The 288358-nt window shown below is 41.6% G+C and overlaps 2 protein-coding genes across 2 annotated transcripts; both read left to right on the top strand.

Moving 5' to 3' along the window:
* The first annotated feature begins 71 nt into the window (after positions 1–71).
* Positions 72–17827, top strand: sfrp1a (secreted frizzled-related protein 1a). Its single transcript, XM_021606385.2, has 3 exons — positions 72–855; positions 5429–5509; positions 16376–17827. The coding sequence occupies exons 1-3, from the start codon at positions 330–332 to the stop codon at positions 16699–16701; spliced, it is 933 nt and encodes a 310-aa protein (XP_021462060.2). The 5' UTR covers positions 72–329; the 3' UTR covers positions 16702–17827.
* A 46803-nt stretch (positions 17828–64630) lies between these two features.
* On the top strand, positions 64631–214086 carry zmat4a (zinc finger, matrin-type 4a). Its single transcript, XM_021606382.2, has 7 exons — positions 64631–64809; positions 97471–97572; positions 125890–125979; positions 151157–151313; positions 168241–168462; positions 193750–193846; positions 211503–214086. Exons 1-7 carry the CDS (start codon positions 64723–64725, stop codon positions 211528–211530), a joined length of 783 nt encoding a protein of 260 aa, XP_021462057.2. The 5' UTR covers positions 64631–64722; the 3' UTR covers positions 211531–214086.
* The last annotated feature ends 74272 nt before the right edge of the window (positions 214087–288358 follow it).

The raw sequence follows: 288358 nt of genomic DNA, 5'->3' as shown, positions 1-288358 counted from the left end.
GGCGCAGACCCTTTCCGATTGGCCGACGCGCACTTCACAATCTCCTCTTGTTTCCAAGCTGCGCTACTCTAGACAGTTATCTTTGCAGGCGCTTGTGTGAGTCAGTAGCAGCAGAAGGGAACAGAACAGCGGGGCTGCAACAAGAAGGCAGGAGTGGAGTTACACTGAAACCTGAAACTTTCAACTCAGAGAGCATTTATCAACTGGACTCTTTGCGCTTTTCTCCATTTTATTTTTCTCTTGAAGCAGGTCTGTTCTATTCTACAGTGAAAGCTTCATTGTGAGCTGCATTTTACTTTTATTCTGCAGACTCTCCTCTGTTGTGAACAATGAAGTCCATTGAACCATTGTGCCGTTGGAGAATCATCCCTCTGGCTTTGACCATGGCACTGGTGTCTGTGAGCAAAGCCTCTGAGTATGAATACCTGAGCTGGAAATCGGACATGTACAATGGTGGCCGCAGCTATGGCAAGCCTCCTCAGTGTGTGGATATCCCAGAGGACCTGAGGCTGTGTCACAACGTGGGCTACAACCAGATGCTGCTGCCTAACCTACTGGAGCATGAGACTATGGCTGAGGTGAAGCAGCAGGCGGGCAGCTGGGTGCCCCTGGTGCATAAGAGCTGCCACCCGGGTACCCAGGTGTTCCTCTGCTCCCTGTTTGCCCCAGTGTGCCTGGAGCGCCCCATATACCCCTGCCGCTGGCTGTGTGAGGCTGTACGGGACGGCTGCACCCCTATCATGGAGTCGTTCGGCTTCCCCTGGCCTGAGATGCTCACCTGCGACAAGTTTCCTCAGGACGAAGTCTGCATTGCCATGACTGCACCCAATGCCACTGAAGCCACAAAACCCACAGGTAAGGCTATACCTACCTACCTACCTACCTACCTACCTACCTACCTACCTACCTACCTGCAGGCAGTATGCCTGCCATAATATCTAGAATTATAGAATTACATATAGAATCCCATGTCACCAAGTGCCAGTCATGTTTCCATGTGCTAGTCTGGTACCAGATCTGAAACTGAGCCATTGCTTGTCACAATATGTAAAAAGCTGAGGTGTTGGCTAGGAGTTTGTCATCTGTATTGTTGAATGTACATTATGTTCTTCACTTGGAAGCAGTTTTTATTACAAATGATAAAACATGTGATGTATTTTGTGGATGAAGCATGATAATCTGTAATAATCATGATCAAATATCTGTATTTTTTTTTACCATGTATTGCGGAATAGGGCAGGCTCAACAGTATCCTATGGAGCACGCTCAACATAGTATGCTATAGGGCAGGCTCAACATAGTATCCTATAGGGCAGGCTCAACATAGTGTCCTATAGGGCAGGTTCAACATAGTGTCCTATAGGGCAGGCTCAACATAGTGTCCTATAGGGCAGGCTCAACATTGTGTCCTATAGGGCAGGCTCAACATAGTGTCCTATAGGGCAGGCTCAACATAGTGTCCTATAGGGCATACTCAACATAGTGTCCTATAGGGCAGGCTCAACATAGTGTCCTATAGGGCAGGCTCAACATAGTGTCCTATAGGGCAGGCTCAACATAGTATCCTATAGGGCAGGCTCAACATAGTGTCCTATAGGGCAGGCTCAACATAGTGTCCTATAGGGCAGCTCAATAGAGCTGCAGTACTTGACTGAGATAACAAACAGTCACTACTTTGACATAGTGTGAGAATCGACACCCATGCAGTTCTTCAGGCAGCAGAATGTTGTTTCAGGGGTTTGTTGATGTCAAACCTGATGCAAATGAACCATTCCCAACCTTTTGGGGTAATTTTTCCCATGACTGCTTTGATTACCTCTAGATTAGATTATCTAAAAAAAATGTAAGAGCGAGATAGCAAAACCTTTATTTAGTTATTTGAGAGCACGAACAAGACTACGCTGTCTTTACCAAGAGAGAACCTCTCTTTGTATCAAACGTTAAGTTGCTTGCTATTGACAAAGAGAAGTGATGTTGTAATTAATATTGTAGCCTAATACTCCTTTAACAGATGGTAGCAATTTATTTCAAGGTGAAATTTATGAACTGGGAGGCAGTCCAACCACATAACTAATACATCCATTAATTACCATTTTATATTGACGTCTTAACTACTGGCCTCTTCCTTAACCCCCCCCCCCCCAAAAAAAAAAGTCACCAGACAGAAACAACATATATAGTTTAATTTGAATAGCAGAAACAAACGTATACGAATTAGGAAAGAGTGAATACCAGAGCGACAATGATGAGGAGAGAAAAAAAAACAGACTATCAATTCTGCTAATGTAATATACTGTGTTTCAAGGCTACAGTGAACTCCCACAGACATCAGGTCCTTGATGCCTGTCTGCCTATCTGCCTGCAGGGATACTTGGCTCGAGACTGCCACAATCTCACTGGGATTGCGTCCCAACCCTATTTCCTAGTGCACTAATTTTCACCAGGACACATAGGGCTCTGGTTAAAAGTAGTGCACTATATAGGAAATATGGCACCATTTGGGATGCAACCACAGTTTCTGGACTGAGTTATGTTCAGAAGGACTAGAACTACCTACAGATGTAGGATCTTCATTTGATCACTATGTTGTTGCTGATAATTTTCCTGTACAGAAAATGTTAACTTGTCGTGTATTCAAGGTTTAAAAAGGTTTCTAAAGTTTGTAATTTCCACTTTAAAATGTTAGACTTGATTTGCCCCAACGAAAAAAATGTCCAGTCATTATAATCCACATTATAATTTACATTACCTGTTGCTTCAGGATAATTTTCCTGCTGTAGCAAACTGGCTCAAATTAAGATCCTACATCTGTAACAGCTTGGGGCTAACAATAAGTCAGACATGTTTGTATATAAAAAAACATTGAAACATGAGACCAACACTTTACATGTTGTGTTTATATTTTTGTTCAGTGTAAATGCTGCAGCCTTTCACAATCAAAGGACAAGTTTTGTCTAAAATTATTGTTTCTGTCATGGGTTGTAATATTTTATTGCCATGTCAGTGTCCCTGGCAGGAACTAGTAGAATCTCTCTTGGAGCGAGTTGGAAAGGCTGCTCTGCTCTGTTCTAGAGGTGTCCCAGAAGGGGAAGTACAGCCACCTCATGCAGATTTCTCATAAATTAAAAAGGACTTTCCATCATCAACCTCCTTACATTTTGATCTGCGTTGTATATGCAGGCTTCAAAACAATGTTAGCTTAGTGCGAAAACATTTGCTATATTCTGAACATGAATAGCTCCGTCTTACAGCGAACTGATATGGTGACTGGTGATTTTCCAGGTCAGCACCCGATGAAGAGGTCTTTATCGCTCTGTGGTGCTGCAGTTACACAGCACTTACTGTAGATCTGAGGTAGTCCCTCTGTAACTGGGACGTGTTGGGCTGAGGGGGGCCAACATGGTGGTGTGTGTGGGCAGGAGCCCAGCAGCCTGAGAAAAGGCTCCTCTTGGAGCTCGGGGACCACACAGAGATCCACATGCTTTGCCCCAAATGGCACCCTATTCCCTATGTAGTGTACTACTTTTAACTAGGACCCATAGGTCTCTGGTCAAAAGTAGTGCACTACATAGGGAATAGAGTGCCATTTGGAACACAGACTCCAGAGGTCACCTGTTGTCATATGTGTCAGCACTTCCGATAAATAAATCAGAAAGTGTTTGCCCAGTCAGAAGCCCAGCAGGCCACAGAGTCGGTCTTGTTTTAACCCCACTCTTCTCATTACAGGGCCGTTAATGTCTGTGTTGTTCTGCATCTTCATCACTGTTGACTGACAGGAACCTAAAACCCCCGGGAAAATATGTGCTTTTTATTGATGTACGGGGGGGGGGATGCATTTGAATGAATAAACCATCAAATCAAAATTAGGTTAGAAGGTCATGTATTTTGATGTAAGTTATTTAAAGATCCTCTCCACTGCTGACTGCTAAACAAGTATGAAGCTAGTAACAATAGATTTAGAGTATTATTGTTTTTTAAATTGAAAATATAGCCCCTTTGACTCTGTAAACAGTGCTTATTTTCACAAGTGCTTTCCACCTGGGTGTAACTTTCGTAAGCGTTTGTCAAACACACGTAATGGCCAACTGGCAATCACAAAATAACAGGGTAAGTGTGTGTAAATATGTATTTATATTTTACAGATGGTAAACCTCACAGTACTCCAAATGTTATTTTGGGGTTTAGAGCCAAGGTTTGCTAAGCTGTTTAAGAAAGAACAGAACAGTTATTTAATTATTGAATCAATATCATTTTCATTAAATATTCATGAATGTCACTTGACAAAAACCCTATATAGCAAAAACAAAAAAAAAGGCATTTCTGTCCATTGTTGGCCACTACGCAGTTAGAACCGTTCCTTATTTTTAATCATGTCAAAACATTCTAAAATGTTCATATGGAACTTGGCTCCTGTAACTAAAAATACAAGTACATGAAAGCCTGAGTGGAAGACTTTCCAGTTTCAGTCAGTCTTCCCTGTCTTCACAGTCAGTAATGTACCTTCTATAAAAGTCTCAGGTACACGTAACAGTTCATGTGTGTGCATGCGTGTACACACATGCATTTCCACGTGCTTTTACAGTAAAACAGGCCTCCAGGACAGATTGACTCTGTTAGCATAGACTCCGAAGAGATCAAAACTAACCACCAAATAACAATGGAATGATAGTCAGTCTTGGATATTGAGAAGACTACTGATATCCCCTATCATTTCATAAATCTAGCCTATAACGAGCAGCATTGTGTCCTGGAGGCCATAGTTATGACCTGCTATAAAAGCACATGACATTCCAACTGAGGTCAGGTCGGTCAGTTAAGAGTTTTACTGTCAAACAAGAACAAACGTCATTGGAGTTTGGATGAATACGTTTGAGGGGAAAAACACCAGAGCAACTGACAACAGAGTGTACTCAGCACCTCTGACCAGAATGTCAGGTGTCATCTTCACATACTGTAGGTGTTCACATAAGATTTAATCTGCAAGGTTGATTTGAAGCACAGGCAGGGAGATAGGTGGTAAAAGATCAAAAGTGTTACTACCATGGGAAGTGAGCTGATGTTGAGGTAAATAGAGGTGTGAACGATGCTATAATCTGTTAGGGATTCAGTTACTGGCAGCCGTTGTTCCCTTCAGTTTGAATAGTGATTTTAGGGAGAGAAAAAAACTTTCAGTGGTTGAAAAATTCCAGGAACTTTCCCCAAATTTACAGTTCATCCAGAAATTCTGGATGGTGGATACCGGATTTCTTGCTTATTCCCTTCTGATTTAGGGAATCTTCACAGGATTTATTGGAGTTTTCGGAAAGTTACAGGAATTTTGCAACCCTACTCTTGATCCATTTGATCATGGCTGTTACTTGGTTGATTATTGTGACAGTGCTGCATGTCCTGCCCTCTGAAAAGACTCTCTCCTCCCTCCCTTCCACAGGTTACTCCCCCATCTGTCCCCCATGTGACAACGAAATGAAAACAGACATCATTCTAGAGCACATGTGTGCCAGCGAGTTTGGTAAGCGTCTCCTAACCCTAACACTACCATTTTCATTCCATTTGTTAAGCATTTCCTAAAAATACAGAAGGAGAGACATATACACACGCGCACACACACTCACACACAGCATGTTTTCTACTACTATACCTATTGATTGTGTTAGCCAACACAAGAGGTTGCACTCTCCATGGCATAGAAGCCTATACAAATGGAACCACATACGATGGAGAACTACAGTATGTCTATACCTATAGCTCTGGAATTTGCCCCAAATCTAATGAGCCCTCCTTCCCACCTTTGGTCTGCAGCCCCTCAACGTACATTGTAAGATCTTTCCAAAAGCAAGCTTTGAAAAGTTATTAAAGTGACACTCTTGCCAATGTGATTTCTTATTTACATGCATTCCCTGACTCTTGCCATGCTGGTTACAGAAATGAGCTTGGTGCTTTATCCCAGCTATAGATGATGTTCCATAGCACCGCACAGTCATCTCTTTGTATGATCTTAAAAGTGTGGTCTTTAGTGGGTTTATTAAGTCTATTGGAAAGAAAAGCCTCTGAAAAGAAAATAAATTTACTGTAGATTAACAGTTAGAAAATAATAAAAATGGGTCAGTCCCACAATAATTATCATGGTTAGTTTAGAGGATCATGGATTTAGTTCAAACTGACTGTATATTTACAATGTGCAATCTAGATCCATAATTATTATGCATACTTCTATGTCAAAAAATATATACATGTTTCTGCATATCTACGCATACCTCTGTCTGTATCCTCCTGACTGGTTGCTCTTTTTTTTTTTATAAAGTAAATATTCTTCTCTGCATATCTGCTAAAATTTGGGTAAAAGATTGAAAGGAATGTGAATCTTATTCAGTACATTTAGTTATTGCTTTAGTTATTACCAACCTTGGCAGCAGGCATGCCAGCTAAGATAGTTAGACAGGCTAGCAAATCTAACTTGATAGCCTGAAATGGCTTCTTGGCAGCTAGTTATGAGGTTCGGAGATTAGGAACCTATCTGCACTAGCTAAAAGACAACTTTATGAAATTGCTAGGTGACTAGTAGTATTACAGAGAAACAAATATATAAATACAGTGCCTTCGGAAAGTATTCAGACCCCTTGACTTTTTCCACATTTTGTTATGTTACAGCCTTAATCTAAAATTGATTAAATAAATAAAAATCCTCAGCAATCTACACACAATACCCCATAATAGCAAAGTGAAAACAGGTTTCTAGACATTTTTGCAAATGTATTAAAAATATAAACAGAAATGACTTATTTACATAAATATTCAGACTCGAACTTGAGCTCAGGTGCATCCTGTTTCCATTGAGATGTTTCTACAACTTGATTGTTGTCCACCTGTGGTAAATTCAATTGATTGGACTTGATTTGGAAAGGCACACATCTGTATATTTAAAGGTCCCACAGTTGACAGGTCATGTCAGAGCAAAAACCAAGCCAAGATGTCGAAGGAATTGTCCGTAGAGCTCCGAGACAGTATTGTGTCAAGGCAAAGTTCTGGGGAAGGGTACCAAAATAGTATTGAAGGTCCCCAAGAACACAGTGGCCTCCATCGTTCTTAAATGGAAGAATATTGGAACCCCAAAGACTCTTCCTAGAGCTGGCCGTCCGGCCAAACTGAGCAATCGGGGAAGAAGGGCCTTAGTCAGGGAGGTGACCAAGAACCCGATGGTCACTCTGACAGAACTCTAGAGTTCCTCTGTGAAGATGGGAGAACCTTCCAGAAGGACAACAATCTCTGCAGCACCCCACCAATCAGGCCTTTATGGTAGAGTGGCCAGAGAATCCACTCTTCAGTAAAAGGCACATGACAGCCTGCTTGGAGTTTACCAAAAGGCACATAAAGACTCTCAGACCATGAGAAACAAGATTCTCTGGTCTGATGAAACCAAGATTGAACTCTTTGGCCAGAATGCAAAGCTTTACATCTGGAGGAAACCTGGTATCAAACCTGGTATCATGCCCCTATACCCCTATGGGCATGATACCTTTGGATATATTGTGTATGTATGACCATAAACACACTGTTCAAGCACATTTTCAGTAAAGAAATGTTTCATGTTCCATCCAGCTTTGACAAACATTTCACCATGTCTACTATCTGACAGTACTCAGGGTAATTGTTCTTTCTGAGTATAACAATGCTGGGATTAGTGTGTGAAATTGAAAACATTTACAATTTGTATACTCCTGGGGATCATTCCTTCAGACATAATGGATTGATCTACCAACTGACCACCAAGTAAACGAATGTGAACGTTCTAGAGAAAAATCTCCTCTTGGGGGTTACTACTACCAATTAACCTTGTTTTTTTGGCCATGTGCTTGATTCTCACAAAGTTACATATAGACTGGAAAAAGTTACTGCCTTAATCCGCTAGAAAAACAGAGCTTTGGAGTTTGTATTACTCTTTTAAATGCTAATATTCTGTAACTAATGAATTGGAGCCCTAAAGTCTTTATTTAGGAGGTATTTAAAGGAGGTGTCAGCAGGGTTGCAAGTTAAAGCTTAATTCCTATTGGTCCAAATCTCAGTCTCTGTCACAGGGGACTGATGTCACATGTATGGGAATGTCTTTCTGCTTGTCTGGTGGCTTGACAGCCCATCCCATCCACAGTGTGCCAATGCAGTGTAGCAACAACTTAGAATGTTTTGTTTTTCTATGCAATTAAAATGCATTGATAGTTTCTCGCATGCAGGGACACTGTTGATTCAGCACACCTTGAGGCAGTGATTGTATGCAATGAGAATGTGCACACGTTTATGTGATGCTGTGCCTTATTTTAAATTGGTAGAAGCTGGCCTCCAAGTTTTTGGTGGTTTCCAAATCCATTCCAACCGCCAGACCTTGGGAAGATGGACTTTCTGCACATCTTCTTTCAAAGTTGTTCTCAGGGAAAGCTAATACCCAAAGTTATGTGCAGCATTTTAAATTAATTGTCCCATTCTTACACTGTAATGATGAGCCTCACTTTTCTGTTCTCAGAAACTTCCCTGGTTTGCCAAATGAAAGTGGCACGTTGGTCTGTTTCATCTCTGATTAAGACAGATGTTGTTTTGTTTCCTTGTCATAATGTCTTTAACGCTTGACGTCTGAGCTTATCCAGGCAGGCTGAGCATGGCCTTTGACAATGACTGTTAAATTAGACTTTTATTGCATCCATTAGACCCAATCACTGCAGGATTGGCCCACAAAGGGAGAGTCCCAACTCCCATGAGAAAAAAAGGGTCTGTGTCCAAAATTACTCCCTATTCCCTATATAGTGCACTATTTTTGACCAGGGCTCATATGGTTCTGGTCAAAAGTAGTTCACTATGTAGGGACTAGAGTGAGATTTGGGATAGAGCCAGGGGCTGCTCTGCTTGCTGTGTGGCAATGCCATGGGCTATAGTGGTGGGTTTGCTTTGCTGTACCAGTTGGGCAACATGTAAACAAGACATGTTTATGCTAGATGTTCTAATTGGCTAAAGAAATGAGAGAAGAGGTTTCTAAAATGGCTGCCACAGGTTAATCAATAACTGAAGCATAACCTATGCTTTTAACTTGACACACAACTGCGGGACTAACATTTGGTTATGTTTTTTTATGAAGCAGTACTGTTGAGCAAATTCTATTATTTTACATTGTAGTGGTGCAAAAATGTGAGTCAATATTTGTCTGAAAGGTTTCTCTTCTTATTTTGTCCTAAAACTCATGCAAGGATGGGCTTAACTCAAAAACAACTATTATATGGTGTGAAAGATCTGTCATTAATGTTGTGAGAGGAGAGAGAAAAGGGTGAAATGTGAAAGCAATTATGACATGATTTTATAAAGATCCGTTTTTACCTTAACAAAGCATCTGGTCACATGACTCATGAGCCAATCTATTGTTATGCTTTCATTACAGCACTTTTGGTCAGACCAAAATGAGTCAGAGGGATATCTTATAATAGATAAGATAAGATAAGATAAGTAAAGAGCACTAGTCTAGACTTTCACTATGCAATATCCTGCCTACTTTGCAAGCAAGAGATGCTGAATGTACTTTTTATCACTAATATTCACATGGGTATATAGACATACATTTACATGTACAGTTTAACTGTAGCAGCAATGGCATAATCTTAGTCAAAATGCACCTATACCAGGCCTAACATCAGACTGTGTGGTTGAAAGGCTACCTCAGTCAGGGCAGTTAGCTGGAGGAATCTGTGACTTACATAGAAGTCAGTTTTATTCATCTGCGGAGACTAATCATGTCAGAAATTTGCCTCCGCTGGCACAGAATTAGCATTTTTTTTCACTCACTAAAACGCTCAGTTCCTGGAAAGATCTCATTGCGAAAGGTCTGTTCTCATTTAACAGAACCCATGTTAACAGAATCCAGTGTGAAACCCATACGGAAAAAAATACATATACAGTGCTTTCAGAAAGTATTCATACCCCTTGACCCATTCCACATTTTTTTGTGTTAAAGCTTGAATTCAAAACAGATCCAATATTTTTTTTGCTAACATATCTACACACAATACCCCGTAAGTGAAAACATGATTTTAGGCATTTTAGAAAATATATTGAAAATGAAATACAGAAATATCTTATTTACATAAGTATTCACACCCAAATCAATACTTTGTAGAAGCATCTTTGGCTGCAATTACAGCTGTGAGTCTTCGTGGGTACATCTCTAAGAGCTTTCCACACCTGGATTGTGCAACCTTTGCCCATTATTATTTTAATATTTCTTCAAGCTCTGTCAAATTGGTTGTTGATCATTGCTAGACAACCATTTTCAGGTCTTGCCAGAGATTTTCAAGTAGATTTTAGTCAAAACTGCAACTAAGGAATATTCACTGTCTTCTTAGTAAGAAACTCCAGTGTAGATTTGGCTTAGTGTTTTAGGTTATTGTCCTGATGAAATGTAAATTCATCTCCTAGTGTCTGGTGGAAAGCAGACTGAACCAGGTTTTGCTCCCAGATTTTGCCTGTGCTTAGCTCCATTTCTTTTCTATTTTATCCTGAAAAACTCCCCAGTCCTTAACGATTAGAAGCATACCCATAACATGATGCAGCTACCACTATGCTTGATGCTTGAAAGTATGAAGAGTAGAACTCAGTAATGTGTTGTATTGGGTTTGCCCCAAACATAACACCTTTGTATTCAGGACACAAAGCGAATTGCTTTGACAAATGTTTTGCAGTATTACTTTAGTGCTTTGGTGCAAACAGGGTGCAAGTTTTGGAATATTTGTATTATGTACAGACTTCCTCCTTTTCACTCTGTTAATTAAGTTGGCATTGCAGAGTAACTACAATGTATTTGATCCATCCTCAGTTTTCTCCTATCAAGCCATTCAACTCTGTAACTGTTTTAAAGTCACCATTGGTTTTCTTCGTCTCCGGCAACTGAGTTAGGAAGGACACCTGTATTTCTGTAGTGACTGGCTGTATTGATACACCATTCAAAGTGTAATTAATAACTGCACCATGCTCAAATGGATATTCAATGTCTGAGTTTGTCTTTGTGGTTGAATCTGTATTTAAAATTAACTGCTCGACTGAGGGACCTTACAGATAATTGTATGCGTGGGATACAGAGATGAGGTAGTCATTAAAAAAAATAATGTTAAACACTATTATTGCACACAGAGTGAGTCCATTTAACTTATTATGTGACTTGTTAAGCAACTTTGTACTTCTGAACTTATTTAGGCTTGCCATAGCAAAGGGGTTGAATACTGATTGACTCAAGACATTTCAGATGTTCATTTTTTATTCATTTGTAAAATGTCAATGTTTTTTGCCCGCACTACAGACAGCTATATCGGTCCACTAATAAAGGACTAGTAAAGGACCAGTGCACTACTTTTGTGAGAGAAAGAAACCAATTTGTTTCCTTTGTATTATTCAAGTATACCGATTTTTCAGGAGGTGCTGCAGCACCCTCAGCACCCCTACTTCTCGGAGCTATGCTGTTACGTGAACTGAATTCTCATTTTAATATGGTAAAACTATTCATTTTTAAATATGTATTGCAAAAGAAACATCTAAAAGTAATAGTGTAAAAGCAGGTGAGCTGGTTCTACTCTTTTTGGCCATTTTCTGGTGTTTTGTGTTGAAAAACTGTACAATTATATATATTTTTTAATGAATCTTACATTCAATCGCCCCTCCCTGTTGCACACAACAAGCTTCCTTTCCCCCTGTCACACGGGGATTCATGGCTGATTTAACTACTAATTACCAGCTGGAGAGCCGTTACTAATGCTCCATAAGACAGCTAACCATTCGCTGTAGAGCCGTATACTACTACTCATTGGAAGCACACGACGTAGACCTACACTTTGAGCGTTGTACAATGAATAGTATTTTAACCTCTTGAGATGGGGAAAACATGTTTTTTTTTTTATGAAGTTGAACATGTGCTCTTTATGACAGAAGAAACAAAATTAGGTGAAATCAAAAGTATATATATTTTTTCTAAAGGGAAGAGAGGCTTATTACTATTGTGTGCCATTGTTTGAAGTCATGAATAATAGCTTCCTTCCCAATCTCGCAATCACATTTTGACATTCTCAGGCAAGTTTAGCTAAATAAAGTAGGAATATTTTAAGGTGAAAGCTTTTCATGCTTTTTGGTTGGATACAGGACAATCTGGCAGAGAAAGTATACATGTGTTTGTAAAAGACATGGAGGAATAGAAATGTGCTGGTTTTTAAGTAGAAGGGTTGTTTCTTGAAAGTCTGCTTGACCATATGCACTGTACAGTGACCCAAGTATTTGTTTATCTCTGAATAACTGAACTGTATTTTTAGCTTCGGTCCAATTAAAGAGTGAATATAAAGACAAACAACAAAATCCACAGTTCAGTTAACCAAACGTTATGTGTTGGGTGATCATGATCAACCATGAGGAAATGAACATATTTCAAATGCAATTGGAGATAGCCATCTAGCTAGCTAAACTCCTCCCAGTCCCTTGTTCCTCAGATATCCTGATTAATATATTTCTAAACATCAGTGCTGTCTACTCTGCTGATGGTTTTATGGTACATCCCACTCAACACTTTGTTCCCAACATGATTTATCTCCATACTTAAACTTTTATTACCACAGCTCTTTGTTACACAACTCCAGAACACTTATATTTAAAACCCACCATGCCCTACTTCTGACAGCTGGCTTTCACTCTGGTGGTATAGGTAATTGCACCATCCATTCCTCCCCATGCTAATGGAATAAACGAAAGTACAGCAGCCCCGGCCCTGATCTAGACTGATCAGGGCCCATACAAGCCAGGTGAAAAGGAGTGAACTATGTAAGGAATAGAGTGTAATTTGGGACGTGGGGCAGACAGGTTCCATGGTTGTGAATGGCCGAGGGCTGTGTTATTCCATGGTTGTGAATGGGCCCATGCCCAACTTACCCGCTCCTGCTGGGTTTATGACACCATCTTAGCTGTCTGAAAGCCTGTCTCTAAACCAGAAGATGAAATCAGGTCAAGGGTCAGGGACAAAGGTTACAGCCTAGATGCCCACAAACTTTACAGCATAGCCGATTGATAGAGAGTTTGAGTGCTTCAATTTGTCCAAACCTGAGACCAACGACAGATGGAGATAACATTGAAGATAGAATGAGAGATGAAGTGCAGTGTTTATGCAGTGTTTCCTATTTTCTCTCTGGTAACTTTGAATGCTTGAGAAATTATTGTAACGCTCGTGTCAGATGATAGTTTGGGGTGAATAGTTTACCGAAACAGGGGCCCAGAATATTAGATTAAATAGTAACATGAATTCTAGTTTAACTGCCCCGAAGGCACTACTGATCAATGACTGAGCCTTTCTCCTGAGCAGTTAAAACCATAACCTACCTGGTCAGACACTGTGCTGTACACTTTGGCCAGGGAGATATGCACACAAGCAACACAAGGTGCAAAGAAAGTTCAGCACAGAGTTTAAGCTGGATTTATCCAGATAAAGTGGTTTCAGGGGTGGGCCAGACCTTATCTTTTATGACTCGCCAATTATGAAAGCTGCCAATTTTGATTTCATTTAACACTAAGCCCTCCTCACAGAGACTTTTCATGGACCAGAGATGGAGGATAAAGGTCCTAATCCCGACCATGTGCACTGTTAATACCTGGAAAACCACTGGGACTGTTCTTTTTCTAACACTTTAATTGGCAATGGGAAGATAGAGGGGCAACAGATGAACCCTAAAACATGGTACCTATAGTTCATGTAGAAGCCTATTACGAGTTCAGATATAGTAGTCTATATTAGCTATTGAATGCATATTATGGTGCATATTATGGTGCATTTTAAGTAGGGGCCTATATTTAGAGTTCAGATATATAGTAGTAGCCTATATTTCCTACACCAGTCTTTACCCCTATCTGTAAGCTACACTGATAATAATGTATGTTGTTTTCGTTAAGTATTCTTATTTTTTTATCAGATTTTCAAAGACAGATCAGCCAGCACCACATCTCGAGCAGCAGCCAGTTTACCAAGTGCAGGAGCAAATCCTTGTATTAAAAGATCACAAGATGGTCATTAATCCTGCCTGTAGATCAATGGAGTGGAATCACAGCAATGTGCCATACATTCCCCTTATTGCCATGCACTGAAGTCACCTGCACTCATGCAGTAGCCTGCTTTACTGTGTGGGGAGATGAAGAGGTAGGCCTATACCCATAGAGGCTGAGTCTACATTTTATTTATGTTATTTAACTAGGCAAGTCAGTTAAGAACAAATTCTTATTTACAATGAGAGCCTACCCTGGCCAAACCCTAACAACACTGGGCCGTATGGGACTCCCAATCACAGCCAGTTGTGAGACAGCCTGGAATTGAACCAGGGACTGTAGTGACACCTCTAGCACTGAGATACAGTGCCTTAGACCGCTGCGCCATTCGGGAGCCCAAATGTCACTCTATGTGCCCTGGTCAAAAGTAGTGCACTATACAGGGAATAGGGTGCCATTTGAGATACAGGAATAGATGCTGAGATTTGGACCACCATGGGGTTGACTCGTGCACCATTTCAGAAGGGGAGGTGGAGGAAACAAAGAGATTAGCAGGTTAAATAGAGTTTAGTGAAAGATCAGACAGATTAAGCGAAATCAGAGACCCGGTGTGGGATTTGGAGAGATAAAAGTACAAAAAAAAAAAAAAAAAAAAGATTATTGAGACATTTGGTGGGTGTAAAATTGTGGCAATACATGGCCACATATCAAGAAATGATGAAAGGCAAGGTTACAATGTACTACAGCATCAAATGTTTCACTTTCTTTCAGTGACAATCAGTGGTGATATTGCAGTGGTAGTAGTGGTATTGAACATAAGGGTAGGGTTAGGGTTGCAACGTTCCAGCAGCTTTCCCAAAATGTCCAGGTCTTCCAGAAAACCTGGTTGGAAGATTCCTAGAATCGAAAGTAATAAGCAGGAAATCTGGAATCTTCCAACTATGATAAAAAAAAGATACAACTTTTTTTTTGTGTGAATTTAGAATCATTTTTCAACCCTATGTGTTGCATTTTACAAATATTTGAAGATCATTAATCTCCCTCAATATATCTCAAGTCTAGCTCAGGGAGTAGGGATCCTTCACTAAAACCAATGAGCTAGATAGGGGGTATTGAGGGGAACAAAACCCCAGTCCTTGTTACATCTGGAGGGGCACAGGGGAATTTGAACATTCCTGTCCATTGAACGCATTTGTATTTATTTAACTAGGCAAGTCAGTTAAGAACAAATTCTTATTTTACAATGACGGCCTACCTCGGCCAAACCCTCCCATAACCACACTAGGCCACTTGTTCATCAGCCTATGGGACTCCCGATCACAGACAGTTTTGATACAGCCCAGGATCAAACCAGGGTATGTAGTGACGCCTCTTGCACTGAGACGCAGTGCCTTAGACCGCTGCGCAACTCGGGAGCCCAATGAAAAGAATAGCCAATGTAGACAGATCAGTTTCCCATAGAGATGGGATATGTTACACATTTTCAAATCGTATGACATGTTATGAATTCTAGCTAGCTGGCTAACATTAGCTATGCTATGGGTTAGGTTTAAGGTTAGGGTTGAGGTTAGGAGTCAGGTTAAAGGGTTAAGGTTAGGGAAAGTTTATCAAAAAGGGTTATGGTTAGGGTAAGGGTTAGATAAAAGGGTTATGGTTAGGGGAAGGGTTAGCTAAGATGCTAAGTAGTTACTACTTTTTAGCTACTTTGTAAGTAGTTGAAAAGTTGCTAAAATTGTCCGCAATGAGATTCAAACTTGCAACCTTTGGGTTGCTAGGCGTTCGTGTGATAGGGTTAGGGGAAGGGTTAGCTAACATCCCATACGTCTAGCAAAGTGGCTAGACGGTTGCTAGACGTTTGTGTTATACGCCTACCCATCCACTCCGACCAACCACTCTACTTTCGTTCTTACCTTAAGTAACCATCTGTCTTATGTACCCATACATAACATATCATACTAATTTGATTGTCCCGGATTTACATTTACTATGTTACGTCTAGTCTATGAGACCAGGCTGCTTTATTTAATGGTCCTTGGTGTCTGGGGCCTAGCTATCTAACCACTGATAACCTCTGCTCTGCCACCCAACCTTTCGGCTTGCTGTCCTGTCACAGAGCCCCTGGCCCTTGCACAATGCGTACACAGGGATTATATGATTGTCATTCTGTTCTGACATTAAATATTAACATGGCTAAAAAGAAAAGTGCCTCAGGCTAACCCTAGATATGATTCAACATTCTGAGCTAGCCCACAAGCTAAGTATTTACCGTAACATATAAAAGAATAGACATGTTAATGTTTTTAACAACGCCTTCTTTATTTTGACGTCTATTTGATTGTAGCCATCAAGACCAAGATCAAGGAGGTGAGACGGGAAGGAACGGACCGCAAGGTGATTCTGCAGAAAAGGAAGAAGCCGTTGAAACTGGGCCACCTGAAGAAGAAAGACCTAAAGAATCTGGTTCTGTACCTGAAGAACGGAGCCGACTGCCCCTGCCAGCAGCTGGACAACCTGGGCAACACCTACCTGATCATGGGCCGCAAGGTGGACAAGCAGTTCCTCCTGACGGGCATCCACAAGTGGGACAAGTCCAGCAAAGAGTTCAAAAAGGCCATCAAGAAACTCAAGACCCACAAGTGTCCAGCTTTCGAGAATGTCTTCAAATAATCAGACCAAGCCTTTCTAGAAGCATCTCATCATCATGCTACAGAAGAACTTGCACAACCAAACAACCCACCTTTGTTTAGCTTTTTATTGTTTTTGTTTATACATCTATATATATCTCTTTGTATATTTACAGACCTGCTTTGAATTTCCTGTCGTCCATTTTCCAGTTAAGCAGTGTGATCATTGAGACCCGGTGGGTTTCCAGTTATCTGAAAAAGTAAATGACACTGCACCCCCCTCCTCCTGTACTGAAAGCGTTTCCACTTTTGTATGTAGATATTTGTGTTACACACTCCCTGAATGTGCAGTAAAAAGACCACAATTCAGTGAGTTCTGCTGAAATGGATGGACTTGCTCCTATTGCTCTGAACATGTATTAGTAGATCATAGATTTTACAATTAGATCAGATTGAATCGATCATACAGAATCAACAATTACTTGTATTTTAGCTTTAAAAGCCACATCATAGATAAGGTCATTGAATAACTTGTTGACAATAGTATGATAGTGTGTTTTCACCGGATTGTCTCATCCAAATAATGACTGCACTACAGTTGATTTTAAGAATTTCATCCTCTCTTCAGTTGCCTCTTTTGTTTCACATTTTCTTTGACTTGAAAAAGATATATACATATGTTAATCCAATCAATTCCAGTACATCAACTGCATCATCTGAGTCAAAATAACTTTTGCCTAATGGTACAAGTGTATGGAATGTACTTTGATGCAGTATGCATTGTTCAGTATTTCAATTAAAATGCAAATCATTTTCTTGAGTGGTTGCTCCGGTATATAGTAGAATAGTAGAATAATGAAATCCCTTGCATTTGTATATGATGTCAGATAATATTTGACCAAAGTTTTGTTTGTTTTTCGTTAATGCAGTCTTAAATTGCTACCCCTCTAGATTGACGTTCATTAAGTTTGTGACAACTTTGTGTAGCCTCACATTTTGAAAGTGCTAACAGTGGATTGACAAATCTGTATTTTGATTGTTTCGTTCAGTATTGCTGATCCATCTTAGCACTATCACGTTCAATGACTGAAAATGTGAATTCCTGCAGTGTATTTCTGCCCCTTGTTATGTACATACACATTTTACATAAATATAGAAAACAATGAAGAGTTGTCTGGAATCTTTTTTCCATTTCACATTGTGTGACCTATACCATTTTTGTAGAGATATCACTCCCAGTCTTGTTTGCTCTCAGTCAGTTGAAGGAAGTACCAAGTGTGGCTTGAATTACAATGATACCCATGGCTTATACTCATACACCACAGAAATAAAATGGGTAATCACATTCAGGGCACGGTACTACACAGTTAATTGTATGGAATGTCAGCTTCCTGCGTGTAATGTCCATAATGATTTTCAAACCTCCATACTATTTGCACATGTTAGGAATTCTTGGCTTTGCCTTTACAACTTGTGATTTTTTTTCAAAGTTATTATGATACCTTAGGCCTGCATTTAGACCATGGTACGATCTAAAACTTCCAAAGGGCGCTGCTCCGTGGCGACCTGCAGCTTGTGTGTTGTGTTTGGCGTTTTGTTCATGTATGCACAGAGCTGCAAACAACATTTCCCCATGGGGATGATAGTCATTGTCTTATCTTAAAAAGCTGACACACTGACACAAACCTGTGCCATCAACTCCTCTGCCACATACTATATGCATCATGTACACAATGGGTTAACATACTGTACTTTAGTTTTAATGCTAGTTAAACCTAATTGTCACGGATTTACAGCTTCTTCAAGTAAAATTAGTTACACTTCACGAGGAAGACCTCAGACTTTTGGCATTGACGCTGCTCTTAAAAGTACAATAAGTGAGGAAGTCTTAACATTCAGTAAACTTTAATTTTCCGCTTTGCTGATGATGTGATACACGTTGTCTGACGCTGTAAAAACAGCAACTGGAGATCCTGTGCCAGACGGAATAGCTTGTAGGAGTTCAAAGTCAGTCCTCATCATGAAATGCAGGACATGGCTGTCAAACAGATTGGAGTAGTTCTTGGTGAAGCCAATTTTTACATCTTCATATTTATGGAAAGACTGGATCTCTCATGCATGCTGTTTTTATTACTTTTCTTCAGACCATATTCTACAGACAACACAGATTCTTGTCTTGACGTCTTACCATTCCACTAACATTCAGTGTGGTTTCACAGGCTGCTGGTAGCTTGGTATGTCATGTCTTGGTATATTATGATAAATTAATTGAGATTGACATCATTAACAACGTATGTTGACAGTGAAATGCTATCTTAAGCAGAGGAAGGCAGCAATGTCCAATTAATTGTCGAAATGATTTGTTTGCAGAATATTTAGCTTACTCTGCATGTTTCCCATGGTGCAAGATCATTCCACTCAACACCTAATATTTATATAGTTCTTAACTCCATTCTTTAACTTTAGATTTGTGTATTGTTGTGACTTGTTAGATATTACTGCACTGTTGGAGCTAGCAACACAAGCATTTCGCTACACCCGCAATAACATCTGCTAAATATGTGTATGTGACCAATAAAATTGAATTTTATTTTATTTTGATTTTGAACAATAGCATAACATCTGAACACATTCACGGTAGGCCTACACTGTTGATATCGAAGTAAACCAGTCTTAGAAGAAACATTCATCATTTCATGCTACAATACTAGAGATTTGAATAGATCATGTTATAATGTTTTAAATATCTCACTACCATCAAATTGATCATGTCATATTCATGTGAATAAACAACAAAACAACAAACCATTTTGTTGTCCATAGCTTAAAAAAAAGGCTTGTTAAGAGAACCCTGGGAATATTAAACAGAGATGGGCCTGCCCTGCACCCATCTGGTTTTAGTAATGGTTTGGTATTGGGAAATACATCTCAGATGTGGACTTTCTAATCATTACTTCAGCTGTCTTCAAAAGCCCCCCCCCCCCCCCCCCCAAAAAAAAAAAGCACTGAGCCAGGATACAGCTTTACTTTATTAAGGGATGATCTGTATAAGAACCTCCTCCATGATCCCATGCACAATAGAAATCTCACAAGGGTAGAATTGTTAGAAAATCAAATAATGGGCCAGATTTAAACACTGCATTCATTGAATGGGAAATCTGGATCAAAGATGAAAAACTATTTGATAAGGCCTGCCCACTTACGAAGTAGATCATTCGGGACAAGCATACAAATTTCAGAATCATTCTCGATCATTTTCTGATTTCAGGCCATTGGACCATCTGCAACTGACTGTGTGTGTGTGTGTGACTGTAGACTGGCTCAATATCATGGGTCAGTGTTGATGCCCTTCATGGTTATCTATTGTTATAGTATGTACCTGCTTATCTTCACGCTAAGACACATGGCCTGGGTTAGAGGAGTCATACTGATTACATGGATTTATTAGACTTTTTAAATGTTGATGTTCCAAAGGTCTGCATCAGTGGCTTGGAAGCTATGTGTCGAAGCCAGGAGCTGATAAATGTGTTTATGTTAATCAATGGTCATCTACCGTGAGACTGGCAGTTATTTGCTTGACAATCACCGGCTGACAACATTTTGTGACTGCCTCAGCCCTAGTGTAGACAAAGAAGAGCTCTCCAGTAGGTGTACCAAAACATTCAAGGGCCATTTTCTCACAAGTTTATCAACTTTCAAAGCATAATTACTTTCCCATTGTTCCTCATTTGTAGTGTATGATATACCATTTTCTAGCTCATATTTGAATCTCTCATTTTATCCAATATAAAAAACGATTTTACAAATGTTGCTACATAAGACTGAATCGAGCTGGTCAGTCACATTAATTCACTGTATTTTTTTAAATAATAAACAAAATATGAAGGGGGGGGGGGGGGGCGGGCTTCCTTTTCATGGCATAGAATTGTACCATTTGGAGAGGTGTCCAGGCTGCACATTTAGGAAAAAATTTGCCCTATTCGCCACATCTGTACCCTTTTGAACATTACTATCTGTGGATTTCAGGATGCAACTCAACGCCCCAACGTTAACTGCAGGAAACCATAAAGTGTTATTTAGACTAACAGTGAAAATATTTGGCAGCAAATGGGTCGTTGTAACGTAAGAGTGTTTTTCTCTTTCCTTTACCAGGTCGAAATGTGTTTTATGGATCTTTGAACCTAGGCTAAGCCTGGAGGTTTAAAAAAAAAATGAGGCACAGTTCTATGATCTTAATCCACGTACGGGCCTTCAAAGGCATCAAAACCATTCCCTTAACTCCAGTAAAAAACATCCTTTGTGTTTAATGGTATAGCTGTATTCTCTTGTTTTATGGAGCCCCATCAGTAGCCAGCAACATAAAAGGGTCATTTTAGGTGTTTGGAGTAGGCACCCATCCATGATAAAAGCACCCATAAAACAAACTACACCAAGACATTTGAGTCAAGAGAGGGATTCATGCTGAACGGTAAATCCTCCAAATGTTTTCCATAGTACTTACATTTCCAATAAATATGAATTATAGCCTGTTGGTTAATAGTAGTCTCCTGATATTTCTGTAACTTTTGTTGTTCTTTTCTTGCAGTTGAACAACACCTTTCAACAGCCAAGGACCATACATAATATACTGTACATGTTCCAATGAACAACAAGCTTCAATAGATGTGGTGGACCGTGTCCATTGCTTGGCCCACCTGGCATGAAAACCTCTCACGAGAACCGTGTTGCACAATCCAAAACATTGTGTTACATGTACTGTAATAGCTACCCACTGGGCACAAACTGGTTGAATCAACATTGTTTCAATGTAATTTGTGAATACATTGTATTTATACAAAGTTGTCAACGTAAACTGTTGTTTTGAGGGTGAAATTTACATTTTGTATAAAATATTTTGAATTTTTACCTTTAAAACAATGTTAGATCTTCAATCACTTTCAGAAAAAAACACAATAGGCTGGGCAGTACCTCCTACAGCTACCCTTTGGTCTCCTATCTAGGGTTATAACCTAGCCCAGCCCTACTTATGTATGGTATTTGTAACTGACTATTACCAATGTGCTATCATGAAAATGATTATTGAAAGATTTCCACTTAAAAACTAAATAGATTAACTGTTGCTAATGAAGTCTTTTCAAGTGATAGGTTTAACAGAGCAAATGAAATGTGACCGTACTTTACCACTCATTTATGATCAATGATGCTATTTAGGCTTATATAGCATTTGCAAAGTCAACACCAGCTATTGTTTCAATTGAACCATTATTCAACAAAAAATGGACAATATAATAGGCCTGTTGATACAAAAGCTCTGGTTGATTTAAAATGTAATGATATTTAGTGGCACTGAATTGTGTTCAGTTTACAACACAACCATTTGAAGGAGATGTACAGTGTATATAGTTTAATCTGTGCCTCTGACTTAGTCTGGCTTTAATTCCAGTTTGTCTACAAATGAATTAAGATGTTGCTTTCACATCTTAATCTCAACCCCACAAAAATAAAGAAGGAATAGGACTATATCAAATCAAAATGCATTTAAAGTGCATTACGTGTATTTATTTTTAATTCTATTTCAAAAGTAATATTGAATTGTTAAGTTGACAACGCAACCAAAATATCAAGCTTTTAAAGGGGAAGTACCTTAAGAAAGTATTCACTCCCATTCACATTTTCCAGCCTGATACAGTCTGTGTTACAGCCTGATAAAAATAATCATCTATTGAGATTTTGTGTCACTGACCTACACAGAACACCCCATAATATCAAAGTGGAATTTTGTTTGTAGAACATATTAGAAATTAATAAAACATTAAAAGCTGAAATGTGTTCAATAATAGTGGTTACCATGATTTTTGAATGACTATCCCATCTCTGTACCCCACACACAGAATAATCTGTAAGGTCCCTCAATCAAATAGTGAATTTAAAGCACAGATTAAACCAGAAAGACCAGGACTGTTTTTCAATACCTCGCAAAGAAGGGCATCAATTGGTAGATGTGTAAAAATAAAAAAGCAGATGCTCAGTATCCATTTGAGCATGATGAAGTTATTAATTACACTTTGGATGGTGTGTCAATACACCCAGTCACTACAAAGATACAGGCGTCCTTCCTAACTCAGTTGCCGGAGAGGAAGGAAACGATGAACAGTTACAGAGTTTAATGGTTGTGATATGAGAAAACTGAGGATGGATCAACATAATTTAAGTTAACCTACAATACTAACCTCAATGACAGAGAGAAAAGAAGGAAGCCTGTACAGAATAAAATTATTCCAAAACATGCATCCTGTTTGCAGCAAGTAATACTGAAAGAAAATGTGAAAACAAAATTAACTTTTCTCCTGAATACAAAGTGTTATGTTTAGGGAAAATCCAACACATCACTGAGTACCCCTCTTCATATTTTCAAGCATGCTGGCGGCTGCATCATGTTATGGGTATTCTTGTCATCGGCAGACTAGGGAATTTGGTAGGATAAAAAGGAACGGGATACAGCTACAGTATAAGCACAGGCAAAATCCTAAAGGAAAACCTTGTCTAGTCTGCTTTCCAACAGACACTGGGAGATGAAATCACCTTTCTGAAGGACAAGAACCTAAAACACAAGGCCAAATATACACTGGAGTTGCTTACCAAGACGACATTGAATGTACCTAAGTGGCCTAGTTACAGTTCTGATTTAAATCGGCTTTAAAATCTGTGGCAAGACTTGAAAATGGCTGTCTAGCAATGATCAACAATCAACTTGACATAGATTGAAGAATTTAAAAAGAATAATAGACAAATATTGTACAATCCAGGTGTGCAAAGCTGTTAGAGACTTACCCAAAAAACTCACAGCTGTAATCGTCGCCATACCCCAATGTATTGAATTAAAAACATGTTTTCACTTTGTCATTACGGAGTATGTGTCACGCCCTGACCTTCGAGCTTTTTATGTCTCTATTTTGGTTTGGTCAGGGTGTGATTTGGGTGGGCATTCTATGTTCCTTTTTCTATGGTTTTGTATTTCTTTGTTTTGGCCGGGTATGGTTCTCAATCAGGGACAGCAGTCTATCGTTGTCTCTGATTGGGAACCATACTTAGGTAGCTTTATCCCACAGGGTTTTTGTGGGTAGTTATTTTCTGTTTTGTGTTTCTGCACCTGACAGGACTGTTTCGGTTTGTGATTTTTGTTATTTAGTGTTCAGTTGAAATAAAAGTATGAACACGTACCACGCTGCGCTTTGGTCCACACCTTCTTCAACAGATGATCGTTACAATATGGGTGAGAATTTTTTAAATATTTAATCCATTCTGAATTCAGGCTGTAACACAACAACATGTGGAATGAGTGAAGGGGAATGAATACTTCCTGAAGGCACTGCTTGAATAGTTCCATCTGAGCCACTGGCTTAAATCCCATAGATTTAGTTTAGGTTTTTGGTTGAGATGAAGACGTGAATACAACATATCAGTTATTAATAGACAAACTGGGAATAAATCCAGAATAAGTCAGTGGAACAGATGGAACTATCCAAACAAAGTCTACTTCAAATGTTGATATTTAGTTCTGTTGAAAACCAAACACAATTCAACATCACTTTTGAATATAATAAATAGCCTATTAAGTTGTCAACAAGTTAACAAATTATGTGTTGTATTCACATCTCCAACTCAAACAAAAATAAAAGTTAAAGAATGGGATTAAGCCAGTGGCTAAGCAGTTGATATATATCCTTTAAATGTTAACATTTGGTTGCATTGTCAACCAAACACAATTCAATATTACTTTTGTAATACAGTAAATAGCCTAAATTTAAAGCTATTTTACAAACTAATCTAACATTCAACCTTAAAACTAGTAACACCTCCATGACCACATTTTGAGGTTACTGTAACTATACATTTCTTCCTATGTAATCATATAAAGCTGCATGTTCAAGACAGCGTGCATAGGTCGTTGCAGGTCTGGGGATATCTTCACAATTGCTGTAGTAATCTGTACAGAATCTCAAATTGCATTGATCACTTGCACCATGTAGGCCTACTTTTCATGTAATATCAACTCCAATCCAAGTCATTTGGTTCTGCTATTAGATGGTGCACAGTGATAGCAATGATAAAAAAAATATCTGACATTATATGACTATAAATGACTACTTTGCTGGACAGTGATCAGCATTTGGGTGACAAATAAACCAAAAATGTGACATTGTTTTTCAATTGGAATTTGGTTGTGCTTTTAGATTGTTGAAAACATAGTTGAATTTCCAATGTGTTCTCACTAACTTTTGGCTGTCTTTTTGAGTGGGTGAATGTAGGTTGTAATCGCATTGATCAACGTCTCAACCAAATATTATCCATGTTGAATTGACATGGTGTGCCCAGTAGATAGTATCTGTATGCTTTTTTCAAACAGCTATTTTGATGTTGTGTTCCTGGGATTGTCTACAGCATTCAAAAGGGCAAGGAATTGGTTAATGCAGACTACATTTGGATTGGAGTCAATTTGGCAGATCATTCATATCAATTTCATTACTTTTGACCAACTCTGGCCTCCAAGGCCCTTTGTTTTCTCGTGTTCAACGGTTTGCAGTGTTTCATTGTTGTTCTCAACAGCATCTAATTGCCTTTAAAACATCTGCATCTGCAACGAATGGCACTCTGTTAAAACGCAGGAGGTGTTTTTTTTCTCAAACATGGGGCTAGCATTTGAGTTGGGATAAGGGGGGTGTTGGATCAAACTCACTGCACCAACTGCCATGTGTTTTTGAATAATAGCCATTAAGTTTAAGAGTATGATGTCATGGTAGATTTGTTGTTCCAGTAACCATATTCCTTCATTCCATCCAGTTCCTGCTCTCTCACATGATAGAATTCCCAAAATACATGAAAGATTGTTACTTTGCCATGTAATTCACAGGGAAGGAAATATTTGCAATAAACATATAAAACATTAGGTCAGTGTACGCAACACACTCCTCTCCTCCAGTTGAAGTTAAAAAAAAAGGTTGGCTATTCAGAATCTGTATTCTCTTGAAGAAAACATTAGCACCTCATTCCGACACTGTAAAGTTTGTTTCATTTATAGAACTCCTATTTGTCAGCTTTCAACATGCAGTTAAAGCAATTACCCGTAACAATCTCTCACTGATTATTTTCCTCACCATCACTGAGCACTGGGCAAGACAAACTCAAATAAGAGCCTCTGAGTAGTGTGGTGATGCCAACGTAAACCCAGTAATGTCATTTTTGGAAGCTGTTCTATATCTGTCACCAGCGTGACCAACCACCCCCAACATTCCAAACTAACTTGTTCAAATATTTGGGTAAAATATGAGACGGGATAATTTGTCAGCGAAAATGCATTAAACCTGTCAAAAGTACTGCAATGAAAAACGAAATAATTCCTTCGTAGCTGCAGTGTCAGCTAGTATGGTGTTGTTGGGAGATTCTATTTCTCTAATTGTGTGCAAATTGAATAGCCTGGTCCCAGGTCTGTTTCTGCTCTCTTGCAAACTCATTGTCACTCATTGTATAGCATGATAAATCCATTAGGAGTTGGCAAGAGAGCAGAAACAGACTGGCATCGGGGCTTCAAATGTAAACATTGCTGCAGCATAAGTGATTCAAGACCTAGACTGGCTGATAAAATGTCCTATATACATGGCCGGCCCGCTCATTAGGCAGGATTAGGCCGCCGCCTATGGCGACAGATTTTTATTGATTTATTTCACACAGTTCTCATTTGCAACTGCGACCTGGCCAAGATAAAGCAAATAATTTCGACACATACGACAACACAGAGTTACACATGGAATAAACAAACATACAATCAATAATACAGTAGAAAAATATATATACAGCATGTGCAAATGAGGTAGGATAAGAGAGGTAAGGAAATAAATAAGCTATGGTGGCAAATTACTTACAATATAGCAATTAAACACTGGAATGGTAGGATGTGCAGAAGATTAATGTGCAAGTTGAGATACTGGGGTGCAAAGGAGCAAGATAAATGAATAAATAAATACAGTATGGGGATGAGGTAGGTTGGGTGGGCTATTTACAGATGAGCTATGTACAGGTGCAGTGATCTGTGAGCTGCTCTGACAGCTGGTACTTAAAGCTAGTGAGGGAGATAAGTGTTTCCAGTTTCAGTGATTTTTGCAGTTCAATCCAGTCATTGGCAGCAGAGAACTGGACAGAGAGGCGGCCAAAGGAAGAACTGGCTTTGGGGGTGACCAGTGAGATTTACTTGCTGGAGCGCGTGCTACGGGTTGGTGCTGCTATGGTGACCAGTGAGCGGAGATGAGGCTGGGCTTTACCTAGCAGAGACTTGTAGATGACCTGGAGCCAGTGGGTTTGGCGACGAGTATGAAGCGAGGGCCAGCCAACGAGAGCATACAGGTCGCAGTGGTGGGTAGTATATGGGGCTTTGGTGACAAAACGGATGGCACTGTGATAGACTGCATCCAATTTGTTGAGTAGAGTGTTGAAGGCTATTTTGTAAATGACATCGCCGAAGTCGAGGATCGGTAGGATGGTCAGTTTTACGAGGGTATGATTGGCAGCATGAGTGAAGGATGCTTTGTTGCAAAATAGGAAGCCGATTCTAGATTTCATTTTGGATTGGAGATGTTTGATGTGAGTCTGGAAGGAGAGTTTAGTCTAACCAGACACCTAGGTATTTGTAGTTGTCCACATATTTTAAGTCAGAACCGTCCAGAGTAGTGATGCTGGATGGGCAGGCAGGTTCGGGCAGCAATCAGTTAAAGAGCATGCATTTAGTTTTACTTGCATTTAAGAGCAGTTGGAGGCCACGGAAGGAGAGTTGTATGGCATTGAAGCTGATCTGGAGGTTAGTTAACACAGTGTCTAACGAAGGGCCAGAGGTATACAGAATGTTGTCGTCTGCGTAGAGGTGGATCAAAGAATCACCAGCAGCGAGAGCGACATCATTGACGTATACAGAGAAGAGAGTCGGCCCGAGAATTGAACCATGTGGCACCCCCATAGAGACTGCCAGAGGTCTGGACAACAGGCCCTCCGATTTGACATACTGAACCCTATCGGAGAAGTAGTTGGTGAACCAAGTGAGGCAATCATTTGACAAACCAAGGATGTTGAGTCTGCCAATAAGAATGTTGTGATTCACAGGCCGAAGGCCTTAGCCAGGTCGATGAATACGGCTGCACAGTAATGTAATTTATCGATGGCGGTTATGATATCGTTTAGGACTTTGATTGTGGCTGAGGTGCACCCATGACCAGCTCTGAATCCAGATTGCATAGCGGAGAAGGTTTCGGTGAGATTCGAAATGGTCGGTAATCTGTTCGTTAACTTGACTTTCAAAGACCTTAGAAATGCAGGGTAGAATAGATATACAGTAGGTCTGTAGCAGTTTGGGTCAAGATTGTCTCCCCCTTTGAAGAGGGGGATGACTGTGCCAGCTTTCCAGTCTTTGGGAATCTCAGACGACACAAAAGAGATTGAACAGGCTAGTAATAGGGGTTGCAATAATTTCGGCAGATAATTTTATAAAGAGAGGGTCCAGATTGGCTGATTTGTAGGGGCCAGATTTCGTAGCTCTTTCAGAACATCAGCTATCTGGATTTGGGTGAAGGAGAAGTGGGGGAGGTTTGGGCGAGTTGCTGTGGGGAGCGCAGGGCTGTTGACCGGGGTAGGGGTAGCCAGGTGGAAAGTATGGCCAGTCGTAGAAAAATGCTTATTGAAATTCTCAATTATTGTGGATTTATCGGTAATGAGAGTGTTTCCTAGCCTCAGTGCAGTGGGCAGCTGGGGAGAGGTGCTCTTATTCTCCATGGACTTTACAGTGTCCCAGAACTTTTTTGGGTTTGTACTACAGGATGCAAATGCAAAAAGCTATGCTTAGCTTTCCTAACTGCCTGTGTATATTGGTTCCTAACTTCCCTGAAAAGTTGCATATCACGGGGTCTATTTGATGCTAATGCAGAATGCCACAGGATGTTTTTGTGCTGGTCAAGGGTAGACAGGTTTGGAGTGACTCAAGGGCTACATCTATTCCTAGTTCAACATTTTTTGAAGGGAGCATGCTTATTTAAGATGGTAAGGAAGGCTCTTTTAAAGAATAACCAGGCATCCTCTACTGGCGGGATAAGGTCAATGTCATTCCAGGATACCCCGGCCAGGTCGATTAGAAAGGCCTGTTCGCTGAAGTGTTTTAGGGAGCGTTTGACAGTGATGAGGTGATGGGGCGGTCGTTTGATGGCAGACCCATTACGGATGCAGGCAACGAGGCAGTGATCGCTGAGATCTTGGTTGAAAACAGCAGAGGTTTATTTGGAGGACGAGTTGGTTAGGATGATATCTATTATTGTGCCCGTGTTTACTAATTTGGGGTTGTACCTGCTAGGTTTATTGATAATTTGTCTGAGATCGAGGGCATCAAGCTTAGAATGTAGGATGGCCGGGGTGATAAGTATCTCCCAGTTTAGGTCACCTAGTAGCACAAACACAGAAGATAGATGGGGTCAATCAATTCACATATGGTGTCCAGGGCACACCTGGGGGCAGAGGGAGGTCTATAGCAAGCTGCAACGGTGAGAGACTTGTTTCTGGAAAGGTGCATTTTTAGAAGTAGTAGCTTGAATTGTTTTGGTACAGACCTGGATAGTAAGACAGAACTCTGCAGGCTATCTCTGCAGTAGATTGAAACACCGCCCCCTTTGGCAGTTCTATCTTGGCGGAAAATGTTATTGTTAGGGATGGAAATATCTGGGTTTTTGGTGGTTTTCCTAAGCCAGGATTCAGACACGGCTAAGACATCCGGGTTGGCAGAATGTGCTAAAGCAGTGAATAAAGCAAACGTAGGGAGTAGGCTTCTAATGTTAACATGCATGAAACCAAGGCTTTTACAGTTACAGAAGTCAACAAATGAGAGCACCTGGGGTGTAGGAGTGGAGTTAGGCACTGCAGGTCCTGGATTAACCTCTACATCACCAGAGAAACAGAGGAGAAGTAGGATAAAGGTATGGCTAAAGGCTATAAGAACTTGCCGTCTAGCACATTCGGAACAGAGAGTAAAGGGAGCAGGTTTCTGGGCACAATAGCATAGATTCAAGGCATAATGTACAGACAAAGGTATGGTAGGAAGAGAGTACATTGGAGGTAAACATAGGCATTGAGTAATTATGAGAGAGATACAGTCTCTAGAGACGTTTAAACCAGGTGATGTCGTCGCATATGTGGGAGGTGGAACAACATGGTTGGTTAAGGCATATTGAGCAGGGCTAGAGGGTCTACAGTGAAATAAGACAGTAATACCTAACCAGGACAGTAATGGACAAAGCATATTGATATTAGGGAGAGGCATGCGTAGCCAAGTGATCATATGGGTCCAGTGAGTGGTTGGGTTGGCTGGGGACACGGCGATAGAGACAGACCGGGGCAAGCAAGTTAGCAGTTAGCAGGCCGGGGCTAGCAAGCTAGCATGAGGGCCTTAGAGGGACATCGCGATGAGGGAAAGTCTGTTTTTTCCTCCTCTTGCTGTGATGTCGATAGACCAGTCGTGGAACTAGTAGGGTTCCAAGTACCAGAGGGGTCCAAGTCCAAATGGCAAAATGGGTATAGTGGTCCAAGAAACTGGCCGATGGATCAGCTAACAGTCCAATATGCTATAGATAGCTATCAAGCCATGGTTAGCAGAATGGGCCTTCTGGGGACGATGCGCCTGAGGGGCCTGTTGGGATTCTCGGGCAGATTATGTCAGTATTCCAGTCGTGAAGGATCGACGGGGTTCCGTGCCCCGTACCGGCAGTAGAAGGGGTCCGGATATTGTAGCCGAGGAGTGGGCTTCAGGAGTAGCCCAGGAGCCCTAGCCGGGAGATGGGTCTAGCATGGGCTAGCTCCAGGCTAGTTAGTGCTTTCTCTGGGACGGAAACATTAGCCAGGAGTAGTCAACCCGGGTTGTGGTTAGCTAGCTGCCATGATCCAGATGAAAAGGTTCAGAGTTTGCTGTAGAAATCCAGGGATATGGAGAAAAAAATAGGTCCGGTATGTTCTGGTTTGAAACACGTTGTACGAACTGGCGAGAGCTTTCCGAGCTAAAGATTATCTGATGACCACTAGCAGTGGTTAGCTAGCTGATAGCTGATATCTGGTAGCTAGTTAGCTAGCTATCATCCGTTGAGGTATTCCAGTTCAGAGGTAAATAGAAATACTTTAGAAAAAAAACAAATCCACACCACATTGGGTGAGGCGGGTTGCAGGAGATTATTTTGAAGTTGAGGTTTAGGAAAAATATAAAAATTGACGAGGGCAGCATTTTCTGAGCTAAACTGACCAAGACTCTCCTCCAACAACACATAAAACCTCACATAATTATGGCTAAAAACAATGTCAATTTCTCTCAACCAGTGGCATATGGGCTTTTTAGGTGAGCGCTGATGCCACCCTTTGATAAGCAGAGCCCACTTTGTCAAAGGCAAGGGGGCAAAATATTTTACTTGTCCATTCCCTGTGCATCTCTCCAGGGTGCTGTTGGAGAGATGCACCTCTGCAGAGCTCCACCAAGGTGTGTTCAAAAATCATCAAACATAAATCACGTAACAGATATAGGATATGGTAGAAAGTGTGGCCTTTTCTGTAGCCTACAGACTGGAGATAAAGTGTATGACAGTGTAATGAGACTGACACTTTTCACATCGTGCAGGATTCTCCAATCAAATAGCCTAACCTAAATGGCCCTCAATGAAATACAAATGTTCTGTCATGTTAACAAACAACATATCCTAAAAACAGGACAGGACAGGTCAAAGTAAAATGGACAATCACTGTTGTCCAGGAGTTTCACACCTTTGACATGATCAGTGGTTTCAAGTTTTTATCCGTATATCTTTGATAAGTTGATCATAGTGAAGAAGAAATAATTCAGCATTTCCCACTGTGTAAACACATTGCAAATAGGCTCTCGATAACTCCTGATAAAGTTGGGTAGCTGATATTCAGAGCTTAAATAGCCAAATTTATCAGTCACAGGAATCAGGACTAATAAAGCCAATGCAATGGCCTATTTTACAAACGGTGGGTCTACCACTTGGATGGGCATTCATAAAATTCCATTGCTGGCAGACATGGTACAGTAGGCTACACCCCAGTAAGCACGAGCCAACGTCTTTTGGAAGTCTTTTTTTGTTCCTGTTCGGACTTTGTTTTTTTGTTGTTTTACAAACGGTAGGCTTACCACACAGAAGGGCATTCATAAAGGCAACACTGTAGGCTACACCTCAGTAAGCACGGACCGACACCGATGCCTTTAGGAAGTCTTTTTTTTTGGTGCAATTCCAGACCCGACTTGATTTCCACATCAACGAAACATTGGTTTTTGGCCCGGTCCAGACCAAATCTGAACCAATCATAGACATCTATGGTTGGTTCAGCTTTGGGGCAGTCCAGACTGGCCTTGATATCAATGTCCACAGACACAGATTTCTGGTCCGGTCCTAAACAAATCGGAACCAATCATACACATCTATGTTTGGTTCAGATTTTGTCTGGCCTGGACCAGCCTTGATTTGGCCCAAACATAGGCGTCTATAAATAAATAAATAAATATTGCCTGATTTCAACATTCGGAAAATACATATTTTCAACATCTTTAAAGTACATATTTTCAACATCCAGAAAATAAGTATTTTCAACTTTTTCAATTAACCTGATTTCAACGTCCGGATGCCTTTTCAACGTCCTGGAACATATGACTTTTAGACGTGCTAATTTAGTGTCTTTTAGACACATTTTCAACGTCATTGGGATTATTCTAGTTTTGCAGGGGGCGTCATTTTTTGGTCTTTACTATGGCGGCAGAACGGTAAGGACCTGCATGTATGGCACACATTGCTGTGTTATCTTCAGTGACCACTGATCTGAAAAGGACTGGGTAGGTTGTAAGCAATGTAGACAAAACTGAACCCAGATAACTGTAACATATGACATAGCATATTCTGGAACATGGAATTCTTTATTTTTCAAGAACTCCTCTATTCCCGAGTAGGCATATTCATTTTACACACTACTTAAATCAATTATTTCACATTTTGCAAAAACACTTTTTCTCCAAGGACACATCAGACACTTTGGCCAAATCATTCCATTGGCTTACTGGAAGTGCTAGACCATAATTATGAGAGATGACATTAGACCATGCAGCCACATAATATTTATGAATGCAGCTACATGTCGAAGACATGTTTATGCTCTCGTATAAGTCTTCTATGTTTTGTGCAGAGAGCACACTAGCCTCATGAGGACAGATTCATTACTTTCAAGCAGCCAATCCCAATCTGACATCATATTAAAAGTTCAGTTATTGCTCAATTATGTTCCTCAGCTTCGCATGCCAACAATTTTAAGTGAATTTCCTAAACCATCCTCCAACATAGAAACCACCAACAGCTGTTGCATTATGGGGTGAGCAGAGCTGTGTGGGTCTGACTCCTACAACTTTATTGATACTGATACTAAAAGTGAAGATAAAAGAGGGGATTTTTATGGACGCACCCACATACAAAAATACTACAGTTTACTATAGAATAGTGTAGTACTTACTGTAGAATTCTATAATAAAATGTAATATACTGTAGAAACTATACTACACACTGTAGCATCCTTCGATCATGTGTAGTACTTCCTCTAGAATGTTTTAGTATATTATAGAATAAATACTACTGTAATGTTAGCAAAATTTGCTCTTTTAGTATTTCTCCAGTAGATTTCCTGAAGGAGAAAGCCTCCTCTTCTATGTCAAAGATAATATGACAAAAACACTACATTAATTGCTATAGATATACTACAGTTTTCTTTTTGACAGTATTTATACTATAGTTAACTGTAAATACTACAGTATACTACCGCAAATACTACAGTAAATACCACAGTATTCACTGTAGTGTTTTTGTGGACTACAGTATTCTGTAGTATTTTTTCATTTAGGGCAGTCCCATGGGTTTCATTCATTCATTCATCCGTAACTTTAGTGTTACTTAGTTTATATTTCCTGTTTCCAGAAACAGTGCTAATTTAGATTCATGTATGCATCTCCAATGGCACCCTATTCCCTTTTTAGTGCACCACTTTTGACCAGGGAGGAAGTGCACTTAAGGGTGCCATTTGGGACGGATACCATGTTTTCTCTTGCTTCAGTTTTCTATCCGTAAGAGGTAGCTACACTAAGAGCTCTACTATACTACGACTCTAATCACATCTGCAGGGCTGCTCCGCACAATGATTAGTCTCCATGTATACTCTACCTTAGCCTTCCAAAACAGCTTTGAACTCGAGCCACCTGGTTGTTATGTTATCTTGATGTATTTACGCAAAAAGACAGCTTTATAGTTTTTTCCATCTGAAATGAATGTTCAGCACATTACATATTTACTTTTCCATCCTGGCAGGGCTCCCATTGGAAAAAGACAAAGTTATAGGTGGTCTTAAAAAAAATCACTAGCTGTAATCACGAAGGGGCATGATGTAAAATGTTCATACATGTTCATAGCAGTGAAGGGTGCACCCTACACAGAGATTACTTGGATGTACCCCAACTGAAATGTGACCTTACTGTATGTAGGCTATGCCATAGTCCACTCATAAACTGAAGTTCAGTTCATCGCAGTTCACAAATTCATCACAAATGTATGCATCACCTTGATATGTTACCATGAGCCATACATAATATAGAGTAGCCTATGGACACATTGTCCATTGACTTATTCATGTTATTCTGGAGAGTCTTGCTGTTTGTTATGCTCACAAATATTTATTAGTTTAAGTGTAAATTATGATGATATATGAGATGTATGATAGATTATTTAAGAAAACATTCACAAGAATGTTTTGTGTTTTGTGTGTAAATAATACCAAATAAATGTTCTCTGTACTGTTGTATTCTCAGCCCCAGGGGTGGTGCACTCCATAGCTTTTGTAAGGTCCCTCTGTGTATTGAAAGCCCTTAAGAGGAACATGTTCTGATAATTTACAACGTGACACTTTTCTCCATGCCAGATGGAGCAGGGAGGTGAAAGAGTTACCTTACTGGAAATACGCCATAAACCTTAGATATGGTAATGGTCTATTTAGTGTGTGAGAGGAAATTAGAATGGTAGCTTAGCCCTAATATCTTATTTTAGTTGACTCTGTAGATCCGTAGATCCTCTAACATTGCTTGACTGTTTTTATTGGCTGGTTGGTAGCAGTGGTGGAAAAAGTACCCAATTGCCATACTTGAGTAAAAGTAAAGATAACTTAATAGAAAATTACTCAAGTAAAAGTGATAGTCACCCAGTGAAATACTACATAAGTAAATGTCTAAATGTATTTGGTATTAAATATACTCAAGTATCAAAAGTAAATGTAATTGCTAAAATATACTTACAGTTCCTTCAGAAAGTATTCATACCACTTGACTTATTCCTATTTTTGTTGTGTTACAGCCTGAATTCAAAATGAATTAAATATATTTTTTCTCCCTCGCCCATTTACACACAATACCCAATAATGGCAAAGTGAAAACGTGTTTTTAGACATTTTTGCAAATGTATTGAAAATGATTTCCCACCTCTGAGTAAATACGTCAGAATCACCTTTGGCAGAAACTACAGCTGTGAGTCTTTCTGGGTCAGTCTCTAACTGTCACGTCCTGACCATAGAGAGCCCTTATTTTCTATGGTGGAGTAGGTCAGGGTGTGACTGGGGGTTTAGTCTAGTTTATTATTTCTATGTGGGGTTCTAGTTTTGTTTTTCTATGTTGGTGATTTTGTATGATTCCTAATTAGAGGAAGCTGGTATCGTTGTCTCTAATTGGGGATCATATTTAAGTAGCATTTTTTGCCACCTGTGTTTTGTAGGATATTGTTTATGTGTAGTTGCATGTTAGCACTCCATTGTCATCACGGTTTGTTTATTCTTTATTGTTTTGTTGTGTGGTTCACTTACTTTAAATAAAAAAGATGTGGAACCCAGATCACGCTGCACGTTGGTCCGAGTTTGCGTCCAATGATCGTGAAACTAACAGCTTTGCACAACTTGATTGTACAATATTTGCACATTATTCTTTAAAAAGTTGGTTGTTGACCATTGCTAGACAGCCATGTTCTGTCATGTTTCACCTGTCCTTGTGCTTGTCTCCACCCCTCCAGGTGTCACCCATCTTCCCCACTTATCCTCTGGGTATTTATACCTGTGTTTTCTGTCTGTCTGTTGCCAGTTCGTCTTGTTTGTCATGCTTACCAGCGTTCGTCCTGTCAGCTCCTGATTTTTGACCCTTGCCTGTCCTGTCACTGTACCCTCCCACCTGACCACTCTGCCCGTCCCTGACCCTGCCTGCCGTCCTGTACCTTTGCTCCACCTCTGGATACCTGAACTCTGCCTGTTCCTGACCCTAAGCCTGCCTGCCGTAATGTACCTTGCACATACTCTGGATTATTCAAACCCTTCCTGCCTTTCGCAAACCTGTCGTTTGCCTGCCCCTGTGGTTACAATAAACATGGTTACTTCACATAGTCTGCACTTGGGTCTTACCTTGATTCTTGATAATTTTCAAGTCTTGCCAAAGATTTTCATGCCGATTTAAGTCAAAACTGTAACTAGATCACTCAGAACGATTCAATGTCGTCTTGGTAAGCAACTCCAGAGTATATTTGGCCTTGCGTTCTAAGTTATTGTCCTGCTGAAAGGTGAAATTGTCTCCCAGTGTCTGTTGGAAAACAGGTTTCAACCACACTTAACCAGGTTTTCCTCTAGGATTTTGCCTGTGCTTAGCTCTATTCCTCTCTTTATAAAAATAAAATAGTCCTTGCCGATGACAAGCATACCCATAACATGATGCAACCACCACCATGCTTGACCATATGAAGAGTGGTACTCAGTGTTGTGTTGGACTTGCCCCAAACATGACGCTTTGTATTCAGGACATTAAGTTACTTTCTTTGCCACATTTTTTGCAGTATTACTTTAGTGCCTTGTTGCAAACAGGATGCATGTTTTGGAATATTTTTTATTCTGTACAGGCATCCTTATTTTTCCTCTGTTATTTAGGTTAGTATTGGGATATAACTACAATGCTGTTGATCCATCCTCAGTTTTCTCCTATCACAGCCATTTAACTCTAACTGTTTTAAGGTCACTATTGGCCTCATGGTGAATTCCCTGAGCGGTTTCCTTCCTCTCCAGCAACTGAGTTAGGAAAGACGCCTGTATGTTTGTAGTGACTGGGTGTATTGACACACCATCCAAAGTGTAATTAATAACTTCACCATGCTCAAGGGGAAATTCAGTGTGCTCTTTAATTTCTACTTATCTACCAATAGGTGCCCTTCTTTCCAGGGCTTTGGAAAACCTCCCTGCTCTATGGTTGACTCTGTTTGAAATTCTCTGCTGGATTGATGGACCTTACAGATAATTGTGTGGGGTACAGAAATAAGGCAGTCATTAAAAAATCATGTTAAGCACTATTATTAGACACAGAGTAAGTCCATGAAACTTATCTGACTTGTTTATCAAATTTTACTCCTGAACTTATTTAGGCTTGCCATAACAAAGGGGTTGAATAATTATTGACTCAGCTGTTAATGTTATATTAATTTGTAAAAATGTATAAAAATGGGCCAGTGATACAAAATCTCAAATTAATAGATTTTTACTTCAAGCATTAACACAACAAAATGTAGAAAAACTCAATACTTTCTGAAGACACTGTAAAGGTGCACTATGCAGAAATCCCTCCGGCATTTCCTGGTTGCAAAAATTCTAATAGTTTGCCTATTTTCAGTTTGTGACAAAACAAGCACTCATGAGTGTAGAAAACCATTGAACCATCTAAACCACTGTGAAATATATTTTCCATACCAACAAATAATGTATTTTCAGCTGTTTGAAACTGGTGTACAAAATCAAAAGTAAAAGACACCAAAAACTAAACAAAAGACAAGGAAGCATAGAACTTGGGCACATAGACCGAATCTACCGCTTCTTAGACTTGCTTTCAATGAGAATGACAGAGCTATAAATCACATTTCTAAGTGAATTTGGTCAGGTCACCCAAAAAGTTACATATATCAGCTTTAAATATCAAAAGTAAAAGTACAAATCATTTTTAATTCCTTATATTAAGCAAAACAGATGCAACCATTTTCTTTTTTTTATGGATAGCCAGGGGAACACTCCAACACTCTGACATAATTTACAAACGAAGCATGTGTGTTTAGTGAGTCCACCAGATCAGAGGCAGATCAAAGACCAAATACAGGTGGTGAGCCACATTGTCAGTTGATTATGCACTTCTTGTTTCTTCTGTTTAAGTTAAGTAAACAAGAAATCTCAATTAATTACCAAAACACACATTTAATCTTAGAATTACCAGTTTATCACTTATGGGTAGGGTCCCATTTTAGAGGCGGAGTCTAAGAAGATCCAATCACACAACGTCTGTTGTAGACAGACAGAAGCAACGGCCAATAGTGCACCACTCCACTTCCGATATAATGGGCCATAGTCCGCTCCTATCGTCATTTTCTTCGTCTTCCTTACGGATTCAATACTCTCCTTAGTGTCCTCTACATGCTTAGCGACCTCTACATGCTTTGTAAGTAGGAAAACCTGCAAAATCGGCAGTGTATCAAATACTTGTTCTCCCCACTGTATAACCCGGCTGATAGAACCTTCTCTCCTGGAGTTATGGCTACTGTTTTTCACCACACTGGGCGAACTTAAACAAGCACTCAAATCCTGGAATTACTAGCTAGCTACGGCTTTAACTGACTGCATACACCGCACATCACTACGGTAAAATAAGGCACTCCAGACCGAAGAGCAACACTGCTCTCACCTGCTAACATGGTGCCAGCCTGAGACAGAATAATAATCCCTCGGTGAACACTGGCCAACTGATACCAATTTATAACTAGTCGCAAGCGCACCCAGCTAAATCTCTGCCCTCGATACCGCTAAAACTTTAGTGATAGCCACCACTAGGCACTATACTTAGTGTCATACCAATATGGCATGGCTGCTATAGGACCATCTGAAAACGTCTGATATGCGCTTACAAGGGTTAGAATGTCGCCGGAGGGGATGGCTGACGTTTTACGTGCTCCTAACCAACTGTACCATTTTGACAGTTTTCTCGTATTGTTTGTAACTTATTTTTAAACTTATTTTGTACATAATGTTGCTGCTACCGTCTCTTATGATCGAAAAATAACTTCTGGACGTCAGAACAGCAATTACCCACCTTGAACTGGAAGAAGCATTTTTCTTTAACGAATCCAACGCAAAGGATATACTGCTTTCTCGGGAACGGGCCCAAAAACCCGTCAGTTGCTTGAAGAAAATATGGAGAAAAAGGGGACGGAGGTCAGGCTGCCTTCCGAGAATTCGTAGCCAGGTGAGTAAACTCCCACTGCCATCCGTTCTATGGGCCAACGTGCAATCATTGGAAAATAAAATGATATAGATTATAGCCTACTACCAACGGGACACTAAAAACTGTAATATTTTATGTTTCACCGAGTCGTGGCTGAACGACGACACGGATAATAGAGAGCTGGCGGAATTTTCCATGCACCGGCAGGACAGAGAAGCTACGTTTGGTAACAACTGGTGTGCAGTGTCTAATATTAAATATGTCTTGAGGTATTGCTCGCCTGAGGTAAAGCACTATATGATGAGCTGTAGACCACACTATCTACTAAGAGTTCCCATCTATATTATTCGTAGCCATCTATTTATCACCACAAACCAATGCTGGCACTAAGACCATACTCAATCAGCCGTATAAGGCCATAAGCAAACAAGGAAATGCTTATCCAGAAGCAGCGCTCCTAGTGGCTGGGGACTTTAATGCAGATAAACTTAAATCTGTTTTACCTAATTTCTACCAGCATGTCACATGTGCAACTAGAGGGAAAAAAACTCTAGACCACTTTTACTCCACACACAGACATGCATATAAAGCTCTCCTCCGCCTTCCATTTGGAAAATCTGACCATAATTCTATCCTCCTGATTCCTGCATACAAGCAAAAACTAAAGCAGGAAGTAACAGTGACTTGCTCAAAATGGAAGTGGTCAGATGACGTGCTACGCTACAGGACTGTTTTGCTAGCACAGACTGGAATATGTTCAAGGGATTCATCAAATGGCATTGAGGAATATACCACCTCAGTCATCGGCTTCATCAATAAGTGCATTGACTACATCGTCCCCACAGGGACCGCACATACATATCCCAACCAGAAGCCATGTATTACAGGCAACAGCAGCTCTTGCTAAAGGCTTTCAAGGAAGTGGGACACTAATCCGGACGCACTCCACACTGTCCTTTCCCACCTGGACTAAAGGAACACATATGTGAGAATGCTGTTCATTGACTACAGCTCAGCGTTCAACACCATAGTGCCCACAAAACTCATCACTAAACTAAGGACCCTGCAACTAAACCCCTCCATCTGCAACTGGATCCTGGACTTCCTGACGGGCCGCCCCCTGGTGGTAAGGGTATGCAACAACACTTCTGAAACGCTGATTATCAACACTGGGGCCCCTCAGGGGTGTGTGTGCTTTGTCCCCTCATGTACTCCCTGTTCACCCACAACTTCATGGCCAAACACGACTCCAACACCATTAAGTTTGCTGACGACACAACAGTGGTAGTCCTGATCACCGACAATGATGAGACAGCATATTGGGAGGAGGTCAGAGACCTGGCAGTGTGGTGCCAGGACAACAACCTCTCCCTCAATGTGAGCAAGACAAAGGAGCTGATCGTGGACTATAGCAAAAGGCAGGACAAACAGGCCCCCATTAATAAATCTTCTTCGGGATCGGTGTCTCTTCCATGGGACAGTTGAGCTAATGTAGGCTAATGCGATTAGCATGAGGTTGTAAGTAACAAGAACATTTCCCAGGACATAGACATATCTGATATTGTCAGAAAGATTACATTCTTGTTAATCTAACTGCACTGTCCAATTTACGATAGCTATTACAGTGAAAGCAATTTTGAACAATTTTGAACATGAAAAGCTATTAATAAACAAATTAGGCACATTTGGGCAGTCTTGATACAACATTTTGAACAGATATGCAATGGTTCATTGGATCAGTCTAAAACTTTGCACATACACTGATGCCATCTAGTGGCCAAAATCTAAATTGCACCTGGGCTGGAATAATACATTATGGCCTTTATCTTGCATTTCAAAGATGATGGTACAAAAAAATACAAAATAATTGTTTTTTTTTTTCTTTGTATTATCTTTACCAGATCTATTGTGTTATATTGTATTACATTCCTTTCACATTTCCATAAACTTCAAATTGTTTCCTTTCAAATGGTACCAAGAATATGCATATTTCTTCTTCAGGGCCTGAGTTACAGGCAGTTAGACTTGGGTATGTCATTTTAGGCAAAAATTGAAAAAAGTGGCTGATCCTTAATAATTGACAGAACTGTAGTGGAGTTTCAAGTTCCTTGCTGTTCACATCACCAATGAACTATCATGGTTCAAACACACCAAGACAATTGTGAAGAGGGCACGACAACACCTTTTCCCCATCAGGAGAATGAAAACATTTAGCATGTGTCCCCAGATCATCAAAAAGTGACTACGGCGTAGTACATCACTGGAGCCAAGCTTCCTGCCATCCAGGACCTATAGACTTGGCGGTGTCAGAGGAAAGCCCCAACAATTGTCAAAGACTCCAGTTATCTAAGTCAGACTGTTTTCTCTGCTACCGCACGGCAAGCGGTATCGAAGCTCCAAGTCTAGGACCAAAAGGCTCCTTAACAGTTTCTACCCCCAAGCAATAAGACTGCTGAACAATTCATCAAATGGCCACCAGATTATTTACATTGACAACCCCCGCCCCTCCATTTGTTTTATTATCTATGCATAGTAACTTCACCCCTACTTACATGTACAAATTACCTTGACTATCCTGTACCGCCGCACATTGACTCGGTACCAGTATATACCCCCTGTATATACTGTAGCCTCGTTATTGTTATTTTATTGTGTTACTTTTTGTCATTTGTTTTACTTTAGTTTATTTGGTCAAATGTTTGTTTACTCTTTCTTGAACTGCACTGTTGGTTAAGGGCAAGTAAGTAAGCATGTCACAGTAAGGTCTGCAGAAGTTGCATTCGGTGCAGGTGACAAATACAGTTGGATTTGATATGCCTTTGTTACAGATCTCCCGCTCTACTTCCGCTGTGCACTCTTGGCATAACTGATAGAAATGTCTCACCTCTCCACCATGGGAAAACCTAGCTGTCATCAACTGGCTCATTTGGGTGCATGAGCAATAGCCTACAAGGAGGCTCAAGTCCCCCTCTAAGGGAAACATTGCATTGAACATGCCTAGATTCCAAGGTTTATGGGCCCTGTCGGTCTCTCTGTTACTAAGTATAGCAACTATAAGCCAAAGGCAGACATGCTCCACCTACATCCTGGCAGCTACCGTTGCGCAGGGATCAGCCGACCCAAGCAAACAGAGAGATCTTCCATCCCCGGGCCGGGCATGTGGTGCTTTGAGCCTGACCTGGGAGAGGATGAATGTTAATGCTACAGATCTACCTCTGAAAGTTGTGTAGACTGTTCAGAGCACTAAAGCCCCTGCCACACGCTCACTATATGAGTGGCTTGTGTTTGGACCGTTTGCCATTTAGGTTTTTAACAATAATACAGTGGGGAAACTGCCCCTGATCTGCTGTTTTATGCAGAGTGATCGTCACTTACGCCCAGTATACTAACAACTAGTCCCATCCTTGGATGTGTCTGGTATACTTGAGGCCATTCCACAGCCGCTGTTCGAGCCAGCTTCAAAAGCATGGGATTTCTCTCATGTAAAATCACCTCAGTATTAGCCTTTCCATCCTCATACCAAGGTTGCTTTACAACCTAACCCTGTGTTTTGTGCACAAAACAAGTGGTGCTTATAATTTGCATAATGTTAAGAGCTGCTGGCTTTTCACTCACTGCATTACTCCTCCATGGAGGAAGAGTGTCTCCACCGCTTGTGTCCAGTGCACGCATTGGACAGGATGAGAGCCCTACTAGAGCGATCAGAACTTTGTCTCTTGCTTGGGCTCCTCCCCACACAGGGATGACCTTCTCTTGCCAGCGTTTTCCCCTATGTATAATAGAGGCTGTTAAAATGGAATATTATAGCAAGGGTTTAATACTTCCAGAACACTTGAGGGCTCACCCCACCAGCGATATGGCTACATCATGGGCATGCAAAACTACCTCTAACTTCCTTCATACTGGACACAGATACATAAAAATGGTGTCCACAAGTTCATAGATAAAGGGCCTCATTGCCAAAATCCCAAAGTATCCCTTTAAGTTTCCAGCAATTGCTGTTTATACGGCACACTTTTTTTTTTATCCCTTGGGGGCCTCTTTTAAGCACACGCACACATGCACACACACATACGCACATGCACATACGCACTCACACAAACACACACGCTCAATGAGAAGCAAAATCGGAGTTGTTAAGATCTGTTTAACATTCGTCAGCTTTTATAGTGGTCCTGCTTTATAAATATGGCTGTGTGTGCCCGCTCTCTCTGCCAATAAGCAAACTAATGAAGTGACAGATCAGTCCCATGGTCATAACAATATGTTTTACAGTGTGTGTGTTCACTGCATACAGCTCCTATGTATAGGCCTATGGAGGGATGTTACTAAGCACAAGGAACGCATCCCAAATAGCACCATATTCCCTACACAGTGTGCTACTTTTGACCAGGGCCCATAGGGCTATATAGGGAATAGGGTACCATTTGGGACACAGTCAAGGTCTCCATCAGCCATTGGTGTGGCACCTGGCTGTGACTTGTAGTGATTTACAACGCGCTGAAGATCTGCCAAGAACTCTCACATACAGAGCAATTAGACTCACATTGCTTGTCATTCTGACCCAGAATCCATTTAGTTAGTTTAATTCATACAAGCTTAGAAAAAAAGTTGCCAACCCCCTTATTCATGAGTGAGTAGTATAGTTTGTGTCAAATTACCTACACAATAGATTGTGTCAAAGTATCTTGTAATTGTTCTGCTCCTCAGTGGAATACATGTCCAGTACTATATAGGTCTTACACATTCGTTGCCATGTTTCAGTGCACCCATTTTAAATGGGGTTGAATATCAGCAGGAACCTTTGTGGAATACATTCTCAGAATAGCCCTCTTTTGCTACATATATATAACCTGTCCCATAATGTTAACCTCGTGCTGCGTGCCCATTATTATCTTGGTTACAATAAAAATAGAGGAATGTCTGCCTGAACCTTTGTAGGTACCCCACTCCCAGGGGAGTTGCTGTGGACAGAGGGATAATCCCAAGAGGGAGACTGGGAAAAAGTCTGCTCATATTTCAGCCTGCTGAATGGAAGATTGAACTCTTATTTGTCCAAGCCTGCAGGGTGCATAATGAACTACATCATGTTTCTGTTAGGCCAGCAGTATCAGGTAATAGATCAGCTGCGTCAGCAAAACACAAGAGACTTTGGAGGAGAGAGTAGAAGGTAGAGTGGGAACAGAACTGCTGTGATCCTGATATATGTGCGTATGGATCTTGTGTCCCCTAGGAGCAGAGTACAAAACCTCTCTGTAACAGCAAGGGACAGGAGGAAAATTTGACCTGACAGTTGAGGAATAACTTGCCGCCTTCAGGTAAACATGAGTTCCCTCCCACGAATGAATAGACGGGCAAGTATATTCCCTGGGTACAGACGTCAGTTCAACGTCTAGTTTTGATTTACATTTGGTTGAGTTGTCAACTAACGTGAATTCAATGTGAAATCAACAAAACATTTCACCATGTCATTGGATTTAGGTTAAAAGTTGGGTAAAAAAATTCAAAATTCCCTGACATTGATAACTTTTTGCAAATCCAATCATCACATTGATTTGCTAGTTGAAATGACGTGGAAACAACGTTGATTCAACCAGTTTTTGCCAGTGGATAATGCCAAATAATCCCTTAATAAAGGAATTTCTGTCTTTCATCTCTCCCCCATCTCTCCCTTTCTCACCTGTTCTCTTTTCCTCTTTCTCTCTCTCACCCTTTTTCTCTCTCTCTCTCTCTCCCTCTCCCTCCCTCTCTCGCTCTCCCTCTCCACACTCTCTCTCCCTCCATTTCTCTCCCCCTCTCTCTCTGAGGGATAATGCCTCATTGTATTGGTCAGCAGAAGAGTTAGGTAACACTATCTTGAAGAAACTTGTGGATTGTGTTTATGGAATGGATACTCGCTGCCAGTAAAATAATGTTGTAAACTGTATAAATAAAATGGACGAAAAGGGACACTGAACTGATGGTCATTCAGTTGCAGATTTCCAAACAGTCAACAAGATACAGTTAGTTATTTTGGGCCTTAAATGGGGCTAATGTGTGACTTCAGCTCTCCCTCTGCTGGTAGCTGTCGGACATTATTACTGGGATAGTTTAATTATCTTCACTGTATAGGCCTATACTGGTTAGCAGATGATTTTACCAGAAGCGACAGTACAGTGAGTACATACATTGTAATATTAGTATGTTGTCGTTTTAGTATGTGATCCCTGCATGGACTACAGACAATCAGACTACAAAAGGAAAAGTACATCAATGGGGCCAATCTTCCTGCGATCCAGGACCTCTATACCAGGCGGTGTCAGAGGAAGGCCCTAAAAATTGTCAAATACTCCAGCCACCCCAGTCATAGACTGTTCTCTCTGCTACCGCCTGGCAAGCAGTACCGGAGCGCCAAGTCAAGGTCCAAAAATCTTCTTAACAGCTTCTACCCCCCAGCCATAAGGCTCCTGAACAGCTAATCAAAGGGCTACCCAGACCCCTCTTTACGCTGCTGCTACTTAAATGAGTAAAACATTTAAACGTGTTAACTCTCACAAGGCTGCTGGCCCAGACGGCATCCACAGCCGCGTCCTCAGAGTATGCACAGACCAGCTGGCTGGTGTGTTTACGGGCATATTCAATCTCTCCCTATCACAGTCTGCTGTCCCCACATGCTTCAAGATGGCCACCATTGTTCCTGTACCCAAGAAAGCAAAGGTAACTGAACTTAATGACTATCGCCCCGCGGCACTCACCTCTGTCATCATGAAGTGCTTTGAGAGACTAGTCAGGGATCGTATCACCTCTACCTTGCCTGACACCCTAAACCCACTTCAATTTGCTTACCGCCCCCAATATATTCACAGACGATGCAATCACCATCACTCTGCACACTGCCCTATCCCATCTGGACAAGAGAAATACCTATGTAAGAATGCTGTTTATTGACTATAGCTCAGCATTGAACACCATAGTACCCTCCAAGCTCATCATTAAGCTCGAGGCCCTGGGTCTGAACCCCGCACTGTGCAACTGGGTCCTGGACTTCCTGACGGGCCGCCCCAGGTGGTGAAGGTAGGAAACATTACCTCTACTCTGCTGATCCTCAACACTGGGGCCCCACAAGGGTGTGTTCTCAGCCCCCTCCTGTACTCCCTTGCCTCCAATTCAATCATCAAGTTTGCAGATGACACAACAGTAGTAGGCTTGATTATCAACGATGACGAGACAGTCTACAAGTGTGGTGCCTGGAAAACAACCTCTCACTCAATGTCAACAAAACAAAGGAGATTATCATGGACTTCAGGAAACAGCAGGGGGGACCCCCTATCTACATTGACGGGACCACAGTGGAGAAGGTGGTAAGCTTCATGTTCCTTGGTGTACGCATCACTGACAAACTGAAATGGACCACCTACACAGATAGTGTGGTGAAGAAGGCGCAACAGAGCCTCCAACCTCAGGAGGCTAAAGAAATTTGGCTCACAAACAATCACAAACTTTTACAGATGCACATTTGAAAGCATCCTGTCGGGCTGTATCACTGCCTGGTACGGCAACTGCACCGCCCACAAGCGCAAGGCTCTCCAGAGGGTGGTGTGGTCTGCCCAACGCATTACCGGGGGCAGACTACCCACCCCCCAGGACACATACAGCACCCGATGTCACAGGAAGGCCAAAAAGATCCTCAAGGACATCAACCACCTGAGCCAATTCTTGTTCACCCCGCTATCATCCAGAAGGCAAGGTCAGTGCAGGTGCATCAAAGCTGGGACTGAGAGACTGAAAAACAGCTTATATCTCAAGGCCATCAGGCTGTTAAACAGCTATCACTAGCACATTAGAGGCTGCTGCCTATAGGCATGGACTAGAAATCACTGGTCACTTTAAGGAATGAAACACTAGTCACTTTAATAAGGTTTACATATCTGGCATTACTCATCTCATATGTATATACTGTATTCCATACTATTCTACAGTATCTTAGTCACTTAATAATGTTTACATATCTTGCATTACTCATCTCATATGTATATACTGTATTCTATACTATTCTACTGCATCTTAGTCCGTTCCGCTCTGACATCACTCGTCTATATATGTATATAGTCTTAATTCATTCCTATTTAGATTTGTGTTTTTTAAGTTGTATAATTTGTTAGCGCTAGACGCACATGCATTTTGGTACACCCGCAATAACATCTGCTAATCACGTGTATGTGACCAATACAATTTGATTTGATGGGATTTGAATTGAACCCACAATCATGGCGATGCTATCCAGCTGAGCTGAGCTCTTAACCAACTGAGCCACACAGGATCACTACATTATGGAGGCAGTGTTGAGAAGGTGATATCCATGGAGAATGAAACCTGGGGCAAAAGACACAATCTGCCAAATGTAATAGGCCTCCAAGTTTTATGACTTGTATGGTAATTGAATGGTAATTAAAACTTCCCATTCTAGTGTGGGGTGGGAAAGAGCTAAATCAGACAGTTAAATGCCCCAAATGGTACCCTATTCCCTATACTTTTGGGACATGGTCAAAGTAGTGCACTGTATAGGGAATAGGGTGCCATTTGAAATGCTGCCAGCAGCGTCATCTATCAGACCGTTGCTCCTCCATCCAGGGCAGGGCAGGAGTCAAGAGAGGTGAGATGCTGTCAGACATTTACACCAACATTTGATCCTCCAATTGGAAGCAGATCGAGGGGCTTCTCGTTTTCTCCTGGACTCCAGATTGGGTGTGGGATTCCAAGACAAACAGGCTGCCACTGCTCTCTGGCGCCCCTCCATCCCTGTGGGCAAGCTTGGCACTCGCCTCGCACTCTTCTGCCAACACTCATCTGCCTGCCCCAGCCATTTTTCTCGTTTGCTCTCTCTCTCGCTCTCTCTCTGAGGGGAGAGCCATGCATATTCACGGAATGCTTCATTTTGTATTCTAGCCCAGATTTGTCTGAAAACCCCAAATGCTTAAATGGAAACAGTCCTCCTGAGTTGAGTGTGGTTTTGGAGAGGGTTGACTTTGGTCGGGATTGAAATCCTCTCAAATGAGGTGTGGAGTGGTGACCCTGATATATATTCCCCTTAAGTACTTTCTTCCTTATAGATTTCAACCCCTTCGGCAATTGCTTTACTAGTGACATTTTCCTACAGCACTACAAGGTATGCTACAGTGGGTCTGTAGCTGAGAATATCTACCTTTTTATTTTAAGTGCCACTTGTGTTAGTGTTACAATAGGCAGATGCTATTAACTCAGTTATTTATGGTTCAATTTTGGTAAAATTATTGACACATTTACAGATTAAAAGTCTATCAAATGCAGAAATCCTACGACAAGTTTTTGTTTTGCACGGCAAGGAATTAAAAAATACAAAGCTAGTTGTTGAAATATTAAAACATGTCTCTCTGATTGGTGTTAATAAAGGTGAATTCATAATGTAACAACTGTGAGGACTACAGTAGTTCTGTCCCTTTATAAAAAAGATATGCTCTATCAAGCAAATGGTAGTCGTCACTCTCCACAAGAGGGAGCCATCATACAACTCTATGTCAAATGAAACCTTTCAAACAGTACTGTAATGCAGTTAGAAAGAATATAACCAGGGGCAGATTTAGTGATTTGGAGGCCCCAGGCAGAGGCCAGTCTGAGGTGTCATATTAGTGTGTAGAACAACCATTCAGACTGCAGACGTTTTTGAGAAACAACTGATTTTCGAGATGTCTCCTGGACTGACTAACACTCTGTAGCTCTTCCACCTTTCCACTGGTTGTCAGTTACCACAGCCACAAAGTCAAAATTGTCTATATTGTAAAAAGTCATGACAACAAAAATGGAAGGTTAGTCATGAGTTTATCAGTGTGGTTAAAGTTAGGGTTAAGGTAAGGGTTAGGTTTAAAATCAGATTTTAAGAAGATACATTATAGAAATTATGACTTTGTGGCTGTGGTAACTAGTGACGACCCTTTCCAAGGCCGATATCGGTGGATGTGGTGGATGTGGTGTGAAGCTTAAACAGACATATTTTGATAGGGATTTTTATTACTTATTCATTATGCCTCGAGCGGAGCATGGGAGGGCCTCAAGTGGAGACATATATATATATATATATATATATATATATATATATATATATATATATATATATATATATATATATATATATATATATATATATATATATATATATATATATATATATATATATATATATATATATATATATATATATATATATATATATATTTTTTTTTTTTTTTTTAAATTGCTCACGAGGCCCCTTGATATGAGGCCTGAGGTAATTGCGTATTCTACCCAATGGTAAGTCCTATAAGGTGAGTATAGTACAAAGACATCTCCCAGAGGAATCATACACTGTTAATAAATACTATACCCTTTTAAGAGATGGTCAAAAGAGAGGGGAGAGCTTGTGAAAATGTATAGTCAGGGCCCTATGGTGCTTTAAGGATACATGGAGGAGGAAGGGGAGCACCAACAGTCGTTGTTTATTCATCCATGGATCAGCATGTGTAGACGGATGTGTGCCTAGTTACCTACAGTTCCAAGTGTCCCTTTGATAGGTGGTATGTTTAACTGAATGTCCCGTGTGCTCTCTACTGTGTTTCAGCTGGCTATAGCTGTTCTGTATGAGTCCTATAAGAAGAGCCGTTCACTAATGGTTGTTTATTCACACTTCATGGCCTGCACTTTGTCAGAGTTCACAGAGTAAATTAGGTCCAAAATTGATCTCAGAACGGTGATTCCTTTAATCAATTGATTCAACATTGAAGGCTGTCATTGGAATTTGAACACGTAATTCAGTTAGCACCTAAAATCACAGGGATTGACACGAGAGCGGTTTAACAATTTATTTATCTGAGTTAAACAAATCAAATATATTAATTTCATAGCATGTATCAGTTATTCTTGCAGTAAGATGCTCCTGTGTGTTGTGCTTTAGCTCTGCCTGACCTTTAATACACCAATAATGTCTGTATTTCAAGGGACACACTGTTGATTGGGAAAGAGCACCCTCTGTCACGCTCAAGAGCCGGGGATTTCACGGTCTGCTTCAGGACATCGAACTGACATCTGTGCCCAGTGGGTGATTTGTCTTCTTTTAATTAACGTACAACAGAGCAAGAACACTGACTGTAGGCATCCAGCAGGTGAGTTCAGAGTGACACTGTGTACGACATGATCTAACAAGGCCAGAGGGCTTATACACTGTATACTATTATAAACGGGGTGGTTCGAGCCTTGAATGCTGATTGGCTGACAGCCGTGGTATATCAGACCATATTTTTACTGCTCTAATTACGTTGGTAACCAGTTTATAATAGCAATAAGGCACATCTGGGGACTGTGGTATATTGGCCATATACCATACCATACTTATTGCTTAATGCTTAAATAAACCTTGGGTCTCCTCTCCTTTTCAACCCTTCAGCATAGGGGACAGGAAAATACCTCTATTGCCTGCTCCCAATTTCACAGGGGCCTGCCCTCTTTACCACTCTGGGGAATGTCCAGCTGACAGACAGACTGAGAAAAGGCCCTGGGGTAAGTTGATGGATACATGCTGATGGAAACAAATTATGGATGCCGTGAGTACAGTTATCCAACTTGTATCACTTATCAATCCTTTTACATGACCTATAGTAGAGCACTTTAAATTGAGAAATCAATTCAAATCCAAATGTATTTGTCACATGCTTCGTGAACAACGGGTGTAGACTAACAGTGAAATACTTACTTTTACAGTATGTGAAAATTGTTTTTCCACATACTGTAAAAGTGCCATTTACCAATATTGTTTAAAATATTATTTAAGTAAACAGGGAGTCAAGGACAAACTTGTGTGACCTCCCACTGATTGTTTCCTTAACCCACCATGCCATGCTTATCAAACAATATAGATCACATAGACCCCACACAGATTTTAGCACGATACATGTTTCCACTGATGCTGTGCCTGACATGGAAGATGTCTGTGGGTGTCTAACCTGAGCTTTGGACCATGAATTTCAGTTAACCTTCAGTGCACTAAATAACTACAGTAGTATGCGATGGGTGTACACACACACTCACACATGCACACGCGCGCACACACACACACACACACAGACACAGACACAGACACAGACACACACACACACACACACACACACACGCAAGCCAGGGCAGCAACAGCATATATCTTGGTCGACCAGAGTTAGAATCCTGCAGGCCTGATTATAATGGTAGACCACTGTTCTGTTTCGCCCTCTTGTGTTATGGCGTAACACTGGGGCTTAAACACTAGCGTGATTAATTAGTCTCCACAGACAGAGCCACAGTCCAGTTAAACAGGCCCATGTTGTGCAGGGTGGAGCTGAACTAGCGTGTCTTATCTAATAAATCAAGATGCTGAAGTGTAGTCCATCTGCTTCTACTCTGTTTGACTCCCAAATGGCACCCTATTCCCTATATATATATATATATATATATATATATATATATATATATATATATATATATATATATATATATATATATATAGGGAATTATCAGCATATATTTGAGAACCAAAGACTGACATGTGAAGGCACACTCCAATTGATGGTAAACTGATTGATGGTAACCTATTCCCTATATATATAGGGAATAGGTTACCATCAATCAGTTTACCATCAATTGGAGTGTGCCTTCACGTGTCAGTCTTTGGTTCTCAAAAATATGCTGATAATTCCCTATAAACATATGCAATTCTCTAAAGTATTGAATCACATAGTGCACAGTGAATTAAAAACCTTCTGTTGGTGGACCACAAAAGCAATGGTATAATTAACTGCATCCCAAACGGCGCCCTAATTCTCTTTACAGTGGACCACTTTTGACCAGTAGTACTTTCTGGTCAAAAGTAGTGCACTATATAGGGAATAGGGTGCCATTTGGGATGCATACATTTTGTAGGTTTATTCACAATGAAACATGTCATTAATCAACTAATCAATAGACACAAATCACCTACAGCATTTGATAACAATTCAAGCCATAACTTCACCAATAAATAGCATGACATACATAAAATGAGACTGAAAGTTGTCAGAGCCACATACTCTTTTTTCGTGTCTTTACAAGTTGTCACATATTATCACCCTCAATTTGTTATTGCCTATTCACAGAGGCCTTCCAGAATATGGAGAACAGGGGGAGGGGTGGAAAATAGAGTACCGCTTTCCCAGATCGCATTGTATGAAATTATTTCAGCATGCGTTTGATTTCGCAGTGAATGAATGCCAAGTAATCTTGTTTTTCTTGTCCTCCTACGTGTCTTTGAAGGGACTGTGCCACCAAATGCCTGAAGACCTGTCACAATGCTAAGTAAGACCTTGTGCTGTCTCTCAGCTGCTGCTGTAGGACCTTGTGTTTTCTCTCAGCTGCTGCTGTAGGACCTTGTGTTGTCTCTCAGCTGCTGCTGTAGGACCTTGTGTTGTCTCTCAGCTGCTGCTGTAGGACCTTGTGTTGTCTCTCAGCTGCTGCTGTGGGACCTTGTTTTGTCTCTCAGCTGCTACTGTAGGACCTTGTGTTGTCTCTCAGCTGCTGCTGTTGCTGCTTACAGTAAGAGTTGGTGTGTGTGTGTGTGTGTGTGTGTGTGCATATCTCTGTGCGTGACTATATGCGTGCGTTTGTTTGCTCATACTGGCAGCTGCTCAGGGAGCGTACAGCTTAACTCAGAAGTGTCCTAAAGCAGTGTAAAGGATGGACACTGTACCAGGTGTGCTTCTGTGCATGAAAGTGTTTAAGCATATTTATGTATGAATACCTATTTTTAGCCTTAACTTTCTCTCATGTAAGGTGCTGAATGGTGCTTTGAGGTTGTTGTAATTCAACGTATTAAATGACAGGCCGCACCAGAGTCGTATAAATGGAGAGTTGCGCTTTCAATCTGAACGTTCCAAGAGCGCCACTTTCTCCTCCATAGCCGTTGCTAAGTGATAATTGACGCTTTGGCGTTGTGCTGTTTATTTCTGATCTTTTTCAAAACCAATGAAGATGCCCAGTCTAAACAGATATGCACTTTGTTGACACCACAACACAGTAGACTTGGATGCACATTATTTAGCGATTCAATAAAAACGTCTGTTAAATTCGCTATTCTGTTTTGCTTGTTTACAGCAGGTAATTACATAGGGAATTGTCGTAGCCGCTCTCGTATTGTTATATCAGCAACATTTCAAGGATAAAGGCGCAAACATGGCGTCTATTCTAAAACCTGGCCGAACTCTCTTAATATATGGCTTTAGGCAGCACTATTGGTTCCTTAGCGAAGTACCCTATGCTAATGTGACCCATTAAAACGACATTAGTCGATGCATTCTGTTTATACACTATCTATGTGGAATTTGCTAACTTGTAAGGACGGTTTTCGGGGACATAGATTAGGCCTAGTGCTGTACTAAAAAGCATGCTCAATGGAGATTCTCCATTGAAAGTGCTTTTTAGTCCAGTACTAGTCTTAATTTGAGTCTGGGAAACTGGCCTGTTCTCACACGTCCCTCGACTAATTCAAGCTGAGTGCACCACGGTGACCCAATAAAATGCACGGCTTTTGTCTGACCCAGCTTGGGGAGAAATGGAAAGTAAAGCAGACAGAGGTTGCAATAGTGGTCTTGAGTACATAACCTTGGGCTACACAGCCTAAACAGGGCTGGCAGCAGCACGCATTCACAAAGCCCTCGTAATGAAGGGGCTTGGAGCTTCATACTATACAGTGAGCTACCTACCCCCAATGACTAAATCGATCCTCTGGGAGCAGGAGAGAGGATAGAAGAGTGAAGCAGGGTATTGCTGAGGCATCTGAAGCAGCATAGCCAGAGATGGGGTAGGCCAGACTGGGTTATCTACCAGTGGGCAGAGGAAGTAGAGGCTTCCGTATCACCAGTGACTACACAAAGACAGTGGTCTGGGGAAGTCATAGCTGTAGACTGTATAGGGAATGACATGCTACAGCTCTCTCCATTTCATCCAGAAACAGACTGGCCATAGCGCAGTTTGGGCAAATGCCAGATGGGCTGGTCCATTTTTAACCTAGTGGGCTGGTCTAAATTGGGAGGTTTTGCCATAAAAATATTTTTTATGCAGAATTATCATTGACTATAAATGGGGGCCTCGAGGAAAAATATGAGCCAGTGTGTTAGAAATGCCCATGCTGATTTCTGGTCCCAGAAACTATTGTGTTTTATATAAATCAAATAAAGCTAATACAGCATGTGTTAAATTCCCAGGGTGTTTATCCCTGTTCAAAACTATTCTGTAGGATGAGATTGACAATGAAGGGTTCATTAAATAATATGGTACTTAAAAATATTATTTTTTTGTCATTCCATTGCAAAGTGAAGAGTAATTGCAAAATATACTAATTTGATTATCCATACAATTTAAATCAAGAGAATTCTGAAGAAAGGGCTTAATGATAAACACAAGCAGGCGGGAGTAAGAGAGTGAGTGTGTCCAGCCATCTTTATCCTTCACCCACTAAGTATTTCTGTCCATTGGCCAAGGAGCTCTGTGTGGAATATAAATTAGCTGTCCTACATTGATTTAGTAATCTAATGGAAAAGACCGAAAGGGAGGGAACTGAAGCTGGGATCGGGATATGATCCGCCTCACTGGTCAACACTGGTGACTTATTGTGCTCTGGGTGAAAGCTATCCGTATCTGAGAGTCACTGGTCTGAAAACTCTTAGAAAAAAAGGTGCTATCTAGAACCTAAAAGGGTTCTTCAGCTATCCCCATAGAATAACCATTTGAAAAACCCTTGTTGTTTCTAGGTAGAATACTTTTGGTTCCAAGCATAACCATTTTGGATTCAATGTAGAACCCTCCGTTGAAATGGTTCTACGTGGAACCCAAAACGGTTATACTTGGAACCAAAATGGTTCTACCTTGAACCAAAAGGGTTTTACCTGGAACCAAAAAGGTTTATCCTATGGGGACAGCTGAAGAACCGTTTTGGAACCCTTTTTTCTAAGAGTGAAGGCGACATGGCACACTTCACTATCAGACCTCAGATCCCCTCATTCTCCTGGCATCTAGGGGGAATGAGGATGCATCCCAAATGGCACTCTATTCCCATACTAGTCTGCGTCTCAAATGGCACAATGTTCCCTATATAATACACTACTTTCGACTAGAGCCCAAAAGGGAGTAGGGTGCCATTTGGGATGCAACTCCAGAATCAAGAACCCCCTTTTCTGGATCTGAATTTTTGAAGGAGTATGAAAGAACCACTGACTTTCATGGTCACTCAACCTTTTTATAATGTGTGTGTGTTGAGAAATGAAATTACATACAATATGATTGATGGCTGCATCCTGCGCGTCACATAAACAAGGAAACACTATCTAAAAACATACCAAGAAGAGAGGCCTTTTCTACATAAAGGAGTGAATTTGCCATGCTGGAGGTAAGCGCTTCAAGGTCAAATGCGAAGTGAGTCATTCACTGATGTATGAGATGCGAAGTGATTTTGACTGCATCCAGGCGGACCTTTAGTTGAAGGAATAAGGGCAAAAGTTGATGTTTCTAAAACCTACTGGCCATATTCCCCTGTTACTGCATCAGTAGAACTCACATTTCACCTGTCATGCACTGTCACTTATCTCACTGTCAAGCTATTCCCAAAGTCTTGCCTCCCCCTTCTCTCTCTCGCTCAGGCTCTCTCTGTCTCTCTTCATTCTCTCTTTTAGCGAAGGTGCGGGAGGGAATACACTTGCCTCCTATTGTTATGGTTCTGTCAACACAGTTTGTTTTGTCCATTCTTGATATATTTCTGAGAGATGAAAAAAGACCAACAAATATTCAGCTGACATTCAAACAGACATAACACAATTTACCAAGGCAAATGGAACAATGATTTTCCAATAAAATCTAACGCTATTCGTTGGTAGGGAGCTGAATATTTTACATGATCTGTACCCCCTCCTGAAAACTCAGGGCTGCTGGTGCTCAAGGGAATATCACAAACAAATATGGAGGTTGCTTAGATTTTTTTGATATAATGAATGTTGGCGCTCCTCTGGGCTACAATATTATCGGTAAAGGTCTAGGAAGAGAAAGAGCGTGATTCGCACAGCCTAAACTTTAGAATATCTGAGCTGGGCAAAAAAAATGATAATACTGAGATAAAGGAATGAGATGCCCGCACACATAATATTGCTGTGCTCTACAGTGTTTGATTCCTGCACCCAAATCTACACAATAGACCTAGGTTCTCCTCGTGCAGAGTCTCTCCTCAACGTAAAAAAAACAGTATTCATTAAAAAAATGGAGGATAAAGACCATCCGAAAATGCCTAGTAACCCATAAACACCTTATCTTATGAACTACTATTACTATCCGAGAGAAGTACAGATGATTTTCCTTTTTCATGTAAAACACAGTGTTGGAAGACAGAATTTCTGTCCAGGCAGAGTCTTACAGCTGGGATTCATTCTTTCCCTTCCTCTCAGGGTTACAGTGAGTTGGGTGGCAATGGTTGCCACGGGCTACTAGGCAGGGATTCACTCCTTTTGTGTGGTCATTCATGCAAAAATGGCATAAGCCAAAACAGTGTGTCAAACTCAGCCACACAGAGCAACTCTGGATATTTTTGAGCAGAGCCCTGGTCAAAAGTAGTGCTCTATAAAGGGAATAAGGAGCCATTTGGGACATATACATGGATTCAGGGAAACCCTTTGTGTATTTTGCATGTTAGTTTCCTCAAGGAACCACATAATGGTTTTATTTAATGAAATTTGGCGGCTGGGGATGTCCCGTATGACACTGTAACCTTAAACAATATGTATTATGCCAGTGTGGATGTGAATGTGTTGGATGTGAATGGGATGGTAGTCTTGTTATATGTGAATGTGTTGGTAATCTTTGCACCTACAGATGTCAGATCTTAACTTGATTACACTTTTTTTGCAGATAATTTTCCTGATGCATCAGGAAATTCAAATGAGCCTCGAGTGGCTTAAAATTAGCAGTTATTTTTCTCTCCGTGCTGGGGCAGTCGAGTTATTGGGATTAAGGCTTGCTATCAAAATGATGTTCTCTCTCGCTCGCTCAAAAGCTATTCCTAGGTCCTATTACTGACACATTCAAATATACAAAAATGTATCTGCAATGCAGCCATAAACATCAACAACCATAGTTTTATATAGCTCAATAACACAACATTGATATTGGTCTCCACTATACTACGACATACAAGTGTCTAGTTTATCCTAAGGTTATGAATAAACTCAAAATTGATAAAAAGAGGGGGAAGGGAAGCGCTACTAAGGTAAACAGTAGTACATTTTGGTAGACAGAAGGTGCTCTTTGGTAGAAGGGGTGAATTGGTTATCAAAAAGAAAGGAGGACCAAGCCACTCTTCATATAATTAATTAAAATACCTTTATTTGTGTCGCATGTTCAATGGAAAACAAGCTTTAAAAATCTGACGCGTTTCGGCTGCAAAGCCTTCGTCAGGGAGTACAAATAAATAATAATACTGCAACGTCCTCTTTTGAACAGCTTTTCCAATCAGCCCTAATTTGAAGAGGGAGGGGTTACAAAATTGATTGGACACACCTAGTAAGCACTACTATACACATTAAAAAGTGAAATACTGTAGATATGTTATCGAACATTTTTAACTCCAAGCTAGAAGTATCAGAACGCCTAGAAAGGTAGTTCTAACCTTAAATATGACTGGGAGAAGTGTCAAGAATTGTATTTATTTATTTATTTCACCTTTATTTAACCAGGTAGGCAAGTTGAGAACAAGTTCTCATTTACAATTGCGACCTGGCCAAGATAAAGCAAAGCAGTTCGACACATACAACGACAGAGTTACACATGGAGTAAAACAAACATACAGTCAATAATACAGTATAAACAAGTCTACATACGATGTGAGCAAATGAGGTGAGATAAGGGAGGTAAAGGCAAAAAGGCCATGGTGGCAAAGTAAATACAATATAACAAGTAAAACACTGGAATGGTAGATTTGCAATGGGAGAATGTGCAAAGTAGAAATAAAAATAATGGGGTGCAAAGGAGCAAAATAAATAAAAAAATTAAATACTGTAGGGAAAGAGGTAGTTGTTTGGGCTAAATCATAGGTGGGCTATGTACAGGTGCAGTAATCTGTGAGCTGCTCTGACAGTTGGTGCTTAAAGCTAGTGAGGGAGATAAGTGTTTCCAGTTTCAGAGATTTTTGTAGTTCGTTCCAGTCATTGGCAGCAGAGAACTGGAAGGAGAGGCGGCCAAAGAAAGAATTGGTTTTGACTAGAGAGATATACCTGCTGGAGCGTGTGCTACAGGTGGGAGATGCAATGGTGACCAGCGAGCTGAGATAAGGGGGGACTTTACCTAGCAGGGTCTTGTAGATGACATGGAGCCAGTGGGTTTGGCGACGAGTATGAAGCGAGGGCCAGCCAACGAGAGCGTACAGGTCGCAATGGTGGGTAGGATATGGGGCTTTGGTGACAAAACGGATTGCACTGTGATAGACTGCATCCAATTTGTTGAGTAGGGTATTGGAGGCTATTTTGTAAATGACATCGCCAAAGTCGAGGATTGGTAGGATGGTCAGTTTTACAAGGGTATGTTTGGCAGCATGAGTGAAGGATGCTTTGTTGCGAAATAGGAAGCCAATTCTAGATTTAACTTAGGATTGGAGATGTTTGATATGGGTCTGGAAGGAGAGTTTACAGTCTAACCAGACACCTAAGTATTTGTAGTTGTCCACGTATTAAGTCAGAGCCGTCCAGAGTAGTAATGTTGGAGAGGCGGGTAGGTACAGGTAGCGATCGGTTGAAGAGCATGCATTTAGTTTTACTTGTATTTAAGAGCAATTGGAGGCCACGGAAGGAGAGTTGTATGGCATTGAAGCTTGCCTGGATGGTTGTTAACACAGTGTCCAAAGAAGGGCCAGAAGTATACAGAATGGTGTCGTCTGCGTAGAGGTGGATCAGAGACTCACCAGCAGCAAGAGCGACCTCATTGATGTATACAGAGAAGAGAGTAGGTCCAGAAGAGAGTAGGTCCAAGAATTGAACCCTGTCGCACCCCCATAGAGACTGCCAGAGGTCCGGACAGCAGACCCTCCGATTTGACACACTGAACTCTATCAGAGAAGTAGTTGGTGAACCAGGCGAGGCAATCATTTGAGAAACCAAGGCTGTCGAGTCTGCCGATGAGGATGTGGTGATTGACAGAGTCAAAAGCCTTGGCCAGATCAATGAATACGGCTGCACAGTAATGTTTCTTATCGATGGCGGTTAAGATATCGTTTAGGACCTTGAGCGTGGCTGAGGTGCACCCATGACCAGCTCTGAAACCAGATTGCATAGCAGAAAAGGTATGGTGAGATTCGAAATGGTCGGTAATCTGTTTGTTGACTTGGCTTTCGAAGACCTTAGAAAGGCATGGTAGGATAGATATAGGTCTGTAGCAGTTTGGGTCAAGAGTGTCACCCCCTTTGAAGAGGGGGATGACCGCAGCTGCTTTCCAATCTTTGGGAATCTCAGACGACACGAAAGAGAGGTTGAACAGGCTAGTAATAGGGGTGGCAACAATTTCGGCAGATAATTTTAGAAAGAAAGGGTCCAGATTGTCTTGCCCGGCTGATTTGTAGGGGTCCAGATTTTGCAGCTCATTCAGAACATCAGCTGAGCAGATTTGGGAGAAGGAGAAATGGGGAAGGCTTGGGCGAGTTGTTGTGGGGGGTGCAGTGCTGTTGACCGGGGTAGGAGTAGCCAGGTGGAAAGCAAGGCCAGCCGTAGAAAAATGCTTATTGAAATTCTCAATTATGGTGGATTTATCAGTGGTGACAGTGTTTCCTATCTTCAGTGCAGTGGGCAGCTGGGAGGAGGTGTTCTTATTCTCCATGGACTTTACAGTGTCCCAGAACTTTTTTGAGTTAGTGTTGCAGGAAGCAAATTTCTGCTTGAAAAAGCTAGCCTTGGCTTTTCTAACTGCCTGTGTATAATGGTTTCTAGCTTCCCTGAACAGCTGCATATCACGGGGGCTGTTCGATGCTAATGCAGAACGAAATAGGATGTTTTTGTGTTGGTTAAGGGCAGTCAGGTCTGGGGAGAACCAAGGGCTATATCTGTTCCTGGATCTAAATTTCTTGAATGGGGCATGTTTATTTAAGATGGTTAGGAAGGCATTTTTTTCAAATATCCAGGCATCCTCTACTGACGGGATGAGATCAATATCCTTCCAGGATACCCCGGCCAGGTCGATTAGAAAGGCCTGCTCGCTGAAGTGTTTCAGGGAGCGTTTTACAGTGATGAGTGGAGGTCGTTTGACTGCTGACCCATTACGGATGCAGGCAATGAGGCAGTGATCGCTGAGATCTTGGTTGAAAACAGCAGAGGTGTATTTAGAGGGCAAGTTGGTTAGGATGATATCTATGAGGGTGCCCGTGTTTAAGGCTTTGGGGAGGTACCTGGTAGGTTCATTGATAATTTGTGTGAGGTTGAGGGCATCAAGTTTAGATTGTAGGATGGCTGGGGTGTTAAGCATGTTCCAGTTTAGGTCGCCTAGCAGCACAAGCTCTGAAGATAGATGGGGGGCAATCAGTTCACATATGGTGTCCAGAGCACAGCTGGGGGCAGAGGGTGGTCTATAGCAGGCGGCAATGGTGAGAGACTTGTTTTTAGAGAGGTGGATTTTTAAAAGTAGAAGTTCAAATTGTTTGGGTACAGACCTGGATAGTAGGACAGAACTCTGCAGGCTATCTTTGCAGTAGATTGCAACACCGCCCCCTTTGGCAGTTCTATCTTGTCTGAAAATGTTGTAGTTTGGAATTAAAATGTCTGAATAAGAAAGCAATATATTCCGTAGTACACTAGAACACAGCAAACATGGACAACAACATTCTAAACATAGCTGAGGGCAATTGAGCAAAATGTCCACTAGATGACAGCAAATGGACCTATCACGACCCTATAGGAAGGGTGGGAAATCCATATCTTCATTTAAACCAGGGTACTTAGTGGCCTGCAGTTTGTAAATCCAAAAACGTTCCCTTTGGTTTAACTGTTTTTGACGGTCCCCTTTTGTAATTGAGGCCGGAACATGATCAATACCCATAGCTTGTAGGGAGGCAGGATTGCCATGGTGTAAGGACTTAGTAGTGCCTTGGCATGGGGTAGTCTTCATTGCCTAAGTATGGCGTACTTGTATTCCGCTAAGCGGTCTTGAAGGTGTCTCTTTGTCCGTCTAATATAGAACACCTTGCACTGTGGACATTCCAATCTGTAGATGACATGAGTGGTTTTGCAGTAAATTAAATGCTTGACGTAATACTCCATTTTAGAAGCCGTGTCAACAAAATACTTTTTCTGTTCAATATTTCTGCAATGGTTGAAATGGTTACATTTAAAAGAGCCCTTGGGTTTGTGGTCAAGCCAAGTTTTTTGAGAGTCACCAGGAAGATAGCTGTGGACTAATTTGTAATTTAGGGTAGGACATCTCTTAAAGCTTATGACTGGTGGTTCAGGGAAGACTTGGCATAGTAGCGTATCACTTTGGATGATTCCCCAATTATTTTGAATGATTCTTTTAACGTTCTCTGCTTCAATGCTGTATTTTGTAACAAAGTACACTCTCTCTGATGTATCACGAGGCACTCCCCTTCGCAACAAGTTCTCTCTCTCAAGTAGTCCGGCCCTTATACCTGCATCTTTCAAGACCTGAGCGATGTAGCCCCGATTCAAGAAGTGATTCTCCAATTCAGCAGATTTGACACTGTAGTCTGTTTCCTGTTCGCAAATTCTGTGGACTCTTTGGAATTGGCCATATGGAATGTTCTCTTTTAGCCTTTTGGTGTGAAAGCTGTCTGCCCTCAGAATGGTATTCCCATCTGCAGGCTTCCTAAAGATTGATGTGTGCAAACAACCTTTGTCATTTTTACTGATGTCGAGGTCAAAAAAATGTATGCTATTTGTTCAACACATCTGTGGTATCTTGAAGATAGGCTGGGGGTTTCGTCAGAAAAGGCTTAATAAAGTAATCAATGTAAAGTAATCAGAGTTTCATTGCCACTAATGACTGGTCTGCCTGGGGGATTTTCAAGATTCTTGTGGACTTTTGGAAGAAGATAAAAAGAAGCCACACGGGGACTGCCATTGAAAATAAAGTTGAACTCATTGTCTGAAATGTAGCCATTCTCCTTAGCTTCTGTGAGGATCCCTTTCTGTTCCGTTTTTAGGTCCTCTGTAGGGTTGAAGGTAAGAGATTGGTAGAATCTCGTCCCCCTCTGTCTTAGAAAGATTACGTTGTGTTTGGTTGGAGTCAATTTTACCCGTAAAAAGATTCTCCACATCAAAATTCACCTTCTTGGCAAATGTATTTAGTGTGGCACAGAAACTGCCTAACCTGAGACACTGGTGTCTGTACTCAAAACTCAAAAACACTAAATTGAATTCAATCGTGGCCTGGGTGGGTCTAGCAGTAAGGGCCGCTTCCTGCAGCACGCACATATAGCTACATTTTCACACTAGATTTGCCGTTGGTTAACAAGGAAATATTTCATTTTGATTGTACGGAATGGTTGTCAAATTGATAAATCGCCATTAGTCTGTTCAAAAAGGACTAAATTGATGCAATGACAATACCAACCTGACGGCAAACATATCTTAAGTGAGCAGTAATGAGGTGACCAATAATGGTTGCAATTGAGATCAGCTGGGTGAATTTAACAAGCACTGATGGTTAACGAGACATGAGCTGGCAGAATGTCTAGGCCGGACGTCAAAATTGGCATGTCCCAATCCCATGTATCTTTTGCCAGGGAGGCTATCCCATAAAAAAATCTGAATTAATGGCAGACAGAAATCCACGCTTGGATAAAGTTTCCAGGAAAATAAGGGATAACTTCGCAAAATGTAAGTATAACAGTTATTTATGCAGGTTAATAAAAGTAGTTGTGAGGATAATTTCTCCCCCCCTTGTCTTTTTCCAGATTGAAGGACATCCCACCCTGACAGGAAAATTTGGCACCGGACAAGTGACTGGAAAGATTTTAATTTAGCGGACATTTGAGATATGTACCTGTCATCGATATGCATTAGCTGCGTAACACATTAGGGTGTCTACCCACGCAGCCAGCGCCATCAATAAATGAGGGATATTCACCAAATGAGCCACATAAGTCCTTAAAAACAGATTTTAACAAATTACAAAAACAAAATCCTTGTGTAGCACATGCACAACTTTACAGCCTACTGTTTGAATGGTTTTTACTTTCCTAAAACTAAAATGTTCCACCTGACGGTTCAGCTGTCAGAGATTTGAGCACTAAATGCATCAGGGCATTGCATACATAGGCCTATAGGCTCAGGTATCCACTGTATGATATTAATATTTCAAAAATATATATATATAAAGAAAGAGAAGCTTTCGGCCTAGCTCCAGAAAGTGTGAGAGAGATAGAGATATGCCTGGGGCAAGCTACAACACCAACATGCATTTCTTTATAATTGTCAGATAGACTACTGCATCTGCTGTACAGATAATGGCATACGGAAGGAGGCTAATTCATTATTTTTCGATACAACTATTTTTTATAAAGATAATCATTATATTGTTAGATTAAAGTAGTAACTCTGGTAGGTCTGAAAAAGTCTTCTTCACCTCAAGTTCAACTGTCGGAGTCAGTTGGAGTGCAAGTGCGTACTGCCTTCATTTCATAGGCCTGCAGTATAATAGGTTAATAGCCACACAACACCAAACGTTCACAAAATGTTCTAAACTTTATTGGGGTGATATACAGTAGTAAGTCAAGCCATTGTTTATAGTGAAAATATGAGCATGATATTAAATTGCAGCAAACACATTACTGTTCAACAGAATGCAACAAAACACTTGCGAACTGGATTAAACCTTCACAAAAGCTTTGAACAGGCTATATTGAGCAGTTACCAATAAAGGCTAGTGCCTACAGTACCCAACAAATGACAGTATAGGCTAATGATATTTATTTTACAAAATGCCTACTTATAACCCATTTTAAGCTAAAAATGGACCACACAATTAAAAAGACAGATCAAACTTAATTTATCCAACGAAAATGTCTCAACAGAATGAAACAAAACATGTTTTTCATATTTAAAGAACTGGTTTAGATGAATAAATAGGTATACAATAATAACAATGATATACAGTAATAATAATGATAAAACAAATTATTATAAATATGAAAAAATAAAGTAAAAAAATGGCATCCTACCTGAATAGCGAGTTGCACAGTAGTAGCCTGCATTTGTCCATTTGTGTGGAATAAAATATTATTCTGCTAATGTGTTCTATTATGCAAATGACATGACATGTTTTTATAAAATGCCCTTTTTCCCCCAGACCCTGCAACAACAAAAATCCCCATGTGTGGAAATCCTAAAAACGTGTCTGCTCAACTGTATGCCACTACGCAAATGTGATTATAGATGCATGCAATGCTTATTATAAAGGGGACCCCGGGGCACGTGCACTACCTGCCCGTTTGGTAGCACGGCCCTGGCTCTACACAAGTAGACTGCTGGCTGGACTACTACTGCCAAACGACCAATGAGGAAGAAGCGGGGCGGAGAACAGTCGACGGTTGTACTACAGCATAGTACTGCAAACAGCTGTCTGCTGCTTTGTACACACGTTTCGCTGATCTGGTCAATGGATTACACAGTTTCCCTACAAGTGCAACATCAATTGACGGTGTTCCCGACACACTTGTACCAGGGTTACAGTTTGGAGTTACAGGTACATCTCAGACATGCATTAGGCTACTTAGCCTATGCGTGATTTGATTTCCGTTTTACTTACATCGGTTACCAAACTAAGATCGCTTTCCATCTCTATAGACAGAGAACGAGACTATAAAACTAGAACTGTCTTTACTGTTTTCAGCTCTTTCGTGGTCAGTTTTGCATGCCCAATGCGCTGCGTGCAATATCAGCATCCTTTTTGACAATGCCTGAAGATTTTCGATGTGCACATGAGCCAGCGTAACGAGAAACCGTGTCCTCCTCTCCTCCATCTAGGCTATTTGATGATGGATTCATGACACCGTGTTTGGAAGTACCGGGTAGCCTGATGCGAAGGTTAAATGATGCGCTTAAATCTCATTCAACGGTTTCATAAACACTCGGTGTGATATGATGCAGACCTATTTAAGTTCGACATTTAAATCGATAGTTTGGACTTTTGGCGATGATAATTTTGCGTCTCAATATGCTTAGAAAGTGGTTGGGATGGCATCGGAGGCAAAACAATTCCTCATTTCATTTAGTCGGCTATCCATGCCTATTTAACTCATACTGACCTTTCACGTAGATTGTTTTTTGCTACATTTATATTTATGATAATTTCGTCAAGGCGAACCTTCATGAATGTCATTTATGGGATTCCAATAGTTCATCCAGTTAAAGTGAGTTGAACTCACCTGTCATAGGCAACTGTAATATAGGCAATCTAGTTGGCCTTTGTTTGCATGTGTTTGGTTTTACATTTGCCCGCTGTTCAGCACAATGCATTGTATTTGAGAAGTTTGTGTGTGGTTATTTTGAGTATTCTATTGTATCCCGTCATTGGATTGTAACTACACCAAATGAGGATTAGTTTAGTCATTTGTCATGCATTTTTACATGACATTATCCTCATACACTCTAAAAAAGCTACATCCCACAAAACCGGAATGGAATTGACCTCTTAGCTATCTGTGTTTACCTCGTAGCTATCTGTGTCCAATTTGATTGGCAATGCATGTATGGATGCGCGCAATGCATTCTCTGCCTCTGACTTTGCCGTATCAAATTCACCTCAACATCTTATACTGGCTATAGTGTCCTATTTAATAGTTATCATCAAATATTTGCCAAGTTTTCTTAAAAAACACGTATTTCCTTTACTGAACAATCCTGCCTTCCATCCAGTCAGGTGTCTTATTAAAAGAACCACAGGAAGGGCTTTGAAAAAGCATTTTAATTAGATATGCTACAGATGCTATGTTACAGATGCTATGCTATGTTTATTTGTAGAAGTTCAACGACAAGGCATCAATTGTTAATCTGGAATTGTTGCATATTACATATTAGTGCAAGGCTTTGAAGTGTGTTCACCAGGTGGTGTCTAGATTATCTTTATCTTTACTACATTATTATGTTTGCTTTATTTTATATTTTCTTTATCCACTTCCTCCAGAGCGCGACTTACTTGTCTTGTTTGAGAGAAAGCTTTCCTCTCCTTTTGTTGCATAGTTTTTTACTTATGTGACTCTGCTGCTGTGCCTCTCTCAGGTTTTCAATTTGTGTAACAAAGTCGATCTTTTATTTGGCTTTCTAAAAGGATCGGAGATACAAAGACCATAACATTGAGACTGATACAGTAGCTTTGGATAGATCATTATAGCAAATGTCCGTCTCTTTCTGCAGTGCAGTTTCTGCACTTTAATTGAGCGGCATGCAACAGCCCCCACAACGTCCTAGCATAATTTCTCAACAATTCTGATATTATAGTGGTCTTTATTATTGTCCAAGATTCGAATTATTGGGGTCCTGGGCAAACCCTAAAATCCATAACAAATCATGTCACCCCCATCAGCCTTACAATCATTTAACTATACATAAAACATCTCGAGCATTTCAAATATCATGCGTCGCTCCAGCCCACAGTTTATGGCACCCTCAATGGTCAACGTGTGATTCAAACCTCAATTAATCTATATCACTGGGCAAAAACTGGTTGAATTAACGTTGTTTCCTCATAATTTCAATAAGAAAATTAAATGTGATGACGTTGAATAAACGTGGAAAATTGATTGGATTTAAAAAAAAAATGTAGCAACATAAGTGAATTTCGTATTCTTTCACCCAACTTTGAACCCAAATCCAATTACATGGTCAGCGTGACATTCTTTTCCCATTAGTTGATAACAACCAAATGTAAATCAAAACTAGATGATGAACTGACATCTGTGCTCAGTGGGATGGTTGTTTCCTCCATTTCCTCTGCAGGCTATGGATTACGACCAAATGGCACCCTTTTCCATCAGATTCAGATTCAGACAACTTTAACATCCTAATGGTGTATTTAAAATAACATCATCATAGCAAATGATATTTACAAGCCAGTAAACTGGACAAGTGCAAATCCATGAAAATGGGCCAGTTCAAAAGTAGTGGACTATATTGAATAGGGTGTCATTTTTGACGCATCCTTTAACATAATTTGCAATTAAAATCCTCCACTTGTCAATTTACTTGTTATGGAGTATTTGGAGTTTTAATTATACTTGCCAGACAATTCCCATCACTGCTGTTGTTCAATAAAAATGTCTTTCTCCGGTCTGCTTGATTCAAAATTTGATCAGTCGGTTGCCAGAGTTGTAAAATGTTCCTACTATCCCCCTCTTAGGAGAGGCTCACTGTACTAAACCACAAGGTGGATCCATCAGAGCCTTGTGGTTTGGTACAGTGAGCCTTTGTTTTTCATTATCTTAAGACAGTACTGTTTGTCGCAGCATGCCTGCTGTCAGTGACATGGACTAGATTTCTTCAAAAGTTGTCTGTATGTGAGGGTTCCAGAATATGAAGTGTATTTGGGGTGTTTTACATGTCTGTGAGGACCTACTTAATACTCATACAACACATATACTATGCACATGCAAGCTCTCCAACTTCACACAACTTTTTGCAAGTGATCTACCTCTCACTTTAACAATCCCAGATATATTTGTTCAGACTCTCAATTTCATATCGTTTGTGGTAAAAAAGCTTATGATCCCTCTCTACCGTCAGTGATTTGTTAGGGTTCTAAAATAAAGCGCTTTAAAGCTCTGTGCTTCAGCGTCATCAATAAATGTTTGCTTTTGTTAAGTAAAAATTGCCCTAATGTTTAGTTGGTTCTTCAAAATCCTCCTTTCAGTCACAGTCTGTACACAGAGAGACCAAAATAAACCCTAAAGATGTTTATGAACACCTTATGTAACAATTAACTTCAATGAGATCCGTCAAATACACACTCTGGTGTTAGAAAGATGTAAAAGAAAATCTACTTAACAGTTCGAGCTACTGCACTTGGCACTTCCACATGTGTCACATGAGCTGGTCAAAGGGCATTGAATAAAAGGAGATGAAAGTATCATGTGAAACTCCCTGAAGTACTCTTAGATTGCAGTAGCATCTGAAAAAAAAAATAATATTGTCAGAAGGCTAATTATACTGTATGTATATATAATTATACAGTATAATTTGTGCATTTGGAAAGTATTCAGACCCCTTGATTTTTTCCACATTTTGTTACATTACAGCCTTATTCTAAAATTGATTAAATTGTTTTTTCCCTCATCAATCTACTCATAATAGCCCATAATGACAAAGCAAAAACATGTTTTTAGAAATGTTTGCAAATGTATAAAAAAAACAGTATGACATTTACATAAGTATTCAGACCCTTTACTCAGCACCTTTGGCAGATATTACAGCCTCAAGTCTTCTTGGGTATGAGGCTAGAAACTTGGCACACCTGTTATTTGGGGAGTTTCTCCCATTATTCTCTGCAGATCCTCAAGCTCTGTCAGATTGGATGGGGAGCGTCGCTGCACAGCTATTTTAGGTCTCTCCAGAGATGTTAGATCGGGTTCAAGTCCGGGCTCTGTCTGGGCCACTCTCAGAGACTTGTCCCGAAGCCACTTCTGCATTGTCTTGACTGTGTGCTTCGGGTTATTGTCCTGTTGGAAGGTGAACCTTTGCCCCAGTCTGAGGTCCTGAGAGCTCTGGAGCAGGTTTTCATCAAGGATCTCTCTGTATTTTGCTCCGTTCATCTTTCCCTCGATCCTGACTAGTCTCCTAGTTCCTGCCGCGTAAAAAATCCCCACAGCATGATGTTGCCACCACCATGCTTCACCAAAGGGATGGTGCCAGGTTTCCTGCAGACAGGACGCTTGGCATTCAGGCGAAAGAGTTCAATCTTGGTTTCATCAGACCAGAGAATCTTGTTTCTCATGGTCTGACAGTCCTTTAGGTGCCTTTTGGCAAACTCCAAGCAGGCTGTCATTTGCCTTGAACTGAGGAGTGGCTTCCGTCTAGCCATTCTACCATTGGTTGGGTGCTGCAGAGATGGTTGTCCTTCTGAACGGTTCTCCCATCTCAACAGAGGAACTCTGGAAAACTATCAAAGTGACCATCGGGTTCTTGGTCACCTCCCTGACCAAGGCCCTTCTTCCCTGATTGCTCCATTTGGCCGGCGGCCAGCTCTAGGAAGAGTCTTGGTGGTTCCAAATTTCTTACATTTAAGAATGATGGGTTCCACTGTAACACAATCTTTTTCGGAGCTCTCCGGACAATTCCTTCAAACTCCTGGCTTCGTTTTTTCTCTGACATGCACTGTCAACTGTGGGACCTTATATAGACAGGTGCGTGCCTTTCCAAATCATGTCCAATCAATTTAATTTACCAAAGGTAAACTCCAATCAAGTTGTAGAAACATCTCAAGGATGATCAATGGAATCAAGATGCACCTGAGCTCAATTTCAAGTCTCATAGCAAAGGGTCTGAATAATTATGTAAATAAGGTATTTCTGGTTTTGTTTTTTAATACATTTGCAAAAATGTCTAGAACCCTGTTTTCGCTTGAGGATTTTTAGTAAAGTATTTCTGTTTTTTTTTCTTCTTATAACTTGTTTTTACTTTTTCATTATTGGGTATTGTGTGTAGATTTTTGTTTAATCCATTTTCGAGAAAGGCTGTAACGTAACAAAATGTGGAAAAAGGGAATGGGTCTGAATACTTTCCGAATGAGAGAGAGAGAGAGAGAGATGTAAATTAAAAACGGCATCCCTTTGTTCACATTGATGAGCTGTTACTGGCATGAGCGAGTATTTAAAATCTTGCTCATTATATGGATCAGATTGGGTTGTTGTATGCCTAATCATAATTGATGCTCCTTTGTGGATCAGGCTGAGAGCAGGCCAGCTTTTTTTAGGAAGACATCCATTTAGGCTTGATTTACTTTGAAATCTATAAAAGCATCAGTGTTCCGGAACCCAAGCACACCCCCCTGTATGCATGGTCCTTTACAACAGGTTTATGGACACCAGTGTTACATCAGGCTATTTACCCTTTCTGGCTAAGTAATCTAAATGTAATCTACAGGATATAAGTGATTAAATAGACCAGAGTCATAATATAACCACACACACACACACACACACACACACACACACACACACACACACACACACACACACACACACACACACACACACACACACACACACACTCAAGTGACTAAACACTTGACACTCGACCTAAATGTCTCTGTCACTGGCCCGACACCAGTCTGATGATTGTGCTGAGGTGTAGTCTACTGTAGGCACACTGCCCAGACTGTACTGTAATGTTTTCGCTCAACTGCTCTGTTGTCAGTAGGCAGGCCACACCAGAGTCTTCTATTGAGATAAATATCTCTCTGGGGTTACAACTAAATAAAAGACAAAGACAAACCACAACAAACGTCAGCCCTGTGCTGTGTATTACGTGCTGCGTGTCCTGCAATTCAACATGTAGAATCATCGGGAAATTAACAGAAAATTACAGCGGATGTTCTGTGGTCAGAGGCGACAGAACGGCCACCCGCTGTTTTTAAACGTTCGTCAACTCAGTCTGCTTTGTCCTTCAGGCAAACACTTTAGAATATTGGATGTAGATTGACAATACTGCTGCAATGGTAGTAATGGTTATGAGTTGTTGGTATTCTATGTATTCTTGTATTCAATGCTCAGCAGCCTGAGATACCCCATTTAAAGCCCAGTATCTGAGTGTGCTGCTGCCTCAGTATATCATGTGGCCTGGTTAGTCCATTCTCTTGGGAGATCCACTGAAAACTGGTAGAGATGTCTAAGTATGCGTTCACAAGGCACCCAATGCCCTACAAAGGCTGCGCTAAACAGGCAGCCCAATTCTGATACCTTTACCACTAATTGGTCTGTTGACCATTCACATCAGATCTTTTCACATCATATCTTTTTCAGAGCTGATCTGATTGGTCAAAAGACCAAAAATATCAGTATTGCGCTGCTTGTCTAAATGCAGCCATAGTGCACTAGTTTTGACCAGGGCCCATAGGTAGGGATCATCAAATAGATTCAGTCACAGGCCAACCTTTTCTTGCGCGGATGGTCAGGGGGCCGGAACAACTTCCTAATATTGAGTTGCACCCCCCTTTTCCCATCAGAACAGCCTCAGTTCATTGGGGTATGGATTCTACAAGGTGTCGAAAGCGTCCCACAGGAATGCTGGCCCATGTTGACTCCAATGCTTCCCACAGTTCTCCTTTGGGAGGTGGACCATTCTTGACACACATGGGAAACTGTTGAACATGAAAAACCCAGCAGTTTTGCAGTTGTTGACACAAACCAATGCCCCTGGCACCTACTACCATACCCTGTTCATACCCTGGCACTTAAATATTTTGTCTTGCCCATTCACCCTCTGAATGGCACACAATCCATGTCTCAATTGTCTCAATGATTAAAACTCTTTCTTTAACCTGTCTCCTCCCCTTCATCTACACTAATTGAAGTGGATTTAACAAGTGACATCAATAAGGGTTCATAGCTTTCACCTGGAATCACCTGGTCAGTCTACGTCCTGGAAAGAGTAGGTGTTCCTAATGTTTGGTATACTTAGTGTAGATGTGCTCACAATGCACTCTATCTGACCTCCAGTAAGCTCTTGGGATGGAGAGTTGAGCACTGTTTACTGAACTCAAACGATTTAAGTACTTGAGAAGGATGTGCATATTTATATAATCCAGATGAAGTAGATCATTTATAAATAGATAAATAGTCCCACAGTCTTTTTTTCACCTTTATTTAACCAGGTAGGCTAGTTGAGAACAAGTTCTCATTTGCAACTGCGACCTGACCAAGATAAAGCAAAGCAGTGTGACACAGACAACAACACAGAGTTACACATGAAAAAAACAAATAAGCCAATAACACAAACAAGTCAATGGCACAGTAAAGAAAGGAAAGTCTATATAAAGTGTGTGCAAAAGGCATGAGGAGGTAGGCAATAAATAGGCCATAGGAGCGAATAATTACAATTTAACAAATTAACACTGGAGTGATAAATGAGCAGAGTAGAGAAAGTAAGTAGAGAAACAGACGTGCAAAAGAGCAGAAAAGTAAATAAAATAAAAACAGTATGGGGATGGGGTAGGTAGATTGGGTGGGCTATTTACAGATGGACTATGTACAGCTGCAGTGATCGGTTAGCTGCTCAGATAGTTGATGTTTAAAGTTGGTGAGGGAAATAAAAGTATCCAAATTCAGTGATTTTTGCAATTAGTTCCAGTCACTGGCAGCAGAGAACTGGAAGGAAAGGTGGCCAAATGGGGTGTTGGCTTTGGGGATGATCAGTGAGATATACCTGCTGGAACGTGTGCTACGGGTGGGTGTTGTTATCGTGACCAGTGAACTGAGATAAGGCGGAGCTTTACCTAGCATAAACTTCTAGATGACCTGGAGCCAGGCGACGAATATGTAGCGAGGGCCGGCCGACTAGAGCATACAGGTCGCAGTGGTGGGTGGTATAAGGTGATTTGGTAACAAACCGGATGGCACTGTGATAAACTGCATCCAGTTTGCTGAGTAGAGTGTTGGAAGCTATTTTGTAGATGACATCGCCGAAGTCGAGGATCGGTAGGATAGTCAGTTTTGCTAGGGTAAGTTTGGCGGCATGAGTGAAGGAGGCTTTGTTGCGAAATAGAAAGGCAGTTCTAGATTTGATTTTGGATTGGAGATGTTTAATATGAGTCTGGAAGGAGAGTTTACAGTCTAGCCAGACACCTAGGTATTTATAGTTGTCCACATATTCTAGGTCGGAACCGTCCGGGGTGGTGAAGCTAGTCGGGCGGGTGGGTGCGTTTAGCGAACGGTTGAAAAGCATGCGTTTGCTTTGACTAGCGTTTAAGAGCAGTTGGAGTTGGAGTGGCTAATGAAATCATAGTACACGTGTAATCAGCCTCCTTGCATTGTTTGCTGTTACATGCAGTTTTTGAAACATACTCAATGTTAGCTATTTGATCATTAATTCCTTCCTACCATCCTCTCACTTCTCTTTTAGTTCGCATGTGGTTCCCTCCCTGTATCAGAGGCATTTTTTGTACTATGGCCTTAGTCCAGGAGCTCTACTACTGAATGTACAATGTCTCTTATTCAGGCTGGAATTAATGCAGTTGCTGAGTTGAGATTGTATGTGTTGCCAAGACAATGCGGTCTCTCTCTCTCTCTCTCTCTCTCTCTCTCTCTCTCTCTCTCTCTCTCTCTCTCTCTCTCTCTCTTTCCAATCACAACCACTCTACTCTAGTCTGCTACCTCAGGATGCTATTGTTCTCTATTTGTAGTAAGAGTTAGAACGTCTTGGACAGATATCTAAATTGTGGATTTGGAGAGCATCCAAGATGCATGACCCTTGAACAGAGGGATACACTGCTGATTATACATAGCAACAATTAGCAAAAGACAACTGTTCTTAATTTGCAAAGTAAGTTGGGTGGCCATTGTACACCATCAATGATTCAGTATTGCACTGCTTTGGGACTTCACGTTTATTGTCACGTTGAGAGATGCTTACATACATAATCTTTTAGCATTCTGAATACAGCGCATATACTGTGTATACCTCAAGTGGTGTTGAGGCCTGTTGAGGGAATATGGTGGAACAAAATGAATGAACTCAGAAAGATAAGTTAATGAGTACCTGATGGAATTGAGATGCAAAGCTGGAAGGTTTGTTTTTTTAAATTTATTTATTACCCTGTCTAATCCTGATATCTGTTATTTTCTGCAGTCGTAACTTATTACTGATGTCTGATCCATGATTTGTGTGGAGACTTTTGAAGTTATGCGGGGCACGTGATGTCATCACATAACTATATGCACCACTCCACATTTAATTTTAAACGCCTAGCCTACTGATGGCAAAACATTTTTTTTTTTTTTTTACTATGGACGATAATGGTTCCACTTTAAATGACGTGCAGCGAGGGTTGCACATTTTGGGGAATATTCAGAGGTGGAAACTTTCTGTGGGAATTAACGGGAATATAATATGCAAATTAATATTAATATCATTTAAATGTAGATGTTTTTTTGTATTGGATATATTTCCCATATCATATGGAGAAAGAAACATAAACATTTTACCTTATCACGAGTAGACATAATTGCAAATTATTAAATCCTTCCAATAGAAATAAAAAAAACAATTTAGTTACGAATTGAACTTTAATTAAATGAGTTGACTCTTCACATGTGATGATTTCACTGAACAACCAAAGTAATGGAATATTGAATGATCCCCAATGATCCATCACATCTCCCAAAAAACGTTTTCAACATACGTCTGTAAAATGATAGTCTAGAAACAAAATATTTGGTTGTCTTTCTCTCAGGCTTCCATGTCTTCTCCCTGGACCTCCTCAATGTCCACCTCTTGAACATCAGACTCTGAGCCTCACCTTCACTGTCACTTTCCAACCTTGTTGAGGATGGCTCGTTGTCAGGCTCAAAAAGCCTAAAATTTGCCCAGATGGCCACCAATTTTTCAACCCTTGTATTGGTCAGCCTGTTGCATGCTTTGGTGTGTGTGTTCCCAAACAAGGACCAGTTGCGCTCTGAGGCGCCTGATGTTGGGATTTGGCGAATGATGGAGGCAACAGGGGAAAGAGCCTCAGATCCACAAAGTCCATTCCACCAGTTGTCTGATGAGATATGTTGGCTCGACTGCCATATTGCATCTCCATCCCAAAGCCCTTGCTTTGTTGTGTACTTCCCCAGACTGCCAAGAACCTTACCCTCATCTAGGCCAAGGTGGTGAGACACGGTAGTGATGACGCCATAGGCCTTTTTGATCGCTGCACCAGACAGTATGTTCTTGCCAGCATACTTGGGGTCCAACATGTACACTGCGGTGTGTATGGGCTTCAGGCAGAAGTCTTCACGCTTTTTGATGTATTTCAGAACTGCTGTTTCCTCTGCTTAGAACAACAGTGAAGTGGGCAGGGCATTATGGATTTCTTCTCTTACATCTGCAAGCAGAGTATGAATATCAGACAGGATGGCATTGTCTCCCTCAATCCGTGCAATGGCTACTGCTACAGGTTTCAGGACTTTCAGGCTGCTTACCACTCTCTCCCAAAATACATCATCCAGGAGGATCCTCTTGATGGGGCTGTCCATATCGGCAGACTGTGATATGTCCATTTCTTGGAGAGACTCCTTCCCCTCCAGGAGACCGCCAAACATGATGACAACACCACCCCAACAGGTGTTGCTGGGCAGCTTCAATGTGGCACTCTTATTCTTCTCACTTTTCTTGGTGAGGTAGATTGCTGCTATAACTTGATGACCCTTCACATACCTAACCATTTCCTTGGCTCTCTTGTAGGGTGTATCCATTGTTTTCAGTGCCATGGTGTCCTTGAGGAGCAGATTCAATGCATGAGCAGCCCACCAATGGGTGTGATGTGAGGGTAGGACTCCTCCACTTTAGACCAAGCATCCTTCATATTTGCAGCGCTGTCTGTCACCAGTGCAAATACCTTCTGTGGTCCAAGGTCATTGATGATTGCCTTCAGCTCATCTGCAATGTAGAGACCGGTGTGTCTGTTGTCCCTTGTGTCTGTGCTCTTGTAGAATACTGGTTGAGGGGTGGGATATGATGTAGTTAATTATTCCTTGCCCATGAACATTCAACCACCCATCAGAGATGATTGCAATAGAGTCTGCTTTCTCTGATTTGCTTGACCTTCACTTGAACTCTGTTGAACTCTGCATCCAGCAAATGACTAGATAAAGCGTGTTTGGTTGGAGGGGTGTATGCTGGGCGAAGAACATTCAGAAATCTCTTCCAATTCACATTGCCTGTGAGCATCAGAGGTGAACCAGTTGCATACACAGCTCGATCAAGACATTCATCAGCATTTCTTTGACTACGTTCCTCCATTGAGTCAACAAAAACTTCTGATTCCAGGAGGACCATGAGCTGTTGCTATCGATAAGGTGTCTGATTCATGATTTTCACCTTATAGAAGTAGAGGGACTTTTGAGGGACCTTTGTCAGAGGTTGCTTGTTGTGTCCGCTGAAGAAACTTTATTCACTTGGTCAGATGATTCTGCATCTTTGTTGCATTCTTCACATATAATTTGGCACAGTATTTGCAAATGTACACAGCTTTTCCTCCTACATTAGCTGCAGTGAAATGTCTCCACACATCAGATAGTGCCCGTGGCATTTTCCTGTAGAGATTAGAAAAAAATGAGTTAAAAAAACCCAAATACAATTCCATGTACAGATAAAAAGTTAAGCAGTTAGATTAAACAACTCCTTTGTAAGATAAATGTTTTAAAATGAAACATGTATGGAAACAGGTGAATAAACACTCCTCGGTTAGCAGGCTCAAGCGAGCAAAAACCACATGGTAGCAAAAACGAACTAGCAGAAAATGTTAACAAGTAAGAAATGATTTAAACACACTTTGCTGTAGGCCATTATTTACTAGTTAACAAAAAAATAATGTATGTCATATAAAATATATTCACCCCACCCAATATTGGAATCAAAACTTAACAGAAAGCATGTAGTCATTGGCTCACACACTGTAGTAGTGTGGGCTCAATAGCATCTCATTAGTGTGCAAGATCTTGAGAATCAGCTGTACATGTGATGGAAGAATGTACTGTGCATGCAGAGGGTTGCAATTCCAATGAATTGGGGATAGTTTAACCAAAATATGTCACAAGACCTAGAATTGCCTTATGTGTATCCCACAAAAAAGGTTCACTGTTATAAGCTAACTTTTTGATGAATTTAAGCAAAATTCCCAGACTTAACTTTTTAAAGTTTCCGACCCTTACCAACCCTACGTGCAGCTTATAAAGGCTTCATAAAGCCTTCATAAAGCCTTCATAAATGTATTACAAATCATCTATGACTGTTTGTCATGCTTTATAAAGGGTTCATAGATGTGGCATAACTGTGTGACTTAGCCACCAATGTCAAATGTGACAAAACCCACTATGTCAATTATTACATAAACCTGGGTGGCAGGGTGGCATAAGCACCACTTAATAAAGGCCTTATCAATCATATTAAATTGAGGCTTCACCAAGCATTTATAACCCTGTCATGCATCTTGGTAGAGCATTGCAATGCCAGGATATTGGGTTCGATTCTGCTAAATTGCATATTATATTTCACTAAAACATTTAATAGGATGGCCCACCCTCTTTCCCTCTTGGGTACATAGTCAATATAGGTCCCAACCTCAACTTCCCTAAAAATGCTGTCCTGCAGGATAACACAATAAAAAGTGCAGTCCTGCACATAAAAAAAAAAAACGTTTTTAGGGCCTTTTAAAATGTAAATCTGTTTAAATGTTTTGCCTACTTTAGTTTTTTTTTTCCCAAAAAATAAGTTCTTTTGTTTTGCAGGTTTCAGATTTGCCCTATTTTTTTCTGGTTTACCTCAGTTTTTTTCAACACTTTTTTAAATAGAAAAACCAAGTATAATTCTGTTTTTTTCTCAATAATGCTTTAAACCACATCAGGGATGACTTTTGAGGTCTGGGAAAAATCTACGAAACTTCAATTTTTGTGTGTAGATGCCCTTTAATTCAGTGAGCGTTCCCTGCACTCTTGTTTAGTTAGCGGGTTTTTTGTAGTGCAGTAAGCGCACGTGATGTGATTCGGCCGCCAATGGAGTGGAGTAAAAGGCCAGCAACACTCCGTATTATTCAGAGCCCCATGAAATGACACCATATATACATTCTACAGACCCTACTGAAAATTCCATACAGTACTTTTACTGTGGCAACCAGAATAGTTCTTGCTCTAAGCCAATATGTATACAGTGATTCGTATTGGGGGCATTTATTTGACCTTGGAACATGTTTTAAAACCCTAATTTAATGAAAATGTCACTTAAATATGAACAAATATTAATCATTGTTAATGATTAGACAATTATTTTTCATATATCATGAATGGTTATTGACACTTTTCTACTTTTACAAAGGGGACTTTTATTTGGAACTTTTTCGGAATAAACTTTTTTAGTGTTGCTGACGAGACGCTGATCATGTGATGCCCACTTGTGCTGCCAATGGAGAGCGAAAGACAAGTAAGTTCATCTTTATTCATTGTAATTTAAATTTGTTTGTAGTTAAGTGTTGAGTAAAGAGTACACACTGTAGCCTTCTCTGAAATTGCTAACTAGCCAAAATGTAGCTAGCTAGTAGGCTCAGCTAAATACCAATCCCCCTAGATACAGCCACGTCTCATATTCACGTCACAAGATTGGTAAATTAAAGAGGAATATAATAATATGAATTGAGTTTCCCATCTTCCCATTTAGAGTTTCTGGTTTTCAGCACAGAAATGCACTTATCCAGATGGTTTGACAAAGGTATTTCCTAACAGACAGGCTAACTTACTTTGTTGTTACTTTTAAGATTGGAACCAACATACCAGCAGGAAGATAGGCAAGAAACATTTGTCCGACAACACAGGGACAAGCGACACTATTCACAGCCCTGTGTAATTTTCTATGTAATTGCATTGCTCGACTTTTTGAAACTTAATGTATTTGTATTGTTTTGAAATGTACAAATAAAAGGAAATGTATGGTTTACACATGTCTTTAATGTTTATTTGTTTTAGCTGTTAGTGATAATTCCCTAAGTGTTAATACATTTGTGTTTACACCATCAAGCCTTTATGTATGTGTTATTAATAGGGATGCAACGGTACACAGTATGTTTTCGAACCGTTCGGTACGCCCCCAAGGTTCATTAAGCACACTTAAACTGCGGAATTACGATATGCATGTCATTTTCCTATAATTTACAAAACTTGCTTGTTTATCGTGCTGCAGACTACACGCACGTTGTACATTTAGATCCACAGAACCAGACACAGCTTGTGAACAGGCTTGGCAGGCAACTGCTTGGGGCCCCAGGCCGTTAGGGGTCTCCTGAGGGCTGACAAAGTTTACTCCACAGCAATGTCCCAAAATTTGGCAACCGCAGTGACCGCAACCCCCTCCCCCTTAAACAACCAATGGACGATTTGCAATGACATCTCAGTAGGAAACCTCCCTAAAGGGGCCCCATGAGGGGAAACTAAAAACAAATATTCTCTCAGCTCCAACGTGACAATGGCGAGCGCTAACAAGACAGACAGAAGCAAATTTGAAGAGTCACCGCCGTCTTTCAAATCCGCTGTGTGGGAACATTTTGGATTGAGCATTCAATACGATGACGAGGGTAAGAAGTCCATAAACAAACAAAGTACAGTCTGCAAGCATTGCTTTGCCACTGTCGGCTACTCGAGTGGAAACACTTCTAACATGTAGTGTCATTTACGTCGCCATCACCCGGCCGTATCCCTTGCAGATGGAGCTGGAGCAAGGAGAGTCCACTCATTAGAGAAAACACAACAATCTCTCGCTGCTGCCTTCCAACAACAATATGCAACAAATTCAGAAAAATATAAAGAAATAATGAAAGCAGTGGGAGAATTCATAGCCAAAGATTTGCAGCCCTATTCGGTGGTTACTGACTCGGGATTTTGTCACCTGATGAAAGAAAATTGAACCGTGTTACAATGTACCCTCCCGCACACATTTCAGCAGCAGAGTAATTCCCAAACTCTATGAAACATCACAGAGAGAAATTGAAAATGAATTGACACAGACACCCTATCCAGCTCTCTCCACTGATAGCTGGACCTCCAGAGCAACTCAAAGCTACCTCACTGTGACGGTTCACTATGTACTGGTTTGGGAGATGAAGAGCTACGTGTTGCAAACTTGTCCCCTGTATGAGAGTCATACAAACGCACACTTTTCTTAAATATAAAGATACAGAAACCATACCGTGGCCCACAAACCGTGATACATAGCGAACCGTGGGCCCACTGTACCAATGCATCCCTGGTTATTAATGACCAAAGGTGTCTGACTATAGTAAGTACAGCATACAGCATTTATGTATGTGTTATAAATGACCAGAAGAGTTCTGAATGACCGAAACAGTCTCACTTCAAACTAAGTATTACAGGACACTACATAAAGCATCAATTAATTGGTTATTAACATTCTGCTGATTTATGAAGGTTCTCTCATGATCCACAAGTTACTGTAGGGTGTGAGGTATTTAAATGGGTTGATGGACCTGCAAAGCTTGCGTTTGTGTGTGTGTGTCAGAATCAACATTGTTTGGATTTGTCTAACCTGAGACTACTGCAACAGGTATTCCTCTTCTGTTCCCATCCTGGAGACCAGGGCTTGATTACAACCTGTTACAATGGTGCCAACATTTTGTGGCTGATCTTTCAGCGGGGGAGTGGGTGAATGCATCAAAGACCTGACTAGGCCCAGCACCACGCGGTATGGCTCGTTTTTGTTGTGTGCGTGTTTGTGTACTGAGGAACATGTAACTTGATTCCAGATGAATGACACTTAATTTCTTTAGGTTGGGCCTTTCATCAAGGTAAGTGTTTATTGGTGTTACGTCGTCCCCAGGCAATAACTGTGTGTGCAATAATACATTTGCAAAGTATTCAGACCCCTTGACATTCTTCCACATTTTGTTACGTTACAGCCTTATTCTAAAATGGATTACATTGTTTTTTCCCTCATCAATCTACACACAATACCCCATAATGACAAATCAAAAACAGGTTTTTAGAAACGTTTGCAAAGTTATAAAAAATAAACTCCGGAAATATCACATTTACATATGCAAGTATTCCGATCCTTTACTCGGTACTATGTTGAAGCACCTTTGGCAGCAATTACAGCCTCAAGTCTTCTTGGGTATGACACTACAAGCTTAGCACACCTGTATTTGTAGAGTCTCTCCCATTCTTCTCTGCAGATCCTCTCAAGCTCTGTCAGGTTGGATGGGTAGCGTCGCTGCATAGCTATTTTCAGGTCTCTCCAGAGATGTTCGATTGGGTTCATGTCCGGGCTCTGGCTGGGCCACTTAAGGACATTCAGAGACTTGTCCCGAAGTCACTCCTGTGTTGTCTCAGCTGTGTGCTTAGGGTTGTTGTCCTGTTGGAAGGTGATCCTTTGCCCTGAGGTCTCTGTACTTTGCTCTGTTCATCTTTCCCTCAATCATGACTAGTCTCCCAGTCCCTGCTGCTGAAAAATATCCCCACAGCATGATGCTGCCACCACCATGCTTCACCGTAGGGATGGTGCAAGGTTACCTGCAGACGTGATGCTTGGCATTCAGGCCAAAGAGTTCAATCTTGGTTTCATCAGACCAGAGAATCTTGTTTCTCATGGTCTGAGAGTCCTTTATGTGCCTTTTGGCAAACTCAAAGCAGCTTGTCATGTGCCTTTTACTGAGGAGTGGCTTCCATCAGGCCACTCTACCGTAATGTTCTGATTGGTGGAGTGCTGCAGAGATTGTTGTCCTTCTGGAAGGTTCTTGCATCTTCACAGAAGAACTCTGGAGCTCTGTCAGAGCAACCACCTGGTTCTTTTTGTAATCTTGTAAGGGATTACCAAAAACTGTAACTGTAATCTGTTACGTTACCAGCTAAAATATTGTAATCAGATTACAGATCGTTTTGAAAAACTAGATGACTACTTCTTGGATTACTTTTAAATTCAGAAAGGATGTTTGCGAAAACAAATCTTTGACACTACTCTAATTTCTCAATGACATTAAAATCATTGAGCGAGTCTGACCACAAGTCAGAGACCACTATGATGACACAATAAATAGGCTATTGTACGCTATAGTCCAAGCTATGTCTTCCAATGGAGCAACTTCTGTCAGCATCCAAATATTATCCAACATGATTAAACGTTTGGAAGTAAGGATGACAGCAGTGGTGTAGTCTACGGCGATACGGATTACACTTATTATTGATATCTCCTGGTTCATCCTCTCCACCTGCCCTATGGGCTGATGCTGGTACCCGGAAGTGAGGCTGATCTTGAGCCCCAGTTTTTCCAGGAAAGCCCTCCGTACCCGTGACGTGAATCGGGGGTCACGGTCAGAGACGATGTCCTCCGGGAAGGTCATAGTGCTGGAAAACCTGCTGGAACAGTGCCTCGGTGACCTGGAGAGCGGTAGGGAGACCAGAGAGAAGAATAACCATCAGAGAAGGGGACATCAGTAACAAAGTCAATGGACAGATGAGACCAGGGACGCTGAGGCACAGGAAGGGAAAGGAGCTTCCCTTCTGAAGCGTGCTGGGGGGATTTTGTTTGGGCACATACTGAACATGAGTTGTGAGCCACGTGAATTGTGAATAGTGCGAGTGATACCTGGGTTTCCAGTGGTGAGGGATGTGTGCGCACAGGTCAACAGCCTATCCCTTACCTCCGAGGGGATGTAGATGCGTTCAGGAGGGCAGGTAGAGGGCGCGGGTTCCCTCTCCAGAGCCTGGCAGATGTCCACATCCACATCCCAAAACAGAGGGCCAACGGTAAGGGAGGGATAGGCTGTAGGCTGGTGGGCGTTACCCGCACTCTCAACAGACGTGGAAGCACAAGGTGAGGGAAAGCAGGTCCTCCAGCATCCTGGTGCCCAGTCAGTGATTCTCATCCTTGACCAGGAGATGGTGGGGTTATGACGTTGAAGCCACGGGAGGTCGAGGATGACTTTGTGCGTGGGTGCAGTGATGATGAGGAAGGGAAGGCTTTCCTGGTGCAGAGGTCCCACAGTGAGGGTGGGTGGTGCTGTGATGTTTGTGACATTCCCGGATCCCAGTGGTCGACCCTCCAACGCTTGAACCGGAATTTGAGAGGAGTGTGGATATGAGGGGATGTTCAGTGAGGAGGCAAGGGCCTGGTCAATGAAATTCCCCGCAGCACCGGAGTCCACTAGAGCAGTAGATATAACATATGAGGGACAGCCAGCTAGTGATATGGATTCTTGATAGGGTTTGGAGGAAAATGAGGATGGTGGAATACTCACGCCAAACCCAAAACATTATCACGGGACCATCCCTCTGCTCTTGTGGACCCCGGGTTGGGACATATCAGACACTGCTGAAGCTGATGCCCCTCCTGTCCGCAATAGGGACAGAGCCCCAGCTGTCTCCGACAGTGTCACTCAGCCACGGGGAGACGGGTGGCCTCTATTTCCATGGGTTCAGGCTCTGACTCAGATTGGTCAACGAAGGAGGGAGAGAGGTGATGGTGGTACCGAAGATCCCACTGAAGGCTATCCATACGGATGGCCATCATGATAAGTGTGTCCAAGGAGAGGGTTTCATCTTGTCTGGATTTCCTCGCACAACCCTCTTCGGAATAGGGTGCAAAGCGCCGGCTCATTCCATCCCTGGATGTTACCACTGTCCTGAAGGTGAGGGCATACTCCGCAGCGGTCTGGCCCTCTTGCCGTAGGTGGAGTAAACACTCACCTCCATCTATGCCCTCTGGTGGATGGTCGAAGACCCCCCTGAACAGAGCCATGAACCCCTCATACGAATCCAGCTCCTCCTCTCCTCTCTGCCAGATGGCCGTAGCCCACTCCAACGCCCGTCCAGTCAGCAGGGAAATTACCATGGCAACCTTGGACCTCTCGGTGGTGGGGGCCCCCATATGATGAGCGAAATAGAGGGAGCACTGGAGTAGGAAGCCATGGCATTCTGATGGAGTCCCATCGTATTTGACCAGGAGAGACAAACGGACCTCGCTGACCTGGACGGACTGCTGGATGGGCTGGGATACTGGCTCGCTGGGTCGACACGTAGGAGAGAATCCTCCACCAGATGAGGGTGACACCTCTTGGGAAACGACGAGACGTTGAAGAACGCCGAGGGCCTCATCCATAGCCGCCCCCATTTGACTCAGATGGTCGTGGTGTTGGCGAAGTAGGTCTTCTTGTTCACTGACAATCTGGGAGATGCCTTGATAAACTGCTGCTTCCATGAAATGAGGCTGTAATGAAGACACAGGGCATTAGGAAGCAGGTGCAGTTTGAGACGTAATGATACAAAAACAAGAGAAGCGTCTGGACATGAGAACATAAACAAATATAATAACACCTGACGGGAAATGACAACATTATTATATTATAGGGGGAGTAATCAGGAAAGTGATCACGTCCTGGTGTTCCAAATGAGGTGCAGGTGTGCGTAATGAAGGGTTGCCAGGTGTGCATAGTGATGGGTTGCCAGGACCGGTGGTTAGTAGTCAGACGGGTTAGTAGACAGGCGACTTTTAGCACCGGAGATGGGGAGCAGGAGTAAATGTGAGAGTCTTTTACTTGAACTCTGTCAAGCATTTATTTGGGCAGCAATTTCTGAGGCTGGTAACTCTAATGAACTTATCCTCTGCAGCAGAGCTAATTCTGGGTCTTCCTTTCCTGTGGCGGTCCTCATGAGAGCCAGTTTCATCATAGCGCTTGATGGTTTTTACGACTGCACTTTAAGAAACTTTCTTGGAATTTTCCGGATTGACTGACCTTCATGTTTTAAAATGATGATGGACTGTCATTTCTCTTTGCTTATTTGAGCTGTGCTTGCCATAATATGGAGTTGGGCTATCTTCTGTATACCACCCATACCTTGTCACAACACAACTGATTGGCTCAAATGCATTCAATCAATCACATTTATTTATAAAGCCCTTTTTACATCAGCCGATGTCACAAAGTGCTATACAGAATCCCAGCCTAAAACCCCAAACAGCAAGCAATGCAGATGTAGAAGCATGGTGGCTAGGAAAAACTCCCCATAAAGGCAGGAACCTAGGAAGAAACCTAGAGAGGAACCAGGCTCTGATAGGTGGCCAGTCCTCTTCTGGCTGTGCCAGGTGGAGATTATTATAGTACATGGCCAAGATGTTCAAACGTTCATAAATAATAATAATCACAGTGGTTGTAGAGGGTGCAACAGGTCAGCACCTCAGGAGTAAATGTCAGTTGGCTTTTCATAGCCCAGCATTCAGAGTTAGAGACAGCATGTGTGGTAGAGAGAGAGAGAGAGGGAGAGAGAGAGAATTGAAAACAGCAGGTCCGGGACAAGGCCGGTGAACAGATCAGGGTTCCATAGCCGCAGAACAGTTGACACTGGAGCAGCAGCACGACCCGGAAAAGAAGGAAAGAAATTCTACAAATGAACTTCTAACAAGGCACACCTGTTAATTGAAATGCATTCCAGGTGACTACCTCATGAAGCTTGTTGAGAGATTGCCACGAGTGTGCAAAGCTGTCATCAAGGCAAAGGGTGGCTACTTTGAAGAATCTCATATATAACTTATATTTTGATTTGTTTAACACTTTTTTGGTGAGTACATGATTACATATGTGTTATTTCACAGTGTTGATGTCTTCACTATTATTCTACACAGCAGAAAAACAATGGAATGAGTAGGTGTGTGCAAACTTTTGACTGGTACTGTATATCCATTGATTTTTGAAGAATATAACTTGCCTCAGGAGGTTAGTTCAACTGTCACACTCCATGAGAACACAAAATATGAGCTTGTTTTTCTCCAATGTTTGTAAACATTGTATAGCCTCGTAGTTAAAACACACATTTTTATATCATGGGTGGTCAGTCATGGATGGGCATAGCTCTGTCTATTAATCTGAGAGTGGTTACGTTTCTCCAGGCCCATCCCTCAGTTTTTTACCAAAACAGAGGCGGGGTGACCATTTTGTAATTGTTTCATCTGTGGATTTGCCCTTTAAACAGCTGCATATTATCAAGATATCAAAGTGTCGCCAACAAAAAGGTGAACAATAGGCCTGTAGCAAATGCAACATGGCATTCATTTTTCACATGTAACTAGCACTGCTAGTACTGCTCAAAGCATGCCATTCCATGAGCGCAGCATTTTTTCCCCCAATTTGAATCAACGATCCCAATCAGTCCTCCATGACAACAAAATCATAAACAACAGAGGGCTGGGCTGGATAAGTCCTTAGCTTTGGGGTTATGTATCAAGGCACAAGGCGAGACCCAAATGCAGACACAGGAGGCAGATGGTTGGAGTCTTACAATGTTTATTAATCCAAAGGGGTAGGCAAGAGAATGGTCATAGACAGGCAAAAATGTCAAAACCAGATCAGAGTCCAGAAGGTACAGAGTGGCAGACAGGCTCGTGGTCAAGGCAGGCAGAATGGTCAGGCAGGCGGGTATAGAGTCCAGAACAGGCAAGGGTCAAAACCGGGAGGAATAGAAAAAGGAGAACGCAAAAAGCAGAAGAACGGGAAAAACACTGGTTGACTTGGAAACATACAAGACGAGCTGGCACAGAGAGACAGGAAACACAGGGATAAATACACTGGGGAAAATAAGTGACACCTGGATGGGGTGGAGACAATACCATGAACAGGTGAAACAGATCAGGGCGTGACATCATGCTCAGGTAAAACATTTGGCTAATCTATACTTCCATTTGTCAAAGTCCTATTCTTGAAGATCAAGGGATATAAGATTTATTGGAATGACTGGAATTCTGATATAGTTTGGTTTTTTAATGTAAAGAGATCATTTAATCATATTATTTATATGTAGTAGAAAGCAATGGGTTAGAAGAAGCCAATACATAAAGTAAAATTTAACATCCATATATGGCCAGCTATGTCAACTTTAACATTGATTTATCCTGCAATATAGACAGGTGTGTGCCTTTCCAAATCATTTCCAATCAATTGAATTTACCATAGGTGGACTCCAATCAAGTTGTAGAAACATCTCAAGGATGATCAATGGAAACAGGATGCACCTGAGCTCAATGTCGAGTCTCATAGCAAAGGGTCTGAATAATTATGTAAATAAGGTATTTCTGTTATTGTTTTTTAATACATTTGCAAAAATGTCTAGAACCCTGTTTTCGCTTGAGGATTTTTTTATTTATTTAATCCATTTTAGGCTGTAACGTAACAAAATGTGGAAAAAGGGAATGGGTCTGAGCACTTTCTGAATGCACTGTAAGCCTGGGGTATCAACCATTCAAAGTTGGCCTTAGTGGGAGTCACCATAGAATTCTGTAGGAATAACCTTACTGAGTAAAGTATGTGTTATCGTTTATGACTTAACACAGTCAAAAATGCACAATTATGGCTAAACCCTGCCCATTTCCACAAGTTATCTTCTTAAAATTTGATTTTTAACCTAACCCTAACTAATGATGGCCAAGTTTGATGCGTTGGTCCACCAGACCTTCCGTGCATTTGGGCGGGAGTGTCTGGGAAATAGATTAGGAGTAATGTGGCTAACATGACATCACTTTAGATCATATGCCATCCTTCAGCACAACACCCTCTAGAAAGCACATGTTTATATCATATTCAACATAGTGGGTTATGTCACATTTGGCATATGGGTGATTATGTCACACATTTATGCCACATTATGAACCCTTTATAAAGCATGGCATACGGTTATAGATGCTTTGTAACACATGTATTCAGTGCTTATGATAATAAGCGGTACCAAAATGGATGTTCTTTGCCGGACAAGAATTGTCCTGACTTTCAAGAATGTCTGAAATGCTTCACCTTGATTTTCTGGTTGGCTAGCTAGTTTCGTCATCCAATTATTTCAGATCTACAGGAGTGCGAGTTTCACCATGGCACGGTCTAGCCTTGACAGCCTATGCAGTGCTTTATCTGTGGTGATACGTTAGGCACATGATAATTATTAGAATATGGCAAATATTAGTCAATTATTGCATTCTATCCATACTGGCTTTTGTGGCCTACATGAGACATTAAACTGATATGTGGAAGGGCACACAGTACAGCTGTCATCAATGTATTATCGCACAATTTGCCAAAATGGGTAATGGAATCACTTCAACTACAAACATTGTATTTAACACTGTAGGTGAAAAAGTTATTTTATTAGGTGTGACATTCTTACGTCCAGCTGGCAGATAGTTAACTGGAAACGCACCATAGCAGGCAATTGTCTCATCTAGTTTCTATGTGAACTTTCTAAATGTCAACAAACAATCCCTGGACATGTTAATGGAAACATAGCTACAGTGTGTGGTGGAGTCTGTTCCTTCGATAGATAATAACCAACCTCCTTAAAATGTTTTGGGTAGTTTGGATCCTGGATGCTGATTGGTTGAAACTGCATTCCAGCCATGTGTATATCAGCCATATACTGTACCAAGGCTATGATGCTAAAATACCTGTTTACTGTTCTATCTGAAGAATGACTATGCTTACAGTACATGAGAATGTCATCATATTCCTGTTGCTGCCTGAATCCTCTCTTGGATGTATCTTAATGCAGACATATAATACAATACAATAGCTGTAACTCTATCCCGCGCAACTGAGCACATTTCTTTTGTTCATCCTCCATCATGTATAGTGCTAGCTATTATAATTAATTGCCTGTTTTATTAGTTATAATATGGCATATGGAATGGATAAGCAGCTGATCATTTATAATCAACCCTGCTAGACAAAGCATGATTATAATATTCTGTTAAATAGGCCTATGTATTATTGCTGATGGGTTTTTCCCATGGACGTGATCTGGAATCATTAAAATACAATAATATTCTCTTTCATTTGGATTGAAGTGGTAGCTCGCTCTTCTTTTTAAACGTGAAACACATTGGATTGGTTTTTGATGAAAAGGATGTCGTCTGTTTTAACCTGTCATCTGCATGACTGAAGTGCGTTAGGAAAAAGCACTGGCACATTACGCAAATTCAGACAGCTACATCATCTTGTATAACACTTAAACCAAATCTCCCTCAGAACAAATATGTGTGCAGTATGGCAATTTGCCGTCCGGTCATCATCTATTTCTCAAGAGTGAGCTTTTTTCTGCCGTTTGTCATTGAAAGAACCACACTGGTTTTTATCACACTATTTAAAACTATGTTTTCTCCACCAAAGTTTTTGGCTTTGGAGTTGTCTGTACCAGAGTACACAGCCTAGTAGTGCCTCTGATTAGCGTACGAGGCTCCAGTCCAGTCTCTTCCTCGTCAGTCCCTTTCCTCTCAACCCGGATTCTGCTCTCAGTGTTGCTCTGATGTGCTGCCATCAAATGGCTGCTGCCTAGACCATAGAAATAGAATCACTAGACACAGCCGATGGTAATGAGCTCAGCTGGGACGCAACGCTGGTCTGGAGAGAGAGTGCACTGTGCAGGGGACACTTTGATGCTTTGTCCCAAATGGCACCCTGTTCCCTGTTTGCAGTGCACTACTTTTGACCGGAGATTTATGGGCTCTGGTCAAAAGTTGTGCACTAAATAGGAGGATAAGGTACCATTTTGGACATACCCTGAAACTCTGATCTAGACTAGAGACCTCAGCATGGTCAGCCTGCCTGTGTAGAGCCTGCCCATCCTACAATACACAGCTCTGAACTAGGTAGTTAGCAGCTGAATATTTTAAATTCCTCTTCTGGAACGTTTTTTTTTTCTCTCCCTTCTGTGTTGTTGGATGAGCTTCTTCAAATGGATGGGATTGATTTATGGGACAGTTGTGTGACTGCAAATTTAGTATTTTCTCCTCAATTGCTTAGCGAGAGAGATTCCATTTGTCTTTCAAGTTCAGCTATTTTGAAACAATCCTGTATTCAAGGCTTAAAAGCTTAACCCTCAATGATTGTGGATTTCTGATGATGCTGCTGGCTAAGCCAGTCCAACATTCATTTTATTCAGTGACCTTTAGAAATGGGCAAGTGTGCTTTTTGAGCTCTTGAAATTAAACTGTTAATACTAATGTAACCATTTCAAAAGATGTTAGAAGTGTATGGATGGTCAGTCAACAACTGAAGTTTAATTCAAGTGTTACATATGTAATGGCTCACTAGGCGTGGCTGGTAGGATGACAATGATGAGAATCAATGACAAAGGTTCAATGCATATTTGTCCAAATAAAACGGTTCACAAAAAGGAAGAAAAACTGTCAATCAAAGCACTCCCACACACAGGGGATAAATTTAACGTAGGCTGGAATATATCTTCGAAAATTAAATAGATTGTGCTTTTCTGCCAACATAAGTCAATGTCCGTGGCCTTCCATCAAATGCCCGGCAAGCTCAGCCTCCGGCATCCACCCAGGAGCTTCTCCTTTGCTGAACTGAGGCTATGTCTACACTTGACACTTACATGCGACTTCCGCAATCTAAATACGAAGATTGCATCGAAAGTATAGGTCTAGGCGCACAAAATTCCAATTGTGTGCAGCTTTCTCCTCAGTCTCGGTGCAATCAGGCTACCGAAAGCGCATACGATGTCATCAGCATTCTGCCTTCAAGTCTCCAGAAAACATGTACTTTGGGAGCGAGAGGCACGTTTTTCACGTTGGAGAAAATATTATGCTAACCTGTATGCAATCCATTTAGCTTTGCTAGCTAGATTTCTGGCTAGCTACAGAGGCTTGCTATAGTAGTTGGCTACTGCCATCAAGTTGTTGTTGTGCTATTATCAGATTTAGCCTGTACCACCGTTTGCAGAATGCATATTTGCATTTGAATAATCCGGACACAATGTGGACACGGTAGACACATTTAAATGTAGGTGTAGACGCATGAAGTGTTAGGAATTCCACCATCAGAACTCCATGATCAGAATACAAAGGATGCATGAACTGTCAAGTCTAGATACGGCCTAAAACAGCACCTTACATGCCCCCCATGTGTGTTGCAGCCTAACGAGGCTGAGTGGCTTTAGGTGCAGGCTGTGGCACTGCAGCCTAAAAATGCTGGTTGTGGGGGCGTCTTACACTCCAAACAATGGCTTTCCCCGGCCACATATAATATAAATTATTATATCTTGTAACATTATTTGAGCAAATGCCCAACCCTTTTCCCCTGACTTATATAGGTACCACTCTCTCCTAAATCCATAAATGATCAAGTTAGAGCAGAGCGCTGTACACCTTGAGAATGATTTACATTGAATTGTTGACTCACAATTTTCAATCAATCGTTCAGTAAACAAAAGTTCCATTCTGTCTTCCTAAACTATTTCCACTCTCTAGTTGTTGTATACACATTTTCCCGGCTTTCAGCTTCATCTGTTTTTCTATTATTCCAAGCATAGTATTCCTTGTGAACACTTTTCTCTGTGTGTAGATGGATCTTTCCCCTCTTTGAGAATAACGTAGATAGATGGATATATAGAGAGAGAGCAAGAGAAGGGAGACAGACACAGAGAGAGCAAGAGAGACAGAGAGAGTGAGAGAAAAAATAGAGAGATTGCCTAGCCCAGGACAGTCTAGTCGTCTCTTCTTATCTCTCTGTGTGGTCCTGGCCCCTGTAGCTGCTGAATGAATCAGACTGCAGTGTCAAACCTTTTCTAAGCCAGAAGGGGCACCTTGACGACCGACAAATGTGAATCGGCAGCACATGTCGACGTCCTCTTGGACTCTTGTCCAGCTTCACAGCTTAACACCTTCCATTACGAATTACAGCCCACCTTTTATAACCCCAACATCTGCCAGTCGCTCCTGCCACACTGCCCTCTGTAATCTCTGCACTAACCCTCTCTCTTTATCCAGATGTTTCTGTCTCTCTGTCTTTCTCTCTATTCTCTCTCTCTCTGTTTCTCTCTCTATTTCTCTCTCTCCTTGTTTCTCTCACTCTCTTTTTCTTCCTGTCTCTCTTTCTTTCTCTCTCTCCAGTTACACAGGCCCTGCTCCGACTGATTTGCTGCTGACAGTTCCCGGTCAGTCGGTCAGAGCATGGGAGTAAACAGTGTGGAGAGAGAAGCAGGGTATGAGAGGCAGGCGGCACTCCTACTAATTTGATTGTCAGCATAAGGCAATTCAGACCCATTTAGCTCAAATGCAGCACAGTGCTTATTCTCACACCTCAGTTCCTACATTGTTTTTAGTCAAAATTGCCAATATGCCCTGAAATGACCTGGTGTAGTACTGAGGGGTAACTCTAATGATGCAGACAATGGCAGCTGCTGTGATGTGATACTGAGCTGTGCATACAAAAGAGACCTACAATTTCTCGGAGAGCGAGATGTCTTTGCATTCTCTCTTATCGATTTAAAATGAATATTTTTCGGCATCTCATTTATAATATTCAACCCACTGTAATTATAGCTCTGTATCCGACAGCAAAATCCATTGACGTAATGAATTGATTGTCAAGGAGGGAGAACTGGAACATGCTAATTGCGTGTGCTGAGCAGTGGTGTGCTGTGTGTGCATAGCTCCTAGGTGCCTTGTTCCGTTTCACCCAAAATGACTGTCTCAAATGGCACCCCATTTCCTATTTAGTATACTTTTGACCAAAGTAGTGCACTATATTGGGAATAGGGTTCCATTTGGGACACAGCTAATGGTGTTTTCTTTTAGACATTCCAGGGTCAGAGAGGGAGATAGGCTTGTAGCTCTGGCATTAAATTACTCTAATGCTGATGGACAAGGACAATGTCGGTGCCCAGACGCCCACTGGTATCTGGCCAACAATGCTGTCGAGGAGGGGACTAAGACAAGATGCTCCTCAGACCTTGCTGCCCACTGATGCTTTTGCTTTCCAAACAGTGTTGGTAGAGGTTGTGTCCCAAATAGCATCCTATTCCCTACATAGTGCACTACATTTTACCAGAGCGTAGGGCTCTATATAGTGCACTATATAGGGAGTAGGATGCCATTTGGGATGCAAGCAGAGTGATTAATAATGCATCTCTACATTATCTGCTTTGCTAAGCTGAGACATACAGAGAGAACTGAGACATACAGAGAGCTAAGACAGGCAGAGGAGAGGGGCTGAGGAGAGCCGATAGCCTCTTAAAGCCTATCATTTATGGTGTTTGTCCTGTGGAATTTGCACTCACTGTCTACTTGGTCTAGCAAAATGGTGCTGCTCTCATCCGATTACCAGACTGGGGGGAGGGGGAGGTTGGTTAGTTCTGCGGCAGTCAGACATTCTGGGATCTGACAGGTTTTTTCCTCGTTCACGTCAGTTGGGTGCTTTAGCCCTCTGCTCCTCTCCTATTCCACACTGGAGCTCTGAATGCCAGCCTCCCTTCCCTGCTGATGCAACAGCTTACAGGCACTGTGCCGCCTGCCGCTAGCTGCAACTCAGAGCCAAGGTCACATTATTTTCAAGAACAAGCAACACAAAATGCCTAAAGGTGAAAAGGCAGTCTGGAACAAGTTCATCCTGTACTATGATTTAATGGGACAATTCAAATGAAATAATTCAGAGGGTTACCAAGATTAGAACAGACTGTTATATAAACCCAGGGATTGTTCCCATTTTAACTTGTGGACCACAGCAACTGTGCATTGAAAAACCCAGGTTCCTGGCCTTCATCGCGATGGGCATGAATTGTGCGACTCAAGTAGAACGCAGGTCACAGAAAATGTACATTGTTCGTGGGATGGGGTGGGTATTGTTGTATACTGTATGATGTATGGGGGTGGTTTTTTCTTTTTATTTCTTTCATATGTCTTTGTTTATCTGGGGTGCGTCTTGCAATCCAACCTGTGAGAGAAGAAGTAAAACATTTGGTGTCAGTAATGCACTTTTAATATTGGATGCCAATTGTCGTTAAACCCCAACAAAGAAGAACAACTCCTGTGGGCACCACAACCATGTGAGAGGACACAAACGCTGGCTGTGTGTGAGCTGTTTGGCCAGCCAACGCACTGCACTACAGAGAACTTAAACTTTGAACAGCTTGTGCTGAACCTTTTTTTTGGTATGGTGCAAACACTCACTTAATTGGTGTTGTTTCATAAGTATCTGAAGTGATGCTAAGTAACCTATCGGTGTGACATTGATTTATGTTCTGATGAATGAGCTAGGCCTTTTCTTTTAACGTTACTACCTGAATATCTTATTTGTATATCCTGTTTTGCCTGCAACCCTGCCTCCACCACCATGGGTGTATTCATTACATCTTGCAATAAAAAAACAATTTACCGTTCAAGATCCAAACGGAAGGAACCTACCTCAATATGTCTAATAAAACCTATTGTTTTCATTACAAACTGTTTTCCGTTTGGAGTAAACGGTTTCTGATGCAAAACGTTTTGCAACAGAATAAAAGCTTTCCAACAGAATAAGCATAATCAATACACCCCTGTCCTTCAGGTCTGAAACACGCCCGCTGGCAAGTGCCTAACTCCACACTTTGCCACACTGGTGACAACCAGACAAAGCCATTTGAATTGAATTATGTGAATCCTAAAATCTGTATTGAGGCAAAGGCGCAGTGCAGTTAGGAAAACTATTATATTTAGGAAAACAGCTCACTTCTTGCAATTCTACACATTTTGCCACGAAGAGAGATAAATGTGTAGTTTTATAGCTAATCTCATGTTATTCTACACATTTTGCCATGAGGCTGAGGGAGAATTTTTTTCAGTTTTAATGCTAATTTCCTGCTATTTTACACATTTTGCCATGAGGCTGAGAGGACATTATGCAGTTTGAAAGCAAATTTCCTATAATTAACAAAAACAATGTTGAGGGCTGCGGTGGTGTATCCTAGGCCACTGTATCGGGGAGTTTACGGAGGTAACTGATTGCCTTTGTCCTCTAACACATTCCTCACTCCTCCTCACCTTTCTTATTGTTTATTTGATTCATTTGCTTTATCTGTTACTCCAGGCTACACAAATAAATAATCCGGAGCAACTGGCTCCATCCCCGGGCTCATGATTTATTTACAGATAATTTACAGATAATGATGGATAGAAACAGAAAAAGGAGAGAAATGTATAGGCCGCCCTAAATCTGAAAAGTTTATCGCTAGACCGTATATGTAACGGGTTTCTTCTTCCTCCTCTGAGGAGGAGGAGTAGTAGGAAGGATCAGAGGACCAAAATGTAGCGGGGTATGTATCCATAATATAATTTAATGAGACTGAATACAAAATACAAAAGAACAAGAGAATCAATGAAAATGAAAACCGAAACAGTCCCGAAATGGTACAAACACTGAAACGGAAAATAATCACCCACGAAACACAAGTGGGAAAAGGCTACCTAGGTATGATTCTCAATCAGAGAAAACTAACGACACCTGCCTCTGATTGAGAACCATACCAGGCCAAACGCAAAAGACAACATAGAAAAAGGAACATAGACAACCCACCCAACTCACATCCTGTCCATACTAAAACAAAGACATAACAAAAGAACTAAGGTCAGAACGTGACAGTATACCTGCCTATTTCCTGTAGGTCAACCGCTTTTCCTAAACAAGTGTTATGTCAGCCTATTTGTTTAATTTAGGCTAGTGATTTGGAGATGGCAATAAGGTATGCATGCATCAATTTGGGATAACCATACATCAGACAAATAACTGGATACATCTAAACCTTTGTATAAAGACATTACAGACATAAGGGATATTTTTCCATGTTTTGATTGAGCTCAGATTATTTAGGTATGTGGTGATATTTCCCTTTAAATGTTGGCCTTAAAGTATAGTGTGTAGGCATACATACTGTATGGGGTGCTAAGAGTTTAAAAGATTATAGCTTTTGCGTCACAAATAAAATAAGATGGTACCCTCTCCCCTATATAGTGGACTACTTTTGACTCTGTGGTGCCATTTGGGACACAGCCCTGGTCTCTCCTGCTGACCACTGCTCAAGTCATTAGAATTGCCTCTGGGAGGAGTAGAATTTCTGAGGGAGACTTGGTCAATTTTCTGGAAACAGAGCCAATTAAAGATGGTGAGCCACATGATTATTACTCATTACAGATCACAGTCAGGTCACATAACCTGGTCGTAAAAATCATACTGCAGATTCTTCACTTAAATTTTCTATGACAAATGTATCTTATGCAATCAGTTCAATTATTGATTGTTTTAGAGAAACGTTTCACTTGTATCGTTCAATGATTGAAGTTTAAGTAACCGGGTATTTTAATCAGTTCCATTTTTTTTGCCTCTTTCTCTTTGTCCTTACACTTTATAGGGAGAGATATTAGGGGCCCAAAAGGGTTACCATAGTTTATACCTCCTTGACATCTCTGCTGTTCTGTCATGTCATGCCTAATGAAGACTGCACAAAGTCAATAAGGATGAGCTGAGCATGAGTGTTCCCAAATCTGCAATGTGAGCTCTCTAATGACAGCATGGCTGAATTAATAATAGAGAGAGCAGAGCAGAAGTAGAGAGACGAGAGGGAGAGATCAAGAGCAGAAAGGGTGCAGTCCAACCCCTCAAAGAGCATCTTGCCGTCCCCTTCCAAATCTCCCCCAGCTGAAGTTCAATCATTTATTTATATTTATAAACTTGGTGGTTTGATCCCTGAATGCAGATTGGGTGAAAGCTGTGGTATATCAGACCATATACCACGGGTATGACAAAACATATATTTTTACTGCTCTAATTACGTTGGTAACCAGTTTATATTAGCAATAAGGTACCTCGGGGGTTTGTGGTTTAGGGCCAATATACCACGGTTCCTAAGAATAGCCCTTAGCCGTGGTATATTGGCCATATACCTCACCCCCTCGTGCCCTATTGTTTAATTATACCACACCATTGATGAATAATCCTTTCCTTTCTGATTAGCTTGAAGGGCATTCAAGAGCGTGCATTGTTTCCCTATAACGCACGGTATAATTGCACGGTTTAATTGAAGGACTATGACGTTCATTCTTACATGTTCTATTTTTGAGCTGCTTTTGAAACCAAAAGTTGAATTGAAAACATTATTGGCATTGTTGAATTCGATTTTCATAATAGCAAGCTAGGATGATGGTTTGGTTAGCTAAGCTAGCAAGTCTGTTTGGTTACCAAGGCAATAGTAGCGATCTAGCTAGTTAGTCAACTTGATAGCTACTTCAGTGGATGTTGTCACATTTCTACTGGCAAATTGATACATTTCTAGTGGCAAATATGTTAAGTAATAGCCCTGGTATAAAAGGGATAATCAATTCAGGGCTCTATGAGTTGTCTGGAAAAAATGCAACTCCGTGGAAGGTGAGTTCCACTTCGCTAACATGTGGTGCAACACACCTTCCACGTTGTGCATTATTTTCCAGAGAACACATAAGCCCCTCGTTGATTATCCCTTGCGAATTTCCAAGATAAATACTATCAGGGTTCTCAGTCCTGTTGATTTATTTACTATTGCCTTGGCGTGGTTTCGACCTGCTACCTGAAAATGGGTTTATTGATTCAACATAAAATTCAGTTATGACTTCCTGCTGGATGGAGGAAAAAACCTACTCTGCATTTGTTACTGCCATCACAGTGCTTGATATAATGAAATATTGATTAAACAGCTATCAAAGTATGAAATTACATTTTCATTTAGTTGCTCCATTATGTCCCTTCATTGCACTTGAAGCATTCAGGCACATTATATCCTGCAATTTCACATTTATATCATCTTACACGGAATTCCTCATTTGAAATGCCTCCAACCCAGTGTTATATTTCATGCTGTTGTTTGTCTGTCCTCTCTCCCACCAGATGAAGTCTACAGAAGTGGACCAAGGGCTTTTCACAGACACCTACTGTAAAGTGTGCAGCGCTCAGCTCATCTCCGAGTCCCAGAGGGTTGCCCACTATGAGGTGAGGAATACTTACTATTCTACAGTAATTCCTCTCAACCCCCACCATGCAGAGTTAGAGACCAGACACACCATAATGAACATCAGTTGTGCGCAGTAGATCACCTGCAAACTGTGGTGATTCATTCATCGTGTAGAATAATAGTCAATGTTCTGTGGTGAGAGGCAATAGGACGACCGCCCGCTGTGCATGGCCAACGTTCTTATTAGTCTGTCTTGTCAAGATGAGCGAGGGAGACAGAGGTTTAAGCAGTGATCGAACCCCAGTCTCCAGGGGCCATAGATGGTCTGAGGTTGGCAGTGCTATGGCTAAACCAACCACCAGCACATCCCTCATCAGTTTACCAGACAATCCAACCATTATTAACCAAGGCTTAGGTCATGCTGTTTGTTCTGTGTCAGTCAGCACCACTCAGCAGCAGAAATCGCAAACGGCAGAGAGCTGCAGTTTTAAAATGTCAATAAGCACGACTCACCTGGATTCACCCAATTATTCTTAATTATTTAGTTAAAGTGCTGACAAACAGCAAACACTGCCAGGCCCCATTGCCCTCCATGACCACCAGGTTTGTCGACAACCAGAGATTGCAGAAGAGGTTCTCATTCTGTGTGTTTCAGCAGTGCTTGAGTTTGACCAGTGCTCACTAGACTGAAGTAGGAACACCTTGAATTTTCTTCTGCTTGACCACCTTCACCTCTTATACAAATCAAATGTTATTGGTCACATACACATATTTAGCAGATGTTTCCAGCGGCATACCACCCTGCATACCACTGCTGGCTTGCTTCTGAAGCTAAGCAGGGTTGGTCCTGGTCAGTCCCGGGAGGGGAGAGCAGGTGGTGTTGGAGGGCAAGTAGGAGGCACTCTTTCCTCTGGTCTAAAAAATATCCCAATGCCCCAGGGCAGTGCTTGGGGACACTGCCCTGTGTAGGGTGCCGTCTTTCGGATGGGACGTTAAACGGGTGTCCTGACTCTCTGAGGTCATTAAAGATCCCATGGCACTTGTCGTAAGAGTAGTCTGTATCTTGGCTAAATTCCCAATCTGGCCCTGAAACCATCACGGTCACCTAATAATCCCCAGTTTACAATTGGCTCATTCATCCCCCTCCTCTCCCCTGTGACTATTCCCCAGGTCGTTGCTGTAAATGAGAACGTGTTCTCAGTCAACTTACCTGGTAAAATAACGGGGGGAAAAAATAAAATGTTATTGCGGGTGTAGCGAAATGCTTGTACAGTAGAAAGGCTCAGATAATTTTAAATGAAAATGTGTTCCAAATATTTGTTTCATTCTAGTCCAAGCACAGCGACTGGCTATCGGGAGGTAACTGGTCTCTTCTGTACTCCAGATGCTGCCTTTCACTCACTGTCACACAGAGTCAGATGGCCAGAACACAGTGTCTGACTGCAGGGCCCATGGTGCATCCATATGGACATCAGGAATAATAGGACCTGAAAGGACTCGTGTAACACTTCTTTCATGCGGTTTAAGTATTTGTCCGAGTGCTTGCCCTACCCACAACGGACTGTTGGTCACTGAGTTTGCTACCGTTGCAACTACTCCTGATCGCTCTGATGCAACGTTACACTCGATGCTGCTATTTCTGATAGCTATGAAATGTGCTATCTGAGTGATTCCTCATGAAACTGGAACAAAAAAAGACCGTGATTTGGGGGATTTGTACGACATGTAATCCGTAGAAGGGTCCTTTGGAGGAAGGATTGTTGACATAGATATTTGTATCTTAAAGCATCATTTCTGAATAATTGAAGTTGGAATATTTGTGACATTTTGGCCTCACTCGGGCCTCTTTTAAGACTCATAATGTTTCATCTGTAGGTGCTACAAAGCAAAGGTTGATGTCAAATGAAGTTTTACCACTTTCTCTGTAACATGAGTCATTTTTATGTATTTCAATAACACATCTCTTACATACATTTATGAATATAGAAAAATGAAAATGTGAACATGAATATAGAAAAAAGGAGTTTTTTGATTTGGCAAATTTTTCTATATGTTTTCAAATATAATATACCCTATGGGTATATCAAAGTTTCAGAGTGGGCTATCTGCTACTTTTAGAGTTATGATCCAATTTGTAAACATTACCAACAGAGTGAAAGTGAAAAATGTATTAAAAATGGTTGCCCTCTGCTGGTAATTTGCAGGATGTGCGATGATAAAAGTAAAAGGAGGGCTGTGATTGGTTACGTTGCCTACAATAACAATGCCTTTGTATAAAATGGGCCATAACTTTAAAAAAAAAAAAACGGATGTCCCACTCTGGAACTTTGATATGCCCGTAGAGTATATTATGTTCAACAATACATTTAAAAGTTAGCCAAATCAAAAATGGTATATTTTCAATATTCATGTTAATACTTTTCAATATTAATACATTTCTATAAGAAATGTGTTATTGAAATTATAATACAACTCATATTACAGAGCAAGCTGTATATCTTCAAGTAACACTAACTTTTACTTTGTGGCACATACAGATGACATATTATGGATATTGTGGAGTCTTAAAGGAGGCCGGGGTAAGGCCAAAATGTCACAAATATTCCAACTTCAATATATTATTTCTCAATAATGCTTTAAGATACAAATATCAAATATATGTCAACATTCCTTCCTCCAGAGGAACCTTCAATGGATTAAATATAGTGAAAACCACCAAAAGTCATGGTCTTTTTTTGTTCTAGTTTTGTGAGGAATCAGCCATCTATACTTTGATCGTGTTTTAGATCATGTATTATTCCCAAATAATTGTATCCCCCATTCTCTGATTAGTCTGTGTTAATATGAGACTAACTATGTTCAGAGTTCAGACAGTGTGCAGTCCATTGGGGTAAAGTGAGGATGAGGACCGACTGTGTTTAGACTGCTGGGATTGAATGAAGATGAGGATTACACCAATCAATCAATCAAATGTATTTATAAAGCCCTTTTTACATCAGCCGATGTCACAACGTGCTATTCAGAAACCCAGCCTAAAACCCCAAACAGCAAACAATGCAGATGTAGAAGCACGGTGGCTCGGAAAACCTCCCTAGAAAGGCCAGAACCTAGGAAGAAACGTAATTAGAAACCAGGCTCTGAGGTGTGGCCAGTCCTCTTCTGGCTGTGCCGGGTGTAGATTATAACAGTACATGACCAAGATGTTCAAACGTTCATAGATGACCAGCAGGGTCAAATAATAATAATCACAGTGGTTGTAGAGGGTGCAACAGGTCAGCACCTCAGGAGTAAATGTCGGTTGGCTTTTCATAGCCAAGCATTCAGAGTTGCAGGTGCGGTAGAGAGAGAGAGTCGAAAACAGCAGGTCCAGAACAAGGCAGCACTTCTGGTGAACAGGTCTGGGTTCTATAGCTACAGGCAGAACAGTTGAAACTGGGGACAGCAAGGAGTCATCAGGCCAGGTAGTCCTGAAGCATGGTCCTAGGGCTCAGGCCCTCTGAGAGAAGAAAGAAAAGAGAGAGAAAGAGAGAGAGTTAGAGGGGTGCAACTTTCATTGGGGACACCACATTCTGAAATTGCATTTTTGCCCCCCCCCGAGTTTTATCATTGGAATGTGATACAAAACGAGGCAACAGTGCTTTAGGACCATGCGGACGCCTCCGAAGTTTGGCTAGGCTGGTTGGAATGTTTATCCGACTGGATAAAAAAATGTATAATAATAATAATCATTATGTCCCCCCCACTTCTAAAACCAAAGTTGTGCCCCTGGATTACACTGTAGTGCAGTGCAGTGCAGTGCAGTCTAGTGTGGTAGTAATGTGAACTGAACATGGGTAACAACAGAACCAAAGTGTGAGGATGGGATCTCTGAGAGCAGGAAGTAGTTGTACCCCACTGTGTAGAATATTAATTTAGTTATTGTCTGTTGTGTTGCGACTGCACCACTTGGCCTGTTGCCTCCTGCATATGTGGTGCATCTGTGATCTAAGAAGCCTCTGCCTCTAATGCATTGTGACTTGTTTGGGGCATAGTGACGATAATGATAGGCAGTGGAAGGCAAGAAGAAGACTCAATGAGGAAAACAGGCAAGGCTTCACACAACTTTCTTCCAGACAATCACAGAGTTTATCCTGTGTTTGTTCGGAGAGAGAGAGAGAGAGAGACACTCCTGTGTCCTTAGTTGTCTCTTTACTGTCTCATGCCTTAGATGAGTAGATATGCTGTTTATGCTTCGTTTGAACGACCACATAAGGTATTTTCTCCTTTTAATCCGATTTTGTACATTTCAAAACCTTAAAATACTCTTCCTGAGTTTAACAAGGTTTCCTTGTGTAATGCAAACTCAGAATTTCAATTGCCGAAAAGAAACCTGTTTGGTGTAATGCACTCTTGACTTGAATCCTAGTGTTGAGATTGATGCAGGCTATGCCTTTTCAAGTTGAGATTGAAAACTTAATTATTTCAGCATTGCATCGAGCTGTTAATCTCCACTTCAAACACATCAAAGCCATAGGTCTGATGTAGAGGGGATCATAATGGTCTGGTCCTACAGTTCAAAGAATTATTCCCTTTGCTGGGTCACATTTATCATGGGTCCCAAATGCCACCCTATTCCCTATAGAGTGCACTACTTTTGACCAGAGTCCTATTGGCCCAGATCAAAAGTAGAGAACTACAGTATATAGGGAATATGGGGACATTTAGTATCCAGACTTAATTTTGCCTTTGATCCTCAAATAAATGTAACGGGTTTAGCATGTGTTAATAGGACTCAGGAGGTATAGCCCTAGGTACAGCAGTATTGCAGTAAGTTCAACCTTTATGCAACATTCAACCTCCATGCAGTTCCTGCTGTGGTTTCACACATATCTAATAATATCCCATTGCTTCAAGCTGTATTTGCTTGTTTATGGTAATGAAATTGACTTGCAGCTGGTTAGAACTAGACCCCAGTGAGAAATGCCAGCGCATCTACTGTACATGATAGGATCCAGGGCTTTAAAGATAATTATTCTTTAGTCATTTCAGTTTCGGGACAATTACCTGCCACACCCTGTATATTTTCAACAGATTACAGTACCATGTATTTTACTTTCCCTTGGTTAGAATAATCTAATTCTCCATTGCTGGGAATTCTGCCCGTCGGCTGCAATTTGTCAGCACTTCTTAGACTTTTCTTTTTTTCTTTGTTTAGGGCAACAAACAGGCTGTATCGCACAGCCGCTGTATTGTACATGAGATTTTGCAGGGCATGCACCACCTGATTTACACGTTTTGTTTCCAGTGCAGAATAGCACCCGGGTTTTACAATGACAATGGCACACAATTATTTTTGTATTGTTTTCCAGCAGCAGTGGAATTCAGTGGAATTTGATGGCCAATCTGGATACCCTGGATGTGTCCTAAAGGGCACCCTATTCCCTTTATAGTGCACTACTTTTGACCTGGGCCTATAGGTCAAAAGTAGTGCACTACATACAGTGCCTTCAGAAAGTATTCAGACCCCATTACCTTTTCCACATTTTGTTGTATTACAGCCTGAATTTAAAATTGATTACATTTTGATTAGATTTGTGTCACTGGCCTACACACAGTACCCCATTATATCAGTGGAATTATGTTTTTAGAATGTTTTTTTTACTGTTTAGTTACAGTTTGGATTTAAATCTGTTTGCAAATCTATAGCAATACTTGAATATGGTTGTCTAGCAATGATCAACCACCAATTTGATAGAGCTTTAAGAATTTTAAAACTAATAATATGCAAATATTGTACAATCCAGGTGTGGAAAGCTCTATGAGACTTACCCGGAAAGACTGCCAAAGGGGATTTTATTATAGTTGTGAATACTTACACTACCGTTCAAAAGTTTGTGGTCACTTAGAAATGTACTTAAAAACATACAAAAAAGTCAATTAAAATAACATCAAATTGATCAGAAATACAGTGTAGACATTGTTAATGTTGTAAATGACTATTGTAGCTGGAAACGGCAGATTTTTTAATGGAATATCTACATAGGTGTACAGAGGCCCATTATCAGCAACCATCACTCCTGTGTTCCAATGGGTTGGGTTAGCTAATCCAAGTTGATAATTTTGAAAACCCTTTTACAATTATGTTAGCGCAGCTGAAAACTGTTGTTCTGATTAAAGAAGCATTAAAATTGGCGTTATTTAGACTAGTTGAGTATCTGGAGCATCAGAATTTGTGGGTTCGATTACAGGCTCAAAATGGCCAGAAACGAAGAACTTTCTTCAGAAACTCGTCCGTCTATTCTTGTTCTGAGCAACTAAGGCTATTCCATGCGAGAAATTGCCAAGAAACTGAAGATCTCATACAACGCTCTGTACTACTCCCTTCACAGAACAGCGCAAACTGTCTCTAACCAGAATAGAAAGAGGAGTGGGAGGCCCCGGTGCACAACTGAGCAAGAGGACAAGTACATTAGTGTCTAGTTTGAGAAACAGGCACATCACAAGTCCTCAACTGGCAGCTTCATTAAATAGTACCTGCAAAACACCAGTCTCAACGTCAACAGTAAAGAGGCAACTCCAGGATGCTGGATTAAATGTAGCTAACATTAGATAGTTAATCCAGAGATTCTTACCTTTGCCTCGATTTGAAAGTCTCATCCAGATCATCCTGGCATTTGTAGTTCTTTATGATGGCCACATTAGCAGCTAATAAGCATTTCATTTTGGAGGGGTAAATACAGGCGAATATATTGATAAAAATCACCTTGTCCTAGAGAGATTTACATGGTCATCATAACGTCACGCCAGGGTAAGCCTACACAAAACACAGCCCGAAAATCCCCTATGGGAAAAATGAATGCTTGCGAATGATATACTGAAATGAATGGTGGAAAAATGAATGGAACCATTTCTTTGTTTAACCACTAGGTTTTATGGGTATTATGACTGATACTGTGGTACTCTATTGTGTGACAGACAGCGTGTGTTCGGTGGCTCTAGTCGAGAGGGACTGGTCAGTCAGTTAAGCTTACAATGTGGATCACAGCAGGGTTGCAGTGTAATTATATACTTGTGCTTATGAGGACTGAAAGCTGTCACCACAACAGTATACCCAACCCAAGAAGTACAGCTTTTACTCATTGAGCCAATGGATAGTTGGTAGCTATGGAACCCAGTACTTCAGATCTTCAGGTCCAACATGATTTAATGAACACCAATTGATACAATTTTCCCCCAACTGTATGTGAAAGATAGCACTGTTTACCAACAACGATCAAACCACATTGACTAATAGTCTTGTTCACCATTTGTGTCCATATAGTGAGTTGTTTTGATGTTTTTGTGCACGTACCGCTTACATCCTACATGCATAGATACATTTATTTCATCCCTGTTTGTTTGGTACCATTCATCTATCTGTCTAAATCTCTCTCTTTTTCTCAGTGTGTGTGTTGCTTCCTTGCCCTCTGCCTGTATGTTTTGTTCACTGGATTCCCGGATTCAGGATTCCTAGTGAATAGGTACGAAGAGCAAGATAGAGAATAGGGGTGACCAGAGGGCTTAACGTCTGCACTTGGTCATATAGCGATACCGTCAGCCTTCAAGGATACCCTCTTCCTATAGGCATGTTCAACAGGCATTATTATAATTATCATGGCCTAGTTCGCTCCTCCAGTGTCGAAAAATCCCCGACTGTCTCTGTGATCGTTGTTGTCCTATAAGACCCCCGTGTGCCACTGAGGGGGAATGTATGCTAATGCCAATAGAATCACATTGATGTTACATGTCTCATCCTGTTCTTATCCAAGGAGCCATTTAATGTACATGTGGGTTGTTCTGTGGTATGTCCTATACCATTCAGTGCCAATTCCGTTGCGGTGCCAGTCTTATAGGATCTTGGAATTTCATTCAAATCTTGGGTGAGAAGTACAAATTCATGTGGAAATATGTTTTGAGGATGTGAAGCTGCATGTGGTCTTTGTTTATGGACTGTGCTGACAGGATCAGCAGAGGTAATACTGAGGGATGTCCTTAAGGCAACTCCCTCTACTATACTCAACTTTGGCCCTTTCCTGCCCCTTCGATCTCAGCTTTTCAACTGCTCCTCATCAACTCATAGCTCATACGCATAGGAGTATATTGACAAGCGAATCTGCATCCTTCATGTCTAGTGGCTCTGACCTTTTGACAATATGGATTTTATGAGAGGAGGATAAGGGAAGCATCGTGGTGGAATACTGTTATTTACGTAGTTTAGTAGTAGACTGTCTTGTATTTCGAAATAGCTACAGTACTAGTGCTGAGCGATTAGTGCTTTTTAAGGTTGGTTCGGTTTCAGTCCAGTTTTTGAAAAATAGTCCAGTTTTTCAATTTCCGTTTTGATTATTATAATTGTTTAACACTAAATGCATTTGGATGCTGGGTGGGTGGATGCTGGGTGGGTGGATGCTGGGTGGGTGGATGCTGTATCAACACAGAATAAAACATTTAATAAAAGCCCCATGGTGGTAGTGACTACCCATTATTACTTAACACTTATTAACCATCATTTATTCACATTACTAGGCTTTGATACAATATTTTAGTTGTGTACATCACACAGCCTCATTTGTCCCCAGTTTGTCTCAATCTGTTATGACTCAAATGTATTTGTCAGATTAAGAAAAACTCGACTTTGAGAGCTGGTTTAATTACTCCTCATGTATCATTAACCAGCAATGGCTAATTGTTACACTAGATCATGCTGTCAAATTCAGTTACTGAAAGTTGAGATACATACAGTGTAGGTCTGCATGTGAGTAATGTTTACGCTTTTCCCATTTATTATTCGCAGTGTATTTAAAATTGGGTTGGGGAGTTAATGGGATGGAAATATTAGTAATTTCTATTGCTGTCAAAAGGTAATAAATTAAAATGAGATTCAGGACCATCATTGTGTCAGTAATTGATCATTAAGAAGGTTGAATAGTTAGGGTCTTTAGTAGTGTTCGTTTCAATGTAATCTGTGAGATGAAAATGCTGTTGTTCTCCCGCCCACGTTTGAAGGACTTTCAATTTGAAGGGCTTTTCAACATTAACATGTAAATGTATGTATTTCTTTGATGCATGCTAGTGATGAACAAACAGCAGACAACTGCATTGCTTTTTAACCCTGCTGTCACAAGGGTCTCACACTGGCCCATGTTTGGGTTACAGTAACCCACAGAAGCTGTGTCAATAGATTAACCAAGCCATACAAGGAAGACCATCACCAACCTTGCATGCATTTGCTAGCAACACATCTCTTCCAAACCTGCCGCCAGGCAAATGCTCTGGAGGTCTATCAAAATGGCAGGTGGCCTAGTGGTTGAACTAACTACTGAAAGGTTGCCAGGTCAAATCCCCAGGCCAACAAGGTGAAAAATCTGTCGTTCTGCCCTTGATCAATGCAGTTAACCCCCCACAACAACAGCTCCCTGGGTGCCCAATGTGGCAGCCCCCCACACCACTCCGATTCAGAGGGGTTGGGTTAAAAGCAAAAGTTAAGTGTCGGTTGGACCTTGTGTGCAATTGATGATAAAAATAAATGCAATCCTTTAATCTAAACGAGACCTGCATGAAACCTAAACGGTTTGAAACTCAAAGCTGTTGACCTTATGTCAAAGCAAAACTCCTAACTCTCTAAATATGACTCTTCAAGATAATTCGACTGGAGAGTGTTGTTGAGAGTCTCCAATATATTTGTATGTATTTTTATTTGTTAGTTTTGAGACTACAGCCTTTATACAACATTTAATTGGAGTTTGTATTCTGTATTAGTATACTTAGGCAAGGCTTTATTAGTATCCTCAGGCAAGGCTTTGGGAGAGTTTATTATTAGAAATATTTTCTGCAAGATCAATTGTGACTCAGACCCTTTTAAATGGCATCGCATCGCTGAAACAGAGGTAAGGTTCTGTCCCAAACAGCACTCTATTCTCTATATAGTGCACTACTTTTGACCAGACCCGAAAGTGTGACATTTGGGACGCTATCGTGCTATATGGTAGACATCCTTATTTTTCTTTAATTAAGATTAAACAAGTTAGTTACGGTCTCAAATTATTCTGACAAGGGAGAGACAGGCTGGTGAGGCGAATTAAACTGGAATAGCATGAGATGCAGATCCTTTTCTCCACCGAGATAGAATTCTTTCATGATTTTGGCATGACTAAACTCCTAAGCTGAGGACTTTGGCAGGTTTTAATTAAAAATATATAATGAACTAAAACCCCTATTTTTTCAGCCATTTCTCTGAAGGATAGGAGAGGCTTGAATTTCCAATGTTGTGAATTTCAACTTTGGTGCATGGTGGGCAAAAAGATGGCAAAAAAATGGCTTTGTTTCTTGGGCATGTACATTTCCTGTGTTACAAATGGCATGGAAATGGGTGCAACCAATCAATATGTGAGATATAATGGACCCAAAAAGGCATTTACATTTTTTTTGGGGTACATTAACATACACTACATGATCAAAAGTATGTGGACACCTGCTCGTCGAAAATCTCATTTCAAAATCATGGGCATTAATATGGAGTTGGTCCCCCTTTGCTGCTATAACAGCCCCTGCTCTTCTGGGAAGGCTTTCCACTAGATGTTGGGGATTTGCTTCCATTCAGCCATATGAGCATTGTTGAGGTCGGGCGCTGATGTTGGACGATTAGTTCTGCTGACAATTGGCATTCCAATTCATCCCAAAGGGGTTTGATGCGGTTCAGGTCAGGGCTCTGTGCAGGCCTGTCTAGTTCTTCCACACCGATCTCGACAAATGTATGGACCTCGCTTTGTGCACAGCGGCATGTTCATGCTGAAATAGGAATTGGCCTTTCCCAAACTGTTGCCACGAAGTTGGAAACACAGAATTGTCTAGAATGTTATCGTATGTTGTAGCGTTAAGATTTCCCTTCACTTGAACTAAGGGGCCTATCCCAAACAATGAAAACAGCCCCAGACCAGTATTCCTCCTCCACCAAACTTTACAGTTGGCACAATGCATTGGGGTAGGTAGCGTTCTACAAACCCAGATTTGGCATTTTGTCTGCCAGATGTTGTGATTCATCACTCCAGAGAATGTGTTTCCCGTGAGTCCAATGGCGGCGAGCTTTACCCCACTCCAACCGACGCTTGGCATTGCGCATGGTGATCTTAGGCTTGTGTGTGGCTGCTCAGCCATGGAAACCCATTTCATGATGCTCCCGACCAACAGTTATTGTGCTGACGTTGCTTCCAGAGGCTGTTTGGAACTCGGTAGTGAGTGTTGCAACCGAGGACATATGATCAGCACTCAGCTGTTCTGTTCTGTGAGCTTGTGTGGCCTACCACTTCGCGGCTGAGCCGTTGTTGCTCCTAGATGTTTCCACTTCACAATAACAGCACTTACAGTTGACCGGGGCAGCGCTAGAAGGGCAGGAATGTGACGAACTGACTTGTTGGAAAGGTAGCATCCTATGACGGTGCCATGTTGAAAGTCACTGAGCTTTTCAGTAAGGCCATTCTACTGCCAATGTGGGTATATGGAGATTGCATGGCTGTGTGCTCGATTTTATACACCTGTCAGCAACAGGTGTGGCTGAAATAGCCATATCCACTAATTTGAAGGGGTGTCTACATACTTTTGTGTATATATTGTACTTTCTTGCCTTTAATCATGTAATATTTTGGCCTTCGTTTGGAGGGAAAATCTGTACTTTTAGAGAGGGGAAAAAGAAGAAAGCAGCCTCCCAATTTGTACCATAATTCTTGTTCATTTCTTTGCTGATAAAACTTCAGTAAGCCCCCAACTGCAATCATTTCTAAACACATCGCGTACTGCAACTGCTAATGGGAAGAACAAAGGCTTTTGAAGCCATGGGGAATAGGAATGAGGTATAATGTGAGGTGCTGTCAGAGAGGGAAAACAGAACATTTGAGGAGTCCCAGGGCATAGTAGGGAGTCTGTCCTTTGAGTTGCCAACTGAATTTTAATGCACTATATCCTTTTGGATCCATGTCCCATTGAGGTTTGATCCTACACCAGTGTTCCCTTTGAATGTCCCAGATTATCAACCTATTATGGCTCCCGAGTTACGCAGCGGTGTAAGGCACTGCATTTCAGTGCTAGAGCCGTCACAACAGACCCTGGTTCGATCCCGGGCTGTATCACATCCGGCCGTGATCGGTAGACCCATAGGGCGGCGCACAATTGGCCCAGCGTTGTGCGGGTTAGGGGAGGGTTTGGGCTGTCATTGTAAAATAAGAATTTGTTCTTAACTGACTTGCCTGGTTAAATGAAAAAGTATTATTATTTCCCAGGCCTATTTTTTCATGACATGTTTTTGGAAATGTATACATTTTTTCCCCCCAGTACTGTTGATCATATACACAACGTAATGTTACCATTACCTCAGCACATAATCCATTTGAAATGGAGTCTGAATCCTTTTCTTACTAAAGTGGTACTTATAGCCATTAGCCTGTCAGTGAGTTTGTTGCTTGTGATTCTGTTCCCGGTCCTTATGTCTCTCATTGGCAATTATCTCTCCATATTCACAATATCAGGCAGGACTTTGTTTTATGTAGTTTCTCCATGAACTGCTGCACTTACGAGTTGAAGAATTTGAAAAGGTAATCACTCGCCCTCCCAACCACTACTTGTTTTACCTCAAGCACCTAGCAATGTACACAGCAGAAGGGAGCTAAGTGCTGTTAAATCCATAAAATGTTTCACATGGATAACAGTCATCTATTCCGATGTGACATACACAACATACACTGTATACCAGGGGTTCACGACCCATTTTGATGTCGCGACCCCAACCATGTCAAAAGCAATGTTACTTTTTTATTTGGGGCTATGGCAGTCAATTGAAAAACATTCTAACAGCATTTCTGATTGTCTTCTCAACTCACCCTCGCATACTTTTAATGTGGTGCTATGACAGTCAAATGCAAATTAGTATGACACAATGTCTCATATTTCACCTCCACTAATGAGATGGGTGCCGCGTCGGAGCTTCTCAAAGTCAGAAGGCATAGTCGACAGTCCGCACCTCATCTCTGCTGTCACATCCAATTTGGATCGGTATTTGATTTGAATGCAGACGAGAGAACTGAATCCATATTCACACAGATATGCGCTGGTGAAGGTTAGCCTGCCATGAGTTTTATGGTGGTTTCAAAACAACAGGAAATTTGGAAGTCATGACGCCAGTGATCTTCAGGTCGGAAAGTCGGAGCTCGAGAAAGAGTCCCGAGTTCCCAAGTTGGAATTCCGAGTTGGATGACTATTCAAAGCTATTTTTCCCAGTCGGTTTTTCACAGATTTTCTCCAAGTTCCCAGTTGTCTTGAATGCACTGACGTCAGAAGTTAGAGATTTACGAGTTCCCAGTTCCGAGTTCTCAGTTGTTTTGAATGCAGCATTAATGCGCAGAGGGAGACTGCAGGGTATTCCCTTTGAGTCAGGAACCAAAACTTCTCCGTAGTGACCTTTAAATGCATTCGGTCACATGACAGCTCAATCAGCTGTTTGATTTCACTTACCGGCATGTCAACTGAGCCAGGATCACAGTCAAACGGATTTGGAAGTAGGTCCCAAAGTGCTCTTTCAAGAGTTGGAGGTCAGCAGTCATCTCTCGTGTCAACGAAATATATGTATTTTTATATACATGGGAATGACAACAGTTCCTCTCTCAATGCAAAGCTTTCCAACACTCCCCCTCAATAACCACCAAGCCTCGGTGTGAAATAGAACATTTTCATGCTCTGATCTCATTTCTCCAGATACATTTGCTAACGGGCCTGCGTGCAGTGGATGTGGTTTGATAGTAGTTTACAATCGAAGTTACCTGTTGCAGTGTATCTCCTAGTTCTGTGCTCAGCTCTTTTGCCGCCAGTTGCTCTCGGTGTATCGTACAATGTGTCCATATGGCAGAGGGAGACACATTCATAACTAGAGTCCAGAGACCTGCCCACTGCCCCGCCATAGATGGAGCACCATCTGTGCAAAAGCCCACCGTTCGATCCCATATGGAATCTTTTTTTCGTCAATATAGCCACGCAGCACACTGAACATCCCCTATGCCGTTTCATGCTGGGGAATCGTAAGACAGAACAATATGTCTTCGTGAATAGCATCCCCCGACATGTATAGCGAGTGAAAGTCAATGCATGGGCATCTCGGCCCTCACAGCTAACGTCCATTTGGAGAGCATAAAGTGGGGAGTATTTTTTGTTGTTCAGTCAGTTTCCCCTTGATTGCTAGCTATAGCATCAATTCTTAGTTTCACACTGTTATCTGCCAAAGATATTGATGTGAGTTTCTGTGCCTCTGCCTCCCCACACATTGTTTTCGCAATATCAATTGCAGAAGGTAATATCAAAGTCTCTGCAATAGTGTGTGGTTTCATGGTGTAGTCGGCCTAGCCATTCACCATGGGAATGATTCAAGTGCGACCTTTTCCCATGATCTAAGGACGCTCTCTGCTTGAATTCTATATTTTAGATTTGAATAATTTTCATTTTGATTTTTAAGGTTAACCACATACAATAAAAAAAAAAATCAGGATTTTGGAAATTCCCCCGTAACCCCATTTTCATATCAGGCAACCCCACAACGAGTCCCGACCCCTAGTTTGGGAACATGGTCTGTGTTTCATTTGATTCAGCAGCATAGTTGACATGACAGCCAAGGGGAAGGTTTAGCTTATTTCTAATGTGGAATGTTTTGTTGGATAGAAGCCATGGCCTTTTATGTCAGTGGGTTTTGGTCATGGCAGGTACTTTCCACTGCGTTTGTTCCGTGTGTTTTTTGATGGGAGTTGAATATTTTATATTCTTGTCTGTCTGGCCTAGTTTCGTGACAGCATTCTGTCAAGTGTCTAGGGGCGTGCTGCCTCCCCCATTGTTGACTGATCTAAAGGGAGCCCTCCCTCCTGCCAAATTGTTCTGGATTTCATATGAAAGACCACACAGCAGCCGCCATGCTGTCAGAGTCTGGATATGTTTGAACTGTAAAAGACAGATTATGTGAGGAGGACTTCAAATCAACAGATAGGATAGGTATCTGGGGTCCAAATCAACAGATAGGATAGGTATCTGGGGTCCAAATCAACAGATAGGATAGGTATCTGGGGTTCAAATCAACAGATGGGATAGGTATCTAGGGTCCAAATCAACAGATAGGATAGGTATCTGGGGTCCAAATCAACAGATAGGATAGGTATCTGGGGTCCAAATCAACAGATAGGATAGGTATCTGGGGTCCAAATCAACAGATAGGATAGGTATCTGGGGTCCAAATCAACAGATAGGATAGGTATCTGGGGTCCAAATCAACAGATAGGATACGTATCTGGGGTCCAAATCAAGAAAATATTTTGATGAATTGGAAAGATGAAAACAACTCTGTCAATATATTTTTCAAAAAAACGAATTGGCTCTAATTCAACATGTGTTTCAGTGAAGTTCTGTGGTTACCGTTATGAATGTAAAGCCAAGCAAGAAAAGATAGAATTTGAATGTTAGATAGTAAATATGATGACTACAAACTGACACAGACAGAAATTGGATGTGAACTGGAGAGAGAGAGGTGTTAGGTTGACAAAAAGAACATTCAGAACACTAATAGGGGAACACTGCAGGTTGTGCTGGTGGGTATAGCAACTTCTCAGCTCCTCCAAATGGAACCCAGCATGGTTGCTCACATATACAGTCACATCAATTAGTCCTCCACTGTTTCCCATTTAACTGTACGCAGCCTGACGGCATTCACTGACGGAGTGCACTGACGGCATGCTTTTTCTGCTCTCTGTGTCCCAAATGGCACCCTATTCCCTATATAGTGCCGCATTTTAGACCAGAGCCCTGTGGGCCCTGCTCAAAAGTAGTGCACAACATAGGGAGTAGGGTGCCATTTGGAACACAGCCCTGATAAGCTCTGCATTCATCCATTCAGGAAACAGCTGGGCTTATATGGTGTCTGAATAATCCATTGCCCACAGCTATGTGTAGAAAACACATGAAGTGAGTAGCACTTCACCACAGTCTCTTGTAGCTGATTGGGTTCTAAGTGCAGATATTATTCACCACGAGACAAAACTGAACGGGGAGGACGGGATAGCATAGATGTAGAAATTACATGATGGTAGGAATGTTGGTAGGAGGTTGTTAACATTCCAAAAAGGTGTCCTTCTTGGTAGGAACAGTAAGAAGGTAGAGCTGAGGAAAACTGCATTTTTCTCTGTACTTAAACACAATTTGCAATGTGAATGGTGATGTGTTTCCATGCAGTGATCTATGATATGTCCTGAAACACCCAGTTAATGGTAATCAATAGGGTACAGATTAAACTAGATGCTAAATACAGTCAAGGATGTTAGTCTTTCGGTTACTGTAAACCAGACACAGTTGCATTATACAGTTGCATTAAACACCAAAGATGACGCAGACAGACATGGCAGCTCTGCTTCTTGCAACTAAGCAACTCCGCAGTATTTCGTCTTTCTGTGTGTTATTTCTTACATTATTTGCCCAGAACGTTTTTTGTGTTATTACATACAGCCGGAAATAGCTTTTGGATATCAGAGCGGCGGAAACTCACCAGCAGCTTTCCCGAATTGGATCCTTTGTTCGCAACCCCAGGGCAATTGAACTTATCCAAGAGGCTGCTCCAAGACGCCGCCGGTGGAGAAGAGGTATTCGAAGTGGACTTCTGGTCTGACTTAGGAGGCGCTCACACCATCCACCGCTTCCGAGTATATTACTCGCTAATGTTCAGTCTCTGGATAATAAAGTAACGAGCTCAGGGTGAGAATCTCCTTGCAGAGAGACATCAGGGATTGTAACATACTCTGTTTCATGGAAACATGGCTCTCTCGGGATATATTGTCTTTGTCCATACAGCCAGATGGGTTTTCAGTATATAGCGCAGACAGGAATAAAGATCTCTCTGGGAAGAAAAAAGGCGGGTGTATGTTTCATGATTAACCACCACTGGTGTGATTGTGAAAACATACAGAAACGCAAGTCCTTTTGTTCACTCAACCTAGAATACCTTACAATCAAATGGCATTTATTGTAGCTGGTATTTTATCAAAGAAAATTTAAGGAAAACACTATCGAAGTTCTATGAACACATTGACTGTAGTATGCGCGCTGCTAAAACACTCGACCACTACTACTCCAGCTTCCGGGATCCCTACAAGGCCACAGATTAAACTACATGCTCCCTTCGGCAAATCTGATAATTGCTCCATTTTGCTCCTCCTTTCCTATAGGCAGAAGCTCAAACAGGAAGTACCCGTGCTAAGGACTATTCAACGCTGGTCTGACCAATCGGAATCCATGCTTCAAGATTGTTTTGATTATGCGGATTGGGATATGTTCCCAGGTAGCTTCCGATAATAACGTCGACAAATACACAGATATGGTGACTGAGTTTTTCAGTGTAGTGTATAGAAGACGTTGTACCCACTGTGACAATTAAAACCTACCCTAACCAGAAACCGGGGATAGATGGCAGCATTCGCGCAAAATTGAAAGCGCGAACTGGGAATATGGCCAAATACAAACAGTGTAGTTATCAAACAAGCAAAACGTCAGTACAGAGACAAAGTGGAGTCGCAAATAAATGGCTCAGACCTTGAGACGTATGTGGCAGGGTCTACAGACAATCACGGACTACAAAGGGAAAACCAGCAACGTCGCAGACACTGACGTCCTGCTTCCGGACAAGCTGAACACCATCTTCACCCGCTTTCAGGATAACACAGTGCCACCGACGCGGCTCGCTACCAAGGACTGTGGGCTCTCCTTCTCCTTCAACGTGAGTAAGACATTTAAGCATGTTAACTCTAGCAAGGCTGCTGGCCCAGACAGCATCCCTAGCCAAAACCTCAGAGCATGTGCAGACCAGCTGGCTGGAGTGTTTACAGACATATTCAATCTCTCCCTATACCAGTCTGCTGCCCCCACTTGCTTCAAGATGTCCAGCATTGTTCCTGTACCCAAGAAAGCAAACATAACTGAACTAATAGACTATCACCCCGTAGCCCTCACTTCTGTCATCATGACGTGATTTGAGAGGCTAGTTAAGGATCATATCACCTCTACCTTACCTCCCACTTCAATTTGCTTACCGCCCCAATAGATCCACAGACAATCTCACTGCACAGTGCCCTATCCCATCTGGACTAGAGGAATACCTACAGTTGAAGTTGGAAGTTTACATACCACTCTGCCAAATACGTTTAAACTCAGTTTTTAACAATTCCTGACATTTAATCCTAGTAAAAATGATGTGTCTTAGGTCAGTTAGGATCACCATTTTAAGAATGTGAAATGTCAGAATAATAGTAGAGAGAATGATTTATTTCAGCTTGTATTTCGTTCATCACATTCCCAGTGGGTCAGAAGTTTACATACACTCAATTAGTATTTGGTAGCATTGCCTTTAAATAGTTTAACTTGGGTCAAATGTTTCATGTAGCCTTCCACAAGCTTCCCACAATAAATTGGGTGAATTTTGGCCCATTCCTCCTGACAGAGCTGGTGTAACTGAGTCAGGTTTATAGGCCTCCTTGCTGGCACACGCTTTTTCATTTCTGCCCACAAATTTTCTGTGGGATTGAGGTCAGGGCTTTGTGATGGCCACTCCAATACCTTGACTTTGTTGTCTTTAAGCCATTTTGCCACAACTTTGGAAGTATGCTTGGGGTCATTGTCGATTTGGGAGACCCATTTGCAACCAAGCTTTAACTTCCTGACTGATGTCTTGAGATGTTGCTTCAATATATCTACAGAATTTTCCTTCTAATGATGCCATCTATTTTGTGAAGTGCACCAGTCCCTCCTGCAGCAAAGCATCCCCACAACATGATGCTGCCACCCCCGTGCTTCACGGTTGGGATGTGTTCTTCAGCTTGCAAGCCTCCCCCTTTTTCTACAAACATAATGACGGTCATTATGGACAAACAGTTCTATTTTTGTTTCATCAGACCAGAGGACATTTCTCCAAAAAGTACAATCTTTGTCCCCATGTGCAGTTGCAAGCTGTAATCTGGCTTTTTTTATGGAGGTTTTGGAGCAGTGGCTTCTTTCTTGCTGAGTGGCCTTTCAGGTTATGTCGATATAGGACTCGTTTTCCTGTGGATATAGATACTTTTGTACCTGTTTCCTCCAGCATCTTCACAAGGTTGTTTTACTGTGCTGTTGTTCTGGGATTGATTGCACTTTTCACACCAAAGTGCGTTCATCTCTAGGAGACAGAACGCGTCTCCTTCCTGAGCAGTATGACGGCTGTGTGGTCCCGTGGTGTTTATAATTGCGTACTATTGTTTGTACAGATGAATGTGGATCTTCAGGCGTTTGCAAATTGCTCCCAAGGATGAACCAGACTTGTGAAGGTCTACAATTTTTTTTCTGAGGTTTTCCTTTGATTTCCCCATGATGTCAAGCAAAGAGGCACTGAGTTTGAAGGTAGACCTTGAAATACATCCACAGGTACACCTCCAATTGACTCAAATGATGTCAATTAGGCTATCAGAAGCTTCTAAAGCCATGACATAATTTTCTGGAATTTTCCAAGCTGTTTAAAGGCATAGTCAACTTAGTGTATGTAAACTTCTGACCCACTGGAATTGTGATACAGTGAATTATAAGTGAAATAATCTGTCTGTAAACAATTGTTGGAAAAATGACTTGAGTCATGCATGAAGTAAATGTCATAACCGACTTGCCAAAACTACAGTTTGTTTATAAGAAATGTGTGGAATGGTTGAAAACGAGTCTTAATGACGCCAACCTAAGTGTATGCAAACTTCCGACTTCAACTGTAAGTCAGACTGCTGTTCATTGACTATAGCTCAGCATTCAACACCATAGTACCCTCCAAGCTCATCATTAAGCTTGGGGCCCTGGGTCTGAATGACACCCTGTGCAACTGGGTCTTGGACTTCCTGACAGGCCGCCCCCAGGTGGTGAAGTTAGGAAACAACACCTCCACTTCGCTGATCCTGAACACACGGGCACCACAAGGGTGTGTGCTCAGCCCCGTCCTGTACTCCCTTTTCACCCATGACTGCGTGGCCATGCACGCCTCCAACTCAATCACCAAGTTTGCAGACGACACAACAGTAGTAGGTCTGATTACCAACAATTACTAGACAGCCTACCGAGAGGAGGGCGCTGGGAGTGTGTTGCCAGGAAAATATCCTCTCACTCAATGTCGACAAAACAAAGGAGCTGATCGTGGATTTCAGGAAACAACAGAGGGAGCACACCTCTATCCACATCGATGGGAGCGCAGTGGAGCAGGTGGAAAGCTTCAAGTTCCTTGGTATACACATCACTGACAATCTGAAATGGGCCTCATGCACAGACAGTTTGGTGGAGGCTGAAGAAATTTGGCTTGGCACCTTACAACCCTCACAAACTTTTACAGATGCACAATTGAGAGCATCCTGCCGGCTGTATCACCGCCTGGTAGGGCAACTGCACCGCCCGCAACCGCAGGGCTCTCCAGAGGGTGGTGCGGTCTGCCCAATGCATCACCGGGGACAAACTACCTGCCCTCCAGGACACCTACAGCACCCGATGTCACAGGAAGGCCAAAAAGATCATCAAAGACAATAACCACCCGAGCCACTGCCTGTTCACCCCGCTATCATCCAGAAGGCGAGGTCAGTACAGGTGCATCAAAGCTGGGACCGAGAGACTGAAAAACAGCTTCTATCTCAAGGCCATCAGACTGTTAAATAGCCATCACTAGGCAACTCCCACCCGGTTACATAATCCTGCACCTTAGAGGCTTCTGCCCATTATTCATAGACTTGAAATCACTGGCCACTTTAATAGTGGAACACTAGTCACTCTGATGTTTACATATTTTTGCTTACTCACCTCCTGTGTATATACTGAATTCTATTCGATTGTATTTTAGTCTCTGCCACTCTGGCATTGCTCATCCTAATATTTATATATTTCTTAATTACATTATTTTATTTTTAGATTGTGTGTATTGTTGTGAATTGTTAGATATTACTGCGCTGTTGGAGCTAGAAACACATGAATTTCGCTTCACCAGCAATAAGATCTGCTGAACACATGTATGTGACAATTAAAATGTGATTTGATTTGATTTGAAGAACACCAAAAGCCCAGTGACAGCCACTCAGCCCCTTCCCCCTTCCCCATCCTAGAGTGTCTCTCTCTGGAGTTTACCTGACCTAATCTGTGTCAGGCCTGGTTTGTCTGACTGACTTCTTTACGTAATGAGGCCTCCTCAAGGGCTGCTAGCCTGCTCCATTACCCAGCAGGCCAACTTGTCCAGTCCAAATCAGAACATACTTAAGGGTTGGCTCATTTTAATGGCTCCAATTAGTTCCCAAGAGGTAGGTCGACCAGTCTGCCACGACATGATGTTACGTAACACTAACAGTCATATTAGCAAGCAGTTCATTATGATGACTGCAGATGTTGCTAACAGGTCACATTCTGTCTGTGAGTGATCAAGCAGTATTGACTTGTAGCACAATTTAGGAATGCAACGGTCAGTCATGCAAACAGTGCAGGTTAGTGTTTTTCTTATGAATCTTGTTCTGGAGGCAGCTTTGCAGAGAGGTCACTTGCTGGCACAGCCACAAAGTCATACAATATGATTTTAAACTTAACCCTAACCTTAAATCAAACCTTAACCACACTGCTAGCTCTAATGCCAAACCTTAATTTAAGATCAAAAGCTAATTTTGGTTTTCATAAATTTTTACAATATAGCCAATTTTGACTTTGCAGCTGGCCAGTCTAGCAGAAATCGCTCAGTCCTGCATCCAGGACAAGACTTATCCCAATAAACGGCAACCTGCGCAAACAGTTTGAAAATTTATTTAGTTTGATTTACATTCTCTCAATTGGTTTTAACATATTTCTACAATTGATAAAGAGAAGGCAAAGGAAATGCATAGTTTACCTCTACTCTAAACACTTCAGACACGACGGACATCAACAGAAGCACAACTATCCTTTAGCATCATGATACTGTTTTATTTTCCTCTTTTCTTGAGAAGTCTTGCCCCCTTGTCTTTGTGTCTGCATCCTAACTGTCAGCCTATTCCCTATATAGTGGACAACTCTTGACCAGAGCCCAAGTAGTGCACTATATACCATTTGGGACAGAGCCTGCCTATAGTGGGCAGACATAAGGACCGGACCAGAGGGTGGCACGGCTGGAGAATCTGCCGAGGGGCCATTGGGCAGGGAGTAGATTAAATCCAGAGGTCTCTCCCCCTCTCTCCCCTCCTCCCCCAGGGCACAGAGATCATAGAGCTTCTCTGATCAGCCCACTGATGTGGTGGTAATGCAAAATGGATTTTTCCTCCGTCCTGATTTTGTCAACCGTGCATTTAGTGCCAGCTTTGTAAAAACAAAGGCACCAGAGACTTCCTTCCTGTTACTTCCAGTTTATTTATATCAGTAGCAGAGGCTGCTCGCAATCGAGAGGAAAGTAAGGCAAGCTCTATTGGTCATACAGTGTATACTACTATCCTATTGGTCATACAGTAAATACTACTATCCTATATACAATACAGAACTGCCAAGGAGATACAGTACCTCTCTGCATGGCCTTTGGCAATTTAGACTCCCCATGGAGATATCATCACCAATGCCAACAGTAGTGGAGATGATTCTCCATGAGCAGATGTTACTCTCTTACACTGGTAGATGGTTGCTTCTCACTCATCCTTCACAACTGTACTACTTTCTTCTAAGTTTCCACAGGCTCCTATCCCCAGTTAAAGTTTGCATCCCAAATGACACCCCTTTCCCTATAAAGTGCACTACTAGTGGTGTGGTAGTATATACTGTCTACTAGTGGTGCACTAATAGCCATATTTACCATTTGGGACAGAGCCTGCCTATAGTGGGCAGACATAAGGACTGGACCAGAGGGTGGCACGGCTGGGTAATCTGCCGATGGGCCATTGGGCAGGGAGTAGATTAAATCCCGAGGTCTCTCCACCTCTCTCCCCTCCTCCCCCAGGGCACAGAGATCGTAGAGCTTCTCTGATCAGCCCACTGATGTGGTGGTAATGCAATATGGATTTTTCCTCCGTCCTGATTTTGTCAACCGTGCATTTAGTGCCAGCTTTGTAAAAACAAAGGCACCAGAGACTTCCTTCCTGCTACTGCCTGTCACGCGGAGTGGAACAGGTGAACCCAAGAGCAGACTCAGACGAGGAGACTGGGATGAGGCAGGTTGCCGGAAACCAGGTGCGGAGGTGGAGGCGGAGGCTGAGGCTGGAGCGAGAGGTGTTGGGACAGGGTAAGCAGGTCCGAAGGGGAATCCAATGGAGCGTAGAGTGGGGAATCCAGGACAGAGTAGCAGGACTGGCGAGAAGTTGGACTGGAGACAGGTACCAGAGTCAGAGTGGGCAGAACTGTAGCGGAAAGGGAAACAGCGCCAGGCAAGGGAAAATAGGCACAACAGGACAACAGGAACAAATGACTAGAAACATGGACTGACTAAGCAGAGATTACGATCTGGCAGCGTGGAAGTGACAGGACTGAGTATTTGTCTTGATTATGGAACAGGTTGCAGCTAGTGGGGATCTGCTCTGACTCCAGCACACCTGTCTATACACACACACACACACACACACACACACACACACACACACACACACACACACACAGAGGGAGAGAGCACTGGGGGAGTGGTGGCAGGTCAAGGAGGCACAGGATGAGCACTAGAGGGTGTGGCAGAAGCAGATGTGACACTGCCAGTTTATTTATATCAGTAGCAGAGGATGCTTGCAATCGAGAGGAAAGTAAGGCAAGCTCTATTGGTCATACAGTATTTACTACTATCCTATTGGTCATACAGTATATACTGCTTTCCTATTGGTCATACAGCATATACTACTATCCTATTGGTCATACCTTATATACTACTATCCTATATACAATACAGAACTGCCAAGGAGATACAGTACCTCTGCATGGCCTTTGGCATTTTAGACTCCCCATGGAGATATCATCACCAATGCCAACAGTAGTGGAGATGATTCTCCATGAGCAGATGTTACTCTCTTACACTGGTGGTTGGTTGCTTCTCACGCATCCTTCACAACTGTAATACTTTCTTCTAAGTTTCCACAGGCTCCTATCCCCAGTTAAAGTTTGCATCCCAAATTACACCCCTTTCCCTATAAAGTGCACTACTAGTGGTGTAGTAGTATATACTGTCTACTAGTGGTGCACTAATAGCGGTGCACTAAATAGTAAGTAGGGTACCATTTGGGATACAAACATAATAAACCAACTGACACACTGAGGTCTTTCAGGTTCCCTAGGGGTGTTGGTTTTTTTCAGTGCCTTTAGGTCCTCTCTTGCCATTGGGTTGGTTGTATGTAGGCTGTGTTCCAATGCTGTAGTTAGTAGACGTTCACATTGCCAGCAGCACAGTGTGTGTATTGCCTCAGAGCAGAGAAACTCAGATTGATTCAGATAGGTGCCACTCTCCTATGTTGCATCCATCTGTGCCATTAATGGTGGGCTTCTGGAGCTGCAGCCCTGAATTTTTTTGTTCCAGCCCCGAACCTTTTGATTCTCGAAGAATTGTGAAATTATAGGCTGTAAAAACATGGCTCTGGTGTGCTTTAGGACCTTGTGGACACCTCGGAATGGGCGGGCAGGCTGTTTTTTTTTTAACCAGGGAAAAACACATTGAGACCAAGGTCTCATTTGCAAATGTGCCCTGGGAACAATACAGAATATAAAATTATACACAATTTAAAACAAAAAAATGTAATAAATAGCAAATATTATATACACCATAAATAATCAAACAATACAAACTTGTTTATCAATATAAAAATCCCTAGCCTTTCTCCTAAAGCTGGTTGAGAGAATGCCAAGAGTGTCATCAAGGTAAAGGGTGGCTACTTTGAAGAATCTCAAATATAAAATGTATTTTCATTTGTATGACACTTTTTTGGTTACTATATGCATGATTCCATATGTGTTATTTCATAGTTTGATGTCTTCATAATTATTCTACAATGTAGGACATATTAAAAATAAGGAAAAACCCTTGACTGAGTAGTTTTGTCCAAACTTTTGACTGGTACTGAAGATCGCCCCCTTTTCTCCGCCTGTTACATCTAAAAATGTTGTAATTAGCAATGTCAATGTCGAATCAATCGAATAATTTAATCAAGTCTCTGATAAAACAAAAATGTCTGTGTTTGTGTCATACATCCACATATCGATAAAGTCCATCTTTGACGTCAATACTTCGCACATTTAAATGTAACAAACCCAGCCCTTTTAAAACAGCACTTTAAAACAGCAGGGGTGTCCATATTTACCCTAACCAGGTCATTATAAACTTGATCATTTAAGTAAGTCAGGAGATTTCATAGGAATATAAATTAAGTTATCAAAGCTTGCCCTGGTGGGCCTGCGGCTGCATCTACTCTGTGGCTGTTTAAATACTATTGAAATTAAGACGGGGGTAATGCAGATTTCCTTGACTTGACTAGAGTATTTAACATCAGAAACAGTTTGATGTGTGATGGTGGTTGGGATAACCTGGGTAGAATGCAGGTTCTATACCAGTCAGTCTCTCAGAGCAGCCTTAAAATGGCCTTGCAATGGATAAGCCCCAAGATAGTTTGGGTGAATTCCATCTCCTTTGTAGAATATTTTTTCTTTCCAAAAAGTGTCAAAGTTATCAATAAAGACAACATTGACCGTTTGTTTTCGTCCTTTTGAATTTGTCTCTTGGGTGTGGACGGTTTAGGCTATTAGCTATTATGACCCCACAAATGAAAGCTAAGTCTCCCAGGAACATATCTGGGACTTCTGCATAGAATGACTGGGGAAAATAATTGAGCTTCTCAATTTAAATCAAATCAAATTGTATTTGTCACATGATTCGAAAAACAACGAGTGTAGACTAGACTTATCCCAAGCTTAGCTAAGACTTTCAGGAACATGTATTCTGTTCTAAGAAAGATGAAAAACAAAATGATTGCCTGATGATTTTCTTTCTGCTTTCCTGAATTTTCCAATGCCTGCATGATGCATTTCAATCACTTGAAAGCAGACTTACATTTGGCATTACCTGATTTTACATATATTTATGTTATTTCTAAGGCCAGATTCAAAAGCTTCATCATATCATTTTTACAGATTTCTTTCAGATCTGCCCATGGCCCTAAGATATCAAATTCAATAGTGTGATGGTCCATGTTATCATTTTTTAAAAATGTGCTATGAGATTGACAATAATTGTAAGCATGATATTTTATTTTACTGAAATGTATGTATGTATGTATGTGTGTGTGTGTGTGTGTGCGTGTGTGTGTGTGTGTGCGTGTGTGTGTGTGTGTGTGTGTGTGTGTGTGTGTGTGCGCGCAAGTTTTAATTTTCGTCAAAAACAAGTGTCTTTTGTTTTGATGGCCTACATATGTGCAGTTCGCGCGACGCGGCCATTAGACCTGATGCCGTGTTCCTCCACATGAGCTTAGCTAGCTAACGTCGCAATGACATCGCCTACGAGCGTGATCAGGGATTTCTATTGAAGAAGCAGTTTCTACCTATCTTAATACTCAACCATCTTTGGTAACATTGTGAGGGTGCTTTGGTAACTGTGGAATTCTTTAAGACGTCTGGCTCATTGGACAGGTCAGTCTATGTTTGAAGTTGTTGAGTATTATGGGGTTTCCTGGCAATACACTATAGATGTACACTCTGTGTTCCAGAGTAGAGAGACCCACAGTAGCTGCTGTAATTGAAAAACGGGCAGTGTTTGCTGTGGCAGGTGGGACGGTGCAAGTTACCTGAATGTTCTATTTATATTCGATTGGCTTATAAAATTGACACGAGTGGATTATTTGTAACATTCTTAATGTGCACCTGATGCATTTAGCTGTTGAATGTATTTTTTTATTTAACTAGGCAAGTCAGTTAAGAACAAATGCTTATTTACAATTACGGGCTCCCGGGGAACAGTTGGTTAACTGCCTTGTTCAGGTGCAGAACGACTGATTTTTTTCCTCGTCAGCTCAGGGATTCAATCCAGCAGCCTTTCGGTTACTGGCCCAGCGCTCTAACCACTAGGCTACCTGCTGCCCCTCTGTAGCAATTCCCCTGGTGTCACCCTCATAATATAAATAAAAAGACTATCAAAGGAATGCTTTGAGAGCACACTTACTGAGAGATTGGATGAGTGAGAGCTCCTGCATGATTGTTTCATTCCCTTATTGTTGTCTGTTTTAGCCGCAATAAACTTCCCCCTGCCACTAATATAATAGTAGTTAGTTTCTTTCTCAGCTAGAGCCCTTTTCACAGTGCAATATGCTCATGGTGCCACAGCCCAGGCAGAAATAAGAAAGGCAGAAAAGACAAATAGATTTCTTGGGATCAATCTCCCCCATCTGAGCTGACAATATGGGTCTGTGACTCAGTCCCGAATGGCACCCTAATCCCTATATTGCACAACTGTGGACTTGGGCCTTGGGCCCTGGTCGAAAGTATTGCACTACAATGGGAATAGGATGCAATTTGGGATGTTGCCTGTGTCTCTGTGAGGACAACCTGGGAGCCGTCTGTCTGTCTGTCTGTCTGTCTGTCTGTCTGTCTGTCTGTCTGTCTGTCTGTCTGTCTGTCTGTCGCACTGCATGAGTGCTCATCCATTGGCACCACGCCTCGTCAGAGAAGAATGGTAAATCTATTCCTCTCTTTTCGAGATGAAATGAATGGTTTTGAACACTTCACTGGTGCTCCTCACCCCCATCTTTGACCCCTTCTTTAATTTGTAAGAGCTGGCAGCTCCCTCTTGTCCTAACTCTCTTTTGTCCTTCTTCTATCCCTCCATCCCTACCCCAGCCCAAAAGCAGCTCTGTCTGTCTGTCTGCTTTCCAAGCCGAGGGATAGATGAGTTAGTGATGTGATGAGGGCCTCTTGCACCTTTAATGGAAGCTGAAGTAATTATTAATTGGATCTAGTGTTTGAAAGGGGCTGCGTCCCAAATGGCACCATTTTCTTTTACCAGTCTCGTCAAAATTAGTACACTATATGCCCTTTGGGACGCAGCCCCAGTGTCAGACAAGAAGCAGCCGTCTGCAGTATAATTTTTTTCATAATACGATCTCACCATTCACTTCCCACATGCCCAATATGGCACTCTGGGAGACGTTCAATGGCATAACAATGATAAGAAAATGTATCAGAATGTACATGTGCAATTCATTCCACAATTTAAACCTTTGGGGGGGGGGGGGGGGGGGGGGGAGAAGAAAATAAAATATTAAATATTGGTATTTTCATGCTGTTTCTAATATTAGTCTTTTCTCCCCCCCCCCTTTTTTTCCTTCTAGAGTCGGAAACATGCCAATAAAGTGCGGCTGTATTACATGCTACATCCCGTGGATGGAGGCTGCCCAGCAAAGAAACTCAGAACAGACAATGTGAGTACAGCAGCCACCACTACTGTAAATGATACATCTCACTGTATGTGTTCACACTTCGACAATGGTACCGTAAGATTTTTTTTGTGTGCAACGTTTTTGCATATGGCATGGCCCTATAGATATAAACTCATCTTGTCTCATCTCTGGCTGCACTCACTCACAGTCACAGGAGTCGTCAACTTTTGCTCTTAATGGACCCTCCTGTTATTGATTCCTACCACTATGTCTTGACCCTCTTGCCTCCTGTCAGAATAGTGAATATATAAGTAGCAACACATGTCTGGTTGGCTGAACTGAACCAACGTGGTGGAAGTGAAAAATGAACTGAAAGCCGCAGGTCCAGGATGCCAGAGGAAGCAGAGTAGCTTTCCGTCAAGTGAAAAGCGCACATTGAGAGAAAGGGAGGTACATCACCTCTCCCATGTAAATCAGAGTACATGCCATTTTTGACAGTTGCAATTATGTTCTGCTGTCAGCCCCCGGTCAATACGTGTTTGACGAGCTCTTCCTTCTTGCCTGAGAGAAAGTACAGGGGAAATGGGTGGTGGTTGTGTGGGTTTGTGCTAGCTAGCATCTATGCTTCTATCTATGCTGAATCACTGAGCAAAGAAGAAGAGACCGAGACAAACAGTTGTTAAGCTATTTGCAGGTGGGCATTCTGTTTTGCATTAGGATAAAAACCTGCAGCATCCGTGTTTTATCAGCGTTCTGCACATTCACAGTTACATCCTTCTTTTGTGAGAAAAGGGTTTATATAATATTATCAAATCAATGTGTGTATGCTTGGCTTTTGGAGTTGAGATTCATTGGTGTTGTGGGGAGACAGTGGCAGTGAAAGTAGAACCGTCGCCGTAGTGTCAGATTGGGATTGTGTAGATCAGTGAGGAACAGAGCCATATTGCGTGTCTCAGTTAGAGTGAGTAGATCAGTCACGAGAGTAGCCTCAGACTCAGGTCTCAGCTGTGATTAGTCCCAGCTATCAGTAAAGAAGATCTCCTCCTCTGGATCTGATAAGGACTTGTCTGGGGAGAGAGCTCTATCCCTCCTCTCTCGACATTTGTGTCATTTAGCAGATACTCTTATCCACAGCAATTTACAGCAATGAGTGCATACATTCCCCCTTGGCAATTGAACCCACAACCCTGCCGTTGCATGTGCCATGCTTTACCAAGTGAGCCACACGGGACCCTCTCTCACCCCTTCTCTCCCTCCGTCGCTCTGCCTGTCTCACCACCTCCTCTCTCTTGCTCCCTCTTTCTCTCTCCCTGTCCCCCCCCCCTCTTTCTATCCTCCTCCTCTAACTCTGCCTGCCCTGCTCCTCTCTTATCCCCCTCTTACCTCAGAGCTGTTGATTAGTCCTCATCACATGAAGACACTGTACAGAAGCCAGCCTGCAAACCTGGGTTTAGAGGCTAAATTAGAAACCGCTAGGGGGATTGTTTGATCTGGACATTGTGTTGTTGGTTTTATGTGTTTTCCATGTTCACAGAGAGTGATCACTGCCACTCCTTACCGATGCTTTTTGAAACCATTTATAATTGTATGTCACCGATCCCTCCGAAACTGTCATTACACACACCTGGTCCCTATTCCCATTCATTAGTAATTGTATAAGTGTGCCCTTTGTTCACCATTGTCCTGTCGATTATTGTTCCAATGTCCGTTGGCCGTTGGCCGTGTGAGTACCTGTGCTGTGTTGTTTTGGCTTTCGTGCCACGTGTATTGTGCAGATGATTACGGGTCTCATCCCGTGTGATAATCATTGTGCGATTGTGTATTTATTTGAGGTACTCCTCGCTCTTTTTTGGGGTCTCAACCCTGTGTTTTGTATACGTGTTTGTTTGGTCTTCGTCCCCGTGCCTGTACACGGCACGCTGTAATTTGGGTAAAGAAATGTGAAAACCTATTACGCATTCCTGCGTCTGTCTCCCGACCCTTTATACCAATGCCAACGTGGCATTGTAACTTGATGGCAGACGTTCTATTAGTTATCCCACTTTGACTTTTTTGTCCTATATAGCTACGATACTATACTTTACGATACAATAACTTTATTGACCATTTACATGGAAATTCAACTGGTTGAGATGCCTTCCTTGATGGTCCAGCTCCAATGCTCAAGGTAAAAACATGTCCTATATTCTGTGAAAAATAGCAATAACGTTGCCCTTGGATTTCTCACATGGCCAGCTCTCATTGATGACTACGCGTTCACATAAATATCATAACACCCGAGTTATATTTGAAAATATAACTGCCAGACCAGTAAAATGTATTACTGTATTACCCACTGCAGCGTGCATGCAGTCCTCGATAGGGGGATTAGTATTTATTCATTTCCCTACATGAACAGACTGCAAAAAATAAACAGCTTCCAAAAAATGGCAACTAGGGAATAGGCTGCTGGAGGTAGCTGAGGCAATTATTTATTTTCTCTAAGGCCCTATTTTACCTTTTCATCTGCTTTTAAGATCAAAGCTCCAATACTGTTGTCTATTATGGGTCGTCGTCCTCTAGAGTAAGTGTATTCTCTGTACTCTCTGTGTTAGCAGGGAAAGCTATATCATTGGTCACTTCCCAACAGCGGTTGTTTTCTGTTGTGTTCTCATGCTCAGTGTCCATTGTACTGGATACAGTAGTGTCACTGAGCAACACACCAGACCTGAAAAACTGCACTGATCCACCGATTATAGCTAATTTCATGGGAAGAGAGGTTGCTGGTCTGTGTCATCCAGTTTAGTTCAAGCTGGGCTTTGGGCTGGGTTTGTAATGTATTGTCTGAAATGTATAATAGATGGTTAATCGTATAATCACTTGAACGAAATCAGATCCATGAGGGAGAGATGTGTTTACGTCGATGGGAAGTGCTTTATCAGTGAGTAATGTATTGGGCGGTGTCCCAAATGGATGGCACACTATTCCCTATTTAGTGCACTACTTTTCACCATAGTCCTATGGGCCCTGGTCAAAAGAAGGGCACCTTGTTGGAAAGAGTAGGTGGGGTGAACGGACCACAGTGGCAACATGCCCTTCTAGTCTCCTCCCCAAACCTACTAATGCCATTCACATTTTTTAGGCTTTCCATCATCTTCAACCTCGGCTAAATGAGCGGTTTAATAAAATCCATTATCTATGCACTCCCTGAACCAATAAGTGAGCATGACTGCTCACACACCGCATCCTTTCTGAGAAAGTAAATGACAACAATGAAGAACTCTTTTCCAAAAACAATCTTAGCATTCCTTAATTCACTCTCTTCGTGTTTCAATTGCAAAGCAACTGCTCACACCTTTTCCCCCAGGTAGTAGCATACTGTATGAAATGTGCATGTATTCCCGTCTCATTTGCTGTCAAAGCTCCTTTGCTTTTCACCCAAATGATCTCTTCTCCACGAAATGAAAGAGCATTCAATTATTTGTCTCATCTGTTTTTGACAGGATTATGATGATATCAGTAGGCTGTGGCGTTATCAGACATTACAAAACTCGCTCTGTCGTGGGATGTTCAAGGCTGAGAAACTGATTGAAGCTCCATCTCCGAGACTCATTATCTGTAGTTTGAGTCACAAGCCAATGCCACTCCATATCTGGTTGCTTAGTGACAATGATATAGTGATTGTAAATACTCAGGCTGGGTTCCAAATGGCAACCTATTTCCAATTAGTCAGCGTCATTAGTCTGTTAGTTTGCATTGTCTCCTAAGCAGCGATCCCTTTCACTCAACCTCAACTGGAGTCCTGTCCACAGACACTATGGATAGATCCCGAATGGCACCATATTCCCTAGTGCACTACTTTTTGACAAGACCCCCATGGGCCTGAATAGGGTGCCAATTGGGATGCAAGCCCATAACAGCCAGTTTACTACACTGCTCTAACAAGCTGACATGCTCAGTCTGCAGCCAATCCAGTCACAGACAATAAACGGCAGCAAATCACAAGAGAGAAAAAGAAGACTGCCATGGCCATATCCATCTGTTTTGTACTGGATCAGCCTAGCGGCATTGGTTACTAATAGATACATGGCCCCCGAAGGACAGTTAAAATCTCCTCCTTAACTCCTGGTCCTGTAACTCAATGCAGAAGCCATTAAAGAGCATGCAATTAGAGACAGGGGAAGACTTTTGGGCTGATTGAATATCTCCTCAGAGCCTCACTCCTATTTAATTAGTGGTGTTTAAATCAACCCTTCATGGGCCGTAGCAGGATATAGTTCCAGGGGAGGAGAGGAGAGGGATCCGGTTTCAGCGGTGGGAGATTGAAGTATCCCAGAGAGCGAGAGAACCCAAAAATAAACTGTGTACAGTAGTATCTCTCTCTCTCTCCAGTGCATCTGCTCAGTAACTCTCTGTGGTATTACAGTTTTCAGTCTTCAGCTCCTCTACTACTCCACACAGAACCCATCCCAGGGGCTGATCTCATTATAAGTTGGCAGAAAAGTTCTCCCATTCTGTGCATTTTATCACCTTGCCTAAGGCTATGGTTACCATAATGTTATCCCTCGATGCTCATCATATGCACTCACACTATCCACTGTCATTCTCTATTGACTGTAACAGCAGGTGTGAGTTGTGATGTTTTCAGTATTTTTTGCAACAAAAAAATTGTGTTTAATATTGTTGGTAGCCTGACCTTTCCAGTACTTTCCAAAAGTACACGTTTCCTTGATTGGGGAAAGTATAGTATCTGAAACACAGATTGGATGTGACTGGGCCGTGGCTGTTGCATGGCTTCAAGGTGGCGACATCTAAAAATACACAGGAGAGAGAGAGAGGGACAGAGGGACAGAGAGCCCCTGAAGGGTTGGCAGAAAGCGAGGGAGGTAGAGAGAGAGAGAGAGAGAGAGAGAGAGAGAGAGCGAGAGAGAGCTCCTGGGGGTTGGCAGAGAGGCTGCGTGGTGGTGGTGTCTGGCCAGTCAGTGCGGCCTGTGTCTAGACCTGGCTGAGCTGATCGCAGCTGACAACTGTGGCTGGCTAATCTGACCACACACCGTGGTAACCTGCTCTCGCTGAGGTGGAACAGACAACAGAGTGTCTGCATGTTTTTGTTTTTTCCTTTCAGTTAAGACCTAGACAACCAGGTTAGGGGAGTTCTTTGATGAATTAAGGTCGCTAATTAATGATCAAGTACAAGGGAGGAGAGAACCCGCAGACACTCGGCTCTCCCTGGAATGAGTTTGACGTGATCTACGGTGTAGTTGTGCCTATATATGCAGTTTTGCGACATTACATTTCAATATTTTGCATGCTGGAGTTATTGTTATTGATATTGGTTTTGTATGTGAGAAAAGAACGCTACTTAATCTTAAGGATCGGACCCTTTTTTTAAATTTCCGCCTAAAATGTAATTCCCAAATCTGCCTGTAGCTGAGGATGTGAAGCAAGGATATGCATATTCTTGATACCATTTGAAAAGAAACACTTTGAAGTTTGTGGAAATGTGAAATTAATGTAGGAGATTATAACACATTAGATCTGGTAAAAGATAATACAAACAAAAAAATATATTTTTCATCTTTGAAATGCAAGAGAAAGGTCCTACATTAATATAGGAGCCGAGGTGTAATTTTGATTTTGTCCACAAGATGGCAGCAGTGTGTGTGAAGTTTCAGAATTACCTCACTCCACAACATTTTGCATCAAGTCTGCCAGGAGTTTGCCCGAATGTGTCGAATTGGTCAATTTTCAAGTACGTAATTGTAAAGAACATACAAAAATGCTATGGTAAAAAAATAAATGTTTACACACTCCCAGGAATGTCATACATGATGGATCATTAGCTTCCCTACAGAAAAGACACATCTAGATGGCCGGGCCATTTGTCCATTAAAATAACATCAAATTGATCCGAAGTACAGTCTAGACATTGTTAATGTTGTAAATGACTATTGTAGCTGGAAATGGCTGATTTTTAATGGAATATCTACATAGGCGTACAGAGGCCCATTATCAGCAACCATCACTCCTGTGTTCCAATGGCCTGTTGTGTCAGCTAATCCAAGTTGTTCATTTTTAAAGGCTAATTGATCATTAGAAAACTATTTTGCAATTATGTTAGCATAGCTGAAAACTGTTGTTCTGATTAAAGAATCAATAAAACTGGCCTTCTTTAGACTAGTTGAGTATCTGGACATCAGCATTTTGGGGGTTTGATTACAGGCTCAAAATGGCCAGAAACAAAGGACTTTCTTCTGAAACTCGTCAGTCTATTCTTGTTCTGAGAAATTAAGGCTATTCAATGCAAGAAATTGCCAAGAAACTGAAGATCTCGCACAACGCTGTGTACTACTCCCTTCACTGAACAGCGCAAACTGTCTCTAACCAGAATAGAAAGAGGAGTGGGTGGCCCCGGTGCACAACTGAGCAAGAGGGCAAGTATATTAGAGTGTCTAGTTTGAGAAACAGATGCCTCACAAGTCCTCAACTGCAGCTTCATTAAGTAGTACCCGCAAAACACCAGTCTCAACGTCAACAGGTGACTCCGGGATGCTGGTCTGCTAGGCAGAGTTCCTCTGTCCAGTGTCTGTGTTCTTTTGCCCATCTTAATCTTTTTCTTTTATTGGCCAGCCTGAGATATGGCTTTTCTTTGCAACTCTCTTTTTTATTGAAAATGTATATAACTAGTAAAGAACAAATTCTTATTTACAATGGCGGCCTACACTGGCCAATCACGGACGACGCTAGGCCAATTGTGCGCCACCCTATGGGACTCCCAATCACAGCTGGTTGTGATACAGCCTGGATTTGAACCAGAGCCTTTAGTGATGCCTCTAGCACTGATGCAGTGCCTTAGACCGCTGCCCCATTCAGGAGCCCCAACAGTATATCAAGCCAGTTGCCGTGATAAAAGTGTTTTGTTGTTGTGCACTATCCTCAAACAATAGCATGGTATTTTTACTGTAATAGCTACTGTAGATTGGATACTGCAGTTAGATTAACAAGCATTTAAGCTTTCTGCCCATATAAGACATGTCTATGTCCCAGGAAAGTTGGCTGTTGTATACAGCGTTTTCTAGTCACATTATAGCATATTGAGCAACAACCATCCCGGTTTAGGGACACCGATCTAAATCGGTAGTTGCTCAGTATTAGTTTAATTGGATCATAGCACCATGTTGTTTGTGGACCCCCATTGAGACAACAGTCATTCTGATTTCATGTTGCATTATTACTTTGTACTCCCGCTGCTTGTTCCTGTGTGAAGCTCCCAGTTCGGAGACAGGAGTCATCCTACTACAAACAGATAGGAGGAGACACAGGTTCCACAGGTGTCTGGGGCTCCTCTGCCTGCTGAGAATCCTTGTTGAGGACGCCCAGTAGCAGTCAGCAAGAGAGAGATGGAGAAAGCGACAGAGAGAGAGAGGCAGAGAGAGAGACTGAGACAGAGACGGGGAGAGAGAAAGATGGAGACAGGTACAGAGAGAGACAGGGACAGAGACCGAGAGAGAGAGAGACAGAAAGAAAGAGAGCGAGATGGAGCAAGGAGACAGGGGAGCGGGAAAATGCCTAGGGCTGACGTCTACACAGGTTGGCTTCTGCTGGTCTGTACAGAGGTTGGCATCTCCAGGGACACCTCTTCATGTTTACTCAAGACAAATCTCCGACTACTTTGCTTCTCATAAACAAACTTTATTGCAATTCATAAATATATTAGCTACATGTATTCAAAGGATGAGGAAGGAAAGTTGTATTATATAATTTTGGTCTCCCTGTTTGTAAAATATTAAGCTTAGATTTATTACCATCAAGTCAACAAATGCTTTATTTAAATGCTTTTTTAAGCACCTCTGTGAGCATCTGCCTGTTTTTCATGAACTTGAATAAGTTCTTATGTCCTATTTGTACTTAATTATCTCTAGGGGCTAGCTGTTAAAGGTGCAATATGCAAAAATCGTTCCTCCATTTCCTGGTTGCTAAAATTAGAACAGTTCGCCTAATTTCAGTTTATGTAACAAAACATGCAATTTATAGTGTAGAGAATATTTGTACCATCTAAACTGTTGTATTTTCAGCTATTTGAAACTTAAGAATGGGAACCATAGAAACAGAGCACATCCTAGACTTGCTTTCAATGAGAATGACAGATCTAAAACTCACATTTCTATGTGAATTTGATCTGTTTGCCCAAAAAGTTACATATTGCAGCTTTAAGAGAAGAAATACGGACAGACATTGCTTTCATGTTTAGTTGTACCTGGTTTTTGCCACAATTAATGACTTGTTTTGGCAAAAAATACTTTAGTTTGATGTGTAGGTCTCCAAAATAATGCTTAACGCCAATGCAATGCCAGTGGCTAGCTATGGGTGTCGTGTGTCAGTTGATGACTGTCTATTTCCATGTGATTGGGCCTGTGAGTTCTTCCTTCCTTATATGGGAGTGCGGGCAGGGGAGGAGCAGAGCGGAGAACCACCAAACACAGGCTGCTGATTGGAGATGGCATAGGTGTACTATAGTGAACTGCCTTGACTTGAACAAGAAGTGACTGCAGTCTTATGCTTGGTTGCCTTGACTTCTTCTTCAGCAATATCCAACAGATTGCACATCTCTTAATCTGTGGTTTGGCTTGGCTTCAGGAGACAGGGTGGGATGGAGATGCTATATAGAGAGGCTATAAAGGTCCCTCCGCTCTACAAGAGAGGGATAGTAATCACAAAGAGCCCATAACACCATCTCCAATATCCTTAGATGCTTTCTCTAAACAAATCTTAACTGTCATGACAGAGAGGAAACATGGTTGAAATACAAATGACTGAGTGAGTGACACAGATACAAATTAGAGGTCGGCCGATTAATCGGAATGGCCGATTAATTAGGGCCGATTTCAAGTTTTCATAACAATCGGAAATCTGTATTTTTGGACACCAATTTGGCCGATTTAAAAAATATATATATTTATTTTTTTACACCTTTATTTAATCTTTATTTAACTAGGCAAGTCAGTTAAGAACACATTCTTATTTTCAATGACGGCCTAGGAACGGTGGGTTAATTGCCTCGTTAGGGGCAGAACGACAGATTTTTACCTTGCCAGCTCGGGGGATTCAATCTTGCAACCTTACAGCTAACTAGTCCAACGCTCTAACCACCTGATTACATTGCACTCCACGAGGAGCCTGCCTGTTACGCGAATGCAGTCGAAGCCAAGGTAAGTTGCTAGCTAGCATTAAACTTATCTTATAAAAACAATCAATCACAATCACTAGTTAACTACACATGGTTGATGATATTACTAGTTTATCTAGTGTGTCCTGCGTTGCATAAAATCGATGTGGTGTGTATCGTTGCTCCAATGTGTACCTAACCATAAACATCAATGCCTTTCTTAAAATCAATACACAGAAGTACATATTTTTAAACCTGCATATTTAGCTAAAAGAATTCCAGGTTAGCAGGCAATATTAACCAGGAGAAATTGTGTCACTTCTCTTGCGTTCATTGCACGCAGAGTCAGTGTTTATGCAACAGTTTGGGCCGCCTAATTTGCCAGAATTGTACGTAATTATGACATAACATTGAAGGCTGTGCAATGTAACAGGAATATTTAGACTTATGGATGCCACCCGTTAGATGAAACACGGAACGGTTCCGTATTTCACTGAAAGAATAAACGTCTTGTTTTCGAGATGATAGTTTCCTGATTCGACCATATTAATGACCTAAGGCTCGTATTTCTGTGTGTTATTATGTTATAACTAAGTCTATGATTGGATAGAGCAGTCTGACTGAGCGGTGGTAGGCAGCAGCAGGCTCGTAAGCATTCATTCAAACAGCACTTTTGTGCGTTTTTCCAGCAGCTCTTTGCAAGCACAGCGCTGTTTATGACTTCAAGCCTATCAACTCCAGAGATTAGGCTGGTGTAACCGATGTGAAATGGCTAGCTAGTTAGCGGGGTGCGCGTTAATAGCGTTTCAAACGTCACTCCCTCTGAGACTTGGAGTAGTTATTCCCCTTGCTCTGCATGGGTAACGCTGCTTTGAGGGTGGCTGTTGTCGTTGTGTCCCTGGTTTGAGCCCAGGTAGGAGCGAGGAGAGGGACGGAAGCTATACTGTTACACTGGCAATACTAAAGTGCCTATAAGAACATCCAATAGTCAAAGGTTAATAAAATACAAATGGTATAGAGAGAAATAGTCCTATAATTCTTATAATAACTACAACCTAAAACTTCTTACCTGGGAATATTGATGACTCATGTTAAAAGGAACCCTCCTGTTAAAAGGAGCTTTCATATGTTCTCATGTTCTGAGCAAGGAACTTAAACGTTAGCTTTCTTACATGGCACATATTGCACTTTTACTTTCTTTTCCAACACCAAATTGAACGTTTCATTATTTATTTGAGGCTAAATTGATTTTATTGATGTATTATATTAAGTTAAAATAAGTGTTCATTCAGTATTGTTGTAATTGTCATTATTACAAATAAATAAAAATAATCGTCCGATTAATCGGTATCAGCTTTTTTTGGGCCTCCAATGATCGGTATCAGCGTTGAAAAATCATAATTGGTCGACCTCTAATACAAATGACTGAATGTCACTCACTGAGTGAGTGACATTCAAAGTGTCTTTGCTTAGTGCTCTTGCCTATGCTGTCTTCATGTCACCCTTAGATGTCCCAGTTTCCTACAGCCGGGCTGTTTTGAGGTGAAACTGCATAGTTTTCTTATAGGTGGGCTAGAAGTCAACAGAACCTCATGTACGAATGGTTATCTCTTAGTGGTTGTGTCAAACGTCATGTGCCGCATTAGCCTGGTGGTCCAGTTTGTTTGTGCTTTAGCCAACTTCTCGCTGTGTTCATTCATGTTGCTGCCAAACATGTATGGAGACAACGATAGGAAGAGCTGGCTAAAGGGTAGTCTACATGACGGGACCAGGCTGGCTAAGGACAGAGAGAGAGAGCTGGAGACGGACTTCTCCAGAAGGCTGTTGATACTGACTTCTGAGATCTGTAACCCAGTGAGAGTTGGATGTGATATCTGTAGCTGGATGTTGGCCGGGTTTGCTTTCACTCCTCACGCACGAGTGGTCATGGAACACTGTGAGCGCCGTGGAAATGGCTGGCTGGGGTGTCAGCGCTGAGACTGACCACAGTTAGAATTATACATGAGAACAGAGATAACACTAGGTGAAGTGTGTTGAAGCTGTGGATGGATGGATGATACCCCTGAAGGTTTGTTAGAAAGGAAAGTTGAGCAAATGAGAACATGCACAGATCCGATCAAATACAATGACTTTTGGGTCATATTTCTCCAGGTTTCTCAATTTTAGATGAAACGAGAAGGTAATGATTTCAAATGTTTTTTTTGTGAAAGAGAAATTAAAATTGAAAGGAAAATGTTGCGCTTCTCCTTGGCCTTGCAGACATCAGCTTATAGTAATCCCCTTTACAAGGTGAAACAACAAGAAACTCATTGTTTCATTCTTCTTTTCTGAAGTGCTTCCAGCTTTCCTCTTCTGAATGTGTATTGAGCTGCTGCTTGGGGAGTGTTGAATTTCAATGGCTGGGCCATGATGGTGTGGCAGCAGCCAATACTGACAGGTTGTGATTCACAAATACCCCGCCTCACAGTACCAATGGAGTCGGAAAGAATAATAGGTGCTACCCCAGAGGTACATCTTAGGATAATGAACCATTTCAAACATACTGCCAGAGCTAAGGAAGCCTGAAAATGGCTGCACGGCTCAATTTCACAGCATGCCAATGTGTGTGAGAGAGAGAATATGGTGCCGTGTGTTCTCTCCTCACCTATTATGAGGCTGAAACAAATACTGCATAAGGCTGCTTTCTCCTATCTTCACAGCGAAACAGCATTTCCCATTTCTGTTCCATGGCAATTTGAATAATCAATTTGATATTGTTCATGCTGTTTGGGTCACTTTTTACATCCATTTGGAGAACAGAAATATGAGAATATGACAAAAGGCTCAAGTGTACTGTTTGAGTAAAACACACAATTCCATTTAGTGCAGCCCTACTATTTGGTGTGCTCTTTATGGAGATACTACAACGATTATAATGGGTCCTTGATCCATCAGTATGATCCATTTGTGTTTTTCTCAGTACACTGTTAACCTCTCTGCGCACAGAACCCGTTAGCGGGATGAAATTCGACAACATACAGTGATCGCTACATAAATAGTCATATTAAACATTCATGAAAGTACAAGTGTCTCACATGTTTCGAAAGTGTAGAATCTTGCTAATCCAACTGCATTGTCAGATTTAAAAATGATTTACTGCGAAAGAATATGATGCGATTATCTGAGGATAGAGCCCCATAAAAAACAACTATTTCAATCAGCACAGACGTAACAAAATCACAAACTGCAATAAAATAAATAGTTTACCTTTGACGATCTTCCTCTGTTTGCAATCCCAATGCTCATTGTTACACAATGGATGGTCTTTTGTTTGATAAAATCAATTTTTATAGCCCGAAACACAAAACATTTTGTGAATCGCTTGTGTCGTGAATTCCGTCTCATTCCATTTTCACTTACTGTAATTTAATTACAGTATCAGAGCAGGTACTTTCACAGTAGTTAACTGTTGATAACAATAAGTTACTGTATAAACAACAGTAATCCGTTACAGTGAATATTTTCACTCAGCTCAAGAATTCTCAATTAAATATTCAAACACCCAAGCACTATAGTAATAATCACCAGCCAAGGCTTTCTCAGTATAATACAGTTTTATGATGATGAGAGGTGATGTGTGTTTATTTGTGAGGGCTAATCTCATTCCCACATTATTTATAAATTGTCCATTTGGGTACTATTGCTACTGAAATACTGTCATCGTTACCGATGAAAGTGTTATTGTGAGGGGCTGAGGTTGAACCCAGGTGCAGAGAATGGACCAGACGAGGAATCAATGATTTGGGATTAACGTGAATACTTTACTTGAAAACGAGAATATAATGATAACAGTGATACTGGAAAAAACAACAATTACTAGGACTGGAAAACTCACTCTGGGGACGAACACAGGGAACTAAAATCATGCTACTGCAAAGGGAAACAGAAAACACACCTCTCTCAAAGGGACACACCTGAGTGTCATTAATGTTTCTGGCGCTCTCTGCCGCCCTCTGTTGACAGGTGGAACCATGACAGTACCCCCCCTTTTAGGAGCGGCTCCAGCCGCAGAGCCAGAGCGACCACAGTTGGTTGAAGTTCCGAGTAAGTCCCGGATCCAGGATGTCCCTGCAGGCACCCACGCCCGCTCCTCGGGACCGTAGCCCTCCCAGTCCACCAGGCACTGCAGGGTGCCTTGGACCCGACAAGCCTCCAACGGACGCTGGACAGTGTAGTGTAGGCCGGGCAGCCATCCACAAGTCAAGAGGGTGGAGGGGCAGGTGTGGGCGGGGAGAAGGGACTGGTCGTTACCAGCTTGAGACGGGAGACATGGAAGGATGGACAGACCCTCATAGACCTGGAAAGCTGGAGACGATAGGTAATGGGGTTGATGCTCCTCAGGATCTTTAATGGTCCTATGTAGTGAGGAGCGAGCTTCCGCGAGTCCACCTTTAAGGGAAGATCATTGGTGGACAGCCATACCCATTGACGCGGTCGGAGGAGCCAAAGAGGTCTTTGTGACGGTTTACCTGGTGTTGGTGTCGGGCAGAGGAGCAGAGCAAAGAGGATCACGTGCGTGTGATTCATGTGAGGCGACATCGTCGAATGAACGCCTCGGCTGATGGTACCCCCACTTTGGCCTCTTGTTCAGGAAGCATACCGGAACTGACGCTCGAACGGCTACAGTCCAGTGGACAAGTTTGGCAGTGTGTTATGAGCATATTCCACCCAGACGAGGAACTTGCTCCATCCTTCCAATACCGTGAGATGAACTGGGGCCCATGATCTGAGACAATGTCCTGAGGAAGTCCGTGATCATGAGATCAGCTGTCTCCTTCGCTGAGGGCAACTTGGGTAAGGTGATGAAATGGGCTGCGTTGGAGAACTGATCGACGACCATCAAGATAGTGGTAAGCCCATGGATGGAGGTAACCCTGTGATAAAGTCTACAGACAGGTGGGACCAGGGCCGGCTGGGGATGGGCGGAGGTTGGAGCAACCCAGCCAGTCTCTGTCGTAATGACTTGCTTTGGATCTCACATCCAAGACTTGCTTTGGATCTCACATGTTGGTGGCCCAACATCCTCAATCATGTTGGCGCACCAGAATTTCCCCCTCGGGAACTCCAGTGTCCGATTAACCCCTGGATGCCCAATTCATTTAGACGAGTCTCCCCATTGTAGTACTCGGGAACGGGCTGATCGCAGAACGTAAAGTCTGTTAGTGGGTCTCCCGCTGGTCTCCCGCTAACGTTTAAGTTCCTTGCTTAGAACATGAGAACATATGAAAGCTGGTGGTTCCTTTTAATAACATGAGTCTTCAATATTCCCAGGTAAGAAGTTTTAGGTTGTAGTTATTATTGGAATTATAGGACTATTCTCCTCTATACCATTTGATTTTATTAACCTTTGACTATTGGATGTTCTTATAGGCACTTTAGTATTGCCAGTGTAACAGTATAGCTTCCGTCCCTCTCCTCGCTCTTCCCTGGGCTCGAACGAGTAACACAACGACAATTAGCACGTGCTAACTAGCTAGCCATTTCACTTCGGTTACACGAGCCTCATCTCGGGAGTTGATAGGCTTGAAGTCATAAACAGCGCAGTGCTTGACGCACAACGAAGAGCTGCTGGCAAAACGCACAAAAGTGCTGTTTGAATGAATGTTTACGCGCCTGCTTCTGCCTACCACCGCTCAGTCAGATACTTAGATACTTGTATGCTTGTATGCTCAGTCAGATTATATGCAACGCAGGACACGCTAGATAATATCTAGTAATATCATCAACCATGTGTAGTTAACTAGTTATTATGATTGATTGTTTTTTATAAGATAAGTTTAATGCTAGCTAGCAACTTACCTTGGCTTACTGCATTCGCGTAACAGGCAGTCTCCTTGTGGAGTGCAACGAGAGAGAGGCAGGTCGTTATTGCATTGGACTAGTTAACTGTAAGGTTGCAAGATTGGATCACCCGAACTGACAAGGTGAAAATCTGTCGTTCTGCCCCTGAACAAGGCAGTTAACCCACGTTCCTAGGCCGTCATTGGAAATAAGAATGTGTTCTTAACTGACTTGTCTAGTTAAATAAATAAATAAATAACATAATTAAAAAAATTTTAAAAATCTGCAAATCGGCGCCCATAAATACCGATTTCCGATTGTTATGAAAACTTGAAATCGGTCCTAATTAATTGGCCATTCCGAATAATCGGTCGACCTCTAGTCTGGGCTTGTTGAACCGTGGTCTCAATACTCCATATCACAGGGGCCACAATGCGTGAGCTGGGGGTGATGGGCTCGGGGTCCCTCTTTTCGTTAGAGACATCGTGTTGGCGGGACAGGGTGTCTGCTTTCTGATTCTTGGATCCCGGGCGATTAGCTAGTGTGAAATAGAACCTGCTAAAAAAACAGAGCCCACCTAGCTTGGCAACCGTTCAACCTCTTGGCTTCTTGAATGGAGACCAAGTCCGAAATCTTTGGAGGGAGCTGAAAGTCCGTATTGCCCAGCGATAGCCCCGAAACCTGAAGGATCTGGAGAAGGTCTGTATGGAGGAGTGGGCCAAAATCCCTGCTGCAGTGTGTGCAAACCTGGTCAAGAACTACAGGAAACGTATAATCTCTGTAATTGCAAACAAAGGTTTCTGTACCAAATATTAAGTTCTGCTTTTCTGATGTATTAAATACTTATGTCATGCAATATAATGCAAATTAATTACTTACAAATCATTCAGTGTGATTTTCTGGATTTTTGTTTTAGATTCCGTCTCTCACAGTTGAAGTGTACCTACGATAAAAATTACAGACCTCTACATGCTTTGTAAGTAGGAAAACCTGCAAAATCGGCAGTGTATCAAATACATGTTCTCCCCACTGTATGTAGCACTAGCCAGGGGTACCCTAGGATAAGGGGTTCTCGGGAACAGAAATCAACAGAAAATGAAAAGTCTCTGAGTGGTTCACCCCAACCTGCAGTAGAATGGGCTTCGTCTGATATTCCACCTCGCCAGAACCAATGTGCCGTCCATTAAGGGCTCGAGTCTGCAGCGGGATGGGACAATTCATGCAAGGGATTTGTAATTCTTTGGCGACGTCTTGATCAATGAAATGATCCGCTGCCCCAGAGTCCAAGAATACTTGAATCTGGTGCTGACGGTTGTCCGAGTGGAGGGTTGCAGATAGTGACAGACAGTGACTGGGTAGCTGGGGTGAATCTGCACAGCTCGTCAGGGTCTCCCCTTGTCCTGGTGAGCCCTGGCGGTTCCCGTCAGCTCTAGGCATGCAGCACAGAGATGACTAAGACCTCCGCAGTGAAGGTAACAGCCTTTGCACATGCGCCTGTCACGTTCCTGTGGGCTCAGACGTGTGCATCCCAACTGCAAGGGCTCCTCCATGCTGAGCGCCGTGGGCTTGGGGTGCTCAGGAAACCGGGATGCTGGAGTGGTGTCAAAGACCACTATCTCACCCATACTCAAATCAAATCAAATCAAATCAAATGTTATTTGTCACATACACATGGTTAGCAGATGTTAGTGCGAGTGTAGCGAAATGCTTGTGCTTCTAGTTCCGACAATGCAGTAATAACAAGTAATCTAACTAACAATTCCAAAACTACTGTCTTAGGTATGTAAGGGGATAAAGAATATGTACATAAGGATATATGAATGAGTGATGGTACAGAGCAGCATAGGCAAGATACAGTAGATGGTATCGAGTACAGTATGTACAAATGAGATGAGTATGTAAACAAAGTGGCATAGTATAGTATAAAGTGGCTAGTGATACATGTATTACATAAGGATACCGTCGATGATATAGAGTACAGTATATACGTATGCATATGAGATGAATAATGTAGGGTAAGTAACATTTATTTAAGGTAGCATTGTTTAAAGTGGCTAGTGATATATTTACGTCATTTCCCATCAATTCCCATTATTAAAGTGGCTGGAGTTGAGTCAGTGTCAGTGTGTTGGCAGCAGCCACTCAGTGTTAGTGGTGGCTGTTTTACAGTCTGATGGCCTTGAGATAGAAGCTGTTTTTCAGTCTCTCGGTCCCAGCTTTGATGCACCTGTACTGACCTCGCCTTCTGGATGATAGCGGGGTGAACAGGCAGTGGCTCGGGTGGTTGATGTCCTTGATGATCTTTATGGCCTTCCTGTGACATCGGGTGGTGTAGGTGTCCTGGAGGGCAGGTAGTTTGCCCCCGGTGATGCGTTGTGCAGACCTCACTACCCTCTGGAGAGCCTTGCGGTTGAGGGCGGTGCAGTTGCCATACCAGGCGGTGATACAGCCCGCCAGGATGCTCTCGATTGTGCATCTGTAGAAGTTTGTGAGTGCTTTTGGTGACAAGCCGAATTTCTTCAGCCTCCTGAGGTTGAAGAGGCGCTGCTGCGCCTTCTTCACGATGCTGTCTGTGTGAGTGGACCAATTCAGTTTGTCTGTGATGTGTATGCCGAGGAACTTAAAACTTGCTACCCTCTCCACTACTGTTCCATCGATGTGGATAGGGGGGTGTTCCCTCTGCTGTTTCCTGAAGTCCACAATCATCTCCTTAGTTTTGTTGACGTTGAGTGTGAGGTTATTTTCCTGACACCACACTCCGAGGGCCCTCACCTCCTCCCTGTAGGCCGTCTCATCGTTGTTGGTAATCAAGCCTACCACTGTTGTGTCGTCCGCAAACTTGATGATTGAGTTGGAGGCGTGCGTGGCCACGCAGTCGTGGGTGAACAGGGAGTACAGGAGAGGGCTCAGAACGCACCCTTGTGGGGCCCCAGTGTTGAGGATCAGCGGGGAGGAGATGTTGTTGCCTACGCTCACCACCTGGGGGCGGCCCGTCAGGAAGTCCAGTACCCAGTTGCACAGGGCGCGGTCGAGACCCAGGGTCTCGAGCTTGATGACGAGCTTGGAGGGTACTATGGTGTTGAATGCCGAGCTGTAGTCGATGAACAGCATTCTCACATAGGTATTCCTCTTGTCCAGATGGGTTAGGGCAGTGTGCAGTGTGGTTGAGATTGCATCGTCTGTGGACCTATTTGGGCAGTAAGCAAATTGGAGTGGGTCTAGGGTGTCAGGTAGGGTGGAGGTGATATGGTCCTTGACTAGTCTCTCAAAGCACTTCATGATGACGGATGTGAGTGCTACGGGGCGGTAGTCGTTTAGCTCAGTTACCTTAGCTTTCTTGGGAACAGGAACAATGGTGGCCCTCTTGAAGCATGTGGGAACAGCAGACTGGTATAGGGATTGATTGAATATGTCCGTAAACACACCGGCCAGCTGGTCTGCGCATGCTCTGAGGGCGCGGCTGGGGATGCCGTCTGGGCCTGCAGCCTTGCGAGGGTTACCACGTTTAAATGTCTTACTCACCTCGGCTGCAGTGAAGGAGAGACCGCATGTTTTCGTTGCAGGCCGTGTCAGTGGCACTGTATTGTCCTCAAAGCGGGCAAAAAAGTTATTTAGTCTGCCTGGGAGCAAGACATCCTGGTCCGTGACTGGGCTGGATTTCTTCCTGTAGTCCGTGATTGACTGTAGACCCTGCCACATGCCTCTTGTGTCTGGGCCGTTGAATTGAGATTCTACTTTGTCTCTGTACTGGCGCTTAGCTTGTTTGATAGCCTTGCGGAGGGAATAGCTGCACTGTTTGTATTCGGTCATGTTACCAGACACCTTGCCCTGATTAAAAGCAGTGGTTCGCGCTTTCAGTTTCACACGAATGCTGCCATCAATCCACGGTTTCTGGTTAGGGAATGTTTTAATCGTTGCTATGGGAACGACATCTTCAACGCAAGTTCTAATGAACTCGCACACCGAATCAGCGTATTTGTCAATGTTGTTATCTGACGCAATACGAAACATCTCCCAGTCCACGTGATGGAAGCAGTCTTGGAGTGTGGAGTCAGCTTGGTCGGACCAGCGTTGGACAGACCTCAGCGTGGGAGCCTCTTGTTTTAGTTTCTGTCTGTAGGCAGGGATCAACAAAATGGAGTCGTGGTCAGCTTTTCCGAAAGGGGGGCGGGGCAGGGCCTTATATGCGTCGCGGAAGTTAGAGTAACAATGATCCAAGGTCTTTCCTCCCCTGGTTGCGCAATCGATATGCTGATAAAATTTGGGGAGTCTTGTTTTCAGATTAGCCTTGTTAAAATCCCCAGCTACAATGAATGCAGCCTCCGGATAAATTGTTTCCAGTTTGCAGAGAGTTAAATAAAGTTCGTTCAGAGCCATCGATGTGTCTGCTTGGGGGGGGATATATACGGCTGTGATTATAATCGAAGAGAATTCTCTTGGTAGATAATGTGGTCTACATTTGATTGTGAGGAATTCTAAATCAGGTGAACAGAAGGATTTGAGTTCCTGTATGTTTCTTTCATCACACCATGTCACGTTGGCCATGAGGCATACGCCCCCGCCCCTCTTCTTCCCAGAAAGATGTTTGTTTCTGTCAGCGCGATGTGTGGAGAAACCCGTTGGCTGCACCGCTTCGGATAGCGTCTCTCCAGTGAGCCATGTTTCAGTGAAGCAAAGGACGTTACAGTCTCTGATGTCCCTCTGGAATGCTACCCTTGCTCGGATTTCATCAACCTTGTTGTCAAGAGACTGGACATTGGCAAGAAGAATGCTAGGGAGTGGTGCGCGCTGTGCCCGTCTCCGGAGTCTGACCAGAAGACCGCCTCGTTTCCCTCTCTTTCGGAGTCGTTTTTTTGGGTCGCTGCATAGGATCCACTCCGTTGTCCTGTTTGTAAGGCAGAACACAGGATCCGCGTCGCGAAAAACATATTCTTGGTCGTACTGATGGTGAGTTGATGCTGATCTTATATTCAGTAGTTCTTTTCGACTGTATGTAATGAAACCTAAGATGACCTGGGGTACTAATGTAAGAAATAACACGTAAAAAAACAAAAAACTGCATAGTTTCCTAGGAACGCGAAGCGAGGCGGCCATCTCTGTCGGCGCCGGAAGTTAGTTACTCAGATGCGGTTGTCAAACCTGATTGCCAGCGTTATTAGGGACTGGTGGCTGCTGTTCCCACACAGCCGTTGCCCATGCCAGGGCCCTGCCCGAGAGCAGAGAGATGATGTTGGCGATCATGGCCCGGTCGGTGTGGAACGAGGAGGACTGTAACTCGAACACCAGAGAGCACTGAGTGAGGAAACTCTTGCATCCACCTGGGTGGTCGTCATTCCGTTCGGGGGCTGGGATCTTGGGTTCCCGGTGCAGGGGCCCCGGATGAACTACGACGATGCCTGTAGCAATAGGCGATGAAACTGGTGCATTGGCTCCTCCTCGGTTGGGAGTGTGCTGTGGTTGGAGGGAATCAGAAACAGAAAACACCTCTCTTAAAGGGAAATCATAATTAGTAATAGGACACACCTGAGTGTCATTAATGTCTCTAGGACGGTCTCTGTCATCCCCTGGGGACGGGTGGAACCATGACAGTTATGATTTATGCTTCCCAAATGGCTCCTTATTCCCAATTTAGTGCACTACTTTTGGTCTGGGCCTATAGGGCTCTAGTCAAATGTAATGCACTATATTGGGAATAGGGAGCCATTTGGAATGCAGAGTAACTCTAAAACAGTCATAAGTAATTTTCATTAAGACTCATGCAGCATATTATGGCTAATTAATTAAACTAGCTAACTTTTCGGTAAGAGTCAGTACTCAGTACACTACCGCAGCTTGCAAGCTCAGATCTCAAAAAGCAGAGCTGCCAATCACTATCTCCTTAAAGTCATTCCATCTACTTGGCCATCCATGGTGTGAAGACAAGATGACGCTAGCTGTGTTTATAATTGCTTTACACTCAGAATAGCCTGGATAAAGATGAAACCCGCTGTTCATTCCTTAATCCCTTCATTAAACAATAAACAGTAGATGAATGATGTGAGAAAGGCTGCTACTGGTTACCTGTTTCAAATAAAAGTGCACAAGATGATAAATGTCACCTCTCATTTTGCAAAATAAATTGTAATTGTCCTATGGGAATATTATTTAAATAGAATAGGGCAACAGTGTCTGTATTCTGTGGCCACAATGTGCTTTGTTCTCAACATTTCACTGATACTCCTCTCATTGAGGTCTTTAAACATATGCAGGTGGAATAAAGTACAGTTCATGTCTTTTGTGTGTGATCTTACACACACAAACACACACACACACACACACACACTGATGTCTAATGTGAAGGTCAAAGTTTTGTCTGTTTTTTGGGGGGTATGAGAGAGACGAGAGAGAGCAGCAGTGATTACAATGTCTGGACCACTCAGTGCCTCCCTGCCTGCCTCCCTGCATGGCCTCAGCTGACAGCAATATAATGCATTGACCCAGTCTATATTAGGACCAACTTTTTGTCGGTTACTCTTGCACTTGCTGTCCTACTTCCCCCCCTATGTGCCTGGAGGTAGATCCGCCAGAGTCATTTGTGGCTTTGTCCGAAATAGCACCTTATTCCCTATTTCAACTGACGGACCGCAGACCGGATCGGTCAGGCTTCGACCCATGGTTTCATATAAACACACATAAGACATGGAAGAATGTGTAGAATTGCAGGAAATTAGCTTAAAATATGCTAAATGTTCTCTCCGCCAACAAGAGGGTTGTGAACAGTTTGGGGTCGCATAGGTTGCAAGGTGAAAGTTTGTTACTATGCTATCCGGACCTTTGCCACCTAGGAAATTTGTGTGTATGGATCTTCTCAAATAGTACTTGAGTACCCATGCCCTATATAAGCTGTTTAGTGCTCTATAAAGGGAATTGGGTGCTATTTGGAACACAGACAGAATATTGAGTGTCCCTTGGCCGACATAATTATCCCCAGCATCATATCAGCTACTGTATGCAGACCTACAGAGTCTCCAGGAGCATGCATGCACACACGCAAGCACACACACACTCTCTGCTGGAAATCAATGGGAACCTAGACACAGTCTGGTTCATTGGACAATGAAACCTGTTGTGGTGACTTTGATGCAGCAGCACTGGAGAAAAGAAACACAATTGCTGCAGCATGATGGTTCAGTGCAGTAATGCATAATACTGTATCTCTTCTTTTTTTGAAGCGTAAGGATATGGGCAAGGATATGCTGCTCCTTCGCTGAACCCACATAAAGCATTTATTTTTTAAAGAAAATCAAAACCAAAACTATAAATCGTTCATTGCTGAGCTTTACACATGTTCTCGCCGCCTATATGTAATGGTTTCATAAGAAGGATTTATTGCTCTGCTACATTCATTACTTATATGTGAATGCAAATGCTAAGCCTAACCCTTCCTGTAACTATTGGTTTCATATGTAAATGCAAATCAATCAAATGTATTTATAAATCCCTTCTTACATCAGCTGTACAGAAACCCAGCCTAAAATACCAAACAGCAAGCAATGCAGGTGTAGAAGCATGGTGGCTTGGAAAAACTGTCTCGGAAAAACTCCCTAGAAAGGCCGAAACCTAGGAAGAAACCTAGAGAGGAACCAGGCTATGAGGGGTGGCCAGTCCTCTTCTGGCTGTGTCAGGTGGAGATGCTAAGCCTATCTATCCTAAGCCCATGTTTAAATGTAAATGCTAAGCCTATCCCTTTCTATAACTATTGGTTTCATATGTAAATGTAGATGCTAAGCCTATCCCTTTCTATAACTATTGGTGTCATATGTAAATGTAGATGCTAAGCCTATCCCTTTCTATAACTATTGGTTTCATATGTAAATGTAGATGCTAAGCCTATCCCTTCCTATAACTATTGGTTTCATATGTAAATGTAGATGCTAAGCATATCCCTTCCTATAACTATTAGGTTTCATATGTAAATGTAGATGCTAAGCCTAACACTTCCTATAACTATTGGTTTCATATGTAAATGTAGATGCTAAGCCTATCCCTTCCTATAACTATTAGGTTTCATATGTAAATGTAGATGCTAAGCCTAACACTTCCTATAACTATTGGTTTCATATGTAAATGTAGATGCTAAGCCTAACACTTCCTATAACTATTGGTTTCATATGTAAATGCAGATGGTAATGCTTCCCTCTTGACAGACGATTCTAATGACTAAGTATTAACAACATGCAACCTGGCTGGCAGCACAGAAACAGTGTGCAGTTACCTCAGCGTTAATTAGATTCTCTGCAATTACCCACTCTCATTTATCTTGTATTAATTAACCATGAAATGATGATTGGCTCAGATTTTATGAAGGTTCATTTCCTGTTATATTTTGGTCTCATTTTCCCATTTATTTTCATTATTTATGGTATGAGGTATGAAATGATAAGAGAGAGCCTGCTCTGCATTAACTGTTCGGGTGAGCTAGGTAAGGGAAATGTGTGTGTGTGTGCGTGCGTACTTGTGTGTGCGCGTCTGTGTGTGCATGCGTACGTGTGTGCCTGTCCGAGAGAGAGAAGCACTGAAGGACATGCTAAGGGCAGGAGGAGGCAGGGGTGCTGTGTATATGTGTGTGTGTCATTGAGTGACTCACAGTGCAGTATCCAGGATGCCTCTCTCTCTCTCCACTCAGGCTGCTCTCCTATCAGCACTCAGTCTGTTGGAGTGGTAGTAGTCTGCCATTTTTACTCACCCTTATTATCCAGACAGAAAATAAGGATCTAGCCCAGATTAACAGTTATGTCTCTGAGAAGGTGTAGGCAGCAGACCCTATGTGTAGGCAGAAGACCCTAGGTGTAGACAGTAGACCCTGGGTGTAGGCAGCAGTTCCTAGGTGTAAACAGCAAACCCTAGGTGTAGGCAGCAGACCCTAGGTGTAGATGACATTTGCATCCAAAATGACACCCGATTCCCTTTATGGTGCACTTATTTGGACCAGAGCCCTGGTCAAAATTTGGGACACATCCACATACTGTCTCTTGCAAGCCAGCAGACCTTAGGCCTAGCCTAGGCTTCCTACATCAGGAATCCTATCTGGCTATCTATAGAGGAGAACTGGAGATGTCTGTTGATGTCATGTAATGTGTGACTGTGCCTTAATGCACAGCATTGTGTCACAGTGTGCTGTAGTCAGATCACTACCCACTATCTCCACTGGGAGATTGAAGTGGAGGAGAATACATGCAAACAAGCGTTGCATTTTAGTCATAGATGGGCTCATTCATCATATGGCTCTTTAAAATTCCTTTCAGTGCAGTGCTGTGAATGTACTATATGAGGGAAATGTATATGAGTAATGCTTTGTGTCTAAAATGTAAACTGCTTGATTCCATCCAGCAAAATAAAAAAGTTAAATATGTTTGTGACTGTTGAATTGTGAAAATAATACTTCACAATACAATGAGCTGAAGTCAACTGAAAAAGGAATAATTTTGGTCTGAAGTTGTAATAGTTTTTAATCAGTCTGCCAATGACCCTGCCTGGTGGGGTCGTTTCCTGGTAGAAATGGCTGCGTCTGTCTCCTGGCAGCCAGGTGCATTTAGCTCTCTCGTTCTCTCTTTATCTCTCTCGTTCTCACTCTATCCCTTTCACTCTCTTTCTCAATATATCTCTTTCTTCACCTCTCTCTCTCTCCCTGTCTTTACTTACTGTATCTGTCTTCCTCCACTCTCTCTCCCCCTCTCTCTCTCTCTCCACCCCCTCTGATTCCTCCCTCTCTCTGTCAGGATAATGTGTTTCTGCAGCAGGCGGGCAGCACAGATGGAGTCTCAGGGAGCGGTCCTCATCCCATCACTCCCTACTTTGTATTACTCCATACAACTGCTGAATTACCTCCATTTGCATCCCACCAGGAACCAAATGATCAAGCCCACGAGGAGTGTAGATTGTTTCTGTCCCCTGGAACTGTGGCGTATAGAGCTTACTGATGTGCTCAGTATACAGCTGGCCCCTAAGCACCATGCTGCTCTAACCTACAGGGTTTGGAAAGTATTTGCTGGGGCTGGTTTATACTGTACACCACACACAGTGTGTACATACACACCACTCATTGATGAATCGTGTCATTTTTTTGTTATATTCAGGTGTCCATTTATCCCTAAAATGTCTGATTCTGTGCAGCAAAGCTTTGTGTGAAAAAGAAACAACATCCTCGGCTGATAGCCTTTTTTTTACTGAACCTGTGTGTGTGTGTGTGTGTGTGTGTGTGTGTGTTCCTTGCAGGGCAGTGAGGAGGGAGACGTGGACAAGAACAAGTGTTGCACACTGTGTAACATGTCCTTCACCTCAGCAGTGGTAGCACAGTCACATTACCAAGGCAAAATCCACGCCAAGAGACTAAAGCTGCTGCTGGGGGAGCAGCCTGCCATCACAGCAAAAGGTTTGTGTCTCTCTCTTCCTCTCTCTCTCTCTCTCTCTCTCTCTATCTCTCTCTCTCTCTCTCTCTCTCTCTCTCTCTCTCTCTCTCTCTCGCTCTCTCTCACTCTCACTCTCACTCTCTCAATTTATTAGCATGGGAAACATATGTTTACAATGCCAAAGCAAGTGAAATTGATAAACAAAAGTATCTCTCTCTAACTCATTCTCATTTACAGACTAAGCAGCTGCATTTTGTTTCCCTGTGTGATGACATCAGATAATCTGATGAGATTTGCAGTGACAGATGTGACAGAGATGTTTACCACAGAGATGTATGTTACGACAGATGTGCTTGTCCTCACACACAAAGGTGCTAGCTTTGACAAGCAAACAAGTAGGCAGGCAGAAAGGCAGAAAGCCACAGGTAGACTTTGGGATACCAGCTCACCTAGCTTGCTAAAACAGAGAGAGGAGCTGCAGCTCGTGTGTGTGGACTGGTGAAGAATCTAATTTTATCTCTTTTTTTTGTCCGTGGGTGTTTTGATTAGATCCAATCATCGTCTGCTGCAGCACCTCAGGGTTGAGGAAAGTCTGGACGATATTGTAAACCACAGCAGCTGCTCCCCGCGCCGCAAATCTGTTTACAAATTGACAGTTGAGAGAATAATGAAAGCTGGCCATGGGGGAAATTAGGATTAGAAAAAATAACCACACTTTTATTTAATCAGATCACTCCCCCTTATGCAACACCTGAGACCTGGATATCCAGAGAGGATGCAGGAAGTGAATACAAAAATCATCGACTTTGTTTATTTGGGGTATCCTTTCTCTTAAGAATATCTATACTGATGGTACGTTTTATTTCATGTGTCTGTTAATTCAGATATCCTTGACCAAAACTTTTACTTTCGCTTAGTGTAAAGCCCTCTGAGCTTTTTGTTTGAGTCTGTGCAATAACCCACTATTGTTAGTTAGTGGAGAATCAGACTGATTCAATACATGGTTTGTGTTAATAGAAAAGAGATGCCAAGGCCTGAAATTGCCACAACTCTCATCGTAGCAGTCGTTGCCTGAGTCTCTGTCTGTGTGGGTGTGTTTGTGTGTGTAAATGTTTCTTTGTCAGTTCTATATGTAGCCAAAGAGTTGTACAAAATGAAGCACATAAAGCTGAAACATATCTAGGCCCAGTCCCAGTCAGTTACCCTGGAAGCTCAGGCTTGTTTCTCCTTCAGCGCTTTCTGTTCTGGGAACACTGCTTTCCTCCTCCTACTCTCGTCTTATCCTCCATTCAGCCCCCTTTCGATAACACTTTATTTGGATGGTCCATTTGTAAATGCTCTACAGACTATCAGTAACATTTCAACTATCTACTAACCCTAACCTTAACCCTTACCCTTATTCTAAACCTAACCTTAACTGTAACCTTAGCCAGCAGTTGCTTATCAACAGATGGACCATCCGGACTTTCCAAATAAACTGCGACCCCCCCTTTCTCCCAGTGAGTCCACACTCAGGGTATGAGGGCAGAGCAGCAGAGAGGCATGCTGTGTCACCCTTTCGCCGCACATCATCATCCATCGGCATTCACGCTGCCTGGCCCTCGGCGCTAACTGACCCCAGGAGTCAGGTCAAATTGTGTGTGGTACTGAAAGGACCCTAGTCTCAAAGAAAAAACATTTGAAAAGGAAAATGATAAACAAAGCAGCTGACTAGCTTAAAAGCTCTGGTTCAAGAGTGACGTGTGTTTAACCCTGATACGTGTTGTTTTGTAGAATTCACACATGGATGTGTTGTACACATGGACCACGTGTTACTCAAAATTGGACAATCCAGTTAATATTCCCGGTATTCCATGATCAGACCTTGTGTCCCACTATGTGGCAGGAATGATTCTTAATTTGATATGTGCATTAGGGCATCCCTTTAAAGATAAGGCTTTTGTGCCATAAATAATATGCTGGGGGAGACCTAGAGGGAGGGAGAGTAGTGGTCGCTTCCAAGCAGGGTGAGGCATGTCTCTGCAGCCTTCATCAACCATTACAGGCCTGAACCCCTCTCCTCCTCCTTGCCCCCCCCCCCCCCCTTCTCCTCCCCCTTGCTTCGTCCTCTTTGTCCTTCTCCCCTCCTCCTCAACCTCCTTCTCCTCCTCTGTCATGATGTTGGTGACATAACCACCTCCTCAGCCTGCAGCTTCAGGGAGCTACTGTAACCCTGGTGCAGGAAGTAGAGTATACTGCAATCAAGGTTTTACAATCAGTGTGGCATTATGTTTTGTTTCCGCTTGATTTCCTTAAACTGAGGAAGTGCTCAGTGCTCTGCTGTGGTATTTAGAGACAGCAGGGAATCAGCAGTACAGTAGCCTACTGGGTCATGTTAGTAGGGAGGTTACTAGGGGACAGAAACGTTATTCCTCATAGAGTGAGCTGTGTCTCGCTCCTTCCTTCGTAAAACCTTGGTTACTTTACATAACATTTTGATTTATTTGGTATAACGTATGCTGATTGCTGATACTGTAAAATAGTGGTTAGATAAAACTCTGTTCTGCTGTGTCTGCTATTTCCCCTCATGCCTCCCTGTCTGTCACTGACAGATTCAGTCATTAACCACGCCATCTGTGGCCAATGGTTCGGAACAGAGGATGCTCCTCTCCCAACCGAGGGAGGCCAGACAGAGCAATCAATCGCACTGTCACCCAACAAATACAGCTAGAGCCACAGACAGACAGACAGACCCCCCCCCCCCCCCCCCCCCCCCCCAGACCCCAGACCCCAGCCACAGTGTGCATCCCAAATGTAACCCTATTTCCCATTTAGGGCACTACCTTTGACCAGGGCTCATAGGCTATATTGGACTATATTGAAAATAGGGTGCCATTTGGGACTAACCCATAGTGTAGGCTGCCTCTCAAAATGGAACATTCTCCAGACGTGTTGATATCTCTGCATTTTCCTTTTGTCTGTCATTCACCGTCACCAAATCCACATTTCAACATGTTTAACCTACGTCCAGAAGGGCTTTTAGTTCTGTTGTTTCCAAAAACAACTTGTCCTGTATTACATGATGAGAAATGGAGATTGTAGCCACTGTACTAAACCCATAACCCACTTCACCTACAGTAAACACATGAATGATTTAATATATAACACCTCCATTCTCCTGCAGAATGACAGGACAATCTACAGTATGTGTAGGTTGGAGATGCTAGCTTCTGCACACTTAAATATGCTAGCTGCTGAAATTAATGGATTTATTGAGAACTACTTTTGTGCACTACACCCATAGGGCTCTGGTCAAAAGTAGTGCACTATATAGGAAATAGGGTACCATTTGGAAGGCAGAAAATGTCCGGAAGATAAATCCACCAGGGCATCAGGAAGCCTGAGCTTATTGATTTCTACATAATGAACATTATTGAAGTGGCCGGGTGCCTCTGTTAATCCTCCCGTCTCCAAGGAAACTGTTGTTTCAGCCTTTCCGCCTTCAGCCAATAACACAAAACACAAAACCCCAGGATCTGCAGCTCTGTTGTTTCAGCCTTTCAGCCTTCAGCCAATGACACCTCACTCTGGTTGCGTCCTGAATGACACACTATTCCTATTCCTATATAGTGCACTACTTTCAACCGACTTTTGGTCGTAGTACTGCACTATATAGGGAAAGGCATTTACCCCAACTAGGTAAATACCCCAACTAGGGCGGCCCCCTCAGTTTCATTTGGACATCAGTGAACCCCCTCAGAAAATAAAATGGTGCTTGACGCCCTCTGGGTGCACACATCCAACCACTGCTAGAGCTGCTTATATTCAGGATAGCTTTACTATAGATTCCCTCTCCTTTTATGGTATGTGTGTGATGAAGTATGACTGTATAAATGATTATGCCCTTTTAGTTGAACTCCTCATAGACCTGGTTAGTTGTATGGTAATATGTGTGCATAATCACTGACCCATATACTGTTGCTACATGCTTTCACATGCTTCTTTAGTCTAAGGTTAATCGTTAGCACACTGAGCTGTCCAATTTCCGCCTCTGCTAATGCTGTTTTTGACTTGGGTAGCTCTGAATAAACTTTAATTCACCATTAGTATTCTTATGTCCCGTAATATCCCAAATGGCTAATCACTTTCTCCGAGCACTGTCGCCAGCTTATATTGAACATTTATGTCCGGTCTCCAAGCTCCAACAGGCAATGAGTGAGCAGAATAGTTTGAATGTCATTTCCCTAGAACCACAACAGCATAATGCTGGAATATATTTTCTCCCCGCATTTGGTTAAGTACGGCATTCATTCGAGTTAATTGTGAAATCATTTTGAGAAAGCACCTTCTGAAGTTTATGACCTTGGGTTTTTAGCATCGTTACATCTAATGGAAAGGCTAGCTGCTGCACACTTAAGGATCCATTGCGGTATATGATCCCAGCAAATGTACCATCTGAACCTGGATGCAGCCCTGCATGGTTCACGCGTAGTTGATTAAAATCCCTATAGCAGGGCTGTCAAACTCATTCCTTGGAAGGCCTAGTGTCTGCTGTTTTTTATTATTTTTTATTAACCCCTACACGACAATGTGAGGGGGAGATCCTTACTAATTAGTGACCTTAATTCATCAATTAAGTACAAGGGAGGAGTGAAAACCCGTACCGGTTCTGTCTAATATACAGCTGTTGTGTTTGTTTGGTTTGTTTTTCATGGACTGCACAGCTTGCATGTGGTCTCGCCCGCATGGAAGTGTGTATTGAGAAAATATTTAGTTTTCTTCTGTACGGGGGGGATAAGGCAGAGGGGGATAAAAGCCCTGAAGGGAAGGTTTTGTAGGAACAGATAAATACACGGAATTCAGGACACTTTGATCCTTCTCTTTTTTGATCTGATTCTGAATCTCAACAGATTTCTAACTATTAATTCTGAATAAGACTGCAAGACTGTGTGCTCTGAATGCTGTTCAATATCCTGTTTTCATATGAAGCAAAAGGTGGTTATTTTCTTATTGGACACTAAAGCTATACTATAAAGAGGATGAAGATATTAGTTGGCCTTTGCTTCAGATGAAATGCAGCATGAGTTTAGCATCCTTAGCCATTAGGGTTATTTGCATACTGTACCTGAAAAATAAATGACCAATTTCACTGCCTACAGTGTGATGGGTGTATTTAGGTCATTGCTTTATGCTAGTTTATCCAGATAGAATAAAGACACCTCCTTAGGAATTCTCTCTCTCTCTCTCTCTCTCTCTCTCTCTCTCTCTCTCTCTCTCTCTCTCTCTCTCTCTCTCTCTCTCTCGATACAGTTGAAGTCGGAAGTTTACATACACCTAGGTGGTCATTAAAACTCGTTTTTCAACCACTCCACACATTTCTTGTGAACAAACTATAGTTTTGGCAAGTCGGTTAGGACATCTACTTTGTGCATGACACAGATTATTTCACTTATAATACACTGTATCACAAATAGTGGGTCAGAAGTTTACATACACTAAGTTGACTGTGCCTTTAAACAGCTTGGAAAATTCCAGAAAATTAGGTCATGGCTTTAGAAGCTTCTGATAGATAGGCTAATTGACGTAATTTGAGTCAATTGGAGGTGTACCTGTTGATGTATTTCAAGGCCTACCTTCAAACTCAGTAACTCTTTGCTTGACATCATGGGAAAATCATGAAATCAGCCAAGACCTCAGAAAAATATTTGTAGACCTCCACAAGTATGGTTCATCCTTGAAAGCAATTTCCAAACGCCTGAAGCTAACACGTTCATCTCTACAAACAATAGCAATAGTATGCAAGTATAAACACCATGGGACCACGCAGCCATCATACCGCTCGGGAAGGAGACGCGTTCTGTCTCCTAGAGATGAACGTACTTTGGTGCGAAAAGTGCAAATCAATCCCAGAACAACAGCGAAGGACCTTGTGAAGATGCTGGAGGAAACAGGCACAGAAGTATCTATATCCACAGTAAACCGAGTCCGACAGTATATCGACATAACCCGAAAGCCACTGCTCCAAATCCACCATAAAAAAGCCAGACTACGGTTTGCAACTGCACATGGGTACAAAGATTGTACTTTTTGTAGAAATGTCCTCTGGTCTGATGAAAAGGGGGAGGCTTGCAAGCTGAAGAACACCATCCCAACCGTGAAGCACAAGGGTGGCAGCATCATGTTGTCGGGGTGCTTTGCTGCAAGAGGGACTGGTGCACTTCACAAAATAGATGGCATCATGAGGACAGAAAATTATGTGGACATATTGAAGCAACATCTCAAGACATCAGTCAGGAAGTTAAAGCTTGGTCGCAAATGGGTCTTCCAAATGGACAATGACCCCAAGCATACTTCCAAAGTTGTGGCAAAATGGCTTAAGGAAATCAAAGTCAAGGTATTGGAATGACCATCACAAAGCCCTGACCTCAATCCTATAGAAAATTTGTGGGCAGGACTGAAAAAGTGTGTGTGAGAAATGAGGCCTACAAACCTGACTCAGTTACGCCAGCTCTGCCAGGAGGAATGGGCCAAAATTCACACAACTTATTGTGGGAGGCTTGCGGAAGGCTACCCGAAACGTTTGACCCAAGTTAAACAATTTAAAGGCAATGCTACCAAATACTAATTGTGAGTGTATGTAAACGTCTGACCCACTGGGAATGTGATGAAAGAAATAAAAGCTGAAATAAATCATTCTCTCTATTATTCTGACATTTCACATTCTTAAAATAAAGTGGTGATCCTAACTGACCTAAGACAGGGAATTTTTACTAGGGTTATAAATGTCAGGAATTGTTAAAAACTGAGTTTAAATGTATTTGGCTAAGGTGTATGTAAACTTCCGACTTCAACTGTATACTAAATGTTATTCCATGCAAATTGGTTTGCAATGCAACTTAACCCATACATCTTTATACAATCCCCCAGGGTAATAAATAATGAGAATTAATGTTATCTTCCCAACAACATTAAGAATCAATTCCAGAAATTCTATGGTGTCAATGGTGTAGCAATGATACAGTTTGCCATTCATTTTCTTTAGATTTATTTAACTAACCCTTTTAATTATTAGATTTAACCCATGGTTTGTCACTCTAACGCGCATGATAAGCTTAATTAATTCACCTTCACATCTCATCAAACAGCAAAAAGCTTATCGGTGTAACAGACATTTATGTTCGAGGTCTATTAAGTAACTGCCATGGTGCCATTTGGAAGCGATCTAGCTTACTTATGATGTCTCCTTTACTTGATGATAATGAATGACATCCATCAGTTCTGCTCTACTGCTGTCTGATTACAAAAAAAAATCTATTTGACAGATTTCCTCAAATGCAAATGTTTTCCCCAGCCACCACTTTTTCAGAGGTGATAACAAATTATATAAAAACCTTAAGTCTCAAATCTAATGACAGTGAGTGTCAGTCTGAGTTTTGTTTACTGCAGAAAGAATTTGAGGAAAGGTATGACTGACACTTCCTTTGTTCACACAGGTAAACAAGGTACTGTAGCTCCTTCAGAAAATACACATTTGAATGACTGAAAGATGGAAAGAAAGCAAAGTGGCGAGGGGATGAAGTGGGGGGAAAAGGATGGCAGTAATTCGAGAGAATTGTGACAATTTTATATTAGTTCTTCTACTTGCCCCCTACCTGCTCCAAATGCACTGCTTCTTTTTTATTGAGTCCCCCTGTTACTTCCCACTCTCATTATATGCTTTCTTTGTTACCTTGCGGCAACAAGGTCAGAGTGTGTCCCAAATGGCAGCTGATTCCTTATATAGTGCACTACTTTTGACCAGAGCCCATAGCGTATTCCCTTTGCCAGTCAACAAAGTAGCTGTCCTTTGCTGCAAAGGTCACGAGTCCATCTTCTTAACGGTGTTATACCCTCCTCTGCCTGCTGTTTTCTCCTCTCCATTTGTTTTTTTAATCCCAAGGACCTATACATATCTCTCTGCTCTGGAGAATGGATGGCTGTGCAGTTATTTACAGAGTCTGGGATCTCTCACAGAACAATGCAGAACAGTTATCACACCCCAAAAAAGGGTGAATGATGAATGGGACTGGGGCCACCCACAGTGAGGATAAAGACTTTAGGTATAAATAGGTGGCTGCTATCGTAATTAATGGGTTGTCTGAATGACGCAGGACTGGTGGTTATTAAGAGTAAGCTATAAGGCTCGGATGTGTATTTTGGGGTGTCATTTTGGGTTGTCATTCTCATTGCTGTGATTACAGTGGGCTACAGAGAGCAAGCTGAAGTAAAATTACTGTGATAATGGCTAATGGTGGAGGCTTTGTTTGCCCCATGGGCCCTGGTCTAAATAATTGCACTATACAGGGAATAGGGGGCCATTTTGGATGTATCCTTTGATAGGGTCCTGTTGTCACAGTGGATAGCTTAATTTCCCCCATTGCTTATTTGCATCCAGTAATTATGAAGTTGTTCTAGTAATTTATGAAAATGTAGGATAAATATTCCTATCAAAGGTTTATTAGCATTCTGTGTTTTATTTCCTACTTCTTAGTCTAACCAGGACTGGAATCAACATACAGTCTCTGAACATCACTACTAACTAAGATCACAATAGGAAATGCATCCTATAGATTATTAACTCATTGACTAATATCTCTTGTAAATGTTTTCATCTTCACAACAGAGGTCCACTTACTGATACAATACTTCCTCATATAGTTCATTTTAATGCAGGAGCATGCATCTACTTTCAAAATGACGGAGGCTAATCAGAGGCTAAATAAAGAACCACTGCCCTAGATTTGACAAAAAAATAACTTTATTTATTTTCAGTCCAAAAACTACAACCTTTTCCCTGAGCCTGAATTTGATGGATGTTTTCCCTAAACCTCAGCTCAGTCGATACTGTAACATGTCACTGCTGCTGGGGGAGGTTGATATCCGTGATGTAACAACAAGCAGACACAGTCAAAACCACTCAGACGCCTTTGCCCAGCTCCTCTGCCCAGGCTGTACATTTTATGGTTCAACTGGTTAGCACATTAGGCTCCTGTCACAAAAATAATAACTGACACATTTTGGTTATTCTTTCCTTCCGAATGGCATTTGACCAAAATGCCTGTCTCAGAAGTTATTTGGGTTGTCAAGAGGAAAAGCCGGCCTTGTTGACCCAAAGTGTCATGCAATTCATCTCTTTTTTACACTTGCTACTTAAACTTTAAACCAACCTGAAGAGTCTAATGACAATAATTTGCATTTATGAAATGTGCCTTGGGGATCTGAGTGTTTTTGTTTGGTAGCCTAGTGGGTACTGTAAATGTCACAGCCACAATTATTAATGACATAAAGAGCTGCCCTTTATAAATGATTCAGGAAATGGTTGACAGGACAAATGCTGATAACTTCACAAGCTATGAATATCAGCATGATGATGATACCATGGTAGAAAACAGAGTTTGATTGTAGATTATTAGCTTCGGCCACCTCCATTATTGATAAAGAGGAGAAAAAAGACTGTATTAAATAAATAATATTAACACTGAGCTATATTGTATGCTCAAACAAATGGGGAAATTATATGATTTTACACTAACACAACTGCTCAGAGAAAGACGTTTTATTTAACAAGTCATCTTTTATTTAAAAAATTAAGATCGGTGTCAAAATGATTGGCACCCCTGTTTTCATTACTTTGTGCCCCCTCCTCTTGAAGGATAATGGCACTGAGCCTTTTTCTATCATGTTTAGTGAGATTGGAAAACACATTGGGAGGGATCTTATACCAGAACCTTTGATCTGTACTTATGGTCTGCCCTCTTCAATTCAAACCACAGGTTTTCAATGGGGTTCAAGTTAATTGTTGCCAATGAACAATTTCTTTGTGGATTTTGATGTGTGCTTGGGGTTATTGTCTTGCTGGAAGATCCATTGTGGCCAAGTTTCAACCTCCTGGCAGAGGCAAATAGGTTTTTTGGCTAAAATGTCCTGGTACTTGGAAAAGTTCATGACGCCGTTGACCTTAACAAGGGCCCCAGGATCAGTGGAAGTAAAACAGACCCATAACATCAAAGATCCAAAGCCATATTTTACAGTAGTTGGTTCTCTTCACATGCATCCTTCTTTCGATGCCAAACCTACCACTGATTTTTATGGCCAAATGGCTCTATTTCCGTCTCATCTGACCATAACACCAAGTCCCAACTAAGTCCCAATGCCATTTAGCAAAGTCCAGGCGTTTAAATGTTGGTTACACTCAATAAAGGCCTTTTTCTGGCAACCCTTCCAAACAGCCTATTGGCATGGAGGTGGTGTCTGATTGTACATTTGTAGACCCCAAGGTGCGACTAAGTTTGGTAATTCTCTAACTGTGGCCCTTGGATTTCCCTTTGCTTCCCGAACCATCTTCCTCACTGTGTGTGGGGAAAAAATACACATGCATCCTTCTCCAGTAAGTTTACCACTGTTTCAATGATTTTAAGCTTCTTAATTATTGCCCTAATAATGGTAAACGGTATGTTAGGTTTTTCTTGCATTTTTTTTAGCCTATTGTTGGTTTTATGAAGGTCAATAACCATTTGTCTCTTTTTGTTTGTGAGTTATTTGCAGCTCTACTTATTTTTAGGTGACACTTTAAAGAGCAACAACTGTTGGAACTGATGTTATCTATTTATATATATATATATATATATATATATATATATGAGAGAGAGAGAATGCATGCAGGGGCATGCATCTACCTTCAAATTGATCAGAGGCTATGTAAAGAACCACTGCCCTAGATTTGACAAAAAAAATGACTTTATTTTCAGCTTGAATTTGATGGATGTTTTCCCTAAACCTCAGAGCAGGTCAGTCGATACTGTAACATGTCACTGCTGCTGGGGGAGGTTGATATCCGTGATGTAACAACAAGCAGACACAGTCAAAACCACTCAGGCGCCTTTGCCCAGCTCCTCTGCCCAGGCTGTACATTTTATAGTTCAACTGGTTAGCACATTAGGCTCCTGTCACAAAAATAATAACTGACACATTTTGGCAGTTATTCTTTCCTTAACCTCAGAAGTTATTTGGGTTGTCAAGAGGAAAAGCCGGCCTTGTTGACCCAAAGTGTCATGCTATTCATCTCTTTTTTACACTTGCTACTTAAACTTTAAACCAACCTGAAGAGTCTAATGACAATAATTTGCATTTATGAAATGTGCCTTGGGGATCTGAGTGTTTTTGTTTGGTAGCCTAGTGGGTACTGTAAATGTCACAGCCACAATTATTAATGAGATAAAGAGCTGCCCTTTATAAATTATTCAGGAAATGGTTGACAGGACAAATGCTGATAACTTCACAAGCTATGAATATCAGCATGATGATGATACCATGGTAGAAAACAGAGTTTGATTGTAGATTCTTAGCTTCGGCCACCTCCATTATTGATAAAGAGGAGAAAAAATACTATTAAATAAATAATATTAACACTGAGCTATATTGTATGCTCAAACAAATGGGGAAATGATATTATTTTACACTAACACAACTGCTCAGAGAAAGACATTTGATTTAACAAGTAATCTATTATAAAACATTGGGAGGGATCTTAGACCAGAACCTTTGATATGCGCTTATGGATAGACCTCTTCAATTCAAACAACAGGTTGTTAATGGGGTTCATGTTAATTGTTGCCAATTAACAATTTCTTTGTGGATTTTGATGTGTGCTTGGGGTTATTGTCTTGCTGGAGATCCATTGTGGCCAAGTTTCAACCTAATGGCAGAGGCAAATAGGTTTTTGGCTAAAATGTGCATGGGGAAAACATACATATGCATCCTTCTCCAGTCAGTGAGAGAGCGAGAGAGAGTGAGAGAGAGAGAGAGAGAGAGAGGTCCTAACCCCCCCCCCCCCGTCCCCCCCCCCCCGTCCCCAAAAAAACAACCTCTGGTCCATACATAACACCTGGTGTCTTCTGCCCCAATGTCATAGGTTAGTTTCTGAAATACATGTTCAACCTTTCAGGGGGGTTGTCTTTCTCTTGCAGGATAATGACGACGTACAGGTGAGTCTACAGTCACATTGTCGCTGAGTCTGAGTGGTGATGGTGTATGCCCAGACTGGTGCCCAACAGTACCCTGAGTAGGCGCTCTGGCTTTCCAAATGTGTAGGTTGCTGTAGTGGATGTTCAGGTGATGGCTCGTAATCATGTTTATTTTTTTTATTTTTTTTATTTTACCTTTATTTAACTAAGCAAGTCAGTTAAAAACAAATTCTTATTTTCAATGACAGCCTAGGAACAGTGGGTTAATTGCCTTGTTCAGGAGCAGAACGACAGATTTTTACCTTGTCAACTCAGGGAATCGATCGTGCAACCTTTCGGTTACTAGTCCAACGCTCTAACCACTCGGCTACTTGCCGCCTCATGTTAGGTCTCCAGTAGCTGATCTGGGTTTGTGACTTGACATGCGTCATCTCTGTGGTTGGTTCTTGGCAACAGTTGATCCACGTGTCCTCCGATGTGTGAGCTATGTAGAACACAGGACCTGTTTGTGCGGCCACTGTTGCTGGTTTCCACTTTGGTCCATTGCAGTAGTTCCGAGCAATAACTCTCTCCAGCTCTGAAGCTTCTGTCTTTTGCTTTGCTCCGCCTCTCCACCTGCGCTCTCTCTTGTGTCTGCACAACCTGTTAAGTCTTTGGAGGTCTCACTTTGGCTGTAGCATGTTGCATGGGGGATACAACAGGAAGGTGTTTTACTGTGTGCGTTGACTATGACGGAGAACATATGATCCTCCAGTGGGCCAGCTTAGTCTATGTGGACTTTCTGCCAAGGCTCCTCTGGGAAGTCCCATGGGTGTAGTGGCGCTAGCTGAGTTATGTTCCTCATCTTTTGACATGGGGAACATGACTTGGCCTTGTCTTCGATAGCTGCATCCAAATCTGGCCACCAAAATTAGCTGCATGCAATCTCCTTCATTTGCACCATGCCACACTGCCCTGAATGGAGTTCTTCAAGCACCTGCCTTCTCAGTGGTGGTGGTATGATAACTCAAAAGCCCCATAGCAAGCGTCCAGACTAAACTGTGTCACCCTTTCTGGCGAGAAATAACTGGATTGGTGTGGGTCAACTTTTTCAGTTGGACGGACGTAACTGGGGCATTCATCACTTCCTTGAAGTAGAAGATTTCAGCCTGGGAGGGCTCAGTGTGTGTGACAGGTAAGAGACACCTTGAGAGGCCGTCTGCATTGCAGACGGTCCCTGATGTGAGTAATTGGCCTCTCTGCACCTGATGGCATGATGTATGAGACAACAGCACCATAAGGCAATGTGTCACATGCCAACTGTAATGGCAAGTTGGGGTAGAAGTGGATTAGGGCCTCTGACTGAGTTAAGGCTGTTTTCTCTTTCTTGAAAGCCTCCTCACATCTGTCCACTTCCAAGGTTTGGTTTTGTTCAAAAGTTAATGTGGTGGCTTTAGCATGTTAGCTAGGTTCAGCATACACTTTGCGTAGCACGCCAGGTGTCCTAAGAATGATTCACGTTCCGTGGGGATGGAGCTTCCGCGACGGCCTTCACCTTTGATGGCCCCTTGTGGAACCCCCGAACTGTCAATGACGTGGCCCAGATATTCAACAGGCCGGGAAAACTTGCATTTGTCCTTCTGGACCCTGCGACCGTACTCCTCCAGTCTCTGTAGTGTAGTGGCCAGGTTTCTCAGGTGCTCCTACTCATCTTTGCCAGTGATTAGTAGATCATCGAGGTAACAATGGACCCTGGTGAGCCTGCTCAGTATCTGTTCCACAGCTCTCTGAAACAAGGCCGGAGTTGAGGTGATTCCAAAAGGAAGCCTCTGATACCTGTACAGTCCTTTGTGAGTCACTATAGTCAACAGTTCCTGTGACTCTTGGTCACAACATGCGTCTGTAGATAGGCCTGACATAAGTCTATCTTACTGAATTTCTGTTCTCTAGCTAAACCAGAAAAGTGGTTGTCAGTGAGGGTTAGTGGATATTTTTCAGCAGTCAGATGGGGTTAACGGTAACTTTGAAATCGCCACAGAGTCTGAATGATCCATATTTTTTCATGACTGGAACGACGGGTGTAGTAGCCCACTCACTAACATTCACTGGATGTAATACTCCACTCTCGACTAGTCTGTTTGGCTCAGTTTCAATTTATGGTTTCATGGTGTATGGGACAGGTCTAGCTTTGAAGCATTTTGGCTTGCTGTCTGGTTTCATGGTCCTTTAACTGTTGTGTTTTTCATACTGCCAAGTTCTCCATTGAACACATCTGCATGTTTTCTCAATATCCCTTGTAGGTTTGTGTCCTCCAACCATGTGAATTTCCTGCCAGTTTGGCTTAATCTTTTCCAGCCATGTGTGTCCTTGCAAAGCTCGATGGTTGCCTTTCACAATGTAGAGTGGTAGCTTTACCTTCTGTTTGTTGAGCTCCACTGTAACTATCATGCTTCCTCTCACTGGAACAGTCTCACCAGTGTATGTTTTCCGTGTCATCTTCATGGGCTGTGGTGTGAGGTGATGTAGTTTCTCCTTGTATACGGCCTCAGAGAGAAAATATACGGCTGCTCCAGTGTCCATTTGTATCCCTACTGCTTTTCCATCCAGTAGCGGAGTCACCCAGTATCCATGTCCAAGATTCGTCCCCTTCAGACAGGTTATCACTTTGTTCATCCTCTGTGTGATTTTATGCACTTTCTTTTTGTACTTCCTGAAGTCGCTTTTCCTTTGTTCAGTACTTTTGTTTGATTGTGTATTTTTGTTTTCAAATACACGTTTTTATATGCACAAACACTCCTCTGCTTGGTGATCTGCTTTCCCACAGTGATAGAATGGCTTGCCACCTACTGCGTTTAAAAAAAAAATCCATAGACACCTTCTGCACTTGGCTGCTGTGTGTCTTTCTTTGCCATTTCCATTGACGTACTCACTTCTATTGCACTCTGCAATGTTAAGTTGCTCTCAATCAAAAGGCGTTTCTGAATTGCCTCGCTGCGCATTCCACACACTAACCTATCACGTATAGTGTCACTCAGTGATCGCCCAAATTCACAGTGTTTGTTTAACTGTTTCCATACAGCCACAAATGATGAGATTGACTCCCCCTCCTCAAAATTTGGCACAACTACTCATTCTTTCATTTCTCTTCAGTCAAAATGTTCTGTGTAAGAACTCCATTGTTCCAACCAGTGTAGACATTTTCAGTTTTTTTTGCTTCTCACACTTTTTAGATGGTCCCTCACTCCCTAAATTTTTTTCTTCTTCTTTTCACTCACAGCGATTACACTTTCTCCCACAGCAAAACTCTTCTTCTCCCTCCAGGCTAGCTACTGTAGCATCACTCTTGACTGGCTTGCGCCATGTTTTCTTTGCGTCTTTCTACAGCAATTATTTGTTTTGTTTTTTACTGAGACTTTCTGCTGAAAATAATGAACACCAATGTGAGAACGTTTCTTCCTCGTCGCCAATTTTGTTGACTAGCACATTGCATTACTTATACAACTAATATAAGGACAGGACGTGAAACAGGAGTAGAAAATAGGGGCTTTGTTTAACGCATTTCACAGAACAAAACACTCCCAAGCATTCAAATGTACATAAGCAGGGGGGGGGGGGTGTTTCAGTTGCCCTAAAAGGAGAAACTAGAATCTCAACACACGAGGGACGCACTTCTCTTAGATTATGTGAAAGGAAGCTGAAAGACACAATTAGAGACAATATATGTTAGGAATCAGCATGTCTGTTTGAGTAACACTAAAAGAAAAGAGGGAAAATGCTTTGTCATATTTATGAAAATTATATCTCTTCTTGAAATGAATATGTTTGTGGTTCTCCTTTGTTCCCTGGCTCTAATAACACCATCATCATTATCATCCCCCACAAAATGATATACATTTCACACTCTTTGATTTTCAACTCCTACAGCCACTTAATTCCATGCTGTCATCCTCTTTTCTGCTGCAGCAGTTAATTGCCTGAATTATATGCTGTCTAAACCAAGGGCTTTGTTATCAACTCATATGTGCCTTTAAGGCCTATAGGTGACAAAACAGTGAGAAATATACACAGTGTGATTGTAGCCACTCCAGATCAAAAGCGTTTTCCTACACCACCTTTTCTATTGTTTTCAGTGCCCCAGTTTTTAACTTCCTGATACTATATTTAAACAGCTGGTAGTTTATAGTATCAAAGGGGTCTTTGAGTACCACTTTTTTAAGCTAATATTCTATAGGAATGCTACCAGTTCTATACTGCAGTGTACATATCCATGACCTGCCAGTCTTCACTGTAAAAGTTCTGACTTGAAGATGAGCATGAATTGCTATACTGTAGCATATCATTATTAACAGCATGGCTAAAGAACATGGTGCTGACATTTGTGTTTCTGCACTGCAACTCTGACTGGCCATGACGCTCACAAGAGATACCACTGCATCACAGTGGTCCGTAATGTGATCTGATGCTTTCTAACGGGACTTTTGTAAATGTTAACTTATGAAGGGTGGGCCAAGTGTTAAAACTGGATAACTTGATAGCAAAATCCTATGTCGGAAAATGTAGCGCTGCGCGATCTGATGTTTGTTCAGGGTTAATGGTGGTATCCATGCATGAAGGCATATTGTACACAAGAAGTCAACATTAAGTAGAGCAGGGTGTTTTTTTCCAGTTGCCAAGTTTGATTTAGGATTTCTTCTTCATGCTTGGGATGGAGTTAACAGCTTGTTATTGGTGGGGGTCGAATAGGAATAGCCAGAGCCAAAGTGATCAGCGCTCATTTCATGCCTCACATTTTGCCTCCTGGCAAGAAAGCTTGTTCCTTTACCAACCTTTGTTTTCTTCCTTGAGTTTTGTTCCTAGGACTTTTTTTAGCTGACGGATCAAAAAAACAACAACATCGGTCTGTGTTTTGGTCTAGAGAGTGTTGTCAAACAGCAGAGCAATGTTGATGTGAACTCCCCTGTTTGCGTTTCCTGTTTTTCTGTCCAATCAGAGGCTCCGCCCAGTCCCGTGAAAAGCTCCCCAGAAACGACCCCAGTGACCTCTCCTCGGCAGCGCAGGGACTCGGACCGCTACTGCCAGCTATGCAACGCCTGGTTCAACAATCCGGGCATGGCGCAGCAGCACTATGACGGCAAGAAGCACAAGAAAAACGCAGCTCGTGCCGACCTCCTGGAACAGCTGGGCAAGACCCTGGACATGGGAGAGATGAAAGGTACAGAACAGAACAGGGAAGGCCTGAGGCAGACCAGATAACCTGGCAGAGACTCTCTCTCTCTCACACATGCGTACACACACACACGTAGCACAGATAACCATGCAGCTCACTGCCTCCTCCCCTCACCCCTACCCCATAACAGCCAGGATTGTTAGTTACTGTTGCCTCTGTGTGTAGTAACATTATTTAAGTGTATGTGTAGTAACATTGTTATATGTAATAACACAGGAAGAGATGACAAGGTGTCATGTAAGAAGATAGGACACTGTCTGCTAGTGATAGGGGGGAAAAAATCGAGACAGTTACATAGCGGATATTATTTTTGACGATATATCGTACCGTATCGTTTTGACAACTTTGCAGTATTATTTTTGTGCTATTTGGCTGTATCTGCACCAGAACTCCAGTATTTTTCCTTCATATCTTGTTCTCCATCTTATTTTTAAATAGGGAGCCGGGTCTCCTGTGTGGCACAACGCAGTGTTGCAGCATCATTTCAGCCTGGGGTTCAATCAACGGCCGTGACCGGGTGTCCCAAAGGGCGGTGCACAATTGGCCCAACATCGTCCTGGTTAGGGGAGGGTTTGGCCGGGGGGCTATACTCGAATCATCACGATCCTCCACCCTGACTTCGGTCGTCAGTTGAACAGTATTTCCTCCAACACATTGGTGCAGCTGGCTTCCGGGTCAAGCGAGCGGGTGTTAAGAAGCTCGGCTTGACAGGTCATCTTTCGTAGGACGGATGACTCGACCTTCGCCTGTTGAGGAGTTGCAGTGATGAGACAAGATCTTAATCACAAAATTGGGGAGAAAAGGGGGTAAAAATGATAAAAATAATAATAAAATAAAATTGGGAGCCAATTTGTTTTCAGCTCTTTTATTTCCATAATTTATCAAAACTCGTTTTCTCATGGCTCGCTCTTGTCCCTCTGCAGCAGACATTTGGTGAGCAATATTTTTGGATCATCGAAGTGCAATAAAATCACATTATCGAATCAAAATACAGATAGAATCATGAGATTTTCAATACATATCGTATTGTGAGGTCCCTGGCGATTCCCAGCCCTACTGTCTACTAGAGTTCATCCAGTATGGAGACATATGCATGTACACTACTGTTTTTCGCAGTATGAGGTGTTTAAAGCCTTCGAAGTAGGCCTAGGGGAAATACAAGACACAAATGAACTCTTTCAAGCTTTGTATTCCTCATGTAATAGATAATATATCAGTATCAGCTAAATTTAATGCAAAACTACTTTTGGAAAACCTGACTCACCATTTGTGATACCCATATCTTGAGATAGCACAGCATATGTCAAAATGGGGTCAATATGTAATATATATTTGTTTGTACACTTCATGGCATTTGTTACGCTCTTTAGTATGGCATTATCCGTTATTAAATGGGGGGCTAAGGAGGTCCACTTTCCTCTGATGTTAATGTGAGACTTCTATTTCTCTGGTTGTGTTGTATGCATCCCTCTTGACTTGGCTAGTGTCTGCTTCTACGCCAACCAGAGAGAGCTACAGTGGAGAGGCTCAGCGTCTCTTTTAAGTACCAGGACACGACAAGCCTATTTCGGGCTGTTAATTTTGGAGTGGGGAGGGGGAATGGTGCCCTCTTTCTCTCTTATTGTCTCCTACCCACAATATGTCAATAACAATTACAGAGTATTATTCCAGCATGCTGCTGCAGTGCTGTGGGACCCAGGGGGTTGTAAAGTTAAGTAGTGCATGAGCAGACATAATGTGGGATGTCTCTTTGGTCATGTCTGATTGGAGATGTAGCTTAGCCTCCTTCACTCCTGGTCTTATTTAGGTTGGCTCTGCGTTGCCGGGGACCTGCACTGTGCCATCCAATCAGTGAGATGTACTGTATGTCTCTTCAGTCACATCTGATTGGAGATGTACTCTAGGCCTGGTTGATACTTATGGCTGATTGGTTGGCTCTGCTTTGTAAGGGACGAATGGGGAGGCACCGTGCTGCCCAGTCACATCTGATTGAAGATAAAGCCTAGTCCAAGCCCTACTCCTAACTCCCAAACTTGTTATTTCTACATAGGGTTGGTTGATGGGCTCTGCATTGCCAGCGATGAATTGGGAGGCTTCACCTGCACCTTCTCAGGGATAGCTGCATTTCTTTAGGAAGGTTTTCCTTGTAATGACTGTGACCTGTGGTTGTCTTAGCTACCTTAGTTGAATGCACTGACTAACTGGCCTAAATGTAAAATGCACTGTGTTGTCCAATCACTGAGATGCATGAGTATGAGGAGGAATGTACACACTTCTTACAATTTTATTCCATGTTTCACATGTGCCACATTTCCTTTGAGGATTTACCCCAGTGTTTTACCCAAAAGCTCAGACGTTCCGTTTCCTATCGATGCGGGCTGGCACCCGTATCTCACTAGGCCATGGCTCCGGCAAACCTGCTCTAACTGGGAGCCAAGGCAACGCTCGGGGTACTTATCAGCCTGCATTTACATAACAATGGCTAGGTGTGAACTTGAACACCTTCTAACAAACCAACAGTCTTGAATGATGCGGAGGTTATTGGTTCTGCTCGCCACAAGTCTTTAGAGTCACTCTCCTGACAGAAACACAATAACACTAGACCTACATTAACATAAAACACTGGCGGCTCACTGGTGTGGGGGTAAGTCTCAATGGAAAAGCACCAATATAGTACTTTGTCATCATGTATTATGCCCTGTTTGGGGTCATTTAAAGTTATTGATGGAGATTCATGAATATTCACGCTTGATGTTAACTTGAGTCTTTGCCGACTCGACACTTTGAACTGCGTGATCGTTTCAAGTTAAGTATAATGCCTCGTACTTCCCCTAAAACAGTGCTCGTTTTTCAGACGGTCCCGCCCCTGAATAACTCTTGAATGCTTCCTCCCAGACAGGCTCCGCTTATGGACTGAGGACTTGCCTATTCTCTGTGAAATAGATGAGCCATAACTCAAAGCCAGAGTGTTTCGCCAACGTCACTATAGTCATAATGGGTGGCTGGAAATGGAAGCATGGAGATGCAGTATTCAGCACCCACAGTCTAATGAGCGTTTCTCTCCGGCGATTATCAATTAGTAATGAAGTGGCAAATCATCCTAACAGGCAGGACTAGCATTGTGTGGATGGGGATGGAGAGGGAAGGGGGAGCAGGAGCAGCCAGGGCACAGTGCAGCGGGCAGGGATGGGCTGGGCTGCTTAATTCATAGGCCTGCCAGCACAGCTCTGCAGTCCTATCTTTCACACAAAGAGTTACTACCTAGAGCACTTCTACTATTTCCTCTTTTCTCTCTGTCTCTGTGACTCCGGCCTGCCGCCGAATGAAATAGCACTTCTATTTTATTTATTTATTTATCTTTCTCGGTCTTTCTTCATTTTTGTCCTGTTCTTGCCCACTGTGTTCTCTGATGTTGGATGGCTATTAAACAAACAGCTGTAGATGGATATCTGGTGGTTCTGACTGAAGGTTTTCAAGCAGGTGATGAAATATTCCTTGAATACCTATTGAGATTTGATTTCCATTTGAGAGATTCCTGTACAATTGGCTGGTGGTTATACAGCACAGTAGTGGTGTTGTTTCTGAGAAGGGAGTGTGTGAGAGCATTCTGCCGTGTATATATATTCTGTGTCCCAAATGGCACCTTATTCCCTTTATAGTGCACTACTTTTGACCGGCCCATTAGTACTCTGTGCTGTGTACTGTAAAGGAGGACCCTCCAGGAGAGGACCTGCCCACCTCCCACACTCCTCCATCTGTGCTCCCATTTCACCCTCTGTTTGTTACCCATGCTAAACCATACTAACCTCACTCTATGATCCTCTGGGTTCAGCCATGTGCTCGGGGTTTCAGATTTCCCTACAGAGCTGAGACTTCATGGAGCTTTGTAGAGCTACGCTAGCTACTGCACTGCCTGCCTCTAAAGCAGGGATTAATCCCCCCCCAACAACAGAAAATACTGTTGCGAGTTAGAATAGTAGAATACACAAGGTGCAATTTCAAAAATTGGTTGTGCATCAGAAGTTTTTCCTCATGTTATGTAAGTCACTGATAGTAGGTCAATTAGCCCATGTCAGCTAACATTTTTTAGATTGATAAGTTAGTTTTGCGGCCAGCTATCTAAACTTGTTATGATGGTCGCATGCATTGATTTTGTTAGTCAGTCTCACTCATATTATATTATACTCACATAATATTAAAAATGGCAAACATTTATCTCCACCCTATGGCAAAATTTGTAGAATTACAGCAAATTTGTTATAAAAGTGCATAATCTTCTCTCCGCCCCATGGCAAAATGTGTAGAATTGCAGTAAACTTGCTTTAAAATGTAAAAACATTCTCTCCGCTTCCAAGAGTGGGGCCACTTAAATGTTTTACCCATCAATGTTGCCCACCCCTTTTCTAAAGGATTTGTGTAAATGTTTCATAGCTAGCTACCTGTAAACACTATACAGCACCATAAAGTGGTCTAGGCTATAACATAGGAGTTTGTGTAATCTGTATGTTTCATAACTAGCTATACCTGCATACGAGGACCTCTGCTCCACTAGGAGCTGAAAGGAATAACTATACTTGCATACAGTACCTCAAAGTGGTCTATAGCATAGGGACTTATGTTATCTAATTGTGCTGTACGGTGTGGAGTGTAAACTTGACTGTATAGGACATCAGCGTATTGTATAATGTCAAGGATTTAACCTTTTAGAGGACTTGACAAGGTAGAACCTATTGACTCATTGTGTGCATCCCAAATGGCACCCTATTCCCCATATAGTGCACTACGTTTGACCAGAGACGTATGGGCCCTGTTTGAAAGTAGTGTGCACTATATAGGGAATAGGGTGCAAAAATACACATCATCTCCGTATATCAATTAAAGTAATGTAGGGAAAATGTAAACAAGATCCAAGACAGTCCAACCTATTCCAGTTAGTTCATGATGTACAATAGGCAACTTTCCCCCTGAATTCCTGCAGTCTATTTTAGGGAATGCCCATGGTGCTCTTTTTCTTTATGAAGTCATTTTTGGAAGATACAGAAGATGATGAATGGTGCGAGTCGCATTCCAGAACAGGTTTCCCTGGATAAAGAGCAGCAATTCTTCTTATTGTTATTATTATAATCTAAAACATAAATATAGATTGTACATATAAGTTATTATTTTCCTTCTAAGAAATAACTACTTCTTTCTTATCATTCTTACTGTTATCATCTAAAATGTTTAAATAGCTTTGGGTTATGGAGGAGGTGCATTAGCTACATTCAATCTGAATATAATACTGTTTGTTGCTGTGAGATTCTGTGCTCGAAGTGTTGGACCACTGACTGAGTCTGAGAGACATTGTTCTATCTAGACTGGAGCACTGCAGTCATTTATAACAAGAGAAAGCGAGAAGAGGAGAGTGTGCCATTTTCTTCTTTCCAGTGCACAGGCAGATAATGGCAGTTCTCCTGGGGGCTTCCTCAGTGTAAGCTTGCTAACGCTGTGGACTGATGACACACATAGAATTGCTCTTGCTTTTATCTTCTATCTTTTTTTCTCTCCCTCCATCCACACTCATCATGTCACTGAGTGTGTGTCTCCCGAATGGCACCCTATTCCCTATTTAGTGCACCACTTTTGAACAGGACCTATAAAAGTAGTGCACTATATAGGGAATAGGGGTACTATTTCAGACGCATCCTGAGACTGCACTGCAACCCAGACCATTTTGTTGTAACTAACACTGTGTAAGGAGATTTAATCTTCTCTATGTCTCGTTTGCTTAGTCTATAACAGAACTGCTTACTGAGCAGAGAGGAGGACTGGACTGGTTTATCATGGTGATGCTGGGCCCTTAGCTTTGTCTGTCATAGAACCAATACTCATCAAAATGAAAAATAGGGGCCAGCACTCACTTGATTCATTTGTACTTGAAGTTTGTTATGTTTTTAATATTCTTTAAAAAGAAAAGACAAACCTGCACACTGCTCTTCCTAGTATTAAAGTTCTTTATTAAGCTTTATGTATCAGCCTCAAGGCCTTCTTCAGAGCTTTGGTTTGAGTGTTTGTAATTTCTACCTACAATTGAAGTCGGAAGTTTACATACACCTTAGCCAAATACATTTAAACTCAGTTTTTCGCAATTCCTGACATTTAGTCCTAGTAAAAATTCACTGTCTTAGGTTAGTTAGGAACACCACTTTATTGTAAGAATGTGCTTTTATTTCTTTCATCACATTCCTAGTGGGTCAGAAGTTTACATACACTCTATTAGTATTCCACAAGCTTCCCACAATAAGTTGGGTGAATTTTGGCCCATTCCTCCTGACAGAGCTGGTGTAACTGACTCAGGTTTGTAGGCCTCCTCGCTCGCACACGCTTTTTCAGTTCTGGCCACAAATTTTCAATAGGATTGAGGTCAGGGCTTTGTGACGGCCACTCCAATACCTTGACTTTGTTACCCTTAAGCCATTTTGCAACAACTTTGGAAGTATGCTTGGGGTCATGGTCCATTTAGAAGACCCATTTGCGACCAAGCTTTAACTTCCTGACTGATGTCTTGAGATGTTGCTTCAATATATCCACGTAATTTTCCATCCTCATGATGCCACCTATTTTGTGAAGTGCATCAGTCCCTTCTGCAGCAAAGCACCCCCACAGCATGATGCTGCCACCCCCGTGCTTCACGGTTGGGATCGTGTTCTTTGGCTTGCAAGCCTCCCCTTTTCCTCCAAACATAACGATGGTCATTATGACCAAACAGTTCTATTTTTGTTTCATCAGACCAGAGCACATTTCTCCAAAAAAGTATGATCTTTGTCCCCATGTGCAGTTGCAAACCATAGTTTGGCTTTTTTATGGCGGTTTTGGAGCAGTGGCTTCTTCCGTGCTGAGTGGCCTTTCAGGTTATGTCGATATAGGACTCGTTTTACTGTGGATATACAGTTGATTCCTGACATTTAATCCTACTAAAAATTCCCTGTCATAGGTCAGTTAGAATCACCACTTTATTTTAAGTATGTGAAATGTCAGAATTATAGTAGAGATAATGATTTATTTCAGCTTTAATTTCTTTCATCACATTCCCAGTGGGTCAGAAGATTACATACACTCAATTAGTATTTGGTAGCATTGCCTTTAAATTGTTTAACTTGGGTCATACCTTTCCAGTAGTTTTTTACAAGCTTCCCACAATAAGTTGGGTGAATTTTGGCCCATTCCTTCTGACAGAGCTGGTGTAACTGAATCAGGTTTGTAGGCCTCCTTGCTCGCACACGCTTTTTCAGTTCTGCCCACAAATGTTCAATAGGATTGAGGTCAGGGCTTTGTGATGGCCACTCCAATACCTTGACTTTGTTGTCCTCAAGCCATTTTGCCACAACTTTGGAAGTATGCTTGGGGTCATTGTCCATTTGGAAGACCCATTTGCAACCAAGCTTTAACTTCCTGACTGATGTCTTGAGATGTTGCTTCAATACATCCACATACTTTTTCGTCCTCATGTTACCATCTATTTTGTGAAGTGCACCAGTCCCTCCTGCAGCAAAGTACCCCCACAACATGATGCTGCCACCCCCATGCTTCACGGTTGGGATGGTGTTCTATGACTTGCAAGCCTCCCCCTTTTTCCTCCAAACATAACGATGGTCGTTACAGTTTCATCAGAGGACATTTCTCCAAAAAGTATGATCTTTGAACCCATATCCATTTGCAAACCGTAGTCTGGCATTTTTATGGCGGTTTTGGAGCAGGGGCTTCTTCTTTGCAGGTTATGTATATAAGACTCGTTTTACTGTGGATATAGATACTTTTGTGCCTGTTTCCTCCAGCATCTTCACAAGGTCCTTTGCTGTTGTACTGGGATTGATTTGCACTTATCGCACCAATGTACTTCATCTCTAGGAGACAGAACGCGTCTCCTTCCTGAGCGGTATGACGGCTGCGTGGTCCCATGGTGTTTATACTTGCGTACTATTGTTTGTACAGATGAACGTGATACCTTCAGGCGTTTGGAAATTGCTCCCAAGGATGAACCAAACTTGTGGATTTCAACATTTTTTTTCTGAGGTCTTGGCTGATTTCTTTTGATTTTCCCATGATATCCAGCAAAGAGACTGAATTTGAAGGCATGCCATGAAATACAGCCACAGGTACACCTCCAATTGACTCAAATTATGTCAATTAGCCTATCAGAAGCTTCTAAATCCATGACATCATTTTCTGGAATTTTCCAAGCTGTTTAAAGGCACTGTCAACTCAGTGTATGTAAACTTCTGACCCACTGGAATTGTGATACAATGAATTATAAGTGAAATAATCTATCTGTAAACAATTGTTGGAAAAGGGACTTGTGTCATGCATAAAGTAGATGTCCTAACCGACATGCCAAGACTATAATTTGTTAACAAGACATTTGTGGAGTGGTTGAAAAACTAGTTTTAATGACTCCAACCTAAGTGTATGTAAACTTCTGACTTCAACAGTTTTTTCTTAAAACTGCGTTGTTGGTTAACGCTTCGAACACACCGACTGCGTCATTGCATCACTGCTGCATAACATTTTGCGCAGCTAGGTAACTATACTGATGCAGGTATCTTTTGCAAATGGTCGCATGCAGTTGGACACATGGAGGAGAGAATCATTTTCGCAGTATCCTCAAAACCGTGTCTTTTTGACACAACTGCTGAGAGCTACAGGGACATAAACACAAAAAAATGCTGCTTGGAGACAAGTGTCCACGATAGTAGGATTGCCAGGTCAGTTTAGTAGTGAGCTTGTGCTAGATGTGGCTAGTTAGCGTTAGCAAGCTAGCTAACCTAGCTTGCTAACCTAGCCAATGAGGTGTGTGTGAAAGAAATAGTCAAATAAATTATGCTAGTTACTACCCTTGATAACTTTCCCAAATAATCATGTTTGAAAGTGTGTGAGTGTGTATGTTAGATAAATAGTAATAGAAATGGTAGATACTACTGTACCCTGATAATTTGGTCAGATAACCGTGTGTGTGTCTATGTGTACAGTAGGTGACATGTCCATGATAGCTATCTAATAACTATAGTTATGCTAGGTAATGGTTTGGCTTATCATGTTCATGTCTATGTAGAAGAAGAGTGTAGGAGGAAGTGGAGAGGACTCAGGGACAGGTATCAGAGAGAGAGAAGGGCAGAGAAAGATAAGAGGTCTGGGTCAGCAGCTTTCAAGCCAGCAGCCTTGGCGCTTCTGCCACATTCTTTCTTTTCTGGATCCATTTATTGTGCCTAGGGCAACGAGTGACAATTTTACAGCCAGACCCTCTACTACGTCATCCACAAGTGTTGTCGCCACCGGTGCATCAAGACCCTCAACGTCACCTACAAATGCGACCATCACCTCCACCGGTGGAGTGAGACCCTCTACAACAGGGGTGTCAAACTCAAATACCCAGTGGGCCAAAATGTAAAACCTGAACAAAGTCACGGGCCAACATTGAACAAATTAACCTTTTAATATGGACCCAAACAAGTTTTGCTTTAACATTGAATATGGAACAAGCATCGCTTATTACCATACAATATATAATTTAATAGTGGAGACATGCAAAATCGAATTTCAAATGAAAAAACACATCAATGGCATTCATTTATTAAATAAATAAAATGTAAATAAAAATTGTATGCCTCTTTTCTATTTGCAGCCTTCTGATTTAAATACCAAAATAAACTTTTTCCACTGGCTAATAATTTTACAAATAAAATGATAATAAATCAATCAACCATTCAAGCCCATGCCTTGTAGCAAGAAAAAGTGCATAAAGAAAACGTTAATTATTGCACACTGGTCTAATCTGATGTGCCCAAGCCAGATACCTGGCATCTCTTCTTGGATGCTAGTTCATCAATGTCTGGGCTCAAGCTCTGAGCTGAAGAAATCCTCAGTATCGAGCGAAGATGTTCATCAGTCAGACGTCTCCTGTGAGTTGTTTTGGTCATCTTCATCGAGGAGAAAAGTTGCTCGCATAGATAAGTGCTGCCGAACATGGAGAGCATCTGAGCAGCTTGGGTGCCGAGCTGAGGCATTGTGTCAGGGAGGAACCATGGAAACTGTGCGGCGCCCACAGCATCATACTTTGACTTCAGCGTGTCGTTGCACTGGAGTTCAATCAGCTCCATTTGGATGTTGGTTGGTGCATTTTCCACATCAACTGCGAAGGGATTACTAAGCAGTTCAAACTTGCATTTCTGGGCATCGAAGTCGGCAAATCACCGGCTAAACTCAGCGGCGAGAACACTGAGTTTTTCAGCAAACTGTGCGCATGGGAACACGGCGGTAGAGATCTGCGCTTTTATGGATTGGCAGCAGGGAAAATGGCAAGGGTTTCCTTGCAGCATCTGATTCTCCCACAGGCACAGTTTAGTTTTGAAGGCCCTCACTGCAGCGTACATGTCTGTGATGATGCGCCCCCGCCCCTGAAGCTGCAGGTTCAGCGCATCGAGATGGCTCGAGATGTCACAGAGAAAGGCCAGCCCACACAGGAACTTTTGCTCCCGGAGCTCTGCTGTATCCTTCCCTTTGGTTTCCAGGAATTGACATATTTCCTCACGCAGCTCGAAACATCTGTTCAGTACTTTTCCTCTGCTTAGCCATCTCACCTCTGTGTGATACGGCACGTCTGCGTATTCCGAACAACACTCCTCCAGAAAATATTTAAACTGGCGGTGATTTAGACCTTTGGCTCTTATAAAGTTAACTACCTGTGTTACTGTGGTCATAACATGTTCCATCTTTAGGGCTTTGGCACACAGTGCTTCCTGATGTATGATGCAGTGGTAAACAGTTAGCTCACCTGCACAGTTCTCTTCCCGCATCTTCTCCCGAACCATGCCCACCAGTCCACTCTTTTTACCGCACATCGCTGGCGCACCATCTGTCGTTAATCCAACGAGTTTATCCCACGACAGCTTTATTTCAGTTACACATTTGGAAACCTCCTCAAAGATTTCCTTTCCTGTGGTTGTGCCATGCATTGATTTGAATCCTAATAGCTCCTCCGTAACACACAGATTTGAGTCCACTCCACGGATGAAGACTGACAGCTGAGCAGTATCAGATGCGTCGCAGCTCTCATCCACAGCGAGGGAGAACGCAACAAAATCTTTTCCCTTTTCCATCAGCTGGTCATACAGATTGGTGGCAAGATCACATGTGCGATCAGCTACTGTGTTCCTGCTCAGGCTCACGTTTGAAAATGCTTGTTTTTTCTCTGGGCATACGAGGTCACAAACCTTCATCATGCACTTTTTCATGAACTCTCCCTCATTAAAGGGCCGGGCTGATTTTGCGATCTCTGCTGCCACTATATAACTAGCCTTTACAGCAGCCTCGCTTTTTTAAACATATTCTGTTGTGAAACCAAACTTCTTTTCATCTCCTCTACTTTCTGGCTCCTTTGAGTTATGTCCAGGTCCTTGTATTTGTCATGGTGTTTCGTTTCATAGTGTCGTCTAATGTTGTACTCCTTACTTACAGCCACGTTGACTCCACAAACAAGACAAACAGGTTTGTCTTTTACATATGTAAACAGATATTCTGCCTCCCACTTGTCCAGAAAGCTTCTGTTTTCTGCCTTTCTTTTCGCCATTTTTGGGAAGGGTTAGCTCGCTGACAGTTGTAGCGTCTATGTTGCTATGACTACTGTCACAGAGGAGAGAGCGTTTCTGGGTCCTGTCCTGATTGGCGCGCGAAAACAGCAGAGCATTATGGGATTCGTAGTATTAGTGGTGAATGCGCTGTATAATACCGGCGGGCCAGCTCTAGTAGTAATTTGGTATTGTCTCGCGGGCCAAATATAATTACCCCGCGGGCCAAATTTGGCCCACGGGACAGAGTTTGACACCCATGCTCTACAACATCATCCACGAGTATGACCACCACCGACCGGTGCAGCCATGGAAGATGATGAAATGGAGGAAGCACCTCTGGATCTCGGACCACCTGAGATTATTATGAACCTCACGGAAGTGACCACTGAGGACCTCGTTGAACAGGATGTGGCCGTGGAGAGAAACAGAGAGAAACGAAGAGGAACAACGTCACACCAGGCGTTATCGGAGGTACCAGCCCCCAGATACACTCAACTCATTTCAGGAGAGGCTCCTCCAAGCCGTCGAGAGGGATGCAGCCCAACCTGATGATCACAGGAAGGAGACCCTCTTTGCCATGAGCCTGGTGCAGACACTGAAGAGGCTGCCTCAGCAAAGAAAAGCAGCAGTCAAGGTTAAAATGTTTCAGCTGCTTTTCGAAGCCGAGTTTAATGGTATGTTTTTTTTCTCTCCACATCACAGGTAGTGTCATAAGTGTGCGACAGTGAAGTAAAGTAGGTCATTTTTACAGTATAGTTATGTAGGTTAATTGGTATTTCAGATCAAAGTATTAATATGAGGCAAATGTATAGCTGTTGTTTCTGGGTTAGAAAATATCCTAAAACAGTTTGCTGTCGAAATATCTGCCTGTCATATTCATCTTTTGATCTGAAATACAAATTCCATGAGTAAACAGCAAGTATTACCAACTTTACCACACTGTTCCTATATTTATGCCACTAACGACACTATACAAGCAGTATTTAGTTAACATAAATCTCACCTTTTATGGTGTCATATTATGTTAAGCTTGTATGTGTTGTTTTTCTCTTCCCTTCCAGAGATGGAGTCAATTTAACAGACAAGCTCACAGGAAGGACAGGAAGAGGAGAGGAGTTGTCTGGTTGTTGTTTTGACCTCCCTCATTGTACCTTTCTTTTCACACACGTCAGTTCGGTTAAAATTCAGTCAATTCATAAAGTAATTTGTTTATAAAGTCTTAGGATAGCATTCATTATTAGTGTTACATAGTTTTCACAGATGCTCTTGGTCTCTTACGAGACTAAAGGTCAATATATTTCTTTCATTTAAAACCACTTGAAAACCAGGGTGTTGAAACATTTTGTGAAGTTATGTTCCATCGACTGGTCCGTGACGTCCAGGGGTCATTTGTTTGTTTAGCTGTGTTATGGTTACATATTATTCCCTTTTTCTCAGAGACGGAGACACACACACACACCTCTTCGTACCTCAGATCTCCAGTGCCCTGTCCTCTCTCTTTATGGCCATGTCTGAAGTTCCCTTACTACGTCTAGGCTTTATGAGTAGTCCCTGTATCGGTCTGCAGTTGTGCCAAAAATACATGCTCTTGCTGTTCTCTTACAGATTACAGGCTACACATTCATTTAAAAACTTCTTCTTTTTTTTTTACATGCACCCACACCTCTTTCAATAGTTTTATTTTTTTAAACATTTTTACAATACACATACCTGTCATGTTCTTTCCTGTACTTGAATACTTATTAAATTATGTTTCCATAGTCAGTTGTTTCAGTTGTTTATTAATATCTAATTTAGACTTAATCTGCTTATTTCTTCCCTACACCTTTGCTGATCTAAGACAAGATGAAAGTAAAAACACATTCTCTTCCTAATTTGTTTTTTTCCCACCTGTATTTTGTCAGGCCAGTGAACATGGTGTTAAACTGTGCTATTTGTATGGACCCTAGGTTACCTAGGTTACCCTTTCCCTTTGTTATCATACTAACTGTATGTCGTATAACCTTAATTAGTGCTCCCGCTCACTCTTAAAACAGCCGTTTCACTCCATGGCATACTGCCATGGGACTTCACCTGCTGGCGATGAGAAGTAGGTGGTCAGCTTCTCCCTCACCTGGAGTGCCTGTCTGGGGGCGTTGTTGGCACCTGCCCTGGTGACATCAGGAAGGTGACCATTTGGCGTGCCCATCGCCATCTGGAGCGGCTCCTGGAATGACCTCCGCAGGTAGTTGTGGAGAACACATGTGGCCTTCACGCAGGCATCGACATTTGAGGGGCTGAGACCAAGCAGTCTCCAATACATTCTCCATCGGGCTTCCAGAATCCCAAAGGCGCATTCAACAACTAACCTTGCCCTGGACAGTCGTTTGTTAAAGATCCTTACAGGCTTTGGCAATGGCAGCAGGCGTCCAGCATAGGGCCTCATGAGGTTGGGTCTTAAAGGGAAGGCCTCATCGCCGACGAAGACGTGGGGAACAGGTCCCAGATCTTCAGCCCCAGGGAGTGATGCAGGTGGTGGAATATCCAGGGTGCCATCCTGAAGTGCCTGGCCAAAGGCAGTCTCGGAGGGTCACGCCATCACTTCCCTTGCCGTAAGCACCAACATCGACAACACGGAAACAGTAGATGGCATCTACTACAGCCAAGAGTACAACTGAATATGTACCCTTGTAGTTGTAGAATTGCGAACCTAAGCACGGTGGAGCCTGGATTACTACATGTTTCCCATCAATGGAGCCAAGACAGTTGGGGAAATTCCACCTCTCCAGGGACTCGGCAGCGTTGGCCCTCCCGTCTTCCTCCTTGGGGACAGGCATGTATTCACCATCTAGACAGTCCCAAATGGCTTGTGCCACAGAGGGGACAATGCCTGCCACCGTGGACCATCCAACTCAGAAGCTGAATCCTATGGTCCTGTAGGAGTCCCCTGTTGCCAAGAATCTAAAATATAATTCAAAATAATGATCAATATAGTGTATAACTTGAAATCCACCCACATATTATATCTACCTCATTACTGTTTATTATGCTTTACTAATGATATTGTAATACTCATCAACCATCATTAGCAATGCCTTGAAACAGTACAATTCAGTCTGACTATATCAATAAACTGTAGTCCAGGCCAACTCTACTCTTAGAAAGAATGGTACTATCTACTTAAAAGGGTTCTCTGGCTGTCCCCATAGGAGATCCCTTTTAGGTTCCAGGTAGTACCCCTTTTGGTTCCAAGTAGAACCCTATTGGGTTCCATGTATGAAGTATTATACCTGGAACCAAAAATGGTTATCCTATGGGGAAAGCAGAAGGACACTTTTGGAACCTTTTTCTCTAAGAGTGTATGTGAGTCCAATAAGAATGTAATGAATGACTGTAACTGTCTTGAACAACAATGGGTCCTGGAGAAGACTAGCCTACCTTCATCAGGGCAGAAGGCACCTTTCTTTTCATTTGGTAACATTGCATAATTAAAAAAGGATTATAAACCAACTTTGGGAAAAGTTATAGTCCCAATGAACATTCTCTAAAAGTACATCTGATGTCAAATAGGGACTATTAACTAGAGCCCTTTAGCTAGCTAGGTTGCACATAAAAACAATGTATCAAATATTAATCAATTATGGTATCAAAGGCTTTAAAAATGTACTAGAATGTAGCTTACCGGAGACAAATCGCCAGGCGTTGAACTGGGCTGATGGACTCCCGGTAGTTGGTATCCATCCGGGTGATCCTGGCTCCAACCATCTGGAGCAGGTGATCGAACTGGCTTCGGTTCAGACGAAAGTAACTTCGGAATTCCTCTCCAAACAGTCAAAGCTCTTGAATTAGACGGTGGAACTCCCCTGCCTGCTTTCGGGACTTTAACCATCTCTGGACCCACACAGACCTGCGCTTTCGGCGGGGCTGATCCCGGCCCAACAGTGCGATCAAGACCACCTTCCTCAACCTTGGTCTCATTGTTGAAAGAGCCTACTCTGCTATCTTGACAATTTATTATTGCATTTCGCTCCAAAACTGCATTTTGGAGGGAAATTATACTATGGCTATCACAATTCATGTGTGAATGTCATTGAGTAAATAATATACTTGGCAAATAAATTAATAAAAAATGTGAAGAAATTATGCAATCAAACTGTTTTTATGTAATCCCACATTTTTACTGAATATGTGTGCAAAAATAAAATCTACATTCATATTTTGCTACTTTCTGTCAAGTCTACACATACAATTTGATGCATACGTTCGATAAATCAAATGTATGCACCACACAGAACGCACTGCAACTGCCTCTGCAACTGCCTCTGCAACGCAATGCTGCAAGGCAAATGCAGCGTTCCATTGGAAATGAATGTACTTCTGGTGTATCGAAACGCAATGACGTAGTCGGTGTGTTCGAAGCGTAAGGGCTTGTAAGCATTTCATTGTAAGGTCTACTACAGCTGTAGTATTTGGAGCATGTGACAAATACAATTTGATACCATTCCCTTCACTCCATTCCAGCCATTATCATAAGCTGACCTCCCCTCAGCAACATCCACTGGTGTCTATATATGGAAAAATACAGATTTTTTTTTGTTGATGACGTTTTTATCCTGCACTTTTACCCGATGATTTATGAAAATGTACCTGCTACTGTAGGTTGATGTCCTCATTGAGGATTTATAGATGTGCTTAATATGTTTTATGTACACACTTTATTCATTTTTTTTTTAATGAACATTGTTATATTTGCAGATTTTTATTTTCCTTGACTCCAACCCTATTTGATGCACTGAATGGATGTGGGTGGAACAATTTACACATATGGGTGCAAATTACAAACACTCAAACCAAATCTCTGACGAAGGCCTTGAGGCCGATACGTAAAGCTTAATAAAGAGCAGGAAGAGCAGTGTGCGGGTTTCTCTTTTCTTTCTTGTTATTCACTTGTTATTATGCACCTGGAACAAATATAGTTCAGATGTGTGAGTGCCTTTTTGAACGATCTTTAACAAGCGACATATCCTAACAGAGCACACACTGCAAATGGCTTCTTGCAAACTTTCAATGAGCACGTTAAGTTAAGACCGAGTTGGACCCCGGGAAGACTAGCTGTCGTCATGGCATCAGCTAATGTGGATCCAAATGAAGAATAAAGACTAAAGCACATTCTCTCCCATCATCCTGAGAGAACCACTGCTGCCATGCCATCTCTCGTCCTCTCATCATGTTTATAAATCATGTCCCTCCAGATCCCACATCCAAGCAGCTGCATGCAGATCTAATGCAATCTGATATGATTAGGGCTGTTACGGTGACGATATTACCACCACACCGGTGGTCACGAGTCATGACTCAAATTCCACGTCATGGTAACTAGGCTTCTCCAAGCTCTGATGCTGCTGATGGTCATTAGTAGCCTACCAAACTTGCTAACTGTCTGGTACTCAGCACTCTATTGTCCCTCTAATCACTCTGACATCAATGTAAATGTAATCGAAAATCAAATAAAACACTTAATGAGAGCGCGAGCTCATGTTGCGCAAAGTTTCAAAAGGCTACGCAATTGTGTGAGAAATCAGAGTTTTGATGGGCTCTATTAAAAAGAGTGGATCCCATCAGCTTTCTAAAGGCTTACTGTATTTATTTCTCAACTTTCCTAATATTAAGCACATTACTTCACTTTACGACAGAAGTATAGCCTACCTGGCAGGCATGAAAATGAACCAATGAAAATGTGTCCTCCATTCTCTATTTAAGTGCATAGATTACATGTATTTTTTCCCCCTGCCCCTGTTCCGAGACAGGTGCATGATAGTGGTCAATTTTAAATCAAAACTAATTCCACACATATATTATTTAGTATATGTAAAGACAAGATTCAATTACAAATAGTCTGATGGGTGACAATATTATCACTTGTGAAAGATGTATTATCACTTGTGAATGATGCCCAGCTTTTTGTCTCTCGAATTTTTCAAATCATAGTCACACACCTCGTGTAGCCTAGCCCTTAGGCCTATATGTTTTAATACGGTTTGTATCACACCTAAAGAGGCCAAATAACATCTTAGAATTAATCCGCTTTACAATCGGTGTAGAGCCTAATTGACATACTGTATATAGGCGACACGTGACTTTCGAGTTTGAGGAAGATAATTTTCACCACATTCATAATCGCATTTGTGGTCACTTTTGATAACAGTGTTTTCCTGCTAATTGATTACATTTTGGAACATTTGTGCCTACAGCCGTGTTTGCATCTTTGCGCTTATGATGGGAAGAAATAGCCTGATAGTTTATCAACATTTTTAGCCAAACGTACTGATCTGTTGCATCAGCCTCATTGCTTTTAAAACATTTTTTTTTTGAGTGGCTGTATTAATTTAGGATCTATCGCATCCCACAACAGTCCCAAAGTATGTTTGGAATATTTATTTAGAATAGGTTAACTTTTGTACAATGGGGGATAGTGGATTGACGTAGGCTAGTTCTTTTGTTGTTCGTTAGGCCTACTTATCTTCTTGGCTGACGAAAAGTAAATGTGGACACTTCTTCTAACATCTTCAATATGTGCTTCAGAATTCGATAAGACGGACATGCACAGTTGTGTCCCTGATGTGTCTGTCTTCACTTGTAGTCTACTTTAGAGCTGAGATGCCTGTCAGAAGGACACAATCACGTGACGGACATTGGCTAATAAGAATTGAGATATATGTGAGAGGGATGTGAGTGAGAGGTGCTTCAGAGCACGGCGATTGGCAGCCGGCAGAAGGGAATTATAATAATTATATTCAGCCCAAGGGCACTACGGCCACACAAGGGGGATGCCGTCAGGGAATTCGAGGCCTTGTGAGAAAATGATCAAGTGCTTATCAAATTGTGAGTGAGAGACTGATGAAGTGTGTGCAGCCTGTGCAAGAAACAAAACAGAGCTCATTCCTTTCATGCAACTTTTTTTCAAACCATCATTAGAGTCGCATCACGCAGCCTTAGAATGTATTAAACATCTAAACTTACAGCCCAACATTTGTATCACAACTAAAGTTGCATAAATAACTAAATTAAGTGTAAAGGAGGACCAGCTTCTTTGTTAACCGCTCAACACAGAATAGCTACATGTGCACACTCTCTCGGAAATCGGTTGGAGAAAATATCCTTTCTATTTTATTCAGCTATGTTCAATTGTATTCGACATACTATAAAATAATATAAAATAATGCCATGGAATTCTAAGCAAATCCTGTCTGCTAAATGAACTAGTGTATCCCACAGCTATTTGGCATAGCCAGATCAAGGCCTAACATAATGTCAGATGTATGTATGTATGCTATTCTGTTCTTCTGAAATAGACAAAAATAAATAATGGATTTATTGTGATGGTGTAGGCTATATTAAATTGATTTATTATACTTTTTTATCAAATTGATTTATTATACTTTTTAAAATATAGATGTTCCAAAGGTCTGCATTCGTGGCTTGTAGACTATGTGGGAAGCCAGGAGAGGCTAAAGGTGTTTATGTTAATTAACAGTCAATTACCGTGAGACTGGCAGTTATTTGCTTGACAATCACCGGCTGACAACATTTCTTGACCGCCTCAGCCCTAGATATGATTGCATCACTGAATATGACTATATCGCTCCAAAGTGTTTAATTTGCACCCTAGCCAGTCCTGTCAATCAGGCCATGGCTAGAAGACAAATTGTGTTTCTCTGGACTCCATCCCAGCATCGTTAATTGGAGGGATGTGTCCGGGAGATGTAAATTGGCACGTCCTCTCTAACAGCTTCAGCAGCTTCCTCCCGAGGCCCTGCAATCACAATTCACAAGCCATTCTTCTTGTCTGTGTGCTTCCATTCCCACTCCCTCCTGACCCTAAAATAGATATATTACTGCCATTTACTGCCTTAATGGCAGGCTCAGAGACTGGCAAATTACACAGAGACGGTCAAGCTCCGACTCCAAGAGGGCACAGGTTGAAGGAAGCTCTGTTCTTTGTTCTAGTTATCGTATATTTCAGCAGAGGAGGAGAGGCAAATCAATATGCAGACAACCGGGAGACTGGGAGATTACACAAACACATCAGTATAACAATGACACCCATTTACACTCAATTTATTTCCCATCGTTTTAGGTGTACTGTTTTTTTGAGAGATTGCAATCTTATCTGCCACATGATTCACTGAACGAGATTGCTTTTAACAAGGATTTTATTTCAACACTTTGGATTGTTTAAAGATGGGTGAATTAGATAGATGGTGGATTTTTTTAGAGCAACAGGGTGTTTACACGGCAGGCTTTATGCACATCATTTGGAATTTCCCTGTTGAAGACATGTTTGTTGGAATACGTCGGTGGTACGGCATTTTTTTGTTGCAGGCTTTCAGTTTTAATTGTATATATAACCCAGAACATATTTTGTTCTCAGCATTTCCTTATCCATTAATACAATCCTTGCCTACTAGTTTGAGGTTTCTTCAGGTTTCTTGCGATCACACAAGTGAGGGATGTTTTTCATTACGAGTTCAGTTTTATAAACCCATTAAATATGATACAGCCAAGAAGCTGACTGTAGTTTTGCACTATTGGGCCATTTGGCGTGATCTAAGCGGTGTCCCTTGCCTTTTTTATATTTCAGAGGAAGCATATGCTGTTTCAGCTCTCGGGTGCTTTGCTGCAGTCAGAGCTGTACTGTAGCTGTCACTGAGCACGAGATGCACCATCTGAGTGGGGCAGATGGCTCGTGGTTAATTTAGCATGAAGCATGGACCCTCACCACCTTTCTATGTTCATGAACAATCCACGCAGATGATCACGCTGTTGATCAATCACTCTCTCTGGTTGCCGGGACAATATCTCTCAATTAGCCATTAAGACAATGTAAGCTGTGGCTGGAATAGGAAGTAGAGTGACTCAATTGAGCATTTACATAAGATATTACCATTAGAAATACACTAGGGAAGGGGAGAGATGAACCGGACAACATGGCAGATGTGATCACGACACTGAATTGAATCTACTGTAAACTAACTGTGATACAGTATACTGTATGGATATGGTGACATCTTCTAGGTGTCTGACATGTAGTTTATCTGACTGTATTGGCTCTGGACGAATCCTCTTCAATAGGTGTCCTAGATGTTGAAACCAAGATCTATGTGTGAGATTTAGCTGAAGATTTTCAATTGGCGCAACATTTTCAATTGGCTCTTCTACTCCTGTTACTCTATTGTCATTTTAGGAAGGTCAATATCAAGTTTAACAGAAATAAGTGGCTCTCTCATGACTCACCAAAGAGCAGAGGAACCTGAATGAAGGAAGGATTTTTAAAATATATATATTTTATTTATTTCACCTTTATTTAACCAGGTAGGCTAGTTGAGAACAACTTCTCATTTGCAACTGCGACCTGGCCAATATAAAGCGTAGCAATTCGACACATACAACAACACAGAGTTACACATGGAATAAACAAAACATACAGTCAATAATACAGTAGAACAAAAGAAAACAAAAAGTCTATATACAGTGAGTGCAAATGAGGTAAGTTAAGGAAATAGGCCATGGTGGCGAAGTAATTACAATATAGCAATTAAACACTGAAAAGGTAGATCGGCAGAAGATTAATATGCAGGTAGAGATACTGGGGTGCAAAGGAGCAAAATAAATAGATACCAGTATGGGGATGAGGTAGGTAGATGGGCTGTTTACAGATGAGAGTGATGAGAGTGAATGCAGCAGCAGCAGCAGAGGCACAGCGCTCCAGCAGCTGTAGACTGGTGCTCCATTGCTCATGCAGGGCGGGCGCCACGGGAGGTGCTGCAGGTTGTATTGCCTTGATGGATGCCGGGGCTGCAGCACATTCTTTCACCTTTTCAAAAAAGCGTTTGAGATGTGGCCTGTCAAAAGGCTACGCGGTGCCGAGCCCGAGCGACAGCCCTGCCGCTCACTGCAGCGCTTTAATGTCAGAATCATGAGAGTGTCAGGGGAGCATCTATCTCTCTTTCTCTCTCTCTCTCTCTCTCGCTTGCAAAATTTAAATTTAGGCAAGGCAGTCTTCGCACTGACACATGGTTACTGAGGGGCTGACAACAGATGGAGAAATTGCAGAGAGAGAGAGAGAGAAAGAGAGAGAGCAATAGACAAAGAGAAAGAGAGAGAGATTCTTGTCTCCCATCTCAGTCTGTCTGAACTTCATTAAAATGGGATCAGAACAGCGTTTTTTCCATCTAGCTATGACAGGGATAAAAGTCAACAAGCACTTAACATCAGTGTCATCTATGTACAGTACTGGATGATGTTAGAAATAATCTGGGTACTTTGTTTCTGCTGCCGACCTTTTGTTCAGTCTGACATAACCTCATATTGAGACAATCTGGGAGCCATCTCTCTCTCTCTCTCTCTCTCTCCCTCCCTCTCTCTCTTTTTCTCTCTCTTTCTCTCGCTCTCTCTCTCTAAGAGCTCATCAACGTGGGGGATATGACCTTAGGTCGGAGGCGAGACTGGATAATTAGATTCAATGACGGGACATTAGTGTGGACATTTATCCTTACCTTGGCCTTTCTTGCCCTCCAAACCATTGCACTCAATTCGGAGAGAGGTTGCAAGCGATTGGGCTATTTGTCATGCCACTGTGTCGTTAGTTTTAACATGACAGCCATTACACTGTCACAGCAGGGCACCAGCTGAACAACTATATCAGACAGACAGACATAGGATGTGTCCCAAATGGCACCCAATTCCCTTTATAGTGCTATATAACTATGTAGGGAATATGATACCATTTGGGATGTATCCACGGAGAAATGGTTTGTCACTCTGTTAGTTGCTGATTTGGTGATCCACTGTCGCCGAAGACATCAAAAGGGGCGAGAAATAAAGTGATCGTCTCATTCAGATCTTAGTTGAATCTTGGAGTGAGCTAGTTAGCCTCGGGTTTTACACCCAAAGCAATGGTGCGTAATAACAAAATACAATCAACAGCTTACATATCACTCAAAGCAGAGCTCTGTCTAATTAGAGCTAAGGTGTGTCCATCATCAAAAACCTCAGTAATGGATGTTATAATTTCAATGTAATTTAATTGTGATCAATACTAAATGTGTGACATTTCAGTGTGGGCATGTCTTTAATTGATTCTTTCCACTTCTCCCACACCAGGAACAGTCATTTGTGAAGTCGATCAGGCGTAGCTTGACAAGCACTGAGCACTGACCCTAGGTTGCTTCTCCAATGGCACCCTATTCCCTGTTTAGTGCACTGCTTTTGACCATAGGGCAGTATGTTAGGAAAAGGGTGGCATTTGAGATGCATTTCTAGTGTCTCCAACAGACAGCTGTATAGAGCAGTAGTTCCCAAACAGTGAGGCACACTTTTTAAGGAACTCAGTCCGGCTTTAAACTTACTCCTGAAAGTTGTAATAGTAGAATTCAAAAGGAATGCAATTTAGTGCGTCATCAGTTCCTCTTGTCATGTTAGTCCTTGCATACCTTAGTGAGCTATTTGTCAGCTAACGCTTTTTTTCTTTCTTATGTCCACAGATATTGTTAATTGTTGTAATATTTTAGCCACTCAAATATCACATGTTCCCCAATGCTGGAAGGGGGCCCCAAGTGAAAAAGCTTGGGAACCTCTAGTGTAGAGGAAATAGAAGCTGCTGTTAGTTAGTCTGATATCATCCCGTCTAGCTCTCTAATATTTTGATTGACAGCACTGTGAAAGCATGCTGACCAAGTGCCTCATTTATAAACATTACGCACGCACAAAATATGCCCCAAAACATGCGTGCACCAGTTTTCAAGCAAAAGGTGGCGTTTATAAAAAGGTAACTTTACGTGAGAAGTGCTTATCCTCCCGCAAATTTTAGAGGTTGAAGTATTGCATTGAAAGAAGGTTAGTAGCCTAGTAGCCTTGTGCAAATGGGGAATATATGATGACACTCTTATTCATAACAAAATAACTGGTAGCTTAATATAATAACAAGATGCAATCATTTGCCAGTAGTGAGAAGGTTGAAAATCTATCTATTTTATCTTTGCATTCTTTGCATTCTAAAATGAAATAGAAATAATCATCTCCTGTGTGGCGCAGCGGTCTAAGGCACTGCATCACAGACCCAGGTTCAATCCCAGGTGGTGTCACAGCCGGATGTGACTGGCAGACCCATGAGGTGTCGCACAATTGGCCCAGTATTGCCCGGGTTAGGGAAGGGTTTGGCCGGCCGGGATTTCCTTGTCCCATCGCGCTCTAGTGACTCCTTGTGGCGGGCCGGGTGAACGCATGCTGACTTCAGTCGCAGGACTGTGTTTCCTCCGACACATTGGTGTGGTTGTCTTCTAGGTTAACAGAGCAGTGTGTCAAGAAGCAGTGCATGGCTCTCGACCATCGCCTCTCCTGAGTCTGTAAGGCAAGACTGTAACTACCAACTAGATATCATGAAAAATGGGGTAAAAGTTTATTTTAAAAAAGGATCTATATCTTATTATTTATTTCATTTCCATGATCATTGAAGAATAAATTCCTCATCCTTTTCTGGCTGTGATGGTTTCATACTCCCGAAAGAGACAATTTCTACAACAAATCTACAACAAATTTGGATAGGGTAACATTCGTCCCATCTCCCATTTTATTGGGCCCACTTTAATAGATAGTAAATAGTAAGATAAGCTATTTCAAGTATTTTGCTCTATGCAATCTGATCCGAAGCGCAGTTTAATGGTAGAACAGATGGTTCATCTTTTCCATTGACGTTTGCAGGCTACATCTGAATACTGTAATGCCAAATCTCTCAAGTAGACCATATTACATTCATAAACCTATTACAAATATCATAACCATCGCAGTATAAATTCCTCACCTTTTTTCTGGCCATGATGAGTTCACATTCCCGAAGTAGCTATACAACAATCATGCGTATCTTTCATTGAATTGTGCCTATTAGATAGGCTATTATAATTTCATGTTTTTCGCTGTATGCATCCAAACGGGAGTGCAGGTTTATAACATAGAGTAGAATTTAACAGGTGAACAGAAAATGTACCTCTTTCATGGAAGTGCTTTAGGCTACCACTGTAAGTATACATTAAGTGTACAAACATAAGGAGTTCTTTTCTAATTATATCATAGCTTTCACCGGGATTCACCTGATGAGTCGGTCATGGAAAGAGCAGGTGTTCCTAATATTTTGTATACTCAGTGCACAGGCCTACTGTATTTTTCATTTTTTTTCCCCAGGGTAGACAATGTTCCCGAATTCGCGGGCAGTGCAGCATATAAATATCCACAATAATTACCAAAGACATTTTAATCAATTTGGCAATTGCTATTTTGTTTGATGCTGCCTAGGCCTAATTCCAACACTTCCAAAGTATACAGGAAATAAGGGTGTTAATGTCAACATAAAAGGAGAATAATGGGCGTTATTCAGGCTGAGTCATAATGATTGTTCACGCGTGCACAGTTTTAGGACAGGTCTGATTTGTTAACAGGAAACATGCTTATGTATGGCGCGCGCCACGTTTATGCATTTCAATATTTGTGTGCATGTGCAGTCTTTCAAATGAAACAAGTAGTTAGCTAATACATGACACCTGTCTAAATCCCGCTAAAAACAAAAGAGCATTTGAGAAATATGTTTATATATGTTCATTAATCGAGTGTATCTGTGTTTGTGTGTTTTTAATTCCAGGTCTGAAACGTAGCTATACCTGTGAAGTCTGCAGTGTCACACTCAACTCTGTGGCACAGTACCATGCACATCTGCAGGGCTCAAAGCACCAAAACAAGTGAGTTTTCTACTCTGTGTACCGCAGCTAAACAGAAGATTTCACACTGTGTATACTCCTTGTCTGATGATGAGTGGCCAGCAATGGACAGTACCAGTGAAACGCTTGAACACGCCTACTACTCATTCCAGGGTTTTTCTTTATTTTTTAAAACTATTTTCTGCATTGTAAAATAATAGTGAAGACATCAAAACTATGAAATAACACATATGAATCATGTACTCACCAGAAAAGTGTTAAACAAATCCAAATATATTTGAGATTTGAGATTCTTCAAAGTAGCCGCCATTTGCCTTGATGACAGCTTTGCACACGCTTGGCATTCTCTCAACCAGCTTCATGATGTAGTCACCTGAAATGCATTTCAATTAACAGGTGTGCCTTGTTAAAAGTTAATTTGTGGAATTTCTTTCCTTCTTAATGCGCTTGAGCCAATTTGTGACAAGGTAGGGATTGTATTCAGAAGATAGCCCAATTTGGTAAAAGACCATATTATGGCAAGAACAGCTCAAATAAGCAAAGAGAAATGACTGTTCATCATTACTTTACGACATGAAGGTCAGTCAATGTGGAACATTTCGAGAACTTTGAACGTTTCTTCAAGTGCAGTCACATAAACCATATGATGAAACTGTCTCTCATGAGGACTGCCACATGAAAGGAAGACCCAGAGTTACCTCTGCTGCAGAAGATACATTTATTAGAGTTACCAGCCTCAGAAGTTGCAGCCCAAATAAATGCTTCACAGATTTCAAGTCACAGACACATCTCAACATCAACTGTTCAGAGGAGACTGTGTGAATCAGGCCTTCATGGACAAATTGCTGCAAAGAAACCACTACTAAAGGACACCAATAAGAAGAAGAGACTTGCTTGGGCCAAGAAACATGAACAATGAACATTAGACCGGTGGAAATGTGTCAAGTCAAACTTTATTTGTCACATGTGCCGAATACAACAGGTCGTAGACCTTACCGTGAAATGCTTATTTACATGCCCCTAACCAACAATGCAGTTCAAGAAAGAGTTAACAAAATATTTAACAAATAAAGTAAAGTAAAAAATAATAAAAAGTAACACAATAAAATAACAGTAATGAGGCTATATACAGGGGGTACCGGTACCGAGTCAATGTGCGGGGTTACAGGTTAGTCGAGGTCATTTGTAAATACGCATAGATCATAAACAGTGAGTAGCAGCAGTGTAAAAACAAATGGGGGGGGGGGTTGTCAATGTAAATAGTCTGGGTGGCCATTTGATGAATTGTTCAGCAGTCTTATGGCTTAGGGGTAGAAGCTGTTAAGGAGCCGTTTGGTCCTAGACTTGGTGCTCCGGTACCACTACCACACAGGGAACAGTCTATAACTTGGGTGACTGGAATCTTTGACAATTGTTGGGCTTTCCTCTGACACCACCTAGTATATACACTGGCAAGAAAAAGTATGTGAACCCTTTGGAATTACCTGGATTTCTGCATAAATTGGTCATAAAATAAAACAAACACAGTCTGCTGATACTAATAACACACAAACAATTATACGTTTTCATGTCTTTATTGAACACACCATGTAAACATTCACAGTGTGGAGTGGAAAAAGTATGTGAACCCTTGTTAATAACTGGTTGACTCTCCTCCTGCACAACGTCCAGGAGGAATTTTTGACCATTCATCTTTACAAAACTGTTTCAGTTCAGCAATATTCTTAGGATATCTGGTATGAACCGCTCTCAAGGTCATGCCACAGCATTTTAAATCAGTTTGAGGTTAGGACTCTGGTTGGGCCACTCCAGAAGGCGTATTTTCTTCTGTTGAAGTCATTCTGTTGTTGATTTATGTCTGTGTTTTGGATTGTTGTCCTGTTGCATCACCAAACTTCTATTGAGCTTCAATTGGCAGACAGCCTAACATTCTCCTGCAAAATGTCTTGAACTTGGGAATTCATTTTTCCGTCGATGATAGCAAGCTGTCCAGGCCCTGAGGCAGCAAAGCAGCTCCAAACCATGAGGCTCCCTCCACCATACTTTACAGTTGGGATGAGGTTTTGATGTTGGTGTGCTGTGCCTTTTTTTTCACACACATAGTGTTGTGTGTTCCTTCCAAACATCTCAACTGTAGTTTAATCTGTCCACAGAATATGTTGCCAGAAGTGCTGTGGAACATCCAGGTGGTCTTTTGAAAACTTCAGGCGTACAGCAATGTTTTATTTGGACAGCAGTGGCTTCTTCCGTGGGGTCCTCCCATGAACACCATTCTTGTTTAGTGTTTTACGTATCATAGACTTGTCAACAGAGATGTTTGCATGTTCCAGAAGTCTTTAGCTGACACTCTAGGATTCTTCTTAACCTCATTGAGCATTCGCACTGTGCCATTTCAGTCATCTTTGCAGGACAGCCACTCCTAGGGAGAGTAGCAACAGTGCTGAACGTTTTCCATTTATAGACAATTTCCAGCTTAATGCAAGTCAACAATTCTTCTTCTGAGATCTCTTTTGTTCGAGGCATGGTTCACATCAGGCAATGCTTCTTGTGAATAACAAACTCCAATTTTGTGTGTTTTTTTATATGGCAGGGCAGCTCTAATCAACATCTCCAATCTCGTCTCATTGATTGTTCTCCAGGTTAACTGTCTCCTGACTCCAATTAGTTTTTGGAAAAGTCATTAGCCTAGGGGTTCACATACTTTTTCCAACCTACACTGTGAATGTTTAAATTATGTATTCAATATAGTCAATAAAAATACAATAATTTGTGTTCTTAGTTTAAACACACTGTGTTTGTCTATTGTTATGACTAAGATGAAGATCAGATCAAATTTCATGACAAATTTATGCTGAAATCCAGGTAATTCCAAAGGGTTCACTTACTTTTTCTTGTCACTCTAGGTCCTGGATGGCAGGATGCTTAGCCCCAGTGATGTACTGGGCCGGTCAGATGCAGAACAGTTGCCATATGCAACCGGTCAGGATGCTATCGATGATGCAGCTGTAGAACTTTTTGAGGATTTGGGGACACATGCAAAATCTTTTCAGTCTCCTGAGGGGGAAAGATGTTGTTGTGCCCTCCACTACAACCCCGTCGATGAGAATGGGGTCCTGTTCGGCCTGCGTTTTCCTGAAGACCATGATCATCTCCTTTGTCTTGCTCACATTGAGGGAGAGGTTGTTGTCCTGGCACCACACTGCCAGGTCTCTATAGGCTGTCTCGTCATTTTCGGTGATCAGGCCTACCACTGTTGTGTGGTCAGCAAGTTTAATGAAGGTGTTGGAGACGTGTTTGGCCACTCAGTATTGTGTGAACAGGTAGTACAGAAGGGACTAAGCACGCACCCCTGAGGGGCCCCAGTGTTGAGGATCAGCGTGGCAGACGTGTTGTTGGCTTCCCTTACCACCTGAGGGCGGCCCGTCAGGAAGTCCAGGATCCAGTTGCAGAGGGAGGTGTTTAGTCCCAGGGTCCTTCATTTATTGATGAGCTCCATTGGCACTATGGTGTTGAAATCTGAGCTGTAGTCAATGAACAGCATTCTCACATAGGTGTTCCTTTTGTCCAGGTGGGAAAGGGCAGTGTGGAGTGCGATTGAGATTGCGTCATATGTGGATCTGTTGGGGCGGTATGCGAATTGGAGTTGGTCTAGGGTATCCGGGATGATGCTGTTGATGTGAGCTTTGACCTGCCTTTCAAAGCACTTCATGGCTACCGGCGTGACTGCTGCGGGTCGGTAATTATTGAAGCAGGTTTACCTTCGCTTCATTGGGCACATGGACTATAGTGGTCTGTTTGAAACGTGTAGGTATTACAGACTCATCCAGGGAGAAGTCGAACATGTCAGTAAAGACACTTGCCAGTTGGTCCACACATGCTTTGAGGACACATCCTGGTAATCCGTCTGGCCCCACGGCTTTGTGAATGTTGACCTGTTTAAAGGTCTTGCTCGGCTACTGAGAGCATTGTCATGCAGTCGTCCGGAACAGCTGGTGTTTTCATGCATGCTTTGGTGTTGCTTGCCTCGAAGCGAGCATAATAGGCATTTAGCTCATCTGGAAGGCTCGCGTCACTGGGCAGCTCACGGCTTGGTTTCCCTTTGTAGTCCATAATAGTTTTCAAGCCCTGCCACATCCGATGAGCATCAGAGCAGTTGTAGTAGTAATTACTTAAAAATCATACAATGTGATTTTCTGCATTTTTGTTTCAGATTCTGTCTCTCACAGTTGAAGTGTACCTATGATAAAAATTACAGACCTCTACATGCTTTGTAAGTAGGAAAACCTGCAAAATCGGCAGTGTATCAAATACTTGTTCTCCCCACTGTATTTCAGTTTTTATTGTCCCGTTGGTCGGATTGTCTTGATTGTATGTCATCCATTTGGCCAATGGAACGTATGGTAGTGGAGGTTTACTCACTCGGCAACGATTTCTCAGAAGGCAGCCTGACCTCTGCTCCATTTTTCTCTGTCTTTTCTACACGCAAATGACAGGGATTTGGGCCCGTTCCCGAGAAAGCAATATATCCTTTGTGTCTGACTCATTACAGAAACAAATCTTTGTCCAGTTCGAGGTGAGTAATCGCTGTTCTGATGTACAGAAGTTATTTCCGATCATAAGAGATTGTAGCAGCAACATCATGTACAAAATAAATATCACAAAAAAAATTAACAAAATAGCACAGTTGGTTAGGAGCCCGTAAAACTGCAGCCATCCCTTCCAACTTCATTCTTCCTTTGGTCTGATGAGTCTGAATTAGAGATTTTTGGTTCCTATCGCCGTGTCTTTGTGAGATGTAGGTGAATGTATGATCTCTGCATGTGTGGTTCCCGCCGTGAAGCATGGAGGAGGAGGTGTGATGTGTAGGAGTGCTTTGCTGGTGACACTGTCAGTGATTTATTTAGAATTCAAGGCACACTCAACCAGCATGGCTACCACAGCATTCTGCAGCGATACGCCATCCCATCAATCTGGTTTGCACTTAGTCCCCCTATCATTTGTTTTTCAACAGGACCCAACACACCTCCAGGCTGTGTAAGGCTATTTGACCAAGAAGGAGAGTGATGGAGTGCTGCATCAGATGACCTGGCCTCCACAATCACCCAACCTCAACCCAATTGAGATGGTTTGGGATGAGTTGGATGTGCAAAGGGAAGGAAAAGCATCCAACAAATGCTCAGCGTATGTGGGAACTCCTTCAAGACTGTTGAAAAAGCGTTCCAGGTGAAGCTGGTTGAGAGAATGCCAAGAGTGTGCAAAGCTGTCATCAAGGCAAAGGGTGGTTTGATTTGTTTAACACTTTTTTGGTTACTACATGATTCAATATGTGTTATTTCATAGTTTTGATGTCTTCACTACAACGTAGAAAATAGTCAAAATAAGGTAAAACCCTTGAATGAGTAGGTGTGTCCAAACTTTTGACTGGTACTGTAAATTATACCGCGTTTGGTTTAGGAGTATGTGCTATGCCACTGAAAATCAATTGGCACTTTCAGCCATAGCCATAGCTAGAATAGATAGAATGTATGCAGCTATAGATGATGTGAGAGATTTTGAAGACTGAGTAAGCAAAATATTAGATAGTGGGGGAGTCCCTCTTCTGGCTTCGGGCGTCTTTGTATCTTTTTCCACTTAAGTTCAGACTTATTGAAAGCAATTAGTTTTTGAGTAGGAAAAACGATTCTAATTGAGCCATTTTTTCACTTCTTTCACATTGCTGCTGCTAATTGGTGGCCAATGCCGTGGTGCCTGCAGGAGTGGCACCCAGATTCAACAAGCGCTTGATGTACTGTAGACACAAACAAACACCCAGAGCCCGGGCTAGCTCCATCAGGCTGTGATCATCAGAGAGAACAAACAACTAGCGCTAATGCACAACTAAAATGCACACACACACACACACACATACAAACAACCATCTAAGTCAAACATCTACCGCTAATACACAACTAAAATGCAAACACACTTACACCACTATCTAACTCAAACAACTGGCAATTATACACAACCAACACACACAACTAACACCAAGGGTGTTTCTCAAAATGCATACTACCGTGCTCCGAGCACACAAATTGGAGCATGGGAGGGTCAGAGTATTTGTCCAAATCAAAGTATGCAAAATGGAGCACGGAGGGTACTTCTCAAATGTGTACTCCGTTTGTACATATTTTGAAGCATGCATCGATACACGCTTTAATGAAAAGCATGCAAAGAAATATAATGCAACCACGTAAGAAATGACGCAAATTTTCTTGAAATCAATGTTTGCCATTATTTGTCCTGAAGCGAGAGAAAATACACTCCAACTTCAGAATGAAATGTTGCCTATTCATATCTCATATGTTGCCCGACTACAATATTTTATCTTGATACGTACATTTTGGCATGTTACCTACCTACAATACCCACTGTGGTGTTCGTAGGTCGCAAGCCCAAGGTACTGTAAGTCAATAGAGCTAACTGGCTAGCTAGGGCAGCCTAGTGGTTAGAGCGTTGGGTCAGTAACCAAAAGGTTGCTGGATCAAATTCCCGAGCTGACAAGGTAAACAAAATCTGTTCCCTTGGTGCCTGAAATGTGGATGTTGATTATGGCAGCCCCCCACGCCTCACTGATTCAGAGGGGTTGGGTTAAATGCTGAAGATGCATTCAGTTGTACAACTGACTAGGTACCTTCTTTTCTTCTCTTTTTTACTACTGTTAGCTAGCAAGATAGCCACAATGAATAGTTAGCTAGCTACCCACGAATAATTGACATCTACCTTGGATGACATTGGTTTAAGGTCATTTTCTGCCTGTTACCTACATTATTACGATTCACATATAGCTAGAAGTAAAACGTTTGCTTTGTGTATATCTTGTTTAGTCTCTATTGTTGCCATTGTCCTGGAGGTAATACAGTCGGGGAGTGCGAGTGCTTCTCAAATGTGATGTTTAATGCGTTCTCCACCTTCTCGTCCTCACAAGGACATACTCAAGAGAACGTCCTCTGAGAATGCACTTGGAGCATTAGAGTGTGGAGCACGGTAGTATGCATATTGAGAAACACCCCAACTCAAGCAGGTCATTCTAAAACACAACCAACATCCAGTGTTCAGAGTTAAACACACTGTTTTTGTCCTGAAACAGTAGTAGATAGGTAGTTAGGTAGGTCAGAGGATGGGCTGGTTGTGGGCCCAGCACAGCGCAGCCTAGCCCGTAGGTGTGAATTGATGAGCTTTCTGTGGTGCATGTCCTGGAATTAATTCCCCCTGTTGGCCCATCTGCCCGCACGTGTCCACACTCCACAGGGATGCAGACATCAGGAGACGTGACATACCGTTTAACAGCCCTGCACTTTAGTCATGCTTCACCACACTGCCTCATTGGAGCTAGTGGCTTTCCACACAGGCAGATCCAACCGCCCACCCCCAGCAGCCCAGAGCAACCTCTTTCCTCTCTTTCTCTCAACACACTCTTTGTCACTCTCCCTCTTTCTCACTTCCTCTCTTTCTCTCACTTCCCCTCTCTCTCACTCTATCTCTCTTTCTCCAGACCTCAACACCCTCCAGTCAGCCCGGGTGGCTTCACACTGCCAACAGTGTGATGGGTGTATTTAGGTCATTGCTTTATGCTAGTTTATCCAGATAGAATAAAGACATCTCCTTAGGAATTCTCTCTCTCTCTATCTCTCTCTCTCTCTCTCTCTCTCTCTCTCTCTCTCTCTCTCTCTCTCTTCTCTCTCTCTCTCTCCCTCCCTCCCTGTGCACAGAGGGCAGAAATGTTATTGTTGTGTGTCTCTTGTGTCCTACGTCGTAGCTCGACCAAAAATAAGATGGTATAGTTCCTTTATTGTGCTTTGATGGTATGACTTTACAGAGAAGGGAGTACAGTGAGCGTGCTTATCAACCGTTTTTCAGTAATTTATCTAAATACCTTTTCCATTTAGCTAGGTTGTCACTAGAAAAAGTGATGCACTGTGAATTGAAAAAAATCAATGCAGTTACATATCGGGATATTATATTGTTCTTCGTCATCTTTTTACATTTGTTTTCAGCACTTTTATTTCCACGCCTGATTTGTTATGGCTCTCTCTTGTCCCTCTGTAGCAGACATGTGGTGAGCAATACTTTTGGAACATCGAATCGCAATCGTGAGACTCACAATAGATATCGTACTGGCACCTACTGTAAGTATCGTGATAATATTGTATCGTGAGGTTCCCGGCAATTCCTAGTGAATTGCATGAAGTCGGGTCAGGTCAGATTGAGTAAAGTTAGGTTACGTAGGGGTCATATTGACCTCCCCACTCTTATCACAAATTGATACCCGCAAGCAAAGATGACTGAACTCTGTGTAGCTAACTTGAACCAAGTCCAAGAACTTCAGTGAGGATATTCAATTTTGAGTGGAGCCATGACCCATTCACGGTGTGCTTAATAATGAGATGTGTGATCAATACTAGACTAACAAGCCTGCTACAACAGTACAACAGCCCCTGCTGGAATCCAAAGCGGAAAGTATGCCACAAATTGAGGTCTTCCTTTGATTCACTAACTCAATTTGGCTGTCTGACATGTTTCTCTTTTCTCTGTCCAAGTATTTCTCCAGTTGTCCTGCGCTTCAATTGAGCCAAACAGCAGCGCTGTACCTGGTTGTCCCAAATGGCACCCTATTCCCTAGAGCACTACTTTTTACCAGATCCCTATGGGCCCCAGTCAAACGTATTGCACTATATAAAAAATGGGGTGTCACATGGGAAGCAGACATCCTGTGTTTAAGAACTAGCTTCTTCACATAATCTGTCCTTCCATGTGATGGCATAAGAAGTAGTCTTTTAGCCTGGTCCTGTCTGCTGAGACAGAAATAACCCGCTGACAGCCTGGTTGTATGAGCTGACTGAGGTCCCCTCTCCTCCCCAGACCAGCCAAGGTATGGCTGACCAGCCAGGGGATCCTGGACATGTGGTTGTTGGCTGGCTGGTCAGTGTGAACTAAGGAGAAACTGTGAGGGAACCAATTGGACATCTAGTTCAGGACAGGAGAAGAGGAGGAGGAGGCTCTTTCTCAACCTCTTTCTCAACCAACCTAGATCATATTCAGACAAGCTGTAAACAGGCTTATATGTGTTGATGTGTTCACCTTCACAACAATATCAACATATGAATGTCATGATAGATTGTGGGCACAGGAGGCTGCTTAGTGGAGGACGGCTCATAATTATGACTGGAATGGAGTGAATGGAGTGGTATCAAACACATGGAAACCACATGGAAACCATCTAACCATTACTATGAGCCCATCCTTCCCAATTAAGGTGCCGCCGGCCACCTGTGATTGTGGGGGCTGTGTAGTTGTTGCTTAGGGCCACAGTCAGAGTCTGTAGTTGTGCGTGAAATGGTCTTTGCTATGTAATGTTATCCTCCACCGCCAGAGATGGAGACGCAGAGAGACCAGTCTGGGAAACACGAGTCCGGAACACAACATGGCTGTAATAGCGTTACGAGGCGAGGCGGGGGGGACCGTTGTGGGAGCGAGACCCGTCCCTTAGCCCTGTGCTCCTTCGCTGCTCCACTATCAATAGGTCAAGTCAAGCAGACGGCCTCGTTACCATGCCATCACCGATCTCTTGGCACATCATCCATCAACACCCAACTATCAACGCCCAACCATCCCCATTCCCTGCTGCTCGCCTGCACAGACATTAGACGCTGCGTTCTCACACCCAGTACTCACGAATGAGTCTGCGACGGGTGGGAGGATGAGTCTGGCAGTTTGAACGTTGGTGCAGTGATTTGCTATTGCAGCTCTCGTTTCCCGTGTGGACTCAACCGACCGTCCACAGAAAGAGAGAAAGCTGATTAATATATGATGTGATGGATGGTTCACCTCTCGGGTTTGACACACCAGCCATTCCAACATGTGGCACCAGTCAGACGATTATGTGAAATAAAACAATTATTCAGCCTACCAATAATCCATACACTTAACTGTATAGGGTGTTTCCCAAATGGGACCAGACTCCCTATGCAGTGCACTACTATTGAGCAGGGCCCGTCTCTTGTCAAAAGTAGTGCACTATATAGGGAATAGGGTGCCCTTTGGGACTCACTGTGCACTGTGCTGTATATCTCTGAGATTCAAGACAATTGGTTGGTCTGCTACTGCAGCTGTGGCAGCCATGCTCACTGCGTGGTGTTTTCACAATGGGAAATTCAGATTGTGGAAATAATACCGTTTCAATAATTCATGAGATATACCTCCTTTTAGATTGAGGTTGAAATATTATGAACCTCTTTTTTTTTTTTTTCCACTGGGGATTTCCTCTCTGTGCTTGTAATGTCATGTATAAAACAGACAGGATTTAGACTTTTGCAGGCGTAGTTTCATCTGGTCTATGTAGATGTCTTTGAGTTGATTAGTGACACAGTATAGCAGACTGACTTGGCGTAGATGTTATGCTTGGGTCGGTATTCCACTGAAGTGACTGTGTGTGTTTGTGACAGGGGAAAGGGGTTTACTGTGTGTAGTCTGTGTGTTTACTGTGTGTAGTCTGTGTGTTTACTGTGTGTAGTCTGTGTGTCCTCTGCTATCTACCGTGGCCATAAAACCTAATGCATTCAACGGCTCAAATCCAGCCGTTAAAACTGTCAAACAAAGGCGGCTTGATTTATGCTGTTTATCCTGGTGCCTTGTGCTGTACTGAGCCTGGGACATGAAACAGAATGGAACAGTATGAGAGTGGCAGTGTTTGGGTGTCCTCTCCCACCTGCTTCTCCCTAGTCACACATACTGATACTGCTGCCTTCTCTCTCTCTCTCTTTCCCCATTTCCCCTGTCCCCCGCGGTCACAAAGATAGAGGTGGTGGGTAGGTATGCTTTTATCCAGACTCCCCCCCCCCAGCACACTTGCTACTCAGTGTACTCACACACCCCACACTCCCCTGGTGACAGACCTGACATCTCTTTGAATTCTACCTCTCCTCCATTCCTCCTCTTTCTTTGCACTGTGACGACCAATTTACCGCCAGTATCATATCCCACTTTCCACACAAACACAATCATCACTGTTTTGTCATTTCTGATCCTCTGTTCACAAAGGAAACCTTTATTCCCTTGTCTTAGAAAATTAAAATGATTCATTCACACTCAAGAACAGTGCAAAAAGAAAAGGGGGGGGACTTTTTTATATGTATATATATATAACAATAGAGGCCTTATATTCTTTTTTGCAGAATATGAGCTTTTTTCCTATATCCGATCTATGATGGGAAAAGTTGCTTTCGCAGAGAACAAACAACCCCAAGTTATAACAGACTAATATTATTCTTCTTTACAGTCTCAGCTTGGCATTATTAACATCAGTCAAGGCCATCATTCTCAATATAAAGGTAATGTCACACAGACATATAGAACTGTAGGATGTGTGAAAGGCAGTTATGTGTGTTTGTACATGAAAGGTCAATTTTTTTCTCTAGGAAACTTCAATTTCAGCCTTCTATTTATGGGGCGACATGAAAATACAGTATCATAGACTTTGATGGATTAATTGAGAGGCACCCTTATTCTGCCCCCCCCCCTCTCTCTTTCTCTCTCTCTCCCCCTCTTACTGCTGCCCCCAACCCTTTCTCTCTCTCTCTCTCTCTCTCCCTCCCTCCCAATTCAATTTAAGGGGCTTTTTTGGCATGTCAAACATATGTTTACATTGCCAAAGCAAGTGAAATAGATAATAAACAATACAAAATGAACAGTAAGCATTACACTCACTCTCTCTCTCCCCCTCTCTTACTGCTGCCCCAACCCCTTCTCCCACTCTCTCTCTCTCTCCCCCTCTCTTACTGCTGCCCCAACCCCTTCTCCCACTCCCCCCCCCCCCCCCCCCCCCCTCCTCTCTCTTGCACGACAGTCAGTCAGTAGAGGATTGCCCAGAGAGGAACACATCCCCATGAGACACAATGATGTGTGCCACAAATCCCCAAATCTTTCACATTGTCAGACTGAAAGACCCGCTCCTCAAATCCTTCACGCACACATTCAAAAGAGCTATAACAGCAGCACATGCATATTTACAGTGACTTCAGAAAGTATTCATACCCCTTGACGTATTCACATTCACATTCACTGTAACACACATTTTGTTGTGTTACAGACTGATTTAGAAAATAAATCTCACCCATCTACACACAATACCCCATAATGACAAATTGTTTTTTAGAAATGTTTGCACATTTATTGAAAATGAAGTACAGACATAGTACAGCAATCTTCAAGTCTTTCCACAGATTTTCAATAGGATTCAAGTCTGGGCTTTGGCCGGGCCACTCAAGGACTTTCACATTATTGTTCTGAATCCATTCCAGAGTTGCTTTGGCTGTATGCTTGGGGTCACTGTCCTGTTGGAACGTAAGTATTTGTCCCAGTCTAAGGTTGTTTGCACTTTGAAGCAGGTTCATTAATCAATGATTTGCCTCTATAGGGCTCCATTCATTGTTCCCTGTATGCTTTCCAGTCTCCCAGTCCTTGCCGCTAAAAAGCAACCAATTTAGCATGTTGCTATCACCACCATGCTTCATGGTAGGGATGGTGTCCAGACATAGTGCTTTGCATTTTGGCCAAAGGTTTCAATTTTAGTCTCATCAGACCACAGAATATTTGTGCCTTATGCTCTCAGAGTCTTTCAGGTGCCTTTTTGAAAACTCAAGGCCCAGGTTGGTGAAGTTCTGTAGAGACTGTTGTCCTTCTGGCAGGTTCTTCCAGCTCAGCCAAGGAACTCTGTAGTTCTGTCAGAGTGGTCATTGGGTTCTTGGTTACCTCCCTGACCCAAGGTCTTTCTTGACCGGTTGCTCAGTTTGGTCGGCCAGCTCTAGGCAGAGTCTCGGTAGTACCATATTTTTTTCAATTTCCCAATGATGGAGACCACTGTGTTCTTGGAAAGTTTAACCACTCTAGAAATTGGTTCATACCCTTCCCCAGATATATGGTTCATCACAATTCTATCTTGAGATCTACGGACAGTTCCTTGGACTTCATGGTATAGCTTCTACTCTGACATGCACTGTCAACTGTGGGACCTAATATAGACAGGCGTGTTTCTTTCTAAATCCTGTCCGAACAATTGAATTGGCCACAGGTGGATCCATATCAAGTTGTAGTGACATCTCAAGGATGAGCTCAATTTGGAGTGTCATAGCAAAGTGGTGTGAATACTTGTCTAAATGAGATATTTCCGTATTTAATTTTAAATACATTTGCTAACATTTGTAAAAACCAAGTGTTGCTTCGTCATTTCAAGGTATTGTCTGTAGATGTTAAAAGAACCACAACAATTTCATCCATTTTAAATTCAGGCTGTAACGCAACAACATGTGGAATAAGTGAAGGGGTATGAATATTTTCTGAAGGCACTGTGTAAGCTTGCATGTGTCTTCAAAGCGGAAACGCTCCTTAATCAGGATTGACATTCCATCTCATTAAAATGCAAGAGCATTTCAGTCTGTTCAAAGGTTTATAGGCTAGGAATGTGAATCTGCTGGTTGCAGGCATTAGACATCATTGCAGAAATATTTTGAGACTGACAGTGCAACTGCAGAGTATTTGCAGAACTGATAAAATAGGGTGGGAGAAAATATGAGCAGTAGGCTATTTATTTGGACCGGGGCAGACAACAGACCCTGTCTCAATGGCAGCATAAACGACCATATGGACAGTCCTGGAGAGAACACTTTACCAACATAAATCTGGCAACCGTATCGAACTGCTGCTTAGCAGCTGCAGAAATGCCTGGAGGGGTGGCAGAGGCAATTGATGGCCGTCTGAGGATGAGGCTGCTGACTGCTTCCAGCACTGGGAAGTAGAGTAGTGACTTTGGGTTTGTTTTTTATGAAGGTGTTGGAATGCTAAAATATTGACCAACTACAATGCATTGTGTGCCGGAGCAGAAAACAGCTTGAGCGCCAGCGGGAAGAGGAAGGGGAGGAGGGGAGGTTATTTCCAAACCCATCTTTCTCCAGTGATCATCCCCTGTGTGATGGCTTCATGATTTATAATCATGCTCAGTGGGGGCTCCGCTGAGGCCCTCTCGCTTGGCACTGCCCGGTGTTGGTGAGATGCACCCATTAGAAGCTCAGTGGAGGGAGGTTTAGAAACTGCTTTACAGCTCTGTAAAAGTTAGATATCAACGAGCAGGCAGGGGCAGCTTGAGGGCATACCATCAAACAGGAGAGATTGAAGTACAAAGCATGAAAGAGGCAAAGCCACAGAGACATTCAACAGTCCAAACGGCGGCCACTCGACTCTTATGATTCAGCCTCATTTCCTCATTGACTTCCTAATTAATTCCCAATGCACACTGAGAAGGAGATAGCTAGGGGCCCAGTATTTGCTGCAGAATAGACACATGGTCTATCCCAAATGAGATCGGTCTATACCAGCTCACCTGCTAATCCAAGCTGACATTCTTTCTCTCCACGCTTTACCATAAATTGACCAGATGGGAAACACATTAAGAACGTGTGTGTGTGATGTTCAATGGGGACATCTTATGGGTCTACCATGTAAAAGGGAGGATATGGAATATTTATTTTACAGCATTTAGTATGATGTAACTTGCCGGTGTACTGTACAAATCTGGAGGACTGATGCAGTTTTGTAGACTGAAATTGTTTTGGACGGGCAACTTGTTCTTCTATAGCAACAAAACCAGGAGTATCATAAGCTGCAACATAGTAAGAAGAAGGGAGGCATTTTATCACGGGGGGGAATTAACTTCAAAGGGACTGAGAATGTCCATGTGAAATATAGGCATGAAGATAAATAATGCATGGTTAATGCCTCCACCAGAGTAATGTGCTGACAGAATTTGTCACACACTTTATGAATACATAAGTTGTGTGTTCGCCACCACGCGGTTAAGGTCACTGCACTCAGATGGTGTGGTTTCTGTTTGCCATTGCACCAAGCGAAACTATGTAACTTGCACTCGCTTCACGGTAAATTCATTATGAGGCAGTTTGCCTTGAGAGGGAAAATAGGGGAGGCTTGATATTGCTCCTGGAAAATATAATTTTCCTGTCTCTGACTGACTTGAAAGATGTGGTAGTGGAGAGGGGGTTAAGATCGAATGGAGGGCTGGAAGCTGTACAGATAGTCTCACTGCGCTCCTAAAAGCTTTTCCTGCTGTCAGTTTTGGGAGGATGCATCTTTAAAAGCTGTCATTCTGATGGAGAGGACAGCAGTCGGCAGCAGCTCCATCAGCAGGAGGCTGAGACACACTATGTTTTTTTTTGGAGGGCGGCAGGTGACTCAATAGTAGGTGTTGCCACTAACAACACAGGACCCTTTTCAGACCCATCACAGAGTGGCCTTTCTTGGCTGGGCTTCTGTCAACGACTTACAGAACTGTGATCAAATCAGCTGAAATATGTTTTCATCTAAAATGTCAGAATGGTTCTTGGATGAGGTTGTCTCCTACGGGGACTATATAGTTTTACATTGAGACTTGGTTGGATTGTGTTCTCTTGATTTACTCAGCTGGTTACTGTTTACTTCTATCTCTGAGACCCATCTGCTTTTAGGCTATCAGTACACAATCAGTTGTCTAATTATTGTACTCTGTAATTATGTAGTTAATTAGACCAATTGAACTATGCTCCATTAGTACTGAGTCCAAAGCGAAGAGAAACTATAATATCTGAACATTGGTTGAAAAATAAATACGTACCTGCACGGTGTTTGATGCACACATTGTTTATTGAGTGCAACGTTGGGTTTTATACCAAAAACGAACACATTTAACTCTCTGGATGTGTATGCACTGTGTTTTAACTGAACAGCAAATTCAAAATTCCCATGTGACATCATTTAGCCTACAAAATCACGGCTGCATGTTTTCACTTGTGGAATTATGAAAAACTGATCCGGAATATGTTGTCGTTAGTCAGGTTTTAAGGTGATGTAAAATAGGTGGATGAGCCGCATTCATACGAGTGAAAGGCTCCGTCGATCAAGAGAACCCCTCTAATGAAAACAAAATGCTACATACGCCTGGCCTTTGAGTGGAATACATTCAGATCTGCTGGCGTGCTGAGAATATGTTCATTTTCCTCTGTTTGGTGGAACTGTTTTCTGTCTCCAAAGAGAGACCTTTCAATGTTGCTTTATTTCTCACCTTAGCACAGTGAATGTTGCATTAATCTTACTCATCCGTTTCAATCCCTCCCCTCTGCTTGTATTAGTGTGTGTGTGTGTGTGTGTGTGTGTGTGTGTGTGTGTGTGTGTGTGTGTGTGTGTGTGTGTGTGTGTGTGTGTGTGTGTGTGTGCACGCGCGCCTGTGTCTGCACATCTGCTCTGCATGCTGGTGTTCGGGTACATGCACTTGTGTGTGTGTGTGCGAGGGTGCTGATGTGTGTGGGTGCTTCAGTGTGCGTGTGTGGACTAAGGCCTATGCAGGTCTGATACATTAGCCTTTTATGGTGGAATTATTCCCGAACTAATGTGACTGGATGGGCCCTGCTCTACTGCTGCTGCTCTAGTCCTCTAGAGAATCATTCAGCAGGATGTTCATTTTACACGGCACACTGTTTACTCCCTCTGCTACGTTTACCTGGAGTCAACATAGAGACCCCTAAATGCAAGTCAGGGAATCGATTAATTGAACAAATAACTACTGTCTAATCTACAGTGCAAGAGCCAATGAGGGTTAAGAAAACTGTTTTAGAAACTGTTTTAGTAATCTATTGGCTCAAAATAAGCAATAGGTTACACCTGCACATTAACTACTGTTCCCATAAATGACACACCTAACTGTGTATTGTTCTCTGTATATTACCTTGGTGGAATCTAATCTACATCTACACACATACACCAAAAGTGTCCAAAACATCATCAGACCTTCACTGCATTAACACCGGCAGTTACAACGCGTGTGCTTACGTTATGTTAGTAAATAGCCATGTTTTGGCACTCTTGCAGCCACGCTGCAACACACACACACTCCTCCTTTTTTCTTCTGTAAGACTATCTATAGCACGTCTGACTATTAGATGTGAATTGGTTGTCATGTTTTGAGAACAGTCATCCCTGTATTAAGTGAGGGGACCGTCAGTATAATTTATCCAAGACCGGGAGAGAACTGGGAGAGGCGTCTCCGACTGTGATTGTGCGATGATAAACCATTAGATAAGACCTTCAGTCGATGTGGCGATGTCCTGGACATGCTATAAAAGCTGGCTTTCCGCACCTCTTCAATCACAACAGAAAGGGGATTAGCTGTTGGCCACTCTAAGTGTCATTGTCAAGCTCCGGGTGCTTTGTTGAGCACATGACAAACTAGAGCATAAAGTCATGCGGTACGTGAAGTATAGGAGACAGAAATGAGAAAGCGTAGCGAAGAAGGTTTTATGTTCAGTCCAGAGAAGCCAAGGCTGTTTAGACCTCCTTATACTTTAACTGCCCTCTTCTCCTGGTTGTTCTGTAGATGGTCTCCTTATCGTTGATATTTTATTATCGATCTTATCAGGATCATTTCACCTTCACCGCTAGTTTATTTTATTGGTTGAGATATATTTGACTTTTTACCTTTGTATAACAATAACATCTCTCTCCCTCCTCTCTCTCACTCCCTCTCTCTCTCCCCACTCTTTCTTTCCTTCTCTCTCTCTCTCTCTCTCTCTCTCTCTCTCTCTCGTTCTTTCTCTTGCAGCCTGAAGAATCAGATATGTGTCCAGTGAATCTTGAAGAACAAAACAAACCATTTGATTGATGTCAGACAAGCTGTGTTCAGCTTGCCCCAATTTTTCTGCCTCTGCCCTGCTTTCTCTCTCTACCACACAAACATACACACACACACACACACACACACGCACACGCACACACACACACGCACACGCACACACACACACACTCTCTATCTTTGTCCTGCTAGCATACAATAGGAGAGCAAGTTTTTTTTAAAATGCTTCAGCTCCACAGCATCTGTCTCACCTGTCAACTTAAGGCTTCTGCAGAACTCTTGTCATTTTGGCCATGTGATAATCAACATTCCACAGATTCTGCATTTCACACCAACAGATTCTCAGTACTTTTAAAGACGATGGTCGACGAGAATAAATGTGGATCCAGCAAAGGGACAGTCCCCTCAATGCATGAAGAAATTAACGACCTGCAACTTCATGCTAACTATGCTTTTGCTTTAGTTGTAAGTGGTTAGAGAGAGGAAGACTCTCAATGGCATTTTGGCTTGAGTAATAAAGTGTTTTTTGTAATTGATTTACCTGAAATAGAATATGTATAAGAGAACTGATATATAAGTAGTGTATTGTTTTTTAAATCTTATTTATGAGTAATTTATTTTTAAAATGTATTTTGCCCTCAGACTGTTTTTTTTCCTTTAGAATAATGTATAATAATGTTTGGGTCTATGCTATATATTCCCATCTAATTTCACAGTAACATAATATCCCTGGTGGACAAGTTGGCAATAATAATGACAGTTTGTACAATGTCATTGAACATAATGGCATGGTGCACAAGTTGCTTTATATATAATACAGTAAAAGGTTTTCATAATGTTTACAATTTGAATCTGAACTGATTTATCTGCAGCTCTAGTAGTCCTAAATAGGGGATCTACAGGTAACTGCCAAAATAAAGGAAACACAATAAGGTATATTGAAAGCAGGTGTATTGAAAGCAGATGCTTCCAAACAGATGTGGTTCATTGGTTAATTAAGCAATTAAAATCCCGTCATGCTTAGGGTCATATATAAAATGCCTAGTTGCCCATTATTTTGGACTAATTAACCCAGGAACCACAGTGACTTTGAAAGAGGGGTCTCAAAGGAGCATAGGGGGTTTAAAGGTGTGTGTGTTTGCATGTGTCAGTCACCAGATCTCAACCCAATTGAACACGTATGGGAGATGATGGAATTTCTCATGGAGTTGTAGAATCTATGCCAAGGCACCTTAAAGCTGTTCTGGCAGCTCGTGGTGGCCCAACACCCCATTAAAACACTATGTTGGAGTTTCCTTTATTTTGGCAGTTACCTGTACTTTGTCAGTGTTCCAGGTATAAACATGTGTTCTCTGTTCCTCCATGCGGATTGAGGTTCAAATGTGGTCTTCGTCTCAGGGAGGTCCCATTGATTACTATTGTCCAGATTTATGATTCAGATTCATGATTCAACAAAACTGTTCAAAAAATGTGTTCACTGAATTCATTCCAATAGAGCCTTTTAGAATGTGTTAGTATTACAGCCAATTACAGTCGATTTGAATCAAACCATGTTATTCTGTAATGGTGTAAAACATTGCTGTTATGATGATGATGATGATGTCTTATTCAGAAATTGAGAGTATTTAAAAAGCAATCCAACTTTAATATACAACCTTATCTCAACCTTCTGTAGCAACTCTTTCATTCTAATAGTTATAAGAACAATAAAGCTATGTAATGACAGTGGTTGGTGTTGCGATACATTTTACTTAATCAGAGTATGGTGGTTAAAGAGAACTACTAAGCAGGTGTTCTAGTTTGAATTTCTATTTGTTCTTACTGTTGTAGATGAAGCAGTTTATTTGTAATTGGGAAAGCAGATATATCTGTATACAGACATAAGAGTTACTTATTATCCTGCCAGTACAGTGCAGTCAGTGTCTGTCGACAGCAAAAACGTGTTTGATCAATAGCCTTGATAAATGTGTTAAAAAGGGATTGTTGTGTGCTAATTTATAAATAACTGATCTGTTTGTTTTGAAATGAGCAATGTCTGGAATTGTTAAACCAATTGAAACCAACCCTTCTCCTACCTTTTTAATTTGTTTTAGAAGACTTCAGCCATTTTGGATTTACTGCTTACACATACAAAAAAAACACACCTAAGCATTTTCATGCATCTTAGAGAGATGGAGTGAGAAATTCTAAAACATACTTCCTGAACTGAACACCAACTGAAGCTGGCTCAACTCAGAGCCAACCGCCTTGTGAGATGCCACAGGCAAAAAAAGACAATAATGTATAAAGTGTTTTTAATATTACAAACAACTTAAGATGTGCATGAATGATTTACTAATTAATGAAACTATCCTTATCAGATCCACTGAATTTCTTTGCTCAGACCAAGTCATAACGTTGCATTCTGCCCAACTTTGCATTGGATCTGGTGTCTCTCCCTCGATCTCCAGAGGAACTCCACGTCTCATACACCCCTACTCCCTTTGTGCTCTCTCTAGGTTATGTACTCTACGGTGTCTGAAAAACAATAAAAGACACTTGCAACTATACTATACCACCTGTCCAGTCGTGTTGCTTTGTTCTGTCTTATGTTTTCCTCCGAGCTGGCATTCTCATCCCCAAAGTCAACATGCCCAATTTCTCAATGGAAAGTCAATTGTTCCTTTGAGTCCTGGTCAAGATACAAAGATTTCCAGACTATTTCTGTTCTCCAAGTGTTCCCACACATCTAATCATTCAAGGGTTTTTCTTTGTCAAAACTTTGAAATAACACAAATGGAATCAAGTAGTAACCAAAAATGGGTTAAACAAATCAAAATATATTTTATATTTTAGATTCTTCAAAGTAGCCACCCTTGGCCTTGATGACAGCTTTGCAAACTCTTGGCATTCTCTCAACCAGCTTTACCTGGACTGCATTTCCAACAGTCTTGAAGGAGTTCCCACACATGCTGAGCACTTGTTGAGGTCAGGTGATTGTGGAGGCCAGGTAATCTGATAAAGCACTCCATCACTCTCCTTCTTGGTCAAATAGCCCTTACACAACCTGGAGGTGTGTTGGGTCATTGTCCCGTTGAAAATAAATTATATTCCCACTAATCTCAAACCAGATGGGATGGCGTATCGCTGCAGAATGCTGTGATAGCCATGCTTGTTAAGTGTGCCTAGAATTCTAAATAAATCACGGACAGAGTCACCAGCAAAGCAGCCCCACACCATCACACCTCCTCCTCCATGCTTCACGATGGGAACTACACATGCAGAGATCATCCGTTAACCTACACAAAGACAAGGCGGATGGAACCAAAAATCTAATTTGGACTCATCAGACCAAAGGACGAATTTCCACCGGTCTAATTTCCATTGCATGTGTTTCTTGGCCCTAGCAAGTCTCTTCTCTTATTGGTGCAATCCAACAATGAAGGCCTGATTCATACAGTCTCCTATGAACAGTTGATGTTGAGATGTGTCTGTTATTTGAACTCTGTGAAGCATTTATTTGGGCTGCAATTTCTGAGGCTGGTAACTCTAATGAACTTATCCTATGCAGCAGAGGTAACTCTGGGTCTTCCTTTCCTGTGGCGGTCCTCATGAGAGACAGTTTCATCATATTGCTTGATGGTTTTTGACCGAATTGACTGACCTCCATGTCTTAAAGTAATGATGTACTGTCATTTCTCTTTGCTTATTTGAGCTGTTCTTGACATAATATGGACTTGGTCTTTTACCAAATAGGGCTATCTTCTGTATACCACCCCTACCGTGTCACAACACAACTGATTGGCTCAAACTCATTAAGAACGAATGGAATTCCACAAATTAACTTTTAACAAGGCACACTTGTTAATTGAAATGCATTCTAGGTGACTACCTCATGAAGCTGGTTGAGAGAATGCCAAGAGTGTGCAAAGCTGTCATCAAGGCAAAGGTGGCTACTTTGAAGAATCTCAAATATAACATAGATTTGGATTGTTTAACACTCTTTTAGTTCCACACATTCCACATGATTCCACATGTGTTATTTCATAGTTTTGATGTCTTCACTATTATTCTACAATGTAGAAAATAGTAAAAAATAAAGAACAACCCTTGAAAGAGTAGGTGTGTCCAAACTTTTGACTTGTACTGTATGTATTGGGAGTGGGCAATAAGAATTACTACCGATCACATGTTTTTCACAGAGTAAGATACTTCTGTATAGAGGTGGTTGCATTCTACAAGGGAAATTTAATATTTTCGCCAAGTAACCAAAAATATAACAGTATTTATACAATGACATGAGTAACACTTGTTTCCCATCACCTGTCGAATCTCTAGAATCTCAATTGCCTCTGCTGAAATATCAGATGCCAAGCAACCTGGCTGTGTAAACTCTCAGGTTGTATATTTGACATTATATGTGTAATACCACAGATATATTTATCTGCTGGTTGGTCTGCATAGAAACCTTTACACAACCATTGTGCAACGTCTCCACAATGGTTGTGTAAAAAAAGACTTTGTATCACAACCATTTTTCCAAATGCTACCATCTAGAGCTGAGCAGAGACTTCTGTATGTCTGACTGAGTGAGCAGTTCAGATGAGCCATTTCTCTATCTGCCGTTCCCCTTGATTGAAGTCAATCAGCTACAGCAGTGTTTTCCGACCCTGGTCCTCGTGTACCCACAACAGTACACATTTTAATTGTAGCCCTGGACAAACACACCTCATTCAACTCATTGGAGGGCTTAATGATTAGTTGACAATTTGAATCAGGTGTGCTTGTCCAGGGTTACAATCTCTGTACTGTTGGGGGTCCTTGAGGACCAGCGTCGGGAATCACTGCAATCAGTGCCTTCAGAAAGTATTCATACTTACCACAAAATGTATGAAATATTTTTTCTCTCTCACCCACCTACACACAATACCCCATGATGACAAAGGGAAAACATGTTTTTAGAAATGTTTGTCAATGTATTAAAAATGAAATACAGAGATATTGGATTTACACAAGTATTCACACCCCTTAGTCAATACTTTGTAGAAGAGGCTTTGGCAGCGATTACAGCTGTGAGTCTTCGTGGGTAAATCTCTAAGAGCTTTCCACACCTGGATTGTGCAACCTTTGCCCATTATTCTTTTCACATTCCTTCAAGCTCTGTCAAATTGGTTGTTGATCATTTCTAGACAACCAATTTCAGGTCTTGCCATAGTTGTTCATGTTCTGGAGATTTAAGTCAAAACTGTAACTCAGCCCTTCAGGAACATTCACTGTTTTCTTGGCAAGCAACTCCAGTGGCGATTTGGCCTTGTGTTTTAGTTTTTTTGTCCTGCTGAAAAGTGAATTAATCTCCCATTGTCTGGTGGAAAGCAGACTGAAACTAGGAACAGACTAGGATTTTGGCTGTGCTTAGCTCCATTCCGTTTTTTTAAAAACCTGATTACAAGCATACACATAACATGATGCACCCACCACTATGCTTGAAAATATGTAGAGTGGTACTCAGTAATGTGTTATATTGGATTTGCCCCAAACATAACAATTTGTATTCAGGGAAAAAAAGTGTATTGCTTTGCCACATTTTTTGCAAAATTACTTTAATGCCTTGTTGCAAACAGGATGCATGTTTTTGTATATTTGTATTCAGTACAGGCTTCCTTCTTTTCACTCGGTCATTTAGGTTAGTATTCTGGAGTAACTACAATGTTGTTGATCCATCCTCAGTTTTCTCCTTTCACAGACAATACAGTTCTGTAACTGTTTAATAAAGTCACCATTGGCCTCATAGTGAAATCCCTGAGCGGTTTCCTTCCTCTCTGGCAACTGAGTTAGGAAGGACTTCTCTATCTTTGTAGTGACTGGGTGTATTTATACACCAGTGTAATGGATAACCTCACCATGCTCAAAGGTATATTCAATGTCAGCTTTTTTTTACCCATGTACCAATAGGTGCCCTTCTTTGTGGTTGAATTTGTGTTTGAAATTCAACTGAGGGACCTTACAGATACAGTAATTGTATATGTAGGGTATAGAGATGAGGTAGTCTGTCACAATAATTTTTTATCCTAATGTTCTAACTGAACTATTGTATAGCTTTGACCAATTCCCCCTAGGTTGTAAAGCTATGGTCAGGAGGGAGGTGGTGGATAGCTGAGTCGAGAATCCCATTACTGCATCCCTAGTATGATTAACAACTCTTTGTTGGTTATAATAGATATAGTTTATCCAATCCACATTCTAATTTATTGTAACCCACAAAAAGAAAGTAGTAGTGAACCCTTCCCCTATTTGATTCAACGCCTTGTATTCATTGGGTACTCCCCTAGGGATCCCTATGGAATCCATCCATATGGGGCTACCTTCATCTAGGACTAGACTTTTCTTGTTTCTGTCCATTTTACTCACAACTGGTCGTTGATGACTAATCCTCACTGGTTGAGCCAATAACACTGGGGCGCAAGTACCTACCCACCCTTTTGGTAGTGTCTGCTGTATGCTTCCTTGGTTGGTACAAGCCCACCACACTTCAGTTATAGGGGCTGTGAGGTTAAGAATTTTCTCCTGTACTTCTCATATTCCCTGCCCCATGTGTGTTTAAACACCTGGGACCAGGAACATGTGGACATAGTTGTTTGACACAGGTATAAGGGGGTGTTTTCGTCAGTTATCTCCTTATAACAGTAACCCCACCCGTTAGTCAAATTTAGTACCCTTATCTTAAATCTTGCGTTCTGCCCTTTTCTAACCCCTATTTTATGTCACTCCTCCTTGGCTGTCCTTATATTGAGTAGTTTGTCTTTTGCCTCTCAACAATGGTAGAGATTTGGTACGATTTATACCAACTGGTAGTGGATCTGGATGAATTAGGAAGATTATTGGTACTATGATGCAGCTTAGGGTCCCCCATATTCCCAAAAACTACCAACCCTCTCCTACCCTTCGTCTATCTGCTAGGAACCCCCCCATACTCACACTCTAGGAGCACACACAGTAATGAAAGGTCGGGATAGGGGATCTTCGTTAAGGTGGTAACCGCCGAACCCTGTTGGTACTCGGTTCTTCTCCTAACTCTGTATGTGATCAGTAGTGCTTGTATGTGTTCCTACCTTTTTGCCGTGGGTAACGTGGTCCCAAGTAGCTCTCTCAGCTATTCTAACGGCAAAGGCAGTTACCAACACAACCTGGTATGGGCCTTTCCAACGGGACTGCTTCCAGTCTTTTCTCCTCAGGGATTGGATCCACACCCAGTCTCCTGGTTGGATTTAATGAATCATCTTCTGTAATTCACCTGTGGGACACAAAAGCTTTGACATACGAGTGTGGTTAACAAACAATATTTTCATGTGCTCTGCTAAGGTACAGTGGGGCAAAAAAAGTATTTAGTTAGCCACCAATATTGTGCAAGTTCTCCCACTTAAAAAGATGAGATGCCTGTAATTTTCATCATAGGTACACTTCAACTATGACAGACAAAATAAGAAAAAAAATCCAGAAAATCACATTGTAGGATTTTTAATGAATTTATTTGCAAATTATGGTGGAAAATAAGTATTTGTTCACCTACAAACAAGCAAGATTTCTGGCTCTCACAGACCTGTAACTTTTTGGAAAAATAACGTTCCCAAAGTAAACAGGATATTTTGTCAGGACAAGATGCTAGAATATACATATAATTGACAGTTTAGGATAAAAAACACTCTAAAGTTTCCAAAACTGTAAAAATATTGTCTGTGAGTATAACAGAACTGATATTGCAGGCGAAAGCCTGAGAAAAATCCAATCCGGAAGTGCCTCATGTTTTGAAAGCTCTGCGTTCCAATGCGCCCCTATTGAGCAGTGAATGGGCTATCAACCAGATTACTTTTTCTACGTATTCCCCAAGGTGTCTACAGCATTGTGACATAGTTTTACGCCTTTATGTTGAAGAATACCCGTAAGCGGCTACATTGTGTAAGTGGTCACCTGATGACTCTCGGAGTGATTCTCGCGTAAAATACAGAGGTAGCCATTTTTCCAATCGGTCCTACTGAAAAACCAATTGTCCCGGTGGATATATTATCGAATAGATATATGAAAAACACCTTGAGGATTGATTATAAACAACGTTTGCCATGTTTCTGTCGATATTATGGAGCAAATTTGGAATATTTTTCGGTGTTGTCGTGACCACAATTTCCGGTCGATTTCTCAGCTAAACGTGAAGAACAAATGGAGCTATTTCGCCTACAAAAATAATATTTTTGGAAAAAAGGAACATTGGCTATCTAACTGGGAGTCTCGTGAGTGAAAACATCCGAAGCTCATCAAAGGTAAACAATTTAATTTGATTGCTTTTCTGATTTTTGTGACCAAGTTACCTGCTGCTAGCTGGACATAATGCTATGCTAGGCTATCGACAAACTTACACAAATGCTTGTCTTGCTTTGGCTGTAAAGCATATTTTGAAAATCTGAGATGACAGGGTGATTAACAAAAGGCTAAGCTGTGTCTCAATATATTTCACTTGTGATTTTCATGAATAGGAATATTTTTTTGTAATATTTATGTCCGTTGCGTAATGCTAATTAGTGTCAGTCGATGATAACGCTCCCGGAACCAGGATGGGGTGTCCACTCGTTACCTGTATTAATGGCATCTGTTTGAACTTGTTATCAGTATAAAAGACCTGTCCACAACCTCAAACAGTCACACCCCAAACTCCACTATGGCCAAGACCAAGGAGCTGTCAAAAGACACCAGAAACAAAATTGTAGACCTGCACCAGGCTGGGAAGACTGAATCTGCAATAGGTAAGCAGCTTGGTTTGAAGAAATCAACTGTGGGAGCAATTATTAGGAAATGGAAGACATACAAGACCACTGATAACCTCCCTCGATCTGGGGCTCCACGCAAGATCTCACCCCGTGGGGTCAAAATGATCACAAGAACGGTGAGCAAAAATCCCAGAACCACACGGGGGGACCTAGTGAATGACCTGCAGAGAGCTGGGACCAAAGTAACAAAGCCTATCATCAGTAACACACTATGCGACCAGGGACTCAAATCCTGCAGTGCCAGACGTGTCCCCCTGCTTAAGCCAGTACATGTCCAGGCCCGTTTGAAGTTTGCTAGAGAGAATTTGGATGATCCAGAAGAAGATTGGGAGAATGTCATATGGTCAGATGAAACCAAAATAGAACTTTTTGGTAAAAACTCAACTCGTCGTATTTGGAGTACAAAGAATGCTGAGTTGCATCCAAAGAACACCATACCTACTGTGAAGCATGGGGGTGGAAACATCATGCTTTGGGCTGTTTTCTGCAAAGGGACCAGGACGACTGATCCGTGTAAAGGAAAGAATGAATGGGGCCATGTATCGTGAGATTTTGAGTGAAAACCTCCTTCCATCAGCAAGGGCATTGAAGATGAAACGTGGCTGGGTCTTTCAGCATGACAATGATCCCAAAAACACCGTCCGGGCAACGAAGGAGTGGCTTCGTAAGAAACATTTCAAGGTCCTGGAGTGGCCTAGCCAGTCTCCAGATCTCAACCCCATAGAAAATCTTTGGAGGGAGTTGAAAGTCCGTGTTGCCCAGCAACAGCCCCAAAACATCACTGCTCTAGAGGAGATCTGCATGGAGGAATGGGCCAAAATACCAGCAACAGTGTGTGAAAACCCTGTGAAAACTTACAGAAAACGTTTGACCTCTGTCATTGCCAACAAAGGGTATATAACAAAGTATTGAGATAAACTTTTGTTATTGACCAAATATGTATTTTCCACCATAATTTGCAAATAAATTCATTAAAAATCCTACAATGTGATTTTCTGGATTTTTTTTCTTCTCATTTTGTCTGTCATAGTTAAAGTGTACCTATGATGAGGCCTCTCTCGTCTTTTTAAGTGGGAGAATTGCACAATTGGTGGCTGACTAAATACTTTTTTGCCCCACTGTATGCTCTGTTTCTATATCAGCTTGCTCTGGCCCTACCAATTTGTGCATTTTATACAGTCTACCAACCAAACACTTTCTTTTTTTATCTGGAGTTACCCTAATTGTCATTAATATTATTGGTAAACATTGTACCCAATTTCTACCTGTGCTCATGTGTGTTTTCCTTAATCGTACTTTAATCTTATCATTTATGTGTTCAATCAATCCTGCCGATTGCGGGTGATATGAACAGTGTTTATTTTCCTATTTAATGTTCAATTTCTGCCCTATACTATCTTTTACCTGATTAGCAAAATTGTAATCTAATGTCTAAAGAGATAGTTTCTAGTAAACCAAATTTAGGGATAATATCTTGACATAATGCTTTAGCTACCGTAATCGTGTCTGCCGATTAAGTTGGGAACGCTTCTACCCATTTTAATATATTTATCTATTATTGTTAAACACCGCTTCTTTCCCTCACTCCGGGATAGTTCAATGAAGTCCATTTCCAATTGTTGGAATGGATATTCTACCTGGGGGTATTCCCCCAGTGGTGTACTTACTCTACCTTGATACCTTGTGTCAATATTGCCGCATATCTAAACAGTGACTTTGGTAAGATTGGTAGACAGAAAAATAGGTATTTTCTGTTTTCAATTGATTAAGCAACGTGTGTGGGTCTGGTACACTTGGAGCTCTAAGTATTACACTTTTATTCTCTCTTTGTAAATTACTGCGGGCTGCTTTCTTTACAGGGAATATTGGAGAATTGCACTGTGCTTAATCTCCTTCTCTAATTACACCCCCCTCTACCAATTCTTCAAAGGTGGGAGTAATCCCTTTTATGGCCTTGGGCTTTCTGTGGGGGTGATGGCCACATTCAACAGCATCATTGTATCTCTTCCCAACAGATTAACTGGACATAACCTGGAGATAAGGACTGGAATACATGCCTGCCCTCCCGACTTCTCATGTTTTAGAAGCAATGGAGCAGACAGTCTTTCAACAAACCTGATGTCCAGATGCTGAACGGACCAAAATCTTTTCCTCATTTATTCTTACTCCTTCAGGCTTAAAATATGTCCTAAATACTTAACATAGGTTTACCATAATTAAAACGTATTCTTGCTAACTTTATAAACTTATTCAACAAAAAAATATGATAATACTATAATATACATTTTACAGCCTTGTTGTGTTAAATTTCACACAAAAATATAATCTACATGCAACAACAGCTAATTGCCTAAGGGAAAATAAAACTTAGCTAGGTTACTAAACGCTACTTAAGCCGAAATAGTGGGAGTTTCAAAATAACCTTATAACAATCTTTTATAACGCCACCTTCGCCCCAAAAATATAAATCCAAACCTCAAAGGACCGTATCCTCCCCCATTTTTATTTTAAAAAACTACTACTGGTCAAAAGATAAAACAAATTTCAAATAACATATTCAAATTAAAATCTCTACTCTGAAAAACTTCACAAATAAAAATTTTTGTACCCTTATGGTCATAGGAAAATAGTCATAAGGAAGCCTATGCTTAGTCTTTCTTCACATTGATCCAAATTACAAATATGTCTAAGAACTTCAAACTTCATCATAATTATACATTTCACGAATTACTGTCAGAGTTTACTAGGAGTGGTGGGTTGGAGTCAGGCGCAGAGAGCAGAGGGTTCGGTAAATCGTAATATTTATTCTCCGGCACAAAATGGTCACACCAAAATACAGGGGGCACAAAACAGACCAGCCCAAACACAGGACAAAACAGTCCGGAGAAAACAAACATGCAAACACATCCACAACCAACAGAGTAACAATCCCGCACAAACCTAGGCGGACCTAACAGGCTTAAATAGATATAAATCAAGAAACGAAACAGGGAACAGGTGCAACCAATAAGACAAAACGAAACAAAAAGGAAAAAGGGACCGGTGGCGTGCCCCTTTAAGAAACCTTGGCACTAAGACAAAAAGAAAACAAATCAAACATAGTATTTTAAAAACACCAACAAATAGTTATACACTATGTGTTGCAAACCCTAAGGTAAAAACAAACAGAAACTTGCCAGGCCTTTTCGATTTGGTAGTTTACGGCCTCAATCTCACTCACTCTCCCCAAGATTATAGCTCCAGGAAACTTTCCAAAGAGAGACAATGAAACCCCCATTTTCCAAGAAAAAACATAAAACACTTTGTCAGCACTCATTATACTACACCGATACAGAAACCCAAAAGTTAACTACAAATGAAAACTGATAACAATGATAATTCCACTGTACTCCCTCAAATCATGAATCATTAGTTTTAATCTACATCAATGTATATGCATGCTTAATTGAACATGCCCTACCCTTAGATACAATTATCCTGGTATCATTACTAGACCAATGTCCAACAAATATGTGATAGCTTTTTCTCTATAGATTGTTCCTGTTACCCCACTAAATGTAACATTTATTTTTCTGTCATAAATGTAGTACATTTCTCAGCGTAAGGAATCAGTGATATTTAATCCCAGGCATTTAATAAAAGTGTCCTTGAACATACATACTTTAGGTGACTTCCATCCGTCCCGGAAGAAAGAATCCTACTCAAACACATCAGATAATACAATGTTTAATTAAGTGAAATCAACACCTAAAATAAACAATGAACAGTAAACAATAAACAAACCCATAACCCCTTTCCAGCTATCTAATCATCTCAACCTGTTGCATAAATTTAGTAAAAACAAACCTGTTGTTTAAAACCTCTTTGGGATAGGGGGCAGCATTTTCACTTTTGGATAAATAGCATGCCCAATTTCAACTTCCTGCTACTCATGCCAAGAATATAAGATATGCATATTATTAGTAGATTTGGATAGAAACTGTTTGAATCATGTCTGTGAGTATAACAGAATTTATGTAGCAGGCAAAACCCAGAGGAATAACCATTCAGAATTATGTCTGTTCAATGAGTTCTCATGGGGAAACAATATTTATTAGGCACTTGTTTGCAGTTCCTACCACTTCCACTGGATGTCACCAGTCTTTGGAATTTGGTTGATGTTATTCCTTTGTGCAATGAAGAAGTACGGCCATCTTGGAAAAGGGTAACACTGTTGAGAGTTGGGCAAGACTTGAAAAGTAGCGTTAGTTTGTGATCCTCCTGTATTGAAAACAGATAGACCCGTCTTCAATTTGATCGATTATTAACAAATCTAAAACCTTTAAAAAGTTGGTGCTGTCTCATCTCCATATCTCTGTCTCTCTCTTTCTCTCTGCTCTTGCTCTCGTTTCTTGTTCTCTCTGACTCGGTACTGTCTTTCTCCCTTATCCTTTAGAGGTGCTCTACACTCTCGGGCCAGATGTCCTGTTTTGTCACAATTAAAACACTTTCTATCGTCTGATCCTGTCCATTTTTCCCTTCTCTCTTAGGTCCCTTTCTTCTTTCCTTCTTCCCTTCTTCCATGGGCCTCAGACAGCCACACCTTAGCGGTATCTAGTCCTTCCACTTGCTGTCTTTCTATATTATCTTCACAGGTTTTATGCATCTGTTTAATCATAGACTGTAATTTATCTACATTAAGAAGCCCATCAAAACCATAATTCTTTCTCCATTTCAGACCATAATATACTATACTATAATATCTTATCTTGAGATTCCATATATCTCTCATCCCCGGTGAATTCCGGGACCTCCTTTGAGGATTTACCACCCATGTTATTCAATTACTTTCCTTGTTATTATGCTTATTCTCACAATGTATGTGTGTGTTTCTATGATCTGTTATTATTCTTAATCTCACAATTTATATGTATGTGCTTTGACTTTCTATGTGTGTTCTTTCTACTGTTATTATCCTTAACCTATGTGTGTGTACTTTTACTTTCTATGTTGATAAATACCTCCTGTTGATCTCTCCTAGGATCTTAGAATAATTATTTTTATGACTTTTGATAGATCATTAGGTCTCACACGTATACAACAATAAGCTATTTCCCAGGGGTTGTAAGGCCCTGGTTAACCAGTTGGATTTAGGGGGCACTATTTAAATTTTTGGATGAAAAACGGTCCCGTTTTAAACAAGATATTTTGTCACGAAAAGATGCTCGACTATGAATATAATTGACAGCTTTGGAAAGAAGACACTGACGTTTCCAAAACTGCAAAGATATTGTCTGTGAGTGCCACAGAACTGATGTTACAGGCGAAACCCAGATAAAAAAAAACAACCAGGAAGTGCCGCATTTTTTGAAACCGCCTCATGCCAATAACTCCTTATATGGCTGTGAATGAGCTACGAATGAGCTTATGTTTTCCACGTTTTCCCCAAGGTGTCTACAGCATTGTGACGTCTTTTTAGGCATTTCCCTTGAAGAATGGCTGTAAGGGACCATATATGGCATGTGGTCACATGGTGTCTCCCGCAGAAAACCTTGTGTAAAATATTGAGGTAGCCATTTTTCCTTATGAGAAACCAACTGCCTCGACGGATATGTTATCGAATATATTTGTTAAAAACACCTTGAGGATGGATCCTAAACAACGTTTGCCGTGTTTCTGTCGATATTATGTAGCTAATTTTGAAAAAAGTTTGGGGTTATAGTTGTAGCATTTTTCGGTCGATTTCTCAGCCAAGCATGGTGAAGAAACGGGAGCTTTTTCGCCTACAAAAATAATATTTTTGGAAAAAAGGAACATTTGCTATCTAACTGGGAGTCTCCTGAGTGAAATTATTTAATTTGGTTGCTTTTCTTATTTTTGTGAAAATGTTGCCTGCTGACAGCAGAGCCTAACATAGCATTATGCCATGATAAACTTACACAAATGCTTGTCTAGCGTTGGCTGTAACGCATATTTTGAAAATCTGAGATGACAGTGTTGTTAACAAAAGGCTAAGCTTGTGTTTGAATATATTTATTTAATTTCATATGCGATTTTCATGAATAGGAAAAGTTTCTAGGGGTATTTATGTCCATTGCGTTATGCTAATGCGTTTGAGGCTATGATTATGCTCCCGGATACGGGTTTGCTCGTCGCAAGAAGTTAACAGCCTATTTTTCCGTTGTTCCTTATGACTTTCGACTGATTAATATATCTATCTCACACGCAAGTAATTATCTTCTTATCCTCGTTGAAAACTTTCTATGTGTGTGCTTTTTACTTTCTTACTCAATTACTATAGTTTTTTTCTAATGTGTATTCTCACAATCTATGGGTGTACTCTCATTCTCCTGTGTGGTATAACTATCCCCGTTGAAAAATTATTTAAAGAGGCGATCAACAGATAATTATGTCTCACACGTATACAACTATAAGCTGTTTTCCAGGGGTTGTAAAGCCCTGGTCAACAGCCTCTTTTTTTGTTGTTTGTTATGACTTTTTACTTTAATAATTTATCATATCTCACACCTTCTATATTATGTTTTCCGTCTAATATACTTTTGACCAAGACTCAATTAGGTCTCAATATTAGCTAGTTTACTTACTTAATTTATTTTGGTAATGGCCTCAACTACCCTGAGTCATTTCGGACCCAAACTTACTTACTCGAAATGTCTTACTGTGATCTGTAACCCAGTGCCGCCAACACCAACAAATATAATTTTGACTTTCTCTACATTAGATTATATGGACGGTATACCCGATACAAATCTTACTTACTGTTAGTTTTACAGTTAAAATCCTCCCTCACATTTCTCTTGACCACTGCTTTATAGGAATTTAATCCAGTCCATTTTTAGTAAGTTTAGAATTTAACCCGAAACGAATGAATAAAGATTACTGACCTTATCTTGCAGCTGAGAATTCAATGTAGGTTGGATCTCGTCACCGTCTCCGTTGCGTACCAGTTTGCCAACGGCCTGAAATGGACCCTCAATTTCAGAGGTCAGGTATTTGTCTTACGGATCCTTGATCCACCCTTGCACGGTTTCGGGATCCCATGGGACGACAGAAAAGGGTATTGAGCTCGAAGGAACAAGTTGTCACGATAATTTTTTATCCGAATGTTCTAACTGAACTATTTTATAGCTTTGACCAATTCCCCCTAGGTTGTAAAGCTAGGGTTAATAAGAATTAGGAAAAGTTTCAGATTCTTCAAAAATATCTTTATTCAGAGAGCTCTGCCCCCCAAAGCAGAGCCAGTCTTTTATATACACATGCACACACACACACACACACACACACACACACACACACACACACACACACACACACACACACACACACACACACACACACACACACACACACACACACACACACACACACACACACACACACACACACACACACACACACACACACACACACCACACACACACACACACACACACACACCCCTCAGGCAACAAACAGTCTTTCCCACTGACCACAGAATAGAGAAAGAACTATCAATCTTGTCATATTCTTCAAGTCTTTCACTTCTCCTCGCCCCATTGGGGCCTCCTGGTTGTAAAACCTCTAACGGTTTCTTGTTATCTGTTTTACAACTTCACCCTGCTTGCATAGCTACAAAATAATACAATGCCCTAGTTCTAGAATTCTAACAGAGCTACACACAATCTCAAATTATATTCTTATGATTCTAACACATTTCACATAGTTATACAATTTTGGGTGGAATCCTTTAGTCATTACCTTTAAACATTCAAATGATTATATCATAGTCAAATCATGTTAACCTCTAGCGTCGAGCAATCCCGTATCCGGGAGCGTAATCATAGCCTCAAGCTCATTACCATAACGCAACGTTTCCTATTCATGAAAATCGCAAATGAAATGAAATAAATATATTCAAACACAAGCTTAGCCTTTTGTTAACAACACTGTCATCTCAGATTTTCAAAATATGCTTTTCAACCAAAGCTACACAAGCATTTGTGTAAGAGTATTGATAGCCTAGCATAGCATTAAGCCTAGCAATCAGCAGGCAACATTTTCACAAAAACAAGAAAAGTATTCAAATAAAATAATTTACCTTTGAAGAACTTCTGATGTTTTCAATGACGAGACTCTTAGTTAGATAGCAAATGTTCATTCATCCTCAAGGTGGTTTTCACATATCTATTCGATAATCTATCAGTGGTGGCAGTTGGCTTCTCATCAGAAGCAAACGGAAAAATACTGCAGCTGGAGATTAAGCAATATTTGCAACGGAGGACACCAAGCGACCACCTGGTAGATGTAGTCTCTTATGGTCAATCTTCCAATGATATGCCTACAAATACATCACAATGCTGTAGACACCTTGGGGAAAACGTGGAAAACATAAGCTTAGCTCCTAGCTCCTTCACAGCCATATAAGGAGTCATTGGCATGAGGCGGTTTAAAAGAATGCGGCACTTCCTGATTGGATTTTTATCTCGGTTTCGCCTGTAACATCAGTTCTGTGGCACTCACAGACAATATCTTTGCAGTTTTGGAAACGTCAGTGTTTTCTTTCCAAAGCTGTCAATTATATGCATAGTCAAGCATCTTTTCATGACAAAATATCTTGTTTAAAACGGGAACGTTTTTCATCCAAAAATTAAAAGAGCGCCCCCTATATCGAAGAGGTTAAACACTTATTGCACACAGAGTGAGTTCTGCACTTATTTCAGTTCGCCATAACAAAGGGGTTGAAAACGTATTGACTTAAGATAATTCAGCTTTTCATTTGTATGAATTTTTAAAAATGTCAAAAAACCTAATTCCACCTCTAGCATGTTTAACCTCTCTAGGATATGTGGGACGCTAGCGTTCTGGACTTGGGGACTGTGAAGAGACCTCTAGTGGCACGTCTTGTGGGGTATGCATGGGTGTCCGAGCTGTGTGCCAGTAGTTCAAACAGACATCTCAGTGCAGTCAACATGTCAATACCTCTCACAAATGCAAGTAGTGATGAAGTCAATCTCTCCTCCACTTTGAGCCAGGAGAGATTGACATGCATATTATTCAAGTTAGCTCTCTGTGTACATCCCAGGGCCAGCCTTGCTGCCTTGTTCTGAGCCAATTGCAATTTTCCTAAGTCCCTCTTTGTGGCACCTGACCACACGACTGAACAGTAGTCCAGGTGCGAGAAAACTAGGTCCTGTAGGACCTGCCTTGTTGATAGTGCTGCTAAGAAGGCAGAGCAGCGCTTTATAATGGACAGACTTCTCCCCATCTTAGCTACTGTTGTATCAATATGTTTTGACCATGACAGTTTACAATCCAGGGTTACTCCAAGCAGTTAAGTCACCTCAACTTGCTACATTTCCACATTATTCATTACAAGATTTAGTTAAGATTTAGGGTTTAGTGAAATATTTGTCCCAAATACAATGCTCATAGTTTTTTAAATATTTAGGTCTAATTTATTCCCTTCCATTAATGAACCTGTTCTGTACCTGTTCTGTTAGACAGGTAACTCTTTATTCACAATATAGCAGGGTGTGTAAAGCCATGACACATACGCAGACTATGATTGATAATGTCAAAAGCTGCACTGAAGTCTAACAAAACAACCCCCCCAATCTTTTGAATCATCAATTTCTCTCAGCCAATCATCAGTCATTTGTGTAAGTACTGTACTTGTTGAATGTAAGCACGCTGAAAGTCTGTTGTCAATTTGTTTACTGTAAAATATCATTGTATCTGGTCAAACACCATTTTTCCCAAAAGTTTACTAAGGGTTGGTAACAGGATGATTGGTCGCCTATTTGAGCCAGTAAAGGGGGCATTACTATTCTTAGGCTTATGTAGCGGAATGACTTTTGCTTCCCTCCAGGCCTGAGGGCACACACTTTCTAGTAGGCTTAAATTACTATTCTTAGGCCTATGTAGCGGAATGACTTTTGCTTCCCTCCAGGCCTGAGGGCACACACTTTCTAGTAGGCTTAAATTGAAGATACGGCAAATAGGAGTGGTAATATTGTTCGCTATTATCCTCAGTCATTTTCCATGCAAGTTGTCAGACCCCAGTAGCTTGTACAGTACATGTAACAATAAAGAAAAAGCTGTAAAAACTGAGTTATTTGTGTCCAACAAAAAATATGTAATATAGATATTCCTAGGCTAACAATGAACTGCACTCAATTAAAATAATGAAATCATCTGACGGGTATGTACTGTGTAGCTAGTAAGAGCTGTGCAGATGTAAGAGAATGTGGCTCATCGGATCAATACTAGTGACTTAGTGTAACTACCATAAATCACAATAAATGTAATTTAATCAAAATGCAATAATATTGTCAGACTCGACAATCTGCATGGGTAAATAGAGTAGTATCATTTCATGCTGCTGTTGTTTGTTTTTCTCTAAGATGGTGTTGCCTGCGCTAGGATCCACTTGTATGTTCCTCTTGTGAGTAAGGATTGGGAAGTAAGAGGAGAGGAGCGAGAGAAAGGAGAGCCTGCCTAGAGGCTGGATGATCAGAGCTGGGAGGGAGTGTGGAGGTTGGCTCCTATGGTTGGCTCTCGTTCAGGCTTTTCTTTGGGATAATAATGATGCGTCCCAAATGGAGCCCTCTTCACTATATAGTGCACTACCTTAGTTTATAAATTGTGCACTAGGGAACATAAGAAGTGCACTATAAAGGGAATAGCTTGGGTGCCATTTGGGACTGGGCCAGAGTTATTTTGAAGATTGGGGCCGAGCAGAGAACGAGCTTAGTTTCCCATTGTGGCGCTCAGCTCCCGCCTCCACATCTCTGGATCCTCCCACTGGGAAAGAACAACAGAGAGAAGAAAGAAAGAAATAATGAAAGAAAGAAAAATTAAACAAAGAAACAAAGAAAAGAAACAAAGAAAAGAAACAAAGAAAGAAAATTAATAATCTCGTCTAATAGCAGAAATATCAACATTAAGAAGGAAAGAGGCTTCCTTGATTTGAATTCCTGGATCTGCACGTGAGGACTCCGAAATCTAAATCCAACAAGAGCCAGATAGAGAGTCCTCCATCCATAACCAATAAGAATAATGTGGCTTTTTCAAAGCTAGGGGAATTAGAGAGTGATTTAGAAAGCTTAGCAGTATTTTCTTAACTATGCCAATGGCTGAGATTTCATGATTTGAGGCAAAATGTGAATCACCTCTATTCTTTCCTTTATGTTATGCAGACATCATCTTTGTAATTACATACAGTAGACACATCTTTCTTCCAGGACCGTGCTGTAATAGAAATACTGAGGAGAGATTTGATTCAGAGGAATCACATATTGCTAAAATGTAAATCACAATATCATGTGTTTCTTTCCTTGTTCAGGATATTCCTTGGGTATCATAAGTATTGACCCCAATTGGATTTTTGTTGCCTTACATTTTGTTCCATTACAAAGGTTTGAAATATATTTCATTGTGATTTTTGATAATTGTTCTACACAAATACTCCATAATGTCAAAGTTAAAAGGAAACAATGAAATAAGTAAATTTGATCAGGAATGAAATGTGGCTTAACAAATCAAATAATAAGTTACATGGACTCACTGTGTGTAAAATAACAGTGGTTGATATGATTTTTAAATGACTACCCCTTCCTCTATCCCCATACATACAGTTGAAGTCGGAAGTTTGCATACACTTAGGTTGGTGTCATGAAAACTCATTTTTCAACCACTCCACAAATTTCTTGTTAACAAACTATAGTTTTGGCAAGTCGGTTAGGACATGTACTTTGTGCATGACACAAGTCATTTTTCCAACAATTGTTTACAGACAGATTATTTCACTTATAATTCACTGTATCACAAATCCAGTAGGTCAGAAGTTGACATACACTAAGTTGACTGTGCCTTTAAACAGCTTGGGAAATTCCAGAAAATTATGACACGGTTTTAGAAGCTTTTTATAGGATAATTGACATCATTTGAGTCAATTGGAGGTATACCTGTGGCTGTATTTCATGGCATACCTTCAAACTCAGTGCCTCTTTGCTTGACATCATGGGAAAATCAAAAGAAATCAGCCAAGACCTCAGAAAAAAACTGTAGACCTCCACAAGTCTGGTTTATTCTTGGGAGCAATTTCCAAACGCCTGAAGGTACCACGTTAATTTGTACAAACAATAGTACACAAGTATAAACACCATGGGACCACACAGCTGTGGAGACGCGTTCTGTCTCCTAGAGATGAATGTACATTGGTGCGAAAAGTGCAAATCAATCCCAGAACAACAGCAAAAGACCTTGTGAAGATGCTGGAGGAAACAGGTACAAAAGTATCTATATCCACAGTAAAACAAGTCCTAAATCGCCATAACATGAAAGGCAGCTCAGCAAGGAAAAAGCCACTGATCCAAAACCGCTATAAAAAGCGAGACTACGGTTTGCAACTGCACATGGGGACAAAGATCATACTTTTTGGAGAAATGTCCTCTGGTCTGATGAAACAAAAATATAACTGTTTGGCCATAATGACCATTGTTATGTTTGGAGGAAAAAGGGGGAAGTTTGCAAGAACCCCAACCCAACCATGAAGCACGGGGTGGCAGCATCATGTTATGGGGGTGCTTTGCTGCAGGAGGGACTGGTGCACTTCACAAAATAGATGGCATCATGAGGACGGAAAAGTATGTGGATATATTGAAGCAACATCTCAAGACATCAGTCAGGAAGTTCAAGCTTGGTCACAAATGGGTCTTACAAATGAACAACGACCCCAAGCATACTTCCAAAGTTGTGGCAAAATGGCTTAAGGACAACAAAGTCAAGAAATTGGAGTGGCCATCACAAAGCCCTGACCTCAATCCTATAGAAAATGTGTGGGCAGAACTGAAAAAAGCACATGGGCCAATATTCACACAACTTATTGTGGGAAGCTTGCGGAAGGCTACCCAAAACATTTTACCCAAGTTAAACAATTTAAAGGCAATGCTACCAAATACTAATTAAGTGTATGTAAACATCTGACCCCCTGGGAATGTGATGAAAGAAATAAAAGCTGAAATAAACCTCTCTACTATTATTCTGACATTTCACATTCTTAAAATAAAGCGGTGATCCTAACTGACCTAAAACAGGGAATTTTTACTAGGATTAAATGTCAGGAATTGTGAAAAACTATGTTTCAATGTATTTGACTAAGGTGTATGTAAACTTCCGACTTCAACTGTACAACATATTTAATGTCCCTCATTCAAGCATTGTATTTCAAGCATAGATTCAACTACAAATGCCCAGGAGCTTTTCGAAAGCACAAGGGCTGTGGTTGGTAGATAGGTAGATAGGTAACAATCACAAATCAGACATTGAATATCTCTTTAAGCATGGTCAAGTTAATAATTATGCTGTAAATGATGTATTAAACCACCCAGACACATCAAAGATTCCACCTTTATTTATCCAGGTAGGCCAAAGATTCAGCGCATTTTTCAATATGCATACTACCGTGCTCCACACTCTCATGCTCCATGTGCATTCTCCAAAGACGTTCTCTTGATTATGTTCTTGTGAGGATGAGAGTGTGGAGAACACATAAAACATTACATTTGAGAAATACTTGCACCCCCCAGCCAGAAAAATGGCAACAATAGATACAAAACAAAAATATACACAAAGCAAACGTTAAACTTCATAATTATTAGTCCCTTCAGAAAGTATTCAGACCCCTTGACTTTTTCCAATTTTTTTTACGTTAAAACCGGCTCCTAAAATGGATTGAATAAAATAATATTCTCAGCGATCTACACACATTATCCCGTAATGACAAAGCAAAAACAGGTTTGTGTCACCGACGGTGGCTTCCCTTCCCGTTCGGGTGGCGCTCGGCGGTCGTCGTCGCCGGCCTACTAGATGCCACTGATTCTTTTTCTCCCCCTCCTTATGTGTTTATTAAGTACACCTGTTTTGAGTTTGTTATAATTAGTGAGGCTTTGTTAGTCAGCTGGCCCGCCTGGTTTTTTGTGCGGGATTGATTATTGTAACCCTGGTGTTTGCATTAGATGTACATGTTCGTGTACTTAGTGCAAGACTGTTTTCGTTTCACTGTGTCTGGGGCATTTGGTTTGAGCACCCGTAAGTGGGGTGACCGTAGTTCACCGTGTGTGCATTAAAAAAAACACTTTATTGAACTCTGCTTTCCTGCGCCTGATTTCACCCTCACGACACCCAGGACCTTACAGTTTGTAAGAAACTTACCTTATTTACGTAAGTATTCAGACCATTTACATAAGTATTCAGGTGCATCCTGTATCCATTTATTATCCTTGAGATGTTTCTACAACTTGATTGGAATCCACCTATAGTAAATTCAATTGATAGGACATTATTTGAAAAGGAACACACATGTCTATATAAGGTCCCACAGTTGACTGTGCATGTCAGAGCAAAAACCAAGCCATGAGGTCAAAGGAATGGTCCGTAGAGCTCTGAGACGGGATTGTGTTGAGGCACAGATCTGGGGAAAGGTACCAACAACATTCTGCAGCATTGAAGGTCTCCAAGAACACAGTGGCCTCCATCATTCTTCAATGAAGGAATGAAGGTCTTGGAACCCCCAAGACTCTTCCTAGAGCTGGTCGTCCGGCCAAACTGAGCAATCGGGGGAGAAGGGCCTTGGTCAGGTAGGGGACCAAGAACCTGATGGTCACTCTGACATAGTTCTAGAGTTCCTCTGTGGAGTTGAGAGAACCTTCCAGAAGGACAACCATCTCTGCAGAACTCCATCAATCAGGCCTTTATGGTAGAGTGGCCAGACGGAAGTCACTGCTCAGTAAAAGACACATGACAGCCCTCTTGGAGTTTGCCAAAAGGCACCTAAAGATTATCAGACCATGAGAAACAAGATTCTCTGGTCTGATGAAACCAAGATTGAACTCTTTAGCCTGAATGCCAAGCGTCACGTCTGGAGGAAACCTGGCACCATCCCTACGGTGAAACATGGTGGTGACAGCATCATGCTGTGGGGATGTTTTCCAGCAGCAGGGATTGGGAAACTAGTCCGGATTGAGTCAAAGATGAACAGAGCAAAGTACAGAGAGATCCTTGATGAAAACCTGCTCCAGAGCGCTCAAGACCTCAGACTGTGGCGAAGGTTCCTCTTCCAACAGGATAATGACCCTAAGCACACAGCCAAAATAATGCAGGAGTTGCTTCGGGAAAAGTCTCTGAATGTCCTGGAGTGGCCCAGTCAGAGCCCGGACTTGAATTCTATTAAACATCTCTGGAGAGACCTGTAAAAAGCTGTGCAGCAACGCTCCCCATCGAACCTGACAGAGCTTGAGAAGATCTGGAGAGAGGAATGGGGGAAACTCCCCAAATACAAGGGTGCCAAGCTTGTAGCATCATACCCAAGAAGACTCAAGGCTGCAATTACTGCTAAAGGCGCTTCAACAAAGTCCTGAGTATAGGGTCTGAATACTTATGTAAATGTGATTTATTTCTGTTTTTTTTCTAAAACATTTGCATAAATTGCTAAAATGTCTTTGCTTTGTCATTATGTGGTATTGTCTGTAGATTGCTGAGAATTTTAAAAAACTTTTTTTTTTTTTTAAATAAGGCTGTAATGTGGAAAAAGTCAAGGGGTCTGAATTCTTTCTGAAAGCACTGTATGCGAATCGTTGTAATCTAGCTAGCCAACCAGCTAGTTAAACAGGCAAAAATTACCCTCAAACTAATGTTATGCAAGGTATAGTAGATTTCAATTCATCATGGATAGCTAGCTAACAATTATTTGTGACTAGCTTGCTAACCAGTTAGCCCTATTATTATATCTTCATTTCAACAAGGAACACAGACTGAGACCAAGGTCTCTTTTACAGCTGGGCCCTGCATATACATGTTTACACATACAGTTTAGGTACAATGACTAAGAAATGACACAAAACAAACAAAACAAGACAATCACAGATAACACAAAACACAACAGCAGATTGTTACATTTACACATAGGTTATTCCCCTAATTGACATGGACTATGGACTTAACCATTCACTGAAACTTCCTTCCTCCAGTCAAGACAGTGGCAATAAAGATGAAACAAGATATATACAAAGAAAACACGTTACATAACTATCAGCTAGCTAGCTATATGTGAATCACAACAATGAGCTAACCAGATAATATAACAGGCAAAAATGACATAAAACCAATGTTACCCAAGGAGAATGTCAATTCTTCATGGGTAGCTAGCTATCAATTCTTTGTGGATATCTGGCTAGCCAACAGTAGTAGCTAGCGAGTTAGCTCTATTGACTTATTATGGCCTTGAACCTACGCACACTATAGTGGGTATTGTAGGCATGTAATTAGCACAGCATGTATTTATTAACGCATCAAGATAAAATATTGTAGTCAGGCAACATACAGTATGAGATGTGAATAGGCAACATTTAATTCCAAAGGTGGACTGTATTTCTCTCGCTTCAGCTCAAATAATGGCTCCCATTGAGTTCAAGAAAATGTGCATAATTTTTTACGTGGTTGCGTCATATATCTTTGCATACTTTCCGCTGAAGCTTGCATCGATGCATGCTTCAACATATGTACAAACTGAGTAGTGCCCTCCATGCTCCAGTTTGCATACTTGGATTTGGACTCCTACTCCAACCCTCCCGTGCTCCAATTTGCGTGCTCGGAGAACGGTAGTATTCATTTTGAGAAACACCCACAGTCTTCTTTCTGAACTGAGCTGCAGGACAGGAAGGAAACTGCTCAGAGATGTCAACATGGGGCCATTGGTGATTCTAAAACCACTACAGAGTTCAATGGCGTTGATGGGAGAAAAACATTTGAATGGATCAACAACATTGTAGTGACTCCACAATAATGACCTAAATGACAGAGTGAAAAGAACAATAAAATATACAGAATAATTCTCCAAAACATGCAGCAAGGCACTAAAGTAATACTGTAAAACAATTGGCAAAGGAATATACTTTTTGGCCTAAGTACAAAGCCTTATGTTTGAGGCAAATCCAACAAAACACATCACTGAGTAACTGCCTCCTTATTTTACGAACAAGGTGGTGACTGCATCACGGCCTAGGTATGCTTGACATCAGAAAGGAATGGGGAGTTTATCAAGATACAAAAAAACACCAGACACTGTGAGAGACATTCACCTTTTAGCAGAACAGTAACCTACAACACAAGGCCACATCTACATTGGAGTAGCTTAACAAGAAGCCAGTGACTGTTCCTTAGTGGCCAAGTTATAGTTTTGACTTAAATATGCTTGAAAATCTATGGCAAGAATTTTGAAAATAACTTGAAGAATTTTCAAAGGAATAAAGGGCAAATATTACACAATCCAGGTATGCAAAGCTCTTAGAGACTTACCCAAGAAGACTCACAGCTGTAATCACTGCCTAAGGTGTTTCTAACATGAGTATATTTTTAATTCATCTTTAAAAATGTTTTAAAAAATACTTCCACTTTAACATTATAGAGTATTTTGTGTAGATTGTAGACAATCAAATGTGATAAAATCCAAGAGGGGTGAATATGATATGATAGGCGCTGTAGGTATAGATATGTCTAACATACTGTATATGTGAGTTAAATAAGGCTGAAATGTAACTAAGAATCCTTAATATATTTTCTCCACAACTTTATAGGGGTTGTTCAATAATTATTCAATATGGTATAATACAAGCACGGCCAGTATTAATTGGTAAACACTTTCTTAGCAAGTCCCCCCTTTTGATGCCTGCCTGGGATGGTGACTTTATGTTGTATCCATGACAGCTGAAGCAAAACATTTCAGCTTTAGAGTTATTCATTTACAATGGGCAGTGGTGTTATATTCTAAATGGTGATATGATGAGTCGATACCCTATGAAAGCCCAATTGTTTGATTGGTGCATTGTCAGCTCCAGTAATGGCCTGTCCAACTATCTTTGGATGGGGAAAATGTAGCACTTACCTTGGCCCTGTATCGCCTGCTCTTTGTGAGAAATGAAATTCTCACTCTACATACAAAGTAGATGAAAGTCATCAGAGAAAGTAATGAACATTAATCCATTTTTAATGGTGCATTAATAAAATATTTTTTGCCTCATAATTTCCTGAGGCAGAAAAGCAAGTTCTCTAAATTTCCCAGAGCAGACCACAACTTCTGCTCTCATTACCTAAGCATATTTCACAGATTAGAGCTGCACAGGAATGAAATGCACGCGCATGAGAAAACCCACACACACAACACAGGTACAGACACTTGCAAGAACTCACGCGCACGCAGACACATAAACACACATGCCCTAAATCCCTTCATCAGGAAATGTAAAACAGTTGGCAGACTGAGAACATAGACAAACACTTACTGTAATGTGAAAAAAACATTTGGCACAATGTTGATGTGCAGTGAAACACTCAGAGATTATGTTTGTTTAACTACTGTTCTTACCTTGACATAAGGCCATGTGCTTCGATGTGACATAACAAACTAGCATTGTCATATCAGGGATGCATGACTGCAGATTGTTTGGTTATTATGTCATCCATATTAAGGCTTTCGAATGTCTCTAATTGCACCTGTGTTTCATCAACATTGCAAAAGTTTTATAATGTCCCTTTACTGTAGTTTGTGGTGACAAATTCCCCCACAACTTCAGCGTGCATTAAACATGATGCATCTTTATTCCATTTCATATGAGTCATACGTCACTGATGAGCGTCCAGAGAGGGGAAATAGATTAGTGTCTGTCTGATCCAGTTTGCCCTCGCATGGTTGGCTCCACAGATTCAGCCGGGGGGAGTCAGGGTTGTCACGGTATATCTGTCCAGCCGTCACATTGCCTGGACTTGTGCCTCTGCGTCTTATTATTGCTATTCTCTTTTCCCCTTTTTCCATTAATAAACACGCATTCCCATTCTGTGGCCGGTGTTGTCCTAGGGGGTCTGGCTGTCACTGCCCATTATGGTAGCAGGGCAGGCCAGGGTAGAGCAGTCAGGGCCGCGAATCAGGGGGTAAACTGGAGCAGAGCAGTGTTCCCTTCCAATGGCTGGATGGCATGCCACTCAGCGTCACACACGGCACCAGGGCCAGCACCCACCACGCACAGCACACACATATACACACACATATACACACACATACACACACACATATACACACAGACACACACACTGGCCCCATACAGGCCTGCAGGGATGCCACTCCTGTTCCTGGAAAGACTCTAAATTTAACCCTCTGCACCTCAGGGCTGGTGGGACAACACAACATAACACTGCTTACAGTACATTGGGAGTGTGCTGCACTGTGGGCTCTGGTCAAACAAAAGTAGTGCACTTTATAGAGAATAGGGGGCCATTTGGGATGCACACCATGCCTTCATCACTCAAAGTCGATGTACGAACAGGGACTGGTTGGTTGATTGATTGATCAAATAAGGCTGGCATTGTAAATGGATCGTACTGTAGCTTTGTTCTACTTTCATTCTAGAGCAGTGGAAGGGTGACTTGCTGTACCCAGTACATGGCTTGTGCGCCTAGATAGTGTTGCCCTTCAAATGCATACGTTCTGAGGTCATTATTGATGAAGTACGCATCACGCTAATGGTTCCTGCCTATAGTATACTTTATAGACGGGTTAGCTGGCAACATCAAGAAAACGACGTGCAAGCTTCAATGGGGCAGATTATGGATGGCCAGATAGCTAGCAACAGTAACAAGAAGCTGCCATATGAATAAACGTAGGTGGCTCGTTTGAGCTAGTTTTATCTTGTTCTTGATATCAAGTGTTGTCCTGAGGTGTTTTGACTGATGTCACTTCTATGCTAATATGCTAAAAATTCACTATCTAGCTAACCAACAACTGTAACGATGTATTTGAGAGACAACAAGTGCTCATTGTGGAAATTATTTACGTTTTCAATAATCATTGGAGACAAAATATAGTTTACATACACTACCAGTCAAAAGTTTTAGAACACCTACTCATTCAAGGGTTTTTCTTAATTTTTACTATTTTCTACAGTGCATGGCACTATTGAATCATGAGCAAAAAAGGTGTTAAACAAATCAAAATATGTTTTATATTTGAGATTCTTCAAATAGATACCCTTTGCCTTGATGACAGCTTTGCACACGCTTGGCATTCTCTCAACCAGCTTCATGAGGTAGTCACCCGGAATACATTTCAATTAACAGGTGTGCCTTCTTAAAAGTTAATTTGTGGAATTTCTTTCCTTCTTAATGCGTTTGAGTCAATCAGTCGTGTTGTGACAAGGTAAGGGGGGTATACAGAAGATAGCCCTATTTGGTAAAAGACAAAGTCCATATTATGGCAAGAACAGCTCAAATAAGCAAAGAGAAATGACAGTACATCATTACCTTAAGACATGAAGGTCAGTCAATTCGGGAAATTTCAAGAACTTTGAAAGTTCCTTCAAGTGCCGTCTCAAAAACCATCAAGTCCTATAATGAATCTGTCTCTCATGAGGACTGCAACAGGAATGGAAGACCCAAAGTTACCTCTGCTGCAGAGGATAAGTTTATTAGAGTTACCAGCCTCAGAAATTGCAGCCCAAATAAATGCTTCAGAGAGTTCAAGTAACAGACACATCTCAACAACAACTGTTCAGAGGAGACTGTGTGAATCAGGCCATGGTCGAATTGCAGCAACTATTAACCCCTCTTTTACGCTGCTGGTATTCTCTGTTTATTTTATATGTGTAGTCACTTTAAGTATACATTCGTGTACATACTACCTCAATTGGCCCGACCAACCAGTGCTCCCGCACATTGGCTAACCGGGCTATCTGCATTGTGTCCCGCCACCCACCATCCGCCAACCCCTCTTTTACGCTACTACTACTCTCTGTTCATCATATATGCAGTCACTTTAACCATATCTACCTCAATCAGCCTGATTAACCAGTGTCTGTATGTAGCCTCACTACTTTTATAGCCTCGCTACTGTATATATCCTCGCTACTGTTATTTTTCACTGTCTTTTTACTGTTGTTTTTATTTATTTACTTATCTATTGTTCACCTAATACCTTTTTTGCAAATACATTTTGATTTGATTTGATTTAAAGGACACCAATAAGAAGAAGAGACTTGCTTGGGCCAAGAAACACGAGCAATTGACACTAGACCGGTGGAAATTTGTCCTTTGGTCTGGAGTCCAAATTTGAGATTTTTGGTTTGCGGTGTGGGGGAACGGATGATCTCTGCATGTGTATTTCCCACCGTGAACGATGGAGGAGGTGTTATGGTGTGGGGGTGCTTTATTTAGAATTCACCAGCATGACTACCACAGCATTCTGCAGCAAATGCCAAGAGTGTGCAAAGCTGTCATCAAGGCAAAGGGTGGCTATTTGAAGAATCTCAAATATAAAATACATTTTGATTTGTTTAACACTTTGTTGGTTACTTACTACATGATTCCAAATGTGTTATTTCCTAGTTTGGATGTCTTCACTATTATTGTAGAAAATACTAAAAATAAATAAAAACCCTTGCATGAGCAGGTATTCTAAAACTTTTGACCGGTAGTGTACAGTATATTTTATAGTTTACAAAATATATTTCACAATCTAAGCCAACCCCGTCTGTTACGCACTAGTTGGTTTAGTTGGTTTTGCTGCTAAACAACCAACCCTTCTATAGTGATGTTGTGTGATAGCTGTATGATGACAAAACGAGTACTTGATCTGGATGTAGTTGAAGGGTTAACAAGCAAGCAAACAAAAAAATATTGCTTGTGGTGAGGTGAATTACAGCACCAAAATGTACATTGTAGAAAATATATTTTTTTAACTTGATTTTCCCTCTGCTACGGAAGTCCAGAGAGGACATTTAAATAAATACAAAGTATTCCTTTGTTAAAAGGACATTTCACAGTATTATTCCAACCTCGTGGTGTGGAAATATACGTAAAACACAGTAAAAAAAATACATTTTGGGACTGCACTGAGCCTTTAAATACAATAGTAGAGGTACTACTACACAAAATTGTAAATGGCTTTATCAGCAGTAGGCCTAAAACAGGTACGACATAGGGAAAGATCTAGGCACAGGGACTGTCTAATTTCCATGATTTTCTTTTTACAACATTGCAGACATACAGAGAATGAAGTTGAGTTACTTCTAAGTAACTTTGGGTTATTCCTAAATCATCATCTTCAACATTGATGAGCTTTGCTGTGAATTGAGGCCTATACATTCATATAAGTTGTGTTCCTCCACTGTATTCACCTTTTCTTATAATGGAGATTGTGTTTCTGCTTCGATGGAGAGTCTACGAACCTATGAGCCGACGAGCATACTGTGGAAGTATTGAATACATGGAATTAGATTGTGATGATACCAGTGAATTAATGCTTATTTTCCATTTTCTTTTTGATCATGATAATATTTGATTTTATACGTATGAAATTGTTTGGTGAAATATGCATAGATGTGAATAATTACCCATCATTCGGCACCTTTTGATAGTTGTACGTCCAAATGTGATCGACATAATTTAGTAACTGCAAGAAATATATATATTGCTCTACTTGGAATTTTTTAAAAGACAGGCTAACTTTCTGTTTTGTCAACTTACTGTAGAGATGTGCATGTTTGTGCTAATCTTTTTGCAGAGAGTCATGTTCTTTTAATGAACGTATTTGCGATTTTGACAGTATCATTTCATTTTGATGAATGTATTTATGTTTTGAGAAAGCAGAGAAAAACTGTCAATTACCAAACACTTGATAAATAGAGTATGTAATCATTGATCTTCCATCAGTATCCACTATATCCACTGCTGACACTGCTGACACTGTTGTAACCCACCAGGACAGCCATGATGGACTAGTATGTTGTGCCATGTGTTTGTGTGCTGTGTGCTGTGTGTTTTTATGCATGTGTGCCTGTGTGTTTGCATGTGCGAGAGAGCATATGTGTGGGTGTGAGGGTGCATGTGTGCATGCATGTGGGTGTCATACTTGCCTATATGTGTGTGTGCATATGTGTTTGTGTGTGTCTGCTTGTACGTACAAGTGTGTGCGTGTGTGTGGGTGTGTTGACACAGAAACAGTTTCCAGAGACCTGGGCTCCACTCCGGGCATAATTACTGGCAGCAGATTTGCTGGGCCAGATGTTTGCATCATGTTATCTTCATCTGATTTGGCTCTCAGTCAAATGTGTGAGAGAGCGTGCTGCTGGAATGCCTATTGGCATTTTAAGATGGTCAATGAAGGCATGCTTCCCTATTTGTAATGATTACAGTGACAAATTCTTTGCATTTCTTAGTTTCTTTTCACTTTGTTCCTATAAAGCGGAATACAGTTGGTCTCCTTCTTTCCCTAAGCATTTTACTGTAGGCTTACAGCTGATTTTTTAAAACATATTTTATAAGAATTGGGAAATGGTTTTTCTATTAACTTTTAATTCAATTCAGTCTATATCTAGAGGAATACTTAATAGTAAACCCCTTGGGAAAACTCATCTTGTTATTCAATGTTCTCTACATAGTTCTCTACAGTTTCCAAAGGATTCATGGATCTGTCACTGAGCTGAGACAAGTGACAGAGGGAATAGATAATGTGTAGCTGCAAGTGGATGCTCCTGCTGCCCACTTAAACTGTCATCCATGTTGAGGTTGGTAAGGTTTATGCATGCATGCATCCTATACGTGCGTTTGTGTATGTGTGTGTGTTTTTTCTATTTGGCAGGTAAGTAAAAGGCAACTTTATTTCAGAGGTGCAACTTTGGTTTTAGAAGTGGGGGGCACATAACCTGGGTATCTAAAGCTAGGGCTGTCCCCGACCCCCCAAAAATCTTGGTCAACCAATTGATTGGTCAATTTTTTAAAATTTGGGCCAGTAACCGAAAGGTTGCTAGATCGAATCCCCGAGCTGACAAGGTAAAAATCTGTAATTCTGCCCCTGAACAAGGCAGTTAACCCACTGTTCATAGCCCGTCATTGTAAATAAGAATTTGTTCTTAACTGATTTGCCTTGTTAAATAAAGGTTACAGTAAATTAAAGTTCAATTTAAAAAATAAAATAAAAAATCTGTATTTTTCCATTAATAGACACCAGTGGAGGGTGCTGAGGGGAGGACGGCTTATGATCACGGCTGCAATGGAGTTTAATGGCTGGAATGGAGTGAATGGAATGTTATCAAATCAAATCAAAGTTTTGTCACATGCTCCAAATACAACAGGTATTACAATGAAATGCTTACAAGCCTTTAACCAACAATGCAGTTTTAAGAAAAATAAGTGTTAAATAAAAAATATATAAGTACAGTTTTTTAAAGTAATGAATAATTAAAGAGCAGCAGTAAAATAACAATACCGAGGCTGTATACAGGGGTACCGGTACAGAGTCATTGTGCGAGGACACCAGATAGTCAAGGTAATTGAGGTAATATGTACATGTACTGTAGATAGAGTTATTAAAGTGACTATGCATAGATAATAAACAGAGAGTAGCAGCAGCGTAAAAGGGGTGGGGGGGCAACGCAAATAGTCTGGGTAGCCATTTGATTAGCTGTTCAAGAGTCTTATGGCTTGGGGTAGAAGCTGTTAAGAAGACTTTTGGACCTAGACTTGATGCTTCGGTACCGCTTGCCGTGTGGTAGCAGAGAGAGCAGTCTATGACTAGGGTGGCTGGAGTCTTTGATAACATTTGTTTTCCTCTGACACCACCTGGTATAGAGGTCCTGGATGGCCGGAAGCTTGACCCCAGTGATGTACTGGGCGGTACGCACTACCCTCTGTAGTGCCTTGCGGTCGGAGGCTGAGCATTTGCCATACCAGGCATTGATGCAACCAGTCAGGATGCTCTCGATGGTGCAGCTGTAGAACCTTTTTTGGAAGTGAGGACCCATGCCAAATCTTTTCAGTCTCCTGGGGGGGAATAGTCTTTGTTGTGCCCTCTTCACAACTGTCTTGGTGTGTATGGACCATGTTAGTTTGGTGGTGATGCGGACCACAAAGAACTTGAAGCTCTCAACCTGCTCCACTACAGCCCCGTCAATGAGAATGGGTGCGTGCTCGGGCCTCCTTTTCCTGTAGTCCACAATCATCTCCTTCGTCTTGATCACGTTGAGGGAGAGGTTGTTGTCCTGGCACCACACGGCCAGGTCTCTGACCTCCTCCCTATAGGCTGTCTCATCATTGTCGGTGATCAGGCCTACCACTGTTGTGTCATCGGTAAACTTAATGATGGTGTTGGAGTTGTGCCTGGCCATGCAGTCATGAGTGAACAGGGAGTACATGAGGGGACTGAGCACTCACCCCTGAGGCCCCCATGTTGAGGATCATGTGTTGTTACCTAACCTTACCACCTGGAGGTGGCCCAACAGGAATTCCAGGATCCAGTTGCAGAAGGAGGTGTTTAGTCCCAGGGTCCTTAGCTTAGTGATGAGCTTTGAGGGTGCTATGGTGTTGAATGCTGAGCTGTTGTCAATGAATAGCATTCTCACGTAGGTGTTCCTTTTGTCCAGGTGGAAAAGGGCAGTATGGAGTGCAATAGAGATCGCATCATCTGTGCATCTTTTGGGTGGTATGTAAATTAGAGTGGGTCTAGGGAGGTCTGCTTTAAACATGTTGGTATTACAAACTCAGTCAGGGACAGGTTGAAAATGTCAGTGAAGACACTTGCCAATTGGTCAGCTCATGCTCGGAGTACACATCCTGGTAATCCGTCTGGCCCTGCAGCCTTGTGAATGTTGACCTGTTTAAAGGTCTTAATCACATTGTCTACAGAGAGAGTGGTCACACAGTCATCCTGAACAGCTGATGCTCTCATGCATATTTTGGTGTTACTTGCCTCGAAGCGAGCATAGAAGTAATTTAGCTCATCTGGTAGGCTCGTGTCACTGAACAGCTTGCGGCTGTGCTTCCATTTATATTCTGTAATAGTTTGCGAGCCCTGCTACATCCGACGAGCGTCAGAGCCAGTGTAGTTGTTTACAAATATACATAGACCGCCACCCCTTGTCTTACCAGAGGCTGCTGTTCTATCCTGCAGAAAAAGTGTAAAACCCACCAGCTGTATGCTATTCATGTCATCATTCAGGTATGACTCGGTGAAACATTTTTAAAACACAGTTTTTAATGTCCCGTTAGTAGTGTATACGTGCTCGTAGTTCATCTATTTTATTATCCAATGATTGTATTATCCAATGATGGTAAAGGCAGATTACCCACTCGCCGTAGGATCCTTACAAGGTACCCAGACCTACGTCCCCGATATCTCCGTCTCTTTCTCCTTCAAAAGACGGGGATGAGGACCTAGTCGGGTGTCTGGAGTAAATCCTTTGCGTCCGACTCGTTAAAGAAAAAAAAGTATTCTTCCAGTACGGGGTGAGTAATTACTGCCCTGATATCTAGAAACTCTTTTCGGTCAATAGAGACGGTGGCAGAAACATTATGTACAAAATACGTTTTTTTTAAAACACGGAAAAACACACACAATAGCACAATTAGTTAGGGGACCGTAACATGGCAGCCATCTCCTCCGGTGCCGTTCTCGTGGTATCAAACACATCATGTGTTTGACACTATTCCATTTACTCCATTCCGGGCCATTATTATGAGCCATCCCCTCAGCAGCCTCCACTAATAGACACACCCTAAGTGTTTTAATAAAATCAACTATTTGTACTGAACTTGTCTGATGCCTTAAGCAGGTTCTTTGATTAAATCATTAAGACACACAAATGAAGGAAAATACCTCTTCCCGACCCTCCTCCCGCTCCTGATGTTGCCGGTAATAGGCCACTACCTACACCAGTAGTCTGCAACTTTTTCCATCTGGAGTGACAATTTATTTGACCACTTCTACCAATCTGTGTGCCATTTATGATTTCGTGGAACAGTTTAATTTAATTTCTAATAGTTTTTGTATCTCAAAATCATTGTCTGTGGTTAATCCACATTCTAAATCTAAATGAAATCTAAAACAAACTTTTATTTTGCCAACTATGTAACAATACCCTACATAAAGCCAACTATTTAAAAACATTGCAGCCTGCAGGTAGAACATATCCAAATAAAAATAAATATAGGTCACATTGGCTAAGCACGGCCTGTCTGCAACAAACTTTAAACATTGTATCAACTATCAACTGGGTCGCCCATAAACTCTCACTAGCAAACTTGAAACATTGTTTAAAATATTCTGGGCCCTCAGAGTTTCCTGTGCTAGCGAGCTCGGGACAGACACAGATGTAGGCTATTTGTGCAAAGGATAAGAAGTAATCAGGTATTTTATGACGTTTCCACTGGATCAGAGCACTACATTTTTCACTTTCATTCCAAGTGGTTAGAGGAAGGGAAAATATTGTTTGAATACTTTGAGGAACAATTGTCATTCTCAATTGATTCTAAAAACAGACTTAGTTTACTTGTTTTTTGAAGTGAATAAAAATCACATTCATTAGTGGTGGTGAGTTAAAACAATCAGCAATAGAATCAGATATCCCCAAATGGGCACACGTATAGGCCTAGATACAGTGCCTTGCGAAAGTATTCGGCCCCCTTGAACTTTGCGACCTTTTGCCACATTTCAGGCTTCAAACATAAAGATATAAAACTGTATTTTTTTGTGAAGAATCAACAACAAGTGGGACACAATCATGAAGTGGAACGACATTTATTGGATATTTCACACTTTTTTAACAAATCAAAAACTGAAAAATTGGCCGTGCAAAATTATTCAGCCCCTTTACTTTCAGTGCAGCAAACTCTCTCCAGAAGTTCCGTGAGGATCTCTGAATGATCCAATGTTGACCTAAATGACTAATGATGATAAATACAATCCACCTGTGTGTAATCAAGTCTCCGTATAAATGCACCTGCACTGTGATAGTCTCAGAGGTCCGTTAAAAGCGCAGAGAGCATCATGAAGAACAAGGAACACACCAGGCAGGTCCGAGATACTGTTGTGAAGAAGTTTAAAGCCGGATTTGGATACAAAAAGATTTCCCAAACAATAAACATCCCAAGGAGCACTGTGCAAGTGATAATATTGAAATGGAAGGAGTATCAGACCACTGCAAATCTACCAAGACCTGGCCGTCCCTCTAAACTTTCAGCTCATACAAGGAGAAGACTGATCAGAGATGCAGCCAAGAGGCCCATGATCACTCTGGATGAACTGCAGAGATCTACAGCTGAGGTGGGAGATTCTGTCCATAGGACAACAATCAGTCGTATATTGCACAAATATGGCCTTTATGGAAGAGTGGCAAGAAGAAAGCCATTTCTTAAAGATATCCATAAAAAGTGTTGTTTAAAGTTTGCCACAAGCCACCTGGGAGACACACCAAACATGTGGAAGAAGGTGCTCTGGTCATATGAAACCAAAATTGAACTTTTTGGCAACAATGCAAAACGTTATGTTTGGCGTAAAAGCAACACAGCTGAACACACCATCCCCACTGTCAAACATGGTGGTGGCAGCATCGTGGTTTGGGCATGCTTTTCTTCAGCAGGGACAGGGAAGATGGTTAAAATTGATGGGGAGATGGATGGAGCCAAATACAGGACCATTCTGGAAGAAAACCTGATGGAGTCTGCAAAAGACATGAGACTGGGACGGAGATTTGTCTTCCAACAAGACAATGATCCAAAATATAAAGCAAAATCTACAATGGAATGGTTCAAAAATAAACATATCCAGGTGTTAGAATGGCCAAGTCAAAGTCCAGACCTGAATCCAATCGAGAATCTGTGGAAAGAACTGAAAACTGCGGTTCACAAATGCTCTCCTTCCAACCTCACTGAGCTCGAGCTGTTTTGCAAGGAGGAATGGGAAAAAAATTCAGTCTCTCGATGTGCAAAACTGATAGAGACATACCCCAAGCGACTTACAGCTGTAATCGCAGCAAAAGGTGGCGCTACAAAGTATTAACTTAAGGGGGCTGAATAATTTTGCACGCCCAATTTTTCAGTTTTTGATTTGTTAAAAAAGTTTGAAATATCCAATAAATGTTGTTCCACTTCATGATTGTGTCCCACTTGTTGTTGATTCTTCACAAAAAAATACAGTTTTATATCTTTATGTTTGAAGCCTGAAATGTGGCAAAAGGTCGCAAAGTTCAAGGGGGCCGAATACTTTCGCAAGGCACTGTATATAAACACTGTATTTGTGACAACCATAGACTATGTCTTATTAGAGGCTTGCACAGTAAAATAAACCTAATTCATATCTTAATAATATATTCCTCTCAACACTGTGTTTTATAGTACAATGCTTAATAGCTTAACACTGGCATCCATCAATTTAATGTAGCGTGCTCCACCTATACATTTACAGCACAGTGGTGGCAGCAGCTGCATCTGTTATGTCAAGAGATCTTATTCCCATTATCCTAATCCATTATTCATGCCTGTGAAATCTCCAAACGGCTTTGATCATCAAAATATTTAGAAAATACAGAGTAAATAAATAGGGTGAAGCTAGCAATCATTTATTGAACTGTCAGTGAAGGTGTTGCAGTAAGATTATGAATTATAAATTGATGAGAGCGATGTATTATGACGTATTATGCAAAGATGGGAAATCTTATAGCCAAGGGGCATGCTGTATATACCAATGATTCATTGAAGTTGGGCGTTCATTCCAATCCATGCAATGTAATGTAATTCCATCAAAAATAGTCAGCTCAACAGGATTACAATTTTCTCACCCCCAAAAATGCTGCTGAAAATTCCATGTCAAGGTTCTAATTTCAATAGTAAATAGATAAATAGATGATTGATAGCTAGATTTAATTTTGTAACTAGTGATAGTATACTATCCTTTTGGAGGTGCAGATTAAAGAGCGAGTACAACATTATGATTCACATCCATCACTTCCCTCTATGCTTCACCCATCCTTCACCCAGTGGCGACTTGGTGGGGCAAACAAAAACAAACATTTGGGAATGCATGCCAGCAAAGCCACTACACAACAAAACACTAAACAAAACATTAATTGCAATATAACGCTGACAAACGGTGCCCACAAACTGTTAGGGCCTACAAAAAGCTATCCCTACAGAGTCCCAACAGCAGTCCCAACACCTTACCACTGCTACACCTAGCCACCCAGCAGAGCCTTGTCAGGCAGCGAAACAGTTCATTCAGCATCATTTACTGCCTTTAAAAAAAAACATAGTTGATATGGCTGGCTTGCTTAAACTAATATGGTTTCTACTATGGCATAAGGGGATTAAGAGCGGATAAGAGGCAATCCGTAATTTCGATTAAGACGTTAATGAGCGAGCTAGGATGACCTAGTCAATATGACTATTTGTTCAGCGCTTTTGAAATGTACAGCAACAGAATTATAGAACATGGGCCGTTCTTACAATGTTTTCCCTGTACATCAAGTCAGAACCGTAGGATAAATAATGTTTTTGTTTTACATTGTTTGCAAACTGATATGTGAAACATATTTTCTATTTTGAGGCCGTTTTTTTTCAGAGTTCCCAGTTGTCTTGAACTCACTGAAGTCCTATTTTCCAGTTCAGAGTTAACAGTTGTTTTGAGGGCGGCAGAAATCCTGCTGGAATAACAGGATGGCCAATGTTGAATTTTTTTTTTTTAAACTTGGAAAAGAGACCCTTAAACCCAGAATTGGGACCAAACACCCATTCCACTTAATATCAGGCTAGTGATTGATTTGCACTGCTTGCAAACTACTCATTGTTGAATTTGTGATTTCCAACTTGTTGTGTAATGTTTATGTCCAATGGCCGATGAGCACCGATAGGATTTATCCATCATTTCTCTTCATTATTTCTGTTCATATGACAAGGAAAAAAAAGGATTTGCCAGTAGATTGTCGACTTGATTCATGATGATGACTGCTAGCTAAGATTTTGAAAGTATGATGTCCGTTCAAAGCTACTGTAGCTATTTGACGTTAACTTTAATTTATCCGTGGCCAATGACCTTGAGATCTTTGATGAGCACTTCTAATGTAACTTCATGACAATTTTCGAGCTCTACCCTTAGATCTGGCAGTGATGTAGTGTCCCATGAATAACAGATCACTGAGCCAATCACGCCGCAAATAGAGAACATTACCAACCCCTTCGCTCCGTATTTTCTGCTGGCTGCCCGACCACCACAGAAAGCAGTGAATTTGGCTGAAACACCTGCATTTTGTAGCTGCCTTACTCAAGAAAGCAAAAAAAGAGACCATGTTTGTATGGAGGCTTTATCATCTCAAATGTTATTTAGATTTGTTTTACATTGTTTGCAAACTGATATGTGACACATACTGTATTAATGCGAAAATAACATGTTTTTTTTTAATGTGGGGCCCTGAATGACGGGTCGCCACTGGCTTCACCACATGGTAGTAGCCTACCAAGGTCTAAATTGCATTATATGGCACCATAAAAAGGTAAGAGCCCTCCTGAAGAAGAGAGTGAAGAGCTATAGTGGATGCCCTATGATCCCAAAAGTACCAAGAGGATTTTGTCAAGCCAGTGATACAAATTTGGAGGTGTTTATATGTCAAAGGTAGTGCTACACATGTATGGTGTGTAGTGTATGTAGTGTGTAGTGTGTTTGGAAAGTTTTTTTGAATCACAGTACATTTGGGCTCTGATGGCTCTTAAGGCCAGGTACCACACCCTGATAGGGATTTCCCCCCCACCCCTGAATCATATCACAATCAACTTTTACCAACTGAATGTCGACATAAATATAATTATTTTTTTGTATATTAAAACATGTCAATTAGTCTATATTTCATTAAATATGCAGATATTTGCATATCACATGGACAGTCAGCCTGAATATTTTGGTTTAATTTTGTTAAGACACTCCAGGACCGCACTTACACTTAGCAGATTGTGGATAAATACTTTTTTTTCATATTTCTATCTGTAAAATACTAAAGAAAGGTACACAAAATGCATTTTTGGCACATTTTCTGGAGACAAAGTAATCTAGAATAAAAATGTGACTACGTATAAACAATTCCATATGTATAAGTCTGGAGAATACTAATATTAATAGACCAAAATGCCAAAACATCTCAAACTTGATAAGTAGATGCAAAAAATGTCCTTGTAGCCTGTGTTGCCTGGCCTTAATTGCTAATCTAGTCCTGTTCGTATTGGCAGGCTCAATCATATCATTATTAGGGTAGCATGCTGCCAAGATCCAATGTCAGAAGTTAACTCAATGGGTCTTTTCTAGAATTAGGGAAAAGACCTCTGACAATCATTAACAGTAATAGTCTGTTCATCTCATCTGATCAGCAGTCTATTGCATCCAGGGCACAGACAAAGTTCAGAACAGAATATAATTGCCATGAATAAATGGCATGGCAGACAAGCGGCTGCCACCCGACCCTTTAGGTGACATTTAACAGAGAATGACTCCTATCTGCAGATGTCTTCTGTCTTTATTCCCTTTTCAAACAATTTAGAGTTAAGAACATATCAAATTCTTGGTACTCCTCTGATCTTTCTGAACTTATTCAGATGAGGAACCAGGCTTGGGGAAAAGCAAGGAAAACTGACTGTGTTTCAGATTGGAAATCTTTCAGACAACTTAGAAACAGATGTACTATCTGGATTAAGAAAGCTACATCCAGTTACTTTTTAAGTGCTATCTTTGACTCTGCTGGTGATTCTTCAACATTTTGGAAAACAGTTCATTCACGGAAGCATGCAAATTCCTGCCCTTCTCTGCCGAAGCAGGTTTTGTCATATCATCACTGAATAGAAGGAGATAAGTGTTGCTTTTAATCATGTTATCTCTGCAAGCTTTTTATTTTAGAGGAATGGTGCTCTTCCCGCCCCCAGCCTCTAGCTGACTTGAATGATGACCTGTGAAATTTCAACAAGTTACTACCTGTGATAAGTGCTTTGCTTGAGATTGGTGTAAAAACAATCCATTGGGGGTGATATGCTGATCAGTTTTTACTACAGCTCTCCGCTCCCTTGCTGAATTGTTAACCCATATTTTTCATCTGACGATTACATCTGGTACTATCCCCAAGGTTTGGAAGACGGTCCATGTGCTCACTCTCCACAAAGGTGGTGACTTTTGTGACCTAAATAACTATTGGCCTATTTCCAAACTTTGTTGCGTAGCTAAAATATTACAATCATTGATCAACTCGCAGGGAAGATCGTTTTTGTCTATGAAATGTATTCTGAATGTTTGACTTTAGACCTGGTCATAGCACTATCTCTGCTCCATTCCTTGTTCAAAAACTGATGTGGTTAAATATACATTTACTCACATCATTTATAACCAATGATGCAGCAGAGATACGGACAAAAGGCAACATTGTGCTACCCTTTCCATTCACCTGTCAAAGGCCTTTGACACTGTTGATCACTCACTACTAATTCAAAGGTTGTCGGCAATATTGGCCTGGATCAGGGTGCATATAATTGTTTTGAAAACTACCTGACAGATAGGACACAGTGTATATCTTCTCATGGTGTTAAGTCAGGTTTCCTTGATATTACAAAGGGGTCCCGCATGGGGTCGATTTTAGGTCCAGTATATATGTGTGTGTGTGCGTGCGTGCGTGCGTGTGTGCGTGCGTGTGTGTGAGAGTGATGTACAGTGGCTTCAGAAAGTATTCATACCTTCTTGAGCATTATGTTGTGTTACAGACTGATTTCAAAATGGATACATTTTTCTCACCTATCTACTCACAACACCTCATAATGACAAAGTGAAAATATGTTTTTCAAAATGTTTGCACATTTATTGAAAATTAAGTACAGAAATATCTTATTTACATCAGTATTCACATTCCTGAGTCACTACATGCTAGAATCATCTTTGGCAGCAATTACAGCTGTGAGTCTTCCTGGGTAAGTCTCTAAGATCTTTGCACACAGGGATTATCCCATATTATCCCAGACTTTTAGAAGTCTTCAAGCTCTATCAAGTTGGTTGTTGATCATTGCTAGACAGTCATTTTCAAGTCTTGCCACAGGTTTTCAAGCCGATTTAAGTCAAAACTGTAAATAGGCCACTCAGGAACATTCAGTGCCGTCTTGGTAAGTAACTCCAGTATATATTATTTGGCCTTGTGTTTTAGGTTATTGTCCTGCTGAAATGTGAATTCATCTCCCAGTGTCTAGTGGAAAGCAGACTGAATCAGGTTTTCCTCTAGGATTTTTCCTCCATTATGTTTCTTTTTTTTTTACCACCATATGCTTCAAAATATGGAGAGTGGTACTCAGTAAGGTGTCATATTTGATTTGCCCCAAAGATTCAGGACAAAAAGAGAATGCTTTGCTACATTTTTTGCAGTATTACTTTAGTGCCTTGTTGCAAACCGTAAACATGTGTTGGAATATTTTTTGTCTGTACAGGCTTCCATTTTTTCACCCTGTATCATCCAGTGTTATTAATAACTCCACCATGCTCAAAGGGATATTCAATGTCTGCTTTTTTTTTACCCATCTACCAATAAGTACCATTCTTGGCTAAGCATTGGCAAACCTCCCTGGTCTTTGTGGTTGAATCTCTTTTTGACATTTCCAGAATTAGCCATGCATTCTTTACCAGAAATTAGGCTGGCCCTCTTTGAAGTCATGTAGGTTGATTCATTGCTCTCTTTTTATTTATAAAGCTCTTTTACAAATACTCTTGCCGTACCTAACATCATTAACCGCTTACTGCAGTGGGCTAAACAAGGGTCGAACAGAGTGTTCCTTGGTAGTCTTAAACAAATTGACTTTGAAACAAAAGTATACTCCTGTACCATGTCATACATAGAGTTGAAATGGAGAACACTATGAGTTTACATCCCAATACTACACTTTATATAATTAATCAAAGACTGAAATGTAGCAAAACCGTTTGACATAGCTGCCGAAGATACAGTGTTTCTTTTTAAAAATTCAGATTTTTTTTTAATAACATTCCACCGATGAGGCCACAAGGTCATTTGACTTCAGGAAAGGGCTGCTAAGTTCCAGATGTACAAGTTGCCATACCCGGTCTCAGGGATGGCTAATTCTGGAAATCCCTTCGGTCTCCTCAGCATTCTTTGCTCGCCACCTATGGAACAATCGACAGAGTTCCCGACAACTGGATGTACTGGTGCCGCTCAGGCAATTCAAAATGTTGATTGGGGACGTCTTTGCTGAGGAATGTGATCATTTTTCTTGAGTGTGTTGGTAATTTTGTATATTTGTATTCTATCGTATTTTGTAAATTGTGTGTATGTATGCAAGGCTCCCTTGTGAAAGAGACCTTGGTTTCAATGGGACTCTGTTAAAATAAAGGTTTGTATCCCAGTTACTACCTCGATTGAGCTGAGATTTCAATGACTGGAGGTTCATTGCATATGTGTTTAAAAATGTGTGTAAATACTGCACACTACACATTTTTCTTGCGATGACGGAGATTGTCTTCAAATTGTAGTATGTGGCTTCCGGGTTTCAACGCAAATACACAGTACATGCATGGTTCAGTGAGTTGTGTTTAAGGGCTGTAATGCAGTGCAGCAGCTTAGCTATCCACCTATTTTAGTTGTTTCCAAGTAAACTGTACTCCAAAGATAGGTAGTGTCAGCCAAGACATGAGCGGTAGATTGGAAAACAGAACGTCTGATAATGAAGACAGATTTTATACGAATTGAGCATTAGACTCCACAAAGTGGGGTTAAGCCCTTGATTGTACTTTTACACTAATAGGTTAGTGAAAAGAACCTGCTTCACCCAGACATCTCCCAAGGTTTGAATATGGACCGGCACTTTAGGACAAACCCCCTCTAACTGCACCAGCCACCAGCCGTCCTCTCCTTATTCTGTCCGTACGCTCTTGCTGTGGAGTGATATCAAGTCAGCGATATCCTCAACTTTCCCCTAACAAAAAGACAGGCCACAATGTCCTGTATAAGACAAAGGGTCCAGTACAATGACAAGTGAATGTGCCGTTATGAGGGTGTCGTATTACGCTCCCCATTGGGCGGTGTCAACGGGCTTTCAGCTGCTGTGTTGGCACGGCTCCCATGCTGGTTAGTTGGTATCAGCTACCACCTCCTGTAAGTGGGCTCCCTCCCTCTGAACCATATCAGGTTTTCCTCATCAGTGAAACTGTGTGTGTGTTCTGAGACAGTCATGTCTTGTCCTTCCCTGCACTCGCCCCTCCCTGGGCCATGGCCGTGGCTCTCTGCCCTGCCCCTGGGGCCTCACAGGCCACCCACACAAACAATACCTGCTCAGATAAGGTTACAGTTCAGTAGAATGTCAGCCTTATATTACATTCGGACTCAAATCATATCAATTTAATTCCCCCCCATCCTCTTGGGAGGAATCTCTGTCAGACAGCAAATGAAAATAATATTGTGTTGTAGTATAGACGAGGGGCCACTTTCATTTCATATGCCAAGTCTGAGAGTAAATGAGGTAGATAGATGGAAAGTGTAAACGATTGGCTACACTACACAATCACTTAATATGAGGCCACAGAGTGGATTCAAGGGGTATTGATACAACACAGCGAGATATGGTAACACTTCATTTTGATTGCCCCATAATTACATACATTTTTATACCAAAAGAGGATGTAATCCTGAATGCTGATTGGTTGAAACCGCATTCCAGCCGGTGTCTATTCCACAAGTTACCACTGGCTAAATCTATGACATTGAAATGTGTATTTACTCTGTACCATCTGACTACGCAATCCACTGTCTCATTAGCCCAGCCAGGCAATTGATAAACTTGATATCAACTATAAAAAGCATCTAGACATTATCTCACATGTCTTTTCGACTAACATTTAATTTTTAACAGTGGAAATGTGTATAAAGCTTTCTGTTTTTAAAACCTCTCTGGGATATGTGGGAAGCTAGTTCGCCAACAGCCAGTAAAATTGCATGGCGCCAAAATTCAAACAACAGAAATCTCATAATTAAAATACCTCAAACATACAAGTATTATACACCATTTTAAAGATAAACTTATTGTTAATCCAACCAGTCTGACTTGAAAAAGGCTTTATGGTGAAAGCACACCTTGCAATTATGTTAGGTCAGCGCCTCGCCACAGAAAATCATACAGCCATTTTCCAACCAAGGAGAGGTGTCACAAAAGTCAGAAATAGTGTTAAGATTAATCACTTACCTTTGATGATCTTCATCTGATGGCACTCCCAGGTCTCCATGTTAGACAATACATGTTTGTTTTGTTCAATAAAGTTCATATTTATGTCAAAATACCTCCTTTTTGTTCGCGCTTTTAGTCCAGTAATCCAAAATGCACAAGGCGCGAGCACTAAGTCCAGAAGAAAACTCAAAAAACGTTCCATTACAGTTCGTAGAAACATGTCAAACGCTGTATATAATCAATCTTTAGGATGTTTTTATCATAAATCTTCAATAATATTCAAACCGGACAATTCATTTTCAGTCTTTAGAAATTAAAAGGAACGTAGCTCGCACTCACGGCTTAGTTAATGGCTTTCAGCCAGAACCCCGATTCAAACAGCTCTTATTCGCTCCCCCTTCACAGTAGAAACCTGAAATAACGTTCTAAATACTGTTGACATCTAGTGGAATCCTTAGGAAGTGCAACCTGACCCCATTTACACTGTATATTGGATAGGCAATCACTTGAAAAACTACAAACCTCAGATTTCCCACTTCCTGGTTGGATTTTTCTCTGTTTTTTTTCTGCCATTTGAGTTCTGTTATACTCACAGACATCATTCAAACAGTTTTAGAAACTTCAGTGTGTTTTCTATCCAAATCAACTAATAATCAACTAATAATATGCATATCTTAGCTTCTGGGCCTGATTAGCAGGCAGTTTACTCTGGGCACCTTATTCATCCAAGCTACTCAATACTGCCCCCCGTACCCAAAGAAGTTTTAACATTGTTTCAATATTCATCTCCAGCTGTCCCATAGTAATGAACGTGTCGGGAGTCGGGATGAGACAGACAGGTAGCGTTTCTCAGCCAGTCGAAATCATGAATCAGCAGGCACCATGTTGATAGATATATACAAAGAAATGTCAATTGAAAAAGGTAAATTGAAATGAAGTACAGCTAGTTTGCAGTCTTTCCAGCTTCAATTTGAAGTTATTGTGTTAGCTGCTGTTGTTGGCTAGCTTCTCTGAACAACAGTGTCCTGAGGAGAGAGCACATTTTCTATGCCTCATTAGCTCATTGTTATGAATGTGTCCAAATAAATGTCACTAGAAAACAGCTTAAACAAATGCAAATGCAGCTGCTGTTGTTATTCTGGCTGCACTGTTTGACGTGAGTTGTAAGTTAGCCGTAGTTGGCTAGCTAGCAAGCAAGGGATAGGAAAGTTGCCAGCCAGTATGGCAATGGAAAATTTAGAATGAACGACTGGGTCGCGTACATAAATACAGAACAAAAAGACTGAACGACTGGGTCGCGTCTCTGACAACCGAAGAACCAATAGAACGAATGACCGGCCGGTTTGGGTAGCAACACTAGATTTGTATCAGGACTATATCTTGTGAAAGGATGAAATAGTATGGATAAATTCATCAAAATGAAAACGTTATTAAAATATGTATATCATGTTTTAAATAGGTTGGTAACCCGTTGTATAAAAGGGATAATGTCCTAGAAGCCGATGTTAAAGAGGATAGATTGGCACAGGTGTTGTTAGGCCCGAGACTAAATTGTGGGCTGGCAAACCGTGCAAATAGATCACTTAAATGAAATCGGAATAAACTACTGTAGACTAAGTGCACAAAACATTAAGAACACTTGCTCTTTCCATGACATAGATTGACCAGGTGAATCAAATCAAATCAAATACAGCAGGTGTAGACCTTACCGTGAAATGCTTACTTACAGGTGAAAACTCTGATCTCTTATTGATGTCACTTGTTAAATCCACATCAACCAGTGTAAATAAAGGGAGGAGACAGTTTAAGTTAAACCTTGAGACAGTTGAGACATGGATTGTGTGTGTGTCATTCAAAGGGTGAATGGGCAAGACAAAAGATTTAAGTGCTTTTGAATGGGGTATGGTAGTAGGAGCCAGTTGCACTGGTTTTGAGAGTGTCAGAACTGCACCGCTGCTGTTTTTTTTTGCACTGAATAGTTTCCCATGTGTATCAAGAATGGTCCATCACCCAAAGGACAACCAGCCAACTTGACACAACAGTGGGATGCATTGGCGTCAACATGGGCCAGCATCCCTATGGTGCACTTTCGACACCTTACAGAGTTCAGAGTTGAGGCTGTTCTGAGGGCAAAAGCGGGTGCAACTCAATATTAGGAAGGTGTTCTTAATGTTTTGTACACTCAGTGTATAAAGCATTTAATTTTTCAGGGGAAATAAATGATTATATGTTTAATGCCAATAGTAATATCTAGCTGTACTTTGTGGCCGAGCCTTCCTCTTGTAAAATCTTTCAGTAGAACTCACATTAATTCAATATTGATTATTTGATATGTTTTTTGGCAGTTGAAACCATAGTTGACAGCGTGAAGCCAGAGGGAGCAGATTTGTTTTGATTTGTATGCTACGCCAGTAAACCCTTGCTATAATTTAGACATGTTTTTCTGGGGGATTTCATACACACACACACAAGCACATCCACACACATGCGCACGCACACACATATGCACATGCATATGCATATGCACACACACACACACACACACACACACACACACACACACACACACACACACACACACACACACACACACAGTTTCAGTTGCATTTCTTCTGGGAATAACATGATGCAGTAGTATCGTTCTGAAATGCCACCAGTTTGAATCAACAAATTGCACCTGGAGAAAGAAAAACCTTGATCTCTGAAAATATTTATACACAAATAATACCTGTCTATCTCCCCCTAGGCAACCATTCCAGAGAAATGCAGCCTGTTCAATAATGCAGTAGGCATTCAGCTGAACCTGGTCTGTATCATAACTTCCTTACAGTATGCACACAAAACCAGCCATGATGTAATTTCACAGTGACATTTTTCAGGACTTTATTTCAGAAAGCAGATGATATGGAATCTGATCTGTAGTCTGACAGAGGGATAGTAATGGGTCAGAAGTAACACCACATTGTTGAATTCTGCAGAGAACGCTTCACATACACCCAAAGCTTTACACAAGGATTTACAGTGCCTTGCGAAAGTATTCGGCCCCCTTGAACTTTGCGACCTTTTGCCACATTTCAGGCTTCAAACATGAAGATATAAAACTGTATTTTTTTGTGAAGAATCAACAACAAGTGGGACACAATCATGAAGTGGAACGACATTTATTGGATATTTCAAACTTTTTTAACAAATCAAAAACTGAAAAATTGGGCGTGCAAAATTATTCAGCCCCCTTAAGTTAATACTTTGTAGCGCCACCTTTTGCTGCGATTACAGCTGTAAGTCGCTTGGGGTATGTCTCTATCAGTTTTGCACATCGAGAGACTGAATTTTTTTCCCATTCCTCCTTGCAAAACAGCTCGAGCTCAGTGAGGTTGGATGGAGAGCATTTGTGAACAGCAGTTTTCAGTTCTTTCCACAGATTCTCGACTGGATTCAGGTCTGGACTTTGACTTGGCCATTCTAACACCTGGATATGTTTATTTTTGAACCATTCCATTCTAGATTTTGCTTTATGTTTTGGATCATTGTCTTGTTGGAAGACAAATCTCCGTCCCAGTCTCATGTCTTTTGCAGACTCCATCAGGTTTTCTTCCAGAATGGTCCTCTATTTGGCTCCATCCATCTTCCCATCAATTTTAACCATCTTCCCTGTCCCTGCTGAAGAAAAGCAGGCCCAAACCATGATGCTGCCACCACCATGTTTGACAGTGGGGATGGTGTGTTCAGCTGTGTTGCTTTTACGCCAAACATAACGTTTTGCATTGTTGCCAAAAAGTTCAATTTTGGTTTCATCTGACCAGAGCACCTTCTTCCACATGTTTGGTGTGTCTCCCAGGTGGCTAGTGGCAAACTTTAAACAACACTTTTTATGGATATCTTTAAGAAATGGCTTTCTTCTTGCCACTCTTCCATAAAGGCCAGATTTGTGCAATATACGACTGATTGTTGTCCTATGGACAGAGTCTCCCACCTCAGCTGTAGATCTCTGCAGTTCATCCAGAGTGATCATGGGCCTCTTGGCTGCATCTCTGATCAGTCTTCTCCTTGTATGAGCTGAAAGTTTAGAGGGACGGCCAGGTCTTGGTACCTTGGACCTGCCTGGTGTGTTCCTTGTTCTTCATGATGCTCTCTGCGCTTTTAACGGACCTCTGAGACTATCACAGTGCAGGTGCATTTATACGGAGACTTGATTACACACAGGTGGATTGTATTTATCATCATTAGTCATTTAGGTCAACATTGGATCATTCAGAGATCCTCACGGAACTTCTGGAGAGAGTTTGCTGCACTGAAAGTAAAGGGGCTGAATAATTTTGCACGGCCAATTTTTCAGTTTTTGATTTGTTAAAAAAGTTTGAAATATCCAATAAATGTCGTTCCACTTCATGATTGTGTCCCACTTGTTGTTGATTCTTCACAAAAAAATACAGTTTTATATCTTTATGTTTGAAGCCTGAAATGTGGCAAAAGGTCGCAAAGTTCAAGGGGGCCGAATACTTTCGCAAGGCACTGTAAGTGTCTTTTTCTATGGACAATGTTCTACATGAAGACCTAACAGCAAAGTCTTTATTGGTATATCAGATGATAGAGGGGTGGAACTACAAGTGCAAATTACAGGGTATTAGCAAATCATCTAATCCCCAATCACTACAGGCTAGGAACGAACACTCCTCCTCATCCTCATCCTCATCCTCATCCTCCTCCTCTTCCACAAGAGTGAATCTAATGGGATATGGAGATGACAAGTGTTTTGGTATGTGAGCCATATTGCCCCAGCCTGCTTCAGCCCCTTTACTGATGCAAGACAGTGGGCACTTTGGCATCAAGGAGAAGTACACTGAATGAACTTGAATACATTTTTGAGATTGAGCAAATCTACTAATGAATACTTGAAGTGTCTTTGCTATACTTAGCCACTGAATCATGCATTCATCATCTTGTGCAACAGATGTTTTTGCTAGACCGGTAAACGGATTATCATATGGGTGGGATGTGAAGCAATGTGTTCACCATTATTGGCATCCTTTGCTCTCATCATAGCCTTCATGTCTGAATCTGAGCTTAACCAAACTGAAACATTCTGTTCTTAGCCACAACATTCTATGACACGATGATGACATCTTGGATACAGTACGACTGTACCAGAGAAACTGGGTCAGAAGTCTGCCTAGTTCCTCATGTTAGGTGACTGCTGATTAATTCACCATGGACTCTTATTGCAACATGGTCTCACTAGCATTAGAAAATGTGACATGTCTGCTTATTGACAACTGCTTTCTATAACTCTCCAGCAGCCCAGAGTAACAGTACAGTATAAGCAGATGATTTCAAAATGTGTGCGTTCACTATTCCGATAGCGACCACATATCTGTGAATAGAATAGGTTGCTTTTATCACAGGATTTATTTAAAACATTCATAGAAGACAATATCCTATACAGTTTGCCTTTGTGGTGTGCCACTAGACATTAGTGCTGAGCGATAAACATGACACAACGCATCTGCACAACGCATCACTGGGGGCAAACTACCTGCCCTCCAGGACACCTACACCACCCGATGTCACAGGAAGGCCATAAAGATCATCAAGGACATCAACCACCCGAGCCACTGCCTGTTCACCCCGCTATCATCCAGAAGGCGAGGTCAGTACAGGTGCATCAAAGCTGGGACCGAGAGACTGAAAAACAGCTTCTATCTCAAGGCCATCAGACTGTTAAACAGCCACCACTAACATTGAGTGGCTGCTGCCAACACACTGACACTGACTCAACTCCAGCCACTTTAATAATGGGAATTGATGGGAAATTATGTAAATATATCACTAGCCACTTTAAACAATGCTACCTTATATAATGTTACTTACCCTACATTATTCATCTCATAGGCATACGTATATACTGTACTCTATATCATTGACTGTATCCTTATGTAATACATGTATCACTAGCCACTTTAACTATGCCACTTTGTTTACATACTCATCTCATATGTATATACTGTACTCGATACCATCTACTGTATCTTGCCTATGCTGCTCTGTACCATCACTCATTCATATATCCTTATGTACATATTCTTTATCCCCTTACACTGTGTACAAGACAGTAGTTTTGGAATTGTTAGTTAGATTACTTGTTGGTTATTACTGCATTGTCGGAACTAGAAGCACAAGCATTTTGCTACACTCGCATTAACATCTGCTAACCATGTATATGTGACAAATAAAATTAGATTTGATTTGATTTGACATGCCTTATGAAATATGATCTTGAAATGATTTTAGAGCTTTGTAATTGACATTCGAAAACCAAATATTAAGGATATTCAATTGCCAAAACACAGAAAACATTTTGTTGTATTTAACAACATAGAATAAAACAATTAATAAGAGCCCCATGAAGGAAATGACTGCCCATTACTGCTTGTAACTTATTAACAAACATTTATTCACATTGCTTTACTTTAAAGGTCCATCACAGCCATTTTTATCTCAGTATCAAAACATAAAAATTAAGTACCTTACTGTGATTGCTTTCAATTAAAATAATCACAAACAAACAACCACAGCTTCTTAGCAAAGAGCAATTTCTCAAGAAAGAATGTTGCTAGGACTGGCTGGAAGTGTGGTGGGGAAAACGGAAAACTAACTGTTATTGCCAGGGAGGTTAGGAAGTCTTTCTTGTTTATCTATTAATTCATTTACTGCCTGGTGATGTAACCAGGCAGGCCTAAACTCCATCCCACCAAAACAGGCTGAAATTCCAGTCAGTCCTTTCAAACTAAAGTTTTAAAGTTTTTTTTTTTTTCTTCACAAAAATGGAATGATCATACTTTTCACAAGTTCACAGCATTATTCCAAACTCATAGTGTGGAAATATATATAAATCATAGAAAATCACATCTTCACTGGACCTTTAATAAAGTGTTTTAGTTGTGTACTGTACAGTGGCAAGAAAAAGTATGTGAACCCTTTGGAATTACCTGGATTTCTGCATAAATTGGTCATCAAATTTGATCTGATCATCAGGTTTTGATGTTGGTGTGCTGTATCTTTTTTTCTCCACACATAGCGTTGTGTGTTCCTTTCAAACAACTCAACTGTAGTTTCATCTGTGTTCATAATATTTTGCCAGAAGCACTGTAGAACATCCAGGCGATCTTTTGCTAACTTCAGATGTGCAGCAATGTTTTTTTTGGACAGCAGTGGCTTCTTCCATGGTGTCCTCCCATGAACACCATTCTTGTTTAGTGTTTTACATATCGTAGTCTCGTCAACAGATGTTACCATGTTCCAGAGATTTCAGTAAGCCTTTAACTGACACTCTAGGATTCTTCTTAACCTCATTGAGCATTCTGCACTGTGCTCTTGCAGTCATCTTTGCAGGATGGCCACTCCTAGGGAGAGTAGTAACAGTTCTGAAATTTCTCCATTTATAGACAATTTGTCTTACCATGGACTGATGAACATCAAGGCTTTAAGAGATACTTTTGTAACCCTTTTCAGCTTTATGCAAGTCAACAATTCTTAATCTTAGGTCTTCTGAGATCTCTTTTGTTTGAGGCATGGTTCACATCAGGCAATGCTTCTTGTGAATAGCAAACTCAAATTTTGTGAGTGTTTTTTATAGGGCAGGGCAGCTCTAACCAACATCTCCAATCTCGTCTCATTGATTGGACTCCAGGTTAGCTGACTCCTGACTCCAATTAGCTTTTGGAAAAGTCATTAGCCTAGTGGTTCACATACTTTTTCCAACCTACACTGTGAATGTTTACATGATGTATTCAATATAGACAAGAAAAATATAATAATTTGTGTGTTCTTAGTTTAAGCACACTGTGTTCATCTATTGTTGTGACTAAGATGAAAATCAGATCAAATTTGATGACCAATTTATGCAGAAATCCAAGTAATTCCAAAGGGTTCACATACTTTTTCTTGCCACTGTATGTTACTTTATTTTAATGACTTATTTAATTTCTAAGTCATCCTGGGCTCTTCTGCCAGATCTTACAAAGCCTGGATACGTATTTTACGTATCAGCTAACCACATCATAAGTTACAGAAATCTTCCCTGCAACCATTGGTTGATGCATGCAACATCTGAGCAGGGGAACGCAACCATTATCTCATCTCTGCTCAGGCAGTAGCAGCCAGCCAGCTAGACAACTAACTAATGTTATCTTTCTGCTCCCCAACAAGTCATCATATTTAGCTAAGCTAGAAGCTGCCGACGTGTCTGACAAAATCCCTATTTTAGTAGTTCTTCATAGTAGATCAGGCATACTTTTAAGACTGATAATGACCAACTACTACAACTATCAATTGGTTGGTAGAGCTATCTCACAAACTGTCTTTATCCCTCACGTCGTTGTTAATGGTGTGCAGTTTGCAAACGACTTATACATTTTGAACGGCTCTTTTTACTATGCACCTTATCAAAACATGACTAATTCAATATTGCACCATCCCATTCTCTGGACTCTGTCTGCCATCATAACCAGTAGTATCTACCAGGAATAATGAAGCATAGAATAATGCTAGATGTTTGGTGAATGTATGAATTATGTATGAATATTAATAGAATATTTTGATATTTATTTCATCACCAAAGAATATTCTGTAGGAGGGGTTAATATGAATTTGTAATCATTTGACATGATTTATATGAATCGGGTCATAAACATATGGACTTTGAAATAAACAAGGGAGAGGTTAAACGTCAGCTAAATCTGGCATAAGCTTATCCCCACACTTTACAATAAGTCTGTTGCGGTGGTCTTAGGTAGTCTCTGTATAGGCTATTCCCTCCACCGTGACACTGCTGCCCAGTTGAAGAGCTTGTGATCCGGCACCATGCGCATCCGGAAAAGTACCCCTTAGCCTCAGACGATGCTCTTCTGGAGGCATGCAGCCCTAATGTAGGCCTATTTGCCTTCTAGCCAAATAAATTGCAGAGCATGCAATGGTGCGTGCAACCAGTCATTCCAACATATTTTAACATTTAATTCATCCTTCATTCAGTTCGGGCAGTCAGTATGTCATCCAGTCAGTAATTTGCCTATGTTGCAATATGAACTAAATCAAAGAAAAACATTTGTTTATTGAAATCGATGTGTGTATTGAAAATGATCTAAATTCTCCTAAGTTCTTTAGCCTGTCACTTTAATAATTCAATGTTTAATTTAGGCCTATCCGCAACAACAAAAAATAGTCCTTCAACTTGTAGGCTATCATTTTGGGTACTGGTGTCTTGTGGAATAATTTCAGAACTCTATTTGTGTTTTATCACTTTTTATAATAGGACTCCCATTAAAAATAGGCCCTAGCTCACAGGCCTCTAAATACAGGTTCTAAATGCTTTTTTTAACAAAATAGTTGAAGAAGCAATGCAGTAGCTGATGTGGAAAACTGATCTGGCAATAAGAATAGGCTATAGATAGTCTTCTTGACCATTGGGACCTTTTGGCTATTTCACTCAGGACAGGTTATAGCAAAGACTTAATCAATATTTTGTTTTGTCTCATTCATTGATATGGATATAGCCTTTGCAGGATGGGGTTGTACAACGCAAATGGCTATAACAAGCTCAAATACAGAGTGCAATTCACTAATACAACAGTCAAAATCCCTCAGCACTATGACACATATCCAATAACTGATAACACTAGCGCCCCAAGTCCCAGACAGTGTTATGTAAAAGCCATTCAAATTTCCCACATTATGTATTTACAGATGGTGGGTACAACAGATGGAAGTCGAGGCAATTCCAAAAATAATAAATGTAATGTGATTTTGCTCATTTAGAATGTACAAATCCCTTCCGGCATATGCCAGTGCATATGTTCATAGTTCCAAAGCTGTGGGATAGTTTCTTGAAGCTTAATGATGCACTATCCTTATATAGAGGTCAGATGTTATAGTGATGTTTCAATGTGTTTTCTCACCCCAAGCACATTCCACCTTCCTACAGAATGTTGCAGGGAGCGAATGTTCCTTTTAGAACTGTCAAGGGGGAAGGTTCCGTTGATTCTCCTGTAATCGTATATGGTCATTTTTCACTGGTTTGTAGTAAACATAAAGTGATTTAGAACACCTAACAACTTTCAGATGTGCTCCAGCGACGCGCAGATAGCCTCATAGATCAGACCAACAACGCTGTGGGATAATGAATGAGAGCCGTTGAAGAGGCACTTTATTTGTAGGCAGACAATTCCATTATTCACATTTGAGATCAATCAGTGGGCCAGCCAGGCACAGGCCTATATCAAGCATCCAGCTGACTCATTTAACGCTTAGGCCTGGATAAACTACACTTTAAGTACATTAGGCAAACAAATTGGATGTTGCTTAGGTCCCCCCCCCCCCCCCTCCCCCCAAACATCAGCAGCACCACTGGCGGCAACTACTGTAATTCCCAACAGTTGAAGAGGTCTCTCTTGATCATGATGGATATCATGTTGACTTATTTTTCATAACATAAAACTTCAATTTGGGGGATAATTGTGAAAAAGAGATCTGCAATTGGAATTTTTACATTTTCTCTGCTCAACTGTGTTGACTTTCTCCTGTCTATTTTGTAAATGATGATTCTCTGTATATGGTGCGTTTGCTGTAATATGTGTTTCTTTGTGACTTATTTACATTCCCAGTACTTTTTATCACAATGTTCCATGTATTGTCTATCTGCTACAGGTAAGAATGATTGACGATAGTAGATAGATGTAATGTTGGGACGCCCAGAACCTAATCAGCTAAGGCATTTGCCAGAGACTGTAGATGAGTTCCACAAAACAGGAAGTTATAGATACAGGGTCATTCTTACTCACAATATAGGGATTGTCATTTTTGCTCACCATATAGGGATTGTCATTCTTACTCACAATATAGGGATTGTCAATCTTACTCACCATATAGGGATTGTCATTCTTACTCACCATATAGGCAGTATAAGTCTTACTCACCATATGGGGATTGTCATTCTTACTCACCATATAGGCAGTATAAGTCTTACTCACCATATAGGCAGTATAAGTCTTACTCACCATATAGGCAGTATAAGTCTTACTCACCATATAAGCAGTATAAGTCTTACTCACCATATAGGCAGTATAAGTCTTACTCACCATATAGGCAGTATAAGTCTTACTCACCATATAGGCAGTGTAAGTCTTACTCACCATATAAGCAGTATAAGTCTTACTCACCATATAGGCAGTATAAGTCTTACTCACCATATAGGCTAGGCTGCTGAATGCTGAACAAGTCACTCATGATAATGTCTGACCGATGACATAACAGGTCAAAAGGAGCTTCAGGGGATGTGTTTGACAGATAGAAACCTGGCTGCGTGTTATGTGCCTGCTATGGAAGCCTATTTATTGGCACACACCCTCTCAAGGACATTATCAAACCAAAGTTTTAAACATGGATTTACAAAAACTCTCCACCACTCCCAACATAACAGTTGTGCACCATGGACCCTGGTCAAAAATAGTGCACTATATAGGACAGGCGGCCATTTTGGGAAGCAATCTATTCTTCTCCTCTAGGTGACATTTCCTTCATTGTTATTATTCTGTCTCGTTTCTCCTTGTTCCCCTTCTACTCGCAATACTCCATTGGTGACTCTGACATTTTACCACACCTTAGTCTGTCCTTGTACCTTAACCTTCACGTCATTAGTACTGCATCATGTTCACAATGGTCTCATTTGGTATTTCAACTTGGACGATTCCTTTGCTGTTACGGTACAGCACTTGCCTGGCTAAATCATCAGACTCATACCACGTGGTCTGGTCTCCTGCAAGGAGATAATTGCATAAAACATTCATGATGACCCTTAATCGGAATATTATCTGAAAGGCCAGACTTGTTGTGATACTGTATGCTGCTGAGATACAATATCTTAGTTGCATAACTTATGAGGAAGAAACAGAGTATGGTGTATGGTGGTGTTTCAGGGTGGCGAGAGAGAGAGAGGGGAGAGAGAGGACTATGTACAGACTCAGTGAGCATAGTCTTGCTATTGAGAAAGGCCGCCATAGGCAGACCTGGATCTCAAGAGAAAACAGGGCTATGTCCACACTCCCCAAAAAATGAGGTGGAAACTGAGCTGCACTTCCTAACCTCCTGCCAAATGTATGACCATACAGTATTAGAGACACATATTTCCCTCGTATTACACAGATCCACAAAAAAAATCGAAAACAAACCCGATTTTGATGAACTCCCACATCTACTCAGTTTGAGCCATCACAGCAGCAATATTTGTGACCTGTTGCCAAAATAAAAGGGCAACCAGTGAAAAACAAACACGATTGTAAATACAACCTATAATTATTTTATTTTTATTTTCCCTTTTGTACTTTAACCATTTGTACATCGTTACAACACTGTATATATACATAATATGCCTATAGACAGAGACTAAAACAGGAAACTCCCGCGCTCAGGTCTGGTCAACGCTGGTCCGACCAATCTGATTCCACGCTTCATGATTGCTTCAATCACGTGGATTGGGATATGTTCCGCATTGCGTCAATCAACAACATTGATGAATACGCTGATTCGGTGAGCGAGTTTATTAGCAAGAGCATCGGTGATGTCGTACCCACAGCAACTATTAAAACATTCCCAAACCAGAAACCGTGGATTGATGGCAGCATTCGTGCGAAACTGAAAGCGCGAACCACTGCTTTTAACCAGGGCAAGGTGACCGGAAACATGACCGAATACAAACAGTGTAGCTATTCCCTCTGCAAGGCAATCAAACAAGCTAAGCGTCAGTGTAGAGACAAAGTAGAGTTGCAAGCTCAGATGGCACCCACAGTCTCGTCCTCAGAGCATGCGCAGACCAGCTGGCTGGTGTGTTTACAGACATATTCAATCAATGCTTATCCCAGTCTGCTGTTCCCACATGCTTCAAGAAAGCCACCATTGTTCCTGTTCCCAAGAAAGCTAAGGTAACTGAGCCAAACGACTACTGCCCCATAGCACTCACTTCCGTCATCATGAAGTGCTTTGAGAGACTAGTCAAGGACCATATCAGCTCCACCCTACCTGACAGCCTAGACCCACTCCAATTTGTTTACCGCCCCAATAGGTCCACAGATGACGCAATCACAACCACACTGCACAGTGCCCTAACCCATCTGGACAAGAGGAAAACCTATGTGAGAATGCTGTTCATCGACTACAGCTCAGCATTTAACACCATAGTACCCTCCAAACTCGTCATTAAGCTCGCCCTGTGCAACTGGGTACTGGACTTCCTGACGGGCCGCCCCCAGGTGGTGAGGGTAGGTAACAACATCTCCACTCCGCTGATCCTCAACACTGGGACCCCACAAGGGTGCTTTCTGAGCCCTCTCCTGTACTCCCTGTTCACCCACGACTGCTTGGCCATGCACGCCTCCAACTCAATCATCAAGTTTGCAGACGACACTACAGTGGTAGGCTTGATTACCAACAACGACGAGATGGCCTACAGGGAGGAGGTGAGGGCCCTCGGAGTGTGGTGTCAGGAAAATAACCTCACACTCAACGTCAACAAAACAAAGGAGATGATCGTGGACTTCAGGAAAAGACAGAGGGAGCACCCCCATATCCACATCGATGGGACAGTAATGGAGAGGGTAGTAAGTTTTAAGTTCCTCGGCGTACACATCACGGACAAACTGAATTGGCTCACCCACACAGACAGCGTGGTGAAGAAGGCGCAGCAGCGCCTCTTCAACCTCAGGAGGCTGAAGAAATTCAGCATGTGACCAAAAGCACTCACAAACTTTTACAGATGCACAATCGAGAGCCTCTTGTCGGGCAGTATCACAGCCTGGTACGGCAACTGCTCCGCTCACACCCGTAAAGCTCTCCACAGGGTAGTGAGGTCTGCACAACGCACCCCTGGGGGCAAACTACCTGCCCTCCAGGACACCTACACCACCCGATGTCACAGGAAGGCCATAAAGATCATCAAGGACAACAACCACCTGAGACACTGCCTGTTCACCCCGCTATCATCCAGAAGGCAAGGTCAGTACAGGTGTATTAAAGCAGGGACCGAGAGACTGAAAAACAGCTTCTATCTCAAGGACTGTTAAACAGCCACCACTAACATTGAGTGGCTGCTGCCAACATACTGACTCAACTCCAGCCACTTTAATATTGGAAAATGTATCACTAGCCACTTTAAACAATGCCACTTAATATAATGTTTACATACCCTACATTACCCTACAAACAGTGCAGCTATTCCCTCCGCAAGGCTATCAAACAAGCTAAGCGCCAGTACAGAGACAAAGTAGAATCTCAATTCAACGGCTCAGACACAAGAGGCATGTGGCAGGGTCTACAGTCAATCACGGACTACAGGAAGAAATCCAGCCCAGTCACGGACCAGGATGTCTTGCTCCCAGGCAGACTAAATAACTTTTTTGCCCGCTTTGAGGACAATACAGTGCCACTGACACGGCCTGCAACGAAAACATGCAGCCTTTCCTTCACTGCAGCCGAGGTGAGTAAGACATTTAACGTGTTAACCCTCGCAGGGCTGCAGGCCCAGACGACATCCCCAGCCGCGCCCTCAGAGCATGCGCAGACCAGCTGGCCGGTGTGTTTACGGACATATTCAATCAATCCCTATACCAGTCTGCTGTTCCCACATGCTTCAAGAGGGCCACCATTGTTCCTGTTCCCAAGAAAGCTAAGGTAACTGAGCTAAACGACTACCGCCCCGTAGCACTCACATCCGTCATCATGAAGTGCTTTGAGAGACTAGTCAAGGACCATATCACCTCCACCCTACCTGACACCCTAGACCCACTCCAATTTGCTTACCGCCCAAATAGGTCCACAGACGATGCAATCACAACCACACTGCACACTGCCCTAACCCATCTGGACAAGAGGAATACCTATGTGAGAATGCTGTTCATCGACTACAGCTCAGCATTCAACACCATAGTACCCTCCAAGCTCGTCATCAAGCTCGAGACCCTGGGTCTCGACCCCGCCCTGTGCAACTGGGTACTGGACTTCCTGACGGGCCGCCCCCAGGTGGTGAGGGTAGGCAACAACATCTCCTCCCCGCTGATCCTCAACACTGGGGCCCCACAAGGGTGCGTTCTGAGCCCTCTCCTGTACTCCCTGTTCACCCACGACTGCGTGGCCACGCACGCCTCCAACTCAATCATCAAGTTTGCGGACGACACAACAGTGGTAGGCTTGATTACCAACAACGACGAGACGGCCTACAGGGAGGAGGTGAGGGCCCTCGGAGTGTGGTGTCAGGAAAATAACCTCACACTCAACGTCAACAAAACTAAGGAGATGATTGTGGACTTCAGGAAACAGCAGAGGGAACACCCCCCTATCCACATCGATGGAACAGTAGTGGAGAGGGTAGCAAGTTTTAAGTTCCTCGGCATACACATCACAGACAAACTGAATTGGTCCACTCACACAGACAGCATCGTGAAGAAGGCGCAGCAGCGCCTCTTCAACCTCAGGAGGCTGAAGAAATTCGGCTTGTCACCAAAAGCACTCACAAACTTCTACAGATGCACAATCGAGAGCATCCTGGCGGGCTGTATCACCGCCTGGTATGGCAACTGCACCGCCCTCAACCGTAAGGCTCTCCAGAGGGTAGTGAGGTCTGCACAACGCATCACCGGGGGCAAACTACCTGCCCTCCAGGACACCTACACCACCCGATGTCACAGGAAGGCCATAAAGATCATCAAGGACATCAACCACCCGAGCCACTGCCTGTTCACCCCGCTATCATCCAGAAGGCGAGGTCAGTACAGGTGCATCAAAGCTGGGACCGAGAGACTGAAAAACAGCTTCTATCTCAAGGCCATCAGACTGTTAAACAGCCACCACTAACACTGAGTGGCTGCTGCCAACACACTGACACTGACTCAACTCCAGCCACTTTAATAATGGGAATTGATGGGAAATGATGTAAATATATCACTAGCCACTTTAAACAATGCTTACCTTATATAAATGTTACCTACCCTACATTATTCATCTCATATGCATACGTATATACTGTACTCTATATCATCGACGGTATCCTTATGTAATACATGTATCACTAGCCACTTTATACTATGCCACTTTGTTTACATACTCATCTCATTTGTACATACTGTACTCGATACCATCTACTGTATCTTGCCTATGCTGCTCTGTACCATCATTCATTCATATATCCTTATGTACATATTCTTTATCCCCTTACACTGTGTACAAGACAGTAGTTTTGGAATTGTTAGTTAGATTACTTGTTATTACTGCATTGTCGGAACTAGAAGCACAAGCATTTCGCTACACTCGCATTAACATCTGCTAACCATGTGTATGTGACAAATAAAATTTGATTTGATTTGATTTTGATTTACTCATCTCATATGTACAGTATATACTGTACTCTATACCATCTACTGCATCTTGCCATCTTTATGTAATACATGTATCACTAGCCACTTTAAACAATGCCACTTTTATATGTTTACATACCCTACATTACTCATCTCATATGTATATACTGTACTCGATACCATCTACTGCATGTTGCCTATGCCGTTCTGTACCATCATTCATTCATATATCTTTATGTATTCTTATACATATTCTTCATCCCTTTACACTTGTGTGTAGAAGGTAGTTGTTGTGAAATTGCTAAGTTAGATTACTCGTTGGTTATTACTGCATTGTCAGAACTAGAAGCAAAAGCATTTCGCTACACTCGCATCTGCTAATCATGTGTATGTGACAAATAAAATTTGATTTGATTTGATATTGCATTTGTAATGTCTTTATTCTTTTGGAACTTCTGTGAGTGTAATGTTTACTGTTCATTTTTATTGTTTATTTCACTTTTGTATATTATCTACTTCACTTGCTTTGGCAAAGTTAACATATGATTCCCATGCCAATAAAGTCCCTTGAACTGAATTGAATTAAATTGAGAGAGAATATTTACACGTTAAGTTTGCTGAAAATAAACGCAGTTTGACAGTGAGAGGACGTTTCTTTTTTTTTGCTGAGTTTATATACAGTACCAGTCAAAAGTTTGGACACGCCTACTCATTCCAGGGTTTTTCTTTATTTTTACTATTTTCTACATTGTAGAATAATAGTGAAGACATCACAACCATGAAATTACACATATGGAATCATATAGTAACCAAAGAATATATATTTTAAATTCTTCAAAGTAACCACCCTTTGCCTTGATGGCAGCTTTTCACACTCTTGGCATTCTCTCATCCAGCTTCTCCTGGAATGCTTTTCCAACAGTCTTGAAAGTATTCCCACATATGCTGAGCACTTGTTGGATGTTTTTCTTCATTCTGCGGTCCAACTCATTCCAATCCATTTCAATTGACTTGAGGTCGGGTGATTGTGGAGGCAAGGTCATCTGATGCAGCACTCCATCACTCTCCTTCTTGGTAAAATAGGCCTTACACAGCCTGGAGGTGTGTTGTGTCATTGTCCTGTTGAAAACAAATGCTAGTGCCACTAAGCGCAAACCATATGGGATGGTGTATCGCTGTAGAATGTTGTGGTAGCCATGCTGGTTAAGTGTGCCTTGAATTCTAAATAAATCACAGACAGTGTCACCAGCAAAGCATACACACCATCTCACCTTCTACTCCATACTACATTGTGGGAACCACACATGCGGAGATCATCTGTTCTCCTATTCTGCGTCTCACAAAGACCCACGGTTGGAAACAAACATCTCCAGTTTGGACTTATCAGACTAAAGTACAGATTTGTACCGGTCTAACGTTCATTGCTTGTGTTTCTTGGCCTAAGCAAGTCTCTTCTTATTATCGGTGTCCTTAAGTAGTGGTTTCTTTGCAGCAATTCAGCCATTAAGGTCTGATTCACACAGTCTCCTCTAAACAGCTGATGTTGAGATGTGTCTGTTACTTGAACTCTGTGAAGCATTAATTTGGGCTGCAATTTCTTAGGTGCAGTTAAGTCTAATGAACTTATCCTCTGCAGCAGAGGTAACTCTGGGTCTTCCTTTCCTGTGGCGGTCCTCATGTTAGATAGTTTCAGCATAGTGCTTGATTGTTTTTGCGACTGCACTTGAAGAAACTTTCAAAGTTCTTGAAATTTTCCGAATTGACTGACATTCATATCTTCAAGTAATGATGGACTGTCGTTTCTCTTTGCTTATTTGAGGCTGTTCTTACCATAATATGGACTTGGTCTTTTACCAAATAGGGCTATCTTCTGTATACAACCCCTACCTTGTCACAACACGACTGATTGACTCAAACACATTAAGAAGGAAAGAAATTCTACAAATTAACATTTAACAAGGAACACCTGTTAATTGAAATGTATTCCAGGTGACTACCTCATGAAACTGGTTGAGAGGATGCCAAGAGTTCGCAAAGCTGTCATCAAGGCAAAGGGTGACTACTTTCAATAATCTCAAATATTACATATATTTTGATTTGTATTCCACTTTTTTGGTTACTACATGATAAAATAACACTACACGTGTTATTTTATAGTGATGTCTTCACTATTATTCTACAATGTAGAAAATAGTAAAATAAAGAAATCTCCTTGAATGAGTAGGTGTGTCCAAACTTTTGACTAGTACTGTGAATCTCTCTCTCCTCCCTCCTCTCTCTTCCCCTCCCCCCTTAATCCTCTCACTTTCCCCCCTTCTCTCTCTCATTCCTCTCCCTTACATTCCCTTCTTCTTTCCCTCCTCCCCCTCTTACCCATCTCTCTCTTCCTCCTCTGTCCCACCTCTACAGACAAGGTATTGACGCATAAATATGGATTAAGGGCATTAATGCATAAGTAAATACGTTGCATTCAAAGCAAAAAAAGTTTGTGATACAGCTGCAATGGGTAAATTGGTAAAAACCTCAGACAGACAGGCTGGCAGACAAACAGGCTGGCAGACAAACAGACATACATACAGACAGATACAGACAGGCAGACAGACAGGTAGACAACTCGTTAATGGAATGAAATAAACCAGACATCCTCATCAGAATTCATTCTAATAAGGCTCTTAGCTTCTAGAACTGCAAGACCATTGTGTCAAATGGAGGTCAAAAAGGCTTTTGAGCCGATTAAGTTCAAATTTCAAATGCAGGATCATCACGGTTGTCACGATTCTTCAAAATCGAACCCAGAAGCAGACCAGGACAAGGAGAGTAGGAAGAAGGTGAGTATTTATTTACAAGTGAATGTGAATGGGTAGATATATCCAGGTGGTGTAGCGGGTAGCGGTGGTGAGTTGATGGGAGTAAATAGGTGGATCCAATGGGGAAGCGGAATCCTCTGACGACCAGGCGGGAATGGGGTAAATGATCCGGGTGAGTAACTGAAGACAGAACAAACAGGGGGGTAAGTTCAAGGCAAGCAATACGTAACAAACAACAAAACAAATTCTATCCAACTTGAGGCTGATACTCTGGTACAACATACTGTTCATGGCTAACGATCCAGCAGGGAATGGATGTCAGGTCAGAGCTTTTGAAGGTGAGAGGTGATGATCAGGACAGGTGTGCAGATTACTGATGGGATACAGGTGCGGGTGAACATCGATCTCCCAACAAGCTAATTCGCCCGGCAACCAGACAGGGTGCGTTCCAGGACACCGGAAACACACTCCAGGACAGAAACACACGCAAACACAGACTCAGGAAGCGGGATTCGTGACAACGGTGCTCTGGTCACAAGTATGTAACATGGCCTCCTGGGACACTCTTTAACAATGCCCTGAGTTTCAAGTCTTTACATTAAGAATGGCCCATTCTACAAAGGATGGAAGACAGTGTTTTTGTGTAATTGCTGGGAGAGAATTAATCACTATGTTGAGGATGAATTTCCTGTTGCCACAGTAAGCTGCACCTCAACACAGGGCATCCCTATAAGGTCCCGTTGGGCTGTGACAAAGGATGGTTAGTTAGCTCAATTGCAGTCCCACGCGTGCATCATGTTTGTGTGAGGGCTGTAGGTAATGCTTTTCTATGGAAGAAAGGCCTTGTTCTCTGTGGGACCAAGTTTTCACTGTGAAGAGTTCATTTCACATGGTCAGGTGTAGGCTTGTGTCTGTTGAACAATCCCATACCTGAATTTTGTTTCTAGCCTCAACCGTTCTGCCGATGTCACTCAAACCAACATTAACTGTAGGTTAGGCTTCAAGTCAGGCCTTACCTTTCTGCAATGTAATGGGGGTGGGGAGAATTAATACAATTTTAAGTCAATTGCCCCAAAAGTATTTTTGACCTCCATTGGACAAAATTATATTGCAGTTCTGGAAGCTTGTTAGAATTAATTCTGAAGAGGGCATTGGTCACATTATTTTGGACTGACTGACTGCCTGACTGCCCGCCCGCCCACCCATAGAGATCTCACTCAATTATTAGAAGGTCTATGTCATAAACCCTCAAAGTTCCAAAATTGAGTGAAAATGGCAGCCATATTGGTCAGGGAGAAATCCAAAACAGTCTAATTGATGGTTTCCCAAACTCAGTCCTGGATTCCCCAAAGGGTGCTCATTTTGGTTTTTGCCCTAGCACTACACAGCTGATTCAAATAATCAAAGCTTGATGATGAGTTGGTTATGGGCAAAAACCAAAAAGTGCACCCCTTAGATACCCAGGATCGAGTTTGGGAAACACTGGTCTGATTGGAATGATTGGCAGTAGAGTCATAATCCTGATTTTACTTATGTAGGAAAATAAAAGTAAGGCATGTGATATATCAGAAATTGTGTAATAGAATTATTGTCAACCTAAAAAATGGTCATATAAAGTAATTATAAATACAGTTTATACATGTTTTTGTATGTAGGGCTGTTGCTGTGACCATATTACCGCCACACTGGCAGTCATGAGTCATGACCACAGTACAATTCCTTGGTAATCTCCTCTTATGCACTCTGGACATGCTTGGTAGTGCTCGCTAACAAACATAAGGTTGCTAACGGTCTGCTGCTCAGGGCTCTATTGTCCCTCTAACCACTCTGACATCAATGCAAATCCAATCAAAAGTCACATCAAACACTTATCATCAAAACAGTATCATGCTTTTAAAACTTGATCATAATGTATCAATTTGAAGAAATAAGTTTAACAACAGGTTGAAAATGAGTGGAAACATGGTTGTTGTGGATGTTGTTTCAAAGCCTAACACAACTAAATGGACAGCGCTTTCTAAGGTGAGGATTCATTAAAAACACCCATAGGCATATTAGAGCTTATGCATAGGCCTATATGTGAGCCCAAGCCCCCCCAAAAAACTGAATTGAAATATTGATTGTGCCGTTATACAATACATAGCCTATTACTCATTGCAAAAAAACGTTTAAAAAAACTGATTTAAGATGCTTTTGGTACATAATAGTCTGGCCTACACTCCAAAATTAAACAAATGATTGTAATCACTTTAGAGTGTGGACTGTATTATTATGCATACTGGATGGACTGGTTACCTTAAGCTACACTCCAAACTGTCTATCCATGAGTCTGGGAGAAAACTATAGATCTAGGTGATGATGTTGGTTCATTGATTGTGTAGGGCGGCTTACAGAGAGCCTTCAATTAAAGTGCATTTGTATTTGATTTTGAATAGCCTAGTAATAGGGCTTTTTTTATCATAATGAATAGGCTGACACATTACCTTCAGCTACAGAATATCTCACCACTGTGTGTTTCCATCTCCTCACCTCTCTCCTTCATTCCTTTCTCGAGGGTGCAGAGAGAGGGGCTGTCAAAATTTTAATTAAATATGTTTTGTTGTTAAAACATGTTACAATCCATGTTCCCGAACAGATTTCACTTGGTTTCCCAAAACACTTGCCCCTGTTCCTACCCATTTGATAATAGGCCATTCTACATATTAGTAAAGACAAGGTTGAATTGAGAATAGTCTGATGGGTACAAATATGATGACTTGATGAGAGAACAGCATGTGCAGCCTGAGGCAAGGAACAAATCGCAAGCTTTTGTTTTAGAGCTTCTTAAACCATCAGCAGCCCATAAACCGTAGTTGCATCATGCAGCCCATATATGTTTCGATTTCAAATAAAATAAAATACAATGCATTTTTATTGGTCACATACACATGGTTAGCCGATGTTATTGCGAGTGTAGCGAAATGCTTATGTTTCTAGATCCAACAGTGCAGCAGTATCTAACAGGTAATATCTAACAATTCCACAACAAAACCTAATATTTAACAAATTCCACAATAAAACCTAATACACACAATCTAGTAAAGGAATGGGATAATAATATATAAGTATGAAATATATGGACGAGCAGTGACAGAGATGCAATAGATAGTAAAGAATAGATAGTGAAGGATACATAGATAGTGAAGTATACATATGAGATGAGTAATTGACATTGTTTTGTTGACATTGAGTGGTTATTTTCCTGGCACCACACTCCGATGGCCCTCACCTCCTCCCCGTAGGCTGTCTCGTCGTTGTTGGTAATCAAGCCTACCACTATAGTGTCATCTACAAACTTGATGATTGAATTGGAGGCGGCATGGCCACGCAGTTGTGGGTGAAAAGGGAGTACAGGAGGGGGCTGAGAATGCATACTTGTGGGGCCCCAGTGTTGAGAATCAGCGGAGTGGAGATGTTGTTTCCTACCTTCACCACCTGGGGACGGCCCGTCAGGAAGTCCAGTACCCAGTTGCACAGGGCAGGGTCGAGACCCAGCGTTTCAAGCTTAATGATGAGTTTGGAGGGTACTATGGTGTTGAATGCTGAGCTGTAGTCAATTAAAAGCATTCTTACATAGGTATTCCTAATCATGAAACATACACCTCCGCCCTTCTTCTTACCAGAGAGATGTTTATTCCTGTCGGCGCAATGCACTGAAAATCCCGTTGGCTGTAAGGACTCCGACAGCATGTCCCCAGCTAGCCATGTTTCCGTGAAACAGAGTATGTTACAATCCCGGATATTTCTTTGGAAAGCAACTCTTGCCCTGATTTCATCGACTTTGTTAACTAGGGACTGGACATTAGTGAGTAATATACTCGGAAGCGGTTGGTGGTGTGTGCGCATCCGGAGCCTCACTAGAAGACCGCTCTGGCACGCTCTCCTCCGGCAGCTTTGTTTTGGTTTGGCCTCTGGAGTCAGGTCAAACACCCTGGGAGGTGCAAACAAAGGATCCTCTTTGGGAAAGTCGTATTCCTGGTCGTAGTGCTGGTTGTGCTGGTAAGTTGACGTCTCTCTGATATCCAATAGTTCTTACCGGCTGTATGTAAAAACACTTAAGGTTTTCTGGGCAATGTAAGGAATAATACATAAAAAAAACAAAATACTGCACAGTTTCCTAAGGACTAGAAGCAAAGCTGCCATGTCAATCTATAATTGTTTTTAAAATGTTCTGAGGTTCGTATCATTCATAACTAAAGTTGCCAAATAACTCTAAATCTAGCGTATAGGACCTGTTTCAAATTATAACTTTTATGCTCAACATAGCCACTTCATATGCGCACTCGCTCTGGAATGGGAAAAATATCCTTTGTATTTTATTCAGCTAAGGTAAATTAAGCTGCAACTAGATCTTCTGCACAGATTCTGTCAGACCTGGGCCCTGACAGTAAATCTCAGTAAGACAAAAATAATGGTGTTCCAAAAAAGGTCCAGCTGCCAGGACCACAAATACAAATTTCATATAGACACCGTTGCCCTAGAACACATAAAAAACTATCCATACCTCAGCCTAAACATCAGCACCAGAGGTAACTTCCACAAAGCTGTGAACGATCTGAGAGACAAGGCAAGAAGGGCCTTCTATGCCATTAAAAGGAACATAACATTTGACATGCCAATTAGGATCTGGCTAAAAATACTTGAATCAGTTTTAGAACCCATTGACCTTTATGGTTGTGAGGTCTGGGGTCCGCTCACCAACCAAGAATTCACAAAATGGGACAAACATCAAATTGAGACTCTGCATGTAGAATTCTGCAGAAATATTCTTCATGTACAACGTAAAACACCAAATAATGCATGCAGAGCAGAATTAGGACGATACCTGCTAATTATCAAAATGCAGAAAAGAGCCGTTAAATTCTACAAGGAAGTGATTCCCAAACCTTCCACAACAAAGCCATCACCTACAGAGAGATGAATCTGGAGAAGAGTTTCCTAAGAAAGTTCGTCCTGGGGCTCTGTTCACAAAAACAAACACAAACAGACTCCACAGAGCGCCAAGACAGCAACACAATTAGACCCAACCAAATCATGAGAAAACAAAAAGATAAGTAATTGACACATTGGAAAGAATTAACAAAAAAATGGATCAAACTAGAATGCTATTTGGCCCTAAACAGAAAGCACACAGTGGCAGAATACCTGACCACTGTGACTCACCCACAATTAAGGAAAGCGTTGACTATGTACAGACTCAGTGTGTCACGCCCTGGTCAAGGTATTTTGTGTTTATCTTCATTTATTTGGTCAGGCCAGGGTGTGGCATGGGTTTTTGTATGTGGTGTGTTTTGTCCTGGGGTTTTGTTAGGTATTGGGTTTGTGGCTTAGTAGGGTTATCTAGTTAAGTCTATGGCTGTCTGAAGTGGTTCTCAATCAGAGGCAGGTGTTTATCGTTGTCTCTGATTGGGAACCATATTTAGGCAGCCATATTCTTTGGGTGTTTTGTGGGTGATTGTCCTTAGTGTCTTGATGTCCTTGTTCTGTGTGTATGTGCACCAGTATTAGGCTGTTTTGGTTTTCGTTACGTTTATTGTTTTTGTATTGATTCGTGTTTACTTTGTTTTTATTAAACATGAATCTCAATAGCCACGCTGCATTTTGGTCCGACTCCCCTTCACATACAGAAATCCGTGACACAGTGTGCATAGCCTTGCTATTGAGAAAGTTCGCCATATGCAGTCCTGGCTCTCAAGAGAAGACAGGCTATGTGCACACTGCCCACAAAATGAAGGGGAAACTGAGCTCTACTTCCTAACCTCCTGCCAAATATATTACCATATTAGAGACACATATTTCCCTCAGATTACACAGACCCACAAAGAATTTGAAAACAAATCCAATGTTGATAAACTCCAATATCTATTGGGTGAAATAGCACAGAGTGCAATCACAGCAGCAATATTTGTGACCTGTTGCCGCAAGAAAGGGGACACCCAGCCTCTTAAAGAATAAGTTACAGGTCTGTGAGAGCCAGAAATCTTGCTTGTTTGTAGGTGACCAAATACTTATTTTCCACCATAATTTGCAAATATTTTTTTTTTCTCATTTTGCCTGTCATAGTTGAAGTGTACCTATGATGAAAATTACAGGCCTCTCATCTTTTTAAGTGGGAGAACTTGCACAATTGGTGGCTGACTAAATACTTTTTTGCCCCACTGTACGTCCATAGCCATGGGAAGTAGGGGTGCTGAGTGTGCTGCAGCGCCCCCTGGAAAATCAGAATAAATAAAATACAGTGCATTTGGAAAGTATTCAAACCCCTTGACTTTTTCTACATTTTGATACGTTACAGCCTTATTCTCAAATGGATTAAATCGAGGGGTTTGGACCTTCTATAGACAGATGTGCCTTTCCAAATAATTCTTATGTAAATTGGTATCTGTTTTTTATATTGTTTAAATTTGCAATACATTTCTAAAAACCTGTTTTCGCTTTGTCATTATGGGGTGAAGGTTGATGATTTTTTTAAAATTATTTAATCAATTTTAGAATAAGGCTGTAACATAACAAAATGTGGACAAAGTCAAGGGGTCTGAATACTTTCCCATTGCGCGGTATATTCTTTTCTCACAAAAGTAGTTTACCGGGCCTTTAATAGTACTGTATTAGCGGACAGATATATATTTTCTGCACACTCCATGAAAATACAAGAAAAAGGAATAAGAAAAAAACATGCCAAAGACATGGATAACGATTTAAGGCAGTCCCCCGCATCTCTCTGATTCAGAGGAGTTGGGTTAAACATTTCAGTTGAACAACTGACTGACTGACAACCCTTTCACTTTGACATGAGCTTCAAATGGTTGACACTCATCTTTTCCCATTGGCTCCAGAAAGCCTGCTGAGTGCATGGCCAATTGACATAAGCGTCAATTGGTTGAGGCATAAGTTTTAGCACAAACATGACCGTATGACGTTTTCCTATGATATCATGTTAGATTTTTTGATTCCTTTCTCTTACTCTCTGTTGAGCACACCAGGACATTTACTTTCCAAGCTAAAAACTAATTGTTAGGTGATTTTGGTATCAAGGCACAAGGCGAGACCCATAAGTGACACCTGGAGGGGTTGGAGACAATCACAGGAACAGGTGAAACAGATCAGGGCGTGACAATTGGAGAGCTCCCAGGGTTTTATCAAGTTGAATTTAAAGTCTATAGATTGTGTCTGTGCATGTTACATCTTAACACCTCTTTTCGATTTCACATACTTTAAGTAATTGTTCTAGAAACAGAAACACATTTCTTAATCTACCAGTTCCTATTCTCTGTGGAAGATAGATTAGGTTGAGGCTGTAATACAGTCACCATTAAAATATATTAGATAAAAGGACAACCATGATGTTGTTGAGTGCGTCATCTAATAAAAAAGCACCACTTGCTTTCATGTGCCAAATGGTGCACTACAGAAAATTCAAATGGCCTTTCTACATCTCATTTCCATCCTGATGAGGGAAATGTATTGCTCTCATTCGTTCCATAGTCAGGGGGAGATACTGCAGCTGGTCACTAGAGCAGCCACTTAAGGATACAGCACAAAACATAAATTGCTGTGTGATTAATATGCATGTGTGCAAATCTAGCATGTGCTCTAAATTGATTCCTCATGTCATGGCAGAGTACATGTTGCTAACATCCAATGCAGGGGTTTGCAGAAATGCCTTTAAGCTCATCTCTAAAGCATCAACAAGTTGCTATTGAACATATGGGACAACCATGTACGTCACCATTATCTACATACAACAACACATACAAAAGAACCATGACATTTAACATTACCAATAATATATATTTTAAAAAATATATATATTTCACCTTTATTTAACCAGGTAGGCAAGTTGAGAACAAGTTCTCATTTACAATTGCGACCTGGCCAAGACAAAGCAAAGCAGTTTGACACATACAACAACACAGAGTTACACATGGAGTAAAACAAACATACAGTCAATAATACAGTAGGAAAATAAGTCTATATACATACAATGTGAGCAAGTGAGGTGAGATAAGGGAGGTAAAGGCAAAAAAAGGCCATGGTGGTGAAGTAAATACAATATAGCAAGTAAAACACTGGAATGGTTGATTTGCAGTAGAAGAATGAACATAGTAGAGATAGAAATAATGGGGTGCAAAGGAGCAAAATAAATAAATAAATACAGTAGGGGGAGAGGTAGTTGTTTGGGCTAAATTATAGATGGGCTATGTACAGGTGCAGTAATCTGTGAGCTGCTCTGACAGCTGGTGCTTAGAGCTAGTGAGGGAAATAAGTGTTTCCAATTTCAGAGATTTTTGTAGTTCGTTCCAGTCATTGGCAGCAGAGAACTGGAAGGAGAGGCGGCCAAAGCAAGAATTGGTTTTGGGGGATGACCAGAGAGATATACCTGCTGGAGCGCGTGCTACAGGTGGGTGCTGCTATGGTGACCAGCGAGCTGAGATAAGGGGGGACTAGCAGGGTCCTAGCAGGGTCTTGTAGATGACCTGGAGCCAGTGGGTTTGGCGATGAGTATGAAGCGAGGGCCAGCTAACGAGAGCGTACAGTGGTAGGTAGTATATGGGGCTTTGGTGACAAAACGGATGGCACTGTGATAGACTGCATCCAATTTATTGAGTAGGGTATTGGAGGCTATTTTGTAAATGACATCGCCGAAGTCGAGGATTGGTAGGATGGTCAGTTTTACAAGGGTATGTTTGGCAGCATGAGTGAAGGATGCTTTGTTGCGAAATAGGAAGCCAATTGTAGATTTAACTTAGGATTGGAAATGTTTGATGTGAGTCTGGAAGGAGAGTTTACAGTCTAACCAGACACCTAGGTATTTGTAGTTGTCCACATATTCTAAGTCAGAGCCGTCCAGAGTAGTGATGTTGGACAGGCGGACAGGTGCAGGCAGCGATCGGTTGAAGAGCATGCATTTAGTTTATCTTGTATTTAAGAGCAATTGGAGGCCACGGAAGGAGAGTTGTATGGCATTGAGGCTTGCCTGGAGGGTTGTTAACACAGTGTCCAAAGAAGGGCCAGAAGTATACAGAATGGTGTCGTCTGCGTAGAGGTGTATCAGAGACTCACCAGCAGCAAGAGCAACATCATTGAGGTATACAGAAAAGAGCGTAGGTCCAAGAATTGAACCCTGTGGCACCCCCATAGAGACTGTCAGAGGCCCGGACAACAGACCCTCCGATTTGACACACTGAACTCTATCAGAGAAGTAGTTGGTGAACCAGGCGAGGTAATCATTTGAGAAACCAAGGCTGACGAGTCTGCCGATGAGGATGTGGTGATTGACAGAGTCGAAAGCCTTGGCCAGGTCAATGAATACGGCTACACAGTATTGTTTCTTATCGATGGCGGTTAAGATATCGTTTAGGACCTTGAGCGTGGCTGAGGTGCACCCATGACCACCTCTGAAACCAGATTGCATATCGGAGAAGGTATGGTGGGATTCGAAATGGTCGGTAATCTGTTTGTTGACTTGGCTTTCGAAGACCTTAGAAAGGCAGAGTAGGATAGATATAGGTCTGTAGCATTTTTGGTCAAGTGTGTACCCCCTTTTGGAGAAGGGTCAGTAACGGTTCAAATAAAGATCCAGTTGTAATCAGGATCTTAACGGCTGAACAAAAAGTAGCAACCAGCCTTATCTAATTAGCTATTCATGGATTTCAGATTTGTCAGAGATTTTCCACTGAAGAGAGATGGAGAATAAAGAGAGACATCCCCTATCCGCTCCGCTCTCCCTGCCAAAATGTGGTTTTAACACAGCGAGCGGAAAAACTGAACCAGTGTAGGCTTCCCAAATGGCACCCTATTGCATATATAGTGCACTACCTTTGACCAGAGACATGGTCAAAAGTAGTGCACTAAATAGAGAATAGGGAGCCATTTGGGATGTGGACACTGTGTTACTGGGAGCTGGGGAGCAGTAATTACCCCTGCCCAATGACCTCTTGAATCATATTGATTTGGAAGTCACTGTTTTTTTGCAGCTGACAGACACAGACACCTCTGCTTGTTAAAATGCCTTGCTCCCTGGGGATCTGGTTGAAATCTGAGGGAAATCCATTCTGGTTGCATCCCAAATGGCACCCTATTCCCTATAGAACATTTGAACATCTTGGCCATGTTCTGTTATAATCTCCACCCGGCACAGCCAGAAGAGGACTGGCCACCCCACATAGCCTGGTTCCTCTCTAGGTTTCTTCCTAGGTTTTGGCCTTTCTAGGGAGTTTTTCCTAGCCACCGTGCTTCTACACCTGCATTGCTTGCTGTTTGGGGTTTTAGGCTGGGTTTCTGTACAGCACTTTGAGATATCAGCTGATGTACGAAGGGCTATATAAATAAATTTGATTTGATTTAGTGCACTACTTTTGACTGCTGAAACAAGGCAGGCAATAACCTCTGATTGCTTTACTCAGCCTTATGAGAATATGAATGAATCTCTGTTGTCCTAAGATTACTCAGGTTAAGAATGTAATATATTATAATTATTGTTTCATTTCAAGTGATCGGCTCTGCCAATTCTGTTAATTTTTTGATAGACTGACATAAGGATAGGAGATCAACACAACTATTTCCAAAATCAAAAATGCTTTAAGTCCTCCCTTTACTAGCTTCAGCTTGATTGGGAGAGAAGCAGAGTCCCAGCTAACAATTCTAGGGAGAGAGAACGTTTCTAATGTTATCGGTAATGTTCCCCTAATGTTAGCTAGGCTAGGGGTTAGGGTTACAGTTAGGGTTAGAGTTAGGGTAAGGCATAGCTAAAATAGTTAAGGTTAGGGGAAGGGTTAGCTAATATGCTAAGTAGTTGCAATGCAGCTAAAAAGTAGTAAGTAGTTGAATAGTTGATCATGTTAAAGTTCTCTGTGATGAGATTGAAACTCGCAACCTTTGAGTTGCTAGACGTTCGCGTCACGCACACCCATCCACCCTGACCAACCACCCTACTTTAGTTTAGTAACCATCTGTCTTATGTAACCATACCATACCAAACTTAACATACCATACTAATTTGGGTGTCCCGGATTTACTTTTAATAATTTACATCAAGTCTATGAGACCAGGCTGAGCACTTGCCCCCAAAAGTGCACCATTTGGGTTAACTTGGTTGAGTTTACAAAAACAGATAAGATCTAGGTCAACCTCACTGACTGGGGTCTAACATACAGGTGTCATCCTCAAGTGGGAGGATAAACACACAAGTACATCACAGAGTACATGTCAAATATGCATAAGAACAAAGTAATTGCTAGGTGTTACACTGGATTTAGCTAGTTAAAAGGAATTGTATCTTGAGGGGTACCTACTTGTTATTAATGTGTACTTACAGTGAGCACCATAATTCATTGGACAGTGGCCATTTTTTGTTATTTGGTTCAGTAGCACTTTGAGTTTGAAAGGATACAGTGACAATGAGGGTGAAGTGCAGACTGTCAGCTTTAATTTGAGGGCATTTTCATGCGTACCGGATGAACCGTTTAGAAATGACAGCACCTTTTGTACATGGTCCCCCCATTTTAAGGTACTACAAGTATTTGTTTAATTGGCTTCACAAATGTGTGTCGTTAGTCAGGTGTATTCATTTGTGTTGTTAGTGAATGCAGGAAAGCTGTTGATGAATAGTATTGATTCTAGACTTTGCTATTGCCTTTGGAGGTGGTTGTTGGGGTGTGGCAACATGAGGAAGACAGCAGTGTCGATGCAAATTAAGCTGGCCGTCATAAGGCTCAGAAATGAAAATCAAACAATCAGGAACATTGCAAAAACCCTGG

The sequence above is a fragment of the Oncorhynchus mykiss genome, chromosome 6 (assembly GCF_013265735.2).
Source record: "Oncorhynchus mykiss isolate Arlee chromosome 6, USDA_OmykA_1.1, whole genome shotgun sequence".
Lineage (NCBI taxonomy): Eukaryota > Metazoa > Chordata > Actinopteri > Salmoniformes > Salmonidae > Oncorhynchus > Oncorhynchus mykiss.
The sequence above is the reverse complement of the archived record's forward strand: the minus strand, read 5'-3'. Positions and strand labels throughout refer to the sequence as shown.

What these genes read in the sequence shown, in the direction of transcription:
- sfrp1a (XM_021606385.2), top strand. Translation starts at nt 330, where the DNA reads ATGAAGTCCATTGAACCATTGTGCCGTTGGAGAATCATCCCTCTGGCT. An exon ending in TGAAGCCACAAAACCCACAG is followed by an intron (nt 856 to 5,428) that starts GTAAGGCTATAC and finishes TCCCTTCCACAG; the next exon opens with GTTACTCCCCCATCTGTCCC. An exon ending in CATGTGTGCCAGCGAGTTTG is followed by an intron (nt 5,510 to 16,375) that starts GTAAGCGTCTCC and finishes ATTTGATTGTAG; the next exon opens with CCATCAAGACCAAGATCAAG.
- zmat4a (XM_021606382.2), top strand. Translation starts at nt 64,723, where the DNA reads ATGGATTACACAGTTTCCCTACAAGTGCAACATCAATTGACGGTGTTC. An exon ending in GTTACAGTTTGGAGTTACAG is followed by an intron (nt 64,810 to 97,470) that starts GTACATCTCAGA and finishes CTCTCCCACCAG; the next exon opens with ATGAAGTCTACAGAAGTGGA. An exon ending in GGACATGGGAGAGATGAAAG is followed by an intron (nt 168,463 to 193,749) that starts GTACAGAACAGA and finishes TTTTAATTCCAG; the next exon opens with GTCTGAAACGTAGCTATACC.